At 35.4% G+C, this 288,358-nt stretch overlaps 2 protein-coding genes across 15 annotated transcripts; both read right to left on the bottom strand.

The window, feature by feature from the left end:
- Window positions 1-53,926: 53,926 nt before the first annotated feature.
- Window positions 53,927-261,572, bottom strand: Nrg1 (neuregulin 1). 14 transcript variants are annotated; one of them, XM_058582319.1, is made up of 14 exons: window positions 261,009-261,570; window positions 219,821-219,998; window positions 210,403-210,524; window positions 202,810-202,860; window positions 200,520-200,570; window positions 90,516-90,645; window positions 77,621-77,679; window positions 71,126-71,149; window positions 66,263-66,365; window positions 64,610-64,736; window positions 62,127-62,257; window positions 60,920-61,126; window positions 58,621-58,763; window positions 58,118-58,240 (listed from the first exon to the last, which is right to left on the bottom strand). In XM_058582319.1, exons 1-13 carry the CDS (start codon window positions 261,106-261,108, stop codon window positions 58,643-58,645), a joined length of 1,404 nt encoding a protein of 467 aa, XP_058438302.1. In that variant the 5' UTR covers window positions 261,109-261,570; the 3' UTR covers window positions 58,118-58,240; window positions 58,621-58,642. The 14 variants fall into 14 exon arrangements, with proteins under 14 accessions (XP_058438297.1, XP_046309256.1, XP_046309257.1 ...); XM_058582314.1 differs by lacking the exon at window positions 58,621-58,763 and having other exon boundaries at window positions 53,927-58,240; XM_046453302.2 differs by lacking the exons at window positions 71,126-71,149; window positions 77,621-77,679 and adding an exon at window positions 78,285-78,352 and having other exon boundaries at window positions 261,009-261,569.
- On the bottom strand, window positions 170,229-170,535 carry LOC131424496 (uncharacterized). Its single transcript, XM_058582321.1, has one exon. It carries the CDS (start codon window positions 170,415-170,417, stop codon window positions 170,238-170,240), a length of 180 nt encoding a protein of 59 aa, XP_058438304.1. The 5' UTR covers window positions 170,418-170,535; the 3' UTR covers window positions 170,229-170,237.
- Window positions 261,573-288,358: the final 26,786 nt, after the last annotated feature.

Raw genomic sequence — 288,358 nt, 5'->3', positions numbered from 1 at the left:
GAGTATTACTACCAATGATAGAAAAAAAAAATTAGAGAGGAAGGAAAATATTGGAAAGCATTGAAATATTAATTTAATTATTCAAGTATATTGATATTAATGTGTTTTGGCATAGGACTAAAAATCAAACACTTGACACTCCTGTGATAGGATTACTAAGAGAAATCGCAACATGCTTAGATACACTAAAATTTAAAAGAATTTCATAGAAAAAAATCAATCAAACATTGCAGGAAGGATAAATGATATAGTCTCGTGTGTGTGTAGATGTGTCTGTGTATTATAATAATTATAGATGATTTGTTCTATATTTGAAGCTTGAAATTTACCACACAGTTGCAATCACCTCAAAAACACAGAATATAACACAGTGGAAAGTACTCATTTTGTGTGAGACCCACATAAGTGATATAGAAGTCATTCTATAACAAAGTGAACAAGGAAGGAAAAAATGTAATTTTGAAGTGCCATAATTAAGATTTAGCCATCATATCACACAACATTTCCATTCTACACCATTCCATTAAGAGAATATAGGCAAAGGCCACACACTTGCCAGCCGAAAGTATTCAAAAGGGAAGCTTTTTTATTATTATGTCCTTAGAGGAAATAGCATAGTGTTGTGATTATTTTAATTCTTTCTCAAACAAAGAAAACTCGTAAGATAGGTTTTTCCTATCTTAGAATAGGAAGTAGTTTCCTGGCTACATGTCACAGTATTTTCTTAATGCATAGCACTCAATTTTCATTGCATTACCTATAATCTATAATTCTACTCATGATTTCCTCTCAAGATTTATTCAGATTTGAGAGAAATTTTGACTTGTTCATATATTAAAATTTGTTAACTTTTCCATTATATTATCATCAGTAGATATGGTTTACATAACTTCTGTCTTTCAATATTTTAGTTGTGGCCCAGTATTGAACCCATTCTGTAAATGTTTTGCAGATGCTTGGAAAAATGAGTTCTAGCTTTGTACATAGATATATAAACAAACTTTATTAACTAAATTGTACCAACCCTCTGTCTTCTTATTTATTTTTGATATTTAAACATCAAACACTTAGGGTTCGGCTAAATTTGTTCCTTGAATTCCCCTCCTCTTCCCACTACGTTTTCTCAGGGGTTAATCATGCAGATTAGGAGTCAGCTTTCCTGTTTTTTTTTTAATTTGAGAAATTGATCTTTTTTTTTATTATATAGTAGTTTTATTATACAGACATTACAGATGTGAATAACCACAAGAGCATAGATAGCAGTGAACTATGGTAAAATAACTAGGAAATGATGAGTTTAAGTACTTTTTACTTTTGTCTTAAGATATAATTTATTTGAATGTAAGTTTAAATAACCATTTTTTGTATTGGCTGTTTATTTTTTTATTTTTTATTGGTTGTTCAAAACATTTCAAAGCTCAGGACATATCATCTTTCATACATTTGATTCAAGTGGGTTATGAACTCCCATTTTTGCCCCAAATACAAGTTGCAGAATCACATCGGTTACACATCCACATTTTTACATAATACCATATTAATGACTGTTGTATTCTGCTGCCTTTCCTATCCCCTACTATCCCCCCTCCCCTTCCCTCTCATCTTCCCTCTCTACCCCATCTGCTGTTGTTTAATTCTCTCCCTTGTTTTTTTTCCCTTTCCCCTCACAAACTCTTATATGTAATTTTGTGTAACAATGAGGGTCTCCTTCCATTTCCATACAGTTTCCCTTCTCTCTCCCTTTCCCTCCCCCCACTCGTCTCTGTTTAAAGCCTCATTCTATTCTGAGATCTGTGTCAAACTAGTCAATGTCTTTCAATCTTAGACACTCTTCTTATAAAATGAAGATATCCCACTACTTCATCAGAACAGCCTTAGATTAAAAGAGATAATGCAAATATAGCAATTAACACAGTGTCTGACACAGAATATGATCAGTAAACATTAGTTTTAGTATTATTGGTACTAAGAATAATTGGTAGATTTTAACTATGCTCCATTCACTTCTAATACTTTGTTAGATTGTTCATTTTATGTTTCCTTTTGCTGATAGTCACAGAGAGGTATCATGATTGGCTTTTGATCAAACTGATCAGCATGCTTTCTCTACAAAGCCTGATGGCATGACTGCCAGTGATTCAAAGTCATCAACTTTTCAGATTAGGCTACCAGACCAATAATTCCCAAAGAGCAGTCCTCTCTCCTGTACATTAAAAACAGCAGGAGAGCGTTTTATAAATAAGTCTTGTTCTAGTATTTCCGATTTGATGGATAGACTGCTGGAGCCAAGCAATTTGTAGCAGAAACAGTGATGGCAGCAGTCCAGATATGCAAGACGGATCTGAAAGAGACAGAAGTGGCCTGAACCCAGCCAGAGATAAACCTCCCTGCGTTGGTACATGTCCATGGTGGTAAGGTAGGTGGAATCAAGGCCTTGTGGTGAATAGCACACTTTCTGTGTTTTGGCAAACCCATGCTTTAATAGGAAAGACACACCCAAGAGTAACGCCATCCATATGTCAGGGCCATAGAACACTTCATGTTGGAGAATTATGCAGGGAAGGTTATGACTTCCAGGAAGGCCACAGAGAAGTAATGACTCAGCTCTAAAGGATGAGTTTGCCATAGCAGGAAAAAAAAAGAGTAAGGGCATATACCAAGAAAAAAAAAAAAGGAATGTGCTTAGCTCAGAAGGAAAAATAAAAATATACCTTAAATTATAAATAATGAATAAAGATTAATGAGTTGATAAAAAATTAGAGGCATACATATCAGTCATTTAAACTTGGGAATGTTACTTCCCCTGTCTGTTCCTCTGTCTGCTCATTTGTGGACTAGGCAGAAGATGACACCTACCTGAAAGAGAAGAGATGAAAGCATTTACTCCACAATAAGTGCTCAAGAAATATTAGGGTTTACTATTTCATATTTTGTTGTTGTTTTATCTTTATTATATTTAAATTAGCTTACAGAATACAAAAGTAGCAATTAACTTCTTTAAAGGATACCACACAAGTGTCACAAAGTATCCCAGCAATGCTGATGGACATGCAACTATTTAGGAAAAAATTCAAAAATACAAATGAAGAGCCATAAAAATTAATGTTCATCTACTTTAACCCACTAATCATATTTCTGAGCATCTGTCCTAAGTAAATATTCTGCAATATGTAGAAAAAAATATTTATGCATAACAGTGTTCACTGCACTATCATTTATGATGATAAGAAAACAGAACAAAGCTATTTTAATCATGCATCTGTTAAAATTATGTTTACCAAATATTTATAACAAAACACATGTGAATAAATAAAGGAGAATATGAAAACTCTGTATTATCACAACACATAAACAAAAGAAGAATCTACATAAAAATATTAGTGGCAGCTATTTCATGTAGGATGGTTACATGTAATTTCTTTTTCTTTAAGCTTTGCTCCTTTACCATACATTCCAAAATAAACATTTATTACCTCTATCATTAACACACACACACATACACACAACACACACACACACACAAAATTGGAGCTGGGATTGTAGTTCAGTGATAAAGTGCTTGCCCAGCACATATGAGGCCCCAGGTTTGATCCTCAGCACCACATAAAAATTAATAAATAAAACAAAGGTATTGTGTCCATTACAATTACGACAGTTTTTTTTTTTTAATTTTTTAAAGAACACATTTTATTCAAGCAGAGATTGGGTGATACTGAGGCTTAGCCGGTTGAAGGAATGCCTCGGTAGAGAACTGTGCTGGAAATGATTTGGAGTTTTTCTCCATACTCAAGCCTTTCAGGTGGATCTCCCTGTGTGTGATGTTTCTCTTACATGATGAGGGCATAAAATGACAACCAGGCTCACACATTCACAGTGCTCAGAGGTTTACATGGCAGGTGACAGTAACAACCGTGACGTGGAATGTATCCCAAAGAGTCCTTCCAGCCAGCAGGGATGTTTCCCAGGGAAGCCTTGTGGGAGGAAAACACTCCCTGATACTTTGCAGCTTCCTCAACACAATGACGCATGCCACCTGCCAGGCCTCTCCTTTCCACCCCCACTGTCTCTGTCACCTTCATCTTTCATCTCCTTTCAGCTCCTGTGCACAACTGCATGCTGCATCTGTACAGCCAACATATCCCCACCTCCTGATAGGAATGTCCCCGAGCTGCATTCATCCTGGTCACCACCTCACCGCCTCCAGAAAACAGAGGTCAAAAAATCAAGTTTTATGCAGTACTCTTTCATGGACAAAAGAGCTTTTTGGTTTATAGTTGCATTGAAGGCATGTGGCCCATGTGAGCGCTCTCTCTCTCTCTCTCTCTCAAATTTTCTTATACTTAATAGAATTGATTATAGTTATTTTTTTGACTTTTTAAATCTAATTTTATTTTTTGATTAACATGTATTAATTAAATTTAACTGCTACCTAAAAACAAAATTGTACATGTTAATGGAGTATCATGTAATGTTTGATAACATTTGTACCTTGTATATTAAAAATTCTTTCTTTTTCTAGCTTTTATTATACAAATATATAATATGAACACACACATAAACACACACACTATATATATATATATATATATATATATATATATATATATATATATATATATATATATATATATTGGGGACTGAACTCAGGGGCACTTTACTACTGAGCTACATCCCTAGCCCTTTTTTATTTTCTGAAACAAAGTGTCACTAAGTTGTTTAGAGTCTTACTAAGTTGCTGAGGCTGGCCTCAAACTTCCAATCATCCTGCCTCAGCCTCCCAAATCGCTGAGATTACAGGTATGCACAACCACACCTTGCTAGCTTTTTGAAATGTACAGTATATTATGAAATATACAGCATATTATGGTGACCATAGTCACTATGTTACAAAATAGCACACCAGAGCTTTTTGCTCCTAAATCCAACCCAAGTACCCATTGATCAACATTTCCCATGCCTCCTACCATTCTCCCTAGCCTCCAGTAGCCACCAATCTATTCTCAACTTCTAGAAGATCAACTTTAATAGATATACATATGAGTAAGTTCATGCAGAACTATTTGTCTTTCTGTGCCTATATTATATCACTTAATAGAATGACCTCCAGTTCCATGTGTATTGCCGCAAAAAACGGGGGGGGGGGTTGTTCCTTTTAGGACTGAATAGTATTCCATTGTGTCTGTGCACCATATTTTCCTTATTTAGCATCAGTTGATAGATGTTTAGGTTGTTTCCATTTCTTGGCTATTCATGGCATTGCAGATGTCTCTTCGACATACTGATTTCACTTCCTTTGGGTATGTATTCAGTAGTGGAATTGCTGACTCATATGGTAGTTCTGTCTGTAATCTTCTGATGAACCTCTATAATATTTTTCATAGGGCTGCACTTATTTATATTCCCACCAATAGTGTGTAAGAGTTCTCTCTTCCCCACATCTTCACCAACATTTGTTATCTGCAGTTTCTTTTCAAAAACAGCCATTCTACTAGGATGAGCTGATAACTCACTGTGGTTTTGATTGCATTTACCTGATAATTAGTGATGCTGAGTGTTTTTTTCAAGTACCTGTTGGCCATTTTTATGTCTTCTTTTAAGAAATATCTTTTTAGCAGTATCCCTGTAGTATGCTTTTTTTAGGTCTTTAGGGAATAGACCGAGAAGGGGAATAGCTGGGTCAAATGGTGGTTCCATTCCCAACTTTCCAAGGAATCTCCATACTGCTTTCCAAATTGGCTGCACCAATTTGCAGTCACACCAGCCATGTACAAGTGTACCCTTTTCCCCACATCCTCGCCAGCACTTGTTGTTGTTTGACTTCATAATGGCTGCCAATCTTACTGGAGTGAGATGGTATCTTAGGGTGGTTTTGATTTGCATTTCTCTGACTGCTAGAGATGGTGAGCATTTTTAAAAATGTACTTGTTGATTGATTGTATGTCCTCCTCTGAGAAGTGTCTGTTCAGGTCCTTGGCCCATTGTTGATTGGGTTATTTGTTTTCTTATTGTTTAATTTGTGGAGTTCTTTGTATACTCTGGGATATTAGGGCTCTATCTGAAGTTTGAGGAGTAAAAATTTGTTCCCAGGATGTAGGCTCCCTATTAACCTCTTTTATTGTTTCTCTTGCTGAGAAAAAACTTTTTAGTTTGAGTAAGTCCCATTTGTTAATTGTTGTTATTAACTCTTGTGCTATGGGTGTCCTTTTAAGGAATTTGGAGCCTGACCCCACAATATGTAGATCAGAGCCAACTTTTTCTTCTATCAGATGCAGAGTCTCTAATTTGATATCAAGCTCTTTGATCCATTTTGAGTTAATTTTTGTGCATGGCGAGAGAAAGGGATTCAGTTTCATTCTGTTGCATATGGATTTCCAGTTTTCCCAGCACCATTTGTTGAGGATGCTATCCTTCACAATAGCGAGACTGTGGAACCAACCTAGATGCCCTTCAATAGATGAATGGATAAAAAAAATGTGGCATTTATACACATTGGAGTATTACTCTGCACTAAAAAATGACAAAATCATGGAATTTGCAGGGAAATGCATGGCATTAGAGCAGATTATGCTAAGTGAAGCTAGCCAATCCCTAAAAAACAAGTGCCAAATGTCTTCTTTGATATAAGGAGAACAACTAAGAACAGAGCAGGGAGGAAGAGCATGAGAAGAAGATTAACATTAAACAGGGAGGAGATGTGGGAGGGAAAGGGAGAGAGAAGGGAAATTGCATGGAAATGGAAGGAGACCCTCATTGTTATACAAAATTGCATATAAAAGGAAGTGAGGGGAAAGGGAAAAAAAACAAGGGGGAGAAATGAATTACAGTAGATGGAGTAGAGAGAGAAGATGGGAGGGGAGGGGAGGGGAGGGGGGATAGTAGAGGATAGGAAAGGCAGCAGAACACATCAGACACTAGTATGGCCATATGTAAAACAGTGGATGCAAAACCGATGTGATTCTGCAATCTGTATATGGGGTAAAAATGGAGGTTCATAACCCACTTGAATCAAATGTATGAAATATGATATGTCAAGAACTATGTAATGTTTTGAACAACCAATAATAAAAATTAAAAAAAGAAATATCTTTTTAGATCTCATTTTTAAATTGAGGTTTGTTTTTGGTTTTGTTTGTTTTATATTTTTGGTTTTGTTTGAGTTTAATTTAGGGTCCTTACAAATTCTAGGTATTGACCCTCTGTCAGATGTAGAGTTTGCAAATATTTTCCCTCATCCTGTGGGTGCACTCTGTTGATAGTTTCCTTTACTGTACAGAAGATATTCAGTTTAACGTAATTCCATTTATTGGCTTTTGCTATTGTTTTCTGTTCTTTTGAGGACATCTCCAAAATATCCTTGCCTATTTTAATGCCCTGAAGCATTTCTTCTAGTAGTTTTCATAGTTTCAAATCTTATATGTAAGCCTTTAATTCATTTTGAGTTGATTCTTGTAAGTGGTGACATATTGAGGTCTAGCTTCATTCTTCTGTATGTGGATATCCAGTTTTTCCCAATAACATCTATTGAGAAGATTGTCCTTTTCCCAATGAGTGTTCTAATCGACTTTGTCACAAATAAGTAAACTCTCAATTCTTTTCCAATGGTCCAATTGTCTGCTTTTATGCCAATATCATGCTACTTTTATTACTGTAGTTTTGCATTGTGCTTTGAAGTCAGGTACTCATGCCTCTTTCTTTATTTTTTTTATTTGATCTTTGTTATTTTATTTGATCAATGGCTTTGACAATTCATTATTTTTATGTAGTGTCATATAAATTTTAGAATTGTTTGTTCTAATTCTATAAAGAATGCCTTTAGAATTTTTCTAAAGATCACATTGAATCTGTACATCACTTTGGGGAGTGTAGGAATTTTAAACAATATTGATTCCTTCAATTTATAAACACCAAATATCTAACCACTTTTTGTGTCCTCTTGAATTTGTTTCATCAAATTGTATAATTTTCATTGCAAAGATCTTCCAAATCTTTGGTTAAAATTATTACTACACATGTATGTTTGCATTTCATAGCTCTTATAAATGAGATTACTTTCTTTATTTCTATCAATATTCAATTGAAATATTCAATTCACTATTGCGTATAGCAACTGGCCTGCCTTTCCTTCCTTCCTTCCTTCCTTCCTTCCTTCCTTCCTTCCTTCCTTCCTTCCTTCCTTTCTTTCTTTCTTTCTTTCTTTCACCAAAGATTGAACTGGGGCATTTAAACACTGAGCCTCATCCCCAGACCTTTCTACAGTTTTTTTCTGAGACAGGGTCTCACTAAGTTGCTTAGGGCCTCACTAAGTTGCCCAGACTGGCTTTGAACTTATAATTCTCCTGCCTCAGCCTCGAGAGCCACTAGGATGACAGGTGTACGCCCTGCACCCAGCTGCATATAGCAACTCTTCTGGTTTGGTTCCTTTTATATCTGGCAACTTTTCTGAATTCATTTATTAGTTTGAATAGGTTTTTAGATGGAGTTTCTATATGTAAGATCATGTTATCTGCAAACAGCAACAATTTGACCTCCTTCCAATTTGGACACTCTTTGTTTACTTATTTTTTTCTTGTGTCTAATTGCTCTGGCTAGGACCTCCAGTACTATGTGGAATAAAAATGGTGAAAGTGGGGTTGGGGTTGTGGCTCAGTGGTAGAGCATTGCCAAGCATGTGTGGGGCCCTGGGTTTCATCCTCAGCACCACATAAAAATGAATAAAATAAAAGTATTGTGTCCATCTATAACTAAAAATATCTTTTTAAAATGGTGAAAGTGGCATCCTTGACTGTTCTAGATCTTAGCAAGAAAGCTCTCAGCTTTTTCTCATTCAGTATAACATTAGCTGTTGACTTAGTTTTTCACTGGTTTCATCATGTTGAGGTACGTTTCTTGAATGCGTAATTTTTTTCAGTGTTTTTATCAATGAAAGGATATTGAATTTTATGCAGAGTCTTTTCTGCATCAATTGAGTTGATGACCTTTATTTTTGTCCTTCATTCTGCTGATACTGTGGATCATGTAGAATGATTTCCTATATTGAACTATCCTTGCATTCCTGGAATGAATTACATTTAATCATGAGAAATAATCTTTTTAATGCGCTGTTTCATTCAGAATGCTAATATTTTGCTGAAGATTTTTTAGTCTATGCTCACTAAGCATGTTGGTCTATAATTTCCTTTTTCATTGTTGTGTTGCATGTGGTATTAGCATCAGGATAATGCTGGTTTTATAAAATATGTTTGGAACAACTCCTGCCACTTATTTTTTGGAATAACTTAAGAAGAATTGGTACTAATTCTTCTTTAAATGTTTGCAAGAATTAATTGGTGAAGCCATCTGATCTTAATTTTTTGTTTTGGATGGAAGGCTTTTTATTACTGATTTATTATTGTAACTTGTTTTTGTTTTTTTATTTCCCCAAGACTCAGTCTTTGCAAGGTGTATGTGTGTCTAGAAATTTTTCCATTTCTTCTAGACTATCAAATTTCTTGGTATATGTTGTTCATTATAATCTCTAATGATGTTTTGTATTTCTGTGGTGTCAATTGTAGTGTTTTCTTTTCGTGTCTGATTTTATTAGGGTATTCTCTTCACTTTTCTTAGTATCACTAAGAATTTTTCTATTTTATTTATCTTCTTGAAGAATCAGATCTTCTTTTTCTGATCTTTTATATAATTTTCTTAGTCTTCATTCCATTTATTTTTGCTTTGATCTTTGTTTTCCTTCTACTAATTTTCTGTTTAGTTTGTTTTTGTTTTTCTGGTTCCTTGTGAGGTTTATTTGAGATCTTTCAGCTTTTTCAATGTGGGTGTTAGTTGCTATAAATTCCGTCCTTAGTATTGCTTTGGCTTATCCCATACATTTTGCTGTGTTGTGTTTCCATTTTCATTTGTTTCAAGACATTTTTAAATTTTCTTCCTGATTTCATGCTTGATCCACTGATCATGTTGTTTAATTCCCATATATTTTTTTTGTGGTTTCCAAAATTTTTCTTACTATTAATTTCTATCTTTATTTTATTGTGGTCAGAAAAGATACTCAACGTATTTTTTTTTTTTTTTTTAGTTACTGAGATGCATTTTGTGGCTTATCATGTGATCCATAAAGAAAGATGTTCCATGTGTTGATGAGAAAAAGTAAGTACTCAGGAGCTGATGGATGGAATGTTCTGTAGATGTTTGTTAGGTCCATTTGGTCTAGGGTGCAATTTAACTCTGCTGTTTTATTGATTTTCTGTTTGGATGATATGTGTTTTGTTGAAAGCAGGGTGTTAAAGTCCCCAATTATTATCCTATTGTATTGAGTAGTGTATCTCCCTTTAGGCCTATTAATATTTGCTTTATTTGGTTGGGTCCTCCCATATATATTTACATATGTATACATATGTGCATATATAGAGAATTGTTATTTTACTGACTTGACCCTTTTATCATTATGTAAAAACTTTGTTTCTTTTAACCACTTTGGATTAAAGTCCATTTCATCTGATATAAACATGGCTACTCCTGCTTTCTTTTGGAATCTAGCTGCATGGACTATTTAATTCCTTCTTTTCATTTTAAGAGTATGTGTGTCCTTAGATGTGAAGTGAGTTTCTTGTAAGAAACATAATTTGGTCTTATTTGTTTGCTTGTTTTGTATATATTCAGTCATTCTCTGTATTTTATTTGGAGAATTTAATTCATTTACATTTCAGGTAATTATTGATAGGTCTTACTATAGCCATTATGTTTTCTAGTTTTGATCTTGTAGTCTTTTCTTCTTCTCCCTCTCCTATACTCTTCTTTTGTGTTTAAATGAATTGCCCTTGTAGTATGTTTGGATTTCTTGCTGGTTATTTTTTTCTACTTTAGATTTTTGCATTGTGGTTACTAGGAGGCTTGCAAAACTCTATTTTTATTATAATAACCTATTTTTAAAGGAGAGCAACTTAAAATGATTGTAAATAACAGAAACAAAGAGAAAACAAAACATGTTAATAAGAAGACTCCCCAATTGCACTTTATTCCTCCCCACAATTTGAGGTTTTGATGTATTACTTTACATCATTCTTTATTGCCTATCAACATATTAACTTAGTTATTATTTTAATTTATTTATTTATTAGTCTTCATACTAATATGAAGTATGAAGACTAATGAATGATTTATGCACAATGCTTATAGTGTTAGAACATCCAGAATATATTTGTGCAATTACTCTTACCAGTGAATTTTATACCTTTCTATTTTTTTCTTTTTACTCAATGAGGTCTCTTTCTTTCAGTTTGAATAACTTCCTTTAGCATTTCTGTTCAGTCTGGTGGAGCCATATTCTCTTGGCTTTCTTTAAAAAATCTTTTCAAAAATTTATTAGCATTTCTAGTTTCCTTTCATTTTTTAATTTGTTGTTTTTAGATATTCATGACAGTAGCATAGGGTGCATTTTAACATATTATACATAAAAGGAGTGCAACTCATTCAAATTTTGATCCCATTCTTGTGGTTGTACATGATGTGGAGTTACACTGGTCATGTATATGAGCATAGGAAAGTTATGTCTGATTCATTCTACTGTCTTTCCTATTCCCAACCTCCCTCTCTTCCCTTCATTCTCCTTTGTCTAATCTGAGCTTCTTTATTTCCCCTCCCTATCCTCCCTTGTTGTGGGTTAGCATCCACATATTGGAGAGAACATTCAGCCTTTGGTTTGGGGGGCATTGGCTTATTTTACTTAGCATGATAGCCTCCAGTTCCATCCATTTACCAGAAAAAATGTATATCATATTTTCCTTTATTTCTTTTCTTTTCTTTTTCTTTTTTTTTTTTTTTTTGGTACTGGGGATCAAACTCATTGGCACTTAACCACTGAGCCACATCCTCAGCCCATTTTGTATTTTATTCAGAGACAGGGATTCACTGAGTCACTTAGTGCCTCAGCTATTGCTGAGGCTGCCTTTGAACTCACAATCTTCCTTCACCTCCTGCGCTGCTGGGATTATAGGCATGCACCACTGTGCCCAGCCACATTTTTTTATTCATTTATCTGTTGTAGGGCACCAAGGTTGGTTCCACAGCTTGATTATTGTGAATTCAGCTGCTATAAACATTGATGTGGCTGTGTCACTGTAGTATGCTGATTTTAAGTCTGTTAGGTAGAAACCAAGGAGTGGGATAACTGGGTTAAATGGTATTTCCATTCCAAGTTTTCCGAAGAATCACCAGACTGGTTTCCATAGTGGTTGAACCAATTTATAGTCCCATCAGCAATGTATGAGTGTAACTTTTTTCCCATATTCTTACCAATATTTATTGTTACTCATATTTCTGATAATTGTCATTCTGACTAGAGTGAGATGGAATCTCACTGTAGTTTCAATTTTTATTTCTCTTGTTGCTAATGAGTTTGAGTATTCTATAATATATTTTTTGATCATTCATACTTCATCTGTGAAGTGCCTATTCAGTTCCTTTGCCCATTTATTGATTGGGTTATTTGGGTGGTATTTTTTGTGTTAATTTTTTTGAATTATTTGTATATCCTGGAGATTAATGCTCTGAGGTGCAGGTGGTAAAGATTTTTCTCCCTTCTGTAGGCTCTCTGTTCATGTTCTTGATTGTTTCTTTTGCTATGAAGAAGCTTTTTAGTTTGATCACATCCTATTTATTGATTCTTGATTTTACTTCTTATGCTTTATAAGACTTAATGAGGTAGTCCATTCCTGAGCCAACAGGATGTGGGGGGTGAGGGTGTTGGCAGACTGAGGACTGGGCTTCCCAAAGGTCCTGGTGGGTGCTGGGCTGGTGTTGGACCATACTGGTGCTGGTATCCAGTGAGTGCTGGCCCAGGTTTCCCCACCCTGGAACCAATGGGTGCCACACTGGCTGGTTGGGTGAGGTGAGAGCAAAATGCCCTCATACCCTCTCTTCCAAACTTCTGACCCTCTGTAGCTGGCCTTGTCAGTCCACAGTAGACACAGGACTCATGAAGCTAGAGAGAGCCTGGCTCTTTTAAGCCTCTCTAACCTGTGTTTCCCCCCAGATGAAATGCTTCCAGTTTTGACTTTCCATAGTTTTGCTGGATTCCAACAGGCCCAGGTAGACCTTGCTGCAAACTCATGAATCTGGGTTTCCAGTTTCTGTTGGCTCCTGAATCTGCTCTCTGTGGATGATTGATAAACTCTGGTCAAGAGGGTTCTTTTTTTTTTTTTAATTACATCTGATTAGTGAGTTAAATAGTCTCTGATCAGCTAAGGCAGACTTCCCCTCCAGTCTCAGGATTTTTCACTCTAAGCCTCAGGAAGACATAGTACTGGTTGAGTACTGAGTAGCCAAAGTAGGAGAAATGCTGCCTCACTCTAATCCACCATCTTGCTTCTTGTAGCTTTTGTTTTTCTTGAATGTTTTTATCCCTCCTTTATTTATCAAGGATAATTTTGCTAGGTACAGTATTCTCAGTTGAGTTGTTTTCCTTTGGTGCTATGAAAATTTCACTTCACTCTTGCCAGGCTTACAAAGTTTCTAAACTTTGCTAAAAATGACTGATATCAAGAGAATTGGAACACCACTATTTGTTGTTTGATTCCTTTGCAGCCTTGAGAATCTTCTCCTCATCTTCCACTTATGAGAGCTTGACTGGAAGATGTCCTGGAGTTGAGTTGGTAGACTTAAGACTTGTGATCTTTGCCCTTCCTGTACCTGGATATTTGCATCATTCTCTAGATTTGTTAAAATTTCTGTTGTCATTCCTTTAAATAAGCTATATGCCCCTTTGGAATCATCAAGTTCTTTTTGAACCCCAATAACCTGCATATTTGTTCTTTTAATACTGTCCCAAATTTCCTGTAAGTTTTCTTCTTTCCTCTTCATTATTTTTGTTTGGTTCTACCAGTTGTGAATTTTCAAATAGTAGATCTTTGAGCTCATTAGTATTTTCTTTTTTTGATCTGTTCTGCTATGGATATCTTCTAGCATGTTTTTAACTGAGGGTATTTTCAGTTCAAAATATTCTGTTTTTTTTTAATTGCTTCCAATTTTTATGAAGCAAAAAGATTAGAATATTGAGACGTTTCTCTGTTTTCTTCAAGCTCATGGAGTTTCCTTAAACAGTTGTTTAAGAATTCTCTCATAGTGGTCAGTTTCTGTCACCTTATTTTGAATACTAGGTGAGGTCATGACTTCCTGAAAGCTCTTGATGGTCTTGATCTGGGACTTTGAAAGATAGGGAGCCTACATCCTGGGAACAAATTGTTACCCCTCAAACATCAGATAGAGTTCTAATCTCTAGAGTATACAAAGAACTCAAAAAGTTAAACAACAAAAAAGCAAATAACCCAATCAACAAATGGGCAAAGGACTTGAACAGAAACTTCTCAGAAGAGGATATAAGATCAATCAACAAATACATGAAAAAATGCTCACCATCTCCAGCAATCAGAGAAATGCAAATTAAAACTACTCTAAGATACCATCTCACTCCAATAAGAATGGCAGCCATTATGAAGTCAAACAACAATAAGTGCTGGTGAGGATGCGGGGGCGGGGGTGGGGGTTACACTCATACATTGCTGGTGGGATGGCAAATTGGTGCAGCCAATTTGGAAAGCAGTATGGAGATTCCTTGGAAAGCTGGGAATGGAACCACCATTTGACCCAGCTATTCCCCTTCTCAGACTATACCCAAAAGACCTAAGAAGAGCATACTATAGGGACACAGCCTCATCAATGTTTATAGCAGCACAATTCACAATAGCTAGAATGTGGAACCAACCTAGATGCCCTTCAATAGATGAATGGATTAAAAAAATGTGGTATTTATACACAATGGAATATTACTCAGCACTAAAAAATAATAAAATCATGGCATTTGCAGGAAAATGGATGGCATTAGAGCAGATTATGCTAAGTGAAGTTAGCCAATCCCTAAAAAACAAATGCCAAATGTCTTCTCTGATATAAGGCGGGGGTGACTCAAAATGGGATAGGGAGGAAGAGCATGAGAAGAAGACTACCACTAAATAGGGAAGAGAGGTGGGAGGGAAAAAGAGGGAGAAGGGGAGTTGCACGGAAGATGAAAGGAGAACCTCATTGTTATACAGAATACATATATGATGTCGTAATGAGAAAAAGGGGAAAAAGTGTGTCACAGTAGATTAGATAGAGAGAAAGGATGGGAGAGGAGGGGAGGAGTAGGGAGGATAGGAAGGGCAGCAGAATAGAATAGACAATATGATTGATGTATGTACATTCCATGTATGTATTATATGTCAAAATGCATTCTACTGTCATGTATGACTAAAATAAATAAATAAAAAGAAAGATTAGGTATTTATTCCAATCTTCCTAATTTTGCTTTGTTTTGTCTATTTTTTCAGAAATTCTAAGCAGGATCCTTATTTTCTCTGAGCCTTATATTTAGTTTCACTATTTCCACACTGGATGGTACCAAGTCTAGAATCATTGGTGGTATGTTATTAATGTGCTGTGAATGTTTTAGTACTAGAAGGCACTCAATGTCCATTTTTGTCTCAAATATACAGTTGTTCAGAAAGAAAAAAGAGAGTATGTAGGAAGAGTAGTCTGGCTCCACAAGACTTTCCCTTAGGCCAAAGTAGGCCCAGATGCCTTGTTCACAGTTACCAATCTGTAGTTAGGCACAGGAGGATTCTGGCCACTGGGCAGAACCATGGATAGGCCTGCCCTAGGTTCTTATGTCATACTTGTGACCATTAATGCCACCAAGCTGTTTTGTACCCTGAGTCCACAGCCCGTCAAGACCTAACACCTTATTAAGACTGAGTATTTCTTTAAATGGGTTCATACAACATATACATATGTAATCTTTTGTGCTTAATGGAAAGGTTTTGAGTTTCATCCATGTTGTAGTATACATCAGTATTCAGTTCCTTTTAAATACTGAATAGTATTCCATCTTATGAAGTTATCACATTTTATTTATCTGTTCACCTGTGTATAGACATTTAGATTGTTTTTCAGTTTTTGATTTTATAAATAACACTGCTATGAACAGTCATGTACAAGTCTATATCTATGGAATTGCTGATTCATTTGGTCAGTTTATGTCTAACCTTTTAAGAAATTGTCAAACTTTTCTTGGTTTGTTTGTTGTTCCATTTTGCATTCCCAATGATCCCTTCTGGGTTTTGAAACTTATGAAATACTACAGTGCACACCACCTGCCGGGCCTTTTGTTTCCATGACTACCATCTTCTTTAACTGTTGCCTTTTATTTTTCTCCTTTCAGCTCCAAAACTTTGAGGATGTTTGAAGGTGACTGTCTTTTCAATTAAGATCTTTGTGGTGCACATAAAGAGTAGCTCAATGTGGCTTTAATATTTGTTTCTTAATAATGGTACTGAGCATCTTTTCACGTGCTTGTAATTCATGGGTCTCCTTTGATGAAATGTCTACTCAAGTCTTTTGCCTGTATTTTTTTTTTTACTGAATAGTTTTCCTTCTTGTTATTAACTTGTAGAGTTCTTCCTTTATATTTCATGGATACAAACACTTTATCAGGTAAGTGATTTGCAAATATTTTCTCCAAGCTGTATCTTGTCTTTTCATTTTCCTAATGGTGTCTTTTCAAGTACAAAATCTTCACATTTTATTATGATTTAGCAATTTTTATCATATGACTAACAGGCTTGGTGTCATCTCTGAGAACCCTTTGCCAGCCTAAGTTCATAAATATTTTTCTCTTATTCTTTCTCTAAAAGTTTTATAGTTGGAACACTGATATTTAGATGTATAAATCATTTTGAGGTAGTTGTTTATATGTGTAACCCAAGAGTCTAAATTCATCTTTTCTTCACATCTGAATATCTGATACTCATAGCACCATTTCTTGAAAAGACTTTCATTTTTTTAATTGTCTTATTGTCTTTGTCAAATTGGTCTTTTTCAATTTGATCAATTGGTCTTACATGTGAGGATATGTGCAGGACTTTCACTTTGTTCCATTAATCTCTATGTTTATCTTTATGCAATAACATAATATCTTCATTGCTGCAGCTTTAGAGTAGTCTTTGAAATTGTGTGATGTAAATCTTCCTCGTCCTTCTTTTTAAAATTGCTTTGCTTTAAAGTTTGATATTAATATAGCTATTCTAGATCTCTTGTGGTTATTGTTTGCATGGTTTATCGTTTTGCATTTCCTTAATTTAAACCTATTTTTTGAATCTCAGATCTATTTCTTTTAGATAGCATGTTAGATCTTACTTTTCTATATTTTAACAATGTGCCTTTTGAGTGGAGTACTTATTCCATCCACATTTAGTATAATTATTGGTCTGGTTGGATTTACAACTGCCATTTCGATTTTTTGTTTTTGTTATTTTCTGTTTGTGCCATGTCTTTCTTGTTTCTCTCCCCCTCCTTTGTAACCTACATTGTGTTAAGTAAATATTTTTAGCATAGTGCTTTTATGTTGAATTTTTACTGCATTTAAAAGGTTTTTAGTGGTTGATCTAGGGCATATAATATGTTATATACTACTACTGTATGCTATCTACCTAAAAAGTATGCTAACAATTTTGAGAAATAGAGATTTCACTACAACCCATCTATTCCTTTCTTACCTTTTATGCTGTTATCATATACTATATCCATATATGTTATAGATCCAAGAATACAGTGCTTTTTGTCTTTTGAAGAGATTAAGAATAACTTTAACAACACTCAAATAAAGTGAGCTTCCTCTGTCACTAGAAGCAAAGCCTCTGTTTTCCATAGCTTGACATGCCCACAGAGCTAGTGCTGGGGAGAAAAGGAGTCCAAACTACCTAGACAAGAACATCACCAACTTTGCCAATTTTATCTGATGTTCATCACTTTTCATGAATAAGTTTTTTGTTAAACCCTTGGTCAATCAATGTGGTGTTCTGATGGCTATTTCTGACAGGTTTACACAGCCTCATGCTGCTTTTAATGGGAAGGATTTATCAACTGTGTGTTTGTGTGTGTGTGTGTGTGTGTGTGTGTGAGAAGAAATGTGACCTCCTCATTTATTTACTAACCATAAGACATCTGATGGATCTCTTCTTTAAGGAACAGGTGACAATATTAGAATTAATCATTTGATTAATACCTTGGAGCATCGGCTCATAAACAAGCATCAATAATGTTGAACAGTAAATTCAGATAGTCAGTAATAACTTTCCCAATTCTCTCCAAATATCCTTGAAGGGCATGCCCAAGGTAACATTAACATCTTCACATCTTCTTTTTTTTTGACATTCTAAATACTTTTATTATTTATTTGTTATTTTTAGATATACATGACAATAGAGTGTATTTTGACATATTATGCATGCATGAAGTATAACTTATCCTAATTAGGATCCCATTCTGGTGGTTGTACCAGTGGAGTTTCACTGGTCACGCATTCATATATGAAAATCATCATGCTAGAGATGAATCTCCCTCCTGTTTGTACTTTTAAAATGAAACTCAAGTAGATATGAGGAGAGGCTACAATTGGATGGAAAAAATGAGAAAGAATCTTATTGCTTGTTACAGTTTGACAGATTTTCCAAGATTTGACAGGCTTCCCAACTAAACTAGATATCTTTTACGACATTCAAATTTGGAATAATTTGGATTAATAAATAAATCAGGAGGATTACTTTTTTAAATAAGAAAAAAATACATAAGCCAATGCAACTATTTTTAGGGAAATAACAAGGGGTAAGGTGAAATTTTTGATGTGGGGCATTTAGATTCCTCAGCATTATTTTGGGAAATTTAATTAACCTCTCTCTACTTCAATTTATCAATCAGAAAAACAATAATATTTAACTTGAAAGAATGTGGAGGAATTAAATATGATCATCATTATGGAAACAACTAGCTCAGTATCCACATATAATCATTGCTGAATACTTATTTATTCCCTATTATATTCCTTCTCGAGCTTTTTCTCCAAAATTCTGTGCTCTTCTTTCCTGACTTATAGGAAAGAGTTTGCTTGGGGTTAGTTTGAAAGTATGAATAAGTCTTTCACTTTACTTGAAATATTCTCTTTTTAAAACATAGGTCCGAGTTTTGAGTTAAGAGCATTAATTCAGTAGGGAAGATTTTATCTTCTTAAATTTAGGCATAAGTAAGAGGATACATTTGTTTTTCTTTGTTTTTAGGCTTTTTTTTTTTTCTAGATTCCTAGAAATCAGAGCAAGGTGGGTAAGATTGCTGGGTTGCATAAAATGACCTAAAAAAATGGTAATTTCCTGAGGTTCAATTGAATGTGTTAGTAAAAGAGCTGAATTAGGAGGCAGGAGAGGGAACATTATTCTACATTAGGCAGCTGTCTGAGAAGAACAAGGTCATTAGCTCTAGGATCCTAACGTCCTGTCTAAAGAGTAGAAAGCTTCTGATTGGATCTCTACATAAGCATTCTCCCCTAATCCTGAAACCAATCCAATTTCTAACAGTATTTGATGTGCCAGCAAAGATCAATATTTGACCTGACAACTAGAGTGGTGTAGGAAATTTCCAGGGTCCCATGAAGTGACTCATGTTTGGGACAGTTCATGGTTGGAAAAACAATTAGCACTGACCTGCTATTTCCCAGAAACTCTCCCAGGTGTTGGAGCTTCAAAACACCAACACTAGTCACTAGCAGTAGGCCGTCACCTATACTCTGACCAATTGGACATAAATCAGGGCTCCCACTTTGGGGTTTAATTAATTTGCTGGCGTGGCTCACAGAACTCAGGGAAATGCTTTACTTCATAGCAACAACAGACTTCCTGAGGAATTTGCATCATTTCCCCTCAAACAAGCATATGATTGATTATTGGATAAGTATAGATTTTTTTTCAAAAATAATTCTCCCAATTTAAAATTAACACATATTTTAATTAATGAAAAATTTCCATTCTTTTATCCATTCCTTTATCCAAGGAAAATTACTGTTTTCATTTTAGAGTATTTTTTTCCAGACTTTTTCCTACATATGTTTTACAAAATTGTAGTAATGATGCTAATACAATTTGCCTCTAGTGTTTTTACATAATCCTCTGGCATTAGAATCTTTCCTTTTTGTTGTAAAAAATGATATGGTTGTGTGTTATTTCATCATCTGAAATATCCTACACTTATATTTCCTATATCAGCATATTTAAATATTTAGGTTACTCCCCCTTATTCACACTATACATAATGCTGTAGTGTGACACACAGCTTCTAAAACCTTTGGAATATCTGGAGTTCTAAAAGTATCTTTTTTTTATGTTAATAAGAAGATGGGTGGCTTCAGGATGTGAGCTGGGAAGACCAAGGATGATTAGAGGGTTGGGATTTTCAGCCCTGTCCCGCTGAACTCCACAGAGGGGAGAGGTTAAGAGTGTTAAGTTGATCACCAGTGGCCAGTGATGTAATTAATAATTCCTAGTAAGGAAATTCCATTAAAAACCCAGGTAGGGCTAGGGTTGTAGCTCAGTGGTAGAGCATTTGCCTAGGATGTGTGAGGCCCTGGGTTCAATCCTCAGCACCACATAAAAATAAATAAATAAAGGTATTGTGTTCACCTACAACTAAATATATATATATAGGCTCCAAACCCCTTCCCCTATACCTTGTTCTGTCCATCTTTTCTTTTCATCTGTTCCCTTTCTTTGTTATGTATTTTATAGCAAAAGAATAAATGTAAATAAAGTGTTTCCCTGAGTTCTGTGAGCCACTCTAGCAAAGTAATCAGACCTAAAGGGTGGGTAATGTGAAGCCTCAATTTATGTCCAATCAGTCAGCATATAGGTGACAGTCCACTGCTTGCCACTGGCATCTGAAGTGGGCAGCAAACTGTGGTACAGAGCTTAACCTGTGGGATCTGACAGTAACACCATGTTGCCAATGTTGCGATTAAATTGAATTCTAGGACATCCAATTTGTTTCTACTGAGTATTATGTGTGCATGGAGAAAAAAAAGTCCCTCCCACACATCTGATCACAGAACATCTGTTTAGTGTGAGCAGCTGTATAAGAAAGTAGAAAGAAACAGTTTGTTTTTTCCTATCTTTCATTGCACATACATTTTGGTGTCACAAATGCTGAGTAGCACTTGATGCTTTGGTTTTTCCTATATGTTAAGATAGGGTGGATAACCTTTAATGTAACTTTATTTTTTCACAGATTTACTGTTTTGGCCAGATTTTGAAATATAGGTCAAAGTATATGAATAAATGATACATTTAAATAAATATTTATTGAGTTTACTGTGCATAAGACAGTGTTTTCTAAGCTAAAATAAACTATATTGTGTCTGAAATAAATTATTCATAATATTAGAGACAATCTTTCAATCATTAGGAAAGAAGAGCGGTAGTTTGAGAGACTGGTGGATATGAAGTAAATCACACTAAATGGCCATAGTTTAGTCTTCATTTTCTGTCACCAAAGATAGTTACATTAACTTAGTAAGAAAGAATAAAGGCTTTCATTCCTAGAACCTAGGGAACAACAGATTTATTAGCTAATTCATAATCTAAACAAGTGGTGCATGGCATAAAGCAATCAAGCCCAGAAATATCTCAAAGCATGTAATCATTTTTATATCATTCAGCCCACACTATGGGGTGCATTAATGTAAAAAGACCAGGACCAGGGAAATACAGTCATTAGTATGTAACAGCAATTGCCTTGTTAATGATTCAAAGCTCATTTTTTTTCATGCAAGCAAGATCCATGCTGAAGGTTTACTGTGTTAATTCCTTCCCTGGATGGAGGAAATTCTAGGGGAAAAAAAAAAGTGATATGGTTCTTCTGTTTTAGGAAGGAGAAAACTGTGAAAACTGGGGTCTTCCAGTTCCTAGTATGTTCTTTCCTCACTCTCATGCCCCTCCATGATGTCCCCCAAAGTGCCTTGGCTTTCATAGTAGCATTTATTCCCTACCTAGAACAAAAATGATCACTTCTGTTTTTCCTAAGTTGCCATTCTAGGAATGTAGAGATAGTGTCTGTCTTTTTTTTTGTGATGCATATTAAGGGTCTAGACAGTGACTGGCACATAGTAAGCTCTCCATAAAGGATTAATGGATTTTTAAAAATTTACCCAATTTTTCAGTTCCTTCAGCATTTTATCCTTTGATAATTCATACTGAAAAATGTTTATGCCTTAGGTTACTCCACTTAAGTAACAATGACATTTTACCAAAGCCCTTCTGTACAATAACAAAGGTGTAAGGAATGTGGGCATTTGGGGTGTTATATAGATCATATGAAGACACGTGGAGGGGAGAAATGAGAAGAGGGATTTGCCACTTTGTCCAGCCTCACACGTTTCACGTCACCTCAATCCTTTATTCCAGTGGCAGTCTGTAATCTTCAGGAGGCTGTCCATCTGCTTAGAGAGAACTTCAAGACCACTACTTCTTCAGTGCAAGGGAACAAGAAAGCTCCTTGAAGGCAGCGTAACTCCAACTTTGAACCTCAACTCTATAATATCATAACTTTGAATAATTCGTTTGAGCTTATGGAGTCTCAGAGTTGGTTTGTATTTATTTATTTATTTATTTATTTATGATACTGGGTATTAAACACAGGGACGTTCTACCACTGAGCTACATCCCCAGCCCTTTTTCTATTTTATTTTGAGACAAGGTCTTCATTAAGTTGCCAAGGCTGGCCTCAAGCTTACAATCTTTCTGCCTCAGAGGTCTCATCTATAAAATAGGAGGGCAGGGGGAGAAAGTTCTCACAGGATGTCATATGGACAACATGATCCTATAATCTGGAGTGTCAAAGAGCATTTTCCACACTCCCTTCCAATTCTCCATAGCTTGGACAGGTTGAATTATCTGCAGTTCTTCATTTTTGCATTGATATTTGCCAGTTTTATTTATTTGTTTCTTTAATTTGGGGGCACACTCTTGTTCCTCATCGTTACTTTTATTTATTCATTCATTCAACATATCTGTTGATTGCCTGCCACCTGCCAGTCTGTTATACATCAGTAAGAGGTATGAACAAGAAAGTCTCTGCTCTCTCCAACAGAACTAGACTCCAAGAAAGGATTCAAAGTTTCAAAATGGTATGAGAAAATAGCCTTTCTCAAATTTCTACTTAGCTTCAGACCAAACTAGACATGTCTAATAGGATGGGCTTTTTTCTACTTTTAAAAATTATAATTATTGGGGCTGGGGCTGGGGCAGGGGCTCAGCGATAACGCAGTTGTCTGGCATATGTGAGGCCCTGGGTTTGATTCTCAGAACCGCATATAAATAAATAAACAACTATCAACAACAAAAAAATAAAGGTCTATCAATAACTAAAAAAAATTTAAAAAATTATAATTATATAAGTATCCATGACAAAAAATTGAAAAATACACAAGTAGAAAGAAGAAAATAAATACCCTTTGTACTTCTATCACCCAGAAATATTCATTAGGCTTATTTTGAAGCATCATATTACCATATTTTTTCTTGTACATATTTATTACATGCAATAAAATTGGAAGTACGCAACATAATTTTCAGTATGAAAATATTAGAGACTAAAATGTTTTACATTAAAATCTTAACACATTTGGTCAGTTTTCCATCTCATTAAAATTCTTGGCAACTTAATGACTTTAGATTTCATTTTTTTTTTATCATTCCCCAGTTGTTAGACACATAAGAAAGGTTTTTACAAGAGAATTTATGTTTAAGTAAAACTGAATCTTTCTTTGCCTCACATATTACCTAGCATACAGTTTGGTGCTCAAAATTAAACTGAGCATCCTTAAATCCCCTTCCTGTATATTCCCATGTAATAGGATGAACCAGTAATTCTTTGTGGCAGGAGTTTCCTCTCATTGGTTTGTAGTCAAAGATGAATCAGATAGCACCTGCAGGAAGGTAGTAACAATTCACCAGATTGAATAATAAGGTACTATTTAAGTATAAAAATAAAACACAAACAGTAAATATTCACTTTTCACAAAACAACAAAGATAATTTAGAATTATTGATGTAAATAAATTTAGCAAGTCTCTTTATATGTCTCTTATTTTACCTGTAGTAAAAACATTGTTAGTGAACTTAACATTTCAACAATGAATTTAGAATTAAAACTACTGACCACCCCCCTCTTCCTCTCACAACAGAAAAAATCATGTATTTCAAATTGTTCTCCTGAAAATCAACAGAAAACAATAAATGTGTTTGTGAATATCAATATGATTTAATTCCTAATAAGAGAAAATATCAGTAAATTGCTATTCCTCCAAGTTTTATTAGTATTATAACAATTACAGAGAACTTTTTTAAATATATTTTTTTTAAGTTGTTGATAGACCTTTATTTTATTTGCTTATTTATATGTGGTGCTGGGAATTGAACTCAGTTCCTCACATGTACAAGGCAAGCGCTCTAACGCTGAGCTGTACAACTCCAGGCCTACAGAGAACTTTTATACACATTATCTTATTTAAGGATTACTGTCTAGGACAGAGTCCTTATATTTTAGATATAGGGAGTGTAGAATTGACACTGCATGCTTTCCACCAAATAGAATAGTTAGGTACTGAAGTTATTCTCGGTCTTAGGCAATACATCTTCTATCTATTCTTACTTTGTCTTTCTCTGTAATTCTGTGATATAATAAATTGTGTCATTTTTGCTCAATGTCAAATAAAGCCAGTTTCTTTCTAATCCCATAATATATAACCTCTGCTTTCAAATATTTTAACCTCTGCTTTCAAGGATCATTATGTTACTGAGTGAAAATGCTTACGTGGCTGGTCATTTAGCATTTCTCTTGGACAGAGAGACCATAGGAATCTTGAAAATCTACCCATCTGGACAGCTATGGACTCACTCATGAATACATTGGTCATGAGATACTATAAGAGGAAGAGCAACAACAAACAACAGCTGCTGCCTCTTTTCAATATTCTCAAGTCATTTATGATTCTGCTATCATTGTGTTGTCCCAGTAGGAGACATTATTCTGAAGAGTTAGGTGCAGTGATTTATTAAAGAAGAGCTTCCAGAAGAGATCAGTAAAGAATACAGAGAAGCAGAATAAGGAAAGGAAAAATGAAGCAAGGCGTGATCTTGAAGCCCCTGCTCACAGCAAAGTCTAGAGTAAATACAATTTTGGAGGTTTCTGTTCCACCTCCAGACCAAGAAACTGTGTTCTTGCCTTTCACTCCTATAACATTCAGTCATCAGCTATAGACAAATACGAAGGGAGGAGAGAATCTGAAAATGAACTCCCAGGTGGAAAACAATCCCATGGAGTTTGAGAGCAGACACCAGCAGCCATTAGCTATTAGCAGCAAAGGGCTGGGCATAGGAAGCACAAGACTGGAGGAAAAGATCAGAGGGGCTCTGAGCTCACTCTAAGGCAGGGTGTGCTAGTGCCTGCTGTCCTGTTTTCCACAGATAGGGAAAGTTCACTCCTGATCAGTCTGTGCTCTCCCCAGAATTCAGCTCCTTCAATAGAACCTGCTATCTACCTAACTGACAGGAACCCTAATTCTTTCCAGTTATTCTAGAAATTTTCCCCATTTTCTGGTGATTCCAAGTTGATCTATCTCCTATTACAAACATATTGGATTGTAAAACAACTTTCTAAAAATTATTCCATTAATCACTTTAAACCACTTTCTGAACAACTGACCCAATCTCAAGGAGTTTAGTTAAGAGGATATTAAGAAGAGAGCCTGTGGTTTTTGTAACAAGCAACAGGACAAGCTGGGGTCAGGGAGTCACTGCCATATATTCCCACAGTGGAGTTATCTTTTCTTTAACTCACATTAGTGTCTTTTCAAACTTTCTTAGGCAAAAGTGGGACACACCTTCAAAAAGAATCACACTATCATAGCTTCCCAGTATAAACTGTTTAAACCTGAATAGGCACTCTGTATTACCATACTCTCATTCAGAGAACCATCACTCTGGAATTACAAAGTAATTAAAATGCAAAGGAAACCTTTACTATAGTTATGCCAAAAAGAAATTAGAGTGCATATCCACCCCAAAAGAAAAATCTTAAAATTCTCTTTTTTTCCATTTTGCTCTTTTTCTTTTTCTCATATTTAGGGCAAGTACCCAAAATTCCCTCTCCTTCTTCATCCCAACTTCTCCCAAATTAACCTTGTCTTACAAACTTAATCCTTAACATCTATCATCCTTTTTCTCTTTCCATTTCTTTTCTCTCCTTCTTTCTCATAGTAGTGGTCTCACTTAATGTGAGCTTTACCTCTTTAACATATTTTAAGTATACAGTATAATATCGTTAAACATAGGCAAAGGGGTATACAGCAAGTCTCTAAAACTTAATCATCTTGCATAACTGACACTTAACACCTACTGAATGACAACTTCCCATTTACCCCTATCTCTATTCCCCAGTAGTTACCATTCTCTCTGGTTCAAGGTATTTGACTATATTTTACTTCTTTTATAAAATTCAATAGCTGTGGCCTTCAGCTAGCATCTCTAGCTACTCAAATTCTCCTTATCACCTATTTTCCTAATACAAAGCTTCAGAAGTTAACAAAGCAAGTTAATAAGCAAGGCTCTATTTCACAAATGAAAAGGAAGGCCAATCAAAGGATTCTCCTAAACCTCGGGGCAAGATCTTCCCACCTCATCATGTCAACCATCTAGATTGCAATCCTATGAGTCCTGGGGATATCATACAATTAAAACAAAAACTCAGGAGACACTCTAAGTTTATACAGTAATGAAAAGTACAATGAGCCCTGAGGAGTCCTCCTAAAAGTGACCTATGTGACTGAGCTGTTGTGTTCCTCTGCTAACATCCAGTCACCTGGTTCAGATTCATCTTCTCAAGACCTCCTTTAAAAGTAATGTGGACAGTAATGTGGACTCTATGGTGTGGCCTCAGGAACTCTCAGTAAGAATATCCAGACCCACAAACTCCTTCATTTGACCTTTTCACTAGGAATATTTTGAAAAACAAGACAAACAAACAAAACCAAAATAAACAGAAAGAATGGTTGAAGAAACCTGGTTTAATTTCTTTCTGGACAGGAAATCTCAACGAAGGGCACATCATATTAGGGAATCAGGAAAAACAGACATGGTGAGGTCTTCAAGTTAAATGTTGCAAGTATCAACTTTGCTTAGAGGTTGTCTATTTTTGTACTTTTCCTTACTTCTATTTCTAGATCAGCATCACAAGGAAAATTTTAGTCAAATCACATATGTGTTGTGAGCATATTTTCTTAGCAAAGTTGGAAGCTATGGTCTGATAGTTAATTCTTAAAAAGAAATATCTTCCAGGCCAGATGCAGCAGCACATGCCTGTAATCTCAGCAGCTCTTAAGTCAGAGGCAGGAGGAACTCGAGTTGAAAACCAGCCTCAGCGATTTAGCAAGGCATTAAGCAACTCAGTGAGATCCTGTGTCTAATAAAATACAAAACAGGGCTAGGGATGTGGCTTAGTGGTCAAGTACCCCTGAGTTCAATCCCTGACACCCACCCAAAAAGTGTTTTTTATTATATAAAGTTTGCACATATAAAAAATTAAATATAAGTTGGCGGTATATAAAACTTTTGCCTTTGGCCTTAGGTAAATAAATTGTCATTACTTTTATGGGAAAGTATGTTTTTAATTCATGTACTCCCAAAGAAGTTGTATGTAGATATATAAATAATTCAATAACAGGAAATTAACTTCCAATTTTTTAAATGAGCAAAATATTAAATACATATAACTTAGTATGAGATACTGGTGATGAGTAAGCACATGGAAAGATGCTCAATATTATTAATTACTAGGGAAATGCAAATTAAAACCATAAGATACCATTATACATCTCCTAGAATGATTTAAAAAAAATGACAATACTGAGTCCTGACCAGGATTAGAACAATTGGAACTCTCATATAATGCTGCTAAGTATAAAACTGTATAGATACTTTACCAAGCAGTTCAGCAGTTTTTTTCCCCCCTTTCTTTCTCAAGTTAAACATTCACTTGCCACAGGACTTAAGATTTCAGTCATAGGTATTTATCCAAGAGAGATGCAAATATATATCCTTCAAAAGACTTGAATGTGAATATTCACAGCACCTTCCAAAAAGTAGAAAACTACCCAAATGTTCATCAATAGATGAATGGATAAATGAATCATGGTATATCCAAACAATGAATACCACCACTCATCAATAAAAAGGGATGAACTGTTGGCAGACACAAGCCCTTGAATAGAAGTCAAAAACATTATGCTCAGCTAAGGAAGCCAAATGCATGAGGCATACTCCCCAGTTTTATCCATATGATACTCTACAACAGACAAAACTAATCTACAATATACAAATTAGATCAGAATTTCTGATCATGCAATCCCATGAGCCATCGAGATATTATACAATTAAAACACAACCCCAGGAGTCACACTGGGTTACACAGTAATGTGAAGTCAAAGGAGCCCTGAGGATGGATGCCTCCTAAGAGTGATTCTGTGTGACTGAGCTGTTGTGTTCCTCCACTAACACAGAACCCATCATGCCCACAGCTTGATCTGGAATTTTCCAGCCTCAAGAACTATGAGAAATGTGTTCCTATCATTTATAAGCTCCTTAGTGTATGGTAATTTCTTATAGCAGCCTGTATGGACTAAGAAGGTAAACAGAAATGGTCTATATCTTGATTGGGGAAATGATTATAGACATTTGTCAAAATTAGGTATACACTTAAAATGGGTGCATCTTCTCATATGTAAATTTTGTTTACTGGTGTTTGTGTCTGGCTGACAAATCATTACAGAGGTTAATCAGTCTTTTAGGAATAGGATCATCATTGATTTATTAGCCTTCTAAAACTTACCAGGGGGACAGGTTCTCTGTCCAATGGAAATGGAACATATTAGGAAATTTTTTTAACAAATTCACAGATATTAGGGTACAAGTTTGCATACCCTTTCATAATCAAAGTAAGTTAAACTTTTAACAAATCAAGCCTAGGCTCTGATAAGAATTAAAATGACATTATTTTTTTATCAGAAGATGAATGCTTTTAAAATGAAGAATCCCTTTTGTGGACTGTTGTTAGTTATTGCTAAACATGTGTATTTACCTTTGAAACATTGGTTCTGCTGGTGACTGAAATTGGGCAGCATTATTTTCCTCAGTTCTATAAGTCTCTATTTGCATCCTGTAATTTATCTAGAGGACTAAGGATTCCTCTGAAGAAACATGAATCAGGATAGCGATCTCGATTGTGTTAAAAAATTAAAATGATTTAAAAAACTGAAAACAAAACCATGTCTCATGGACTCTACAGGCCCAGATGATTGCAGATCCCTGAAAAAGATAGCAAATCTCCTGAAAGAAGGTCAGTCATTGGAATAAACAGGAAAGAGCAAGAAGGTCTGAAAGCATTGTTTATTTTGGGGAAATCGGTAACCAAGAATCAGGAACATAGTGTGTCCAAATAAATCTCAACCCATTTCCCCTGAAATTATTTATGGGGTGGAGGAAAATGCCTCTGTGGTACATGTATTGAAGCTTCATGCTAGTATGATGGCTGGGGTATGGACTACCAATTTCTAGCACAACAGCAACAGTATCTCAGTGTTGTTGGACTTTAAGCCTTCGGTGGGTATGGTAGAAAATTTTTGATTGTATTTTATTATCAGTGGTAATAATGGAAGAAGTCAAATCCCAGGCTCCACCTGGCCTGCAGCATTATTGCAGGAATACAAAAACCACGAAGGGTTGGTGACTCAGTGAGAATAGCACCTGTTAGAAGCTTCAAAACAACACAACAAACAAAAAACTACTGGAAAAGTGTTTTAATTTTGAGGATCACACATGAGTTTTCAAACAGGAAAGTGGAAGTTGGAGAAAAATGATGTATGAACATATAAATAAGTTTCTAGGAATTCTCCAAAATACCTGGGGAACTAAATCCCTGGGAAGACTGAACTTCAACTAATCAACCAGCTGAGAACACAAGCCAATAGGATCTGGTATAATTCTGCATGTAAAGTACTTGGAAGGGTTTCTGGCTTCTAGCAAATAATCAAAGAGTGACACAGCTTGGTTGCCATTTGTGCTGTCATGCTAGAACACTGGGATAAACATGTTATTTACCCAGTCTCATTACCCAGTGAATATTAGTATTTTTTTATGAATTTCTTTTTGGAATTTTTCAAATTTTTAAAATTGCTGAATATAATTTATTATGTGGTGGGTATAATTCTTATATGCTCTTCACAAAAGCCATATGACTTGGATGTGAGTGTCCATATTGTAGTATGGAGGTAACTCAGGCTCAGAGAGGCTGAATATCTTGACTAAAGTCATTCCACGAGAGAGTAGTGAATGGGAAAATTTTTAATTGTTAGGCACTAAAAGCCCAAACACACAATCAGACCCATTAAAATAAACATAATCATAATTATGTATCATTTTTTTAATATTTATTTTTTAGGTACATACAATGTCTTTATTTTATTTTATGTGGTGCTGAGAATCGAACCCAGTGCCTCAGGCATGCTAGGTGAACACTCTACCTCTGAGCACAACGCTGGCCCAATTATGTATCACATTTTCAAGAATAAGATGATTTGGTTTGAGGAATGAATTAAAACAGTGAGAATGTGCAAATACCTTGTGAATATTAAGATTAAACTTAACCTTTTATGGTGAATATTTCTGTTTCTATTTTTCTACATTTCTAATTTCTCATTTTGGGTGCCAAGTGTAAAATCTCTCAGGACTTACCAACTTCACAAGACATTTTTATTGATCGGATCTCAGGAAAGGAATATGTCTGTTCTAGGATAGCACTGAGAATCTTCAGGACCCAGTGGGCTAAAGAGGTTTGTGCATCTTATAAAGAGTATTGAACTCTTATGGATGAAATTCCCCACACTCCTTTCATCTGTTTATAATAAGGTGACTGAGAAAGACATGGGACAGATGAGCCAATATGTTATTTTGAAAGCATCAGTAATCTCCAAGAAGAGCTAATTATTGAAGAGCAGCTCTAATTTCTCTCAGGGCAAACTTCTTCATTTTTTCAAGGAACAATTTTTAAAAAACATTAATCTGAGAATATGACTCAACTTCCCAGGCAGGATACTGAAGTCAGAATCTGAGTGCATTTGAAATATTCCCAGCATTTTCTAGAATAAGGAACAACATCTTTACCTCCTGCCTGTTCTTCTTGGGGCTTGTTGGACAAGTTGCCCAGTAACTTTGATTCTGACCTCACGGTGCAGGCAGAAATTGGTTTTTATATCATCAGACACTGGAAGTAGCCATCTCTAGTAGAAATTTACAATCCCACCAACTACAACTTATCCATAATAAGTTCAAGGTCAGACAGTGACTTAACTAGCAGCTTCAGTGTAAGCATAGTTTAAAATTATCTTGTCTATTATATACAAAAATACTTCTAAGCAGGTACCACATTGTGCTATAAAGAGCAAGATTTTGGAAATTAAACACATATGGATTCAAACTTAGATTCCAAACCTACTTAATGGATAGCTTTGGCTTCAGATACCTTTCTGGTTCTATACAGTCTTGGAATTCTTGAAAGATATATTCAGAGATCTTCAGGCATAGTTAAACTTTTAAATTCTATTAAAACATATCATTTGAGTTGCAAAATGCTATGTGAGCATGAATAGAATAGAATTTCAGAGATGATGAACTCTAACCAATGTTGCTCATTACTGAGGGGCTTCTGCAAACAACCCTGACAGTTATATGGTAGTGACACTTATGCCTCAAAAAATATCACGTAATACATGTCATGAACTTTCAATGTGGCTTATGAAGAGATAAAATAGTAAAGGTTGCAACTACTTACACAATATAAGATAATATATGCCATTGCCAGTCACATGGAAAGAACTGGATAATAGTAGTTCCCTTCTAATTCTAATTTGGCTTTACTTCTAGCATTTCACCAGTGACAATAAAGTATGTAGCACCAATAAGAACACACTCTACAATGCATTGATCTGGCTTCTGTTCCATATATGCATAAGATTTCCCCTTAGCTGGGAAGGAATTCAACTTAGATGGGAAGCCCAAGCTTCCAGGAAAAAAAAAATTATCCCACCCCTTTTGAATCAAGAATTGGTACTCAAAACAGGATGAAATTTAAGCTTTCTTATTCTTTCTTTCATTATTAATTTCTCCTTAATTGATAAACTTCTAAAATCAATGTGGCCACTCATCAATACTTGCTTTGAGCAGTTCATCACTGTCTCAGAGATCTATCAATTCCCTAGGGTGCATTATACATTTACTGGTTATACTGAATAGCAAAGAGGCATTACAGTTTGCTAATGAGTAGGTAAAAGAAGGAAAAAGCAGAAAAAAAAACACAAATTAGGAAAAGAGGACAATTCTTATACAACTTAGAGAAGCCCTTTGCCCTCTTTGAACATTGTTCACTCAGTTTCTTAAATTAAGATCATAAGGTATTTCTCTTCCAATAGTGGGAACAATGAGAAGAAGAAAACAACCAAAGAGCTTAGAAACTATGAGAACAAAAGTGCCCATAACTCTACTATGCATGTAGTTGAAATTCCAATTTAAAATTTAAATAAACTAGAATGAGATGAACTATATTTTAAACTACTTCACTTTGTTCTGAATTTTTCATACCTTGCTCCAGTGTTTGCATTCTTATAAATAATTGAATTCCTGTGGAACTAAGTCATATATATATATTATTTGCATATATAAATACATATATATATATATATGTATATCTGAATTAATCTAGGACTCCTCTGTTTATGAAAGGATTATTTAAAGAAAATGCCGTGTTGGATCTTATAATTTAATTTAAAGAAGAAAAGCCAGCTAGCAATGACTTTTCCAACACAGCCATAAAATGTTTGCTTTGTAACATCCTGGACTGGAGATTCAGGATCGCACTAAGTCCATGAGCAGTTAGCAGTTATTTCAATTATGCTAACACTGGAACTCTAGAATCCTTTGACTGTACTATCTGCCCTCAGAACCACTTTTCTCCACCTGGTCACTAGTCCATTGGCTGCAACAATTTCCCATTAGAATGCATTACTTAGTACTTAACTGAGTACCACTTTATTACTATCTGTAGCTACATCCCAGGTGCAGCACTTTTGAACAAGTATCATCTGGATACTACCACATCATACAGGTAATGATTCTTGATGTTTCTTAGGACATCACAGTGTTTCTCCTGGTACTGTGGCTGCTCTGCTATGAGTTGTCATGGGTAGTTTGGTGACATCACCATACCCAAACTAGTTTTTAGTAAAGAAAAATGTGTGGCATAGTGGGGGTGCCTCCCTTACATTTAGGTTTTAATCATTCAGTAGATCTAAAGGCACTACATTGTACTCAAATATTTTTAAAAGATATCATTCTCCCCACTTTGGACATTCAAACTCCCCACTCTACTTAGCACTCAGGCATAGATATTCACATAAATGACAGACACTACATTGTACTCAGGCTTTCTTGCTCCTCTGTTGGGTAAGGGCTTCTTGTCTCCATGGGTCAAACTCTTGTTGCCAGGCAACTTCTTCCTTCAGAACAAGAAGTCTCCCAAGAGGATCCTCAATCCATATGCAAACAGGCTTAGAGCAGCTGCTCCCACCAATTCCACAGACAGGCCCAGACATGACTGAATATCTTTTATAGCCTAATTGAGATTCCCCATTACATTAATTGAAAGGACCAAAGATTTTCTCTTTTTCTAGTGAGATTTTATGCTATATTAGAAACATAATCAAAGAACAATAATATAATACTACAATCTGTCTTCATTTAGAAAGCCACCCCTCCCCACTCTCCTGCCTTTTGCCATTCATCTTTGGTAAGACTAGTGCAGATAAGAATCTTGAACAAATTAAATTGCTTTCTTCTGTAGAGCTGTATGATTGTCCTTGTCAACAGTTATACCTAAAGCAATAATTTATATTGCTTTATGAAGAAGCTTAGAAGTTCTAGGCACTGTGCTAAGTGTTAGGGCTAAAGGTGAATCCAGCATGATTCCTAACATCTATAAACTTATGACTTCCTGGAAGTCAGCTGTAAACTTAAGCATAATATGATGTGGTACATGCTTAAAAAAAATCAAAGGAAAAAAGCAATGATCCAAACTTTAAGGAAATCACATTGATTTATGGAAAAGGAATCTCAAGCCACCCTCTGATCCTCAAATTTGAGGTCTGTGATTTCATTCATAGTGGTCAGGTTTATGCTGTTCTCTGCAGTACTGACTAGATGTCAATAGTCACACAAACTGCATTATATTTCTGTACTCGTTGGGATCAGGTGTCCTAATTTTCACAGCAGGAATGAATGCTTCATTTTCAAAGCAAGCCTGAATATCTGAGTGAACGGAACTATCCAACAGATTTGTTCAGCAAAACACCATGATCCAAGGCATCGTAACCTGATGGTAGGCCAGTAACTTCCAATGAGGGCTAACTTGAGATTAAGGACCTTAATTTCCTGGAAGACTGATAGGACAGATCCCAACATAGTTCCTCAAATTTTAAGTTAAAAATGATCTGTAACAGTCCAGGCATGGTTGTGCATGCCTGTCATCCTGTTCAATCAGGAGCCTGAGACAGGAGGGCCACAATTTCTAGGCTGACTCAGCAAGACCCTATCTCAAAATAATAAATAAAAAGTACTAGGGATGTGGCTCAGTGATAAAGTGCCTCTGAGTTCAATGCTCAATATCCCTCCCCCTCAAAAGTGATCTGCAACATCAAATTCAGAAATGAGAGAGACACATAAAGGAACATTTGTCCCTCTCTGAACTATCAGAATGACAAGGAGTAATACTTTCTCCATGGAAAGTAGTCAAGATGAAGAAAAGAAGCAGAGGAGGTATCCTAAAGCATCCCGAACATCTTCAAACAACAGGCACAATGCCTAACACAGTACAAGGATAGCATAGAACATTGGGTGCTACCCATAGGTAGGTGGGTGAGCCAGGTGCGGTGGTGCATGCCTATAATCCCAGCAGCTTTGGAGGCTAAGGCATGAGGATTGCGAATTCAAAGCCAGCCTCAGCAACTCAGTGAGGCCCTAAGCAACTCAGTGAGGGTTGAGGATGTTGGTCAGTGGTCAAGTGTTCCTTACTTTAATCTCTGGTCCAAAAAAAAAACAGGTGAGTGACAAATAAATAAATACATGCAGATATGGAGGAGGGTGTGAGTTTCATGCCTGACTTAGTTGAATGTTGCTTCTATAATAAATTACTTGAAAGAGGGTGACAAGTTAGTTTAGTTTGAATTTGCTCTTACATGTTAAATAACCTATTAATATATAGAGAGATGTTTTTCATTTTTAAAAAAGTGGTTCTGTTTAATGGCTTTCCAATAGGAGTCCTATGAAGTAGACATCTATAAGACAAACAGGTTGAAGGAAGTAGTTAATAGCAATGGTTGTGGCTTCAGGTAAATCTTGATTGATTTCTAACTCCACTATTTGCTGGTTGAATGTTACTAGGCAAGATGTGTTACCACACCTGAGCCTCAGTTTCTTATCTGTTGTATGAGAATTATTATACCTGCCATATACTAGGCATAAAAATTAAGTAAGGATATCTACAGAAAAGCCAGCACAGCCCAGCATGAATCCCACAGCTATGAGGATCTGACTGCATGGATGAATAGTGTTGGGCTTGCTTCAGCTCCTGCCTCTTAGACTTTTAATGCATGGAGAGTATTTTATCAATCTTCTTAGAATGGTTGTTAGGCAATCCTTCCAAAGCCTAAACTGAATGGCATCTCTTACTTTACACTGCATGTCAACTAAGTCATCAAGTCTATTTCTCTCCACCTCACTAATTCCCCTCCACTCCATCTCCTTGTCATGCATCCATATTTTATCCTGCTCTTCATCACTTATGTACAGTATTACTTTCATCTATTGAATTCTCTCCATTTCTCTCCCCTCCCCTCTTCCATTGCATTCATGCATTGGTCTTCAGAAATTATTATATAAATCCCATTTATGAGCTTGCCATCCTCTTTATTAATTGGCTCCAGTGCAGAAACAATGCCCATACTCCAAAAGTTAATCCCAACAGCTCATATCAACATTATATTTGTATTCAGCCACAACTCCACTTCCATTTGCAATATCCACATCAATTTGAAAGGACCCTGCTTTTTTATGTCTCTGGGTATTCTTCTATGAAAAACTAATTTGCAGTAATAATCTTACCCCATTCTCTGTTGGGTGAGTGTATTGGGGTTAGAAGAACAGAACTAACATTAAAAAGGACTTATTAGATTGATTTAAGTGATCAGAGGCTGGATAGTTCACAATGACATTCTTTATCGTGGAGAGCCAGAGAGACTGGATCATTACGAGGTGGAAAGTCTTGAAACAACAGAGACAGATGATGTAGCTCCAGTCCAGGGCTAAAGATCTAGAAGTTCCCTGGAGAGCTGCTGGTGTGATTCCATGTTGAAGGACTGAAGAAGCCGGCATATGAGGTCCACTGGAAATGGAAGCGCAAAAGACCCACTAGCTCAAGAGGAATCAAGCTTCCAGTCTGGGGATCTAGCTCAGTGCTAGAGTACTAGCCTAACATGTCCTGGATTCAAACCCCAGAACTGGAAAAAAAAAAAAAGAATTGTGTTTTCATGCTCTGGGGGGCTTCCTTCTTCTGCTTTTGTTCCTTTCAGGCACCTATTCTACTGGATGGTACCACCCACATTCAGGGCAGGTCTTCCCCTTCAGTTTGCTCTCCCAGGTGCAAATCATTTCTGGAAATGCTGTTAAAGATACTCCAGAAGTTTGCTTTATTAATTTCCTAGGCTTTTCTCAATCCAATCAAGTTGACAGTTAGGACTAATCATCACAGGTGAACAAGAACTCTTTTCAAACCTAGCTAAACTATAACCTTCAAAGAGCAGCTGTCTTTTCTTTGTTCTCAGGATGCATTGCCATATTATTATAACTATCCCTTTAAATTCCTGTTAGAATAATTACTGAGCAGCTGCCTTGTGCCAAATGATAATCTAGATGTTTATATATCTATATTTGTATTAGATAATGCTAACAATATCCTTTTAATGTTATTCAACTCTTATAGGTAAATAAATTAGGCTTCAGAATGTTTAGTAATATGTCAAAGTTCACCTAACACTGACGTGGGCTGAGTTGGCAGCAAACATACTGTGAAAGAGTCTGAGTCCTGTGTTCATTTCTCCTGAACCAGTCACACTGAAGCTGCTTATGTATTATTCTCCAGAACTAAAATGTGTGCTTTCAGAAGGATTAGGTGTGTTCAATGAGTGTATTTTATTCTTTGCAGTACCAGCTCTTAGCTCTTTTGGTGTTGTGCATATGACATACACTCAGTACATATTTGTTGGATGAAAGAATGAGCTCATTCTTCCAGCTGAAAGAATGAGGTTTAAATGAATCATTTTTGAGGATTTACTTTGGAAAGACAGCAGACATCCAATGGGCTATTAGTGTGACCATGGCTATGCATGGAATCAGAGAGTGGTTAACTCCTTTTATACCTTGCAATGAAAGATGGCCACAGCTGACCACATGTCACTGCGCATTGTCTCCTAGGCAATCTCTAGCACTGTCTTTAGATTACAACCCTATTTGTAATTTAGATGAAAGGCTACATGTAGTCTGTTTGGAAGTCATTTGTATAAGCTTCCCTCATTTTCATCTGTACAGAAAATCCCCATCACACAGCCCCATCCAATGATTTATCACTCCATCTTCTCCTTCTGAAGATAGTATGTGAAATGAAACCAGAGAACAGCTCTGCTCCCACAGGTTTGCCTTTCTGTCCAGTCTGAACAGAACTACCAAAATATTCTTCAGGGCCTCACTGCTTTTTTTTTTCCTTCCATGTTTGAAAAACAAAATCTGTGAAGTTTCATGTCCCCAGTAAGAATAATAAACCTCAGGATTTGTGCACCTCTGAGACCATGCAAAAGCGTGAGGTGACTCAGCATCTGCCAGAATGCGAAAGAGCATCTTGGTCTCTGAACTTCCAATGGGCTTGGGTCTCCCTCATGAAACTGCTGCTGATGGAGGCTGCTCTGTGCCCTGTGGGGGGCAGATATAGTTGATCAAAGTTCCAGACAGCTGGATTTGGCTCCCTCCATCAGTGTCTGCAAGGTCCAGTGGCCACAGAACAGTTTCAAGGTCAGACTGTAGTTCTGCTGATTACTTCACTGCTAGCATATTTTAAAATGTTCTTCTAGATGCAGAGTTACCAGGTGTTTATTCCCAGGGAAGATTTCTCAGTCACCTTGCCTGATCCCATGGGAAAAGGAAAGGTTTCACTGCATTTTCCATCACCTGATGAGTCATATAGCACATCTCATATTTGCTCTGCTCCTGCAGTTGCCTGTGGGCAAATTGGAGCCCATTTTGCAGCACAATTCTGCTGCTGAGCCATTACAGGACACCTAATTAAATTAAGCCATAAGGCAGGAGAAAACTGTGCCATAACCTTCATAATCTGTAAAACCTTTCATCATTTGCCAAGCACCAATTTCCTAAAAACAGGAACAGCAGCACTTCTCCAGGAGGCCAAATACTAAAATGGAAATTGCGATTGTTTACAGTGTGTGCAGGGATGCTGAGCCATAGAATCAGGGAAGGAATGAAGCCAAAGCACTGGGCATGTGAAGGAGGACACCGTACACAATGACCTTGAAATCTAAATTAGCTCCTGCTAATTGGATGGAGAAAACTAGCAATTCCATTTCTGAATTCATAAAATTATTTTCTTCTCAGGGAAAAAGAAACATCTGTTCTACTGGGCTAGCTCAATTCTGAGTAAGTTTGTTCTTCTATGTTTTGATGTACATGAGTAAGAAAAACAGGACACCATCCTGGCTGCAAGGTCACAAAATCCAGCTTTCCAAAAACAAAAATCTCTGCTAGCTTCCTCAGGGAGCTCTCCATAGGCAGGGTAGGACCAACCACAGTTAGCTAGGTGGCTTAGCTTGGGAACGCTGTCTATACCCATCCTTCTGTCAGATACATGATATGTGCCACCAAATGAAGATGTGCTATTTGTCGAGTGCCTACTGTATAGTACTGCACTCTGCTACAGTTAGCATACAATAATTATCTCATTTAATCCCCACATGACTCTAAAGCCCACAGATGTTAACTGGACCAAATTGTTCAAAGGAAAGAGGGAGGATGTAAATCTATATCTCATTGATTCTCAAGCTCATGTTGTTTATACCATATTTTCCTTTTATCATAATGTAGGTAAATTCTAGGGAAAGTTACTCAATGTTTTCCATATGAATACAGAATAGAAGATGGTCATGTGAGTATAGGCAAAAAAAATCAGGCATTATTACTCTTTGAATTTTCTTTAAAGGCTTTAAAGTATGACTGGCCAGGTGGCCTAATAACTTCTAAAGAGTCTCCACTTTCTCTTTTCTGGTGTTCAACTCACTGGCTGGGTGAGTGTGGGCAAGCACGATTGTTTTACATACTCAAATTCAGAACTCAAAGGGAAGAGTTCCAATCATCTGAGTGGTTTATGTTGAACTTCTTTGACCTTGGTTTTATAAGAAAAACAAGTCAATGACCTAGTCTTAAAACATAGATGACCTGACCTCATAGATTTAGCCACTTATTAGCTCCTAGATTAATCATATCTCGGAATCTACTTGTCAACCTGGTGCATTTTATAGGGGAAATTGCAAGTTTTACTATACCTACTTTTGAAATGAAATCACCTAGAAAATATTCCTGAACACTTGGTTTTGCAAATCCACATTTTATCTTCAATGACAAATTATATTCTCTATTGGCTTCTAAAATATGTTGATTCCTTATGTTGTACATAACCAGTACACTTGAAAATATCCTTAAAGGCTTATTATGTGCAAAGTGATCTCTGTATTTTTGAAAGGATTGGGAATGTATGTGGTTGTCTTTATAAGACTAACATAGTGAATAATACCCAATTATAAAGTTTTAGTTTCAGAACTTTGCAAAGAAGTGGAAGGGAAAATTGTGATTAGAGATGAAAGTCAATTTTAGGACAGAGTTGGGTGGAGGAAAAACCAAGATGAAGTACAAAAGTTACATGTGGTACATGTATTCGCTATAAAATCTAGTCTAAATTGCCGCAGTCTGGCTGGGCACAATCAGGATCCACTTGTCAAAAGAAACTAACTTTATTTTTAGAACCACACACGCCAAACAAAACAGCCTCTCAGGAAAAACCCTCAGAGCCTCAACTGCCACCACCGGCTTTCCACAAGCCTCTCTCTCCCACACAAGCTTCTCTCCACCTCCCACAATCCTCCTGCTCTTGAGGCCGATTGGCTGGGTCACGTGGGCGGAGCCAAAAAAGTCCCCCAATGAGCAGCTCCGTGGTCTGAAAGGGCAGGGAAACAGCCCAATGAGCATCACCGCAGAGGAGCCAATCAGCTAGATGTTGCTGGGGCCGCTGTGAGCCAATCATCAGCCGGCAGCTGGAAGTTTGCTGGCAGCTGGAAGTTTGCTGGGGCCCCTTCGGCTGTGGCTCTCAACATCTCCCCCTCTCTGTTTAAACAACAAGCATGTGGCTTAGGGACCGTGCCTGCCTTAGGTTGTCCAATAGTACATATGGTCCTTAGGTTGGTACCATTGCAATTGGATCTTACCCGTCACTGACTACCGGTCCAGTATACAGCCACACCTGTGGAGAGGTCTTTGTACCAAAGGGGGGGTGAGGTTCTTTGCCTCACCTCTGTTGGCCCCCAAATTTTAGCTGGACGATCATGACAAGCAGAAGGGAGGAAGATACACCAAGCCAATTGATGGCTCCTTTTGGAAAAATTGTACCACCAAGGACATCATCAGCAAAAATACCCCAACACTACCACAAGTCGCTGCACCAACAGATAGTTCACAATGCATACAGGTGAGCTCACAATGTGTCCAGGCAAGTTCTGCAAGCAGTTCAGTGATGGCTATTGTAGAAACTGTAGATTGGTTTTATCTTTGACTTCACCAGCACTGGGATGAAGATAGGAATTCTGGCAATAATGGTTAAAGAAAAAATTATGTAACATTACAGAAGGCACTAAAAGAAAACAATTTTCTTAACAATTTACATTATCTTTAAGAGAATTATTAAATATAATGAAAAGAAAAGGTGAAAGTAAACAAACAGATCTGTTAACCTTCTTTTTTGTTTACATATTAAAACAATCCTCAACAGTTGTTTACCCAATTTAAATTAAACCATATAAATCACTTGAAAAAAAATATTTGGATCCATTTTATCATGAGCGCTCATCATATATGATATATGGACATACATACATTCAAACATATAACACAAAACACAAGTGTGCACACATAATATAATACATACAACACATAACATTATAGTAAAGGCCTTATAACTTTTTACAGGTGAAATCTCCATTGCAATGTTTAAAAACTCTATAGTCAAAAAATAGAACTGATCAGCAAAACATTAACCTAGGTCTGTATGAGCTCAAAAAACAAAATAGAACTTCATGATATGGCAAAGGGCAATAATAAAATAGATATTGAAAAAAGCATCCTGGTTCTGTTGCAGATGTAAGAATAGCCAAACTGGAGTTTTGGATATCAGTTGTTATGGATTTGAGCCAAATCATCTTCTTTTTGGTCTGTAGAAATCGCTTTAGTTAATCTTTCTGGAATCCAAATCGGCTGCTGTTCTCCCTGTGGAAACACACAAACAGACCCCCGACTCCAGACAATTACTGGGTCAGGACCTTTCCATTGTCCTGTTAGAATATCCTTCCAAAGTACCTTGGGCTTATGTACATTTTTTGGACACATATGCCTTTCCGCAGCACTAAGTCCTGATGAATCCAAATTTAAAAAGTTTAGAGTAAAAAGGGTTATTTTAAGTTTATCTTTGGGGAATATATACCCCTTCCCAATTCCTTCTTTTTGCTTTAATAAGTACATTTTAATAGTTTGATGAGCTCTTTCAACTATGCCTTGTCCCTGTGGATTGTATGGGATTCCTGTTATATGAGTAATGCCAAATGTTGAGCAAAATTGTTTAAAAGAGGTAGAAGTATAACCAGGGGCATTATCTGTTTTTAATTGTTTTGGAACACCCACAGTGGCAAAATTTTGTAAGCAATGAGCTATAACATCTTTAGTTTTTTCTCCGGCATGAAGGGAGCCCATCAAAAATCCAGAAGAAGTATCAACTGTAACATGCAAATATTTTAATTTTCCAAATTCTGGCAAGTGTGTGACGTCCATCTGCCAAATATGGTTAGGTATCAATCCTCTAGGATTGACTCCAAGATTAACTTGTGGTAAAAAGGTCACACAATTTTGACATTGTTTTATTATTTGTCTAGCTTGTTCCTTAGTTATTTTAAAATGCTTTTGTAAAGTATTAGCATTGACATGGAACTTTTTATGAAAATTTATAGCTTCTTCTAGTGTAGAGAAAATATGTATGTCATGTGTAGTTTTATCTGCTAAATCATTGCCCAAACTAAGGGCTCCAGGCAATCCTGTATGTGCCCTGATATGTCCTATAAAGAATGGATCTTTTCTGTCCCAGATTAGACTTTGTATAGTGGAAAGCAAAGAGAAAACAGTAGAAGAAGGGGAAATCCTACCAGCATCTTCAAGAGATACTATAGCATTAACTACATACTGACTATCAGAAAATAAATTAAATACAGAATCTTTAAACATCACAAAAGCTTGTAAAACTGCATTAAGCTCTACCTTTTGAGCTGATTGTTTGGGTACTAAAAATGTAAAAGTTTGATCAGGGGTAACTACTGCTGCTGTACCATTATTTGACCCATCAGTGAATATATTTGGAGCATTCATGATAGGTGTTTTTCTTGTCATTTTTGGAAAAATTACAGGATGCAATGACCAAAAAGACAATAAAGGATTAGATGGTAAGTGGTTATCAAATGAAACATTAGATTTGCACATGATTATTGCCCAAGTATTTAACTCATTAGCTAACTCATCAATTTGATTCATAGTATATGGAGGAATAATTTTATTGGGAGAAATTCCAAACACTCCCTTTGCTGCTTTTATTCCTTTGAGTATTAATTGTCCTACAGCCTCAGGATACCTAGTAAGAATAGTGTTAGGAGAATAAGATAAATGTATCCATAATAATGGACCTTCTTCCAAAATACTCCTGTAGGAATATTTTTTGTTGGTAGTACAATAAATAATAAAGGCAAACTTATATCAATTCTATCCAAATGCATATTTTCCATATATGTTTCCATGATTTTTAATGCCTTTCTTGCTTCAGGCGTTAACATTCAGGGTGAATTTGGATCTGATGGACCTTTTAGGATATCAAATAAAGGTCCCAACTCTCCTGTTGGTATACCTAAATAAGGCCTTATCCAATTTATGTCTCCTAATAACTTTTGAAAGTCATTAAGTGATTTGAGTTGATCTACTCGTATTTGAATTTTTGGTGGACGGACCATGGTTGAGGATAATAGAACTCCTAAATAATTAATTGGAAAATTTAATTGTACTTTATCTATTGCTATCTCTAGATTATAATTTTTTAATAAGTTTGTAAGTGTGGCATAACATTCTAGCAATGTGTTTTTATCTTTGTGTGCTAATAATACATCATCCATATAGTGAAATATCTGTAGTTCAGGATTTTGATTTCTAAGTGGCTGGATTACTTTGTTAACATAAATTTGACACATAGTTGGGCTGTTAGCCATCCCTTGAGGGAGTACTTTCCATTCATATCTCTGATCAGGACCTTCATGATTCAGTGCAGGGATAGTAAATGCAAAACGTGGACTATCCTCAGGATGAATTGGAATTGAAAAAAAAAACAATCTTTAATATCTATAACTAAAACATACCAGGTTTTTGGCAAAGCAGACAACTGAGGAATCCCTGATTGAGCAGGTCCCATAATAACCATCTCATTATTAATGGCTCTTAAATCTTGCAATAATCTCCATTTACCAGATTTCTTTTTGATGACAAAAATGGGAGTATTATGGGGAGATACAGAAGGTTGTATATGTCCTTCCGCTAATTGTTGTTTGACCAGGTCATGGGCTGCTTGTATCTTTTCTTTAGTCAGGGGCCACTGAGGAACCCATACTGGTCTTTCTGATTTCCAAGTAATTTTTATTGTCTCAGTGGCCCTTTCTGAAAATCCAACCCATGTCTTTCTGTTCCTTGATCTATTTGTATTGGTGCTGCTATACCTTGTTCTTGTTTTTCTAATCTTTTTCCTTTCCTAAAACCTTGTCTAGTCATAATAGTGGGTGCATTTTGGTTGATGTTATTTGTTAATGTCAAACCTAATTGATCTAGGACATCTCGTCCCCATAAATTTACGGGAAGATGATCCAATACATATGGCTGTATAGTTCCTTCACATCCTTCAGGATCCTTCCATTCTAATACCATTGCACTTCTATGGGGATTAGTCGCCACTCCTAGGCCTCGAAGCGTTTGAGTGGCTTGTTGTAATGGCCAATGTTTTGGCCATTCTTGACGAGAGATGATGCTAAGGTCTGCACCTGTATCCAGTAGCCCATTAAATTCATGTCCTTGAATATTTAGTTTTAGCATGGGGCGAGAATCTAAATTTAAAGAAAGCATAGCCCAATCTACACCTGTGGAGCCTAATCCCTTGGAACCTCTTTCTACAGTACGACTGGAAAATTTATCATGTAGGCTGGGTATTATTAGTAACTGTGCTCTTCTATCTCCTAGTTAAATTACTGATATACCCTTTGGAGAACTGGCTATAATTTTTATTTCACCTTCATAATCGGGATCAATTACCCCAGGACTTATCATAAGTCCTTTTAGAGTAGAAGAGCTGCGTCCCAATAATAAGCCTACTGTTCCTTTGGGAAGAGGTCCTTTCACCCCTGTGGGAATGATTTGAACTCCCATCTCTGGAGTTAGTACTGCTCTGGTGGAGGCGCAGATGTCCAACCCTGCGCTCCCTCTGGTTTGTCTGATGAGGGATCTGATGGACAATGTGTCCTGGGCACTACCCTGATGGGGTTGCTGGGTTCCTCCAGTGCTCTGTATATTTGTGGTTTTGGGCCCCGGAGCATTGGGCCCCCCTGTCCATTTTTTGGCAATGGAGCCCGATGCCTTTCTCCACGATATCGTGGATAAACACCTGGTCCTTGTTCGTTTTTTGATAATGGAGTACCCTCTGTGGTGGTTTGAGAACGGCATTCATTAGCCCAATGTCTCCCTCTACGGCATCGTGGGCAAATACCTGGTATTCTACTCCTTTGATACCTAGTTTTGTTAAACCCTCCTCCAATGGGGCAATTCCTTTTAAAATGTCCTGTTTGTTCACAATTGTAGCATGTTCTTGGCCTGGCATCTAAAGCCTGTTTTACTGCAGCTGCCACAATTTGCCCTTGTTCATTAATGTCTCTGGCATCTAAAGCCTGTTTTACTGCAGCTGCCACGACTTGCTCTTGTTCATTAATGTCTCTACATAATTTAATATATGTGTTTAAATCTTCATGTTTCCATGGTCTAATGATATCTCTGCACCAACGATTCGCTTGCTCATAAGCCAGGTGTTTTAGTAATGGCATTGCTTGTTCTGTATTCCCAAAAACTCTGGTAGCTGTTTGAATAAGCCTATCTACACATTCAGCATAAGGTTCATTAGCTCCTTCTATTACCTTAGATAATTGACCTTGTAAACCTCCATGTCCTTGTAAAGTCTTCCATGCCTTAATTGCATCTGCAGCAATTTGTGCGTATACGCCAGGATCATATGCAATTTGTTGCTGCTGATCCTCATAAGGTCCCTTTCCTAACAACATATCTAGATTTCTCTGAGGATAACCAGCTGCTGCATTTCGCCTAGCCGTATCCTTGCAAAATTCCTCATTGGCAACCTTCCATAACAGGTATTGTCCTCCATTTAGCATAGCTTTACACATATTAGCCCAATCTGCTGGCGTCATGTTCAAGTTGTTAATGGATTCGACCATGCTTACAGTGAAGGGTGCTTGAGGACCATAGGTTGTTACAGCCTCTTTTAGCTGCTTCACTGTTTTGAAATTTAAAACTTGGTAAAATCGCTGCCCTCCTGCCTCAAATACAGGGCATGTTAATATTTGAGATCTTGTTTCAGGATCACAACTATCAACTGCGGGGGTTGGGGACCTCCCAGCATATGGAGGTGGCCTTGTTAGTTGGACACTTACGTCCTCTGGTGACAGAAAGGTGTTAGTAGCAGTCTCCTGTAGAGGTGGTGCTGTTGGTTGGACACTTACACCCTCTGGTGATAGAAAGGTGTTAGTAGCAGTCTCCTGTTGTAACTTTCCCCCTGATGGCTTTTTCTGTTTTACACTTTCTTTCTCTGTCTGACTAGCTTGAGAGGCCTTCTCTTTTACTTGAATCTTTTCCTCTGTCTGACTAACTTGAGAGACCTTCTCTTTTACTTGAATCATTATGTCTTCTCCTTCCTCTACCATTGTCTGAACTTAAGGCTTTGGACTAAGCAAACAAGATATGAACGTCCACAATGGCAATGTGCCAACTGGCAGAGTCCCTGGGCTTTTCTTTTCTGTTATTTTTAAATCCTCACCATTATGGTTCCATTGTGATATATTTAACAACTCCTCCTTAAAAAGCCATGGGCTACATTTTTGTATTGTATCAACGTATGCCCTGATTGTTCTTGATTTTACTGAGATGCCTCCTTCCTCTAACAATTTACTTAACACTCTTTCAGTTTGTTTTGTACTAATTTCTGATCCCGTATTTCTACTATAATACAACCCAACAAGATAACGCCTAACAAAACTGAAACTGAGGGCTGGGGATGTGGCTCAAGTGGTAGTGTGCTCGCCTGGCATGCGTGCGGCCCTGGGTTCGATCCTCAGCACCACATACAAATAAAGATGTTGTGTCTTTATTTATAAAAAAAAAAAAAAAAACTGAAACTGAGTGAAACAAAATTGGAACAACACAAAATCATTATAATAGCCTCCTGAAATGTCCATCCATCCTTTCTCCCTATCTGTTCCTCAGATGTGAGCGGTTTTTCTTCCATCTTACACATCTCCAGGGACAGGCAACTTAAAACAAAAGTGAAACAAAATAACAAAAGAAGAATCTTAAAATGGCTACCCATCCTCTCGCCCTGCCCTCAGGGGCGAGCAGTTCACTTACCCTCAGTCGCTCCCCGTGTGAGCCACCAAATGCCGCAGTCTGGCTGGGCACAATCAGGATCCACTTGTCAAAAGAAACTAACTTTATTTTTAGAACCACACACGCCAAACAAAACAGCCTCTCAGGAAAAACCCTCAGAGCCTCAACTGCCACCACTGGCTTTCCACAAGCCTCTCTCTCCCATACAAGCTTCTCTCCACCTCCCACAATCCTCCTGCTCTTGAGGCCGATTGGCTGGGTCACGTGGGCGGAGCCAAAAAAGTCCCCCAATGAGCAGCTCCGTGGTCTGAAAGGGCAGGGAAACAGTCCAATGAGCATCACCGCAGAGGAGCCAATCAGCTAGATGTTGCTGGGGCCGAGGAGCCGATCAGCTAGATGTTGCTGGGGCCGCTGTGAGCCAATCATCAGCTGGCAGCTGGAATTTTGCTGGGGCCCCTTCGGCTGTGGCTCTCAACACTAAATGAAGAAATTTCCCATCCCTTGAACTCTGACTCTGGTCTCATTTAATTTTTTTTTATTGTGATTTAGCAATTTTAGTTCTTACTCATACTTTTTCTTTAAATTTTAACAACTTATAGTCAACTCTTTTATGATCTTGTTTTTAAAAATGGCTGATTACCTGGATTCTTCATGTATTTGCCAATATATGTAAATATCCCAAGTCTCTAAATTCCAGTGATGTATTATCTAGACATCTAGCATCTACCATGTTCTAGATTCTGTGGTAGGAGCAAAAATAGAACCATGTCTCTGCCCTCAAAAAATGCACAGTCCACTTTGGGAGGAATTCTAGGCAATTACATGTTGTAGGATAAATGGAAAATACTGTGTTGAAGAATTCACAGCATGCAGTGGGAGTAAAAGACTGCACTTAGTGCTTAGGAAAGGTGGAAATTTATCCTCAAAGGATTCTCAGAGATGGAGATTTCCTTTACACAGAGAAAGGGTAAAAGAAGTTCAAGAGACTAGATGGAAAGGGTAATTCCAATAAAATGAATGGTCTGCATGAGAGCAGGAATATATAGCAAACACAGCGTTGTTTCCTAAATTATGTGGGTGATTAATGTATCTGAGATAATTTTAGGATCAAACATTAAATAATATTGAATATATTAGCATAAGTAACTCCCCCACTAATTCCTGCTCAATCCTCGTTAATTTAGGAAATAAATCTTTCTGTGTTTTCCAAATATATTTTCCATCTACCTAATGACTTGCTGATCTCTCTCTGTGTCAGAAAAACAGGCTTACCCTTGCAGGACTTCCACAGGAAACAGTGTGTGGTTAGAACTTAATAGCATCTTCTCATTTTTATTATATTTATTTTTTACAGTTTTGTTTTAATTATGGCAACTGATTGCAGTTTTCCATTCACAGCATTGATACAAAGTGTTATTTGAAATGACTTTATTTTAGTTAGAAATGCAGTCAATTAAAAAACAATATGCAAAAAATAATACAGGTGCTACATGGCAATGATGATATTCTCATGGCTAGGGTTTGATAGCACTGGTATGATATAGTTGGAAAACATAAAATCATGAGATTGGAATGAATGATGAGGATAGGAGACGATATAGGGCTGCGTGGCAGAAGCCAGACTGTGAAGGACTCCTATGGCTGACTCGGACTTAATCAACCTTAGGTGCCATGGAAAGTTACAACTAGGAGACGGAACAATGAAGCTTGCCCATTAAAATCTTCTAGCAGGATGTGAATATGAAGGGTGGCCCACAGAAGCTGCTGAAGCAAATCCAATGGGCCCCATGAGAGATGATATGAGCATGAACAAATGTGGAAGCAGTGAGGCTATGGAAGAGGGAAGGATTTGTTTGTCACATCAGTGGTATAAACACCTCTGCCACCAATGAGATATGGAGGAAGAAATTTAGAATCTTGCTCAGGTCTGAGTTGGTCAATGGGTGGCAGGTAGCTCAACTAATCGGGGGAGGGGATGTATGCCCATAGTTGCTCCTTTGCTTGATAATTGACATGATTTTGACCCTGAGTAGAACTCTACATCTCATTCATATTCACCTTAATAGAAAAACCCAAAGTCTCTCCTTCATATTCCTGGCTAGAAATCTAACTCCTCAGACAAAGAGACAAAACATCCAAAATGTAGGGCGGACCTAAGATCATTTTCATGTTGTGAAAGAGAAATTTTTGGTCAAGCAAATCATGGAAAAAAATGTGATGTTGTGTGATTCTGCCCTAAAACTTTCTCAAGGTTTTACAACTAAATAAATCAAGGAAATCTTCAGAGATTAATAAAATTACGTTCCATCCTCTTTAAGCCCAATCATTTCTAACTAAATTTTTGTTAAATATGGAATTGTATAGTTTATGACATCAGATCTCTTTTAAAATTAACACAAAATATTTGTACATCTTTATGGGGTATACTTTGAAAATTCTGATCATGTATACAAAGAGGAATGAGCTTCAGGGCAATTAGGATTTTGAAATCTTTGAAAGGAAGAACTGGAAGATAGAAGCTCTAAAGAATGGAGTGGGGCCTATGAGGGCAGAATCATCTATAATAGAAAGGATGTTGTTATAGGGAATTGGGGAACTACCTAATTTATCCACCACAAGTGGCTCTCATGTGTAGCATTCTCCCTCTTTCTTATTCTTCCTGATGGTGAGAGCCAAGGATCCAAGTGGAAATGATTTTGGTACCTTATTAGCTGAAAAGTGTATACCAATGAGTCCCCTTTCTCTGATGAAGATAGAAGTTCACTTTAGTTTTCATGATGCAGACCTGGAAAGATTCTAGATAACCTCCCTAGCCTGAAGTTCTCATACTATCCCCAAGAAGGGCTCAAGGTCAGACAATGAAGAGAGTCACCTTACGAGAGGGAAGAAAAGACAGGTGTTAACTCATGATGATAATTAGAAAGATACAAAGTTTACATCTAGAAGATTATTTCTGTAAAAAATAAGAAAACATTTTTGCATTATTTTCAGAGTAAACTAGAGTTGTTTTCAATAAAAAATACATTTTTTATTTAAAGGAAAGATAGCAGATAGAAAATTATATTAGATTCTTTTGCTATTAACAATGCCTATACTACAAACCTAAGGATTGCTATCACAAAACTAAATCATCCACCACTCTTGCTGCAGGATGAAGTTTTAAAGGAATGAATCTAGACAGCTTAAATCTATAAAGTATTGGTTGCATGATAATTGGGATATGAGAAAAGAATCTTGTTTTATGTATGGGTTAAGAATAAGGAGAACTTAAAGAATTATTCCAGAGATGATGAAAGTGGGTGACAAGAATCCCATAAGCTATGTGTTTTCAAATACTTAGGTGTTAATCTGAGGCCTAACTCCCCTAATTTTGTCACTCTGATGACTTTTGCTAGGATTTTAGTTTTTAAGAAAATGAAATATGTCTGAACCTTGTGGGTGAAAACTAAGGCAAATGGGTATGTGCAGATTTACTATTGAGTTGGAAACAGTTTTTACTGCTTTAAGATACTTTCAATGAAGTTTGAAGGTAGTATTCTGAAAACCCTACAAACAGTCATGTTTTAGTAAATTTCTGCAATTATAATAAAACCTTAATGAAAGAAATAGCACAACATGAAATGGTGTGACTACATTAGACGCAAACTGTGCTTGTCATGCATTATAAAAAAAAAACCACAAAAAACTTATTTAAGCTACCACTTTAAATGCTATTTGGTGATTATGTTTCTCAACATACTGTTGTAATTAAGAGTGTTATTTTACTGGCACTAGATTGGAGAGATGATATGTTTATTTGATCAGTTTGTCCAATGCAGTGCATTTCACTTGGAACTGAGAGGCTTAAATGACAAAGCTTAACAGCTTGAAGGAGAAGGAGTAAATGGAAGGCTGTTGAATATTTACTCTGTGTTAGACATTTTCTAGTTTCTTTACATGTTCTCACAGTTCATCCGCTGTGTACCACAGCCTTTTAGTCAGAGACCAGGAAATAAATTGAAGGAGAAAATTGCCCAAATTCACAAATTTGCTAAGGGGTAAGGACAGAAATCTGACCACTAGGCCCCTTCTCTTTTCATTAGAGGATGCAAACTACATATTGAAATTATGAACCTATCCTCATGGCTATAATTCATTTCCTTAGAAAACTGAGTTAAGGGGGGAGATTCATGAAGTCACTAAAATAAGCAAATTGGGTTCCAGAATATCTCTAAACCGAAGCTTGAAGGGCTAATGTTCTTCCCCAAAGAAACATGGTTTTAGATGCAACTTATACTGTTTATGAAAGAAAGCTGAAAAAGAAAGATCTATTCATGCTTAGGATAGGGGAGGAGCTTAATAGAACCTTAAATTATTGTCTGAAAATTTGACCCCAAAACTATCTTTGTGATTCAGTAGATATGTAGCTCCAAGAAATATTTTTTAATCTCGCTGAGCTTAAATTTTCTTCATTTATTTTATCATGACATAAAGAGAGTAAAAAAGAAATGAAGAATGTTTTTAGCCTTAAAATATCATAAAACATTATTTATATTTAATAGTTCATTTCTTGTATATGAACTAATCTAGCATAAGCCATTAAAAAGATGTTTAAATCTGTAGAGGTAATTCTTTAGTCTTTTTGGCATGTTGTGTAGTGGGAAGAGATGTCTTCTCCTCTATTAATAAGTCCATTTGAAAGATAAGTGCTAGAAAAAGATGCTAGGTAGAACTATTACTCATTCTCCATCTCCTCTTTAAGAATTACTGGTCTCCTTCCCCTGCTCAGTTTAAAAAGGATAGGGAAGATCATGATGGGTTACAAAATCCCTTTTCTATGGTGGATGATGTATTTAAACTTAATTAAAATTATTTCAAAACCAATATCTAACTGGTAAGATCCAGCAATTGTGGTACCAGAATGTCAACAGGAGCCCTAATATATTCAGGGAGTATGTGACTACCCTATGCAACAACAACCTTAAAGATTGGAAATCTTGCAATTTCCTGTAATAGAAAGGTTTTATCTATCATAAGCTGAAAGCATTTCTATTTCCTACATTAATCTGTTTTTATAAATATTTATTTTTTAGTTGTAGTTGGACACAATACCTTTATTTTATTTATTTATTTTTATGTGGTGCTGAGGATCGAACCCAGGGTCTCGCATGTGCTAGGCAAGCGTTCTACCATTGAGCCACAATACCAGCCCCTAAGTTAATCTTTTAATGTAATATGTTCCATAAATTTAGTTTATTACTTTGGTTTCAGAGTAGACAAGCTGGAGATAGAGTGCAAAGTGATTCTAAATCATCAAAAATTTCCACTCTTTTCAGCATCTTAAGTCTCTGGAATTCAGACCTGATATACTTAACCCCAAATTCCTGACATCAAATCCTTTGGCCATTTATTATCAGGACAGAGACCAAAGAAATATAATGATTTGTTGGAAAGACAGATAACTTTTCAGTTTACAGAGTTGGTCTGCGTTTGACATTCAATAGTCAATTATGAGTGGACAATTGCAATAATTAACCAGTTATTTAATTTGACAAGATGTGAATCTTCATTCTTTCCATACAACCCTCCTTCATACATACTTCTGCCTCAAATATCATAATAGCTTTGCTGAGCAATTTTTAAAATAAATTGCTAACGTAGCTGCTTGTGGTTTTCAATTTGGCGGGTTGGACAAAGCCTCAGAATTAACTGAGGAGAGTGTCTCAATTATTAATTTTTAAATATTCTGTGCATTCTTTCATCTGTTGCATGGTTGATTGGCCAAATGACTGGTGGACAAGTGAATTAATTTGTGACTTCAGAACAGCATAGTTAAAATCTACAATTTAAATCTCCTAAGTATCCAGACTATTTGGAAATAATACCAAATGGAGCTATTACTAGATAAGAGGAACTTTGTGCATATATGGAGGCAGACATACATGGGAAGTTTCAGGTTATGTTCAACATCTAAAGGAGACCTTGAAATACCCCAGAGTATTGCTGACCTCTACTCTGTATCCTTCTAAAGCTCTCAAATCTGAGATGAGTAAAATTCTTGAAATATATAAAAAGTACCACATAAATATCTATTTGTTAAAATATGGCTTTTGTTTAGATTATTTCAATAAGTAATGTATTCTTTTCAATGATGAGTCTTATTAGAATGGGAGATATATTTCATGCATAGACCTCTCCCTGAGCAGTAAGATGAGTGTCAGTTGGACCTATTTCATTGGCTGAATGAGGGGCATAAACTCATTCCTTATCGCTTTTTAAAAACTGTGAATTGATCAATCGTGGACCTGATGGAAAGTAAATTTACTAAAACTATATTGAAGGTTAACTTAGCATGACTGTGTTTTAGTCCACTGCACTATTTGAATCATTAAATCAGGTTAGCATCTTTTTTTTTTTTTGCATTTTATGATTGGATGGAATTGGCATGTTGTCATTTTCACATCAATCTGAAGAAGTTTCTGGCTGTCATGACAGAACATCTTAGCAACTGAAATATAGGCCGTCATGCCCTAAAATGTTTCTCTCTGATGTTATTGTATATGGTGGTGGTAGTGGGGTAGATGTGGGAAGAGAAAGAAATGTCATATTGCTCAGTTGTGTGGCCCCTTCAGCAAGGAAGAAAGTGGTAAACAGAGTCAGGAGACAGATGATTCCAGGACAGGCAGTGCGGTAAAAGCAACAGACAGACAAGATGATAATGGGGTCTATGGAATACATTCATTCCTAAGTTAGTACAATTGTCGAAGTAAGACAAAAGGTGCTGGTCTAACAGACTGAAACATTAGTCTGCTGAGCAACACGGCCAAATCTCCACAGAGTAGCATATTTTTATTGCAGTATGACTTTCTTGGGAAATGAACAAAACTTTAAATAAATCACAATTACTTATTGCTTAGTATTTTGGATAATAAATTCTTTAGTTTATCAGTACCTCACGGCCTTCAAATGTGCATTCTTCAAATATTTTCAATTACATATACATTCTTTCTCCTGAACAATAAATTATTCTTTTTTAAAAAAGGAAAAAGTACATAATTTTAAAGCAAAGAAAAACAAGAAAAAAACATATATATTGACATTTATCTTAGACTTATATGAAAACAATTCTCTATGTTAGATGCTTAAATATAAATAATAAAGGACATTATGTTATTTACAATGTTACACAGTAAGTTGAGAGAGTAAAAACTGACATTAACTCATAAAGACAATAAATGATTTAATAAAACATCCAAGTAATGTACATATGTATTTACATGTGAACATATAATAGAAATTGTGATATGTGACCATTTCCTTTTTGTCTGCAATTCTCTGCAATGTTTCATGGATCTTTGTGGATAGAAAACTCTGTGGCTTTTGGAATGCAGCCAGTACTAAAAGATAAGACCATGCCTTCCTAATTTTCACCAATGTGAGCCATATACCTTTCAACCTCAGACCAAAAAAAAAAAAAAAAAAAAAAGAAAGAAAAGAAAAAGAAAAAAAAAGGAAAGAAAGAAAGAAATTGCTACTAAGCAAATTACCCAGGATCAATTCCACCTCCATCAAGATAGTCACACTGAAAAAAGGAAGAGATGGCATATTGCTGTTTGGGACACAGTCACCCACATAGAGTACCATTTTGTAGAAAGCAGAAGGCTGTCTACCAGGTATTCTTTGGGAGAAAAAAAAGAGCAGGGGAGAGGTGAGGGAGCGGGAGAGGGAGGGGGAGTGAGAGAGGAAGGGGGGAGGAAGGGAGGGGAAAGAAGAGAAAACAGTACAGAAAATGAATCTTGAGTGAAAAAAAAAAAGGAGTTTTGTATATACTATATTCCTCTGCATACCCCTTGGTGGGATATGATTCCAGACCCAGGAAAGAAAGTTAATGTCAAACTTCTGGGCCATTTCCACTACTTTAAACCCAAGACAGCTTTCCACATTCTGGGAATATAGGTTTACACTCCTCTGGACTGCCACTGAACTGCCTAAATTTATAAATAGGGATGGTTGAGAGTGATGTGGCACTGAAGTATCAGAAATGTTCCTGTGAACATAAATTGGGTGGCTGTAGCAGGTAGCCCTGAGCGGTCAACTGGCCTCTCTTATTATGGAATACTCTTCTTCCCTGGAGCAAAGGTGGCCTCACCTCACATGAGCCATCTCTATAAGTAACAAAATCAGATTGGAAATAAAATTTCATGTATATTTACAGTTTCAAAATTTGTAGAAATTCTCAAACTGAAGAAATGTGTTATTCATTGTTCTCATCGGAAGATTCTATTTGTTCTTGAAATTTTTCACAATGGGACATCTGAACTCCCTAATGCCCAAAAAATTGGAAACAGAATATGTAAGGTTTCTAAATAACAGTAGGAATTTCTTTATTGAAGTGTTGAGAAGTGAGTCAAAGCCTTCAAAGGCAATGTTAAAAGAGTTTAGACAACCTCTTGAAACTGACTTTATCACCGTGCCGTGCCATGATCTAACTCATTTGAGAAAACTGGGAAATGAGTATGACCTAACAGGGGCTCTCCCATGTAGGTTAAAAAGCAAATGGGCACAATGTTGAGCACAGAGAAAGTGGCATGTGAACAATGGCAGGAAAATTTGAATACCAAATACTAAGACTAACTTCAAGGACCTGCAGACAAGCACCTCTGTGGATTGTAGAAACACATAGGAGTCTAAGGACACTGACTCATGCCTAGCCTACATTTTTCTTCTAAGACCTACTTGCATGTCATTTCTTCCCTTTATTTGTAACATACATAAAGAAGAAGATTCAGTACATCTGCAAAGAAGAAGTTGAGTACTGTCATGGACTTTGTGAACCCCCTGGTAAACTATTTCCCATTTTTTCCCATGACTCCTAGGAGGCCACTTGGAACCTAAGTAAAACTCCAGCCCTGATTTGACAGATACCAGGCAGGGCATACAGTGGGTTCCGCATTTAAAAAAATTTTTTTTTCTTATTTCCTGAATTAACAGTTATTTCAAATGTTAATACCTATAGGCTTTCATTGGATTTACAATCACGAGAGAACATGCAAGGTTTAGAACAACCTTAGTCCTGCTTTTGTGACAGCAAAGCAAAAATTAAGAGGGGGAAACGGGTGGCACAGAATGTAAATAGAGAGGTCAGTACACAGTGGGGGATCACTTCTTCAAATAAAGGTGCAATCTTTTCAACACTAATGACACTTCCTGATGAGTCAGCATTTGTGGAAGAGTCTTACTAATCACAAAACATGCACATTGGCCATTCCTGACCAAAAAAAAAATATGTTCATGCATAGTTATGATCTAATCAAGGCGGCATTGAAAAACAAGAGAAACAGAATGGGAGAAAGAAGTGGTCAACCAAATTTAAAATGTCAACCAAGTCACATGGCTGCTCCACTTGGGTCTTCTATACATTAATTCCTTCCAAACACTATGATGGAAACATTTTTTCCTATGATGACAAGCCTGCATTTTACAGAGGCACGTTTCACTCTAGAAGCATGTCAGACACACTGCTGAGTATGCTGTTTGGGCTGGGCTTTTTGTACCATGACACAGCCATGCAGTAGCTCCCAAATCAGTGAAAAAATACAAGTCAGAAATGATTGCACCTTTATTGGTTGTGATTTGTTGCTCAAATAGATGAGCGCTGGAACATTCCCCCAGAGAGAAAGTAAAACAAAGTCCTCTTCTAAGGTGTTATATTTATCCTGATAGCAAGCCAGAACCCATTTTCTAAGCTATGCCTAAAACTCTTGCTTTTTGTCCAGAAAAATAAGTTAAAATAAAGGAAATGGCAGCTCCTTTTAGCAAGAGCAAGCTGTCTTCTGAATAATAATATAGTTTTTTTAAAAAATCACAGTATTACTTTCTTCCTAATATTTAACATTACTTAATGCAGTTTCCTGCTGTATTTAATAGTAGCATGCTGTTGGATCTACTATTATCTCAGAGCCCAATGAAGCAAACCTTTGGCTGACAGAGTAGACAGAACTCATTTCATATTCTGAAAGCAAAGAAAACTTCATACAAAAGAGAAGAGTATTTGAATGGATGTGCCATTACAAGACATACTGTTTGGGTGCTACTACAAGCAAACAGAGGGACAGTTGCAAGTCTTGAAAATCATACATCCAGTCAACATCATAATGCAATGCACAAGAAGCCAGCAAAAACTGAATATGTGGGAGGGTTTTGCTGAAATACTGTGGAAAAGCAATCACTGTAACTGTACAAAACTTGCTCTCGACATAACATAACATAAAGGCACCATTGATATCTTTCTCATTTTGAAATACTGTAAAAAATTGCTACATATGGCACATAACACATTTTTACATACATATATTTAATTTATAAAAGTTTTTTTTCCTGTTTTCTATTTGCAGAACTGCTAAAATAAAATAAATTGTTTAATTTAAGGTGGAATACTTTATTATATAAAATAAAGTTTTACAGGTGAATCTATGTGTATATTTAGGTTTTATACAGCAATAGGGTCTTGGTTAGCAATTACACTAGACAGCCTGGCCTGTAATTCTTCCTGCGTCGAGAAGCGGCCTGCTGGGTTAGTCCTACTGTCAGCCAGGCGGAAGGCAGGTGCTGCCTCAAGACTGGCTGCCAGGGGGTTCTGTATGCCCAGGAAAGGTGTATCTTCACCTACTCTTTCATCTTCTGTTTCACTCTCTGAGTTACTGTTCTCAGAGCTTGTGTTGCTGTCCATTTCCAACCTGTTGGCAATGTGGCCATTGGGCTTGGTTCTTTTGGCCCGCCGGCTATTGGCGAGTTTCTTAACAGGCTCTTGAGCTGGCTCATACTCCTGGGTCGTTTCATACTCCTCATCCTCCACTATCCTCAAGGGGCTTGGGGGGAGGCTGTTACTCTCATGCGCAGGGTTGTGATGAAAGGTGTTGAATTGCTGAGCGTGGTGTTCATACTTCTTCTCCCGCAGCCTGGGTGGAGTCACAAGAAGCAGAGGTCTCTCTTCTTCCATGAAGGGGCTGACTGCCATGGAGGGCAGGGACACCGTCATGCTGGATGCGGGTGGTGACATTTCCGAAGGGGGCGATTTGGGGGAGCTTGGCGTGTGGAAATCTACAGGTGACATACGAGCCGGAGTGGTCATGGCTGATACATACCTGTGTGAGCACAGAATACCCCACATAAGTGTGGTGGAATAAGAGGCACAGAGCAGGGAGGGCAAGGGGGCAGAGTTCACCATAGGATCTCATCAGAGAACAATATTCATTTGCATACTTTTCAATTTTTAAACTAGGAAATTCAGCACCCTTGGAATAAAAATATTATGTAGCCAAGAGTGTTCCTCACAGGAGTACATGCAAAGATCGGCTAAATTGTCTAGCTCATCAAAACTTTGGGGATTTTCAGTCTCATCATGAGTTTAAACAAAAGCATGTGAGCCAAGAAAAGAGAACACTAGGTCCTAGAAATTACTCAGTTTATAAGGACCAAGGCTCAGGGATTTGGAAGGGAAAGAAGTATTACTTAAATACTATACCTTCCTAAATGCCAAGGGGGTCTTAGAGAATGAAGCCCAAATGGGGAATGGAAGAAGATCTAAGATGAGTTGCTGATAGCTGGATCTGCATGCATTTGGATCTGTGTGCCTTGTTTCTCCTTAGCTCAGCTATAAGGTTATGTCTTATGAAAAAAAAAGAGCATAGTAACTTAGATTTATTCCTGACAACAGTGTCATACATTTGTGTGCTTTCAACTTTTTTTTTTCCATGAAATGCTATTAGTTAACATTCAGTTTGCAACTACCCATCCCAGGGTCCATGACATTCAAAGGTAAGCCTGAAAGAACCTTACATTGGTTTCATAGTTACCACAATGGAGACTATGTCTGGTCTCCAGACTACATCTCTTGCCAACCCTCCACTGCATCAGTCTTTGGCTTCCTAGCAGGAGGACATGAAAATCTTCCTGGCCATCTTTTGTGACTCTTCAAGGGATGACTGGGCTATGTTACCTGTCATCATGCCACATCTGACAGCAGTGTATCTCAGTGCCAGGCCCCCAAGTGCACTGTTTTTACCATACCATACTTTCTTCCCCCAGAATAAGAAGACCTGATTTTCAGCACTGAGGGGAATGAGTCACATTTCTCAGCTTTTGATAAAAATGTTACCAATGCATAGTACTATAAATGAATCTTTTCTCCACCTTGACAGTCACAGAGTCTAATTCATCATGACCTGTGATGACACAGGACACCACTTTCGGAACTCCAGCTAACAGGAACAGAAAACCTATTAACATCCCTGCTTTTCCATGATTCATAGTGATATGGATGTGAGATCCAGCTGTGTCTAAAATGGGAAAGTGTCTTGGAGATTGAAATATTTGGGACTCAAGTCTTCAGACTGTATTTTGAGGGTACTGAAATTAAGCTCCTTGAGAAATAATAATCCATATTCAACCAACATGTACAAGTAATTCAGTTTTATCTCCCTGTGGTCTTTAAGTTCAGGTCTATTTTGCAGCCTTCCATGGTATCTGGGATATGCATGTCAGCCTTCAAAGATCAACATCACAGGTAGTGATGAAGAAAGAGCTCATCCCAACCTCCTTTTCATGTTCCAAAGGAGACTAAATTAAGATGTACAGATTGCCTTAATACATAAGTATAATTACATGAATTTAAGACTAATGTTTTCAGCCAGTTTAGGACCTGTTTTTTTTTTTAAACAAATGGTTTGCAAGGAGAATTTGAATTGGATAAATTCCATACAGTTCTGAAAGACATTTTTGAGGAAGGGTAGTAAAGAAGTCATCAGTTAGTTCTATATGAATTACAAGCTAAATAGGTCATCTTTATTGTACTTCCCAGTCCAGAACACAAATAATCTTTCAAAACCATCTCCACCCATGTAACCACCAAATAAATATGGATTTGGCAATATGTAAGCCTTTTTAAAAAAATAAATGGTCAGGGATTAGAATGAGATGACCATAATATAAAATAAAACCCTGTGGATTGGAAAACACACAGGTAGCAGCTTATTCGTGGGCTAAAAACCAATTGGGAATTATTCTCTTCCAGCTTGGGGGAAAATGAATAAAGTGCATGTATGAATTCACTATTCCTATTGAACAACTCCTTCAGTTAACTTTCTTCCATTCTTTACTTTACTTTTGCTTTTACTCCCCCAGCCCTCCTCAATCTCCCCAGAACAAGGATCAAACATTCTGGAATAAAGGGCCATAAAGAAGGCAACAACGTCTTCTTTGAAAACCACCTATGAAGACCGCCAGACACATTCCTTCTTGGAACTTTATAAAAGGGATACTATTTAGTGGAACACAAGCAGCTGTTCCCCCATGACTGTCAGCAAAGACAAACTTAACTGAGGCTGGAAAGTAAGACAGAGTTAGCACATGAGAACATGAGACCAGCTTGACCACCGATTTAAGAGTTTGGATAACTGGCAAATTGGAATTAAAGGGTCCTCATCAGACATTGATGCCATCTCTCTAATGTTATGACTGAGGAACCTAGACCCAGAATGGGTCTGAGACTATGGCCAGTTCTGGGAACTCCAAGTCTGCTGCACCTTCCACATCAAATCATTCCAGCTCTTTAAGAGTCTGTTGCCTGCCAGGCACTGGGACGATGAGAGAAGCTCAGAAGAAATAAGTTCCATCAAAAAGATGACTTCAACTAGGTGCACTCCTAGAAATGGGAACTGCCGCCCTTATTCTGATAAGGCAGCTCTCCTTGGGTGAGACGCAGGTGCTCACGGGATTCTTTAACTGAGGTTCTCCTGGGCAGTAGCTTTGCCCCTCGCTTTTACCTTTCGCTATGAGGAGAGTCTCGGTAGGAGTCAGGGGTTTCTCTGGCATGCCTGAGGAAGCTGTTACACTCGCGAGGGCCTCCTATGCCATTAAGACGTCCTCTTGGGCCCCCAGTTGGGCTGCTGTGCCTACTGTTTTCTACTGATGACGTCATGATTACAGAATGGCTTTCCGACATGATGCTTTCTGTGTGTCCGTTGCTCCAGCTAGAAGGGAAATGTGAGAGGAAGTGAGTTTTGTTTGGTTTTATGACATGCAGAAATGGAAATGAAAGGAAGTTATTCTGACAGATATTTCCAATTAATGATACATTAGAAGCTCTCTACAACAGTAATTGTGTAAGAAAAGAATTGATACAAAGAAACTTGCCATAGAGAGGGCTTTGTGAACATAGTTTATTCATTTATTTGTTCATTCATTCAATAAATATTAATCAAGTGCCACTATGTATTAAATGTTCTTAGTCCTTGTGTTCTTGAATCCTTTAGGTCAGAGAAATGTCATGTTGTACCAGTTACATTTGGAAGTGCAGTGTTATTCTTGGTAGCCTGCAATCAATTTGAGATCACCAGGGCATTTGAGAATTTAGGGTTCACCAATCTTCATGTACATTTTCCAAGGCAATCCAAGTATTATATAAAATCCAGTTTCTAAGTATTATATAGAATCCTAGAATTTTCTCTGTGTAGCAATTCAGTGAGTAGCAGCAGGTGAGTGACGATAATCTCTAGAATGGGGAAGAACAACCCTATAAAGTAGATGTTATTATCCACCACCATTTTTGTTGTTGGTGGTACCAGGGATTGAACTCAGAGGCACTCAACCACTGAGCTACATCCCCAGCCATTTTCTGTATTTTATTTAGAGACAGGGTCTCACTGAGTTGCTTAGGGCCTCAATTGCTGAGGTTGGCTTTGAATTGGTGATCCTCCTGCCTCAGCTTCCAGGGGCACTGGGATTACACGCATGTGCCACCATGCCTGGCTACCATCAATTTTTTTTTTTTTTTGATAATGGAAAACCTGAGGCTCAGATTTACACAGCTATTGAGAGTAGAGTCAACCAATGTCCAAAGTCTGTTCATGTCCAAGGTCTGTATATTGTACTGCCTCCCAAGTGTCTCCTTTCTTAATGCAATGATAGTAAAAGCTCATGTGCAAAAATTCATTCTTAGAGAACTACTGTGGAATTTTTATATTTTCATACCTGTGGCTAGGAGTCTGGGTGACAGTTGTGGAGTGATGAGCCGTTGAGGTATAATGACTAGTGGAAAAAGATGTCTCAGCTTCTCTCTCAACAATATGCTCGCTAGATATGACGTTTTTAGATACGTATTGCTGGGTAGACACAGAGACACAACTTGAAGATGCATGTAAATCAAAATACTAAAATTGTTACACACACAAATCTGTTTTTGTACACAAGTTTCATAATAACTTTCATTTCTCCAGTGCTGTATGGCAAATCCTCTCGGCTACTTTGGATTTTAGATTGGATGAAAAAATGGAATTAATTACTCTCTGGATGCACACACAATATAGGTCCTAAAATCACGACTAACTTCATTTTCTCAGAAAAAGACCTTTCTTCTCCCTCATTTCCAGTTAATTACATGACTAGAATTCAAAACAAATTCTGATACTCATTTTTGTCAGGATTGTTGCAAGTCAAAGAAGATTACCAGATATTTTTGATTAAAAGAAAAGCATACCTTATCTTACTTCAAATTTCAAGTCACTTGAAAAAAATTAATTTCAATATTTTGGATCTTCTTTCCTTTTTCAATATCATGGTGTCAATACTGCCCTACTAATATTAAAATTTCTAACTTGTCAATGGTAACATTAACAAGGGTATTACAAAATTTGAAGGGCTTACAATAGTTGTCAAGGTGACACATCTATGAATACCTAGTATACAGAGGGCCTTACATTTAGTGCAACTACATTTTATTTCATTTTCATCAGCAAACCACTGTAGCTATTGCTGCCCTCTATCAGTGAGAAGATGTATTTTAAAAGTTGTTTTGAAGTTGTATTTTAAATGCTATTAGTATTTCTAACAAATTGAATTAAATAACAGGAAAAGAAATGGAATGGACTATTTGTTGATAAACAGGGCACTTTATATTCTGATGAGCTATGAAGACTAAATCACCTGATCTCTTTGTGATAGCCCAAAAATGTACAACTTGGATTATGCATGAAACTCCAGCTGGTTCTGTTCATGGAAAGACTATTCCATAGGGATCTTCCTGGGAATTATAGCTGGTTAGGTATATATAAGGAAAAGATACAGAGTGACTTATCTCTGGTCCATGCACATTCTGCTCTTGCTTCTTGAGGGGTGACATAAACTTAATGAATCTAAGTGCCACTAGGCTGTTCCATGTAAGTTATTTTATCCTACTACTCACAAGAAGTCTTTGAAGCATTTATTATTTTTAGGTTTGTTTTCATAATAAATAAGATTGAGAAAAGGTTACAGCCTAAGGTCACACCATTTAGAGCCATAATAGAATTCAGGCACTCATGGCAGTAAGACTCTTGATATATTATAACATATATAATAACAGATTATCGTGATGTTGGTAGAGAATGCACTTATTAGCCCTGCAGAACACTTTGATGAACACCATTAGGTGGAGGTAAGCAAGAAAGTTTATTAACCTATCAGCACCTTGCCCCAATAATGTTCTATAGATCTCTGCTATAAGATGTGGGGTAATCTAGAAACCACTATCTCCAGACATGGTTCTATAACATTTCTGCTCTACTAAGTATACACCTTTTTTTCCAATAGGGTAGAAAAATGATTACTACAATACAATCTTTGGGAATTGATCTATTAAAAAGCCATATAACATAGGGAAATTAAAAAAAATGAAACAAGAAGTATTTTTCTGGAATATAAAGAGTAACACTTCAAAAGCCAGGAGGTCTAAGTACAGTGCTTGTTCTTGTCTATAAAAACAGAGAGGTTTGGAAGCTGATGATATATAGTCTCCAGAACTGAAAATTCTATCATCTAGTTTAATTTAAGGGCCAAGTTCTTGGTAAAGTATAAACAATGTTCATATTTGAATGCTTAAGGAGGCATCTCATCTGGAGTGCTTGGTATCACATAGAACAAGCCAGGGAGTAGCAAGCATTACATTCTCCCAATTTTTCTACTGCGAAGCATGTTTGATAAGTCACTTGACCTTTCCATGCCCTAATTTCTTCCTTTGGGAATCAGAATCAGTAAATCATCAATTACTGTAAAGTGCCCCTACTAAATATCACTCCAAATCCGTGGCTCAGTTATCTGTACTAATCAGTTATAGACTGGAAGAGTCTTCATTTCCAAATTATTAAAAAATACAAATTCCTTCTGATTCTGGTTTTATTAATTTTATTACATTGTTTTTGTTTTCTTCCTCCTGTTCCAGCCTCCCTGCAGAACAAACCCAACATTATGATTCCAACTCCTTAATGAACACTTTATAAGAGGAAATGTGTGGGTTTTACAGAAACCAAATCCACTTTAAAAAAAATGTTCCCATTATTTTCTCCTGGTGAAATCTTGGTTTCCTGGAAGCCATGGTGATTAATGGCAGCAGCTAAGAGCCTAAGAGCTTAGAAAATAAACTTCAAGATGCCAGTACAAAAGGGACATGCGTAGTTTGTCTCACTGGCCAGTCAACATACATTCACCAGCTGCACATTCTCCGGGGGTGGATTAGGATGGTGAGGCCCATTGGCTATGTTCACCATGTTGTTCCTTTCAGAACGAAGACTCTGTCGAAGCCGGTCATGAAGCTTTTTCCGCTGTTTCCTAGATGTAAAAAAGGAAGCATAATTTTTTTTCCTATTATTTACATTTCTTAGTACAGCCAAATCTTTATTCTACCAACACCTATGAATAATTCAAGGCAGTGGCTTGGTGGTGAGGAGGAGAACAGGACTATATGCCATTCCATCTCAGAATAAGTAGGCTCATACATCCTCAGCAATTGGGCTTGAAAAGCTGTGTGGGATTCTTACAGAAACTTAACTGTTTCACTGAAGAAAAAGAAAGAAGGAGGAGAAAACAAATATGTTGGTATTTGGCTAAAATCCCAACTTTCTTAATCAATCCATCTTCCCCTAAACCTTACAGATGGTCATTGGTCTTAGATAACAATTCGTGCTGTAGAATTGATGACTGATTCTATTTGTAGTTTTTTCCCCCTGTGGATTCCTTCAGAAAATATACTTAGTTTCAAATCTGTACATTATACACAGTGTGTGTGTTTGGGGGGCGCCCATATAGTGAGATTGGACATATTTTGTCCCTAGGTTTTGGCACAATTATAATGTGGTCTTACCCCTGTAATGCTTTTTGTGTAAGCAGGTAGTGAATATTAAGACTGAATCTAATAAGTCGTATGAGGTCAATTCCATGAAGGCTTATCTCTCTCACCTACTCAATTCTGGCAGCATGCTAAATCATGGGGTATTAAGAAAATACAATTTATGCCCTTAATTTTGTGGTACAAAAGCATATTATTTTTTTCCTCAATGAAATATTCAAATCATGAAAATATCTCCATGACTAGTTTTGGCAAGAGTATATCATGTTATGAGGAAACGTTTTTTTTTAAATTCCTGTTAATTTAACATTATTTCAGACTTAAAGACAGAAAAATGAAGGGCAAACAATAAATACATTTGTCAAGATGGACCAAGTTTTTAGGGTCAACCAGTGGCCACAAATCTATTTTAAAGCTTTCCCTGTAGCTCTTTCTAAGCAAACTTTGCTTATTTTACTCTCACGAGATTCCTTTTATGTACCTCACTCATCCTTTGACAGCATTTACACTGGCAACCCAAGTAAGTAGAACTGAAACATTTTTCACTCTTTTAGAAAACTACATTTAAAATACCACCGAGTATTTCTTTTATCTCCCAAGTTTGTATAAACTGGATTTGTCCTCAGCAATGATGTGTCAAGTGCATCTCTGGCACCTATATTTCCCTTTTAGTACATGATCCCTGTGTGCACATATTTGCATGCACAACTACATACATGCATTCTTGTGCTTCTATACAAGCCTGTCCTTCCAAATGTTCATCCATTTGTATGGCCATGGTCACATGTTAGAAATTTCCTGAACGCTTTCACAGAAAACACAAAGCTTTCCAATGTGTGTGATTAGGAAAGGTCCTCAAAGTGCATTTTTAAAGGGAAAAATAAGGGGGAAAGTGCTTCATCCCTCTTTCTCCCATGATTAGGGTGTGAAGCATGGTGTCTACAAAGCCCTGGCCACCTAAGCCATCTGTGCACTAAGGAGAGAGAAAGGTGTGGAGGATGAAGTTTACTTGGTTTTGCAGTAGGCCACCACACACATGATGCCGACCACCAGCAGGGCGATGCAGATGCCGCTTATGGTCAGCACTCTCTTCTGGTAGAGCTCCTCCGCTTCTGGAAAGGGGTGAGAGCAGATGTCATTAAGGTCACTTATAATTGCCAGGATTTACTACAACTGAACAGCTGGCATGCTGCATGACATTGTCCGTGTTCACAAGAAAATAAATACAATTCCTTGCATTTACAGACATAATCTAAGAAACAACATGCTCTGTGCTACACTTTGAGCATCAATAACAAAGCCAGCTGAGTCCATTGACAATAAAATAATATACTCTAAAAATTATACCAATAACAAGCTATATATATACATATACATATATATACATATACATATATATACATATATCTTCATAATATAAAACTGGAAAATTATAAACGTTAATTATAACATAGCAATTTGGTTAACACATGGTAGATATTTTAAAATCTTTTGCAAAAATTAAAAAAAAAAAACTCTTGCAAAGACAACAGGAATAAACACCATTAAAAGGAGCTAAGATTGGCAGCTCTGATACTCTCCTTTTCACCTTCCTCCCTTCTCCACCCTCACCTCCAACCCAGCTATTTATGTCATCATTCATATCCAGTGGTCTTTACAAAGAGTCATTTCTAACTTAAAAAATTAAATTAAAAGACATCTGCAAACATGAACTTGGCTTGTAGTTAGCAAGTATATTAATGTAAGTTTCCTTTGATTTAATAGTAAAATGTAAAAATATAGTTAGCATAATATGGAGTAGCACTGTATCCAAGTATTAGTCACTGTATCCAAGAAAATCTAATATGATGGGTAAGGTAGTCCTGGAGCAAAATTAAGCTTTGTTCTTTGGAGGACAATGCTTATCACTTCATAAGTTGAAATTAGATAACTGGTTTATTTGTCCAAAGAAACAAGTCACTAGCACAAATGATGTATCATTTGGAATAGAGTATTTCTTCCTACATTGGCCAACTTGGCAAATTAGATATTCTACTAAGGAAGTATGATGCTTAGAACTTTGAAAAAAGGTACTACTTTACTCTATGTGCAATTATTCTCTAATTCATGGAAATTTTTCTATTTGCAAATTAGTTTCTTTGGGGGATAACTTGATTATACTAAGGTAGGTCAGGTTCTTAACAAGATTTGCTGACTTAATGGGGACCTTGATCCCTTAGGAGCTGAGCTTTCAACAGTCTAATTACATTTATTGGAAGATCTTCACAAGTTCACTCAGAAAGAGAACTCAGCCAGTACATAGTAAGTAACTCTTTACTTGCCATGATAGTTATTAAGCTGGTCAAGAACTGGAGAATATTGTACAGATAAACTGGCTTATCAGGACATCAGCAAGGGACCCTTAAAGAATATTTCCATCGTACATTCTCAGTCTCAGCAACAATAACTTTTAGTCTTTGGAGAGAGGGCAACTCACAGGAAGTTTTCTTGAGATGAAAAAGTGAATTTTAATTTCTAGGACACAGTGGACCTTATCATTAAACAAAACATTTCCTACAAGCCGAGCCCATGATAATCAAATTCCAGTTAACAGGTCAAGAACATTGTCAAATCAAATTAATAGAGCACTGATTATTAACAGGAGGAGAAGGAGAATAGAAGTCAGTGGGTAAAAGAGTAGAATGCTGCATAGATTATACAAAAACAAACTGAAGGGGTTGGAAGTAGAAAGGAAAAACAAACCGAGAGGACAGACAGGCTGACAGAATGACAGAGAGAGTGAGGAAGTCAAGTACAAGGGAAAACAAGGTTAAAAGTTAGGGAGCCTTCTGAAGTCCCTGGCACAGCATGCCTGATACTAAGGGAGGAACAATAAATAAATAAAAGAAAACCAGAAGGAGGAGATGCTTGGGTGGAAGAAAAGGTGGATGCAAAGTTGGAAGGGTTATCCCATACAGCATAACTCCTACCCTAGGCTAGCAGTTGTGTGCAAGCCACAATTAGAAAGCAAAGCAGCTGGTGCATTGCGATGCAACACTGCAACGGGAGACATAGAGTTGGTGTCATGGATTTTTGAGCCGCAAAAGTCAAACGAGGACATGGAATATGAGTGCTTATATGTTAATTGCTTGTATCTGTTGCCTCCTCTCCCTTCATAGCCACAGGACAGGTAATTAATTTTTATGAGTTTTTATCTGTGAGCTGAGGCTGCTATAACTTCCCTTCCTGACCTTGGCATCCCAATCAGTTTTTAGCATATATATGTAAGATGCAGAGGTATCACCCCACTGTTCCTTCTCCATGGGGCCCAGGATGCAGAACAGGGATCCTTCATCTGTGATGAATTGAATAAGAAATATGAATGTCACTATTGCCACCAGGAAGGGTGGAGCCCTGAGTTTTCCACTCTGGCTTACTCTTTTTTTAAAAAAAAAATTCTTTTAAAATGGTAAGGCTGGGGTGAGGATGCAGCTTAATGGTAGAATTTGCCAAGCATGAGTTCCATATCCAGCTCCGCCAACAAAACAAAAGAAAAGGCAAGACCTTAGTTGCACCTGATCACTAGTAACTGACATTCTACCTTTAGAAAAAGCTGAGAAACTGCTTCTACAAACTTCAAAAGTGGGGTCATACATGAAGGCTTGTCAGGGGAAAAATGATATTGTGCACTCTCAGGGATCCTTTTGATAAATTTTCATTTGGTTGTTGCTATGAAATAGATTGAGTTGGATTTGTGAACAATGGCACAGAATGACTGGCCCCTTCTCCCTGTGGTACATAGGAAGATGGTGTCCAGTTGAATGATTATTTCATGGGAATAAAAAGCTCAATAAAGGACAAAGGATAATATAAGAGTACTAAAATGAACTAATTAAAGGCAAAGCCTACAGAATACAGACCTGGGATTAAAACTCCATATTCACATCAGCATTTAACTAAATGCACTACAAACATTTCTATATGACTTTTTAAAATGATTTTGCCAGATCATGTAATCTCTACAATAGTAATATGCTGAGGGAAAAACACATAGAAAACCATAGCAGAAGGACTAGGTTCCTTTATCCCCCTTTGCTTCATAGTTTATTCTTTAGGTGGCAGGGCCCATAGGGCAAGAGCAAATCAGAACTCTGCTGAAAAACAAGAATCTGTCAGTCCAATTGGGGGATCAGTCTTCCTGTATGGAAATATTCCTGGGTTGCAATGCTGGATGCATTGTATGAATCAGAGCAAGCATATTTTTCAGTCTGATGTGCGCAGGCCAAGGACAGAGCCCTTGTCCTTCTCAGTTTGAATTGATCTTTAAGAACAAATTTTCTTTAAGGATGCAATGGCCTTGACTAGTATGCTCTGAGGGCTTTGAAAAGTGAGTCTTACAGGTATGTAGATGCCAGCACATAGTCTTCACTGACCCTTGAAAGATCTTACTGAAGTAACTGTATATCTCAACTATTTGACTTCATTATTTTGAAATACAAATATTGAATTCTATAGTCAGAGCCAAAAGTTATAAAGGAGGAGCTATCCTATGAGTGACAAGGGGTAAGGGGAGTGGCAGGATCTTTTTCCTCCCTGCAGAAACCGGAACACTTTTTATCATGGGGGAGGAACCCCCAACAGTGATAACTGCTGCTCCCTCTTGGGCTCCCTAGTCTTGGAAGACGCTTTTTGATGCCCAAAGGCTTATTCATGTACATATGGGCTTTCATCAAAGTAAGAGTTTTCTTCTGGATTTTTTTTTGAGGGGGCTGGGGGTGGGGCAGTTCATTGAGTTGCTATCCCTGTAACTGCTAGAGCTTGCAACTGCCTCATTTGCCACAAGATAAGAAAGTACATTAGGGGTAGACAGTTGTTGACATCCAAAAAGGCTGTAGGGCACCCCTGCTGCATGATGTCACTGAAATCAGCTTCATAGGAATTAGATACTGTCCTGTTAAGCAGGACATTATGCTGTTGAGCCCAGACCCTGTTCCAGAGCTGCACGCAGCATTCCAGTGAGACAGCCTGGCCTGGCACTGTGAAGACCAGGCAAAGGAGCACAGCTTCCTGTTCCTTGCAGAACTGGCTTTTTCGCCCCACTATTTAGTATGAAGGCCTTCGGGAGTATGCCCAAGTCTCATCTGCTCATAAGAGAAATTTTTTATATTCACAGTGTGAAATTTTCTATTTGATTACTTGTCTGGATCATCTTAGTGACTCAAATTTAATTCCATTAGCACTGGAATTTCCACCTAAAATAGCACAAGGCTTCTTTCTTTCTGTTTTCTATTTCCTTGCTCATTAGATAATGAAGTTGACTAGAGTCAAACTTGAACATCTCCAGAAAACTTGAGTGATTCAAGTCTGTGCACGTAATACTGTGTTGCACTGTAAGGGCTTTTTCTTACTATATTAAATAGGTGGTTTTGTATTGTATCTTAAGTGCCCATCAGTTAAGAGGTACTGTGTTTTTTAAGCAGGTACATTTAAAGCTTCCTTTGTTCTCATGCCCCTAGTTTGACTTCTCCTCTACCCTTGTGCACCACTCTAACTTACCCCAGTTTTTTTTTTTTTTTTTAAAGGATAGCCAAATCCAATCAGTGGGTCTGTCACACAATGTGGGATGTACATGAATGTAGCAGCAGGGGCAGGTGATTTTAAACTATTACTGAAGGAAAGTAGCTTGAGACTTTAAAAACTGCTGCATTCAGTAACATTTCAATAAACTAATCATAGATTGACAGCAGAGAAATCATTGTTATAGCTGTATGATCCCTTCTAAAGAAAAAGGAAATTAGTTAGGAACTGAAAAGTAAGAGTAGGAAGGGAAAAAGATTTCAGCTCATAGGCTCTAAAATTCTGCAGGCTAAAAGGAATGATGATTGGTCCATACCCATAAATTCAATCCCAAGATGCTCTGCCAATGCAGAAAGTTGACAAAAAAAGAAAGAAAGGGAAAAAGTTTCAGAAAGAGCAATACACTGCACTCCAAAACACATTACACATGACTATTATAGCTCTCTGTGCGTGCACATTGAACAGGACAAATGGGTGGTTAACAAAGCAGTGCTCAGGTATGCCACTCTGAGTCCACACAGGAACTTCTGTATTTTAGATAATGTGCAAATACCAGAACATTCTCTTTATTAACCCTTAAAAGACTTTACTGAGGGAGAATTTTCATAGCTGAACTATCCTCTACTTTCCTCATTGCTTGAAAATAGCAATGTTATTTTATTTTTAATCATCAAAAAAGCACTTGGTATTATTTCATTTTCATTTTAATAATGTCCCAAGGAAGTAAATTATTATTTTTATTTTTATATTTACTGAAAGACACATAGTGGCAGAGTCAGGAGTAGAAGCCAAAGGAGAGTAATTTGGTCTGAAATTTTTATCACATTGGATTTATGTTTTTCATTGCTTGTGTGTAGTTACATTTCAGTATTTATTATTTTTTATTTTTATTTCTAATCTGTTTCTCCTTCCGCTTCCTTCAGTACTTCATAACATGTTTCATTCAAATAAAACAACAAATGCTTCTACCTAAAAAAATCTGAGATAGGCACGTGAGAAACTGGAGATTGCTTGCATTTTTTTCTCATAATTTCTGTGTGGTATTGGACAACTCTATGTACCAGTTTTTCAGATTGCAAATTTTTTTTTTAAAAATGTATTTTTTATAGTATGTGTGGAGGGGAGATATAGTTTCTAGGACCCTTTGATTTTAATTTCATACTCTTTCAAGTAAAAATTAGAGCCAATTAGATCATGTCTCCACAGTGCTGGGCTCTGGTGGTCACAGGTACCAAGAGGATCTGCAGGGAAAGAGACTCAAAAGTGTGAGCCCACAAACAGCAATCCTGGCAGCTCTAGACACTCTTGGATTTCAGAAAAGCAGAACCTGCATAGGCTCAAATAAGGAAATGGGAGAAAGAGGCAAAGAAAGAAAAAAAAAAAAAAGGAAAAAAAAAAAAAAAACCCAACAACTCCAGGAAGGGCACTTTTCATTCTTATAACAAAAATTGATAGTCTGGTTTCATTGGGTGGAAATTTGAGGATTTCTCTTACTTATGTCTGCATGGCATAAAATAAGGTCTATATTTTCTTCCCTTGATCACAGATTTGAGAGATGCCAGAATGAGACCTTAACAAAATGAGCCATCTCTTAAGTTTGAAAAAAGGTATGGAGGGGTGTTACTCAGTTTGGGCATGGAGAAAGCTCCTCCTGCAGAGATGGGAAGAGTGCAATGTACGCGCTGGAGTCATCCTGGTTTCAAGTCCTGCCTCTGCCATTTAATGATGGAATGACTTTGGAAATGTAAAATTCTCATTGACCTAATTCATGTGATACACTTTCCTCACTGGGCAACCCTGTGGAATAAAGGAGATATGAAAAAATGTTGCCCAGCAGAAGGAGGAAACAGACACATCTACAGCTATACCTTGGGGCACTTAAGGCACTCAGGTTGACTTTTCACAACTTTTGTGCCCTGGAAAATTCTGAAAGCCCTTGGGATATATCTAAAAGATAAACTTTAAAACTTGCAGCATCTTAAGGAAATAAAACTTCCCAAATTAAAAATACATATGTACTATGTATTTGATAATAGGAGGCACTATGTATTATTTTCTTCTGCCTTGGGTCCAATGTACTCAGACAATAATCTGAATTTTTCACTAATTAAAAGCTAGGGAATATAGAGTTAATTTGGTTACATGAGATATTCATAGTAGAATAAATTATTCAAATCCAAACAAATTTCTTTTGCCTCTGAACAATGTTCAGTTTGTCAAATTGACATTTTTTCCCCATTTGCTTTCTTCATGTAAACTTTGGCACATTGATGTGAAAAAAATTCATTTCTCAAGGAAATCAATAATAAATTTTCAAGAATGTGACCCAATTTCCCTTTTATGTGCCCCTCCATCTCTTGCTTTTCACTTCTACCAGTCAGTAATATTTTAAGGGTTAAAACCAAGACATATCTGGAGTAACTCATTCCAAAGATTCATTTTTCCATGCCTACGTGAACACTGCTAATGATCTATATTAGTTGCATAGAAAGCTTAGTTAAGTTTTCAATAAAATTAGTAGCATGCCCATGCATACATATTGCTGCATTTACAGTTTTATAGGTAAGTCTGTGAGCCTAACTATAATTTCATTTCAAGGGAAGTCATTCATATCAGGCAGGTCCAATTTCAAATAATTCAATGGGAAATTGGTATTTAAAACTGGAATCTTCTGGCCATAAGCCTTAACAAGGAAACAAGCATAGGAAACATGCATTGGTCATTCTAGACCCGGAGCAAAAACTGCTCTAATTTATTTCTACTGTTGGTGGTTACATTTCTTTCATCATAATTCAAAAAAGCAGAATATGCAAACACTTTTCATTTTGTGAAGAGGTTATTTCTATCTGTTCTATTTAATCTAATGTTGGCTTAGTCTCATTATGTATCACATGCTTCCTATTGAATTGCTGCCTAGCCACTACATTTTTCAAATTAAATTAATAATTCAAAAACACAAAGGTTACTGTAAACAATTTAGTTTCCTTTTCTACATGTGATTTCCTGCTGTGCCCTCAGTGATATAAAAAATTAATTTAAATCTAAGAGTCTTCAGAAACTATTAAGTATTGACTCACTAATCCTTTGCCTTAGGATTTTATAATTACTTTTAGAAAACTGATTAACCTGGAGGTTAATTTAAATTTTCAACTGCATTAGTGGAAAGAACAATAAAACAACTTTCTTTCACCAAAATTATATATCCATTGCAATTATGGCTTCTGTTAAAATTCTGAGACATTCCAGTATTTGTTCTGTAACATCTTGGAACTGTTTATGCAAATAATGTCGAAGACTGTGTAGTTCTGATTTCTTGTACCTATAAAACTTCTAAAGGAATTCTCTGAATGCCAATTCCAAACTGGACCAATTTAGTGTCTGACTTTAATTTTAGACTTACCTTTGTAAATGTAGATACTTTTATTTTCACATATGCCAATCCATATTGTCATTGAGCCCTTTGAAATGTAATAGCAGACTTTCTCCTTATTCCCAGGATCCACATGCACATGAACACACACACACACACACACACACACACACACACAGAGTAAAATCTCACACTCAGTTGGAACTTATGAATTTTGTCATAGATGGAGTGTCTTTGTTCTACTGTTATCAGGATACCATTTGATAAATACATTATTACAACAGGTTTTGAAAGCATTTAGAAATCTGTGAAATAACTAATACAATAATAACATATGATTCACAGCTACTTTTAAGGAAATGGGATAAATTTAATCATTTTGACAATGTGCCTAAATGTTCTAAAATTGCATTCTTTTAAAATATCCTGCAGTTTGAGCTATTCTCATAACTAGTTCTTATTATTTGTTAGCTTCTAAGGACATATTTGCTCTTTACTACCATTATCTTCTGAAGTTGTGAATGCTTTTTCTTTTTTTTCTTCATGAAGTCTACATATTGATTATGAATTACATGTACACACACACACACACACACACACCCCATGCCACATATTGGTGAACACAATCATATTACTTGGGATTGTGTCAAGATAGGTCAAATTTAAAACTGACCAAACTTGACAATATTTCCTTAGGAAGGGCTATAAATACGTTATATTTTGAGAAAAATGACTGTCATATAAAATATACATTTGTTCCTTTCTTTCATTTTAAATACATTTTTATAAATTAAAAAATGGCCCATGAGATATACTGGCCAGAATTACTTTATCAAATCCTAATAATGTGTAAATTATATGTCCATAAACATTCAAAATATTGTAATTCTTTTGAATGCTATTTTCAACTACAAATGTGGTTGGGTAGGTTTTAATTATTTCTCTTTGAGGCTAGGGACTACCTTTTACTTCAAATCCATGTAATTCCCTCCAGACATTATGTTCACAAGCAAACAAACAATTAAGTGACCTTGCTAGAAACACATTCTAGCCTTTTCTTAGCCTTCACTGCTATTTGAACATGAAATTCTTAGAGCAGCAAAAATTTATTTTGCTGTCTCTATGTAGGAATTTGCAGAGAGAAAAAAAATGAAAATTTCAGGCATAAAGAATTAGAGAATGAACTCTGGGCAAGACAATTCTGGAAAGCAATGTCTGATTGGAAGCTCTTGCTTTTCCAGACATGAGGCATCAATAATGCAGTCATTACATGTTTTGTTCATAAATGTGCTTCCTATCAATCTTTGTTAAATCAGGTTAAATATAAATGCTAATTTCCTGGATGTCTTCCAAAAATGTCATTGAGAGCTTACTAAAGAATTTATTTAAGGAGTCACACTTTGGAGTTCACAAATAGAGAGTGGCTATTTTAAAATTGTGTCTGTGAAAGTGAAAATGGCCCAAAAATGAATGAAAACATTTTGTTTGGTTATCTATATCAGATCTAAGTGCATTATTGTTCTGGGAAATATCTTCATGTTTAATACTTTCTTTATATGGTGATCCAACATTGTCTTCAATGCACAATGAAACACCAAAATTTTAAGAAATAACTTAAATGTTCTGAATTGTCATTAATTTCTAAAATTTGATTTTATTGTATTTGTATAATCACATGGCTTTGCTAAATCTATGCTATTTAAATAGAAACACACAAATTTCTAAAAAAAATGGGTCAGATATTCAATAAATTTGTTTTTTTTCCCATTATATTTTTAGCTTCCATACTATCTACCTTAAAAAAAAATCATCCAGAGATAAGGAGAGAAAATTCCTGCCCAACATATTTAAATATTTGTGAATACAACAAAGACTATGTTTGAAAAAATGAGCAATGCCAATTTGCCATTCATTTAATAATAGACAGCCTATGGCAACCTCTGATATATAGCCTATGTAATATGTTAAGTATTATTTCACTAAATAAATGATAATTATGGGTGTTATCTCCTCATAAGGGCTTCTAAAATTCATTCTGATAACTTTTATAACTGTTAAAAAATCCTTATTCATTGTGTGCATCAAAAACAAGGACAAATTTGATTATTTTAAGGTCCTCAAGTGACCAGCTTGTTTCTTATGTTATTTGAATTTAAACTGCAATAAACTATGACATATTTTTCAGGGTGAGCAATTTACAGGAAGTGGCAAAACAGGGGTTACCAATTCCAGCCCACTGCCTGCTTCTGTAAATAAAGTTTTAATGGAACACAGCCATGCACGTAAGTCCATGCATTTTTTTGTGGCTGGTTTCATGCTACAGTGGTAGAGTTCTGAAGCTGTGATAATGATAATATTACCACAAACCCTAAAATATTTGGACAATACAGAAAAAATACCAACCCTCAACCTAAATGAATAACCAAAAATGGATCTATGTCAAATACATTGTTTTGAAAGTTACATTACTTAAAGCTATAATCCCAGTTCACAACAAAAGGACAAATACATAAGTTAATTATACGTGCAATTATACACAATGTGAATTGGGTATTTTAGGAATAATTTTCCAAACATCATGAAGTCATAAAAACGCATTGTGATTTTCCTGTTCTGCATTAAATATATATATATATATATATATATATATATATACACATATTTATATAGAGTTAAACCGTTATATTTCAAAGTAACACATTTAAAAAATAATAACTATTTCTTCCTCAATTTACCTTTGAAACTAACATGAAGACATGCTAATATAAAGAAATGCTAACACAAAATGGTTCTTTAAACTAGTTCTGAATTACTTGTTCCCTAAGCAACATAAATAGAAGGCAGAATATTTCATTCGTGTTGAAATGTTTGCTTTTAATTTTCCTACTCAGTGCTGTTCTTTTTTAATGCCTACATGCAAACTGTTTGGTTAATGAAGAAAAACATCTGAACTCTTTTGATGATGTTTATTTGGTATAAATAACACACTCAGAACCAAAATTAACTTACCATCATTTTGAGTGCATATTGGTTACAGCTTAGCAACAGCCTTTTCAGGATGTTGACATGGTATACAGAATATGGACTGTTCAGTGCAATGATTTTATTTTATCAATAAAAGTGAGACTTTTAAATGCCTTTATTATAATTTCACTGCTTGATATTGACTATCAATTTGTATCACATTATGCAATATCAATTTCAGAAACATCCGGAGCCTCACACACCTATTAGTATCTCAGAGCCAACTAGTCACGAACAGAGGAAGTAATACAATCGCTTTTGTTAATGTTCTCATGCGACAGGCAGAGGCAGTCAATATTAGACCTGGTAAAACGCATCTAGCTCTAGGTGAAATCTGAGGGGAGATGCAGCAACAAGAAAGCAGCACCGACTGAGCATGCTCCTATTCAGGCAGAGACAGAAAGGGAGTGGACGTACTGTAGAAGCTGGCCATTACGTAGTTTTGGCAGCGATCACCAGTAAACTCATTTGGGCACCTGAGAGAAGAAACAAAAAACAATGGTAGAAAAAAACAGAGAAAAAGAGAAGAGGTGAATATATGCTAGAAAGAAGCTCCTTCTGTGTCTTTTGACTGAACTTGGTGAGTTCACCCTCAGGAACTGAATCTTCGTCCTAATCATGGCTTTCAGACTCCGGCATTTCCCCTAAATGGTTAAAATTTTGAACAAAACGTAGTTCTCAAGTTCGTATGACGAAAAGATCCCAGTATTTTAAGTGACTTCTTTCTTTCAAAGGGAGCCACTTAAAATTAAAATCTAATGTTTGATTCATCTCAGTTTTTTTATTTGATAGCTTTGGACAAAGATGTTGGGAGGAAGTATATTTTTTTTCATTGGCTTGCTGTCATCGATTGCCAACATCACAGACCATCCCAACTGACCACTGTTTTACATTTATGACTTTGGGACTTATGTGGAGAGAGAGAGCTAAATATCATAGTGAGTGGGTTTTATGCCTTGAGTGGACAAACCATAATGAGAACAAAAGGAATCAGTTACAACTGAGCTGTAAAAGCACCAAGTGGTAGTGATTGTTGCTGTAGTTTGGGGGAGAAAACAAATTTCAGATTATTTTAACATACTTTCTTGGTTTTGGACTTTCATGGGCACATTCTCAGTACATCTTGCTCCAGTGAATCCAGGTTGGCACCTAGAGGGCAAAAATGTGATAAGCAATAGAACGCTAAAGACACTGAACTTTCAGACTGGCAATTTTTCCTCCTATGGAATATGGAGACTCCTAAAAACAACCTGGTACTGAACAACATAAAGAAAAGAAACAGCACAACATTGAGAAGACCACACCTCATGAAAACTGTGGGTCACCAATTTTGGTGGTTTGCTGCATTCTTCCAAAGATCAATTAACTGAAATTTAACTCAAGTGAAATTAAACTAGTTTAAGCTGAACAGGGTGGCAAGGAGGGACATGTCTCTTTTTCCTTCTGACTGTGAGCACTGATTTCTTTCCATGTTAAAGCACTGGCTTTGGTAACTGCTTCCTTCATGGCTCTGCCCATGTTTTTTCTTATCAAGGGATCTTGAGCTTTTGATGCTGTGCACACCCAGTTTTCCCATTATTTTATAGCTATTTTCTAAATTGTAAGATAAATGGTTACACAATAGGTGTTGAACAATTTTTATAATCTAACTTGATTCCTGATAAGAAAAACTTGTCAGTAATCACGGTTTTTAGAAAATATTACAAATTAATCTCATTTTTATTGTTACAAGACACATAGTAGGAGATTTTTATTACTATAAACTTCACTTAATTGTTCCAAATGAATATACCTTAAAATTTAGAAGTTTTTTTTCTACAAAAGTATTTAATAGATATCCTTCTTGCATTTAAGGTAAAACTATTTTGAAATTATATAAAATTTATATTTTATTCCACTAATACATTTACCTATCAAATTTCTAGGCTCTTGATATTAAACTGTTCTTAAGGCCATGCAGTGGGGCTAGATTTAGATATGAGAGTCCTTTTATTTATTCTGTTTATGACTATTATTTTAGTATCCAAAGGATTTTAAATTGTATGCACTTTACCCAATATCATGCTCTAGTAAAAAAGCTGAATGAAGGATTCTATGAAGCAAATATACTTAAATATACTTACTGGTGGAAACAATCTTTATTTAAATGTTCAACACCCATAGTTATAATTTTTAATCATTCATCATAACCATCATGCAAAGCACCTAATATAATTTAGCTCTGAAAGCACATACCTAGTGATTTTTTTAATACACTCTCTTCTTTTCCAGAGTAAATGAGAATGAACACTATTATCTTGGCCTCAAAGAGAGATGAATAAAACTATTTAGTTTTACTAATACAGGCGTAATTTACTTTCCTGTCAAGCCAAACTCAATACTAAGAAAGTTACTACATAATTTGGTACATGTAAATATCGAGTAGCAGTGCCAGATTTTTTGCCCCATGAGAACTTGTGTAGTATAATTATGAAAACTAACAATAATACCCGTAAGAGTAAACAACAAACATTTTATAATGGTAGAACCCCTTTGAACTCTTTCAAACACTTATATATAAGTGAACTGATTATTCTCACTTAGAATAATTTTGCTGCAGAAAATAGAGAAGGAGCTACTTAGAGAACTATTTGAATAAGAACTAACACCTGTGAGGTAGGGTTATTTCTCATAAAGATGTCATCTTCCAAGCTTTAATAAGAATGTCTACACAGATAAATAAGAAAAATACATGGAAAATTTTCCATATAACTTATTTGACAAATAATTTCTAAAGAAAATAGGGTTGTTTTGTTTGTGAACCAAGATTATAAATCCATATAGACATACTCTATACCTCAGTAGGCAATTCCATAATTAAGGATATAATCTCTAATAACCATTTCATCTTACCTGATTTCATTCTTCATAAAAATTTAAATTCTCATAATGAGCACACAATAATCTACTTGTTTTCTATAAAGAACATGGTGTTAAATATATGAATACTCTGTGTCTAAGCATGTGTGAGAGAGACAGAAAGACCAAGATAGAGATAGGAAGAGAGAGAGAGGTTATATTCATGTGGGGCGAGAAATATCCTTATTTAGCTGGATGTAGTGGCACATGCCTGTAATTCCAGCTACAAAGGAGTCTGAGGCAGGAAGATCCCATGTTCAAGGTTACACTTGGCAATTTAGTGATACTCTGTCACCAAAAAAAGAAAAAAATAAATAAATCAGGGGTCTGGGTGTAGCTCAATGTTAGAGTGTTTGCCTAGCACGTATAAGTTCCTAAGCTCAATCCCCAGGAAGAAAAGAAAAAAGAAAAGAGAAAGAGAAAGGAAAAAAGAAGGAAAGGAAAAGAAAGATCCTTATTAAAGGATCATGAAATGAACAAATAGCCAAGGAATCATAAGTTCTTTAACAGAAGGAATACATTTACTAGGAAATCGTCACTTAGGCATCTTATATGATTAGAGAACATATGGCACTACATAAATGGGGTCAAAAATCTTACCCATCAATTCTCTGATTGTTATGAATGTATAACATGTTTGCTAGGAAATAAGCATCATGGGCAGGCAGTTGACCCCAGTATAAGATCATACAGATTATTTGATATAATAACACTAGAGCAACTTGAGGTATCAAAATTATTTTTTTAATTATCAGCTATATGTGAAACAGAACAATCCTTTTGCTCATGTTTATCTTCACTTAGAGGATAAATTTTTAAAAATTATTTCCTAGTGTTAGAAAGCCCTATGATTATTCAAAGTGTAGTCCATGAATAAATAGCATTAGCATCTCCTAGTAACTTGTTATTAGAAATGTAGAAACTCAGGTCAAAATCCAGAATTACCAGGTAGGATCCTTCATTTTATCAAAATTCCCAAGAGATCTGTATCTATTTTAAAATTTAAGTTATAAGGGACCCCAAATTGGGAAGATGGAAGCTAAGGCCCTCTATCCTGACACCACAGTATCTTGCTATTGGATATTTGGCTTTATTGGGCCTTATTTCCTCAGTGATAAAATGAAGGGATTTAACTAAGTGGTTATCAAAAATATATTTTACCATGGAGGTTCTGGGAATTGATGCTCATCTTAATAGAATCTCTGTTAGAAACCTCTGATATCATTTCCTCTCAGTGCATTACCAGTTAGGGACAAGAGAACTCAAGAACTTCTAAAAACCATTTTTGTGAGCTGGGGATATAGCTCAGTGGTACAGTGCTTGCCTAGCATCTACAAGCCCCACCTCCCCACACAAAATAGTTATATTTTTATAAAATGGGCTGTGAAGACAATCTCAGAGGTAAAACTAATTGGAAATACCCTGGCAATTCAAGTGGCCAGCAAGAGAAGTCATCATGTAACTTTCACTGACATCCAGAGTTATAGCCAAATCAGCTGGAAGGAAGTGGAAACTGGGATAGTTTGTGCATAAGCCAACTGCACTGACTGCACAGAAAGCATATGCAAATGAAAACTCATCTGATCTACAGCTTGGATGAAATCCTACAGAATTACTTCTAAAAGGACAGGGAGACTGTCTGACTTCTGCTGTATTTCTATTAGTGTTATATGTTAAGCATTCAATCTATCACTTTCCTGGAAGTTATGAACTTGGTAAATTTAATCTGAGTTTGAAAATATACTTTGGCATAAGTCTCAGCAAGTCTCAAGGATTTTATTTTGTAGAATTTGAAGATCTGAGTAAGAATCAAATACCTGCTTTAACTTCAGAAATATCTATCATTTGTTTCATTCATCAGATCAGAAGATGGAAATCTTTTTTAAAATTGTAATATTTGCTTTAAATAATCTTTGTCCTACATTTGTTTTTAATGGAATGAAGATTTAGTTTGTTTAAACTCATAGGAAGCTCTTCCAAGTAACCATCCCCACTTCCATCTCTCCTCTCCCCACTTCCACATTCTGAGTGAAGTTTCCTTGTATGGGACTCGCACTGCACCCTGACCTGGATTCCTTACACTGTATTTACCTGTGTTGTGCTTATCTGTTTGGGAAATCAATGATCACATTTTGACCATTTCATATCTCTAATGCCTACCTCAATGCCTGGCTCACCAAGAGCTTTCACAAGATGTTTGTTAAACTGAACCTAAGATCAGAATACAATTTCCAATAGAGAACTATACAAAAAGAAACTTATAAGTAAACAGATTTGCCAAGTACAGGTCTATCTTGAACATCTCTTTTATTTTTATAATTTATGATAGACTGTCCTCTGTGGACTCCCCTCAAAGTTTTTAAATTGCAAGTGTTCGAATCCCTGCAGACTTTCTTCCCAAAGTAAAACCTTTTAACTTTGTGTTTGTAAATTTGGAAAGAGTACATGGTTCTTTTAAGAGCAAGTTTATCATCTAAATTTAAATCTTGCTACTGAAACACAAGTTTACCTTAGATTTGATGAAGTAGTACAGTTTACTAACTTAAAGACTTCTGCTCAACACCAGTAAAATAAAAACTGGTGTTTTCAAAAAAAAACATTTGCCTCAAAATGGCATATATTTTAATATTGTGTTTTCTCAGTCTTATGCAGTGCCAGATAAAATCATTTGACTTTTTAAAGTTCATATTAAGATAAACTAAACCTGAGGATTAGCCAAATTTAGTTAACACTAAATTATACATAGAGTCTATGTATAATATAGTATTAAGTATCCAGCTTTTGGATTCACAGCTTTACATTAGTTGTAAGGTACAGGGGTTTTCTTTAAGCCACTAAATGGTTCCTAATAATTAATTTCTCAACAACCCTTCAAACCATGACTATTTTAGGGGTACTACCAATTATATCTACTGGCTTAAGTAAATTGAAGAATATAATAACAATACATTACAAAAACAATTTTGATAATAAAACATACAATGAATAACCTGACAGATGAATAACCTGACATGCTTACTATGCAATTGATTATCTATAGATGCATTTGAGAATCAGCTCAGTGTCTGGTATACTTTTATATTCTAATTAATAAAATTATTTTAATTTATTTATTGGTGGAGACTAAATGTATTCAAGATATCACAGACTTCAAGAAACATCTGGTTACAGAGACTGGCTAATTTTATAAACCATTTATCACTTATGTTCACTTTATAAACCATTCTTAGATATCCTTTCTTTATTTTCTGGCATCCTTTTCATCAGGCCCTCCCTTGAGGAGGCAGGCAAAGGGAGACAGAGTCCACACCCTGTGTTCCCTCACCCTGTAATTATTGCTCTACGATGAAATATTTGGATGATTTAAAAAATACCCTGTCCAAAAAGAAGAGGCTTTTCCTCAATACTAGCTATGGCATTTCCTTCCACAATGTACAGAATCTGAAATTATTTATTTGGTGTCTATGTTTATAAACATCGAATGATAGAAATGTCAACAAATATGTAGTGAGGAGTCCTGGCTGGTTTGTGTTAGGTGTCATGGCCTTTTGCTGTCACTCTGTAAACTTCAGCTGGCAGTGTATACACCAGCTCAGAGTGCTGGTCTGTTTTTCTATAGTATCATATTGCAAACCCTGACTTTTCTCACTCCTCAGCCAGCTCGGCATTCTGGCCAGAACTCGCCCACTCACTGGCTGAGTATCTGCATTGTAGATTATTCTTTTCCCAAATGTATTGTTACTATTAGTCTGCATTTTTCCAAGATGAATCTTATTCTGTTATCAAACGTTAAGTGAAATTTCTTGAGGTTTGTATATGCTTTTCTAATTTGTGTTTTACACAAATGTTCTTTACAGTACCATCTGCAAAAGACATCCATGTCCTCAAGAGAATGCCCTCTTCAACATCATTAAAGAAAATATTAAATATAAATGTTGCAATAATGTTTCCTTCAGATCTAACCTATACCTCCCCTTTACTGTTCAGCTGGTGTATCTCTTTCTTTTCCCGTTTTATTATGATCCTGGGACAAGTTTTCAATCCATGAGATAACAGGATACACATAGTGGCCCCCCTGGATTCATGTGTAAATATTGAGAGGGGAAAAAAAACCAACTAAGTTGTCCTCACTCTCATCAAATGTTGTATTTCAGTGTCTAGGACATACAATCCCAATAATGAGGGTGGCAGTGGTTATGTATGACCTCCTTCTTGTTTGAACCTTGGTGCCCTTCCTAAAACTCTGTTTGCACAGCTTGTTCTGAAATTCTTAGCTGCAGTCTGAAACCCTTGCCAATGTTTATTCGACATGACGTATCCTTACATTAGGGGTCAAAGAATTTCATCGGATACGGGATCAATCCTCATCCTGTGCATCTCCACGTCACTGTGACACAGTGACATATTGGCTGCTAATGCATGGTCTGGTCTTCCTCTCTGGAGGATTCCCTTCCTTGTCTCATCAAACAGTTCAGAGATTCAGAGGAGATTTTTCATCCTATCTACCAGACTCATTTTATGATAAAGCATCTAAATATTTTCTTTGTACTTCAATAATTTACTACAAATATTTCAAAATGGTGCATTTTATTTCAAAGAGACAGTATGTGTTCCAGAGCCTCAGCTTCTGACTAGTTTAGCTTCCCATTATCTATTCCCTGAGTTCCCTAATTTCCTTCACAGCACTCAGCACATCAATAATTTATAATTAAATCAATTACTTGAAACATGATTGTTATGTGCAATAACCTATCGTCTCCATGAGACAGAGATCAGCATGGTTTTGTTCATTCCTTTTTCCTCAGCACAAGAACAGAGCTGACTCGTGGGAGCTCAATAAATCCATATGGCTGCCTTGCTGATTTTATGAGAAAAAAGGAAGAGAACTATTTAGAACATTTAGTCAGTGTACCTGATTTTAGACAAAACTGCATCTAAATTGGTTCCCACAGGAACAAAATGACTTTGTTCAATCTACCTTGGAGAATCAAAGTAAAAATGAGTTCACAAATACCTAGTAAGCACATAGCAGGATTATATATATATATATATATATATATATATATATGAGGGGCCAAAAGAAATCCGAAGACATGGTTGGCTGAAGAACTCAGTGTCCATATCTATGAGAGTCCTACCTCTTCCTCTCAAGCACTCAAGAACAGAGAAGTGCTACAGGCAAGTGTAACATCAACAGAAAAAAGAGCTTTTCCAGGGTGAGAATTGGAATTTGCAGTACGCTCTGATCGACTGGAATAAATTCCAATCTAGCATGTGTCCCTTTTGTCTATTCTAAATCTCTCTTTTTACATCCATGATGAAGAGTCCAGGGGACACAATTATGAGTTTGATTAATTATATTAATACAGCTACTAATAAATATTATAGGTGTTACCATCATCATCATTATTATTATGATAGTATTTATAAAACTTAAACGTTAGCTACCATCTTTGACCTTCTCACCATATCTTATTTAGACCCAAATTTCTCCAGCCTGCATGGTTAACCATCTGCTATGTTCATGGTGCCACTCTCCTGCTCTAGAAGTTGCCATGCTTTCCTCTGAACTATCCCAAAGCCCAAAGTCCTCTGCCTGCCCTTCAGAGCTCGGAAATTGGCTCATCTTAGGTTTCATTTTTTTTTTTTTTTTTAAACTTGCTACAATGGAGCAAGTGGTCTAGATAGGCTTGTCACTGCATTTTGCTGAAAAGATTATTGCAACTCAATACCTGCCTGGTATTTAGAAATATCCCATAAACAATGATCATGTTTATAAAATTTTCTTATTCCCTTAATTATCAGCATTTTACCATCCATGATATGTTCACTGTCATTCCTTAATTTCTTTTAGCTATTTCATTTTCTTAAACAGACTAAGTTCCTAGAGACCACAGATAATGCCTTATATTTCTCTGTGTTTTCAAAAATGTGTGATGTATAGCTGATATATAAATAATTGTTAATTAATATTTTAGTTACTGAGTTTAATTCATAGCACATTATTGTGACTTAATCTCCTATAGTTATATGTTTTTTTATAACTATGTCTCTTTTACTAATGTTTAATACAACATGGGCCTACATAGTTTCATAAATATTAATCAACAGAATCACAGAAGTCCATATTTGTAAGTACCTCCCATCTTTCCAAATAGAATTTGCTTGGTTTCCTGTTTTTGTTTTTCCTAGAAGGAAGCTAATGGTCAGAGATTTTAAATGATCTTGTCAACTGAAAAGTTACACAGCAAGCTTGTGGACTCACAAAAAATGAAACAAAACAAAAACAAAACCCAACTACCAGCATTAAATAAAATGAAAAAAACAAATATTTTCCAGTGCCAACAGAGACAATGTAATACTACCATTTACTTTTTATTATAAGAGAAAAAAAAAAAAAACTTCTATTCCTAGTGTTAAAAGTACTTTAACAGAAATGAACTCATTTAATTTCACTGATTCCCTAGGAAAAAAATTGGAGAACCTATTAACTCTATCTATAAATAAAATATTGTCCAGAGAATTGATGTAAAAGGACTCAAGACATTTCACCAAAATTGGCGGTTAAAACTCTAATCCCTTCATGATGAAGCCCCATCTGTCCACTTGGACAATGTATCAGGTTTATACATACGGCCTGATAGAAAAATAATTTTCAGATTAAAAAAAATCACATTAACATCTTCCAAAATAGTTTCTACTGAAACTGTTCAGAAGGACAGATAAAAGAAGGAAAACAGAGGAAAATCTGGACCATTTCATGTTCAATGATCTTGTTTCTTTGAACTACATGACTACATATAGCATCAGAGGGTAAAAATTGGAATGAATCTTTCCTTCTCCTTGTAGAATCTGGAATACTAACTATTTTTTCCCCTTGGGATAAAATTTAAATTTCTGTGCAGTGAAAATAAATATAAAAGATGAGAACCACACTGGAATCCCCACACAGTGCCCAGGGGAATGTCCAAGGAACCAGCAAACCTCCCCTCAGAGAGGTGTTTAACTGTTATATGGTTAATCCATTTGGAACACCTTGTTCTAAACGGAGGGACAAAAGACATTTGCTATAAAATCTTCTTCAACTCCCAAGAAGACAACAGTGGATTAGGTGACCAGAGAGACTACTTGGAAACTTCCATGCTTGCGGTGTTTCTGAGTCATCTCTTAAGTCAGAAATAAAGCTGACTTTGAATGATGTAGCTCATGCTTCAGCAATATTTTGCTCTACACAGCTGGGCCATATGGAAACTATGAACTGGCTTCATAGACAGAACCATGATGAGCCAATGCAACATTTTTATGTTTTCTGTTTCTGTTCAAGTGGCCTCGTGAACAATATATTATCTCAAGACATGGTATGTTGTGTGACTTTGTTTAGATTCTGAGTAGTGATTACTTTTTAATGTTATAGATGCTTTTAATATAGAGACTTCTTAAAAATAAAAACACTTTCATTTAACAACAACCACAAAAGCCTGGACTATTTTGTATAGAAATATACTCTAATTCTTCTTCAAGGTACTGGTGTACTTTAACACACTAGTAAAGTCACGGTCCTTAGAGGAGTATGTGTGTCCGGGCGGGGGAGGGGGAATCTATCAAAATTATAGATGCCAAAGATTTTCTTTCCAAAAAAACACTGTAGTAATTTATAACACCTTCCTGAAATATTTTAAGTACAAGGCAACATTTTAAGAAAGAGAAAAAGAAAGGAAGCAAGAAATTTTCTGAGAATTTGAAGGCAAGCATGATCCACTGGACAATTAGTTTGGGGATGCAAAGTATTCATTCATGCTTTGCTGCTTTAATAATTATTAGACAACAAACAAATGGTTCACTCTAAGATTAAAAAAATACAGCAAGTACTTTTTTCTGGATTGGGCTTAAAATTTAATGAGAAACTGTGTGGGTGAAGAAAAATTACAGTGTTGGCACAATACCAAGATGGAATAAATGAACAGCACTTATGTGATTGCATGTTTTGTATAGGATGTGGGAGGGCTATAGAATAGCTGAAATTAATATGTGGAAAATAACTGCAGTGGTTCCTTGGAGGTATTCAAAAACTATCATATGTACTCACTCAGCTTGTAAATCTTTACAAAGGCTACGATGAAAAATGATCATATTTCATTATTATAATTAAAAATACAGTGGTCTCAGATGTGATTCTCAAGGAGTAAAATATAAGACATAGATAAATATGAGTACAGTTGTTTAAAAGGGGGAAGATTTAAGGAACTATGTTTTAAATATTTTTTTGAAGAGATATATTAAAAACAATTATACTGTATTACCAAAATTAGGAAATAAAACAAGGTTTGACCATGTAATAAATTAACTTCATACTTTACAGATTAATTTCCAGTTTCTGGTATTTTCTATTTTAATTTGAGAAAAAAAATTTGTTCATGCCAATTCACTATGATAAATATGGTTTGGTCATATTTGCACTGTATTCATGGTGAGTCAGTAGAAAAAATATGGAAACTGGAAAATTTCTATGCTGACATAGGCATAGAGAATTGAATAATGTTAATGTTCAAAAAGTGTCAAAAATTAATTTTTAAACAATAATCATACATAAATTTGTGAGATAACTTAGATGGAAAGGGAATCTTTTTCTCCTACATACTCTTCCATTTTTATCATGCTTTACAGATTTTATAAGACTTTACCTACAATTTTACTTTGGCTTATGACTATTATCTGTCTCTGTGAGAGAGACATCTAGTAATTGAGATTAGAATCTTACACTTCTAGCACTCTTGTATTCATCCTAACATGTTCTATTTGCTTTTGTAAATTGTCTGTCTTCATTGATAAAATCAGCTGTACAATCACCAGAATGTGTCCTCTCTTGGTACTGCTTCCACTCTTAAAAAAAAAAAAAAAAAAAAAAAAAAAGAAAACCAACAAACAACCAACTCTGGGTGCAAAAAAAATAACAGTTCTGGAAGATTCTTGTTCACAGCCACCAGTTCCCCTGGGACACATTAGAGAGATGACTATTTTGACAGCTCAGGGGACAGTAAAACATTTCTTACAAAACAGCATTTTTGTTTGGTATTAAATTTTGAAACAAATGTCTTTTCTGATGCACTTTATTACTAACAAATATAATTAAGCTTTCTTCAAATGAATACAATATTTGCATTGTAATAGTATAACAGGCCTTATTACCTATTTCCTATGCTTTTTTCCTTTATGCCAGCTGTTCTTTTTATGAGCTCAACTGCCTTACTAAAAGATTTGCTCTTCCTTGTCAACCTTTAAGTCACCTGCTAAAATTCTACAGCAAGAGACTGCTTTTATTTTTCCTTCTTTAGGACAAACATCATTACTCTTAGAACAATGTACACACTGCATGTTTGAATTATGAACTGCCTACAAAATGTGTTAGATGTTCTACACTACATTTTTTAAAGGAACTGCTTTTAAAACACTTTGCTTTGGGGACATAGCTATTGGTAAACAGCAAAATAAATATATTTTTCATCATATTAATAAAATAAGAAGCACATTTTACCAATATCAACTTATGAGTCCACATACTACATATAAAATACATATGAAGAGTAGACCTGAAATGCATGACCCAATAAACATAGGTATTTTAATAGGCCTTATTAATTTTTAATGTAAGATTTAATCGTTTAATGCACTGACAATATCTTTGTTTTATGCTTCCTGATAAGAAAGAATAAATTTGATCCTTCTTAATGGTGCATGTCATTGGAAGAAAGGGACAATCTAGACATATCCATAGATGATAGCAGTGCGTGAAAGAACACTGCCTGCTACACATAGTGGTGCCACATACACTGAGCACATTTCTGAACACATGCAATGATTTTTTTCCCCACTATTAATACAGACCTAATGTTCATCTTTTTATAGTTGTGGAACAAGATATTCCCAAGTTTGACAGATATGTTAATAAAGAACCTTCTGTACTTCTGCTTCCTTTAGTTGTCCTACTCATTTTGCAGGTGATCACTGGAGTAAGAGAGGAATATTATCTTACAGCTCCATTCATACATTGGATGGAGAAGTAGGTATCAAAGTTATAGCCCCCAGTAATATTTGCACATCTCATTGTAACAATGAGGAAAACCACAAAACCACGGGAAAAGCAACATGACAGATATGAAGGCCAAAGAAACCCAAAACCAAACACAAAAAAATAAAATTCTGCACACATTGAAAAAAAAGCAAAAAACAATTCTGGATATAACAGAAGAAATAACAAATGGTGTGACTGTTTCAAAAAACTCTACAAATAAAACAGCATTAATCAAAAGGATGCAACGAAATTAGAAAAAGAAGCAACAATCCACATCATGAGACATGGAATCATCCAGAATAAGAAGCTATGGATATGAGCCACAGAGATTGTTTCTTTTCTTACTTGCACAAGTATCTTGAGGGATTCGAAAGGTCTTTCACCATGAAGCACTCGCCTCCATTCACACAAAAAGTTTTCTCCTTCTCTGCACACTTGACAAGATGGCTGGTCCCGGTAGTAGATGTAGACGTGGCTGGATAAGAGATAAAGAGAGGAAAGGTTCACATCTGTTTCTGGCCCCTTCTAAGCAGCCTTTCACCTTAAATTCTCTTCAAAGGAACAGTACATATAAGATACAGTGGACTTCACTGGTTTCAGATTTGACAAAAAAACAGAGAAAGTAGTAAAGTGCTTTCTGGGTATAATTATACAAAGCAAAACGACAAACGTGTAATTACAAAGTTAATTGGATTCTAATTAAGTAGGAAAAGAGGATCAACAATTTTTACATATAGTATTATACCTTCTAAGGTAGTTAGAAAAGAGAAACTCTTGTGTTGCTAAGTAAAATTCATTTTCCAGGAAGACTCAGAGGCAAGGTATCAAGTTATGTCTATGAAGCTCAATCTTAATGGAAATGAATTGGCAAAGTATTTATTTTGGAAACTATGCTTAATATATATATATATATATATATATATATATATATATATATATATATACTTTATGGGTGTTTTTGACAATGTATAGCAAAAAAAATAAGGTGGTTTGTGTGTTGCAAATGAAAAAAATATTAACTTAATATTATATATTAACATACAACTCTGAAGACATTCTCTTCATTATTTCTATTCTACTCTGAAAGTCTGCTTGATGTTTGATTGCCAATGCATTTTTTGCAGAAACAGAGACAGTATAAATATGTTTACAAATGTAAAAAAAAAAGCACTACAAAAGTATCTTGAATTAGGAATACAGAAATAAGCCTTTAATTTTTGTCTTTAACATCTTCATGTGATAACTGCACATTTACTTCTTAAACTTCACAGTTACGTGGAAATGAAGTTGAAAAGGCTGCCTGCATCATTGAGGGGACACAGTAAATGAAGCTGGAAGGGCATTTTAGTATCAGGACTTCTCCCCACTTACATTGCTGGGAACTGGACACTGCTCAGCCTCAACCAGAAAAAGTCTAATTTCCATAGTGCTAAAGATTGATATTGTCAGATCAGAAGCAAAACCATCAACAAGCCACCAAAGACTCTATTTTTTCAAGAAAAAAAAAAAGTTCACATTGAGACATTTTATTTTATCTCCTGGCTCATTCCTACACATTTTTAATGTCTCGCCTTCCTCACCAATTTCCGATTATATTTGCATGAGTTTCACATTCTCTTGTTTAGGTTTACTTGACCTGTCATATACTGACTTTCCATTTACTTCTGCTTTTCTTTTTCCATTTCCATCAGAAGTCCACATTTTATTGTGACATTTAACCTAATTTCTTGTGCCTTCTTGGTTTTTATTCTACTGTTCAGGATACTCAACATCTGATTAAATATTTAGTTTCTTAGTTACTCATAGGCTATCCTGTCTCTTTGTTTCCTGTGCTAGGAGCAATAGTAAAGGACAGTCAAAATAACTTGGACTGTGCTTCAAAGCCCTTCTACAAGCTTTGTATCCCGAGCCTGCACAGTTTCCCCATGTAGAACATAGGGGCAATGACAATCTCAGAGAATTTTTGTACAGATTATAAGTAATCTAGGTAAAGGAATTGGCACAAAACTAGTATTCAGTGAATAATAGCAAGTATAAATGGGTAAACAGAGATGAATTTTTATTTTGGCACTCAACAATCAAAAAAAAAAAAGCTTGACAATGGATATCTGGTGTTTCAAAGATGCATGATATTCTGCTATTCTTGAAACATTACTACAAAAATAAAGAATTGGGACAATTTTATTTATTTATGCATTTATATGTGTGTATGAATGCATCAATTTATTTTATTATTTATTTACTGTTTGTGTAGAGCTAGGGTTTGAACCCACAACCTTATGCATGCTGGGCAACCACTCTATCACTGAGCTACATACATTCCAAGCCCAGGTCAATTTTTTAGTTACTCTAACAAAAAGAATGTTTCTTATCCTTTTCAATCTGAGTTTGTAAATGTCCTTTACAGGTCTACCAGCCAAACAAGGTATGAAGGACTGTGAGGAGAGAGGTGATTTTATCATCTGTTATCAGCTATACTTTAACATCTGTATCAGAATGAGGGGAATGTAATTTGCATCTTTTAGTCTGTGAAATCATAGAACAGACAGCATTAGGATATATCACACAGCACTTAATTTTAACATAATATATCTTCACGTGAAAAACTGTTTATGTAGGTGCTATGTATCAATATTTTCATCCAAGGCAACTGCTTTTAAAAGATATTAGGGAGCAGGTTGCCTTAACTGGGTCAGGTTTTGTGCTTAAGACTTTCAACTGCTGACAGCATTCCTTGCAAAGACAAATTGGGCTGGGTCTCTTTTCTGCCCTAGGCAACAGCACTGAAGCGACCACCTGCAGCGTGCTGTCACCATGTTCTCCTGCAGAGGGATGCTGAACCTCAAGGAAACCCTAGTGGCATTTGAATCCCTGACAGGTTGCTAAGGAATTTCCTTTACCCAACTGAGCAGCAGACACTAAACAGGCTCTTTCCCAAAAACATCCCAAGATTTTTACTAAAAACAAAGGGAAACGTCCCACCCCAGAATGCAGACACTACATGTAAATTTTAAACTAACAATAAAAATTAGCCAGGAAATACACAAGAGACAGATATAACATCCTTATTCCTTACACTTGCTGATCTTGCGGTATTATCAAAATAAGACTAATAACTATATGTTAAAATTAGAAATAACTATTTTTTGTTCTTTAAAAAATGATTCTCCCTGAAACGATTATCCTTTTATGAAGCAATCCTGAAGCATCTAGCTCTGACATATTCTGTTGAAAAAATTTAAGATCATCACTTTAAAGTAGTAATGGGAACATTTGATAGTAAAAATGATTCTTAGAGGGAAATGAAGTAGCAACTATCTCACACACCATGGACGATGGTGCTTAGCACTTTTTATCCCTTAGCTGCCTTGAGATTTAAAAAAAAACAAAGTCACGAATTGCAAAGCAGCAACTGACTCCCAGGTGATGCAAAGTGTGAATGGAGTGGATACAGCTGCTGTGAGCCAACAGCCAAGCACAAGAAAAAGCTGTGATTGTCAGAAGAACCCAGGATAGAGATGGTGCTGTACACACACACACACATTTCAGATTTCTGCCAGGTTTCTTTCTCCTCTCCTTAGTTGAACACAGTGTGCTGTTGTGTTGTTAGTCCTAACAAGTCTATAAATTTTCCAGTGGTGTCCTTTCTCTTTGGCTTATATACACTATATTACTAAGTCAGTTCCCATTTGATAATTCTACCCCCACACAAAGAAATAAACAAAGCAAACTATGCAAACACCATTTTTTTTTCCTGGTGGAGCTATGATGAGATTTTAGAGATAAAGCTAAAAATTTTGCAGATAGAATGCATTTCAGTGTATAAAAGATGACCCCCAGTAGTTGTTCAGAGAAGGCAGTGAAATAGATGTTGCTTATTCATTGCTTAATAAACCCAGTATCCCTCTGCTTTATGAGTAGTTTGACACAATTTAGGTGTTATCTTCTAATCAGTGCTAAATGAACGGCAATTAAGAATACTGCTAAACATGACTCCATCACTTTTATGTTTGCCATCTGTATTAAGTTTTTATCTCAAACACACTTTCCTTGGTAGGTTAGAGACTACTGTAAGGAAGAAAGAATATATAAAGTGTTAAATTATTAGCAAAGAATGTCTTTTGACTCCAGTCCTGGTTTGTCTCCCTAGCACAGATCAGGACAAGTGATCTTCCCCAAGGAGATAGGACAGTTCTCTTAGCTGAGGATTTGGGGATTAAGATAATGTAGGAACCATAGGATTTCCTCCTTTTCTTCCCTCCCTCTTCTTTCTTTCTAGCCTGACTTTCTCCCTTCCTTCCTCCCTCTCTTCTTCCCCTCTTCCCTCCTTCCTCCTCCTCTCTTCCCTACCACCCTTATTTATAGACTGCCCATTACGGGCAAGAAATAATGGTGACAAGTAAAGTTACTAGAGTTAAAAATTCTGAAACAATGACCCTAAAAGGGAACCTTTGTAGATAAGATGTAATGCCAAATGTCTTCTTTGATATAAGGAAAGTAACTAAGAACAGAGTAGGGACGAAGAACAGGAGAAGAAGATTAACATTTAACAGGGATGAGAGGTGGGAGGGAAAGGGAGAGAGAAGGTAAATTGCACGGTAATGGAAGGAGACCCTCAGGGTTATACAGTGGAGGGGGTAGAGAGAGAGGAGGGGAGGGGAGGGGAGAGGTGGGGAGGGGGGAGGGTGGATGATGGGAAAGGCAGCGGAGCACAACAGACACTAGTATGGCAATTTGTAAATCAATGGATGTGTAACTGATGTGAATCTGCAATCTGTGTATGGGGTGAAGGTGGGAGTTCATAACCCACTAGAATCAAAGTGTGGAATATGATATGTCAAGAAATTTGTAATGTTTTGAACAACCCACAATAAAAAATTAAAAAAAAAAAAAAAAAAAGATGTAATGAGATGAACACTGAAGCTACTTATCTTAAGAATCAAGTATAAGTGACAATACTAGCTTTGTGATTCCTGCTTGGTGACCTGCCTCAGTAACTTCAGCAGTACAAGTGAGACACCCACAGTGTTGCTGTGAGATTGGTTAAATTACATTGCTTGCAACACTGTGTATGCACAGATACATGCTACAATTACTATAATTAATGACATCAATATTGCACAGTGAAAGGAAAAAAAAATTCAGTCCAGATTCTGGAATCTTACAAAATCAAGTCTCAAGTGTTGTTTCTTAGTTAATAATTCTGCAAAATGTGAAGCAAGAAGGCCTATTTTGGAAGGAGAATCACTGAATAATAGTAAAACACTAAGAAATATCAGTAACCTACTCTAAATTAACTTTATTGTAACTGCCTCTCAGCCACTTATAACCACTAAATTTGTTTATAAAACTCAGAAACAATGTAAGAGAGAAAACTAACATCTTAGTTACATGATTATTTTGGACTGTCAAAATCTATATAATTCTATAATACTTATCACTGAATTTCCAAGTTACATGAATTAAGCATACCTATAATAATGTATGTTATTATAACAGTTTAAAAACTACAACATATTTTAAAGTAGTGTAATGTCCACAGTATATGTTACATGCTATAAACTTTGTTTATAACATTACAGAAATCATACTTTCACACACTTTTGTAACTACCCATAATAAAAACTTAATAATAAATTATTCTCTGCCTATTGTTAATTATTTCCCCCGTTAAACCACACAGTATTTCCTGCAGAGTGACAGGTTTTTTTCCTCTCAAGACAGGCTAAAAAAAAAAAAAATCAAGTAATGCTGAAAAAGGATGACTTACTTCCTTGCTTGTTTTAAATGGTGATTTCCTTATCAGTGAAGTAGACAACATCAATAGACCAACACCATTACACAAAAGAAAATTGCTGATAAGAAGTCACTCTTTTCTTCTTTGACAATTAGCAGGAATTAGCATGAAAAAACAGTGTATACCCAAGGAGCCATCATGAGATGGCCAGCATGTCTTTCCTGGTGAACTAATTTTTAGGACAATTCTTAATATTTTTCTTGCAGGAAATTAACTACACAATTTTCTCAATGAAACACACATTTTTAATATACTGATATTAATCAGCTAATTACTGCAAAACTATGGATTTTTTTAGCCTTACCTGTGATATCTTCAAAGCCTATGTATTTAGAAATCTGCATGCTTTCTTGCACTTTGATTTTTCAGTTTAAAAACAAAATCCAAAATGATTATTCTTGCTCAGAATATGGCTCCTCCACAATTAGGTACTAAAAGCACCTGCCCAGTGTGAAGAATGTTTAGGTGGCTCCTGAAGCGCAGCTCTGGAGCAGAAGCTGAGCAGGAAAGGTTGTGCTACCTCGTGAGGCTTCTCTAGATGCCAAGGAAAGGATAGGTGCAGTCATTAATTTTCCAAAGGGAAAGTCAGAGCCAGACTAAGAACCACTGAAGCACTGTCATTCTGAGTTGGCACTTATTTCCGTGCAGTAATTCAATCCTTTGCTGAATAGCAAATAGGTACTTGAAAGGGGAAAAAAATGACAGGAGGTGACAAAAGACATCCTTCCGGAGTTGGAGCCCAAACTGTAACTGAAAGTAATAATCCATTTCTCTTTACCTCCCTTATATTGAACTCTGCTGAAGAAACCAAAGGGGGTCTTAGGGAATAGAGCTCAGAGGTAGAGCACATGCATAGCATGTGCAAAGCCCTGAGTTTCATCCCCAACACTGCAAAAGGTTGGGGGTGGAGAGAAAACCAAGAAGAATTTTCCTGAGACACCATAAGTAGAACCAGAACTTTCAAAAGCAGAATTAGGGCATCTGATTTCATGGGCTTTGGGGCTTTTCTCTAAGCTGGAAGCACTAGGGGTTTGTAGACTACCTGCAAGATGGCAGGTTAACTAATTTAACTGATAAACTTGGGGTTTTGACCACTTAAACCCATACAGAATTGTGGGACTAGAAAAGACTTGAGCATATTTTATAGTTTATTTTATACTTTAAAAGAGGATACAGATCATCTCAAAAGAGTAATTCTGCAGTCTTTAATAAAATCCCTTTAGCCAACAATTCACAAATGTGCACAGGGGAAGGCTGGCCAAGGTCACAACCTAAGTGAATTAGGAAATGCTTGTCTTTTGTTTTGGCAAATGCATATTGGGTCTGAAGCAGGTTAATAAGCCTGACTTTACATATCTCTCTCCCTTACAAGTTCTTTGGGAAGCCTCTGATATTATTTCTTCCTTCTTCAGCAGAATGAAAGTGACCTTTGGGTGTTTCTCCTCATAAAACAAAATTATATTTTTTTCTGTAACATTGATGTAATTTGTAACTAAACAGAAAGTGGATTCTAAATTCCCAGCAGCTGCTGAACAAATGATTTGGCATCATTAGACAGTGTTATCCCTAGGAAAAAAGATCATCAGGAAAGGCTATTTCTTACACATAAAAGTTTCTGGGTTTTTCTTTCTTTTCTCTGACAGAACATTTTATTTAGGACATAGTCTAATCATTCTACTCTACTGCTTCTTAGAGAGCAATATCACAATAACACAGATGTCTTAAAGGATGTCATAGCTTTTCAAGGAAGAGGAGAATATCTTTGGATAATTGCCTGGGTGGAGTTACAACAAGAAAGCTACATTTTATTCTTCACAAAGCCAATAATCTTTCCTAGCTAGGAAGACAAGTCCAGAAACATATTTCTGCTATATAATTTCTACTAATCATGGACAATTTTATACAAATATAATATTTCCATAGTCAGAAATCCACAAACTTTCAAGCTATCTCTTGAATCTGTTTCCATCAATACCTATTCCAAAGGAGTACAATCCGTCTACCCTGCAGAGCAAATATTAGCAGTGTATTTGAGTGGCTTAATTTGATGTATTTACAGATCTCACTAGGCTAACTTTGAAAGTTCACAATCTTTATTATCCTCTGCATTTTCTATGGGGATCAGTTTGGATGGGAGAAGGTAATATCAATGTAGGAAATATGAAACTGTCAGTGTCCTAGCTAGTCAAAAACTGTAAACACAAACAAAATAAATCAAAATAGAGGCCTGAACTCAACAATGATCAAGGATTCAGTTATTCAGCCAGCTACTGAAATTACCATCTGACATTTAATAAGATAGGTTAATTTATTCATCCACTAAAATACCTTTAGAAATGAAAGCAGATGAAAGGTCAAAAGAGAAAAATCATGAAGCAAATTCATTATTTTATTCAACAAATTAAACAACAATCATGGCATATCAAAAATTAGAAGCCATGTGGTCATTTTGATAGATACATTCAGTGAAATTAAGTCAATTTCTCTAAAACTACCTATTGAGCATCTTTCCTCCAGAGCGAACCTGAATTTAATTAAATGTCCACATACAAGTGCAAACATACAGGAAATAAATTAAGTCAGAGGACCACATTCAAATATACCATTGAGGGATGCTCTCAGTAAAATCCAGACAGTGAAGAATTCTACAGGACAAATAACCTGGTTTCTTTAAAAACAAATTCAAGGGGGAAAACAGAGACAGAGGGGAAAAAATCCAAACTATAGGCACATGAAAGAAAGTGAAGAGATAGGGATCAGTCATAACGTTATGAACCTTATTTTGATATAGGCTCTAGCTATTATAAATATTTATTAGAGGAAATCTGATCACAATCTAAATAATCACAATACTCAGAGAATATTATTAATTATTGTTGTTTCAAATGTATCACAGTTGTGTTTTTTAAGAAAGAATAGTCTCAATCTTTTAGAGATACACAATGAACACATGTAGCTATTAAATGATAAGAAGTAAGTGAGAGGGAAAGTGATCAAGTGGAACAAAACTGGTAACTGCTTCAGTGGGCAACTGAAGGTGACATGGGCATCATTATGCTGTTCATTGTATTTTCGCATTTCATATACATGTTTAAAGGTACAGTCCACATTTAAATTTATGCTCATTTATGCTTAAAATTTAAAAATACAAATATTGACATCAGGTTTTTCAAAACATGTCTTTATAAAGTAACATTAGAAGGATACTCTATATCATCCAAAAATAACTACTTTTGGCCAACAACCTAAATCATGCTTAATGCTGTATCTCTCAGAAGAGTTTCCATGAATGTTAAGAACCAGCCAACGACATTGACTATCAGAAATATCAACATTTAACTGAAAGTTCTAATCAATGCTATAAGGCAGGAGTTAAAAAAAAAGCACTGTCACATAACTTTAGGGAATTATAAGAGATTGAAAAATATTACTTGTAGATGACATATTACATATCAGTATTAATAAGAAAATTTAGTGAAATAAAAGGATATTCACAGCAACAAAAAGTATAAGTCAGTTATGTCAGTAAAGAATAAATCTAACCATAAATGTGGAGAATAGGAAGTATTTTAAAAGGGTGATATATAGAAAGGGTGAATTAGGGCTATGACTGTGGAAAAGAAGACACACTGTTAAGGGGAAAGCAAATAAATTTGTAAAGGTAGAAAAGAAAATGTGTTCAGTGAAAGTTAGCCGTTCAGTTTGACTAGGACACGGAAACATAAGGAGAAGTTAATGAAGCTATAAAATAATAATGAACCCATATCAGAGAAGCACTGATATGGAACTCAGGTTTAATATGTAGACCACAAAGCTAAGTTTTTGAGTAGGCCTGTGACTAATAAGATTAATGGCCTATTCCTCATCTTTGGAAAGGGAGAAAATAGAGGTGAGAAGACCAGTAAGGAAGTGACTCCAAAGGTCTAAATGAGAGAGAGGGTGTCCAACTAGCAAGATAAGGACAGGAAAGAATAGGGATGATAAGCAAGAAATAAGATCACTTTGGATGTATATACATTAAAATTCGGAGCTACACAAATAGGGTTCATTTGTAGCTTACACCTTATATTGATCCTCTTTCTGAGGCATTGAAACTGCCTGACACACGTTTTCTCATTACTCTTTACACAATCAAGAAAATTCACACCATGTTAGTAGAAAGATGTCCATTCTCCATATTCAGTACTCATCAGGAAAGTGCAAATGTCTTTAGGGACAAACCCACATTACTGACGCTTTCCTAGTTTGCCTCTACCACACGTCTGTTGATATAAAGGATTCCATTAAGAATACATGGTACTGGGGCTGAGGGTATAGCTCCATGTACAGCATGTGCTTAGCTGTGTACAGCTCTGTGTTCAAGTCCCAGAGTGCGCACACATGAAGATGGTACCATAGCAGGTCTGAAATGATAAGTTCATTAACCAGATTATACACACAGTCATGTTTTTTATGCATTAGGAAAGCATCTTCATGACAAAAAACAATTTCTGATGAATGTTTTAAATAATTTAAACTCTCAGTGCTTGGCATCAAGGAGCCTCCATAAAAGTATTGTAAAAATGATTCTAGGAAATATAGACACAATCTTTTAAGTGTTTTAGGTCTGAGCCAGGCGTCTTTGAACAGTGGCTCTGACAGTGGCTCTGAATAGTGGCAAGAAGCCTGAATAATATTCCTGGGAACGCTGTCCTCAAAGTTCCAAATACAACCCTCTAAAACCTTGGAGTACACATTGCTACATACCATTTAGCTAAATTACTGCAATTCAGTGTTTGTGTGATGCTTGTGGACATAAATAGCCAGTTTCTGTTTTCACAAGCACAACATTTTCCTCACAGAGGACAAAGGTTGCTGCGTATGAAGGAATGAAACAGAAACAGCATGCCACAGCATATGAATCTTGCTCTGTAACACTTGGCTAATTTCAGTCTATAGATTTTCCCACAACTCCCAGGAGTTCCTTGTTCCTAGGTTCATGACCAGAGTAGCAAAACGTCCCTCCCTGTAATATGATGTGTTATGAAACATGTATCTGCAGCTTTTAGGTTCCCTGTACAAATCCTACATAACCAAATAAGACATGGAAAGCTAACTTTTTTTTTCAATACTGTATTGACATTTCATCCATGACCAATCCTAACAGGAATAAAACAGGTTTCAAGAAAACATAATTTTCAAATGTTTCACCTCAAACAAACTACTTCCTTTTTGTCCTGTCCCCTAAAGGACTAGCTGGTTTCATAATATTTAGTTCATAATAGGTCTTGTTTCTCTAAAGAGAATATACATTTAGGTCTGAGACATGGAGGTCATATTTTATAGGCAAATCCTGTGCCTTTACAGGAACAGGGCCAAAATGATAAATTAACTCCATCAGGTCTGTAAGAGCCTTTCCTGAAACTCTGGGGTGATTTTTTTTCCCCTCTCCCTCTCTTCCTCCCTCCTTCCCCTCTTTTCCTTCCTTTCTTCCTTTTTTTTGTTTAAAATTTTCAAGCTTCTACACTCCAATTTAACAGGCACCTGCTTTTCTACTGTTTGCACTAAACTTTTCTCACTGGAAAGGATACAAACAGGCGAACACTTTGAACTCCTTTTCCAAATCATGCAAACATTTTTTAACAACTGGAGCCACGTGTTCAGCATATTCCTCTCATCATCCGGCCTTGATATGTATATGTCATTTTGTGATTGGAAAAACCTCATGGAAATCATCCTGGCTATAGTTAAACTGAAAAAGTGCATGGGGAAGCACATCCTCAAAGACTCCAGGCCTTATCTCAGTTTGCCTGGCTCCATCCCTGCACCATTAGAAATGGAAGAATAAGAAGGTCCATCTATAGGACATTAGTTACAATATATGAGTTTTTTTCTGGAAGTGCTATTTTTGTGCATTAGCTCAGCCAATAAAGCACTTTCATCTCCTGGAATTGTAGTAACTCAGAGAAGCTGAGGTCTTCCCCTCTTCTTTCAACACATAAGCCATTTTAATAGATGCCACCAGCATGCATTTAATATAGGTCTTTGTTATTCTCATCCATTATTAGCAAGGGGCTTTGTAATGTACACTCTCACATGGACCAGCATGGATTAGGAAAATCAAGGCTATTCACGCTAAGGGAGCTACAGGTCCACAGAGCCACCTAATATTCAAAGCACTCAAAATCAAAACTTAGCCTCTATTTCTCCAATTTCATTCCTCATATTCCCATAGAGTTTCTAGAGCAGCATCAAAATGTCCTCACCTGAGATTTGCCATTTGTTCAAAAGTACTTTAAAATACTTGGCAGTAATACCAAGTGATATACCTACTAGGAATCTGTATTCCTTGGTGCACATAAGCACTGCCAACAATTTTGGAATTTTACCATCACCAAACCATAGATTCATTGACTTCCAAAATGGATTTGTGTAGAATCTAAAATGGATTCTGAACCCCACCATGGGAAGAATATAGATGACAGGCAGGTTCTGGTGAATTCCTAAGCAGAAAAGAAGGCCATAGCAGAAAAACAAGATCCTGCTAAATATGAAGAAACTCTGCCCCTATTCTGGCTGAGTCATGGTTTTTTCCTTAAGAAGTCCTAAATTCTGCAGAATATTGAAAAAAAAAAGCATATTTTTGTTGAAAGAGTTAGAGCGATTTTTCTTCATTTCACACCTTTCTGGTGTACCAGTTGGATATTCCATCACAGGGAAGCAATTGTCTCTGAACAGACATCAGTCACAGGAAGAAAGCCTTTTCTGTCCAGGGGCTTCCTAAAGGCCTAACACTATGTACCAAACTCTCTAATGCTTGGATGTTTAACAAAGCCTGAAGAACTCGGGGAAGTGAGTCACTGTTCTACAGAAGTTTCGTAAGTCCCAGGAATTAAAACATGATAATAATAATTTTTTAAAAAAGAAATTCAGCTATCCTTCCTAGCCCTTTCATATTGTTCTCCATAAAAAGGTCATCAGACACTGTCAGATGGGGACATTGATCCATCCCAGCTGCTGGACTTGGCCTGAGGTTCCTGCATGGGAGCTAACTCCCCACTTGCAAGAGATGTCTGTGGGCATGTGTGCGTGTGTGTGTGCGCGTGCATGCATGCCTGTGGATATGGGTTTCCCTTCCTGGAAAAACCAAATTGCTCCATCACCCATTAACTGAAAGGCTGATTTTTGTTTTAGTTTTCTGTAGAAGAAACGACAGGAACTAAAGGATTCACTGGTCACTAAGGATGTAAGTTACTTTGTCCTTAACTGTACCACATCACTCCTGTAATCAAAGCTCTCTTCCCTACAAGTAGGAATGCACCCAAGATATCCATTATTTCCACCCTCCCCCCAATTTTGTTTACTAGACTTTTTGTTTGTTTTATTCTAAGCAACTGACGTTAGTTTTTTATGAAGTCCAATATAATTTTAAGCAGGATGAATATAAATGGACTCATTTGTTAACAATACTACTAAAACATTATTATTTTTAAATGTTTTATAAAATATGATTGTATCCTTTGCCGAATTCAAGCCTCTAAGTATCTGCTGTGGCCATCATTTCATCCATTTGTCTGTTTTTATTTGTTGCTTGTATATTTGTTTGTTTTCAGGATGAAAAGACCATTTCGTCTGTGTATTATTTTAGTTGCAAATGACTAATATGAAGGTATGAGACCAGAACACCAGGGTGAAACAGAATGGAAATTATAAATGAATGCACAGTGTCAAAATATTTCTGCTAAAGTCAGAACAAGGCATTTGCAAACCCATAGTCATAGCCACAAGAAAATGCTGGCTATACATATTTTTTTTTTAAATCTTACCTATGAATATCAGAGAGAAAGTAAACAAAAATGTCTCTGATGGGTGCTTGGAAGAAAAGGAGAGACTAGGAAGGATGCTGGCTTAGCAGAAGTGTGGCACTTTTAGGATCTAGACAATGAGTCTGAAGTTAAGAAGGTCTAGGATAGCCGTTTTGTTAAGGCCAATAAGATTGTAATAGTCTTCAGGGACTAAAGTTAGACACTGGAGGGTTTACTGCAACTAAGGTATATCTGATGCCCAGGGCTGGTGACTTCCTTTAGTTTGTTCCTTCTCGTTGAATACTCAGTTTGCCTTGAATGGACCAGCAATTGTGGTTTATTCAAGCTATTGTGATTTACAGTAGTGTTGCTTCAAATCTTGATGTGAAGTTGGAATTTCCTATATGGAACTATAAGAGTAGCAGCATGGCAGCAGGGAACAACTTAGATGAAAATGTCTAGTGAAACTGAATCTGCTGAATGGGCATTGTGATCTATGTTGCCGAATCACATTCTGGAGTCAGGTAACATAAACATTTATGTAAAAGTCAAAAGAGAGAAGGTATGTGGGTTAGTAATTGAGCCCTGTGGTCTTCTGGCTTATGGAACCAGGGCTGTAGGCTCTAGACAACAAGGGTGACCATTTTATCAACCCTGAGAAAGAAGTCAGAAATGATCTAATTCCAGAGATAAGAGATCTGTCCAAGTTAATAAAATTCTTTCTCCATTTTACAAGAAACTCTGACTAGGCATAGCATGAGGTCAGAACAAAGTTCCAACTGTGCTGAGATCAGAGAGCTACAGGAGCAGAGGTCCAGACAGAAGGAATCCATCACTCTCCTAAGTAAGTGTAGGAAACATCAGAGGAGGCTTGGAAGGCTTAGCTACAACTACACTGAAAGTGATCAGGAGCATTTTATCATCCAAATAACAAGAACAGACCCTCAGTGCTCAGCTAAACTTGATGACTTAATAAGGTAAAAATGATGTGTTTGAAATTAGATGAGAAGTAATCATTTTAATGAGGCTAGCAGAGATCTTTATGGATTTCCGAAGATAGAATTTGCATGTAGCATTTCCAATTCCCCAGGCACAATTTACGATGAGACAAGTTCCTTACAAATTGTTCAAAAGTTGAAATAACAGGTACAGTTGCTGCCAAATAGGAAGAGTTGTGCTAAGTTCCTTTTCACCTTTCTCTCACTCCTTACTTTGAATACTTTTTGTTAAAAATAATAACAGCAAATTTGCCTGCTGACCATTCCATTTAAGGCTACTAGGCTCTTTATAGGCAAATTCTACTATAAATATCATGCAAAATGGAAACCAATTTTAAAAATGAAGGTTATAATGGATTGAATTGCGTTATCAATATTACCTTTTCTGACACAGGAATTGATGTCTAGAAAAATACTGTTTGGGGTTATGGTTTCTATAAAGTGTAGAGAGACTAAACCATTGAAGCCACTGTCTCAAAGAGTATTAGGGAAAGAGCTATGTTGGGTTTACTATGCAGGTATATTCTGTTGAACAGCATCCAGCTTAATGTGAAGCCCTGAAAGTAGTGGCATCATTCTGGGAGTACAATAACTCTCCTGTTGCCTTTTCTTATTATAGAAGAAGCAGGTCAACTCATTCTTCATAGTCATATTTCTAGAACATGAGCCATCACAAGGTATATTCCAGTGAGTCTGAGAGTAAAACACCAAACACTGCTTTAATTATGCCCTTAACTTCCATATCTACTGGGTGTGTAGTTTCTCACTCTCTGGTTTTAAGGTAATCTTCAAGTTAGGCCAGAAGGAAAGCACAGAAGAAATGAGTAACAAAGTAGGGAAGTGATTTTTGTAACTGCAAAAATGGAGGTAGTCTCTGAATATCCTATTTTTGTTCCTAAGCATCTTCCAAAGAGAGCATCACAACTTCATAGTATAGTATTATAGCATCACAATCATTTTCTACAGTAAACTTGTCTTTTGAGGTAAAAGTCATATTCATCTGCATTGGTAGGTACCTACCCTGATAATGTCAGCTGTAAATTATCAAGGTATGATATCTCTTGCTTCTGTTCTTTCTGGTCCCCCCATCTTTTTTGTGTGTGGGGGGGAATAATACAGATGAAATTCAAGAGTTATCTGTATAGTCATGACATAAAAATTCTTAACTAAGACAAAATAAACTAGTATTCATTAAATACCTACTATGTGCCAGACATCCTATGATTTTAAATAATTCTAGTTCTCACAACAACACTTTGGAATAGGTAGCACTTTGTACTTTTTACAGGTAAAGAAGCTGAGGCTGAAAGAGGTTAAATGATATGCCGGTGTTCTCAGGATAATCATGACAAATTCCAAGGCAGGTTGACAGAAAGGACCATATTATATCTATTACAGAAGTCTCTTTCATTTTAGAACTACTTATGTGACCTTATAGTCATAAGCATGCAAAATTACATCCTTCCTGCAGGTTATTACACCTTCTAGCAAGACTCCCTTCTGAAACCTTCTCTATGTTTACAAATTGTATTATAGGGAATGAGACAAAATATCACTTTTAGGTCTTAGCAGAAGGTAGAAGGCTAATGTTTATCAAATCGATGCTGTTTTAGTCTTAACTTAGGTAAAATGCTCAGTCCTCATTATCTAATATTCTTTGGTCTATTTCAGAATAAAATGGCTCTTTTCTGTAAAATTTTCCTAACCAACCCTGAACAGTTGAATCTAAATTAGAAAAGTCACCAGAAATTCAATGATGTGACCACCTGCATAAATATCATGTATCATAACAAATTCTATTCAACTCGCAAATTATCTTCATCCTCCTTTTCAAAATCATTCTTAGGAAAATTAATTTTCAATTAGTAATGAATTTGAAGTGAGAAAAAAAAACAACCTTTTATTTCTTTATGAAGTCAGCGAAATGCACAAACATAAAAAATGAATGTTTAAATATAAATATGCTGAGTTATAAATATCTTTGGGGAGTTATAGCAGCAGGAACTATTCCAAATGAAATGCTAAATTTAGTTATGATGCCTGTGCAATATTTAATATTTGCATAAGATCTTTGATTGACCTCAATGCAAAATTAATACCACTAGATCCTTTAAAAGCTGTATATATGCAGCAAGAGATAAGGGAGAAAAGAGTAAAAAAGGCATTTCTGAAAGGGACAATAATAAATTATATAAAATGAACAAGTACTTCCAGTGACATTTGATGTTATGTTCCTTTTGTTGACAGATGATATTCTTCAACCTCATTTTTATAGGACATTTTAAGCACCATAACAATTTTTAAATGGGTTTTACATTAGTACCCCTGAATTGAAAGTAAAATCTGACTGCCAAATAATTTAAATGAGCAATTCTTATAAAAATGAACTATTCTAAGGAGCTTACATAAGTCATCTTTCTTTTGGTTAGATTACATGCAAGGGTCTTCTAACCAATTAGATTTCTTTATGTATTTATTCCTAACAAAGTAATGCTATAAATCAAAGAGTGGCAGACATAAAGGGTTTATTAATGCAAAATTGAAATAAGAATGTATAATATAGGGTTAACATGCTTACTTTTCATAAATATCTTCTTTATTCAGTAGAGTTTACTCACCATTTTATTCAACTTAGTATGCTGAATCTTATCTTTACTTAAAGTTTGAAATACTGCAGGGTATTCTTCAAAATAAGTTAAGGTTGTGGAAGAAATTTGAGAACCATGGAATTTTTTTAATCTATTTCTATAGTAAGATAAGACAACCGGGGTGCATACCAAAACTGTTATATAGTTTTTTTAAACCTATAAATGCGTGCAAGAAACATGACTAAAATATTGAACTTTGTACTTTCAAATACACCATTAACATTTTTAGCTTAGCATCCTTTGTTTCCTAAAAATAAGCAGCTATTGTTGAACAGAAATGTCAAGAAATCAATAAAAAGTAATTAGGAGGAGTGTTTAATGTCCTTGAGAAAAGCTTTGAAGGCAAAAAGAGAAGCCTCAGCTTGGTGAATAGTCAACATTCTATCTTTTCTTCCATAATAAAAAGAAAAGGCAATAACTTAAATTACTTTAAAAAAAAAAAACATATATATGTCAAGTGTCACCCCAGGCCATATTGCAGTTAATGTGGTTGCTTTCTATTATAAAAATCCCAAAGTGAAAGGGGCCCTGGAGTGCTGACTCCTCTAAGCAGTCAGTACTTGATATACTCGAGCATGGTAACAGCAAGAGAGAAGGAAATCTCATTTTAACATTTAGGATGTGTGAGCCAGCCATTTGCCATCTCTGAGATAGATGAAAAGGAAAAGGAAATAACAATTACTGTATAATTTCAATGTGCCAGTGAAAAATATATGTAATCTCACGGTGCTCTCACAAAAACCTGTAGTTCTGTATTATTTCCCCAATTTATCAGAAAGTAAGCATTTCAGAGAGATGATTGCCAAAGTCTTACAGAAAGAAAACAGTAGAGTCAAAATTCAAACAGATCTCTAATGACAAAATCCCTGCTTTTCAAGACATTACACAGATATTTTCAAGGTGGCTCTTCTTATTTTCAGGGTCAAAGGCTCCTTTCAGTCTCTATAAAAAGCAATGGATTTTTGTTTGCACTTGCAAAATTTTTGTTTTCACATACAACTGTGCAGTTTCATAGACCCTTTGCAATTTGTAGTTATTCTGTGGATCTCAAGTTAAGCATTCTTCATGTGACATCTGACTCTATAAGACCTATGACTTCTACAGTACAGAATACTCAATGACATGATCCATCACTGATAAGAGAAAAAGTTATATCCTTTTATTTATTATTTTTTATTTGCTTTGTTTCAGAGGCCTGTCTCAAAGGTCTGTTGACTACATTAGAAGCAGCAAATTGGTGAGGCCAATTTGGAAAGCAGTATAGAGATTCCTGGGAAAGCTGGGAATGGATCCACCATTTGACCCAGTAATCGCCCTTCTCGGACTATTCCCTGAGGATCTTAAAAGAGCGTACTGTAGGGATACTGCCACATCAATGATCATAGCAGCATAATTCACAATAGCTAGACTGTGGAACCAACCTAGATGCCCTTCAATAGATGAATGGATAAAAAAAAATGTGGCATTTATACACAATGGAGTATTACGCAGCACTAAAAAATGACAAAATCATGGAATTTGCAGGGAAATGGATGACATTAGAGCAGATTATGCTAAGCAAAGCTAGCCAATCCTTAATAAACAAATGCCAAATGTCTTCCTTGATATAAAGAGAGCAACTAAGAACAGAACAGGGAGGAAGAGCATGAGGAAAAGATTAACATTAAACAGAGACAAGTGTGGGGAGAGAAAGGGAGAGAGAAGGGAAATCATATGGAAATGGTAGGAGACCCTCAATGTTACACAAAATTACATATAAGAGGTTGTGAGGGGAAAGGGCGGGGAACAAGGGAGAGAATTGAACAACAGCAGATGAGGTAGAGAGGGAAGATGGGAGGGGAGGGGAGGGGGGATAGTAGGGGATAGGAAAGGTAGCAGAATACAACAGTCACTAATATGCTATTATGGAAAAATGTGAATGTGTAACTGATGTGATTCTGCAATTTGTATTTGGGGTAAAAATGGGAGTTCATAACCCACTTGAGTCAAATGTATGAAAGATGATATGTCATGAGCTTTGTAATGTTTTGAACAACCAATAAAAAAAAAAAGAAACAGATACAAGAACATTTAAGAACATCACCACCATTACTGCCAATCATGACAAGATATATCTATTAGGAAATAAAAGCTTAATTACAAGTGACTACTCTATTAAGTATAATAAGGGTGATTTAACCTTTAGGATTTTATTACAACTAACGTCACTATGTTTCTAGGTTTTATAGATTACCTGTAATAATGAAAGATTATTTCATTTAAAAGGGGTCCCTGTCGCCTAAAAACAAATATTTTATGACTTTAACTTCAGAAATTGAGGATGGATGGAAGGACAGGAAGAAGGCTTCCATTTTTTTTCCATTTTATTAAGAGAAGAAAAATGCTTACCAGTCTTAAATATTCTGATTTTTAACCTTGGACTAGTATTACTTCCTATAGAAGTCCAATTTCCTGAAAGGAAGTTGTAACCACAACTTATTTTAATAAAGAAAATCACATTATTTTTTTTTTGGTACTTAAGGATTGAACTCAGGAGCACTCAACTACTGAGCCACATTCCCAGCTCTATTTTGTATTTTATTTAGAGATAGGGTCTCACTGAGTTGCTTAGCACCTCGCTTTTGCTGAGGCTGGCTTTAAACTCAGGATTCTCCTGTCTCAGCCTCCCAAGCCACTGGGATTACCAGGGTATGCCATTGTGCACGCAAAAATCACATTCTTTCTAAGAAAAACCCCAAAATAAAAATATCATGAGCCAATTAGACATACTTTATTTACATATTTGTTTGTAAAGAACACAATCTGAAACATATTCATACCTAAATCTTCTTTATGATATTATTTTGATGGAAATTCAAAGGTACATTATTTTAATATTTAATACAGATGTCCATTGATATAATTTTAATACTTTGGGACATGAAATATGAGTCATTGCCTGAGTAGTTTATTTCATATTAAATCTGATTGAAACATCTGCTAATTTTTCTCTTCTCTCAATTGCTCTGAAGACAATTTTGAAGAAGCGTTTGACTAAAGTGACTTTTATTCATCCTGTCCTTCTCTTGATTATAAATAAAGATGTGAATTCAAATTTAGCTTTCTAAATTTTCTCACCCTAGGATATTAAGCCACAAATTTTGGGTAATGTTTTGTTACTATTCCTAAACAATATCAATACAAATATAACAATACATGTTTATTTTATAAAAATGGAATAGCATATCTAATAAATGGTTATGAATTACCTTCATTATCTGAATTAAAAGCATTATTTATCAAGTAATGAATAAATATTGCATTCAAGCACAGAGTACATATTTGTTTAAAAATATTTTCTCTACATATAGATCATTTTTTACTTTTTCAGAATTCCCAATATTATTGGAATAAAACAAAAAATACTTGTTTCATAATAAGCTGTCATAAACTCACTAAATAATTTAAATTATATTAAAGATAATTAAATAGCATTTATCTACAAAGACACAAAAGATTCATTTCTAAAATCTTCTTTCTGTTAAAATCCTACTTTATAGGATTGATTTTGACTGAGTTTTAATGACTAACTAGATCTGAGAATAATAGTGAGTCTAATATTTAATGAAATATTTGAGAAAAATCTCAAATTCTGAAAGAAAGCCACTACTCTTTCCTTATGACTTCCAAATATCAGGAACTATTCAAGGGATTTCTAAAAAATCTTTTTCAATATCTGCAATGTTCATCATAATGAGACTAACACTATTTGCCTAAGTGAAAATACTGGTAAATTTTCCCTTAAATATCCTTTTATAACTACAATCTTAGAAATTAGTATATGCACAAACATCTCTATGTACACTCATACACTTCTAAAGTCTTTAGTTTTCTTTTTTTTTTAATTTTTTATTGTTGGTTGTTCAAAACATTACAAATTTCTTGATATATCATATTTCACACTTTGATTCAAGTGGGTTATGAACTCCCATTTTTACCCCATATACAGATTGCAGAATCACATCAGTTACACATCCATCGAGGATAGGAAAGGCAGCAGAACACAACAGACACTAGTATGGCAATATGTAAGTCTTTAGTTTTCAAGTTTAACTTTTTAAAAAGTTGATTGCCATACACCTGGAAACCTTTTCCCAAATATCATGCCAAAGCTATTCTATTTTATTTGCTCTTATACATACCATAGTGTCTTGATAAGATGAGAAAACTATTTATATGAATTTTTTTTCTTATTTGCCTACACAGATACTTACAAGTCCCATTTATCTAGAGTAGAAAGATAAATGAAAGAAGATATAAAATACTGAAACACATCTATGCCTGGATCTCCACGTGAATATAATTAGCATTCTGAAGTCCTCCATAAGTTTTCATCCATTACAAAGGGGATGAAGGGTCTTCTCCTTGACAGTAACAAACCTTTGTTCTTCCTACCTGCCATGAGCTCAGATCCATAGGAGACAAAAATCTAGTATGTACAAAACTGGTGTAGGCATGTAAACCCCGGTCTGAATAATTTTTACCACTCCAGGTTATCTCAATTTTGCTAGATCATCTTCTTGTAGGTCAATTGCCTTTAAGTAATCTTATATCCTTTATATCCACAGCTGTCCACTGTCCCCCATGTCTTAAAGTTGGGCTACTCCTCTCCCATTCTGTCCACTAATCACACCATACATGTTTGGGTTCCTGAAAGAATTCCAGTCTTTCTTTCTTTTTTTCTCTAATTTATAGCCTAGGATTGAAACCTTGTCTTGAATATTCCTCTCTTGACTTAATATTCCCAGTTAGGGCCACTTTTTCTTTTTTTCTAATATTCCCTGGATTTCTGATTCCTTGGGCACTTTATATAACCATCTTCCTGACCAAATTCCTACTTCTGAAAGAAAAATCCTAGGTTTTCCTTTTCCTAGCAAAGGCAAAACTGAGTTTAACCTCTAGGAGCCTTGCTGGTCAAGATTCACAGGCTGGGGCTGGAGTGAGCTCAGTAATAAAGCACTTGCATACACGCACAAAGCCATGGATTCAATCCAATGGGTTGTAAAAATAAATAAGAAGTTAAAAGGATTCATAAGCTGATGTGTTGCATCTGAAAGCAACATCACCATATTTAGTAAATATCAATACAATTACATTCAGATTTCCTATAAATAATGAGTATCTCTGGGTATAAATATGCCCATACAATATTTGGAATATACTTATATTTTACACTAAGATATACAGTCTCTCTTTCTCTGTATCTCTTTGTCTCTCTGTCTCCATCTCTCACACACTGTTATAAAGACAAACCATGGGGCTATATCTTTTCATTCCATGCTTAAACTGCTTATCAAATTGGCAGAAAGATGAGAAATACACGATTACAATGTTGCTGTACCTCAGGGATTTCCACTCCATTTCTGTTGGGATTGAACCGATCGGGGTGGAGGAAGCTTTCAAATTAAAACTTAACTTCAAGGCTAATAAAAATCTATCCCCATCCCACACACACATACACACTGTTGCCCTTTTCTTTATCCTTTGAGAGTCTCGGGGTTCAGATCCAAATGCAATAATAACCTAGGAGTCAATAACACTGTCAACAAAGGGTTTTCTTTGAGCTCTAAGAGGTCTAGGGTTAAGTTCACAGGAATAAACTACCACACAGAGGTAAAAAATTCTGAAGTCCCCGAATCAGGTGGAGTTTGCAACAGAACTGCTATTGCCTCAGTATAAGCACCACAGTATAGAGGGTAATTCAGGAGTGCTGTGGGATAAAGGGAAGAAGACAAATGGACACAGAGGCAATTTTTCAAACTATAGGCTGCTAATACAGATACTGCATTCCTTGAACTGGAGTTTCAGAACAAGTGGTGGAATATCTTGATCACCCCCTTTTCACTTAGCCACCATGCATGCCACTGACTCAGCCATTCTAGGAAATAGTTTTCAAACAGAATAGAGCAAGAAGAAAAACAGCAAAGTGGAATTGGTCTGGGGGACTGAAATCAGTTTGGTTAAAAGCCTCAATTACATGAAAAAAAGAGATGAAGTTAGTGTTTTGGGGAGATGACTATGGGAAATGATATTGGTCTCCTACTGTATCAAAGTCAAACATACAGAATATTTGTATCTTAAAAATGTAGAAATTGGGCTGGGTGCAAAAGTGCTTGGTAGGCTGAGGCAGGAGAATTGTAAGTTCAAGGTCAGCCTTAGCAAATTAACAAGGCCCTAAGCAACTCAGTGAGACACTATCTCAAAATTTAAAAATATATATTAAAAAATGGGGAGGATTGGAATGTGGCTCAGTGGATTAATCCCTGATCCTAAAATCAAATAAAAAATAAAATTTAAAAGATGTAGAAATTAGGCCCTATTAATTGAAGCTATAGGAATACAAATTTTCAGGTGAACATGTTAAAAAAAGTTGTAGAACTAGTCAAAGACAAAAAGAGGGCTGGGGATGTGGCTCAAGTGGTAACGTGCTCACCTGGCATGCGCAGGGCACTGGGTTCAATTCTCAGCACCACATAAAAATAAAATAAAGATGTTGTGTCCACCGAAAACTAAAAAAATAAATATTAAAGAAAATTTCTCTCCTCTCTCTCTCTCTCTCTCTCTCTCTCTCTCTTAAAAAAAAGGACAAAAAGAGTAAGTTTGGTAGGTTCTAACTAAAGAAAGCATAGACAGGTTGACTCTAAGAAATGTTCTTCAAAGTGACTCTCTGCATTGGAAGGGAGACAGCTTTGGACTTGAAGTAATTCTTAATTTCTTCCAACTGTGAGGTTCTATTATTCTAAGAAGAGGATTAAACTCAATATATCAATAATGTTGGTGGTTTGGGTTAACCTCAACAATTTTCTTATTTAGCAAGATCTGATGTGATTTTTATGGATCATTGAGTGCTACATCTAATTCTTAATTTCAAGTATCCTGATTCTCATTCATCAATTAGTAACTGGTTCTTATTGAAAAAGTAAATAAAGAGGATATTTAGAAAAGATACCCTCTCAAAATAAAAAAAAAAAGAAATACCCAATATTCTTTAAAAATTTCCTACTTTGGTACATCTCTGAAGACAAATTTTGTGATTTTTGCAGTTTTAGCCAAGTGTAACAGAAGCTTTAGTTAAAAATATGTGGTCACTTATGTATGCTGATTGCTATGCCTAAAAAATTACTTTATTAAATATATTTTTAAATTCAAATGGCTATCAAAGGAAATTTTTGTGTTCAGAATTTAATAAGCATGTTTAACCATAAAAATAACCCTACATTTTATTGAGTCAAACCAATATTTTCAGTGGCCATAAAAAGCACATCACAGTGATGACAAATCTAGACCACCAGGCAGTAACTACATCTCTGTCCCTAAAGATTACTAATTTCATTGATGAGACTTTCTATAGCTTTTATTGGCCATCAGCAGATGAATGGGGCGGGGGTGACTAAATGCACTTGATACAATAAAACATGCCTATACATGATAAATAGAAGCTTGTTTGTGTTGTGACTTCAAAAACACTATATTTTAATGATCTTTTCCAACCCAGAAATAATTAAACATATTCCATTAATTTCCTGACAGTGGTGACAAAATAAAAGTCTGGAATAATCTAATTTATTGCACAGAAATGCAGGAAACATTAAGTCATTTTTTTTTAATCATAAACTGGTTTGAACCTTAGGAAACTAGAACTTGCTTTTTAATTCAGATTTTGGACTATCACTTATGCTTATTTAGTTGCTATTGCCATCTCATAAAACATATGATTGTTTTTTTTCAACTTTTTTCTTATGTGACATACAGATTAATCTTCCCATCCATTATACAAAAGTTCTTTCAACAGGGTCTTGTTTGCAGCTATTGCATTATTGCTCCTCAGATTTAAAAAATCCAGATTATAAGTGAACTCTTGAAAATAAAAAGAAATGCTCATTTTGAAGACTCAACTCTAAATTCACTGAATTTAGCTCAAGATATAACTAAAAATTCACCAATCTGTCCCTGCCACCTTACTGCCTCCTTCGAGGATATTGGGTGTTGGGGGATGGAGTGGAAATAAATGAAGAAAACATTATTTCAAGCATACCTTGCATATATCATTCCTCTGCTCAGATGTCTGGTGGGGAACTGGCAATTTGTTAGATTAACTCATTTCCTCTGAGTCCTTCTTTGTTACTGAAGGGCCAGTGCTGTGTTCTATAAAGCACCATTAGTTTATAAGTGCTTGTTCAGCTTATTCCATTTTTTGCTGATGGCATCTGAAATTAATCAATGTACCACGAGGGAGGCAAATGCAAAGGACTCAGAAGGGACCGTGATGGCCCTATGCAGGAGTTACCAGTGTTTCCCTAGAGAAGCTGTCATTTTTTCAAAGAATGAATGTGCTGTGACATACTTCATCAAAAACAACAGGTATTCAGTCATTAATTATGTTAAGGTATCCCATACTAAAGAATAGAGTACAAACTAAGAATAGTTGACACTTTTATTCCAAAGATTTGGCAAAAATTTTCCTGTGTTGTTTGCAAATTTTTAAAATAGCTTGCTTTATTGTGTGTGTATTTTTTTTAAAGAAGTTATGCCCTACATAAAAGGAAGAATATAACAGTCTTGCATTTCTATATTTTTATTCCCATGAGTAAACTGACCTAAGAAAGTGAATTCTATTTTTAATGTATCAAAAAAAAAAAACATGAAAAATGCATTCTGAGGTGTCTCTTACTTAAGAGTACCTATCAGTTTCCAAAGTCCTGAAAGAAACTGCTTCAGAAGACAAAAACTGCATAGAAGCTCAAGAGAAAGCAATATACAGTACAACCATTTCAATGGAAGTCATAAGATTTGTTATATGTGGTTATATAGCACGAAAAACTCTTCTTATTCCAAGTAAAACTGCTACTTCTATGGTCTACAACTGATTTTTTAAAAGTTTCATTTTCTTCTATCATATGTCCTTTTCCTAATTTTTGGACAACTGGTATCATATGTACAATAAAGAATATTGAACCAAGAAATTGACTTCCTGTGGATCTTTTTAAAATGACTTATTGTTATTGGGGGAAAAAAGACTGATTTCACTTGACCCTGTTCATTGATTTTCTGACTTACTTCCAATAATGATATCTCAGATCCCACTGGAAAAGTTTAGGTGTCAGAATAATGGTACTGCTTTTCATGTAAGTTTACAAATATGGCATCATAGTTTGAGTCAAATACTTGTGAAAATTAGAAAAAAATTAAATCATCAACAGGACATCTCTACAATATCATAGGACAAAAGAGATCAAAGCACTATCCATCTCCAGTTATTTGGAAAATCAAACAGATGGAAGGATATTTAAGTACTAATAGTATTCATTACAATATTCAGACTCCAGAAGCCTCAGTGTCACTGCCTGTGATCTGCATTTGAGGTTCTAATTGGTTCAGCTGAAGAGGGCCAGATAAGACCACAGAGGTGTGCAGTGCCCCTACAGTCTTTAAATATTACTTCCATAGTCCTTCCCATCCTGTAATCACAACAAACACCATTACATATGAAATCCACGTAGAAAAACTACTTCTGTAAGTGAATAGGGAGTATAATTAAAAGCTACCCAGTTAAATCACTGATTCATTTAAGGTAAACCAATCTCAAACTCAAACACAGGCACTTTTAGGGTACCCTTCATTCAGTAACTTTTGTGCTCATTTGTATCATTATTGAAAAACCCAATCCTTAGAGAAAGGAAAGGAAAAGGGGAAAAAGAGAAAGAGAACTGTAAGACAAATGGAAATAGTCTAAGCAATCTTACAATTTACCTTATTTTGTTGATTTTTGCAATCCTTAAAGTTCTAAGAGCTGACCTGCAATTTTGCAAGGGAAAATTCACAGTAATATTGAAAACAGAATGATGCATTAATTCACTCTGCTATGAAAATCAACCTCTCCCAACACAAATGTCCAAAGACAGCTTGCTGGTTGTTTCTACAGACTCACTTGATTTTCGTATGTATACATACATGATCTTACGTATGACTGCTCAGCACATATGAACACTGACATGTCTCCCTATGCCTCCCAGACATAGAGGGACACAGTTTCTTACAGGTTTCTCTGAGAAACGAGTGTGTGTACCTGCCAGAGTCATTTTATAATATATGGGCAGTCTCTGATCAATGCCTTAAAGGCAACAATCTGGATACACTTTCATTAAGCATCCAGTGTTTATTGATTTAGTTCTTGTTATGAATGATTTGTATTCCTACAGCAAGAAAAGGAATCAAAATGTTTTCCATATTTGAGGCTTCATATGTGACTAAAGTCTCAAAGATGAGAACTTGCTAGTCTTGGAAAAAAGCTATCCAAGAAGTATACTTGATTATTAGGAAAAAAGAAAATATGATTCTTAGCAATTATATTTTTGATAAAATGTCAAGGAAATGTCATTTTTTGTGATCTCGTGATCTTGATATTCCCTGTCAGTTTACGGACTTCCAAACGGACCTGGCAAAGTTTCTAACCAGTGGGTCCTTCCTTTATTAAGGTGTATAATTCACTTTTTCTTTTTGTTCAGGCAAATGTACACTGAACAATTAAGGTACCTTAAACCCTTCAAAGAACAAAGCAGGGTGAGTAAATACATAAATAAGTTAGAAAGTGGCAACTGATCAATAATCTGTAATTTTCTCAATTTGTTTTTGTCAAATTTAGCAAAGCAAATCATCTTTTAGTTGAGTACATTTACATTAGTTGACAGTTTTGCCTCCTACAAAATAGATTTAATATGTTGAGAAATCAAGAATTTAGTATGATATGAAACCCTTTGAAAAATGTAGACTTACTCCAGTTGAAGATGACAACAATTAATACTTAAAAGTCACCTTGACACATAGGGACTCTAAAGTCATTTTGCCCCTCTTATCACTGAGTCATCATTCTTCTAAGAGAAAGATGCTTGTTTTTTTTTTTTAATAGTAAAAACTACCCAGTTACCTGCAAGGCATCATTCCTGACATTCTTGTTTCTTGATTTAAACACACAGAATGAATCTGACAGTCATAACATATGCAAAGAAATAATCATTCAGAATTCTTGAAAGGAAGGGAGATATGACTTAACAAAAAGTTTAAATTGTAGATTTTCTACAAAGAGACCAAACTGTCAGCGCATATGCACAGTGAATGTGTGAGTACACATGTGTGCTTGCACAATTTGGCCAGTGCTTCCTAATCATTCTACATTTTGGAAAACAGAGACTAATACAAGTTCGTAATGCTGCTTTGAAAACCAGAGTGCTCTGAGGACACTTATGGGACCTGAAAAACTGAAAAAAGGCTTCAGTGGGCAAGAACCATGAACTGAGACCTGGACAAGTGCATCACAGAAGCAAAGGGCCAGGGTGAGGTGGAAGGTAGCCATACTGGTCTTACAAAGGTGGAGAAAGGGCCCTTTTTAAAGAGTCAGAAGTAGGAAGGGACATACAGCCTGATCTACTAAGTGAAATTAGTCTGTGTGGTCAGTGTCCATAGGACAAGGACACTTGTACTTGTCCTATGGACACTGACCACACAGACTATTTTCACTTCCACACACTTGAGTGGAAGGCTAGACAAGAACAAGCAAAGTCCTACATTAACATGGACTTTGCTTATTTTAAAATGTGTGCAGTGTACTCACTCATATAAATTAGAGATATTGGTTTAGCACCATAAATCACATATTACCTTTGTACTTTTATTTATATTATCAAATGGCTTATCAAGTTGCTTTATTCATAGAGATAAACTTCAACTCAATTCTTTAGCTGACAATGCAGGATTAACCCAATGTATCAAACTGGACATATCTGTGGTAAAACAAAGGAAGTATTTGTTGAATAAATAAAAAGTTGCATACTTTCTAAAGATAATACTGATCCAAATTCCATTTACATATGTTTATACAACTTATCTAATAGCATGTATTATACTGAGAGAAAAGTAATTATTTTATTTCTTTATGAGAATTTATCCTTGCCTAGGAAATTTTGATTCTCTGGTTTTGTAGATCATGAGTTAGATTCACTTGAGGACTTTCATTTCATTCAAAATATTGCCAGGTTTATTTCCAAAGTTATGGACATGAAAATATTTTATTATTTATTATTTCATTAAAAATGAAGGGAAAATATTCTAATAAATTATATATACCAATGAAAACATGCAATCGGTTGGCATATGGAATTTATAATCACTACCTTTCTTTGCTAGCTAAAGGCACAAAACACCAAGTCCTAAGCAGAACACCTGCTTCAGAAATAACTAGAATATTTGGGAGGAAGTTGAGAGGAGAAGATGGGAAATGACTGCTAATGGGTCTGAGATTTGTTTTGGCACAATTAAAATGTTCTTGAACCATGTGTGCCAAATGATTGCACAACACAGTGACTATACTGAAAATACACACTCCATTGTACATGTTCAAATGGTGACTCTTATGATATACAATGTATCACAATAAGGTAGTGAATCAAACTTTTAAAAAGCACTTGAATTATTAAATACCAGGGAAGAGATGTATAAACATGAATATTTAAATTATGTTTTTGTTTTGTTGATATCAAACATCTATATTATTGAAAAAGGACTTACATATTGATATTACAGAAAATATGAACCATTAGTAATATTAGCATGTTTCCAGATGGCTCAAGAAAACAAAAGGCAAAAAATCCTAATGATTTAAAAGCTACACTAATCACATTCATATGGTGACATAATACAACAAATTAAAAAAGAATAAACCAGAAAATCCTGTTTTCTTACATTTTGAGTTATATTTCCATTGTGTTTTTAAGTCCCAATATTAAATAACATCTACATTTGACTAAGTTCAAAGATGGTTCACACAATTGGACAACTGTCACATAACTCTATTCCTTTAAAGGATCTCTTCTGACTTCTCTAGGGAAGCAGATTTTTCTCCCTACAACTGCATTAATCACTAACTCAGGGGAGCTGTTTAACTAATCAGAATCTGGGTCTGACAACTGCTCTGATTTACTGATTTCATTTTTTTTTTTTGTGCCACTGCAGGCATACCAAGCTCCTCAATCACTGTCAACTACGAACCAAGAGGAAGCAGACAAGTTTCATTTTTAATGATTACTTAATTAAAACTATGGTTGAATGGTAGTTTTATCCATGCAATATTGCTCATACATAAGTTTCAAACTAATTATCATGGAACAAACACAACCCTATGAAGTACAGAAGCAAATACAAACTCATGAGGATAACACAAAGAAGATGTATATCATTATGATAATAAGACATACTTGGTAGACAAGTGTGGGCTGGCTTTAGGGTCTGTATCATTGAAAGCATTAGTAATGTCCATTGTGTGGAATTTCCATTAGGAAGGTTTGCACCTTATTTGTGAATGGATGAAATGGACAAGATATTTCCTTAATCTATCTAGGTGAAGTCTTATCTGCAGCAAGTGGCTAGACTGGAAATCACTTGTAGACCTAAGATTTTAATGCCAGATGAATATATTCAATATTATATGAACATTTTATATGAAGGATACTTTTATCATCTCACCTCTATGATATACTTGATTCAAAAAAGACACGCTCATAATTCCCAGAAATTGACCTTGGTGGAACAGGGTAAACCATAGAGGATGTGAGCCATTGTCTTCATTGGTGCAAGACCATGTGTACTGAAGTGAAGTGGAAACCTTTGCTTCCTTGCCCTGTCCTCCAGCTCACCCTTTTTCTAGGCTTGGTCATTCTCCTTTTCTAAGTATGCTCAGGTCTGTTTTCCAAGCCCTTTATTGACCACAATTTTAAACATCTGCAATCTCCAATGATTCCTCGGCACTGAAATCAAAGAAAGCATGGCTGCTATGGTAATATAATAAAGCTGTGCTCATAGTTATCATATCCTTGCTGAAATGTGGGCACATTGCACAACAGCCCCTTGATAGCTAGCAGATTGTGTCTGCCCCCACAACTCTCCTGTAATGCACTTTCCCTACAGTGGAATCACTAATATATACTTCCTGACATCTTACTCCTTCTACACATCTTCCACTTTCCAGCTGTTCTTAAATGCTATACAAAAAAGAAATTTTGTTCTATGTGCTTCCCTTATGTGTTTACTCACTGGAAATGGCAGTTATCTTTTTAGCATACCAATTTCTAACAGATTGCTCCACATTATACCGAGGTATCATTGACAGCACTGTAATTTGTTTTCCTGATTCTTAATAAGCCCAAACCATAATTCAGATGCTATAAAAAGCAACTGAGCCTTACTTCACTGATTTATAAGAATCCCATATTCCTTTGCCACTGTATCTCTAAGTGACTACCATGTGTTTTGATTGGCCTCCCATTACTATTATTATCAAGTTTCTGTTAAGCTCTAAAACTTATTAGCTCTTTCTGTTGGAAAGTTATATAATTGAACTGAACTTCTACTGCATGGTGTATGAATTCTGAAGGATTATATTGGTCCTAGGAAGGAGTGCTGATACTTGAGGGTGGTTCAGCATGGTCCTATGGGCCAAGAAGTAGCTCTGTCAAGATGAGGGAACAAACCTATGGAACAAGAGATAAGTATTTGGTACAAAGTAATCATCTGGTTTCCTCAAGTCAAAAATGAGCAATTAATTCTAGGTATGAAGTAGATAACAATAATTGAGTAATGCTCAAAGCTATCAAAACATCTGTAAGAAAGACATCTGGATATTTGAAGAACCAATTGATGATGAAAATTATAGGCATGACAAAGCTTTGAGCAATGACTAGTCCAGGACTGTCTTATCTGGTGTGACATAGCAATTCATTAATAAAACAGGCTAACTCAAGTCCAGCCCATAAAGTACCACTTCAATTTTAATCAATACAATTCTTTGAAGAACGTTTTCTTTTGGCTTTCGTGCATCATGTGACTTAGTTCTACAGATGGAATTAATGGCAGGCAACATCCATCCAACTTTAGAGTTCATGGAACTTTGATTGTATATACTACATCAAGTATAAAAACTCAGATATATGAAATAATCTCAAAAAACAAAGAACCATGAGGGTTTATTGTCTTTCATCTTCAAAGCCCTTGTAAAGAAAAGTAAAAAGACTGGTAGAGGCAAAGCAGGAATAATTGAGATGCTGCTTAATAGAACCAATATTTCTGAAATGATAATAATTGTCAGGGCTCTTGTATAATCTCTAATGTGAAGCAGCCCAGAGATCAATGTTGATGAAAGAGTTAAACACAAATTAGAAGCAACTTGAGAAATTGCAAAGGGCAAAGATACAGTTTTCAATTAAAAAGCACGATGTAGGTTTAAACCACTTATATTTTTTCCCCTCTCTAAGGTAATTAAGGAACTTTTCAAGTGAAGAGGATCATGGCATTATCCAATATGATCCAACACTTGGGCAGTCTTTTCTTTCTTGGTTTCCCTAAGAATGTTGATTTTGATGAGAACATTTTTCCTTCATGCTGCAGTCTAGTGACATGAACTTCTAAAACAAAATGAAAAGCTGTCTTTATGTCCACCTGGGGGCTAGAGAGGGGAAGAGCAGAAATGGAAAACTGGCAAACATACTTGGAAGGGAGGCTAAAGCATTCTTCTGGGTCAAAATCATCTAATTTTGTGGTCACTGTCATTGACTAGTCAGTCTGATTTTTTAGCATCCAGACACTGGCTTAAGACCCTGTGGACATTCTTTTGCTTGCTCTTGGACTGCTTAGACCATTTGATAATATCCTTATTTGGATATTACATTTTGATAATAAGGAGATACACAATGCCTTGGGCTTATTTAAATACTTTTGTTTTTAAGCACCTCATTTTGTAACATATGGCACTTAATGCTATCAGCAAAAGGAGTGGGACTTCTGACCATGTGGCATTTTATGCCTCTGGAGATCCACAATGGAGACAGTCACCACCCACATAGCAAACAACTATAGTGGGTCTCAAGCCATTTGAACTGTGATTTTCACCATTTTACTTTTTAATCTAACAGATAAAATCTTGACATAACAAATTCTTCCCTGACTACTCTCTGAGGTCTCCACTTACTAGGTATAGAAAGTGCCATTCTTCTGCTTTTCTGTGCTTCTGCATTTCTTTACTTCCCCCAAAAAACTGTGATAAAGATACATTGATATACTGCAGTTCTGTTTATCAATTCCTGAGAGTTCAAAACTTGAATTTGGTATCTCAAGATTGACTTGGATGTTAAAATTTCATCTGCCTTCTCTTTCTGTATTATCAGTAGCTATTAAACACCAAGTTGCTGGGCAGGGCAGTATGCCAGGTCCTACTTGGAGTTGGCTTCTAGGAGAGAGGGGTGGACAAGCAGAATGCTGGGAGAATGAGGACAAGCACCAGCTGACCCTGGCTATGAGATTACAAACAAATAATTTATTAATTTTAGGCTCTATTGTCCTAATCTGTAAAATGAGTGCAGGCTTTACACAAAAGCCCCCTTTATTTTACTAAGACACTGAGTAGAAGCTGTCTGAGGAAATATCAGTGTCAGAGGCTGTGTGTAAGCATTCTATGTCTCTCTTGCACGTGTGCACCCACCCATGCATTTTGCTCAAATCACAGGGTAATTTCTTTTAGACATGACCTAATTTTATTTAGGCTCAGGATCTTGTCAGTGTGGGTCTTCATAGCTGCTTTATACAATTAAAATATGGAATATGAGACCAGAGCTCAGACTTTATTATTATTAGTCATGCTCAAAAGAAAAATAAGGAACTTATCTAGTACAGTGAAATAAAACACACAATAAAGAGTACTTTCAAAAACGAAGTACCTCACGAGACTAAATATTAGGAATACCACAATCTCTGAAATGTCAGAATAGTTACATATAGAAAACTCTGGAAAAGAAAACACAATTAAATTGGAACACTCATCTCTGGGAAAAAGAAACAGTCATAAGAACATTGGCAAAGTATTACAATGAACATCTGCAATCTAGACTTTGAATTATGATAATAATTGATATTAACAAGTGTTGGATGTATCTTAGGATATGTATTTTTTAAAACCAGATGGATTCTAGAGGTGAAAGGCAGAGTAGAAGATTAAGTTAGGAACCTCTAACCTTAGTGAAAAGAGTACACTAGTCTCTCCCAGGTAGAATGTGCTTGATATGCAGCAGGTAAGAAAGGGCAGCTGAACTCAAGCCAAAAAAGCCTGCTCCTCTGGCTAGACAGGAAGAAACCAAAGGCAAGGGGAAGACAGGCATGAGGTATGCATCCTTATGAACAGTCATTCAGAACAGAATGACTGTTCTTGTTCTCAAAAATGAAAGCTGATTCTATGCAGCTCATCTGTCTTTTATACACTTTAAATAAATATAATGTATGAATAATGGGACAAAACCTTTTCTTATTGGTAAGAGCAACCCTTGATTCCACAATGATTCACAAGATCTTGAATTTTACTGTACCAAGTAGAAGGAAATAAAACAAAGCAATATACATGTTAAGCTACATTATCTCCAATGGGAAGCAAAGTTTTGCAGTTTTTGTTTTTTTAAGACCTAGCATGTACTATTTAATAATTTCTGAAATACAAATGGCTAAAAAGGATGAGCATGCTGCCTCTGTGTTTTATTCCCAATGCCAGGAGCTAGTATCACAATATAAGAATGTAAGTTTTTTTTTTAATGAAAATATTCACTTAAATATTAGTGACCTGTAAAGAAAACAAACAGGTCTTTCCTCAGGGCTATTAAAATACTCTTTTTGCATAATAAATTTGTCTCTCTTTTAAAATTATGTGTATGTGCAATCAGCAGCTCTCTCACTAGTAACTTCCTTAAGAAAAAATGGCTTCTTGGTTGTTTATAACTAATCTAGAGAATCAGCAAATGTGATATGGCTTTCTTCCACAAGAACAATTGTAATTTGCTTGTATTTTACATCCCTGACAGAAAAATTCCAACCGTGGCAATCTTGGAGGAAGGACTAGACAGAAGGTGTGGCTATCTTAACCTCCTGACCCTACTGTGCAGTTGGTTCCTTGGTCCCATGCACTGAGCCAATTTCCTTAAAAAAGAACCACACTGAATCTCTTACACTGGATTGTGATTGAGGTATTTTAGCAAATTCTATCCAGTCCCTTCCAGATGTACCCTACTTTCATTATTTTTCTGCAGCTTAAAATAGATCAATTGGGCCCAAAGTAATCAAAAAGCAAATGCAACTGTTCATTGCATGCACAAATATTAATCTAACTTAATATGTGGATATTTGGTTTGCCTGACCCACTTTTGAATACAGGTAAATTGCAGAGTCGAATTTTTCTGGGAAGCTTTTATTACACCATTTTTCCTTCTTAGAGAGGACTTCAACTCCCTACACTGGTCTACTGGGGCCAAACCCCAGTTGGAATCTAGGGAAGCAGAAACACAGGCAGACTGTGCTTGTCACAGTAATGCCAGGCAAAAACCCTACATGACAGAAAGCTGTGTGCTGCTGGGCAAATTGACTTTGCTAAGAAGCTGAATGAAACTGACTCACTCATGATCCATTAGGCAATTGGCTGGAATCCAGCAGGCTAGAAAATAGCTACACAGAATCTTTGTGTCTGTTGCTGGTGGTCAACGGTGCTCAATTCTTATAGGGTGCATATGCAATAGGAATCTTTGACCCTGTCCTGAGAACACTTAAAAAAAATAAAACTGATTGCGTTTAGAATACACTTAGTCGTTATGCATATTAGAACTGGGTTTTGGAGGCTAATTGAGTTATAGAAAGAATAGGAAGTAGGAAGAATAGGAAACAGGCCTCATAACTTTATTTCTCATATACATACAGTGGATGTTCAATGAAGGTATTTAGTGGCTATGAAGATTATGATGATGTGATTAGGTCAGTGTCATTTTGTCTTTAGGGAAGACAGGACATATATAAAATTTCTTTTAATTATCAAGCCATTGGTATAAAAAGCTAAGAGAAGGATGCCACTAAAGTATCCCTGTAACACCAAACTCCAATATTAATTTTACAAATTGATCACACCAACTATTCCCACAGCCTTTTTGCCACTATCTTTTTTAACTTGGGCAGCATCTTCAGATTTTAAAAGCTACCTTTTTCTAAAGGTGAAACCCATTGTATAAGAATACATAAACACTTTTCAACAACTGTTCAACATATAATAAACACATTTATTCATTCATCACTATATAGCACGTTTGGTGGTTGCTACTGGAATCCTCTTTTCCGGAGGTTATTTTCAGATTCTATGTTTCTTACTAGTGTGTTTAGTGTGACTTGCAGAACCAAGGCCCTGGGGAAATAGATGTGTTTCAAACAACATCATCAATAGGGGAAAAGAAATACCAAGCTGAGTGCAGGGTCAGAAAGTGAATTTGCATCTCACCTATTCACTTGCATGAGAAGGACATTTACAGACTTGTCTTTTTGTTAAAGAATATAGGGGGTTAACACTTGACATGGCCAAAAACACACCCACAACAAAATCCTTAGAAAGCCATTCAAAGATATCCCAGATAATAATCAGTTACTTAGAAATATAAAATAAAATCATCTTAAATTCCTAATTTTCTCTTTTGTGATTACCACCCAAGGCTAAATATCAATAGCTCTAAAAAGGAATATTCTGTTCAAGTTTAATAGCCAGAAGAAGAAGAAAAAGGTCACTGTGTGTATCCCTAGCATTGTTTCCGAGCCCTTCAAGTTTTCTTCTATCAGGAGATGTACAGGTGATGGTGTTAGTCTTTTGGAACCCTAGGCCTTCAAAAACTATTACTGGGTCAGAGATTCAAAATCCAAAGAAAACTGAAGAGAGCGTGATACTTCAGAGTAAATGTCCTGCAGTGGCACTGCCTTCCTGTCTGGGAACAAAGGCAGAGGGAGGTGCTGAGTTGTGACCTCCTCATCCTTCACAGCTCCATTCATGTTAAACTTGTAAATACAGTAGACCCAGTCCTGCTTGTAGAGCAGAGCTGTCACAAGGTGCTGGGTGAATAGAAGTGTCATTAAAGCTGCCTCAGGGACTATGACAAAGGCCAAGTGGAAACACTGCCAGTGGAATCAGGCGTTCCTGCAATTGCTTCCACAAGAGAAAGTCTGATTTATTGTTTTAAATACAAAGCAATAAGATTTCATTTGGAGAAAATGAGGAGTCAGCTGCACTTAAAAATCTGAATTTGAGAAGCACTGGGATCTAACTAGTCTTGAGTAGTGAGCTCCCCTGGAGTCTGAAAACCCCAGGAAATAACAAGTCCAGGATCCCAAGTTGAAGGTGTATCCAAGTTTAGCTCAAGGGCATGGACATCTCAACTACTTTTCCTAAGGTAGAACTAAAGATCTAGATAAAGCAGTTTCCTACAAGTTCCTCTCACTCAGACTAGGTCAGACAATGATATAATTCAGGCTATTCAGACTAGAAGGGAGCCAACACATTCAGAGGCAAGAGGTAGAATGAATCTGACAACTAAGACATCATCAATGATAGGAATGATAGATAGGGGACAGACAGGAACATTGGGAACATGAGGTTAAGGGGATAACCTCATGTTATGTTCTATAGATTGGGCCTACTATGTCAACACATGCTGTCTTTTAAAAATCAATTTACGTGAAGCCACTGTGGTCCTATCCTATGCTAAATCTATGGGATATGCTACATCCTCACCAACAACTTGCTGCCTGCAGGAGAAATGTAGGCCCAAAGATGACTCCCTGCTGGTAAGAACATAGTTACCCTGAAGCGGGGACTTCTGTGACCTTTATGCAGACCAGATTCCAGGATTCAGGGAGACAGAATAATTAGAAGCAAAGCTCACCAACTATAAAATCTATAAGAACAAGCTCCAATTAAAACTGGTTAGTGCAGGCCAAGGTGACCCAGAGTTGCCTTTGATCCCTGGCATGCCATTAAAATACCCTCCATGGGGTAAAAGTATGCACAGTGGACTCTTGAAAGTCTGAAGACATCCTGCTGTCAGTCAAAACTCAAGAGGTGGGCCTCAGTGGGAGTCTCTGGAAACTTCTCTGAGAGCTCCAAGAAAACAGGAAGACAGAAGGGACATGCTATACTTCTCTCCGAGAAGACACATTTTTTTCCCTTTCTCCCTTGAGAAGTTACCTTTTTTCTCCTTTTCTTATGTCTTCTAATAAACTCATGCCTGCTATTATGTGCAACTTGTTTGAAATTCTTCAGGCAAGACTGCAAAAAAACTGGTGGTCGCAGACACCTAGGGTGGCTTCAGCTCCACAACAGATCTCACTGTGTAACATCATGACATATGTGTGACATTCCTTGCTGCAAGGATTTTACATTTGCATCCATGAGCTATGTGCTTGTTCATGGAAAAGATGTGAACTTGTTAGTAGGACAATGAAATGAAACTACAGACGCAACTGAATGATATTGTTACTTTGTTAAAAGGTAATTAATCCAAAAGGGACCCTTACCACAAGAAAATATAACCATTAAAATAAAGAAAACTATAAATGTAGGTATTTCCACTCACAGCAAAAATTACAAGACGAATCTTGTGGGGTGGGGGGGTTCAAACAGAAACAACTGAAAGAGGAGTTTAATAGTCACTTCAGTTGAACTTTAGTTCTAGTAGCAATTTTTGCTCATTTTCTGTATTTTTGCAACTCTTAGAAAAGGAGGGCAGTTCTTAATCCTGTCACATGTATGAAGAAACAACATATAGTCCATAAATTCTTTCTTTTATTTTTTGTTATTTTTCCTCTTACTGCTGCTATGATCCTAGTTTTATCTACAAACTGCCGAATGCCCAAGTCCACACTACAAAAGCAGATATTATGAGAATCTGTGAAGTGAAAGATCTTATCAGAAACTTTTTTTTTTTCAAATTCTACTATTTGATCACAGAAACCCCAAGGACACAAATAATAGGCTCACTTTTTCTTGGACAGCTACACAGTTGGCTGTATGGTTGCTTTTTAGTCATATCAATTCCTTTGGGTATTAAAGATACTATCTTGCTTTTCTTGGCTACAGCTTTCCCTCTTGGAAAACATCTGGGCCACAAGGCACATGTTGTGTTTGAGATTATGGTGTGACGACCCTAGGAGGCCAAGTAGGGCCTAGACAATACAAGAACAAATGCAATGCAAGGTAATTCAACATTTCAAATGCCTAATGGATGAAACCAGCAGCAAACAGGGGTTTCAAGAGAACAATAAAAACAAGAATAAGAATTCACAGAAATCCAGACTGATCTAACCATGGGAAGAACATAATTTATTTTTCTTTGGTAATTAACAACCTACAGGAGTAAATGTTCCTAAATAATCGTTAAAAAGTTGTCAAGATTATTACACCAAGTCTAACTGAAGAGTGGAAAAAGATTTTCTGGGAGTTTTATCAGGGATAGGCACTTCTTGAAAATCTCTATTTGGTGTTCATTTATAATTCAACAAATGTTAATTGTGGACTATTACACAAGGGGTAGGTCAAAGGAAAGGAAGATAATTGATTTAAAATAGCAAATGGTAATAGGGCATGATTACAGGATTTTTGTCTTAGTTTGTAGTCTGATGTGACAAAGAAGGCAAGTTAAAAAATAACCATTATGAAAAGTTGCACAAATCCCTGTAACTAGGAGTAAAGGCAGTATGTTGTTCCATTTGAAAGATGGGTTAACTGTTAGTTAATGGAAAGTGGTGATGGGGCAAAGCATCTCATTTGGGTGAGTGGTACAGGTCAGAAAAGCCACAGGGTATTTAATAATTATAATGAGCACTGAAGGACCACATACCTAAGAGTTGTAGATTTTCTGTGTCACTTAGTTACTTGATTCTTTTTTTTTTTCATTAATAATATTGGAAGCATGAAGCCTTATTTGCCGTTAATTATATACCATCAAATCTAACTGATATTTTCTTTGTTAAAACTAGTCAGGATAAGGAAGTCCATTTTTCCTCTTCTACTATAGCTAAGTAACAGTTCCTTCATTACACTTTGCCCATAGGCCAGTGCATATGCTGAGCACAGGCACACCTGCATGCCACTCAGCAGAGGACAGAAGGAAGTATAAATATCATTTACATATAAACTCATTTAAAATCCACAACTTTATGATTTAAATGGTATTTTAAACCCATTTTATGGATAAGGAAACTAAAGCCCCCAAGCCCCACCAACCTTAAAAAAACTGCCTAGGGTCACACTGCTAATAAGAAATTAAAGGCAAGAATCCAAATTAGGCAATTTGTATTCAGTTTTGATTTTAAACATTTTACTACACTGTCTCAAACCAATGAGTAGGAGATAGTGGTGGCAGAAAAAAATGTAAAAATACAATTTTTAAAAGCAACGATAGCACCCCTCTTCCTACTTGGAGTAAATTATTTTTAATTCTTCCATTCACACATTTGATAATAAATGTCCTGCACTCTTATCAAAACAAAGAGGTCCTATTGGTACTCTTAAGTATCCCTGGGCTACAGACTGACTACATTATGATTAGCATCAATTTCACCATTTGCTCCATGTTTCACAAGACAAGATTGTGGTTTGGACCTTGTGGTGTTCTCATGATCCTCATATAAGCAGCAGCAACCTTCCTAAGGTGGATTCTGTTTATCTCCTCCTCGTGCATTCAGATTGGAGTTCCTGCCTGAGAGTAGTAGAGTCTAAGCTAATGGTTTAGAGCTTCTTGGTTTCCACTGGTAATGGATCATCCATCTAGTCTGACAGCCTCCTTAATAGCTCTTCCTCCTCCCAATGTGTTCAGGCTCATGCTCAGCTTTGCTAATCCCATGTGTGGTTTCTAGTTCTTCCTTTGTTCTTTTTCCTTCTGGAACAACATCAAGTGACTTTAGATGAAAGCACTCTGTTACATCTTCTTTCAGTGCATATATCCACTTTAGCAGTCAGCCATCCATCTATTATCCATCCATCCATCCATCCATCCATCATTGTCTGTCTGCACACATTCTTCCATCAAAGAGGCCATCTAAAATTCTCACAGAGGAACGGAGAATAGAATCACAATAACATAACCTAGCTTCATCCTTTATTGAAATATTGGCAATGAATACACACACATACACACACACATATACACACACATATATGATTGATTATTTATTTTGGTGCTAGGGATAGATAGGGTCTTACACATATTAAGTACATATTCTATCATTCTAGCATACCCATTTCTGATAAACTATTTTAGATTTCACTAATTCTCTGTAGCTTATCATCTCTTGTTTGTTAAAGGATTTCTATTATATTTTTTATTCTATTAACATATAAGAGCATGCTGAAAATGGCTGGATGTCGTTGATAAATATTTTATGTAGATCAGGATACTTAAAAGAACTATCAATAATCCCAAAGATGACAGAATCTGGCACTCTTTCAGGAGCTAGATTATGAAGAATTTAGCAGCTGGCAAACCTATAGATTTCTTGCATCCAGCTCAGACACTGGGTTAATTCAAATCAGTTTCTTACTTAAATGCTAACTGGCTACACTTGCTGTGCTTTGCAGCATTGCTCTGTCATCAATACTGAATGACTTGACTTCATGAACTACTCTGAAGATGGCCCATAAATTGAGCATATTCTCCTCCTACTCCTGAGTCCTCACTTATGATCTTAAGCAGGGCAGGTCTGCCTTCACAGTCACTAGGGCTTCCCCACTCAGACTTCCACAGGGCATTCCTAAAGAGATGATAATCCTTCTCTAAGGACTGCTTTGTCATTTGCTTGATAGAAACCCAAGATCTTACTTCAAAGTGGGCATCTGGGTCCAGATCACCTTCCCTTAGCTGTAGATATCTCTAAGTTGTAATCAAGTGTGCCATAAATAACCTTAAATCTAAAGAAAGAATGTTCTGAATTATTCTAAACCTGAAGGCAACACATGGACCAATACACATCTCCTCCCATCACTCCTCACCCTCACCTCCCTGACTTGGCTCATTCTAGAATGGACCCGAAAAAGAATCTCATTTAGCCATCAGTTTGGATAAAATGTTATTATTCTTGGCTCACTCCAACTTTTCTTTAATGTAGCATCCCTAACGGGATACAGAAAAACTTTATTTCCTTTTAACTTTCCTCACCTCTTTCTTTGGTTTCTCGGTTCAGACTCATTTCTTTGTTTTCAATCTTCTTGTATGAGTTAGGTACATAATTTGAAATCCTAGATTTTTTTTTCTTTTTGCCATATGTTTTGGCTCCGTAAGGCAAAAAATAGAAAAGAGTCATATTGGTAACCTGACTCTGCCACAATCAGGAGGAGAGCAGTAACCAGAAGGATGAAACTTTCTAGTTTAATAACCTAGATGGGACCATCAGAAGAAATATTTAAGACAGCCTTTATAATGATAAAAACACTGAATCTTTCTTTTCTTTGCTATAATTTTATAAGAAATCTGTTTTAGAGATAGGACATCAAAATCACAGAGAAATGTACCTATTTCTAAAATAAAAACTTTAATAGAAAGTTAAAAATAAATACTAAAATGTGCTCAAAAGGAGGTAATGGTCAAATTCTCAGGCTGAGTGAACAGATTACAGCATAAAGAGGCTGCAACTCCCCGAATGTGAGTAAATCAGTTAACAGTGGCAGAGCTGAGGAGTGAATTCACTTATAGAGATTCCTAGTCAAATCGCTCTTCCTATAAAACCGGTTTAAGTTATTTGTCCAAATGTAGGATATTTAGTACTAAAGAATTCAAAGGTGGAATAATCCTCAAAATCTATTTAATTGTTCTTTTATAGTCATGTTCTTTGTGGTGATGGAAATATTCTCCAGCTTGCCTGAATCAAGGTCTATATCCTGCTGTGGTATAGTCCTATAGTTTACCCAAAGGGAACTAGGGAAGGATTTAGGGGATTACTCCCTGTTATTTCTTAAAACTGTATGTGCATCCAAAATTATTAAAAGTTCGAAAAATAACTTTAGTTTACAAATGTATTTAGTTATCAGCTGGATTTACCTGGAACTAGGGTATACATTTTTTTTTTCCTGAAAAGGTTCGTAATGTCAAAACTGTAAAAAATTTATACTACCTATTCAATTATGTTTCTGCTCTCAAAATTAATTTACTATTTCCCAATAAATGTCCAGATGGATCAACAAAAAATATCAGTATTATACATTAGCTAAAGTTATCTGTTCAAACTTGAGAATTTGGAAACTTCTGCCCATGTGTATTTGAAGAAATTTTTAAATTTAAAAATGTTGCTATAGAATTGTTTTCTCAAATATCTCCTCTCACAACTTTCTTCATAGTAGAAAAATATGTGAAGAAAGAAGGCAAAGGAATACATATGGAAGACAATGACACTTCATTTCCATTAAATGTAAATCACCTATTAATGTATAAATAACTGACAATGAAAAAGTAGGTCTCTCCTAAAATCACTTTCTTTTCTACCACTTGATTTAAAACTGGAATACTTCTTGAGAAAAAAAACAAAGAGAATCATCCTACTTTGATGAGGCCAGTCAAAAGCAAACATGGTTACAATCAAATATTCTTTTCCTAGGGCCTCATCCCTTAAGTAAAATAATTTTTTAAATATAAATTATTTTAAGAGATCTGAGAATAAGCATGACAAAAAATGCAAAAATGATATGTTCCCTGGTTTGTTCCCCTGGCCCAAGCCTGAGCAATTTTTGAATTTATTTTTATTTAAGAAGCAAATGAAAAGAGCCCAAGGTTTTGTATGACAGAAATATAGATCAGATTCCTGGTAAATAATGCATGATGAAATAAGCAGGAGACATTAGCAATATCCCACCTTAAGGAAAACATAAGGGCATTTCGTCAGTACAAAGGTACACAGGTAACAAAAGGGACTGCTAGCTTAAGAGGGAGTCCTTCCTTCTAACCTTAAGCAGTGGGGAGGGTTGGAAGACTTCCTTTATGTTGGAAGGAGAAGAAACATTAAGATGAATTAGAATGAGGCAACCCTTCTCCTGGGAGAATCACAGGCTCCAATAAAACATGGGGATGGCAGAAGGTCGAGTCTGAATATCTACTGTGAATGAACAAATGGGAGCCTATTTTTGTCTCCATGAAAGCTGCTATGACCAAAAGTGCATTCAGCTTGTTCAGTGGTTCCTCCCTTCAAATCTCTTTTGTTCCAGAGAGACTGCAAAGTTGAGGCCAATTTGCATTTAGAGTCAACTTCCAAAGACTGACACTGAATCTCTCTGCAAAGGTTTTTCTTAAAATTGTGCTGTTCTGCAGTGCTGAGCATGCCTGACAGTTCTCTAGCCTGTGTTTCCCTGCTTTATGGCAATTTATATAAACACAGGCCCTGAGTACTGTCAACTGACATAACACACTAAAACAAAGAGTAAATAAACATGGAAATAGACTCTTGGCTTCTGGTCATAAATGCAGAAATGGTGAAGTTCTCAAGTTCGTCTGCATCTAACAACAATATGTTTCTTTATGGAGCTGATCCAAAAATTTAAAGCTAATTTTAAAAAAGTCAGAATTCTTGTTATGCATAAACAATAGCTAAAGTCTTCACCCAAGAGTTGTAAATTAAAATGGTCTGCTCTAAATCATTGCGATAATAGTTATTATTGTAAAGATAAAGGGTTAAATATAAATTATACTATAAGTATAGTTGACATTGCTAACAGGCTTTTTGTTATTGCTGTTGTACAAAGTTTATCTCTGAATTTCCTTAGATAGTTCTCAAAACAATATGTGCTCTATAAATCAATCTAGATAAAGTACATATTTTTTATTCTAAACTAAACTGTTATGAAGGAGGGAAGTAAGTTAAAAGGGAACTAAGTTTTTCTAAATAAATATTCTATATATTACAGATTTATAAGTTTTCATTTGTAGAACTCTTATAATAAATAATGATTAATTTAATAGACTATCTAGTTGTCTTCCCTTATCTGTGGGAGATACATTCCAAGACCTCCTGGTGGATGCTAGAAACCTCAGTACCAAGCCATAATTATACCGTGTTTTCCCCTGAACATACACAACCATGATAAAGTTTAATTTATAAATGAGATTAGTAAGATGGTAACCACAACAATAATAAAGTAAGAAAACTATAACAACATTCTGTAATAAAAGTTATATAAATATGGTCTCTCTTCTCTCAAAATATCTTATTGTACTGTACTGTATTTTTTAATCATGCTTGACTGGGTAACTGAAAACTCAAAAAGCAAAACTACAGGTAGGAGAGACACTTTACATGGAAAAATCAAAACAGTATACAGTTGAGAAATGCTACCTTGCCCATGAAAAGTGTTATAGATAGTCCAAAATGGTAAAACAGTCTTCAATGTAGTTCTAAAGTATATCACATTTGACTTCTAGAAAGGACAATGTATTCAAAAAAGTGAACTTGGGCATCAGAAGCAGGTATTACACAATTAGATTATTTTACCTGTGACTTAACTTTTTATAAATTCACAAAATCTTTAATTATCATAATAGTCAATTCATACTGAAAACCACAAGCCTCGTAAAACTATACATTGAAAGAACAAAATCTCAATGTAATGACTACAACTTTTACTTTACCCAACTTTAAGGGAAAAAAAGCTTAATCTGAAGGAATCTGAGATAATATTGAAAGTAGTATCCAATTATCATAACTTTTAATATAATTGAGAAATAATAGCTCCTATTATAGTACAAGACATAAAGAAACAAAAATAAGATTTATGAAACTCCTGTTTGGGGCTACTCAGTTTATTTGCTAGTACTTAGTCTAATTAATTTTCTTAAGAACCTTATCTTCAGAAGTAAATAGATGTTCAGAAAATGGTGTGGGGGATGTGGGGGCTTATAAGGGGAAATATAACAAATCTCACAAGGAGTGTTAGACTTGAGAAATAAGTTGGTTAGGAGCTGTGTGTGTTGGTACACATGTGTAATCCCAGCTCTCTGGAGGTTAGGAAATAGGGTCATGAGTTCAAAGCCAGCCTTGGTAATTTAGTGAGAGCCTGTTTTAATATAAAAAGGATAAGGGGTGTAGTTCAGTGGCAGAGTGCTTGCTCAAGGTCATGGGTCCCATCCCCACCAATGCAAAACAAATAAATAAAATAATAATAAAATATTAGTGGTTATTTTATCTCAGAAGTTCTAATGTATGCACAAGTATTTTGTGAAGAACCGAAAATAACTGTCAAACTTTGTTCATAAAACAATTTTCCTCCTTCATTTTTGCTATAGTAGATCTATGATATGTTCTACTGAATTTGTGTTTTGAAATCCTGGATCACAAAATTACTAGTACTGAATGAGGATATTCTGCATTCATTTGTAATTTTTTACAGTTATTTGAATTAGTTTTCAGCATTAAATATTTACTGCTGGACTAACTTTAGACTCAAAAGTTTGCTAGAGAAATTGAGAGGAACTGGCACAAAAGAATACAGGAGAGACAGAAGAGCAGACTCTGGTGTCAGGTGTGTCGCCAACAAGCTCTGTGGTTTTGAGGAGATCATTTAACACCCTTAAGCATCATTTTTCTCTTCTAATATAATGAAGTTTAGCTAAAAAAAAAAAAATCCCTGTGGCTCTTCCCATGTGATTCCTGTAATACCAAGAATCACATGGATGTTTCCAAGGAAGTATTTATTTAGCTAGTCAATGCCTTCAGCTAATGAATCAGTGGGTACAGACTGATAGAAACCCATCGCCTCCAAAGCTGAAGTTAGGTTTCTCTATTAAGAATAAAGATGCCACAAATATGATAATAACAAGTGATATATGATAACTCAGTTATCAATTTCTACAGGTGGCATTTTTAATAACAAAATAATTATTTTGTTATTAACTTAACTAGTATTTGGTGCAAAACTTCTGTTTCGTATCTAGTCTTAAACCAAAGATACTTTACAAGTATAATCCTACACAATATGTGTCACGCACGCTTAGCTTAATTTTTTCTTAGATGCTTAACAGAGTCATTCAAGTGTTAACAAAAGAAGGTGGTGATTTTCCGTAGTGCAAATTACTTCTATTCTCAGATACACCACAGTATGTTTAAGTGTATGATCTTGGGATGAAAACATAATCATTTAATAAGGAAGAATAATCACTCAGAGTGTGGTTTTATTAGTCAGTTATATAGTAAAAGAACTCTTCGGTGAAAAGAAAGTAAGAGCAGGATGGGGGAAAAAGGAAGGAAGAAAGGATGGAAGGAAAGGAGGGAGGGAGGACAGGAGGGAAGATAAAGAACAGATTGATACATAAGAAAAAAGAAAGGGTTGAAAAGTCACTTGTTACAGTGCACTTGATTTTCATTCATTTCTGGGATTAGGATACCTATGTGATCCCAGATGCCAATTATATAGGCAGAAGTTATTATAAATTCAAAGGATTCCAAATTTTCAACAAATTAATGGATATAATTTATTAAAACGAGTTGAAATTCAACTAAAACCCCCCAAAAAACTTATTCTCAGAAAGACTAAAAACAAACACAATTAAGACTAGTGAAAAGTTTGTTCAAATATTGAAAGAGATGTACTTGCTGTGAGTGAGAATAAGTTAGGTATTGCTCCTCTTACTGAAAACAGGAGCAGTGTGTTTGCTATTCACTTCCAGACACAGTGACCAGAACTGTTCAAGCACATCCTTTTGTTGCATCCTTGGGATAAGTTGGCATCATGCTCCCTATTTTTAGAATTTTTTTTTTTAAAACGAATCTTTTAATTGGTGAAAAACTACAGAACTCTGAAAAACATGGTATGATCATGACTAACTGAGAGAGCCATCTGCCCACACTTCTCCCTGCTTCAATGTGACAGGCAAATGGAAGGGGAGAACTTGGCATTTTGGCTCATTAGTGCTTCCAGTCCCTAATAGGGATATCACAAATTAGGTTCTCATGAATATACTCTATTCCAGCTAATTATCATTATTTAGGAGAACTGGAAAGAAATTAGAGAAGTTTGAAAATAAAGTTATTTAAAGACAGAAAATATTCTTATGGATGTTAATGCACTGATTTTTTTTTCTTGGTATGAAAAGAGATAGTAAGTGGAAAATAAGTAACTATTTACAAGCCTATGAGTTATTAGAAAATGAAGAAAAGCAACGAATGCCCATTAGGAGGGGCATAGCTGAAATATAAATTTCTTTTTTTCCTGCTAGAATGATGTACATTCATGTTTTAAGTTAAACATTTTCCTTTGGGGAAAGTATACTTATATTTATGTTTATCTTTTCTAAGTATATAATTCATATACAGCCTTGCCAGTCTCCCCTGCTAAACATCATCGTAATGTCTTACCTATTGAATTAACTTCATTCTTCACCCCAACATTTTAAGTCCTTTACAATAAAGTCCTCACTGTGATTCTAACCTTATCTTCCCTCTCTTTTCCCATAAGTGTTCTTACCTGCTATATAAAAAACTGACTGTAGATTTTCTTTTGAACCTCTGAAATTTAAAAGATTTTTCCACTCCACCAATTTTTACTTTCCATAATTCTACCCTAACTACCAGGAATCCCTTTATGTGTCTAACCAGATATGATACTATGTCCCTACATTCATTTTCTCTTATTTTTCTCCCCTTTGCAAGTTCTTTGAACTATCTCCCTTGAGTTATCTCATGTCTCTCTAATGGCATTAAGTCTATATTTTGTGATATTTGTTTGGATATTTCCAATGCAGTTAAACATGGACTTTGGAAGGACATTACATGGAATCAACTGCGACAGTAATGTTACCTAACTCCTAGGGTGTTGATGAGAAATAATTAGATGATGAATATGAAACACCTAAAATTGGCTTGATACATAAATAAGTATTCAGGTTTTATTAAATTAAATTAAAAATCAAAAGCTTCCTTGATGTAAGGGTTTAGATATAGGTAATCCTTGGCTTTCTGACATTTGACTATTTTCTGCTCACTGCAGCATTCTTTTGTGTAATGGAAAATTTAATAGAAATTCATTAAAAACCGACTATAGGCTAGACTTAAGCAAGCCAATAAAATATTCAATTTTGAAAAAAAAGCAAAGTTCAAAAATGTATGAACACAAAACATTGTTTGGAACCCCATTGATATTTGTGACTTATGTTTTACGTATAAGTTAAAACTTTTTAAAAATTTAAACATGCATATACATAATGGAAGTATATTTCAGAAAAAAGTTTATAATAGTGTGATGCAATGGTGATTTTCAGATGTTTACTTCTTGATAGTATGGTATTTACAACTTTGTAAGTTCAACCTTCAGATCCCTTTTCATGTAAAAATAGGGTAAAACCTATCTATATTTAGAAGTTTAACAGTAGGGGCTAAACAGGATAGAATCTTACATATCTTCCAGGCTCAATATATAATATGACTAAATAAAACAGTCTTTATTCATCAGAAGCTCTAGAATTCTTACATGGTTGATGATTATGGGAAGACAGAGGAATGTAACAAATGTGATTTTTTTTAGTATGTAAAATATAGACTTAACACTCAAGTGTTAAAAATCTAAATATTTGTTAATGTTGCTTGAGGCACACAAATGGAATCCTTAGTGGAATAAAAAAATGGCACAATTTGCTAAGATTCTAAATCATCTTATTATTTACAAATGTCATTATACCAATTTTGATTATCTTAAAAGAAAAATTTTCTGGTTATTTTCGTCACTCAAGACATTTTATCTGTAATTGATTTTCAAAATATAAAATATAGCATATGAGGATATTAACAAATTTAAGTTTATCACAATTTTCATTGTTGTATTCCTGGAATGTAGTATGTTTTGCACATAGTAGGTCCCTGCTGTATAAGTATTTATTTACTATATAGATATTACTTGGCGAACATGTTCATATTGTCTGTATCATTTTGCACTGAGAATTTGAAATATTAAACATTTAATTCCTCACAAATATTGTGTGATGTCTTTAAAGTCCCTACCACATCTTTATCATGCACCTTGATGAATGAGTCACTATTTTCACCTCATATGATTGAAACCATTTAGACAAGTTTATTTTCAGGTTGTTAATTTCCTATAAATGTCCTAATTTGGCTGAATTGAAGCATTTTTATGGGTGGTAGTTTACCAAGAGTTAAATATCATGAAACCTTGTTTACAAATACTTTACAAACAGCTGTAGAACTGTTTTATTGAAATTTAATTGTTATTTCATAACTGTGTGAAAAAGATGCTAGCATAAATATATTCTTTATGTAGATCTACACTGTCTCACTACATAAAATCAACAGCATTTTACTATTTTCATTTCCCACTTATTAAATTTAAAAATGTGATGATGCAGTGCATAGGAAAAATGCTAGAGAAGGAAGAGGACACAGTGCGTTTGGATTAATAAAGAAATTTTAAAGGTAGAGATTTCACTGTGCTTTAAGAAAATGGATTCATTGATGACCAAGAAGAACAGATAAAGAACTTTTTGCTTAATTTCTGAGTCCAGCTTGTATTCTCACTCCCTTGTTTAAACACACCAGCACTGATTATATTTTACATGTAGTTATTTATTTTCCATAGATCTGATTTTCCATCTTTGGCTTTCCCATTTATTAACACCATGTTACAATTGTTAAATAACATCTTGGATTTTTGACTTTCCTATCAGTAAAATAGGGAAAATATATGTAACCTAATCTAATGTATTATTTTGAATAGTAAAATAAAAAAGTACTTAAGTCATTTAACTCATTCATTAAACACACTATGTGCTTAAGGTGTGAGAATGAGTAAAAGAACTTTTTATCTTCTTAGAGAAAATTACAGACTAGTAGAAGGAGAAAAACATATGGAAGTTCACAAGCACTGAGCTTAGGTATAGGGCACACTGGGACTAAAAGGAAGATAGGTTCATTCTGCCTATGAGAAGGATGTAAACTTATCTTTGGCTAAATCTTTAAAAAATTCAGTCCTGTGTCAGTAAATGTCATTAATAACATTAATTGCCATTAATAACATCAAGGGATCTATAGCATCTACTTCCTTCACTGAGCAAAATCCTTTATCTCAGTTATCAATGGCTAAATCTACCAGGTCATTGAAATCATTTCCTCATGGGGTCAAACTGCACCAGGCCTGACAAAATGGATTTACTTAAATTACATTCAGATTCAATTCACTAATTATGCAGTAATCTATATGGGTGATCCACCCAGACTGCTTCTCTGGGACTTTCTTGGTTTTAGCCCCCAGCATCCCAGTATCCCTTCCATACCAGTTCTAAAAAGAAAAAAATTCATTTTGTTGGGAACTTCTCCAGTCTTGACAAAAACAAGGAAAACAGGTCACCTTCAATTTATGTTAATTGTTAGTATGGCTTAAATTAGTGCACTCACCATTCCACCCTTAGTACAATCATTTTGAAAATGTGGAACTTAAGATAATTTCTAGTCAACCAACCATCAGACACATTAACAATAACCTTTTATACGGTAATTATGTTAGACACTATACCCAATCCAATTCATTACTTTACTTCATAGTTAAATGCAATCAAGGATAAATTTGTAGGATTAGCCAAAAGGTAAAATGTCACAGGTTAATTGACAAAATGAATATTCTCAATGTCTGAAAATAATATGACACTTTATTATTTTGAAAATAATCACATTTTCTTTATCTCTAAGATATTAGAAAGAAGCAATATAGTAACTTCAAGCAAGAATTTCAGGCATTAGAATATCTATATTAGTTCACAGAAGTAAACATATTAATAAATACATTAGCAAAAATTCCCTTCACTATGATCAAAATGATTATTTCCATTCAAGAACATTTTAAACTGATTACTTTGTCTCAGATGAATATTTAAGACCAGAGAAATAAATTGATCCTGAAATATAGTCATTACTCACTACATGTCAAAATAAAGCCATTTGACTCACTTGACCAGTCAACTTCTTTTAAAAATAAGTATAAGATCATTTTTGTGAACAATGCTCCATCAAATTAATCCTGAAAAACAATGTGGTATCTTAGAATGTACAGTAAATTTATATTATACTCTACAGTGGCAGAAAAGATGGGAATCCATTCAATTATGTTAGTGTATAGGGGTGAAAAATGAAGTGAGAATGTTTTTGAGAGTGCCATATGCTAGATTTTTTTGAGAATGACAACTATAGCTAACCTACTAAGATAGTTACTGGGCCATAAATGGAGGGGAAAGATCCCTTTTCATTATTTTCAGTTTTAAAAAGCTGGATTTCATTTGTAACATTAAAACTACTATCTACGAAATAAACATTTATTTATATATTGTTAAAAATTAACTATTCACCAATACATTTAAATTGATGGAATGATAACTCTGGACTTCTGAAAGTTATGATAACTACAGAACATTTTATGTACAAAAATAATCATGAAAAATACAAAAAAAAGGTCTTCATCAGCTTCTCTGATGATATTTGGTTTTCCTTTTCTACACCATTCTTTCTCTATATTTTTCAATTTTCATCCTAACCATGCAATCGTTTAATAGCCAACCTTTCACCCCCACTCAATTGGTGAATTAATTGAAACATTTTTTCTTGAGCTATTGAAATTGTGGAAAACTCCTTGTAATGCATGGGTGGTTTAAAAGCTACCATATCCAGCATGGGTTAACTAGGCATAAGCCAGGGTGCTGTGCTTGTGATAATCTGTCTTTCAAACAAAGTAATGAAAAACAGTTATCTACTTCTTGTCCCCACAGTGAAGTAGTATTAATTAATTTCACCAAAGCCCGGAAGTCCAATTTAACCTCCTTTATTCTTATGCTAATTGCTTTGAAGAGGTGAAGCAATTGATTGAGAGAGGAGCTTATTTCAAAAGCCTGTATGTAATGAGAGTACTTCTGGGCACTCATTAAAACTGACCACCATATAATGCTGGGGATGAATTCTTTAAAGAATGCTTAATTGGACTCAAACAGAGTGAGAAAGTCTACACTAGTCATTTCAGACAAGACTAAAATAAAAAAAAAAAAAAAGGTCTACAGGACCAATACCCAAAATATCTGAAAATATCTGACACTGACAGCAATTCTGGATCACAGGTGACCTTTAATATTAATATTTCTTTCTTGGCTTCCCAAACCTGCAGCACATTCTCTGCTGTCTCCCTATATTGTCCTTTGAAAGTATCTCCTTTCAGGTTGGTGGCCCAGGACATTAGCTAAAAAAACAAACCCAGGGAGACTTTCCTAATAGACAGTTGTGAAGTGTGGACTTATGCTCTGCTTGATTTGAAAAGAATTCAAATGTAATTAAATCTATAAAATGGAGGTTTTTATGCCAATGATCCCAAGAAACAATTAATATGCATGATTTATCTAAATAGGAGATAGAGTGGTTCCTGTCAGTAATTAAATGTGATCAATGTAGAAAAGACTATGTGAAGTTAGAGGATTTTTATATGGTATATCTATCAAAAATATGAAGTGACATAGCAGAAGACAGCAAAGTCGATATTTCTTAATTGTGGGCCTGACTAGGTAGAGTCCATATAGAAAAATATTCTATCACTGATGGAAAATACCTTAGTCAGTATTAAGAAATATGTTTACTTTCAACTTTGTAGGAGTAATTATGGGAGATGTGGCCTGCTGAGTGGGGAGAGGATGCTGAAATTTGCATAGTGACTTGCTGGACAAGTGGAAACTGCTTGAGTAAGCATGTTCAAAGTATTTTAAGTAAATTCTTAAAATTCATAAATATTCGGAAAGAATCAACTTATTTTAAAAGTCATCTCATGTTTGTGCTCTGAAGAGATGGCTAAATTGAATATATTCCTCAAATTATTTGATTTAGTATAACCAAGAACAGGCAATATTTGGGAAACAATTATTTAGTCAATTTAGGTAGACTGACAAGTCTCAAATTTTAAAGTGTGAAGAGGAAAATATGATCAGTGGACTTCGAACTGCAGGATTATTAAGCATTTCATGTCTCTATAGTCTTGAGGTAAGTGTGAAAGCCATTCATTATGAAATTAGTTGTCGAGGCCCAAATATATGTAGAGCACTATGGATGATGAGAAGATATGTATTTACTTTTTATAGGATTTGCAGCAGAGTTAAGGAGACAATATTAGTTAAGATTAATTGGTTAACATTAATTGACATTCATTAACATTAATTGACTTGGCTATCCCCACTTGAAAAAGAACATCAATAAGGGCCTAAATCTCATATTCATACCACATGTCTCATCAGTTGTGGTAAATGAAAGACATTTGGGGCAAATAAATTGGAATAAATTTAAATGTTCATCACTATTGTTTTTCCCTCCAGAACCACATTACAGACACTGGAATTATTTTACTGAGTACAGGCACCAGACATTCCTCAGGCACACAGGAGAATCACAGGGCAGAGAAGCTGTCTAACTTAATACATGCATATCTAATAAAACCACAGCCAATATCGAGAAAGTGTCAGTCATCAATGAAGTTGACAAAATCATATTCCAATTCATCATCTTTTTAAACCCTTATCACTCTCCTAAGATGAGTAAGTTTATAGGTGAGAAGAAAATGAAAATGCTAAAACTGGAATAAATTGCCCAAAGTTGCAAGATCAGTACACAGGGACAGAGGTTTGGAACTAAAACCAAAGTTTACAAACTTCTGTCCTTTAAAGAAACACAGAACATTATTTTGAGAAAGACAACCCAAGGGGCAGTAAGTTTGCTGTAGAAGGGGGCAGCTGGAAAGCAAAATGTCATACAACCCACCTCCTGAAATGAACCAGCTTCCCTGGTTGTGGTCCATGGTGACTGACATCTCAGGAACAAGTCCCCATATATCTTCCCTTGGTACTTTCCTCAAAACATTGATGCAATTTCATTAAAAGAGCAGGAGTCTCTGATTTTTTGCATAACCAGGTATTACCTGTTATATAGCCATTAAAATCCCAGAAAAGGTAGATGCACTTGGCTATGTTGCAACATTGGTATACACTGCACCACTGACCTATTATGACTGTTAAAATAATAATTGCTATTATTAATTGTATTAATTATTATTAGTATCATGAACTCAGGTGCATTGCTCAAATAAGTTAGTGATGAGTTGGCAAAGTATGCAAGTGTTCCTGATTCTCTTGATTTATTATCATTTGAATACAGAATGACTAAAAATTTTTTGACTTAATAAATTCATGCAAGGTCAATTAGTATCATAAATTAATTCAAGTATTATATATGCAACAGTATGGTGTTTAATTCGTCAAATAATCATTACACTACTATATTCCATTCATCATATATTTACCTTCTTTAAAAGCTGCATTATAATTGCCTTTATTATAATATTTCTCTCTCCCCCTCACTCAGAGAACCCCTACACAATCCCATGCCAAGCAGACATTCATTTATCTATATTATTCCCTCTTTAAGGTAGTTCTAGAGCTAAGACTGTTGGTCAGTGGAAAAGGGAATGCTTAGCATGCTCAGTTGAGGTCCTGGATTCAATCCCCAACACCTTCCTCCAAAAGAAAAGAAAAAACAAAACACACAGTTTTATAATATGCTGTTGTCCTACTAAAGATTGAATCGATGTCTTGCAGCTAAATAGAAATGATAAAACTCAGACAACTCAAAATTGAATTTAACATTTCACTTTTTGAATAAAATCAAGAAATTTATCTGTGGACATGTCAACTACCCATATTCAAGCCTGAGTAATTAGCCTGAGAACAGCCACAGAAGTGGTTCTTTCAATTAATGTGTAAGGAGTATTAACATCCAGTTATAATTTTTAAAAAATCTTGTGCAAATAATCAGGTGTGTGCTTGTTATGGAAGTGTTGTTTGTTAGTGATCAAAAGAAGCAGATCGAATTAAAAATTCTCAAGGAAAAATCAGCTTGGTTTTGGTTGGTAGCAAGAAGGACACTAAAGAGTAATTTCTATGCACAACATATATGTATGTGCTCCTGCTCTTTTTTATGTCTGCTGATACGAATTTGCACAGTGTCCAATGCAATACCACGAAGCCCATTCCCCTCTCATCACATTTTTTGGGGGGTGATTGTTATACTGGGGTTGAATCCAGGAGTGCTTTACTACTGAGCCACATCCCCAACACTTTTTTATTTTTTATTTTGAGACAGGTCTTGCTAAGTTGCTTAAGGCCTTACTAAATGGCTGAGGCTGAATTCAAACTTGTGATTTTCCTGTCTTAGCCCCTGGAGTTGCTGGGAGTACAGGCATGCACCCCTGTACCCAGTCTGTCACCACATTTCCTGAACTAGTGCAAAGCACAGAGTGAGTGCCAAGCATGAAACCATCACTTACTTTTTTGCAGTGATATTTTATAAAACAAAAAAGCCAACTGATATGGTATATTTGGCTCACAAACACAAAAGAGAAGTAACAGACTAGCAGACAAAGTACCAGATTGAGAAAGAGGCTTGGGCTCCATTAAAATTTGTCACTCTCTCTTAGAGGGATCCAGGGCACACCACTCAACATTTCTGGTTTTAGTTTCATTATCATTAAAATTCCAGCATGGGGGAAGGGAAAGTAACCATTTATACTATGTTATATAACCATATATAACACAAACGATACCATCTGTAATTTCTGTAATTCTAAGAAACTGAATTAAAGTATTTTCCTCTTAAAATTTTATTTGTCATGAAGTCTGAAAGGCATGTATTCAAAGTGCTACATTCAGTGTAATGTTCAGATACTTTGCCTTGTATATATTTTCTGAATATATATTACTTTGCTATTGTATCAACTGCTCAAAAAAGGAGCATCAGAGAACAATTTACTATGGTTTGAATGAAATTGTCTCACATTTGCCAATTTAGTCAAGGAATCTTTAAACAACACATTTACAATTATTGCTGTTGATCTCCACTTACTGTTTTCCTTAAATGTTCTCTAAAATTGCTCACTGTGGAAAAGATTCAGGTGAGAAATTTCATGAGTTTTTAGTTTGACTAATGAGCTTCAATTGTGCTTTCTTAGATTTTTTTAAACACTACTCTTTACTTTCTGCTCATGTCTTGGAATTTAAATAATTACAGGTTTCATAATACAATATTGGATAGTTTTAGTAAATACTTATGTGTTAAAATAGTAATTCCTAAGTTATGAAATTAAACTGTACTGTACTACTAAGACAAACATATACATAAAATTATACTTAGCTTTTCTATGCTACCTGTAGAGAATTAGTAACAGGTAAATAATAGATGTTCTCATTGAAATACATTTTGTTCCTGTATATTACAATGAAGTTGGAATCGGACATGGGTAAAATGCCTTAAAAGGAGTCAATTTTGCTTTATTCAATTTTTCATGATAATCCAGTAAATTTTAGCCCCATGAAAGAAACATTATAGCATTTTTTCCCGTCACATAAAGAACCCTAAATTTATAAGGAAAAGGTTGCATCTGATCTCTTGGGACAGTGGATAATGGCAGTCAGCTCAAGTGCCATTCTGAGGCAGTATCAAATAACTTTAATTTTGAAACAGGAAACCTCCAAGTCATTTCAGGATTCCAGGGGTCCTTGGAAATGTGGAGCAATGCAGAAACTGTCATAGTGCAAAGTCACAAATTCACTGTAGCAGTCAGCCTAGAGTAATCTTTTCCCATAGATGTTTGACTGCTACCTCTAGGTAGAACATAATTACATGGGAAAAAAATATATGACTTATGAGTTTGCATTTAAACTTCTTTTAAAATCCACTTTCCACTTTGCACATTCTTTTTTTTTTTTTTTTTTTTTTTTTCTTTTTTTTTTTTGCACATTCTTATTTCTTTAAACAAATAAGTACTTTATCGTTTGTAGCTAGTTTTAAGAGTCATAATTTAAGATTATAACTTGCTATTTATTCTTCCAACCAGTCAAAAGGAAATGCTAGAAGTGTAAACAGTGGAAGAGGGAGATATGCAAAACAGACACATTTTTAAAATCGTTTATGTACTATCATCTCCTGTATAAATATTTAATCTATTCAACTATAGATAAACTATAAGGCTTCAGAATATCAGATTCGATTATGACTATACTTGAAGATGTCTTACTTGATCAACCGATGTATAAATTTTATCATCTAATCCTTGTTATAATAGTTCTACATCTACTATTATAAAAATTTAATAGAAATTTATGAAATACTTGATTTTACATAGTGTGCTATATTGTCAAATCAATATAGCACATTATTTGTTGGGCAATATTTGTTCAGTTGGTGGAATCATCTAACTGCTTTAATATAAATTGCTCTGTGGTCTGACACAGTTGGAAAGATAGGTTTTGGTTTTTGTTTTAATTCTATATGTAGATATTATGGTTGGTACTAAATGCTTATGCTTAAGCAGAATTCAATTTTAACCTTTCAATTAAGTGTGGATAATTTGCACATTCTTATTTCTTTAAACAAATAAGTACTTTATCATTTGTAGCTTGTTTTAAAAAAGAAGAAATTAAGACTTCCTTATATCCATAACCCAGGACAAGGGGGATAGATGAGCACCAGTGAAACCTGAGCACTCTGCCAGATCTTTTCACTACTTTCCCTGGGCTAAAAACCTCTGACTCTTAGACCATAACAACAACAACAACAGCTGTGACTGTTACTTTAATGAGACTAATATAATAGTTTGGTGAAGGTCGATGTTGCAAGGTTTTTTTTTGTTTGTTTGTTTTGTTTTTAAATCTTAAAAGATACTATGCCTACAAAAGAAACTTTCTACTTTAAAAAAGCTTACCATGGTCATCTGCTGTATACTTAGATAAATTTTTTTTTGCTACAAAATATCCATTCTACAGTCTATTATAACTTAGTTAACCAATAAATAGTGGGTATTTGATTTTAGCTTAGAGTCTTGTTATTATAAACAGAAACATAAATGTAGATGAATTTCTCTAAACTAAAATTTGGGGGTTCCAGTATCTCTTGGTGTCATGTTTTCTCCAAATTAAGGAACAGAGAAAGAACAGCAAAGTGATAAAATAAATATATAAAGACAAAGACGTCAGAAGTAGTGTACAAAAATGCTTTACAATAAAAAAAAAAAACCAAGATGAAAAATCACATTGGAAAAATGGGTCAGAAAAAATCGCTGGAGTTTCAAGGCAAGCAGAGGAGTAATTAAAACACACACACAACAAGAATAACAACAACAACAACAAATATCTCTATAAAGTACAATTTAGAAACAAAAAGGCATTTGGAAAAATAATGAGGAAACCAATGCCCTTCTTTTCACTTAAAATGTATATGATAACCTTGTGTTCACATAAATTTCTAGGTCATACTAGTTTGTTTTTGAATTTACTAATCAAATTGTAGTCTAAATCAAAGCCCTTTAAATTTATTCATGGAGATAGTTCAGGGGATACCATCTTAAAACACTCATCTTTTAGGAGTCCATGATATGTAACTGTATTAGTTTCTGCTTCCAGGATTTTCTTTATATTTAAATACTCACATTTTAACAATGAAACAAAAGAAAGATAGTAACAAATTGTGAAATTGTGTGTGTGTGTGCTGCTCAATATTTTTTAAAGCATTTTAAAATCAAAATCATCTTGTTGGTTATGAAAATGACTATTATTTCATGTACTCCATCGCAGCTTTAATTAATTAAGGCAAGGTTTTCCCTGTAGTACAGACCAAAAATTATCCCCAGGAAACCATACTCCACTCCTCTTATTTGTCACATGGCTCTCTGATGCAAGATACCTGGAACAAAGACATCCCTAATCAAATCAGCCTTTGCCTTTCCGGGTCAGGCCCCACATGTCAATCCTGCTAAAAAGCAGAAGGAATCTGAAAGAGAATGTCATAATAAGATGAGAGATGAACAAAGGAAGAGGTAGGGAAAAGCAAAACAACCCCTGGCCTTTGTCACTGAGCTCCCTTATAATATCCATTAGTCCAAAAGTTAAATTGGAAAAAAAAAATCAAGGAGAATATATATTTTTTATATTTCCAAAGAATAAAGCAGCATAAGAATAAACACAATTGAACAGAGCTCTTGAGAGAAGGAACAACAATTAAATAACAAAGCTTCCTAGCAAATGGGATAGCACCACAGTGGTGACCAAGATTTTAACCCATGGGCATTTGAGAGACATTTATGATCCAAACTATAGCACTATCCTTCCTGGATTCCATAGATCCCAAAGTTTAAATAAGGGGCAGATGAGTGAAGAGGGGTGGAATAGAGTAAGTCCCCAAGTATTATTAGCAGCCCTTCCAGCCTACCATTCTCTTTGAAGCACACAGAGGCAGGAGAGGTCTGAGGAGCTTGCTGAAGAATAAAAGAATGGACAAGTTAGAAATTATGTGTGGAAGCACTTGTCATTGCCTCAAAATTTAATGAATTTGCTGTTTCTAAACCTTCCTTTCCTCTTTTTCTTCAAACTAATTTGAATGTAACCTTGAAACCCCTTCACCTCAAGCCCTATTCACACCTGACCAAATGGCCAAAGGGGTTCAAGTTTATCTAAGAGTCCTGTGGCACAATGAGTACAGTGGAGGAAAAGAGAAAGAGCTTCCAAAATATGTTTTAATTAAAAAAGAAAATTCTTTAAAATCAAGAGAAATCCAATATAAAAATTTTAGGTGTCTCAACATTGAATGTCATAAAAATGCTCATCTTCTTAAGCTAAATTTTAAAAGACAAGATAGGAAATTAAATATACAGCTAGATGGCAATTTGGTAAATGCAGAATTAAAAAGCAATTTGGTAAATGAGATAGGAATGAGAGACAATAGACTGTGTTGTGTCATTTTTTTTCTTTTGCAAGTTTTCACTTTTCCAACCCCCTTTAATGAATATAAGAATAAGAATAAAGATGATTTTCACATGCAAACTTCAGGTTCAATCAACTGAGGAAAATCACAGTTCAGTGTTTTAGTACATGCCATGAGTTAAAACTACAGATTTTAAAAGCCCTGACCTAGTAAGACCTACCCCAATCATTTCTCCAAACGAGGTAATGAAATACTTTTTAACCAAATGTCAGTTGAACTGTAATATTTTAAAGAAATCCATTAGAAATCACTCTATTAACTTAAATGTCAGTACACAGCAGAGAAAAGCTGCTTACCTCCAAATACCAGACTCCAATCCTAACTCACTTATCTGATCTACTTCTTTCTAGACACAGTTAGCCAGTGGATTTTAAACATCCTGAACAATTCAAAATAGATCTAGTGTTTAACACTCTTTGTTATTTTCTTTTGATGATCTCCACATGAAAAGATTTCTGTATTTACAGATTGTGGGATTTACTACGCTACAGAACTCTTGCTATTTTCTTTTGGGTCCCAGGGCCACAGATGGGAGAGTTGAAGTGGACATCAGCAAAAAAATATAAAAAGCAAAAAACATCTGCCAAAGATTTAACTTACCTGATACACTATGAATTAGTCCAAATTAACATAATTAGATCAAAACATCAAGTTATACATGACTTATTCTAACTTTGCCATTTGCATTTTTACCTTAATTTTCCTGTGGGCCTTTTATCAAGCCTATCCTTACCATGAATGAGAAATGGATAATGAACATCTAGAATGATTTGAGGTAAGCAGTATGAAAGCAGGGATGATTTGAGGCTTAAGTAAATAGCATTAAGAAAGAATTGGTTGTCAAAATATCACTTGACTATCTATCTATATATATATCAGGGTATATCCTGCCTCACCAAGTTAAGATGCTTTCTTTACAATTTTTCTTATATTTAAGAGAACATTCTCTGTCTAGAAATATTAAGGAAAAGATTCTCTGATGTACAACCCAAAGAAAAAATAGTTATTAAATAAGAGACAGAAGAAAAGAACTTACAGTTGCTAGCAGAAGTTGGGTTCATATTGATTATAAAACAAAAATAATATATAAGATATTTTTCTTTTTTGTTTCTAAACCAGTGGTAGACTTGTTAGAGTCAGCAATGCTTGTAGAGAGGCAGACTCCTCCTATTTCCTCAGAACAACAGGAATCTTAGAGAACTGAAATTAAAAGCAATACTAATGTTTTACCCTGGAAACTACAAAACAAATAAAACATTAGAATAATACTTGGTGTAATTAACTATGCTGAATATGATCTGGGAATTTCATCTATCTCTCACACACACGACACAAAAATGATTCTAATAGACTGGGTGAAGTCTGTGTGGTAGCATTAGTCATCCAGGAATCTTTCTAGTTAGGAAACCTCCTTCCACAATTTCAGTCCTAGTGAGCACAAAGCCAAGGCCAACATAACCCTGATGCTTCAATCACCTACACTCATAATTTTTCCTGCTGAGACACACTAGTGATCCAAACTGCTGATTTCCAGGAGTATAGTTGAAGAAGACAGTCTATTAACAATGCAGAGCATAATGAATCTCCTTTTCTCAGTTACAACTTTCCTGGGGATTAAATGGTTGAAAGGGGATACAGGGACCTTTAACTAAGACCTCACATTTTAAATGACCAGCATAGTAGTCCTTGCTTTCTGATCATCCATAGAAAACTGTCATGAGATCCTTTATATAATAAGAAGACAACTGCACTTTAGAAGTGATAACCTGATTGAAACACTCTGTGTATGTCAGTAATCAAAGTCAACCAACCAATTTTAATGAGCGAGGATAAGAGATCTTACACATGATCAAAAGGGGAAGCAAAGAAGAAACAAGTGAATTCAGAGTCTCTGCTCTAGTTAAAAGCAACTTTCTAGCAAGTACTTAATCTTCACAAATCCACAGTATTATCAGAAGCAAGGTTTTACCAGAGGAATTGTTAATATATGATAAAGAAAGTCAGCTTATTGGGATATTTTCTTGTGAAATATTCTTTTTCACATATTTGAATTCACAGAAAAGGGATGACATTGGTTTAACTTTCACATCCTAGATGAACAAAAAGTAGGAAGTTATACCTATATTCATAACAGTATTAATTCACAATACCCCCCAAAGTAGAAAGAACACCAATGTGGACAAATGGATAGTTTTACAGAGGTATGACATCCTAACACTCGCTGTAACCCACAGGAACCTCTTGGGCATCATTCCGTGTGAGATAAACTGAACACTATATGATTCCACTTATGTAAGGTATCTAAAGTAGTCAAATCTATAGAAACACTCAGCAGGATGCTGACTGCCCAAGACTGAAGGGTGGGGGAAATGGGAAGTTGTTCATTGGGTAGAGAGTTTCAGATCAGTAATTTTAAAAAGTTATGAAGACCTCTTCATAACAACATAAATATACTTAACATTACTGAACTTCACTTTACAGGTTCCTTCACTTCAAGGAACCAGTTTCTCCTTCTCCTATCTCCTCCCTTTTACCTCTTGAAAAAAATACAAAGATATTGCTTCTATTTACCAGCTGGAAAATGTAAGGACAAAGTCTGTAGAGCTAAATTGAACCTTTTCATGTATTATCTCTGGAGGGGCTTTTCTCTTGGGAGTTACTGGTAATTTCCATTTCTTCTCCTGGAAGCAGGACACAAGAGTGCAGACTCTAAAATGTTAAAACACAATCAGGTCTGTGATCTTTGCCCCACATTCATCTGAGCACACAATATTGATTCTGCTAGGGAGTGTCTTTTACACATTGTTTTAATAATCAGAGAGATCTTTACTACACTTTTAAAATTCTGATTCTAAAAATAACTTGTTAATAATACTAAGGATCACTGTTTTAAATATATAGCTAAATAAGAAAATGTTCATTATTTTCCTTTAATGTCATTTACATATACAGCCATGTATGTTTAATCTGTCTCCAGTATCAATGGCTTGTTTTTGAATAGTGCAAGTAGAAATTATATTGCATCATTTCACTTTCTAGCTTTGAAAAGCTAAAAATATATATCCACATATTGACTGCCTCTTTAATCTTGAAATATTCCTTTCTGTAGAACATAGTACATATATCACTAAAATTATATGGATGAAAGAGCTACAAATTGAGAAGACCATTATTAATAGTCTGCCCACATCTTACATTAACTGCTGCACTTCAGAATTCATATTTTGAACATTTTGAATGAACTACCTTATGGAATTTAATATATAATTTTGTTTTAATATTCTGTGAATAGAGAAAAAACAATAATGATTTTGTAGGAGGAATTTTTTACCTTCTTTTTGTAAGAATTATATAATCAAAAACTTGAGAATTCACACATAGCACAAATACATAAAGAATATAATAGTAAATAGTATGTTATACTATGCTGAAACTGTGTATTTTAACATACTGTGTAATTTCCATCTTAGTGTATTCAAGGGGATATACATCCTAAAAGGATTATTTATTAGCAATAATAAATGATATCAAAAAGTAAACAAGTCTTTAGATTCTGTATTTTATCAGTTTTAATTTTTATGTGATATCAGGGGAAGAACAGTTAATATTAGAGTGGTTCCATCAGGAAGAGGTTAGAAATGAATATTTCCTGAAGACTGAAATGTAAGTGATTTCCTATCATAAATCTACCAATTCTGTACATTAATAAATACATAAATACTTAGTAGACTCCAATATGTACATATTGAATAAATGTATGATGTTGTCATTCAGAGATAAATTAATTCAACAACCTCTGAATCTCTAATATGTGCAGAATCATTTCCTTCCTTCCCCACATTCAATTAGTCCTGAGGGTTTCCTATTCTATCATATTTTACCCATGCTTTACTTCCTGCTTCCTCTTGCACCAGTCAGATTATCACCCAAACAATCATCATTACCCTAATATTATTTTGATGTTGGTACTATCCATTTTTTTTCTTTATCAGCTTTATCTTAGAGAGGGATAACCATATACCTAGCTCATGGTTTTCTATGAAGATTAGATAATACATATAAAGCACAGAGCACACAATGCATGCTTAGTAAATGTCAGCTATCAACAAATTCCTTCATACTGATCAAACAGGTCTATTCACTATGTACCTAACAAGCTTTGCATTTTCTTCCACATGAAACAACACACCCCCATCAGAATCACATAAATCTTTCAAGACCCACTTTCCACTTCTTAATACCATCCTTTATGATGATGCCTCTGATTTCATTCCTCCTTAGCCATTAGCTTTCTTATGCCTGAAGCTTCTTAAACATTAACTCTCCATCCTCCTCACATACAAGTATTTTACCTTTGACTAGACCAAACTCTTAAGAGGATAGAAACTGGCAGTCTCTCTCAGTCCTACTAGTCTGAATCCAGAGCTTTGTAAGTAGAAGTGCTTAACAAGTATGGAGAAGTAAAGAAAAACGTGCCTTACAAGTTCTCTGAGGGTATAAAGCATACACCACCAAAGCAAATAACTATATAGGAGGGTAATGTTTAAGTATATGGAGAAGTATTAAAGGCCATACAGGTTGCTGGAATAGAGACTAAGGAGGAAAGTATAATGACAGACACAGTGCATAGGAAATGTCTCTGAAGGAGATTGGAACCTGAATGAGACCTTGCAGAGTGGGCTGGAGTTGGGATGCAGAGGAGAGGGATGTAAAGAGACTGCAGGCACAGCATGAGGAGTATCTGTATTTGTAGGAATATGCAGCCACTACCTTGATTAGAGAAGGAGGCTTCACCCAGTCTGGAGTTCTGGAAAATCTCTTAAGCCCCTCTCCTTCCTTCTCTACACTCAAGCCACAGTGGCCTTCTGTTTCTTCCTGCCTGCCCAGGCATGCAGCTAAGTCCCCTTAGGGTTTTGCCCTGGTTTGTCCCCTGGATAGAACATTCTCCTTCCACAATCCACATGGTTAATTACCTTACTTTTTTTCACATCTTTTATTAGCTATTAGCTTTGCTGCAGCCTACGTGGAATATTTTGTGCAAGATGGCCATGTTCCTCTCTCAGTGCTGTGACCATCTTACATTTGCTATGTTTTCCCATATGATATACCCACCTTCTAAAATAGCACATGATTTCCTTATTTATTATTCTTCTGTTGGTTTTATCTCTTTATAGGTAAAGGTATTTAGGGGAAAAAGTTTACCAGGAACAAAGTTTATTTAGCAGGTACTCAAAAAACATGGAATGATAGGGAAAAATAAATTCCTTCCAGCTTTAACAAAAAAATAATATGATTTATAGGAAGCAGCATGGAATATTAAGGAAAACACTAAATTAGGTACCATCCCCATTTTTTTAATGAATTTCTGTTTCTCTATGTAAGTATATAAGTTAAGACTTCACTATTTTATATTTCTGGATCTTGGTTTCCTCATGAGTACAGTAAAATGTTTTGACCAACTTATCTATAAGATCTCCTATGTCTTTAAATGCTAATGGTTCTCCTGTGATCTTATTTAATAAAATTCAGATATTTCCAAATCATTATCATCACTGACAGCACCAATCATCTCATTAATTTTTTGAGTATATCTGGATAATGAGATTTCTGTCTTGTGAAAGTGAGAGCATGATGAAATTCAAAGATTCTGCAATTGCTCTTGAACAAGTAAGAGGAGTCATTTGTCTCCTGAACTTTCCCACCGTTTTATGACAGTGGGAATTCACAGCAATAAATTTAGGTATGTATACAGGCAAACGATTGTCCACATCAGTATCAACAGATGGCATCTTGCAAGTGAGGACAGCTTTCTGTTTCAGACCATCTAAACTCTCTGATTGACGGGTACACTTTGCCCTCTTCACTCCTGAGAAAAATGCAGATATGACAGTAACACAAATCACACACAAGAGAAACCACAGCAGCAACCTAAACCAAAATGGCAGCATCTCCACATCCCTGTTGATATGTCTTGGAAATCCTGTTCCTTTCTTCCCATCTGTTACAGTAATAGCAAAGTATCAAATCTGAGATCAAAGAAGTGAAATTTAATTTCAAAAAAATGCATAGTAAAGATAACTCATGTTTATATCATCCCCTAAGCCAGGTACTATTCCAAATGCATTATTTACATTAATTTAATGGATCCACATAAGTCTCTTATGTCCCATGATGTGAAGTTTTTAAGAGAATGTATGCATGATGCTGCTACATACACAGACTTTGTAAATAATATATTAAGGTGTCCAGAATCATGTCTCTAAATTTTGTAATGACTAAAGTCAGAGATTTAAGATACAGCTTCATATCCTTTCCTTTGTCCTCCCCTACAGTAAGAGTGTCAGTATACTCATTATTCTAAAAATAGATAAATGGAATACTCACTTCATATAAAATATTGGGTTTGGCACTGTCTTAGGAAGGAAAATAAGAGAAATATAACTCTAGAACTTAGGAAATTTTCAGTTTACTATGAATAGCAAGTATGCCAATAAAAACATCATAAGTCAGAATGTAAGTAAATGCCATCATGAGGCTCAAGCAATATGCCATAGGGAACTATGAGAAGAGGGTCCACATCTAAGAGAGAGGGTGAGTCTGGAGGCCTAAGCAGAATTCAGAAAGGTATAGACTATGGGAAAAGAACATTGATGATAGAGAAACAGAATGAGCAAACAGATGGAAAGGAGAAATAAAATAAAATTTAGGGTACAGTCCCAGTTGGCCAGAACATGGTACATATGGGTGGGGATGAAGAGACAGCTGGAGCTCTCTGGATAGGAAGTCTGGGGTCCTTCTGTGGGAAAACCTCAAATATCAGAGAAGAGTTTATGAGATAATGAGTGCTTTCTAAATATTGACTATGGTGTATCTAAGGAATGAAAATGAAATAAAAGTAATTTCTACTTCGTGAATCATAAAATTTCACAATCAATTTCAAAACAGGTCCAATAAAGCACAATGACTAATTTAGTAGTGTTCATGTGTTCCAAAATAATTTCCTATTAGAGGATATGTCTAAGGATTTATTACACCCATTCTCCATATTCTGAAAGGAATAACTAATGGACAATTAAACATCTGGGAATTAAACCCAGGCCTTCTAAATCCAAGGACTATGGGAATTGAGTAATATTCTTCCTCTTCATTTATCATTCACCTCTAATTCTTAAGCTCTGCTGACCCAGAACACAGGAAGAGTGACATAATATGTCATCAGGACTGATGCATTTTCTTAAGGAGAAAGCCTTGCTCAGAGAGATTTTATCCTCCAGATTAAAGTGCTCAGCCAGCTTAAATTTTGATTGACAAAAAGCACAAATTTACAAAAAGATTTAATTTGTAAATCTCACAGATCAGAAGTATAAGTAGAAGAACTATAGAAAAGCTCTATGATTAATATATACTGTGTAACCAAAAGCACAGGATACTTGAAAACATCATGAAAATTGTCTGGTTTTGTATGCTTTCTGGAAAGAGGTTTACCATGGTTGGGATTATTTCTCTGGGTTAAAATAAAAGGTTTCATTTAAATTGTCTCGATGATGCCTTATAGCTCTGACTTTCCAGTTTTGATTATGCAATAACCCAGCATGCATTCAAAATACACATTAGCCTTGGGCTATCTAGTACAAGGGCTATCATCCCTAATGTAACTCAATGTCCTAAAAAAGGACACTCCTATATTCAATAAATTCCACTTAAAAGGATGTTAGTGATATACATCAAAGATAATTAAGATTTCAATCTAAAAGATAAAATTGAAGTTTCAAGGTGACAAATCATGAGCTATTTAGAAAATTCCACAATCTTTGACAGCGAATATCCAAAGATTTTGAGAAGCCAAAGTCTTATTGTATTGATTCCAAAGTTTTCACAAACATTTCACTGAGTAAGATATAAAGGTCATTATACCTCAGCTTTCACTAATCTCAGTCAACTAAAATTACAGGATCAGATTCCTGCAAAACTGAACTTTCTGGTCAGGTGTTAATTTAGATGTCTCCCTGTTATATCACTGCATAAGTAGGACACCAAGATTAAAGTCATTATTTTAATTTTTTTTTAATTTTCTTTGCAACCAAAATCTTTACCAATTACGTAACATTGTTTTTTTTCTCTTTCTTTGGAAGAACCATAAGAGTTGTTTGATGGCAAAAACTGCAAAATGTACTTTGCTTTAAAGGATTATAGTAAGGAGACTTCAGAGTTATAACACTGAACTCTGTTACTCATCAATCTTAAGATTTGCATTGTAGGCAATACTTAGCATCATGTAACAATCAATGGTTACTGATTCCTTTTACTCCCAGAATAGCAAGTAATTATGACCCAGGAAGCTCTACCAAGGGATTACAAACAAATGCTAACAAGGGCTCAATTCCACTGTCCTTAGATCATGCCATTTATTTATGAAGCTTTTATTGCTGTGACACTAACATATTTCATAAAACAACTTCCTGCTGCTTAGCAAAGGAAGAGGCGACATTGGAAGTCATTGGGCTAATCATGGTCAAGTCTGTGGTAAAGGTCTCTGTCACTTTCCCCCAACCCATGTGGTAAGAAACCACAGGCCTGGGCCTTTTGCTCCATAAACTCTGGTGCTCTGGGACACTGGTTTCAGAACAGGATCAGAGAGACAAATGTGGAGGAGGAACATGTAGGGAGATCACTGGAGAAGAAGTAATAGAGGGGTATAAAAGAACAGTAGGGGAAAAATTAATGGGATAGTAAGAAATAAAAAAATGGGAAGAAAAGGGGAGGCACTATTCAGAAAAAAAAACAAAACATTATATCAATGTCTTATTCCAACCATGGTAACAGGGGTTAGCCTTGAAAGATCTAGGTTTGTTTATTTGTCTAAGAATTTTGTTTACTTTTGACTGGTAACTACCACTGTCTTCAGGGCTGCTTTGATAATTCAAATGAATTTGTGTGTATGCATATTCAGTTTAATTTTAAATTGAGTTTTTGAAATAAAAAAAAATTACAGAGGAGAGTTTTTAGATATTAGAGAATTAGCACCCATAATAGATTCTATATTAACTTTTATATAAAATGCAGTTCAAAAAGTTACATTTTGGTTCATTGAATTGCTTTTCTTATTCTAACACTCAAGTAAATATCGCTAAAAATTAAAGTGAACCAAGCCTGTTGTGCCACACTTTGTTCCTGATACAAAATAAAAAATGTTTTACTTGAGGAAGTGATCCATTATTTTTTATCAAACTTTTAGTGGATCTAGCTGCATATTTCTACTGCACGATCAGAAAACCTAGACCCTGGTAAAATCTGCCCTAGATTGTTATTAAATATTTCCCCCTTAGGAGTGGCTCCCTCATTGCTTCAATATTGATTACCTAGTTCAATTTCTGCAGCAAATCTATTATACTTGAAGTAATAAGAGTCAAGGTGACCAAAACACAGTTCTCAAATATTTGTAGCTCTATATTAAAAAATAAATGAAAATACATTTACTATGCTTGTTCCTATATATTTTTTAAAATGACAAGTTCTTATGAAATTGTATCTGTCTTTAAGAAAATTCAGTAGGTGAACAATAAAAACACCAAGGCCCTGTAAGTGCATATATCCAGAATAGAACTGATTTTTTTTTTCCTTTTCATGGGGTTGTGACCAACAGTCTAGCTAATAAGATTTCACTTTAAAGTCATTAGAACAGAACTTCTAATATATATTTAAGGTCTGATTATTTTCCACTCCCTCAACAGCACTGTTTTCTCTTTTACCTTTTATAAACTTCCAGCAATACTTGGGGCCAGAGGACTCTGTATACCCTCTCTCCTCCCTAAACCTACTAATAAACAGTATTTTCTTATATATTTTAAATGAATTTTATATACCCAATGTTATTCATTAATTACGAATCATTTTCTGTTATCTAGATTATTTTGCATATGGATTATGTGTATAATATACACATGTATATACATTTATTATGTAATAAAAAATTATATTTTTAATTAAATTAAAATAATTTGTTTGATTTTGCTTATGTAAAACTATTCTATGTAAACTGTTATTTCCATGTTTTTTTTAAATGCTAAATATACCTCTTAGACCTTAATTCCGATCTTTTGGGGCCAGGAAATCCCAGAGAGGAATAATAAAAACAGTAATGTAAATATAATTTTTATTCATGCTAAGGATTCATGATCTTTCCAGCCAAGTTACTTCTTTGTTCTACAACTGAACTGCTTGTTTTCAATCTTCCCTAACAAACACAACTTTAGTCACTTCTGTTTTTCTCTTTTACGAGTATCTCCTTATCATTCTACCTTTCTTCCAGTCCCTTGCAGGGTGATTTTTGGAAATCACTCAAAGACTAATAAGTTTGCTAATCTAGCCAATTTTTATGAGGTAAAAAATCACTCTTTTTAAAGCATGAGGGCTAAAGTAATTAGTAAAGTTCTATATTATCCTAAGACATACTAAACTGATCCAATTATAAAGGACCCTACAATTTATTCATAGAAATGTTAACACGTGTGAAAATATGCGTATGTAAGCTCTGACACAGAGACAAATGAAAGACATTAGTATTTCTTAAGCGCCATCCTAACAACAAGTATTTTTTCACACAGAGCAAACTGTTCTGTCCTCAGCACAATCTCTCAAGAGCTTTAGGTATTAACATCCCATTTGTTTGGATGTAAAAATTAAATCTCAAGTGGTGAGGAGGTGATTTGTTCAGAGTCACACAGCTGGCCAGGAGCACAGCTGGTGTTTGATCTAAGTTTCTATCGCAGGTTCTGCTTTGCTATGATGCTTCTTCAACTCTTGGCTTGCTTCTAAGTTTTTCATAAGATTCCCAAACTCCTAAACTTATTCTCCAAATTTGGACATAAAACCACTGTCAAGATCAAAGAAGACAAAAGACAAAGTGAAGAAGAAAGGAGTTAAAGGTAAATAAAAAATGGGAAAAGTTGGTACTGGTTTTGTATTAATGATGTTTCAGGCCTAGGACTTGGGTCTTTCCAAGAGCTCATTTGAGAGCCTCATGGGTGTATTACCATTATCACACATAAATGAGAAACAGATTCAGAAGTATGATCTTACTTGCTCAAGGTCATAAACTGGGGCAAGCAGGATTTAAATTCAAGTCTGCCCAACTGGAAAGCTAATGCCTGCAGACAAGAGATGAGAGAACCAGAGAACCAGATCTGTAAGGGACTTTAGAGGGAAAACACTCAATGACCTCCTTGGAAGACCAAACTCCCCCAACAGTGTCACTGCTTGAATACTTCTAGGAATAAAGGACCAATTTATTTTCAAACAGTGGCATTTTTTTTTTGTACTGGGGCTAGAACTCAGGGGCACTCGACCATATCCCCAGCCATATACCCAGCCCTATTTTGTACTTTATTTAGAGAAAGGGTCTCACTGAGTTGCTAGGTGATTTGCTGTTGCTGGATTTGAACCCGAGATCCTCCTGTCTCAGCCTCCCACGCCACTGGGATTACAGGCATGTACTACTGTGCCCAGCTTAAACGGTGGCAAATTTTAGTTGGGATAACTTTGATCATTGCAAACTATCAAGGCCCTAAGGAACTCAGTGAGACCCTGTCTCAAAATATAAAAAGGGCTGGTTTCTAATTAAAAAAAACAAACAAACAAAAACTCCCATAAAAGAGGGGGGAATCTCATACAAATAGAAGGAAGACCAGTAGAGCACAGTAGGGCAGAGGAAGGAACCAGAGTAAAAAAGGAGAAAAGAGAAAGGATAGGTATTGGGGAATGAAATTGACCAAACTATGTTACATGCATGTATGCCAAATCCCACTGTTATGTATAATTATAATGCATCAACAAAAATAGAAAGAAAAGTTTAAACTTTAAAGAACTTAACCCCTATACTATGATATTGAGAGATGGATGTCCAGTCTCTAGAGGGGTATACTAGACTAATCAAAATCAGAAGTTATATTCTGTTTTCCAAAGAAGACATCTGCAATGGAGTGATAAAAGTTCTATTAGTTAGGGTTAAAATTAATAAATGGGAAAAATCAAAACTGTTTAAATTACAGAAGTATTTGCTATTTGCACATAAATGCTATAAAATGGTTTTGAGAAGAAAAGCTGGGTAGGGCAAAGCAAAGCATCATTTTGGGCTTAGTCTTTAGCATAGCCACCAACTGACAGAGTAACCTTGAGAAGTCACTTCACTTTCTAGACCTGCATATCCCTACTTGGAAGTAACTCAAGTATCTCTGAAGATGGTCAACAAACACAATTCTACAACTATAAGACATCAATTATATTTTTCAGAAATAATTTTGAATGCTTACACACACAGGATGTCAAATTCACTGCAGTACCTTGGGAGAAGAGAATTTTGAAATCCTCAGGATTAACATCACTTCTAATCAATCAGTCTTCATTTGAATGCGACATGAACCTGTGTGGGTGTCTATGCAGTTTGAGAACTAACAACTTTCTAGCACATTCTAGCCTTTCTCTGGACAATAAAACTAAAACATTTTGGGAATACCTGAACAATCTTTATGTTCAGCAAGTCAAAACACCACATAGAAGATACAACCAAGACATCGAAGCAAAGATATTTATAGCTACTAGTTTTTCAGAACCTGAAAATAATCTTACAATATTTACATATTAGAAATATGTATATATATTTTCCACCTTAAGAGTGCCCCAAGGGCTGGGGACAAAGCTCAGTAGTAAAGTGTTGGCCTAAGGTTCATGAGGCCCTGGATTCAATCTCCAGTACCACACACACATATGCAAATACATACACACACACATACACACACACAGTACCCCAAAGGACTGGAAAGATATTCACCCAAGGCTATCCAGATTGTTGGTAGCAGAGGTGTGACTAGTCACTTTAAGATAAATGACATTGCTGGGCAACTGTCCAGTGTTTAGCAGAAAGAAAGAAAAATATACCAAGGGAAGAACAAGGAGAGACAAAAAGTGAATAAAATGAAGGTCCAGACAAGAGATGCTGAACACAGAGGGCATATGTATATCTAAAAAAGTAGCCAAATATCTCAATGTGAGTTATGTGGCCAGAGTCTTAAATTCCACTAGACTATAAGCTGCATGAGGGCAATGATCTCTACAGTTTGTCACTACCACATAACCAGTTAAGAATAGTGCCTGAGACATAGTAGGCACTTAATGTACTTTGCTGAATGGAGAGAAACAGGAAATAATAAAAGAAAAATGAAATAGTAACATATAGAAAAAATAATAAAAGTGGAGCCATGAGCATAAAAGTAGACATGTATGATTTAGTAGAAAGTTCAATAAACTCAGTGAACAAGGGTTATAGCCTTGGTTCTCAGGAACTTCTAGACAAGCCATAACTTTTTAATGCTTTGGTTATTTGATCTATAAAATATCTCTTCCTTCATGCTTTAAAAGGACACTATGAAGTGTTATTAAAAGAACAAGAGAAGGAGGAAGAACAAAGCTGCATGACTTAGGACTTAATGATTTTCTGGGAACACATAAATGCTGGTATGAATAAGCATACAAGCAATCAGCAGAGAAACCTGCATCAAGCACACTAAGAAAGGGAAACAAAAAAGAAGGACATGTAGTTAAATTGATCATGCCAACAAGAAGGTGGTGTATATTTTTGGTGGCTGGAGACTGTTTTTTGTTTGTATTTTGTGGCATATGCAAATACAAGTCAGTATTAAATGCAATAAATAAAGTTATATGTGAAAAGACAGGTGAAGATGCATTGGTATCTTAGAATGCAATGAAATACTGACATGTGAAGCCAGAAAATCATAATTAGAACAGAAAGAATTAGAATTAGAGAGATTCAAAATATAATTGGGAAGGAAGAACAGGAAGAAGGCTGATCTGGGTATCACAAAGGAATATGGAGGAAAAAATAGAAGCAGAATGTACAGGAAAGAGGTGAGCCATATAGCCATCTGCTATCTATTAGGGAACAGCTCACCCTGGGCAACCCATGCTGTTTTCAAAAGCAAGCTGAATATGGTATGGTTGACTGGATAGAGAGGGAAAAGACCACCACTACAGAAAAATTAATAAGAGAAAAACAGGAAGGTGAGAAAAAAATTAATTTTGGTGACATGAACTATACACACTTTACTAGTGGTCCCACTTAAAGTACCTGTCTAATTGCTAGTCACTTAGACTTAGTCTCCAACTTTAACTCTCTGTAACAGGGATAAAATGTTAGGGAGAAATAGCAGAGAGCCAGAGAAAGTGTGTGTGTGTGTGTGTGTGTGTGTGTGTGTGTGTGTGTGTGTGTGTGTTTAAATTCTGGAAGGTATGCTACTACTAATTTTCTATTTCTTTTAATTTTTTAGGTTAGTGACTTTTCATAGAAGAATTTTACTAATTGCTTCAGTTATTTAGTTCAAATTGAGAATCTTTCAGTTCCTTCCAATTTTTAATGTTTTAGACTATAAACAAACATTTAAAGTGCAGAAAAGTTACTTGAAATCACTTCCAAAACTCCTTCAAGTACAATCATGAGGCACTATGAAAAGGATAAACTTGAACTAAAATGGTACTTTGAAACCAAAGGAAAGAAACTCTTTGGTATGTTCAATCATGTTGATCTTTTGTACATGGTGGTAATTCATATTGTCACTGTGGTAATAATGGTTTACCATGAAACTTAATAAAAAGATTTAAGACAAAGCAAAACAAATTTGGCCCAAGGTGAAAATACCAATATATTCTTGAATCTGAGAGTCTATTGTCAAGCTGGATTTCCCATCCAGAAAACATTTTATTTCAAGATGGTACCACAGTTTCCTTGCTATACTCTAAACAATCAGTTCTTAAAAAATTTTTAGTCTAAGTTTGCGACCTCCAAAAAGTGTCAGTCTTTTCCATATAAAAAGAGGGTAAGAAAAATTCTAAGGCCTAGCCAAAGAAAACAAATTAATGAGTTGGGTTGGGGATATAGTTCCGTGGTGGAGTGCTTGCCTAGCATATACAAAACCCTGGTTTCATCCCAGCACCCTCCTCTCCTCTAAAATGGTCCAAGTATTATGTGATTCAATGCAAATCAAAAATTTAATTAGTATCACAACAATATAATCTTTGTAATTGCCAAACACACATATAAAAACTTCAGAATAATATATATATATATACACACACACATATATATATATACACACATACATATATATATATATTTACACATACATACATATTTTCATCCAGTCGTGTGTTAGATTTCATAATAACTACATGTCCACATACATTAATGCAGTGAAAACATAAAATTATAAAATGAAAGAAATACTAATTTTGGAAAACCAGACATAGTCATTATACCTATAGGCAATTTAAAATGCTATGATTTGTACTTTTTTTAGTCTAATAAAGACAAAAAAAAAACTTGTTGTAATTTAACAAGAGTCATTGAGGAAGGGAATAACTCTAGTATTTATAAAATGAAACCCTAATACAAGGAGATAGATTGGTTTGGGGACTAACACAGCAGACACAATTACTAGGATTGTCCCTCTTCTACTCTCTCAGGCTCCAGGATAAAGAAGAATCAATTAGCCCTCAACAGACATGACCTTGAAGGCCACAGCCCTATGTATAATATGCTGAATATGCCGAGACAGAAGGAAAATGGAAAAGGAAGCATAAAGTCCTGAAACCATGGCAGAGCATGTTTCAGATATGATAATGTCATTTAAAAATACAAGTCGTGACAAGCTTAGTTCATGTCAAAAACATGCATGATGAGAGGACAGGCCCAGTTCTTTCTGCAACTGAGCAATACCTAATTGTAAAAAAATATAATTCCGTTCTAAGCTTTTTAATATTTTATATTTTTTGCTTTCCTTTATTTAATGGCTATAAGCTTTTAAAATAACAAAAATAACCAATTACAAGTTTCTGAAAGCAAAGCTGCCTAGACTAACCCCTACACCCCCCCCAAAAAAAAATGAACTCATAATTTTTTTAAGGTACCAGTCTAAAAAAATAAGTTTCCCACATAGTTTCCTATGGGCTTTAAAATGTTAACCAACTGTCTACTCCTAAGTTTTCAGGAGAAAACTATTTTTCCAGACTGGTTATCTCTGATGGACTTCAGAATGCTACAGCTGTGTATCTGGCCAGAACTGGCCACGATGATGCTTTTAGGCAGCAGTAAATCTTATCCCCTTATTGCAAATGTCACAAAATCAATGCCCTGTCATGGGGGCGGGGGGAAAGAAAGAAAAAGAAAAAGATATACCAGATGGAATGTACATGCTATTAAAACACTTAGAAGAATTTCCCTTTGAAACAATTTCTTAAAACTTTACAACTACTTTTTAACAAGGTCCTAGATCAGAAAAATATGCTGCATATTTCTTTGCATGATTTCATCAAATGACAAAATTACAGAATTTAGCTAAAGAGTTTTACAAATAACCATCCTTTTTGAGGGGGTCGGGGGTAGGGGCTCATTCAACTGATCCAGGAATATTTTCATTAAAGACTTAGGTTGAAAATTATGAAGACAAAGAAGTAACCTTGTCTTCACGGTGAATTTTGCTTCCCTGTGCAGGATCTGCACTTGCTTTTTATAGCTTGTCATTTCATCTGGGTATTATTTCCCGGTCACTTTGCCAGGTGGGAAGAGGCAGAGAATGCAGTGATATCTGTCAGACCTTTAATAATGCTTCAGGGATTCCATAAAGATGCAAAGCAGTGTCTGCATAAGAAAGGTCTTCCTAATTACATCTGGGGGAAAAAGAAGCTTCTTTTTAAGTCTTTGCCACCAAAATGTTGTGTGTGTGAAAAGATCTTGAATCTTTTCAAGCACATAGCAAGTTCTCTCTGTCTTTCTGTAACACACTGCACTACTGCATACTGAACACAATGTCTGAAGGAGGTATTCTTTAGTCTTCATTATGATCTAGAGGGAAAACAGATAGGATATTGCATCACAGATTCTCTACCTTCAACTCTTTTACCTCTGAAAGATTTTTAAAGACATTTTTGAGGAAAAAATTCTCTGTTTTTTTACTTTTTTTCTTGTAAGTGAAAATTCATCAATGGTAAAAAGTGATAGAGAAAAAAGGTACAAATATTAAAGGGGGGAAGCTATAAAAACTCCTCCCTTCTATATGTAGATGTCTAGAATAATCTGACTAGTCATGGTTTCATCCTTTCAACTTTCCATTATAAAACTATCGCAATGCCCCAGTGCAGACGGCATTATATTGTTCTGAATTGTTTTAAGAGCGTAGTCTCTTCACTCACACATTATTAAACAGGCTGCTGCAACCTGGCAGGTTAAAATGACACATGTCTGAAAAAAATGATGTACTTCACTAATGGAACTTATACTTTAATGACTGCCAAGGAAGCTATTTAAATGTCTGATTATAGGAGACAAAACTAATCTGGGAAAATCCCTTCCTGCAGAATTGCAATGTGTCTTGAACAAAATAAAACTGCTCCTGATAAGTGCTAGTAACCAAAAGTACAAATTGGGTGGGACAGCAATAGTGTCAGGCTAGGGAGAGCTGAGCACTCTAAAGATCTACAGACTTGCTGCAGTTTTGGGAAGAAACAATGATAACACAAAGGTGGGGGAGAAGTGGTGAGGGAATAGGAAGAAGAGATGGAGACAGGTAACAGACAGTTTGGGGCTACTGGGGGGGAAGAGCAACTTTTAAAATTGGGAAAAGTAAAATGCCAAATAATGCTCATGGGTATATGGAAGTTATATTCCTTTTAAAAAATAAAGGACAGCCTGATGTTTTAATTTCTAAAAACATCAGAGATAAACTGAATTTAACTTAAATTCAAGCATGACCTTCTGATGCTGAAGTTTTGAATCCCAAATCCCAGATTTAACAATCCATCTAGCGGGAGCTGCTGTTAGAAAACTGATTAATACCAGGAGTTTATACATTTTTTTTTCTTTTACTCATCTCTTCAATACTACCCTGAGCATGAGAGTCACATGATTTGCTCCAATAAAACCATGTAATTAAAACCCAAGAAGAAAGGAAGCAGCTACACGCTGATTCTAGAGAACACCTCCTGGAAGCTGCATCCCACCCTTTATGCATCACCATCATCTCTCTCTGTCTCTCTACTTACAAAGTTTAGGAGCAGTTTGGAGATTAGTTTCTGTTGTTTGTGGCTGAGTTGCTGACTTGGGTGTTCTCACCTCAGGGTTCCGAGTGGTTGAAGGGAAGGGCGGTGCAGTGGATGGCAGGAAAGAAAAAGCAAAAATACGATTCTTCGGGGTTGGTGCTGCTGAAGGTTCAGAAGACCCAGCAGTGTTGCCAACTTGCACTGTAACTTGAACCTCAGTTTCAGATTGAGCCCTAGAGACAGGTGAAGTGTATGCCTTAGACGATACCCACACAGCTGAGGCAGCAGTTGGATCCAGAGAAATAATAGGGTCCTGGCCTAAGCCCCCAGGGTCAAGGTGAGTAGGAGAGTCGTACTCAAATATCTTGTCCACAAATACCCACTTGAGGCCAGCAATGCAGAGGCAGAGGCTGACCAGGCAAGCCAGAATGGGGACAATGCAGATTTTCTCTGAGTTGAGGCAACCTCTCAGGCGCTCGGCTTCCAGGCACACACAGCAGGGCACGGCCAGGCCCACAAGTCCAGGGGTTCTCCCATCTTCAGTCTGGGTCTCTGGCATGTCTTCAGCTGCCGGAAGCCCGTCCAGAGATGGGTCTGCACTCAGCTGAGTGGAGGGGCTAGAGGACCTCACAGGAGGCACCTCAGACATGTCTGGGGAATAAATCTCCATCGGCTCACCTCCAGAAGGCCTGGCCTCTCTCACGGTCCATTACCATGCAGAGCCCCCCCCAACCAAATGATACAGCATCTTAGAGGGGGAAATCGATAAGTCGTCCAAGTCCAAGGCCATTATCAAAATCGAGAGGAGTTCAGTTGGAAGAATAGAGGAAAAAAAAAAGAAAAAAGAAAGAAAGAAAAGCTTCTGGCAACTACAAAACAAAAGTATATTGTAATAATTCTTTAGCTGTTGTTTCTGGGCCACTTTTCCAGTTCTTTTAAATGCTTCTGCAAACCATCCCGGCTGGTCAGGAGGGGCCAAAACAGAATCGGAGCCGATGATGGCTGGCTAATTAAGTAAACCAGTAGCCCAAACTGAAAGGCATGTTTCTCACCTCAAGTATCTGAAGCTGGTGTCTGCTTAGATGAAGAAAACAAGTGTCATGCAGGAGAAGTAAAAGCAAAAGCAGGACCAGCGGCGGCGGCAGCAGCGGCGGCGGCAGGAGAGGCAGCAGTGACAGTAGCAACAGCATCCTGTTGTGTTAACGCGACGGCTGAAAGAGGCTGAATCATTACAGAGCAGCAGGTGCCTGCCCTCCAAGCATCACTGCAAACAGTAGCATCACAGAGGGATCTGAAGGAAAGCCTGCGGCCAGGAGGGGCGGTAACTCCCTTCCCCGCCCTGCCTCCACCCCCACCCCCCAACCACTCCTCTTTGTCCTTCTTGAGCGCTCACTTTCTTCCTCTGCAGTCTTCCTTCTTCATAGTCTCTTTCTCTTTTTTCCCCTCATCCCAAACTCGTCCTGTCTCTCTCCTCCCTCCCCCCCCCTCTCTCTCTCCTCTCTCCCCACTCTCCCAGCCCCCACCCTGTATCCCCCACTCTAAGCTGCCGGCTGGTCTGAGTAAAATCAGTACTGTGCACCCAGCAACACAGGACTGCCAGTGACTTCCTATTTTATCCAATTAGAAGGAATAAAGGCCATCAAATCAAAGAGAAGCAGGCAGGCACCAGTTAAGCTTGGTCCCCATGCACACACACCCCCCCCTTTCCCTTTCTCTTTCTTTCTCTAGAAAAGCAGCCCCAGTCATCCAACTCCCCCTGCCCCCCCCCTTGCTTGCTCTCCCTCTTGCTGACTCTTTCCTTCACCTACGGTTGGGTCAGGAAAAGCCAGCGATCGATTCTAGCAATCTAACAAAGCTGGGATGGGGCGGGGGATGTAGGTGGGACCTTATGGGTTGGACCTGAGGCTTGGCAAAGTCTGATATCTGATTCCTCCCCAGAGAGGTAAGCTTTTTCAACAGCAATTTCTTCCTGCCTGCTGCTGAGAGATAGCATTCGTTCCCCAGTCTACTCTAATAAGTTTTGTTCACCAGCAGGACTGTTATTACCTAATTTTCAACCAACAGTTAGAAACATTGTTTTCTAACCATGGACAGCTCTGCATTTAGCCCTTTGTATGATGACTGTGTGAGACTTTATAGTGTCCGATGTGAAATGCAGAGTGTTAGAGGCTGAGAAGTACTAAGGGAAGGAAGAGAAGCCCTTACATCCCCTTTCCTTAAATTTGCACTTCCCTTGTTCTACCCAGAGCAGGCTAAATTAATGTCAAGAGAATAGGACACATTGGTAAGTAACATAGGAGCAAGGGCTACTGCTTCATTTTTAAATTAGCCTTTCATTGTGACTCCACACTGCACAGGTTTGAATTCCCTGGATGCTGTAATATATACCACATGTCCTCAGCTATAAAGGCACTGCAAGTATTGAGAAGAGTTTTCAATACAGCATGCCTTTCGGGTTAGGTTTCAGGAGCTGTACCTTACAGTTTCAATGCTGTTTTTTCCCCCTGTTAAACCAGTAGTCATTAAAAGATGAAAAGAAATGCAATGTCCTTAATGGAGAAGGCAGGCTCCTCAGAACATTCTGTTGCACATCTATGTGTGCTATATGCATCTGAACCTTAATCCACACTTCACTGAGACTGGACATCTGAAAGGTTTCCAAGGAATCATTGTATTCACTTATGTCAATAGAAGTCTTAAAAAACTCTCTAAATCTACACTATATATCCATCAAATGAGTCCCAGAAGCCGTAAAATTTGGAGCACAAGTCCTATGAAAATCTGCTTTAAGCACTTTATATTTTGTATAGCACAATTTCCACTCTTTTGAAATATGTTTAAGCTTCAAATGGCAGGAGATAAGAATATTATCATTTCCTTCAATATGAAATTACTCCATAGTTTTCAAGGATAGTAATATCTTAAACTGTATTTTCAGTATTATCACTAACAACAAAAGCTGGAATTAATTTGCCTAACTGTAACCATAACTACGACAACCTTATGGACAAAATGAGTTATACTTAAGTTCAGCTCTCTATGACCTGCATCTATACACCAATAACCACATTTTAAAATCATTTCTATGCTCATTTTCTAGCTTTACCTGTTAATTTTAAAGTATTGAGAACTCTCTTAATAAAGATTCTAGTGATGGACAGGAAGTTTTATAGTACAGAAAATACTGAAGCATTATGATCTTAATTATCAATATTCATGTAAGTATTCCAAAACAACATAAGCAGGTAAAGGTTTAGGCTAAATTAGAATAATTTATAATTTTTTCAAAGATCACTCAAGTTACATTCATAGCAACTCTTCAATTCTGCCCCCAAACCAATATAACACTCAAGTTTGATATTTTGACAGTTCATTTTGGGCATGGTCATCTAAATTTCAAAGACCAAAGTGGAGTTCCTCTAGCCCAAGTCATATAGGTGAGAGAAGAAACCAAGAACAATAACCCAGAGATGTGAAAATCTGTTGTTAACTTGCACCAATCATAATTACCTCACCTTAATCATTATGAGCTAACGTATTGTGGACTGGAGTTGTGGCTTAGTGGTGGAGGACCTGCCTAGCATTTGTGACACGCTGGGCTCGATTCTCAGCATCTCATATAAGCAAATAAATAAAATAAAGGTCCGTCAACAACTAAAAGAATGTATTTTTTAAAAAAGTTAAAAAAAAGAGTTAAATATTGAACAGACATAATAAGCTAGGGGATGTTGCTCTAGTTGTCATATTAAAAACCACCAAAACTTTCAAAGAAAGACAATATGTTATACAAAAGCAAGAGCAAAATATCAGAGATAGTGTCTTAAGGGCTGCTACAACTATTCCTTGCCCTGGACTACACAAATCAAACTTTGGGATGAGTGTGCTTGCTCCCTGGGAATGGATTTCATGAACTCCGTGGCACGCTGGCACTGAGATCAGCTTGCAGAGAGTCAGTTTCCTATAAAATTGTTTTCTTCTACTAAATTGGAAGATGAATGTAACCGGGGAAAGGGAGTAGGACAGGAGGTGAAGAATAAAAGGAATTCTCCATTAGTTCTACCCTGGGGACTAGGAGCCAGAAGTTACCTTTATCCCTTCATCAAATCTACAGCAATAAGTACACGAGGAAGGGTAGCATACATGGGGTTATAGGTCAGAATTGCCTTTGGATGAAACATACTTATGTCCATAGGAAGAACTATAGAACAAACTATATTTAACCCTTAAAGTGCCACTGTAATAAACCCCAGGAACACCCATATTTCCATGTCCTCTTAAAAAACATGAAAAGAGACAATCTTTCTACTACCTTTTTAAAACCTTCTATTACCACCTTTTTCATAATAAAAGCTACATTTATTTGAGCTCTACCTATGTGCCTGGCACTCTGCTAAGTTCATAACATACATTATTTCTGATCTTTGCTAATACTATATAATCCTTATTACCTTGAAAATAAAGAGACATGGGCTCAGGAAATTTAGGTAATTTAGCCACAGAGTAAATGACTAAAAGAGCCAAGATCTGAAGAAGGCCTGACTCATGCTATTTATGCTGAAAAACACTGCTTTTTTCAGTCAAAACAGTATATCTATTATGTATTCTTTACATTTCAATTCAATGAGAGAATAAGAGAACCAGAAAGAATAAACAATCAAACGTGAATTTTTTACCTTACTACAATTAACAAATTTAAAGGTGCCTAGTTTCCAAAACAAGAGCCTTCTAAAATTTTGCCTACTGATTTCCAGAAGTTAGTTATAATGATTAAACATAGGCCATTTAAATATGATCTATTTTTAATTTAAATTAAATGAGCTCTTCTATAGTCTCAATTCCAGAACTCTTTTGGGGGAGCTATTTCAATTACATATTGCTGCAAAATAAACTGCTCTGAAATAGCTTAAAATAGCAATCTTTATTATGTCTCACTAGGCTGTTGATTTACTGGGTTCAGCTGAGTGGTTCTCCTGACCCATTTGATGCCCGATAGAGACATAATTTGGCCTGAACATTCAAGGTAGCTCACATATATGACTGGCAGCTGAAGCAGATGTCAGCTGGGAACTCAACTGGAGGTGTCAAATGGCGGACCAGCATGTGGCTTCTCCATGTGGCTTGAGCTTTGCATAGCATGGTGGTTAGGTTCTGAAAGGAAGCATAGGCTTCCAGTCCTGATAAAGACTGGTGTGGAGTGCCACAAGTTATTTGCATTGCATCTTCTTTGTTAAATAATCACAGTGCCAGTCCAGACTCAGGACAGGAATACTAAATGTTGATGGAGAGAGTGACAAAGAGTTTGTTGCCACAACAGGGGAAGCAAATATACGTAAGCCAACCTGGGTCAAGAGGAGACATAATAAGAGAATGGATTTGGAACAAGCAGGTAAAATATACCTTGTATTTCTGATCCACATTCTTGATATTCTAGCTTCCTTGTAAGTCAGTTTCATTGAAATAAAATCCTATTATTGCATAAAAAAATACTTAAATTCCTCTTCTACTTCAACCCAAGCTAGCTACTTATTTCTGCTTTCATTTTCAGAAGTATGTAACACAGCTCCAGCAGATGAAAGGGGATGATAAATGGCATTTGGGTTTTGACCACATTATCCAAGTTTATTTTCTCTTTTGCATTTTTTGTTGTATTTTGCTCTTTGCAAAAGTTCCTAAATTTTATCACTTAAAAAAGGTAGAATTTATTTCATGGTATATAATATAGAATGATGATAGCAGTAATTTCATTTTTAAGATAACTAGGTATAAATGGTAATTTATATATTTATTTGCTAATGAAATATGAAATCATGATTTTCACAAGAAAGCTCCAAGGCCCAAAGGACATTTTAAAAACTTGCTGTTCTATCAGAGCATCAAGTACCAAAATGGACCTGTTAAGACTCCTCCCACCAACCCAAAACATCCCCTCAGCCTCCACGGAGCCCTTCCTAATCTTCCAAGTCATGGATTTCCTCACTGTAATATTTATTGGGGCATATTTTAACTGTCATGTATAATTATTGAATAATATCTTGTAAAGATACTGACATCTTCTTGATACCAACAATTGGGACTATCAACTTCTGCTTGTCCTAAATCTAGAGATGTGTCGGCAATTCAACACACATATTTTGCTTGGTTTTATTTTTAATTGAGATTGAATTAAAAATACATAGATTATTGTGCCCCTAACAAATTGGTAGACTTTTTCATATCCATCTATCTATCTAAAATACCATCTGTACTTTCTTTCATATGTTCAGCCTTTTAATGTCCAGTTCAAATACTTGCTTCTCAAATATGCTCTGATTGTTCCAAAATATGCTTGATGTGAATTTAGCCTGTTCTAGTGAAACACTGTCATTCCAATGATGTTATTACAGATGGACAGAAGTTTTGGAATAAACCAATATTTAATTGTTTTTCTGTACTTTTGTCCCAGCCAAACAAAAAAGTTCTCTGAGGGCAAACCAAATCCATATTCTGTTTGATATTATTCTGCATTATTGACAATGCTAAATAAGAGAGACGAAAGTCATTTCTATTGGGCAGGTATTAGGTATTTCCTGCCCACTTTGAGGAGCAATCAAGACTCTATGTTTTATCCTTATCCACTTAAAAGGTTCTTAGAGAAGACAATTTTACTTAATTTTAAGAATTATTTTGTGAGATGCTGTATCGAATGCTTGATATTGATTGAAGGTGCTTCTGTGTTCTCATTTTGTAACATGATGACCAATTGGCTCTGGCACATTTTGTTCTTTATGATCCTTTGCAACTCAAGATTCAGTAAGTTATCTCAAAGATGTGGATGTGAGAACTTCATATAGAAAAATATTTTATTGTATATAATGTTATGGTGAGTTTACATTTATAATTTACTTTGAAAGAACCTATTAATTTTTTACTTCACATGAGTAAAATATTTAGTTATAATACCAACACACTTTGTCTTTTGTTTAAGATTTTTAATTTGACTTTCTTTTGAATTGACATAGAATTTTACATATTTATGGGATACACTGTGATAGTTCAAAACATATACAATGTACAGTGATTAAAATAGAAATAATTAGCTTTTCTATCTATCTCCTTATATCTTTGAAAGACAGTTTATTTATAATTTTACATCACCTGTCTTTTAAAATTACACATTTTAAAACTCAATGAAGGTAGGGGTCATGCAGCATTATGATTGATGCCAGTGAACTGTTCGCCTCAAAATGATTAATTTTATGGTGTGTGACTTTCAAGTCACTGGAAGAGATTACAGTGGATCCTCATTATGGTTTTCCCTTCTTTAACATTAAATTTTAAATGGAAAATGTGTTATATATGACTAGTTTTACTAGAGTTTTGCACTAAAATAATGAAATTTGGTAATGTGTAAGTTGCCTTTTCAATAGGAAAGACAGGGCTGGGTATGTGGCTTAATGGTAGAGAGCCTGCCTAGCAGGTGCAAGGATCTGGGTTCAATCCCAGCAAACACACACACACACACACACACACAAACACACACATTTGGTGGTGCAATGTTGAAAATATGATAGAACTTCCATCCCAAGCATGTCTAAAGCATATTAAAGATGTAATAAACTGTTATGTTATGGAAAAGACTTATTCTGTTCAATTTTATTTGCGTAAAATATAATTTCACACTGCCTAACTCCACCCCCTTCCTCTATTTAGGATCTACCACAAGTATGAGCAAGAGCTGTGAGGAAAACGGCAGTTATACTGTATCATCTGTATTTGCTATACATGCTGCTTTTTATCAAATGGGTGATGACTACCACCAGAACATCAGCTCCACAACGACAAGCACTTGTGTCTGTTTCCACTGCTATAATAAGTGAGGTACACAGATGGCACTTAAAAGGCATTTACTGAATGAATGCATCAGTATGAAAACACCACCGAAGAGGGATGTATAAACTATGAGAAAACATTTTCAATACATGTGTACTACAGACAGTTTTACTTGTGTGAGCAAATGCAAATAATTTTAGATTATGGTGTTTTGGGGGGCAAGTGAGGGGAGAGATGGGGAGGAAGAGGCAAAACCAAAAGAAAAATTATAGTGTCTAGTCTGATGTTATTAATGTTCATCTATACCATCTACTACAGCAATATATGTTGGATTAGTTATCTCAAACAAATATCTTTACTTTTATTAATATGCACTATTATAGTTAAGTTCAAGACACAGCTAATAGAGATTCTGTGCTCGTTTGTTTTTTCCTTCAAGTCCTATGGCAAATGTAACAAAATTACAAGGAATCATTTGGCCACTGTTCACCTATACATGTGCTACCTAATTTAACAAAAAAAACAATATAGCTGGGCATGGTGGTGCTCTTCAGGCTGACAGGAGGATTGCAAATACAAAGCCAGTCTCAGCAACTTGAGGCCCTAAACAACTGAGCAAGAAACTGTCTCTAAATCCAAAAAAAAAAAAAAAAAAGAAGGCTGGGGATGTGGCTTAGTGGTTGAGTGCCCCAGGGTTCCATCCCCATTACCACAACAGACAAACAAACAAACAACAGAGATTCTTTCATGTACTAGAAGAAATTTTTATTTATAACAAGGGGAAAATACCTCTAATAACCAATATCAGTTTAATACAAGTTCAACAGAGTTTCAGAAAATCTAAGTAATTTGTTCAAGGCCAGCCTGGGCAACTTTCGGTCACTACTTCCATGGATGATCTTTATAGAATTATCTCATTTTGATACTTTCAAGAGGACTGTTTCTACTCAAAAGACTCTATTCATCCAAATACAAAATAAAACCAAATCAAAAGGACTGGGCATGCAGTTCAGTAGTAGAGCACTTAGGCATTAATATTTTATTTAAAGTTTGGTTGCTTGTCAGCTGATTCTATAAACTGATCCCCAAACTAACCCAGAAATGTAGTTTGCATATAGCACAGTATATCACTTATAGAAGATGCTCTAGAAACACGTGTTAATTTGATTTTTAAATCTTCTGCTTAAAATAGAAACTGAGCATCAGATTATACACACATGAGTGCTGTTATGAATTACTCATAAGAGTACAGGCAACTCTAGGGATCTTGAAACTTCACAGGTATGAAACAAACCCTCAAAACTTACCCAGAATAAAAAAAAAAGCTTGGGGAAAGAAATTACCTCAAGTGTTTTACTTTTAAACATGGTCCAAATTTCTAAACTTGAAAAGACTTCAGCCAGAAGAAGTATCTAATGATATAATTTTTCTCAAAGTCTACACAGTTTCTTCTCCCTGTTGCTGATCAAAATGAAAATATAAAGTTGCACCAAAGCAACGGGTGTGAGGGAGAAGGAATAAAAACACATGCAGTTTCCAGAAGTGATTTTGCATTCCAAGTGAGTCACCTAACTGGCAGGCAACTTTGTTGTAAGGTCACAGCCTTATGATGCTTATAGAAACTGAAATATACCATTTAAAATGAAATGCCAGCCTCACATTTTTCTGCTGCTTCTCAGCCCAAGGGGTGGAAACTTTTCCTACATTGTTATAATTTTTATTACTTTAAAAATATGAGTTAGAAAGTCCTAAGATAAAAATATCTTAGGATTTGACCTCCAACTCAAACTCTTTATCATAAACCACACAAGATATTGCTATAATAATAACAGTTTAAGAATGATATATTTTCTATTTCAGAAATTAACTTGGAGCAATACTAATTTAATACTAAGACCAACTGAATTCTCAATAATAATTGATTTAAATTTTTCATGGGCTGAAGTTTGAAGCTAAAACAGACCTTACCCATGAATTTAATTTTATGCAAGAAAAAGAAATCCCCAGCAGGTAAAAATAACCTGCCTGAAATCATGTTGAAATTAATTTCAGAGTCAGGACAAGAATTTACGTCTATAGGTCTTCCCTTTCAATTCATATCCACCAAAGACAGCTCCTTAGTTCTGTACTGCCAATAAAGGGAAACCCACTTGATTGGACAGTTTAGATTTTCTGTCACTACTGCCATGGATGGTTTTTATAGAATTATCTCATTTTGATACTTTCAAGAGGACTATTTCTATGCAAAAGATTATTCTACTTAATGCTCCCTTGACTGCTTATGGTCACGATTCTATTTAGTCCTCTTTCTGAAAAATATTCAGAGGCCCATAGTCATATGTAGACTTACTTATTCAATAGTACTTTAACAAACTAAGGCACACACACACCAGGTATGGGCTAAAGAACCCCCAAATTTTCACTGAGATCAGGCTAAGGATTAGTAATTACCTAAATGACAGAAATATTCTGATTAGCTTGACTGCCTACATGGCAGGGCATAAAATAAACTCTGAGGTATAGGAAGTATAACTTCAGGGAGGCTGACTGTCACCTCAAAACCAAATCAGCTTATCATTATTGCAGTGGGTCAAATGCATACTATACCAAGAATCATGATTATCTCAGAATTGGAGAACCTGGGTTACTTTTATTTTTTATTTTTATGTTTTTAATTTGGAGAATTACCAGACTCGGTGGGACAAGGGAAGCAGTCATTGATTGTCAGGGACAGAAAAAAGAAGAATGCTGATGACTGAATTATACTCTCAAAAATAATGACTAGAAAACTTCAGTTCCCAAAATGATGGATTATTCAAGAGAAACATATTATCTTTGCTGGCACAATCTATCACTGGCATATTTTTTTTAATGTAGTAAGACATACATATCTGGCATACTGGGATATTTTGGGGTAAAATATCCTCTGGTAATATCAATTACTTGAAAGTCCATCAAAAAATAAAAAGTTGGATATACCAATGAGTAGACAGTTGATAAAACAAATACAGTAAAATTGTAGCTATAAAATTCAAATTGTTTACTGTCTAATTCATTCAAATATCAATAATAAGATGTTGGAAAAATTTTAAAAGGTATTTTCATGACAGTTTTGGGGCACAACTATATGAGAGAAAACACAGCAGTTTTAGCATAAAAATTCATTAGCTTTTGCCAAACAAAGAAAACAATTCACTTATTCCACATTTAGTAACCTACACTTGGTTACTTCCCTTCCTCTGCCACATCTCTCTCCTATGCCCACAACCGCCTTCTCCTACCATTTTCCTTTTAAGGAACTGACTTTTAAAAGAAAATTTAAAATTATAACACAGATAAGTGATTCTGATAATTTGGACCATTATCTAATGGCAATGAAGTATCTTTATATGACAAACCATTAACTGCTACAGAAAATCTTAAGAGCTTTCTGCGCAACCCCACCCCCGGTACCATTTATTTATTGGAAAGGGACTGTCCTTAATGCTATATGTCAATCACTAGGGAACTAAAACATCTATGAATAATATGAACAGGGAAAAGGTTAAGTTTACACTACTGGCAAGATCAGAAGGGTTGGACGGTAGGCTTCAGGCTGTCAAAACAAATAGAATCCTTAGATTGTTCAGGGCATTCCAGGTGCAGGTACCTTTCCCAGGGGTCAAATGGTCAATGAACTCTGTGAAGCCAGAGGTTCTGAGGAGAGCTTCTTGACTGCCGCCATTTCCCACCCAGTTATGCATACAGATATTTTATATAGTATTAAATATGTATGATGCAGTACAAAGCCCCCTCTAAAAGCATCTGTATTTAAGTAAATCATATCACTGACAGCAAGAAGCATGCAGAGTAATTTAACCTAGCAGGAAAAGTACTTCTTTTACATATCACTGCAGTGCAGAGAGTTCCAACCATATGCTTCTTTTCTGCCTGCACATACTTCCCATAAGAAAGGAACGGCTTAACTTAAATGATTCAAAATGCTTTTTAGACAGATTTCTAAAATGAAACATAAATCTAAAGAAGCACTTCTCAAACTCTTCCCTGAGGCTTAGTCATGACCTTAGTCACAAGAGGTCAGACAAATAAGCCATCCTCAGGTGACATCTTCTTAGGGTTAAACACCTAAATTTTACCTACTCTCCTGCATGTCCTTCCAAATGATATCAGTAAGCTGCTCACTGACATAATATAAAAGGCTTCTAAAAGGTATCTATGTACAACTACATCACCCTCTTTCATTTTACCTCCAAAAGACTTCAAAGGAAAAAATTAGGGGTGGGAAACATCAGGGTCCATTGTAAGTTAAATTATTGTTACCCACTCATACCCTAAAACCATATATTCTAATGTGATAAGTACTATTAATTAAGCAGTTTCCCAAGGTACCTAACTAAGCATTTGGCAATGCAAAAGAATAGCAGAGAGAGCTCTGTAACTTTTTTTAAAGGGCCACAAGAGTGTAAAACATTATAAGTCATCTCACATATAGAATTAGTTGTACTCCAAGAGACAGGTGATTTTTTTATGATAACCTATGACTGGAGAAAAACTATGTTGAATGGGTATGAAAATAATTATCTTATTATCAGAAAATCAAGGTTAAATGCTTGAGTTGTCCAGCTCAAAATGAAATAGCATTTCTGTAATTCAGCCAACATGCAGCAACTAATTAGGAAATTTGCTATTCAGCATTTAAACTATCTTCTTTTCATAAGCTGGAAGGTAAAAAATGCAATAACCTCAGGATGTCCTAATTTTTAAAAGCAGATTTTAAGTTCAACATATGAGATATAGTAAAAATAGCTACCATCTCTAGAAGACCTAAGATATATATTAAATAATAGATACTAATTTATTTAGTTCTCCATCCACCTACCCATCTCAAAAGTGGCTTGTGTGTGTTCCAGGCATTGTGCTGTGACTTATAGACTTTGTAGCAATTAGTTAAAATAATGTCCATCCTATTAATCTCTATTTTCTCTAAAGTAAAAAGTGAGATCTGCAGAGTGAAGACATGACTTAAATTTTGAGAGTGGTGAGGTTAAATCACCTTTTAAATCAAGGGGAAGGCTGATTTTGAATAATACGCAGGTGAGACACTGTCAAATCGAACATACGCAACAGTCTTCACAGTCAGGCTTCAAAGGAAGGGATATTATTTCCATTTTATTTTACATGTGGGAAAAGTAAGGATTAGAGAGAATACACAGGTAAGCTGCAATTACACAGCTAGGAATTGATGAAACTGAGAACAAAACCATCTGACTTCAAAGACCATTTTTCCTACAACTGCATAATGACTTTACATTGCATTAATTAGAGCACCAATGGAAGAAATAAACTTTGAAAAGAAAAAAAGGATATCAAATTATATAAGGTAAATTTTTTGTTGAGGTCTTCAAATTTTAATTTGGACTTAAGATTTAAATGGGGGAAGAAGGAGGAAAAAAGGAAAATAAGAACAAATATGACAAAAAATATATATACAAGTTCATATACATGCCACAATTTCCACTTTGGACAGATTGACTTTTCTGATCAGTGCAACACCTTTTTCCACCATTTGGACTTAATGAACAACATTAGGCTGACCATTAATAATGTTATGCAGCTTAATTTTGGCCATGATGAAACAAACCCATTTAAAAGATGTTGCCAGTAAAGTACATGAATCACAAAAACGTAACATACTAAACAGTATGCTGGCAATCCATTGTGTATTTATTCTAACATCAAGAAGATCAAAGGAGAAGGCATGTCATAAACTTAGAGCTGAGTAGGAACATTTAATCTTTAAATTTTTTCTAAAGAAATTTTATCACTATTTGAAAATGTTGTGTAAATATTACAAGTTAGAAATTTCTCAAATAAAGAAAAGAATTTGGTCTTTAGTTAATGTTTCTAGTGCCACATATTTCCCATTTGTTTTATTATTTGATTGATTGATTGATTGATTGAGATGAAGTTCTCCATAATGTTGCCTAGGATGATCTCAAACTCCTGGGCTCCAGCCATTCTCCAGCTTCCACCTCCTTGGGAACTGGAACCACAGAAGGCACCACCAAGCATCCTTTTTTTTTTTTTTCATGCTTTTTTGAAGTGTTCCTAGATAAGTTTCAGGCTGATGTTGTCCTTGCTGCCTTTGGTAACTACATTCACTTGTTTATTTGTTCACTTAATGGTTATTTAGCAAGTGCCTAAAATGAGACAGGCCCTAAACAAGACTGAAAGAAAGAGGGAGGAGCATTGGGGACATGGAGTGCTCAGGTTGTTCAGGCTTCCATCACATTTACATTTCAAGGGAAGACTTAAATTTTCTTAATCCCGGTCTGGCACAAAGGTAAAGACTTCAGAAGTGAGACTCATAAGAGTTATAATTGATTCTATTTGTATGGTTGAAACATGGTGATGTTTTTTTAAAGAAGCCTGTCAGGAAATACTGTTTATTCTATATGCAAGTCTAAATAGCTGGGAGATCTTCCTTTATTTGAGATTGACTTATGAAAATGTTTTCTTCTGACGGTGTTTTGTTTTGACTAGTGATAGAAGAAGAATGGGAAGGTTCAGTTCCATACAAGACCATGCCTAGACAAGAGGACTGTGGAGGTTTTGGACAATTAGGAGCTGAACAACAGAATCCACTTATTTCCATTCTCAGTACCCATCAACCAAAAAAATCCATCAGAACAGCCTTGACTACAGTAACAATTTTTTAACAGGTTAATTAAAATAAACAGCAGTTAACTTTTTTGTGACTAGTTTAAAATTAATAAATAAAGCATTAATATATTATTATTATTATTATCTGTTTGGTGAACTGATGACTTCTGGTGATGCCAATGTACAGTTATGAAGTACAGTTAGATTTCTTGAATTGTCAAGGAAATATGTTAACTTCATAAAAATGCTAAAATTTCAGCATAGAAAAAAATTCATGGTCAAAATCAAAGAGTAAAAAATTATATTACATACATATAGATATAGATTTGATAATTAAAATTTGTGGCTTATAGAAGCTAATTTAATTGATAAGGAAATTTTATTTTATTTTTTTTTAATTTTAATATTTATTTTTTAGTTATCGGCAGACACAATATCTTTGTTTGTATGTGGTGCTGAGGATCGAACCCAGGCCGCACGCATGCCAGGCGAGCGCACTACCGCTTGAGCCACATCCCCAGCCCGATTAGGAAATTTTATATGATTCAGTGAAATAAGTATTAAGTATTTTGATTAAATACCAATTATGGCAACTATATACTAATAACTAATCTGCAAACTCACTGGCATGTCAAAAGCTAACAGTAATCAAATAAGTTTTATTATTAAAGTCATAAACATCTTCACAAATGTATGAATGGATGGTAATTAAAGAAAGAAAAAACAATTAGGATTCATATACTTTATAAAATTAGAAACATATTTTTTCCATTTTTCAATTCTGATAAGAATACATAAGGCTCTAAAGCAACAAGTTTCTCATTCAATATTTAAATCAACTTAAATTTTTTATTTCTGCAATATGATCTGAATGCTGAACAGTCATCTCATTGTGTGTCCAATGATAGCATGTCCAATGAACAAACAGGCATATATTCTACTAAGATGGAACATTCTTATTTTATACAAATACTTGTTGGAGGCACATTTTTAAATGACATTGCAAAAATTTTTTTAATTTACAAAATTGATTCCTCTTGCTTAAATACTAATTTCTTTGGTGCTCAAAAATAAAACATTAATTTTTAATAACAAAGTTTAATGCAATGAAGTTAAAAATATGAGTATATATTACTTACTTTGCTATTAACTTATTAACACAGCATTCATTTTTGTCACTGGAAATCCAATAATTTGTTATATCACTGAGCAATGTGGAGCATTAGATATTATCTTTAACCACTGTCGCATTATTGTTCTTACAAATAAGTGTGCACACACCCAAAAACTCAGTAGTCTCTTGCAACTAAAGAGGTTTCAAAAATAAGTAAATTAGGTACAATTATGGGCCTTAGGTATAATTATGGAATCTCAAAGGGTCCTACATTAACATTATAGGAAATTCCATGCTGAATGAAATATGTAGTGTAGTCAGCAAAGATATTCTTTTCACATATCTTGTTTATGTCTATTATAAATAGCATAAGCATCCCATTAGCATTAACCCAGTGATTAATGCATATATCATGGAGTCAAGTTCTAATCAGTGATAATAACTGCCTACAACTATTTTCATAACTGTTCATCTTCCAACTCTTTTACTCTGACTAACAAAGAAATGCCTACTAAAGTCTAAGGGTTCATGTAGTTACAGGAAAGCAAATGCATTATTTATGAGGATGCAGAGGCTAGAAAGTTCGGCTATGCAGCTTATCCTAGCACTGGTAGGCTCTAAGCTATTGGCAATAGGAACCTTGCCAGTGCATTAGAAGATGAGATAGAAGGGGATGTTTGCCAAATAAAATAGCTAAGTAATAACAAATGTTAAAAAAGAAGAGCCTTGGGGGTTGGAGGGAGTCCTGAGATCACTGCTAAAACACAATTCAGAAGATCACTAAGCTTTTGCAGTCAATGCAGAAAGAAGAGCTGTAATCCCAATTAATTCTTTTTGTCTTATCTTTCGAGAGCCTGTTTTTTTAAATTATAGTTGTATATTCTTTTTTTTAAAGATGACTCGAGTATCTGTACACAAATTAGATACAACTGATATAAAATGTATGATGCACAGTGTGAAATTTCAAGTTCAGGTATAATTAATTGTAAATTTGTATTGTCTATAATATTTGGAATTCCACATTACTATTTTTAGTGATCCAGGAAAAATTTCTGCCTTTGATTTCAAAGAGAAAGAAACCCAGTCACAAAAGAAAAGCCACTATTTCTTATTCTTCACATATTCAAGCTGATGTATTGCTACAGACAGATACCTGTCATGGCTTTAAGTAGATTTTGAGATAGTGCCATTCAAGTTTCATTCTGTTTAATCATCATCAGTCACTTAGAATTTATACCCTAAAAGAAAGCTGCATGCTTTAAATATTAACAAGAGCAAAGGATGAGAATAACATCTTACCCCCAAAACAAACAAACAGAACCTTAATAAACTGACAAGTCAACCTAAACATACAAAAAAAAAAAAGATATTACCATAGGGATTTTTAAAACCAAATATCTTTCATAGAAATCTGAAATTTGAATAAAAAGCTACTAATGATTGAATTCTGAAATTTAAAATTAATTTAAAATGACCCTAATGCAAATCAAAGCTAGAGTAGTTGAGGCTGTGCATCACATTTTATGTTTATCCTTTTCTTCTTAACAACCTGCACATTTTAGCTATTTAATTCATACACTTCTTTTCTACCAAAACACTTTCATCATTATCCCACTATCTCCAATGTGTGTGTTTTGAGGTGCGTGGAAAGGGAGAGAGACTCACAGTGTTCTTTCTACTTTTCCTAAATACCAAACAAATACAATTTGGTGTCAACAGTGTTCTGTTTAAATATCTTTTATTGTAGTAAATGTGTGTGTGTGCATGTGTGTGTGTGTGTGTGTGTGTATTTCTGTATCTTGCTATCTTGCTTAGAAACCTTGGTTTCACATAGCTAATTTGATCCTTGTAATCTCATTAGGAAAAAAATATCATTTTTGAAAGTAGCTGCAATGATTTTATACCCTTTGAATTAGTATGATAGAGGTCACTAAAGGAGCTGAAATTTCTCGTTTACACTCTACCTTTACCATAGGTAGGTAAAAAGAACAGAGCACAAGCATTCAGAAAAGCTGATATTGAATCACACTTCTGCCCCCACTTGTCATAAAACCTCTGTCAGCCTCTGTCAGTCTCCTCATTCATGTAATGGGGTTAATAATATCTCTTTTTAAAGGAAAGCCCTCAACACATAGTGGGTGCAAACTTAAAAACATCTAAAAGAAATATCCACCTTATTGGCTCAATAGTGGCAACACCCTTACTCCCAAGCAAGTGACTCTTCAGCACCACAGAGAGGGACAGCGACCAGTTAATAAATACATTCTCAAACAATTTATATTAATCCTATCAGAGGAAAGACAAATTCTTAAAAGCCACCATGAAGACAGTATTTATCATATAATAAAGAAAGTTTTCAGGCATAGGATGAAGAAATAAATGTAAAATATAAAAATATAGAGTGTAGCTGCTTCTTCAAATATTACATGTTCTCTAACAAATATTCAATGTTATTGCTTAAAACTTTCATTTTAACTTACTTAGATATCTATTTTCATGATTAAAGCTTGATTTTATTAATCATTTCTTTTGATTTTATACACGTGCAATTTAAAAAATATGTAACCAAAAATAAAGATTAAAAACCCTTACTAACTCACTGTAACTGTGCAATAAATACTGATAACTAGAATAGCAAATAAACCAGAATTCCTCCCTTTAGGCTCGTATATTCTGGTGTGGGAACTGATGTGCACATCAATGTTTGTAGTAAGTACTTTAAAGCAAGACGTTGCACCAACAAGGGCAGACTACTGGGGATTAGAAGACAGTATCAGGATAACAACATGTCTCAGGACAATAACAAAATAATAAAAGATTTGTTTTCTTCTATGATTGGGCCAAAAATAATTTTTACAATGTCCAAGTATTATTTTAATAAAACATATCCAGGCCAGCACAGCAAGGGTAGTGATGACATTTTGAAAATTATTGAGACAACAGCCAACCCTACACTTCATGAAGCCTCTCTCTACACCAGTAGTTTCTGCTGGACTCAGTCCTCAATGCATTTTTACTCAGTGATCACAGGCAATGATCTTGAGACTTTAAAGAACAAGCAAAGAGTCTACAATACTACTTGTCTTTGTGTGTATTCATGCTATGATTGCTATTATATTTCATTTTTATTTATTTTTTTCACTAAGCTGAACAATTTTAAATCTCAAAAACCGCCTTCACCTGTACTTTACAAACATTTTTAAAGATTTTAATAAACCTCCTAAGTGCCCTTGAGTCATCTGTTTCTTTCCTAAAGCTTATCTTGCTTCCACACACAGACACATTTGCACGTACAAGGTAATTTTCTCACCCTCATAATCTATTCATCCTAAAACATAGTCAGGGACTCTTTGTATGGTTTATTTTTTTCACAGATAACTTAAGGAAAATCTGAACAAAGACTTGATTATGTTTTGGAGCATTAGGAAAGTGAGATTCAGAAGCTGATGTTAGGACAGCAGAGAAAAACAATCCATCTGGGTCAAGGAAGGAAAATTTACAAAATTTGTTAAAAATTGTTTATAACCACTTAAATGTTTTTCTTTCTAATATATGTAAGGTTACTCTTCATATACCCTTCATATAACATTTTATTATAAAAATATCCTGCCTGACAACGAAAGTAGGTACATAATATTTTACAGTTTGTATTTATTAATTTATTTGGGTGGGTAGGGAAACGTAGCAATTGCATTCTTCTAGCTTTCTAGAATAAGAATTATAAGTAACCATGATCCAGTCTCAAAGTTATGTAATTTGTGAAGAACATGGACTTTTGCAAGTTGATTAAATAGCTAGATCTCAGGTCAAAATATAGAACAATATTTATGTAGAACATTACAACATTTTAAATATTTCATCATGCAGAAAACTTTTAATATATCTTACCTCTGATATGAAAAATTTGTAGTTGAAAATTTAATCAAATGACACAGGATCTTCTTATTAATTAGTCACTGGTCTCAGTAAATGAATTTTAAGGAAATTGAAGGAGGAATCATCATAAAGGAAAAATTCTGCTTTAAATATGTAATAATTGTAATGTGTTAGTTAACCTTATTATTTTACTTTACTACATTGAATCACTCAATAATAATGAAGGATGCATTTTCAAATTTATCAATTCTGTCTTCTCTGGGTCAATTTAATGGTCTTGTCTTTTTTTTAATTACCAAAAACATCCAAAACCAAACAAAAACTCTTAATGAAAATAAAACGTTGCAGAAGTTGCAACCTTTACATATACATTCCTAGGTGGCCTAAACAAAAATATTTCCTCAGATATGTATCAAGACTAAGTTTCTTACCACCAACAACAATTCAACTTACCATACTGTACTTATGTTCCTCTAAAAGTTTTTAGTTAAATCTTGAAAATCCCAAACTGTTTTCAAAACTATACTTAGTGTGAATTAATTTCTAGCACCTCTTAATCTTGATTAGCCTTTTACTTTTACTGGTACATGATAGAATTTCATCATCTTTTTAAATGGAACAAACTTCTGATTTCTTACTAAAATGATTAAGCTTAACATGAAATGAAACAACAATTGGCTCCTTTTTTAAAAAAAAATAGACAACAAAAATCATTACTCAATGATATTTCTTTTTTCATGACATACTGCAAATGTTTTTTCTATCTTAAGGAATATTATTTTTTGAAAAAAACCTCAATTTAAAAATTTGACCACATATCTACTTTATATTATGATTACGAGTTATTACACGCAATCAACACAATAAACTACAATTAGATTTCCTACTGAAAACTCCTTCAATGCAAGGACTATTCCTTATTCATCTCCCATACCCAGCCCCAGTCCAGTCACTCAAGAAATAAGTACACACTTCCTAGAACCATGGTAGAACACTGTAGGAACTATGCTGTTAATTCTTTGTTAATGTTAGTATTGTAATTATTTATTTTTATTAGATAAAAATTCCAATGATCTAAGAAAAGAGCAGAAACAGCCATCATGTTTTAATTCAAAATCATCATCGAGTCACTGTTTGACCTTAGTTGTCACTTAGCCTAATCCTCTCTGTATTTTGCTTTCCTTACTATTGAAATAAAGAGATTAGTAGCCAAATCCTTTGTAAAAAAAATTTAACGAAATGCTGATTAAGTTTTTTGGTCATTTCAACTAAAAGTTTCAACCAATATTTAACTAAGTCAGGTGTGTATTCTCATATTTGATGAACAAATTCAACCTAAACACCAAATCTCCTAACTAAGGGATAGGTATGGACTTGAATGGAGATGAGCACAACTTTAAGCTATAACCCACACCAACCCATATAATTGGTTTTTAGGATTTTTCTGACCTCTACTAGAAAAAGAGATAAAATTAAAAGTGCCACACCAGCAGTTTCCTGGTGATTAGTTGAACTATGTATACCCAGCATCTTTGTTCAAGAAATGAACTTAGTTATCCAAGTACCTCCTATGCTGGGTACATTATATGAATGGGACAGAGAAAAGTGGAAGATGTCCACAGAGAACTCTGAGTCATAACTTCCTTTAAGTTTAAATGGTGATGTTTCTAACACTAATAAAGCTACAATCACATTAACTCACTCTTCAACAGCACCTATGGGGTTTTCTACACAATATTAAATGGAATGGGCAAGTATACTTGTTTTTCTTTTTCAATTGAAAAACCTACAATGACTAACCAACATATAATTACTCTGGTGAATAACCATCCTTACTCATGAATTTTTAAAAAGAAACTGGATCATAAGCCAGGCACAGAAAGATAAGCAATGCATGATCTCACTCATATGTGGAATCTAAAAAACAAAACAAAAAAAGCATATCTCATACAAATTCAGAGCTGAATGGTGGTCAACAGATGATGACGCGATTAGGTGGAAAGAGTAGGGAATGGCTGTTCAATGGGAACTAAGATTCAATTAGAAACAAAAGTTTATGGTATATTATTTCACAGTAAGGTGACTATATATAACAATAAGGAACACTTTAAAAAGCTGGAAAAGTAGATTTTTGAAAGTTCGCACCCTAACGAAGTAATTTTTTGAAGAGAAATATGTGTTTAATCTGATTTAAACATTACATTATGTACACAGGTATCAATATCACATTACTCAATAAATATGTATAAAATTGGTTTTTATGTGTCAGTTTTAAAACAGAAAAGGAAATTAATACATTTTTTTTAAATCTAGTTTTTTTTTTTTTTTTAAGACTGGCTTTTAGTACCAAATTAGGGCACCTTTTTCATATTGTAGCATACTTACCTTGCATTCCAATTAGAAAACTGTAATTCATTTTTCCATTTTTTTCTATTTTCTTCAGAAGGCATAATTTCCTGAGAATCATTTTTAATCAAGAAGATTACAGTAGGTTCAGAGGTACTAACAGCGAATCTTTTAAAAACCAAGACTGTAATTGTCTTCAGTTTTCCAATGCAGTATTTTCTTCAGGTTTGGTCATATTGCTACAGTTATTACAATGAAATTGCAAAATATCTATTTTTAATTTCCCTTTAAAATTCCCATAGCAGTATCTGTTTCCTGATTCTTCTAAGATTGTTTGCTCCTCAGTCATAGAAAACTATGTTATTTTTTCTTTGCTAGCTCTAATTTCCCTTCATTTATTGATACAGAACGCTCCTCTTAATGAATCTACACTGCCTTGTTCCCTTGGGACTGAGCCCATCTGCCCAACACACCCCAACACACACAGGGCAGATATGCAGCCCAGCCCCCAGTCAGTGGCAGTCATTAATCTCCCTGGATACAGTATTTTAGGGGGTAGGCAAATGATGTAATCAAGGCCAATCATATGAGTTCCTAAAATCTGCTGTTTGGATAAAGAATATACTTTCTCTCTTTTTTCAGACTAGGAGCCACAGGGATATGTGTGTGTATGCTTATATATCATTTAACTGTACATATATATGTACATGCATACATATTTATATACATATATATATATATATATATGTTTGTGTGTGTATATATTTATATTTATATATGTTTAAAACTATAAGCAGCTATCTCCCTGTTCAGGCAGAGAAATCCCCTGAGAACAAAGCTAACATTTGTACAGAAGCAAAAACTAAAGATCAAGAAAGCAGTCAATTTTACCAGTTGAGTCCCTAGATCAAATTGAATTGATAAGTAAATTCATATACAACCTTTATTATTTATACTCGGGAATTGAATTTCTATCATTTGTTAATGGGATACTCCTGCACATAATCCCTGTCCATAATTCTTATTTTGTCAGTTTATCCTGTTATTCCTCTAGCTTCCTTTTTCATTTTTATTTTTTTTCTTGCAGTAATAGAGATTGAATCCAGCACCTCACAAGCAAGATCCCTATCACTGAACTACATCCCTGCCCCCTTAGCTTTTTGTTGTTGTTGTTTAGGGGTTGTTCTGAAGGCATCCAAGATTTTTTGATTTAAAGTTCTCTTTTCCCATAGTTCTATTTCTCAGATATCTAGCTACCTTGGGGGTGGGGGTATGTGGATGAAGACCTTAGAAAGCTATCAAATTTAGTGTATATAAATTTATCCTAATCTCACTGGCTGTGTTCTAGATGCTGCCATAGTGGCACAGCTCTCAATCTCTAACTTCTTTCCTCCACTTGAATGCTTAAAAAAATCAAAATAAAAACGTTTTTGTGTATATAAAACCCATTTCACTGCTCTAGCTCTAATAATTAAAAGTACTACAGTTTTCTACAGTTTTCTTTTTAAATTTTTTGATACTTATAGGTGGCCACAATATTTTATTTTATTTATTTTATTTTTTATGTGGTGCTGAGAATTGAACCCAGTGCCTCACATGTGCTAGGCCAGTGCTCCCCCACTGAGCTACAACCCCAGCCTCACTACTACAGTTGTAATACTGTACTGGGAAAAATAATGGAATAGTAATTACTAAAGCTGAAAAGGGTAGAAAGAAGGAAGATTGGAGGAGGCAAGACAACAGGCATCTTTGCCACTGGGAATATGTTCCCATGTCCTAAGATGACTAAAGTTCACAGTGACCTCTTATATAATTTATGAAAAACTAGAAGGGAGGAGCTGGAAGGCTCCAAACATAAGGAAATGAAAAGAAGATGGAAACACTAATTACACTGATTGAATGGTACACATTTTCTATATATCTTGAAATACCATACTGAGTCCCATAAACTCACATAATCATGGTAATCAGTAAAGAATAAAATAATGAAACAGAAAAATAAATATCTCCTTCCCTAACTTGATATCCAATGTAATGAGAGATTTTTTTTCAAATGTTGAAGAGAATATTCTAATAAAAACAAAATACAGAGAAGAAATTACTTCACATCTTATATTCCACTACTAGTGAATTTAGTTATTATACAAATAATTTACAGGATTTATAATATTATGAAATAAGTTAAATATTATTTAATCTAGGTAATGCATTTCCTCCAAACACCAAACTACTAGAGGAAGATCTTCCTGTCAGATGATCAGGTTTCTCTTCGCACAATAGTTCTACAATTATCCCCATCTCTGTAAATGTCATGTTCTGAAGTAGACTGACATCATAATCAAACAAAGTAATAGTCACTCAAATGTCTATACCAACAGTTTCTGCCTTCTTTTATAAAAAGCTTTGAATTATATTGCCAATAACTAAGGGCTCTCCTGTCCATTTCATTACTTTGTAGATTATAAAGAGTGTGTTATTTCTATAAATGCTGGCTCTGGGCTAGATAGGAAAAATGTGATTTTTTTTTTTTTTGAGTCCTTAAAAGAATTTCACTTTGATGGTTTTTTTTTTTTTTTTAAGAATGCCTTTCTTCAAGTGAGCTATATGGATCTCATAAACCATTTTAACAAAAGACCACAAGGTTTGAAATAAAAAAATTCAATTTTAATTTCTGTTCTACCATCTACTTGGTTATGAATTCAAGCAAGTCACAATTTCTAAACTGCAAGTGCCTTGTCTAATACATAGAACAATATCTAAGCCACAGAGTTGTGTGAATAAATGATTCAGTTTATGAAATGTATCTTATAAAACATCAAGTATGATACATCAAGTATGATAAACTAGTTATTTATATATACAGATTACACATGGGAGCTCACATACACACACAGTTTTATGGTTCAAAGAAATAAGTATGTAAAAGGTTAATTTCAATTCAGTACAAAAGGTTAAACCTTGATCAAAAGTTTTGGGATTATCCTGTCTACTAGTGAAATACCATAAAAAATGCTGAATGGCTTTATAAAGGACAAAGACACAACTGAAGAATTACATTTACTTGCAGGCAATACTATTTAAAAAAATTAAAAAGTAGGGTGTATTCACCAGCAAAATGAATGAACTGAACAATAACTTGCCTGAACATATGGATTGGGCTATGATATATAAGCCAAAACTCTTGCTCCAAGTTACTGTATTGTCCTAAAAATCTGTAATTAACTCTCCAGGCAATTGGAAAGAGGAAAGCAATATCAGTTAAGCAATTTTCACTTAAAATTATTATTTTATTGCTAGATAATGCCTAGTAATTTGTTTGTCATTCTTCACAGTGGGCAGAGCCACCACACCCTTGAAAAATGTCATGTTTATAGAGATCTGAAAACAATTTGCATTTCATTAGAAATAGCTCTCCAACAGTGACAGGACAGGTTCACATTTTACCACCAATAAAGATTTGAAATTGAAATGCCATTTTTCCAGCTGAGAATCATTTAGCAAAGGTCCCGGCAGTTTTCTCTACCCTTAAGGAAGGGATGTCTATTAGAGCTGGGGTTAGAATGTAAGACCCAAAGCTTGCATTCTCACCAATGGGCCAGTGGGACCTGATCCAATCTAATCAATACATTTCACTGTGCTATTCCCAGGTGCAAATGCTCTCTCTCTTTATGACAGAAAGGTCTCTGCAGACAAGAGACTTTTTTTTCCCTTCAACTAGCTTTTCTAGGTTCCAAATCCAAGGCTGAATTGTTCATTTCATTCAGAGATTTCAAAGAGGATTTCCTGGATATATATGTTCCTTTAAAATGCAGGCTTTGCTAAAAATATATATTAAAAAGATATAGTGATTTCCTGGCAAAGAACTTTCAGCAGCATCATTTAGGCTGAAAGTCACATATTTCCTTCTTTCTCCAACAATATTCAAGTCTTCAAATAAGAATCAAGGACTCCCGAATATTTGTCCTTTCTTTAAAATACAATCCTCTTTTTACATACCAGCTCTCTTCCATATGCAGAAATGAACCACCTTTAAACAAAGATGGCTTAACAATTTACATTCATTTTCTCACATTAAGCTCCCCGATATATGTTTAAGAATAGACGTAAAAAAAAAAAAGAGGAAGTAACTTAATCATGATTGCACAAAGTAGCAGCACTACAAGCATGACTTAGACTTACAAGCATGATTCCAACCAAAGTCTGTGTTCTTTACAATGCATTCACAAGCTCAACTGGTCCAAGGCAACTCATTTACCTTAATCTACCACACATACTGCCAACCCACTTTCTATCAAAGCTATTTTTTGATCCATCCACAGAATCTCAATCCTTTTAATAGTTGGTATGGTTTACATATGAGGCATTCCCCCAAAATCTCATGTGTGTAATAATGCAATAAAGTTCAGAGGTGAAATAATTGGGTTGTGAGAGCCTTAACCCAATCAGTAAATTAATCCCTGACAAGGATTAACTGGCTGGTAACTGTGGGCACGTAAGATGTGGCTAAAGAAGGTAGGTCATTGGTGGTCAGCCTTTGGTGAGGGAAGTGCTCTCTCTTTCTCTGCTTCTCAGTATCATGTACTTAACCATATTCTTCTGCCTCACCTTGGGCCCAGGAGTTAACTGTCTATGGAGTGAGAACTCTGAAACTGTGAGCCCCAAAATAAACATTTTCTCCTCTAATTTTTCTTGTCAGGTCTTTTGGTCACAGCAGTGAAAAAGCTGATTAAAACAACAGAAAAGGCTTTTCTTTGGAGCAACAAAAGCTTATGCATCAGAGCAGGCTAGTGTATTGTCTGGGTATGAATCCTAAGTATATGACTGTAGACAACATGCATCAGTTTCATATCTGTAAAATGGAATAAGGTTTTTTGAGAACCACAAGTCATTATCCATGTGAAATATCTAGCACAGTTATCTGGCACACAGGAAGACTTCAATAGCTACTATTATTATTAAAAATATGTTTTATAAGCCAGAGTGGTGCACTCCTGTGATCTCAACAACTTGGGAGGCTGAGGCAGGAGCATCAAAAGTTCTATGGCAGCCTCAGCAACTTAATTAGCAATTTAGAAACTTAGACCCCAAGCAACTTGGTAAGACCTCATCTCAAAAAATAAAAGGGACTTCAGATGAGACTCAGTGGTAAAATGCCTCTGGATTCAATTCCCAGTACCAAAAAATTAAATAAATAAAGTTTTACAACTTAAGACTATTTACCAGAAACCTATCTTCCTTTCCTTTCCTTTATTCTATTCAGTAGACTTTTTATTTTTGTTTCCCTAATTTATATATTAAATTGGAACGGATGGAGCTTAATTAAATAAAGTAGCTGGTGTAACAATTGTATTTTTATAACATTCAACAGAGTTGTCTGCAAAATGGGGTCACAAGGAGCTGGCACTTCCAATAGAAGCCATTATGGTTTGTTTCAAACAATCCATTTACGTTTTTGCTGACTCTATGAAAGGAGGAACAAGACAGTCCTATTGACTGTTTTATAAAGTTCAAGATCTTTTCCTTTCAAAAACCTGTCACTTACGCATAATAGGACACTCATATAGCCAATTACTTACCAACATGTTTAGTCATACATGTCTCATTTACAAAAAAAATTGAAAAAAATGATGATGCTTATTGAAATTATTATAAGAAACTTTAAAAATTATAATTGGCAACTCTAAAATAGTGACTGTAATTTAAAATAAAAAGTCATAAACTGTCACACAAAGGGAAAGGTTAGTAATTTTACTTTTTTTTAATTTTAAATTTTTTATTTGCAAGTTCTTTCCTGGAATTGGATCAGAAATTTAGAGCACCTTTGGGATTTCTGGAACAACACCTTCATTTTGTATGAAAAAGAAATTCAGTGTGGTTGGACAATAAACTCAAATCATATAGTCAGTAAATACAAAAAGCACCCATTATAAGCCAGCTCTTCTAAGTCTGATGTTCTTTTTCTTTTTTTTTCATATTTTTGTTAGTGTTTTTGTTGTTGTTGTTCTAATTAGTTATATATAAAGGTAGAATGCATTTTGACATATTGTACACAAATGGAGCATAATTTCTCATTCCTCTGGCTGTACATGGTGCTGAGTCACACCAGTAGTGTAATCACACTTGTATATAGGGTAATAATGTGTGCCTCATTCTACCATCCTTCCCTTCCACACCACACCACCCCTCCCTTCACTCTCCTCTGCACAATCCAAAGTTCCTTTATTCTTCCCTACCCCTCCACTATGAATCAGTATCTGCTTATCAGAGAAAACATTTGGCCTTTGGTTTGGGAGGATCAGCTTATTTCACTTAGCATGGTATGCTCTAGTTCCATCCATTTACCTGCAAATGCCATAATTTCATTCTTCTTTAAGGCTGAATAATATTCAATTGTGTATATGCAACATGTAGTATTTTGCCAATATTTATAAAATGCTGACATGGAGGAAAATAATAATATGTTTGCAAATGAAAAATAAACCTTAAAAACTGCAATTTAGAATAATTTCTTTATTGTAACAGTGATTTTAAAAATACCATTTCTAGAGGGCAAGGGTGTATCTCAGTGGTAGAGCACTTTCCTCACATGTATGAGACCCTGAGTTGAATTTCAGTACTGAAAAGCAAAAATATGTAAGTATATGCACATATGTGTGATATTTATATGATATTTCTAGCTAGTATTTAGCTTCTGATATATCAAGTAGATAGAGGGTAGAATACTAGAATGAAAAGCACCAATAAGAAGAAAATATATTATTATTTCAGATAAGTAAGTAGGTAATTTTAATTTTCTTTCTTTCTTTTTGCTAATCCAACCTGATGGACAGAGAGGAAAGGAGAACTCAGTGGCTGGGGTGGTCAGGAAAGCTTTTAGAGCAAACAGGATATAGGTGGCAGAGAAAGACATGACATCCCAGGCAGGATTCTAAGCAGGAGGCTCACAGACTAATAAAACAAAACACTCTAAAAATTCACCCAGCAGTAAGAAGCTCTCAAAAAAGCCCTGGCAGAAAGGAAGTTTGCCCTAGAGCTCTGTGTACATGTATACCTACAAAACTGAAAAGGAACTGGGCTGCCTCTTCTCCTTCACACTGACCCCAAAAGTACACAGAACTGTTATAACACAAAAAAATGTTTGCTGAATCCTTACTACCTTAGAAAGACTTTCAGAATTTACTTAGAAAACACCAGTGTCAATAGTTCAAAGAATGTGGCCCACACAGGCTTGATTACATTATTAAAGCACAGGTCATTTTTCAAATGCAGGCATTTGCTAGCATCTCCTTTCTGGCTGAAGTGCAAAGAAACCTATATTCTTCAGAGCTGATTATTTCTGACCCTCATGAACTTCTTCAAGGCCTTTGACTTTTTATATATTTTGAATGTTTGACTCCAGCTTATTGTAAATCCTGATTCTTCCATTTCACCTTCAGCCTTTACTAAATGGAGATATCTCTTCTTCACAATATTTCCCTGCAATGTAGAGTTCTTATGAGGCTTCCTGAAAATGATCTCCGTGCCTGATGCTACATGATTATTACCAGCAAGTATGAATCTAGACTCCTGCCATGCTAGGTTTTCATTTTCAAAGTATAGAGCATATTTTCATGAGATGAAAAAAACATGTTTACTGATCAATTCAACAACATTGACCAGAAACCTACTATAAGCAGGCAGAGATGTATGAAAGTGACACACAGTTATATTTTAACTAATGGTGCACAAAGCCTTCTTTCATAGTTCTAAACCATTACCAAATACCAGGAACTAACTCTACTGAGAGTTAAGAGAACAGAGTCAGATTTCAAAATTATTTCTCTCTCAACAGTACTGCAATGAATGGAAACATAAACTGAGATATTCATTTCAGTTCCCTAAAGCTCTGGAAAACTAGAAGAAGTATTTCTTCCATTCCCAAACTGCTCAAATGTGCTTAAAGACAGCATCCATAATGATAGCCCCGTTAATGATAGCATGAAGGGTTCCAATTACAAGAGTTTCAATAACTTTATTCAATGAATCATGCAAGAGATTAATTATTCTCAGATGAAATGCTGAAAAGAAAAACCTGGTACTTGCCTTTGTATGATAAATACTTAAAAAAAACAAAGCTATTAGTATGATTCCTTAACGTTAGTTATATAAAATCCATATAATTATACTAATCTTTTTATAAGTAGAATTAAATAATAAATATTCCAAATTTGCCAGCAGGGATTATCATTTTGGAGTATGTAATTAGAGTCCTCAGAACACAGAGGAAGCCAATTTAGTTCTTCCCAGCATTTCATTTCCTGTTTGATCTTCCTAGATTGTTGCCATCAATTCTGTGAAATGATGCTTTATGTAGTTAAAACATTAAACTTCATGCAATAAATAGATTTTTGTTTGTTTTGCTTTTGGTGCTAGGGATGGAACCCAGGGCCTCTTGCATGCTAAGCATGTGCTCTACCATTGAACTATACCCTCAGCCAATAAAAGATAGTTTTACATCATGTAACTACAGTTCTCATTCCACCAGCCAGAGGGAAAGACTTTAAAATCACTTCATCTATTTAAACATATTGAGAAAACATTTTAAGTTATCAAAAGTACAGACATCCATTGAGTTTTCTACCATGCTGATCATATAAGAAAATTGTCCCTGTATCTGGGTTAGAACAGGATAACTGAAAACATGTATTTATTGAAGAGCTTATCAAACTGAGAGATACTGTAAATAATAAGGTAAAGTATGGAAGAGAAAGACTATAGATGTAAGTTTTATTGTCTAGGTCTAATAACTCCCCTGTTGAAAATCAAAATTTAATACTATGATATTCTCAATTTATAAGTATCAGAAACTATTTTTACTAGTCTTCGCTAATTTCTTAAATTCCCCTGCAATCACACAAAGCACCAATCAATCTAATAGTTGTAGAAGTCCATAAGCACAAAGCACATTTCACATTAAACAGATGAAAACCAATCTGAGATCTTGCCTAGGGATTTGCTTTCAAACATTTTCATAATTAGTCACTTTCTATCAACCTTGAATTAAGGGCATCTATATATAGTTTCCTTACTCTATCAGAGCAGACTTTATATGAAAATTGAGGAGCCTTGGGATCGAGGCCCCAAATAGCTGGGCATCAAGCCTTAGACAGTTACTGAAGGCATCGAGACAGGTGAATAAAAAAAGAAAAAAGAAAAACCCACCCATAATATGGCCTCAGGAACACTACAAATCAACATTCAAAGACACTAGATTATCCTAAAATTAACACACATGTGGTGTCATTTACTATTCTTACATATAAGGCAGGGATGAGGTGTCTAGTTGATCCCAGGCATAGCAAATGGCCATTTCTCTTTCAAACATCTCCAAATCCCAATACCCTATCTCTCAACAAGGGTAGAGAATAGATGTGAATATGCTTATTGGAAACAGATATTGTCTTGGGTTAAAAATTGATCAACAGAAATATTTAAATATACTTACATGAAGAAGTATTTGCTCCTTCTGTTGATACTGATATTCTAATGGGAGACTCTATAAAACAAAAGGGGCATGAGGCTTTACTGAGTCATGCTACTTGGACTCTTCAATTTAAATATTGCCAAGCTTGGTTATTATAGAAAAAGCGAACTAGAATGCAGTACAAGCATTTCTAAGTCAGAGGAAAACATATGTAATATTCAGAGACCACAAAGGAATATTTCTATGGTTTAGACCCAAAGACTTTTGAAAGAGAACATGAAGGCAGTCCATCTGCAGATGTCCCACATGTCAACTGCTAAATGAATTTCAGAGAAATATCATCAAACAGATCCACACTAGAGATGAGATAGATAGCTCATTCTCTTAGGTGTGGGCTTGATTTTAAGAATTTTAAGAAACATGAAAACAAAAGGAATAACCCCCATATACAGAGAAAAGGGTCATCTTTCATGTATGCAAAAAAAAAAAAAAAGAGGAAAATATTTCCAGGCGTCTTGGAGATGGACAAACATCCTTACTAAACATGGGGCTGAAAAAAGACCATGCAGGGCTCAGCAGAGCAATTACATTATGGTCAAACAAAACATGCTAAATAAACATATATAGCAATAGCTAGGGATATACAGGAGCAAGATTTATTTTTCAGATACCAAGAAGGAAGGAAAACCAGTGTTTAAGTATAAACAAAGCATAAAACATCAATCATGCAGGAAGAAAAGCATGGGATCGAAGGGTTTTCATTAGTAAGAAATCAGAAAAACTTAGTATCAAAGAAGGATTGAAATTCACAGACAGAAAGTTATATTCAACTCACATATCAGGAAATAATAAAGTCAATCTAAATTCCTAAGACAAGCACCATTTATTTTAAAAGCTCAGGTACCTAACAGCATCACTGGAGATAGATAATAAAATACTTACATTAGAGAAATGCCTAAATGAGAGGTGAAGAAATTCACATAGTTTAATAACTTTTTTCCTCATCTCTCTCCACCTCCATCCCTTCCTTTCTCCTTCTCTCCTTCCTTGCTTCCTTCTTGCAGAAAAGACACAATCCCTTAAACTCCAGGATCACCCTAGCCCACAAAACACACACACACATACATGTTAGCAATGAGATATGAATATGCTCTAAATATGGCTAAAGCAATCTAGGATACAGACAGAGCCAGCTTTTATGACTCTCAACATTGTCTTAGAAGGGAAGAGGAAATGCTGATGGAGGTAAGATGGAAGAAGACTGGTGGATAATGTGGCTGCCTGGAGTTCTAACAAGTAGGGGCCATAAAGAAACATGTCAACCAAGCCAAATTACCCAATAGAGGGCAATGAAAAGAATACTGAGCTCCAAGTACCTTCTCTTCTATTTCCTAAGACACATAACTTAACATTTCTAATGCTTCAGTTCTCTCATCTGTATAATAGGAAAAAATAATGTCTCATTTTATGATTTTGTTGTGATTATCAGAGGTGTAAAAATCTTTGTAAAAGGTACCATGCTAAACAAGTTATCATTGTACCTTAGAAATGAGTTTTCTATATAGACCATCTAAAATTTCTTTGAAATAAAAATTAATTTTTAAATGTTCTAAGTTTCCACTAACTATAAAATTACAGAGAATGAAGAAAAGTTATTTTTTTTAAAAAAGCATATATACAGTAAAATGAATTAATTCATTACTAGTGGAGAAATTAATGAATTATGACTATAAATGGATTAGCAGAGTTGAGTTCTAAGTAGCTATCATCATCCCAGACTTTAACTGCTATCAACAAATACTACAAGGAAATCAGAAACAAACAGAAATGCACAGACCAAAAGCAAAAAAGGAAGAAAAACAACAAAATAAAATTTTAAAGAATCAAGCTAAACATTTGTTGATTTTGTGAATCACACTGGTAATTAGAATCGCAAAGGTCACATACTGACCCATTATCTAGAAATAACTCTAATGGGTGAAAGAGCACAGGGAACCAAGAGCAGCATCTATAAAGCTACACCAACTGAGCTTGTAATCCTGATGTCACTAAGTATCATCTAGATATTGATTCTTTTCTCTTGTGTGTGAACAGGTCCAAAGTTCAGACATACAGTAAGAATCATCTCTTAAGTAAAATCCAAAAATGTAGAGTGGGACTGAGAAAGACATTGAGAAAACAGCTGATAAGAGAAAATAAGAGAAAACAGCTGAAATTTGGATGCAGAAAGGGTTCTGATTAGTAGAAGGAACAGCCAGCAGTTAGGTCTGTCATTCTTGTTAGTAAAGCTTGCCAGGCTTATTCTCCTTACCTGAAGACACATATGTTCTTTCAGTTGAGGCTGGCATGCCAGTGATGATCTCTGCAAAAAAGAAAAGGTGATAGGATATTACGATGTACAATCAGGAGGCTGGGAGCCAGGACCACAGCCTGCCTTCATACTGCAAATAAGTATCGAGGAAGGAGATATTGCAAAGGGGTCAAGAAAGTCCTCACTTCAGCCTTACAGAGAGTGAGAAATGCAAAAACAGACAATCTAAATGAACAATTCTTCCTTCTTGGGCCAAAAGCATGAGACTAACTATACTAGAATAATTAGGAAGAATTCACTACACTTCTGGGGTCAATGAGGAAGAACATAGACCAAAGAGGCAGTGAGTTCTCAGAAAGTAAAGGAGCAACAGGGAAGCCAAGAAAGTCAAAGCTATGTTATCAGAATTTTTATGTTATAGATCTTTGAAAAAATATACTTTTGTTCAAAAATAAGAACAAGCAATGCTTCTAGTTCGCATTGGTGAAAAAAGTCAAGTTCCAGCAGGGAGCTCTAGTTAAAATTGACAATTTTAAGACTACCTGGAGCAGGATATAGAGGAAGCAGGCAGCACCCACTTAAAAGAATTGAAGGAAGAACCTGCACACTCAGGACACACTATTATCCGGAGATTTGTGGTGGTCTTGTTCAAGACATTGAACTTGTGTTCCTTCTGTTTTTGTGATGGGACAAAAGGTGGCTACATCATCTAATTCTGTATTCAGTCCTTCTAAAAATGACTACTACTATACAAAAATGACTAGATCCGACTGAAAATCCTAAGGAGGTCATTCATGCTATCAGTTTAGGTCTGAATTAATGCACTGTTAATTATGGAGTTAGATAAGTTTATTGTCAGTATAATCATCTTTAAATCTAGATATGACTATTTAGGGTTTACAGGACTAGACTTCTCTAGTGAGAAAGAGAAATCAATGTAAACGTCAATATTTCTTCAACAGATGAAATTCTCTAGGGACAAAAGTTTTTGCAGAATTGAAAGGAAAGAGAAAGTCACGTGAGATTCAGAAGGGATGCTTAAATATCAAGTTAATTATGAATAAGACCAGAAATGTACCTTTAGTAAGACCAAATGTGTCTTACTGGTGCAAATTAAGTGAGGATGGGCCTCCTTTATCAAGGATTAAGAGGACAAACCATACAAAGAGTAATACTGTCATCAAGATATCAAAGATGTATACATCAGTTCTTAAATCCACTAAAAATGGTACAAAGTGAAAATAATTCATATGCAAGTATGTACTACATCCTTGGGACTTTCTCAAGAAGTAGGCATTAAAGAGAATATTTTGAGCTGATAATATGGATACTGGTTTCTGAAGCAGCCACAAGTATCTCTCTTGAGTTGGGCTGTAGATAATGAAATTGCTCTTCTTGGAGAAAATGTAATAAGAAACGTTTATTTAAGCTTCACAGTATATATCCTCTTTAGCAATACCTAGAAGAAGCTCCATGTTTCCAAACAATGTGCCCCCATTAAGAGAGAAGCCTCCTCATTTTGCCCTTCAGACTGTATCAAGGTCATGACAACCAGATTGATGTAGGGAACTCAAGACGCACAACAAGGGGTGAGCAAACTCTAAATCCCAAGCTCCAACTCAGATATCAAGACTCCCCTCAAATTGATTTTTTAATTGTTTACAAAATAATTAGTTGTCTACTGTGACCTTCCAAGGGAGAAGAAAAAAAAAGTTTTTCTATCACTGGCAAAAAAAAAAAGACCTCAGAGTAGAGGAAAGTTTAACCATACATTTCCTTTTTTAATTGAATGCTGCATAAAAAATACCAGAACAGGAGGCTACTATAATGATGCATGTACACAGAGACAATTTAAAATAACCTCCCTTCCTAAAATTAGACATTTATCCCAGAGACCTCAAAAATATCTTTAGTGATTATGGTCTCAAATGAAAACTTTCTAAATTTATCTTAGGGGGAATACAGCTTAGAAATTAACATGTACTTCTAAATGAAAGTCTTCATTTGAAAAAGAAATTTGCCAATAAGAATCCTTAATCTTTTTATTAAAACCACTGAGCAAGCACTTTGTGTGTGCTATGGGCAAAATTCATAAATTTATAAAACCATCTTCTGTTATAATTTTAAAATAATTATAATAAATAATTTATAATATAAATTTGAAAATAATTTCATACTATATTTATGGACTTCTAAAAAAATTTTAAGTCTTGAAATTTCCCTGATGATTATTTAAGCAATATGTTTTCCAACAGTAATTTGGTATATTAAATTTGTTAATTTACTAAAGGACACCCCCTTCATTAGAGTAAATTAATGAGGATTCAGGATCATCAGGAACTGAATAATACTGAGCAATTTATGCCAAGTAGACAAGGAAACACAAGGAACATTAGTGTATTTGTAATATTTCAGTTTTTTAAATAAAGTGGATCTGTTCTCAAGGAACTGTTGCAGTGTCTGGGAAGGAATTTTTTTAATTATTATAAATGCATGACTTGTCTGAGATTTCACCATAAGCATAATATACTAAACATAACTATTTACCAACACACACACACACACACACGTATGCAAACATACATGATGTGTCTGTATTTGTTTCAACATTCACTTGTGTGTCTCTTTGTTTTCTAAAATTATAAACCAACTATTCATACAAATATTTGATACAGTGACTCTTTTTAAAGATTAACAAAGTAGGCACATTTATTTATTAGTACTAGTAAATATGACTTCAAGCACATCTTTTGAGCATTTGAATTCTTGCTTATAATGAGTGTTTACTCTAAAGTAACCGAGAACTTTCAAAATTAATAATAATATAGAAACATGATGGATACTATATACCATCTACCCTATTCTATTCATATTGCCCTTGCTTATTAGCTTCCACAGGCATCCGAAATGATATAACACATGTGGAGACTGCTATACACATTATAAAACGTATTATGTGTTTTTCAGCACAACTTTGATTGTTCACTAATAGCATGGCATTTCTAAAAACATTGTCAATTGAGGGGGCCAAACCTATTACCTGCATGAGCCAAATCTGTAAGGCACCAATCGATAATTTAATCAAATTTTATAAAAATAATGTTTTTCTATTCTTTTCAAGTAAAAGAGCTATTTTATTGCCAGAGCTCAAATTGCTCCTGTGGGATCCTGAATCTCACTAAAATTATTTTTCTCCTGATTAAAAAGGAAAACATAAGAGATGGCTGAGTAGTTGTATATTCTCCTGTGTTAATCTTTGAAAAGAGAGCATTACTTAATTAATTTGAAAACCGGTTAAGTCTATTATTCTCTTCCCTATTCTAATACCCAGGAGTTTTCATAGAGCTTGTTAGCTAAGAATTAATTGCTAAATGAAGGTTTCCTATAGAAAGACCAAGCTAGATAAAGTACAGATAAAAATGAAAATAAAGTATATGAGCTGTGAAATACGGTATGTGGCATTCTCAGTTGCCAAATATGAATTTATGAAAGGAATATACTTGTAATTCATCAGATAATGACTGCTACATATGAGGTCCTTCTTTATATAAAAATTCAATGTTAAATAATCCTCAAAGTAATCGGCATTTTGCTTAGGTTTATAGGTCTACAATGGCAAATTCTGTTTTCCAATTCCAAATGGAAGTTAAAAGGCATTGAAAAAGGCAGAAAACATAAATTTCTAAATTGTTTCTTAGCAAAATGATTGACTCTGTGTACTTTTCTCAATGCTTGAAAATAGTGGTCTCTGTTAGTCAAGTGCATAAAAATTTACATGGACTTTCTAAAATTTTTTATCATTTCATTTACACCCATTTGTTAATCTAAGTAGATCTAAACAATAACTTTCAGTGCAGAAAATATTTATGATCTCAACTAATTTTAGTCTAATAACTATTGTAGTTGTCTTACTTGGATTAAACAGAGTGCCAAATAGCTTACTCTTTGGGGAAGAAAGCAAAGATCTTCTGATGAATATCTCCCCACACCCCACCCATCTGTCTTAGAATCATGCATCAAAAGTAATTTGAAATATTTTAGTCTAAAAAAGGTACTATGTGAAAATTTAAGTAAATTAAAAGCAATCCTTTATATATGGAGGTATAAACATAATTATCAGAGTGTAGCAACATACCAGGATCATTCATCAAAGCGACCTGTATAGAAATCTTCTAATCATAGCCATGTACTCTTGGAAGAAATATGTTATAGGTGAGTACAGAACATAAAGTAAAATTATATTTCTCTCTTCAAATTTTTCTCAGAGACCTAGAGATATGGGGATATGCTGACACAAAAGTTGTACATCTGAGCACCAGTGACTCAAAACCCAGCTGAGATTCCTTTAATAATCAGCCATGAATTGAATATAGTAAAATCACAGATAGCAGTGAAGGAGGATGTAGGATCCTGATACTTAAATCTTTCACTTACAGTTACACTATACCTAAGCCCCTGGGGTATAGGGTATCTACCAACACATACAATAACCAGTCCTTATCAATCTTGGTGCCTGTGAAGACACAGATCTTGTTGGGCAGCCTGCTTCACCACCCATCCTCTGAAGGTAGGGTATTTCTGAGCAGCCACATTTCTGTCTTCTCTCTTCCTTGGTGAGCAGAAGTAGATATCTAACCAGGGGAAAATGATTTGCAAGTTCTCTCAGTCTTCTGGTAAAGTAAAATATGATAAACCCTGATAATCAGATTCTGGTTAAGGAGAATTTGATTGGGGAACCCAGAAAGCCATCATACAGTAGGAGTTAAAGGAAGCCTTAAATAGAGCTGAGGAGAATATGGCCATGTGGGATCATCAGCAGGTCAAAGTTTTGAATTTTTAGAAAGCATACTGAAATCAGGAGCAGTTATAAGTCATGGGAAATCTCAGGTACTTTTAAGGTAGAGGCTCTCAGAGATGCCACAAGTACAATTCCATCTCACTGAGTTCCAGTTTGTATGAAGTTCCACTTCTTCCCCATAGAATCTCTCTATTTCCTTTGACTCACCCCATTTCTTCAGTTCTGTTCTTCACAAGTAAAAGAATCTGCTTAAATATTTGCACATATACATTCAGATATTGAGTGAACTTCATTATACAAGGAATTGAAGAAACCTGGGTTCGTGTCTCATTTTGTTATTAAATATATTTGTGATTCTAAACAATTCTGTTTTTTATTCTAAATCTCCCATGTCTTTTTAAATACAATGAGAGGGTTGGATAAGGATGATCTATTCCTCACATGCCAACAAGACCACAGTGCACTGTCATCAAGATTCTTCACTCCCCTCATTCAGATGTTTGAAAATCAATAGAAAATATTCCTGAAAGAACTTTAGTTGTTTGTCTGAAAATAATTTGCTTACAAATTTTATGAATTTCTCTTAATTCTTGTCAGGTTATAAAAAAAGATTCATTATCAAAAACACTCTTTCAAAAAATTTTTAAATTAAAAAAAAACACTTATTTCATTTATCTATTATAATTTGTGGAAATTACATATTCAAGTTTGAGCACTAAACCAAGGCCTGAAAGAGTTAATATACAAAAATGAACTGGATGTCTGTGCTATGTGAGAATAGTAAAAAGTCATATTATCAAACATTTAGTACACAAAAATTAATTTTAAAAAACTCTACAGGCTTTGGCCAGGAATAATATACTGGTAAATAATTCATTGCTTAATCCTTTAAATCAGAAACCATGAAATAATCACTACGTAAATACTTAGTGAGACTATGATACTAACTATAGTTTTATTCTATTTTCTGGAACTGCATAGTTTGCATAGTTACACAAATCTAATCCAAAGGTCAAAAATAATAATCCAATAGCATTTATTACTGAATCAAGCAAGTATCAAACTGAGGACAAGCTTCAAAACATGGCATATGAGAAGTAAAGAATGATGCACTGGCTGGGCACAGTGGTGCATGCCTGTGATCCCAGTGGTTCAGGAGGCTGAGGCAGGAGAATCGCGAGTTCAAAGACAGCCTCAGCAAAAGGGAGGTGCTAAGCAACTAAGTTAGACCCTATCACTATATAAAAATACAACATAGGGCTGGGGATGTGGCTCAGTGGTCAAGTACTCCTGAGTTCAATCCCTGGTACCCTCTCCCAAAAAGAATAATGCACTGGAATTGATTTTTAAATTAGTTTCATATAGCATCATATAAAATCCATGTGGGGTAAATTAATACTAGCAAAATGCTATGCATTAGTTAAAAAAGTAAAACAATTTTATATATGTCCATATAAAGTTTAAATGGCTGTTACAATTTAACTACCATAAGCACTACTCCTAAAAATAGTAATGGGTTCTTTTCATGGTTCTTTACTCTCTGTGGAGGGAGTACATTTACAATGAAAATAACAAACTTTGATTACACTGCTACAGAACAGTTCATTGGGAAGTCCACAGAGAACAAGACATTAACCTGGATTTTCCCAACCCTGTTCCATATTTTTATCTCACTCCCCTCTCCCTATCCTATTACATCACATATGGATGAAGTGACAGAAACTACATCAGGACCCTATGGAGTTAACCAGAAGTTATTTACTTTTTCTGTGCTGACCTGGTTTTTTTTTACCTTATCACTTTAAGAGACCATGTCCTTGCAAAGAACATTCTCCCCCATCTTCTACCAAGAAGTAATGCAATTAGGCTTGGCTTTATAAAGTTGACAAGAACTTATAAGGGCAATCATTAACTGCCATAATTAAAAAATAACATTTGATTATTCCAAGAGATTTAAATAAGCATTTCTAGGTCACCAATAGCTCCTACAGATATCTCTATTGAATTGTGGAGTATTGGGGGTTTAATGAAACAGAGAGACACTAGCTATGGATCTTTTACTTTCCTATACAACTCAGAGAAGTTGTCAGAGGGCAGGTGGATCTTTCTACCTCTAAGTCTTTCATTTCTTTAACAAATATCCCCTGGCACTGTTTTGAAGAAAAATGAATGAGAAGCCTATACATAGTAGGAAATTCACTACCTCTAAGATTTTCCTACTGTCAAAATTAATAGGCCCTAAAAAATTAATAGGCCTAACTTGCTGCTTAACTTGATACTATCTAGAGCCAAAAGTAATCACTTAAGAAAATATATAAAGGAACATAAAAATTCCCAGGACTGTGTATGTATATGTGTGTATACATACATGTAAACATGTATATACACAGAGTTATACAGACAATATAGGCATGTCATATATATCTACGTATACATATATAATACGCATATCTTCTTTCTGTGTGTATTTGTGTGTCTGATAGATCCAAAGACTGGACTGCCCTTTCTAAACAGCTTAAATGGGACAGTACAATCTCCTTCTCTTAACAACATAAGTCTCTCCACAATTCATAACCTATTCAAAACCTTTAAAAAAATCTATGTAAGTCCATATCATTTCACGAAGTGAAGAGCTATAGGAAGGAAGCCACAAGATGCCTGAATGTTGATTTTCTTTCCAACTTTTCTCTTTGTTCACAATGAGATTTAACCCACCACTTTACCATAAGTCTTACCACATATCTTGATTACTCCTCTTACACATTGGGAAACAAAATACAGCAGGTATCTCTTACCATTTGAGTCAACAATGGTGATATTGGCAGAGGCACTGTCATTTCCTAATTTGCTGATCACTTTGCACATATATTCTCCAGAATCAGCCAGTGATGCTTTGTTAATTCGAAGTTCTGACTTCCTACAAGATCAGGACCAAAGTGGTATAAGTATATAGCACAGAAATCTAGTAAATACTAAAATAAATATATATATATCTGTAGTTTCAGAGTTTACAAACTCCTCCTCCCCACCCTACATATATCATGTTAAAACACAACTTACATCAATTTGATTGCATGATTGACCCAGAGTAAAAGTGAGATAAATCACATTTAAGTTATACCACGGATATAATCTTATCACATGTACCAGTATTTTAAAGGAGGCCTTTCTAATTTTTCTTTCTATTCCTCTACCTCTACTACTACCACATTATGCCTTAGATGTTAGAGTTCAATTCATAAATTTTCATTCCTTCCTGCATCTAAATGTCACCAGCCACAAGGGAAGAGAGAGAAGTGTAAAATCATTTCTTACAAGTCTGGTAAGGTCAGACATTTAAGGAACACTAGAATAGGTAAAAATGCTCTGTGCTTCTCAGTAGAGTAACATCAGGAATAATGTTAATTTTGAATGAAGAGGATTTTTCATTTCCAAAAGAAAGGGAATCTGTCTTTCCTTAAGATTATCATAGCTAGAAGCATAGTACCACATGAATGTTTCTTAATGCTGGAATAAATATTCATGCAACAATAGCACATACTTTTACAAAAGTCTGAATATTAAAATCAATATTCACCATTTTGAACATGGGCAGCACTGTGATTTCCATTTTTCTGTTTTACTGTTGCACACAGACTGCAATTTAAGGACATAAAAATTCAGAACTACTAGGATTGGCTCAGAGTTTACAAAAACCTTTTCAAAGCATCTCAAGCATCTTTCTATGCTCTGGCCAGGTAACTGTGACTTCCTGGGCTGTTGAAAGGAAGACAATAGGGAGAAAAGGAGGGAGAAAGGAAAGACAGCAATCTTTCTGGTTGATTTTTTTTTTACTCTGCTAGTTGTTTAGTAATTTTTTTCTGGTCTTGTAGACACATAGTTAATTATTAACCAGGTATACTCAATTATTCCAAATTTAATTCCTCCTCTTCTCCAGCTTATCAAATTGAATTGCCCAAAGATCTACATGTAAGCCTTACGGTCTTCCATCTCGGTGCTTTGAGTTGGGTCCTTTCTTCCTCCTGCAATGGGGGCCCTGCATTTTTACCCATCAAACTCTTAGTTGACCTAGAAGGACTATCTCCAGTACCAACTGTCATCAAGTCTTTCATGATTATGCATCTAGAGCTACTCCCCTCTAGATTCTGACAGCCTAAGCACCTCTCTTAGTCTTTAATAATAATAATAATAGTAATAATAATAATAATAATAATAAACAGTTCTTTCAGTAGGTCTTATCTATATACCTAGTACATAAAAGTCAGAGGGGGGAGTGGTAACTTAAATGTATTGGTATTCTCAGATCATACATCCTTGCTTTGTCTTTGGGATGTCCTCAAACATTATTGGATGAATGTGTGAATAAAGGAAGAAAATATTTGGCTATTCCTACTTATGCACTCCTCAGGACCTAAAATTCCTCATGTAGGTGACAGGAAGAGAAGATTCAATGTTAAGAGGCTGAGACTGTCTTAGTGGTCCAGACCAATGACAGCAATGGATTGAACCAACATGTTGACTGAAAAACTACACTCACTAGTCATGATTCACAAGGAAGTCAACAGGCAAATTTGAGGATAAATACATAAACAAATCAAACAGTTCTATACTCAAAAAATTGGAAAAATATTAAAGAAAAACAAGCTTTTTTTTTCCTTTTTCTCATTTCTATAGGGTTTCTTACAGTCTTTAATATACTAATGTGTGTTAGTATATTATTATATTGTACATCTGACAGTCTAAAAATAGGATACGTTATTTCATTTCTCCCAAATTATTTGACCATGGGATCCTTTTCACTCACATAAAACACCTTTAATGTTAATAATAATGTTTAATATTAATACTTAATGTTATTATTTTCAGAAAAAATGGTCCATAGAAAAAAGCTGGCAAAAAAGTGGATCTAATACAATAGTACCCTTGTTTATCTATGAAATGGAACTACCAATGGCCATTTAAGAATATTCACACATTAATCAGAGAGCTTACAAATAGTAAAGTTTCCCTAAAGTATATTCCTCTAAACCAAAATAGGCTGTTTTTATGGCAAGTGTCCCGACAATAAAAATTTAATACTCAAAATACAACATATTAGTATATCACTGTGAGAGGTTCTGAAATCTTCCAAGCCTGGTTTTAGAGTATTCAAATATAAAGATTTTAATGGATTATCAGCTTTTCATACACTTGGCTCATTCAGGACAATTTTCTTTCATGACAGGATTCTTTGAAAGATAAAGAGGAAAAAAGGGCTAACTGTTTAAAACCATTAACAATAGATAAAGCCAGAAGACTATTAGAGTGGGAAATAACACCCTAATCTTCAACACAAGAGAAAGAATAAATTACTAAAATAAGAAGATGGTTACTTTTCTTGTTAAGTCCCAAAATTCTGAGATAAGATTATTACAAAAGCATCCAAAGAATCCACAAAAACCAAGAACAGCCCTTCTTTCCATTTATATAAATCTAAGAACAATCTTAAATTTGAATGTAAAAACCTTTTTCTTGACCCTAGCAATTTAACTATTGAACTGGATAAAACCGAAGGATCATGGTAATCAAATTTATAGTTAACATAAGCTTAAAAAGATAGCTCTAAAATAAAAATTCTCCTAATAGGCCTAGGCAGTGCTTCCTGGAATACCAACACAAGTAATATAATCAAATGCTATGCTTGAAAGAAAGGGAACAAGAAAAAAAGAAAAAGACTTTTTTTTCCTGCTCAAATAAATACTGCATTAAAGAAAGCTAAAGGGGCTTAAAAAAAACCAGTACTTCTCTGTAGTTTTTATGCAAACGTGTAATGTGAATTTTTAAAGTCAGCATCACAGGTAGCCATGGAATCATTTCGGTAGAGAATCTTTTCAGGAGTTCTAGGGCAGAATGTCAAGATTCAATTTAATCGCAAAACAGATACATTCAGATTCAAAAGTCAGTGATCCAGGCATGGTGGCACATGTCTGTAATCCTAGTGACTTGGAAGGCTAAGGTAGGAGGATTATGAGTTCAAACCCAGCCTCAGCAACTTAGAGAGGCCCTAAGCAACTCAGTGAGACCCTATCTCTAATAAAAAAAAATAAAATAAAAAATAGCTGGGAATGTTGCTCAGAGGTTAAGCATCCCTGGTACCAGAAAAAAGAAAGCAGTGGGTAGAAGTGGTAGAAATATGAAAGGGGAAAGAAATGCACTGGCTACAATATACAGAGCAAAATTTTTTTTCAAGTAGCAATATATTTAACATTAAGCCATTTATTTACAAAAATATTTTTCAAATAAGAAAGAGGAAGAAAAAAAGAAACTTATGCACCCGTGAATCACATTAATATTAAACCAGAGCATAAATGAAATTTGATTCAAGGCCAATACACTGACCACTGGCTGGATCACTTCTAGAATACTGAACTATTTTTTTAGAGTGACATTTATTGAGAAATATCATTAAATGCAGGACTTTAAATGATTGTGATCAGACTTCAATAGGGACTAGAGATCTAAACAACAGAGAGGATTCTATTAAAGAAACAAGGTTCCATTGGCAAGCAATTATGAATGAAGCATGAGTAGCTAGTTAAATATATTTCATGACTGTCATCCAGAAAAAGCAATCACTTGGGGTTGATAAGTCTTACAGAAAAAGGACCTAAGATAGAACTAAACCTTACAGGAAAAAGAAGACATGTTTTGGGTGAGATTATAAGGAAGAATAATAGGAAGGACTTTTTAAGCAGTGAGAAACAGATAGGGTATCTTGTCAAAGAGTTAGGTTTTCTTGTTGGAAAGATTCAAGTCTGGAGAGCCATCGGCCAAGCATACTCTGACAAGAATATCTCTACGCAGAGAAAGATTAAATTAGATCAGTGGTTTCAACTATTTTTGCAACAAAATCCTGCTTAAAATGAAAGCTTAAATCAAAGTCTCATATTCAAGAACATTATAGAAAAAAAGTATTCAGGTAAAAGTGATGGCAATCCTTTTTGCAATTCAATAGAAATTTAGAATTCTCCAAGGACACAAATGGAAAATCAATGATCTAGATGATCATTACAATCCTTCTGAACTGTAAGGATTCATTTTAACTATGATTCTTCAATACTCATATCCTATAGTAGGGACATAATGCCATAAGAAAGTAGAAATTACCAAACCTCTCTTGAAAATTGTAACTTGCACCAATTTCTAAGGCTTTTAAAAGTATGAATACAGCCCCCTTATATTTCTTCAACAGGCTGCCACATATTGTCCATGGAAGGTTAATTTGGAAAAAATATTGCAATCCCTTCAAACATAAAGGTAACTTTTTGCTCTTTCATTTATGAGTTTTCTAGGGTCTAAAAGTTTGTGTGTCAATGAGTTTCCAAACTCTGAAAGTATTCAATGAGTTAATAATTATTTAATGTAAAATGTTTAAAGTAATGCTTGCAATTATGTAAGCTCCAAATAAGTGTCAAGTACAATAATAAAAATTCTACACTCCTGAAATATTTGCATTTTTATAATAAGTGATCAATTCAAGGTTCCAATAGCTATTATCACGTTTTTCTAATTTAGCTTGATTCTTCCCCCATAATTTAAAGGGTAAGGCAACTTAAACACACATAGGAAGCAGGTTCTCGGTTTGTACAAAGAAGCAGGTTCTTGGATTGTACAATTCAATTCTTCTGATGATGGAGGAGTTATACACACTTTGCATGTGTCTGTATATTCAATACTGCTTCAGATACTGTCCATCTGTTAAATCACGAGGACACAGAAGGGGAATAGGCACTTCTTAGGCAACAGAATCAGGCAGTGTGCCAAATGCCTCACATAAATGGTCACTGAGTATATAAGAGACTACCTTACAGATAAAGTTCAAGTGGACTGCCAGAGCTGCTCAGCTAATAAGAACAGGAAATGTGTATAATCTTTATCCATATAGAACCAGAAACAATAACTGCAACCACTGACAGCAGAAATAACTCAATTTCCCCAATATTTTTTAAAAATGAGCAAATTAATTAAAGCCAATTTTAAGCAAGATTAAAATATGAAAGAGCTGAAATAAAGAGCTGAGAGAAAATTAAGGACATTCAAGAACGTATGAAACGCACAAACTTAAGAATTCAGCCTTTCAGAAGGCAAATATAGAAGAGATATTTAAATACAGTGAAGTCTGACAGCTCCAAAGCTCTTCAACCATTTTTCAAAAATGATTAAAATCATCCACCAAGCAAGGAAAACAAGAACAAAGGGATCAGCAGACACATAACACAAGGCAGTTTCCAATTTCTTTTAATTGGTCCCACACATTGCTTAGCCAAATAAAACAAACAAAGGCTCAACTGTGAATTCAAAAATCATAGGAAGAACATGTAGGAATGTAGTTTATTAGCAGGAACAGGGGTACAAAGAGGAATAAGATCTTATACAATAATAAAATTGCATATGGATGTGAAATATTTTCATAGAACTAAGAAATTAAAAGAAAATTCTGGCTATGTGTGATCTAGATTATAAAATCAAGAGGGGGACCTACACTAGGGAGAATCAATGTTTCATTTAAATAAAGACATCCCAGAGAAATCCTAAAACTTCAAACTAAAATTCACCTCTGCTCAGTTGATCACAGCCTAAGATAAAGTTTAAGCAAGTAACTAACTAACCCACTGCAAAATATTAACAGCCTGAATCTTAGTAACAAAAACATATTGACATATAGATGAACCTGAAAAATAATAATTTTTATTAAGACACTAGCTGCTATGGTCTGGAAATGCGGTATCCCCTCACCTCACAAAAGCTTATGTTAAAAAATGCAGGAATGTTCAGATGCAAAATTATTAGATTATGAGAGCTGTAACACCATCAATGGATTAATGCATTTAATTGATTAATGCTTTGAATGGACTACTGGCTATTAACTGTAGGTAGGGCATGGATGGGGGAAGTGGTTCACTGTAAGCCTGCCTTTGGAGATTACATATCTTGTCCCTGGATCCCCAAGGGCTCTCTGTCTCTGCTGTAATGAGCTGAGCAGCTTTTCTCCCCCATATCTTTTTTTCATGACGTTCTACCTCATCTTAGGCCCAAAGCAATGGAGTTGACTATCCTTGAAACAAACCTCTGAAACTGTTTCCCTCCTTTAAATTTTCTTGTCAGGTATTTTGGTCACAGTAACAAAAGCTGAATAATCCATTACCCTAAGCCTGAGTGTTTACCAAGTCTGTTATTCTAATTTTATATGATAAAATCATAAGTAGTTATGAAATGGCATGAGCCTGAGAGTCATACATATTTCAAATAAAGTTAAACTATTCATTACCATTATAATCTATAGGAAGAAACTAACTTCCTTCATTCTTGGGATATTAATTATTTTTAAAAATCATTATAATCATAATAGTATTTATTCTACTTATATTTATGGGATAAACTGAAATAATAGAGAACTTGCAAAAATTAATTAAATGTAGGAAAATGCAAGATTCTTGCTGCCCAAGAAAAGCACTATAATTCAGTTGGATCCTTTTACTTGACAAAGAAAGACAACACTATTTTTTTAACAAAGAGAAAACTCTAGAAAAAAAATATTTAATTCTGAAAATTGATAAGCTTATCACTTACTAACCAGCTGCCCACTTTACACAAAATATGCCTTATTTTTAGATCCAATATGTTTAATGTTTTGCCAAAAGTAATTTAGTCACATATCTTGAATAAATTTTCCCCATTTAATACTTTCTAGCAAAGCTATTATTCTTAAAGAAATAATTTCTAAATTTTGTCCTTTTTGGTATCATGGGATTTTGTTGATATGAAGACAGTCATCTTAGCTGTCTGAATCTATAAAGTCAATAAAAAATGCTTTTCTGAATATTAGTGATTCTTTTATGTTATCCAAGCCATGTAACAAACAACCTCTTTAAGTATCCACATATCCTTTCAAAAGCACATTCATGTCAGTTCACTTTTTCTTTATCTCTCTCTCTCTCTCTTTTCTTTTTTACATTGTTTACCCAACTTCATTTGCTTCTATCCCAAAGTCATCACATGGAATATTTGCAGTCTTCAGAAGCTTGCTTCTACTCCTTCAGCCAACTCAACCTCTTCTCCCTTCCTCCTCCCCAGCTCTAACACTATGTTCCTGCACAGGATCTGGAATTCCTGTTTAATATAGGACCGAACTAGAAAAATCTCTCTACAATTTTATGTCTGCCTGGCCATTGCAATAATGCTCTATACCTCTTCAATTTCTCTACATCCCTGGCATAAAGTCTTTCATGAGCAATTAAATATTACTGATATCACTCCACAACCTCAGGGCAATAAATGAGATATTACCATTCATGTATAGAAAACTTCTTTTCTTACTAATCTGATGAAAAACCAAATCCCAAAATCTATTTAACCCTGTATCCAGAAGTATGTTTTTGTCTTGTGAACATTTTCCATAAGAATCAACCATATCTTTTCAATTCATTCACTCTATCTATTCTTCTTACATACACATATTATTAAACAAGGACAGTCTCCAATTTTAAACAATGAAGGTGGCACTAAGGAATTCAAGAAGTAGATGCATGTTCTAATTGAGGTGTCTGTTAGTTGTGTGATTTGAAGAAATTCCCTAATCTGCAAAATTAGAGTTATTATGGGCTAATTGTACAACTGTTGCATCTTTAAATGTTGTTTAAAAGTAAGATTATGTAAAAAAGCACCATCTCTCCTCATAGAATTATATTTTGTGTCTCTGAAGTACCAACTGCTGCAGAAAGTGATACCCACCCTTACTGTCACTCTGTTATACTTTCAAATCAACAGATCCTGCTGACATGACTAATAACAAGAGTAAGCAATGTAGATAATTAAACCATTGGAATTAGGAAAAATCCCTAATAACGATTATCAGAGCACTTAAACTCTTTGATAAGATTCAATTAAATTCATATTACAATCACTTTGTTCTCACTTGCTCATAAATGTGTGACAACTTTTTGATAGACATCCTATAAAATCAAAGGATAGGAGGAGACCCTTCTACTGTTACTTCTGTTATCACACCTAGTGTTTCACTGGAGCCCTCTGAGGTGTGAAGAAAACACCTCTGTGCTTGGAACCATTTGGGAATAGTGACGTGATCAGGCTCACAAAAATTAATATTTCTCTTTGAAAGATTACTTGGTGATCATACTTTTTTCTTTTCTTTTTCTCTGATGGGTCATCCTGATTAAAGAACTGTTTAAGAGCAAAAATCCAGCATACTTACCTCTCCCCTAATTTCAAAACATAGTTTGATTCTAGAGGAAATAATTCTTAAATACGGCAATAAATTAAAATGAAGAATGCAGGGATAATAAAGGAGTCAGGCACAGTGGTACACACCTTTAATCCTAGCAGCTCTAGAAGGCTGAGCAACTAGGAGGCCTCAGCAACTTAGCGAGGCCCTAAGCAACTTAGCAAGACCCTGTCTCTAAATAAAATATAAAAAAGGGCTGGGGATGTTGCTCAGTGGTTAAGCACCCCTGAGTTCAATGCCCACTATAAAAAAATAAATAAATAAATTTTTTTAAAAAGACCATCATTTTGGAGCAGATACAGAATATCAAGTTTTCACAGGAATCTGACTGAGCTCTTCCAAATTATGAATGTCCTCAAAAACGCAGGAAAATGCAAGATTCTTGATGCCCAAGAAAAGCACTATAATTTTCATGTAGTTTAACAGGATTGTTGATTAAAAATTCTAACCAGATACAACTTCATGTATTAACTCCTTCCTTGAAAACAGTTCAAATTCAATAGATTACATCCCAATGCTCTCCCTAAATCCCGGTACTCGTTGAACTTTATAATGAAGTTGGGATTTTATTGTGTAAGGCACTGTTACTCTAAAGAGCATTTGTATTATTTGAAAGAAATTAGATTTTAGATTTGTAACTATTACAGCAGCTGCCGAGAAGAAGCTGTCTTCTTTCTTACTTTTCATTCACCCCCCCACTTCCTATAGTTCTTTTTCCATTCATCTTTTCCTTGCTTCATTCAAAGTTGTAAAACTCAGAAACTCCAAACTCTTTTCCATGTGATATCACAATTTCTGGTCACTATATAATGAAAAATCTTCATGTATTGTATGTCATAGCTTTTGATATTAAATGTATTTATTAGAGTCTAAGTTTCTTTTTTAATCATCCTATTGCTAGATGTAGACTCTGATATTTGTATGATACTCACCCTGGCTTTTTTTGTATCTTGATGTTTTGTGGTTTGTTTTTTCGGTTTAACTCATTCCCATTCTTGAACCATTTGAACTTTAGAGAGGAGTATTCTGAACTGGTTTCACAACGAAGCACTAACTTGGAGCCTGCAACTGACTCCTGGCTTTTCATCTCTTTCAGTCGGGGAGGCAAGGCTGAAAAAGAAAAGAAAAAAGGATGATCATCAAGTAATCTTTCAAAGACAGACATTTTTTAGTGAGCCTGATCAAGTCACTATTCCCAAAGATTTTACTAAGAGAAAAAAAAAAATTAAAGACAGGTGAGTGAAAATGGGTCTCAACTTGGAGAAAAAAACAAAACGTCTAAATAAAAGATAGGAAAGAGAGAGAAACAGAGTTATAAACTTATAAATTTATTTCTAAAAAAACTTTGGGATTATAAATTTGTAAATTTATTTCTAAAAATATTCTAGATAGTTACTTTCTCAAGCTTTACATTCTCTGATACCACTTAGAATCCTCAACATCGCTGGATAGAGTGGCTCACACTTGTGATCCCAGCTACTGGGAAGGGTGAGGTAGGAATATTGCAAGTTCAGGGACAACCTGGGAAACTTAGTGAGACTCACACCTCAAAAAAAAAAAAAAAAAAAAAAAAAAAGTAAAAAGATTTGAGAATGTAGCTCACTGGTAAAGTGCCCCTGGGTTCAATCCCTAGTATAGGAATGGTAAGTGGGAAATGAGGTCCTAAGCATTGGTAATGCCAAAGAACAAAGCCTGTGCTAGAAGAGCACATGTAACTTGGAATGATTTCCAAAGCACTTTCAAGTTCCAAGTCATAATTCACCACAGTTTTGTTAATAGATACAGGACACATCATACCCACTGTGTTTTTTTATTTTAGTATTACTATTATTATTTTTTGCAGTTGTAGATGGACAGAATGCCATTATTTTGTTTATTTTTTATATATTTCTAAGGATTGAACCCAGTGCCTCACATGTACTAGGCAAGCATTCTGCCACTGAGCTATAGCCCCAGCCCCCATACCCACTTTTTAAATTGGAAAGTTAAATTTTAGAGATCAGTATAAGTGACTAACCTATCCAGACTACAAAGTTCTTGGCTACTTGGGCTCATTTCACCAACCATCAGAGGTAGTCACAAAAAAAAAAAAAAAGAAAGAAAGAAAAAGGAAATTTATAATCATAACACCGATTTCCTTCTTCAAGAGAGAAATCCTTTGGCCATATAGGACCTACCAATAGCCATCTCAAAAACAATGAATGACATTCCAGGTGACCACCATGATTCTTCCAAACGGTTGGTTTGACTGGGTTCAGCATTTGTAAATCTTCTCAACAGAAATTGCAAATACCTAAATTGCACATTAACTTGTTGAATACTTTTACATTATTAATCTATGCCATTCTTATTTTATGCAAGAATGCTTAAAAAAATATTACCTAGGGAAATATTTTTGGACACAATATTATAATACCTGAGGTTTGTTTCAAAATGCTATGTTGTGGGGAATGACTAGGCATAAATATACAACAAAATTAACAAAAAGTTGATAATTGTGGAATATGAGCAATAAGTATATGTGGAGGTTTGATATATAATTCTGTATAGTATATCTGATTTTTTCATAATAAAATGATTAAAAAATAAAGGCACAGATGAATGGATTTCCCTCTGCATACACAATTTCACTTACTAATCAACATCACAGAAACTGAGAACTCAACAACTCTCAGTTTCTGCTGAATCTTAGAAAAGCCAACTTCAAAGTGTACTTCTGACCCAGTCCAGGAATTAACAGGAAATCCCAGAAAATAAACCCAGGTAAATGAGACTGATTCAGGGCATAATTACTCATTGGGTAAGGACCAAGACTCCAAAGACAGCAATCAAAGCCACCTTAGGCATGAACAGGAAATGGACTATCTTGCCTACTCAGGGTATTTGTTTTTCTATAACTCTGCTCTTACCGGGCAAACCCCCACAAAATGTCAGGAATAGCATAGGAGTTACAGCAAAAAACATTTGAATATTGTGACTTCTTAGCAGTATTCCTATAATTACATGTTGCCCTTCTTATTTATTTGGAGGCTAAGAGACAAGGTGGAGAAGTAGGCATTTACTGTGTCACAGTGGCACGTTACAGAAAATTTATTTCATCTGTTTTTAGCTTTCAATGCCTGATGATTATGTCTAGTGGTTTTTTTATTTGACAAATTAAAAATAAGATTTACTTTCTGAACAGAATTCATAAAAGTCTAAGATGTGGTTCATGAATCTATCTTGAACTATTTTTTTTAAGAGACTGAATTCTTATCCATCTAGAATAGTGCTTATATATGCTGGAGCTAAATGACACCAATGAAAGTGATTTATATATATTAAGAAAAACAAATTGCCTCATTTTATGTGTGGACTCAAAGAAGTAGCTTGAACTTTTCCAGTGGATTTTATATTCAACTTGAAACACAAACAAAATTCTCAAGGTTTATTTCTTTGCCTCTAAACAAAATGCCCGAAACACAGTATTTCAAATATCTTTGAATCTCAATAAGCACATGTTCCCTCATCCACTACTCCATATCTTTGCTTATCAATATCTGAACAAAAATCTATTACACTTATTTTCTCTGGTTCGTGTAAATATTTCATCAGAGTATCAGTTTGCATATCCTTTCCCTTTCCCACCTCTCTTCATTTATTTATTTATTTATTTATTTATTTATTTATGTATATTTTTTTCTCTATTAAGAATCTTGATTCAAACTGAGGGAACAATCAGAAAAATTCAAATTGAGGGATATTCCACAAAATGGGTCTAAACATTACAACTGTCAGTTACATGAATGACAAGAGAGATGGTGAGACTGACCTAGATTAAAGGAGATGAAAGAGATGAGACAAATAAATATAACATGCAACTATTGATTAGATCCTGCGTTAGGGGAAATGGCTATAAATGACATTATTGGGACTATTAGGGAAATCTAAATAAAAAATATCTTATTAAAATTCAACTTCTCAAGTGTGGCCACTAAATGTGGAAAATCTAAATAAAAAAATAGCTTATTAAAATTCAACTTCTCAAGTGTGGCCATTGCATGTAGAAGAATCTCCTGAAAAACTAAGGGGTAAAATGATGTCTTCAACTGAACTTCTGATGACTTAGAAAATAGGACATACATGCAAACATATACACTAAAACACACCCACGGAGAAATGTATAAAAGGAGCTTTGGTTTCTCTTTGTTTTCCTGTCTTTCTCATCTGGTCTTCTATTAAATAAAAGGCTTAGGCTTTCCTTGGTTTTCTTTTGGTTTTTTGTTGTTGTTCTGTTTGTGGAGGTTTTCTGGTTATTGTTTGTTTGTTGGTTTGGTTTGGTTTTATTGTTATTGTGTTTTTTGTTTGTTGTTGTTTTTTGCAGTGCTGGGAATAAACCCAATGTTATACTTGCTAGGCAAGCTCTTTACCAATGAACTATAACCCTAGCCTTCATAAAGTACTTTTTAGAATCCTGATTAAGTTTGCAATCATAAAGGCAATTCTCGAAAATATTTGGATTATGATTTACAACTTAAATCTACTTAATTAATTAACAATATCAACCATGCAAATTCATTGCAGCCATTTAATTCTTTGAGTGATGGTGCACTGAAATCCCCATGTGGTCAACTTCATAACCATGAATTTGGAACTCTAAACTCATCAGGTCCTTTGGTAGAAGGAAACCAATTGTTCATCTGGCAGGTTAATATCACTTTTAGGGTTCATATACAAAGAACTTCCCCCTAAAGATTGCATTCCTTCCTTAAGAGGTGATCTTCAAAGAAATGAGACAGAGACTTTCAGATAAGGTCTGAGCTATTAAATCCCTATTCTTTAGGTTGACCCTGATGTATAAATGTTTCTTGATGGCTGGGGTTCATTTACACCCCTTAGGACTAACCTGAGTTACTTTCTCTTGCACAGTTCTAAATTCAAAGTTTCCAGGTACTCTTTGGCCTTGTGTCTTTGAAGTCTATAATAATGTTCCTTCTGTGTCCTCTTTGACATAGGGTAACATCTATGACATGAGCATATCCAGCTTGTTAGGGATCAGCTCTTTTAAGAACTTAGGGCAAAATCCTCCACAGTATAAATGGAGAAACAAACCCGCACACCATCAGTGGAACCCCATGACTAAAGGTGCTCTGCTGTCAGTAGTACCTGCTAGAGAAGTACCATACAAAACTCTTCACTCACTCCCGGCAGAGCCCAACTCGTATCCAGGAGACCTGGCAATGATGTAAACCCTGCCTTATCTTCTTGAACTGCCACACTATCGAAATAGCTCTAAATATTTCATAGCTTCTTCCAGAAAATGCAAACTAATATTCGAGCTGGGATGCTTTTATGATTTTTTTCATCTATCTACAAGGAGACGATTTCAATACAGTAAATTTTCTTTTGTCAGAGATTATAAAAAATTTTGTCAACAGAATATGGTTTACACATATGCATGTTTCTCAGATAGGGCTTTTTTGCCTGATATAACCTCATTAATTTAATTTTTAAAGAAACCATCCCATCAAGTACTTTCTTATATACAAGTTTAATTTCATAAGGCTAGGGCTCCTAAACTTAGTGTTGATATTTTAGACTGAGTACCTGGATTTTAAAAACTGAAAACATTTTTTCCTTGTCCTTCAATTCTTATTATAAAACTAAACAATCTGTTGATTTAAAATTGGGTAAGGGGAACCCAATGTTAAGTTTATGCTTCAAATACCAGGAATTGTTTGGAGAATCTTGGGAATGATTTAATTATATTTGGTTTACCACAGTTCATAATTTTCCTTTCAATGTGTTTCTAGGGAGACACTATTTCTACATCCAAACAATTTAATGTTAGAGCAAATTTTAAGCAGACTCTGGCTAAATTTATTTCAAACGTGATCTACATTAACACGAACATGTCCACACCCTTAGAAATACATTAACAGAGATTGACAGTCAAGTTCAAGAAAGGAGTCTTTTAAAATAAATTCAGAATCACCAGAGAAATACTACACATTTTACAGGTGCTTCTTTTTAACATGTCTTTTTACAGGCTTTCAGTGTTATAAAGAGTATTAAAAAATCAAAGATATAGTTCGTATTCCAACACAAGTAGGTATACTAGGTACATTTAAACAGTCTACTACTGCATTCCTACCATTCATATTTAAAATGTTACACAATATAGAAAATGTTGTGGTATTAATCCAAAAATATTGATTTTACATTCTGACTGCACAAAAACCTAAGGCAACATGTTCATTTATTTCAGTAATTTAATTGGTAAATGAATATTTGTGATAAATACAAAATGAATTTATAAAAAAGGGAATTATTCAGCTAAGCAATCTTGTTTTGATCATTTCCTGTGCACTTGTGTTCCAAATGCTGCTTTACCAAATATTGAACTGTACTATTAAAAACAGGAAACAAATTTTAGCACGCTTATGCTGCAGAGATAAGCTGATAACATGTGACACTAGATAAGTTGTTATTTCTGTTCTCTGAAGAATCTAACAATGCAAAGTTAGCTCATATCATTATTTTCCATGTTTGCACAGTTAATCTGAAGAGTCTCAACACACTGAACAAATTAAACAGGAAACCTGCAAAATATTATCAAATAACAGTGAGCTTTCAGTGTGATCCCAGGGAAGTCCTCCCTCTATAAAACCTTTAGAAAGCCTGCCACCACACACATATGCAGATTTCACAATGAAAACTGTGACTGACGTATCATATGAATTAATGAAAGCAGCACAAATATCATTAATCTGTCCTCTATGCAGGTTGTCCTTTCTGGAGAAATAAATAAATTACGAATAAAAGCCTCCAAAACTCCTTTACGGATCATATTTCTCCCTCAGTGCACTATCTCATAGAGAAGATTATGGTCATGCACAGTGGATAAAGTTTATGCTTCACCATCTGGTCTTCTTTTCTGAGCTGTGCTCACAAATCTAGCTATAAAAGGGAAAATGTTCCTTATCAGATTAAAATGTGTAAATATAGCCATGTAAAAGACAGCAAAATCTACTGAGAGCAGTAATTCCGAATACACCTAAGTTTTGTTTCTATGTGTGGTTTTTTTTTTTTTTTTTTTTGGTTGTTTTTTGTTGTCTTTGTTTGTTTTTATTTTGGTGCCCAGGGTTGAACTCAGGAATGCTTTACCACTGAGCCATATCCCCAGCCCTTTTTATTTTTTTATTTTGAGACAGGGTCTTACTAAGTTAATTAGGCTTTCAATAAATTGCTGAGGCTGGCCTCGAACTTGCAACCCTCCTGCTTTAGCTTCCAAAGTTGCTGGGATTATAGGTGACACCACCATACCAGGCTACACCTCGGTTTTAATCACCTCTTCCTAATGCATTTAGTGATGCTGAGTTACATGAAGAATCAACAAGGTCACTCTCACAGAGTAATACCACATGTGGTGAAACTGTGCTCACACATCTCCATGCTCCAGATGAATCATGCTTCAGATAGACTGTCCTGACTCAAGTTAACAAGAGTGTCCTAAGAGATAAATTGGGATGGTGATAAGTCCCTGTGTATTCAGAAATGACATTTCAATAATGGGATAAACATGTGAGTGCCTTCACTTGAAAGAAAGTCACTTAAAATTCCATTGTTTGCCATGAAATATTGTCAATCTGACTCTATATATCTCCGGCAGCCAACTCCATCTCACTAGTAAACACACTGGGAAAGTGCTTCAAAGTAGTTCAAATATCATTTTGGCAGGTACATGTACAGCTCATTACACAATGTGAAGATATACACACAAAACAACTAATTATTCCATTATGAGCACACTAACTCTCCCACATGTGCTTAGAACATGTCAATAACAACAAGAAACAATTGAAAAACTGGGGCAATATTTCAGCATTTGACTTCTAATATTCACAATGGTAATATCACCAGAACTGTTTTTTTTTTACTTGGACTGGTTTCTTACTTTGATTCCTAAACATATTAATTTTCTTTGGTGGAATTTTGACACATGGATGTCCTCAATGTTTCACTTCTCACAGTTTACTGCTACAAGTTAGCTCAAACAGTATGATTCTTTTAGATTCTCCACTTGAGGGCATGAGTTAGCATTAGCTTATTCTAAGGTCAGAGAAAATGAATAATCATATTCTACATTGGAATACCACATTGAACAGGCTAAAAAGCACACGTGTGAAAGGAGAATGATTTAAGGACATTATCCCTACCAAATCAGATAAGGGATTTAAGGACATTATCCCTACCAAATGAGATGAGGGCAGGAATAGTTAGTAGTTAGGTCACAGTCCCCCACTCAAAAGCTTGGGTTATTGTTGGCAGTGATGCCAGTCTGAGTTGTTTGACACTATATTCAAACATTCCAATTTCTAAATGTATTAGGGGACTATGGCAGTATTAGATGGAAGATATTAGATAGGATCCCAGGACCTATCTCAAGCTAAGACCCCAGTCCTGCTTCCCCCACTCTCATTTATTTCACCTGATCTAAGAGGCTACCCACTGTAGCCTACCCTGTGGTCAGGCTACTCTTGCATACTGTAAGAGCAGCACACACATTTTCACATAGCTTCTGCTTTCAAGTCCAAGTGGTTGCTCTAAACCCAGTCTATAGGGTTTCAGTTTGCCTCCTTAACTCTTTTTTTTTAATAACTTTTTAGTTGTAGATGGGACACAATATCTTTATTGTTATTTACTTATTTATTTTTTAATGTGGTGCTAAGGATTGAATCCAGGGCCTCAGGCATGCAAGGCAAGTGCTCTACCACTGAGCTACAACCCCAGCCCATTCCCTTAACTCTTAGCATGCCTTGTTGTCATTTTTACACTTGTAAATTTGTCGTTTGTGTTGAATTCCCTTTCTTTGACAACAATTCTAGTATATGTGCCATATAATGTGGATAATCATTATTTCTATTTACAGGTAAGGGAGTGGGGGCTTATTCTGGAACCCATGCAATGCCAGGAGTCTAACAAGCTGCATAGTCAGGTTTTAGATCTAGGACTTTATACCATGGTATCTCTGCTGTGTTTGAGATACAGGCAGAAAAAGGGGAGAAGAACTCTAGAATTAAATCTAGGAAAAATCATTTCACAGCCACTATGGTGATTTTTTGACACTTATAATGAGCTACATAAATCAGTTCACCTCTCCACATAGGCCTGCAGGAGATTTACAACACAGTAAAATTCTACAAGAGAAAATGAGTGCAGATATATTAGGCAAGAACATTTTTCACGCTGAAAATTAATATTATGTTTTTTGAAATTATCAATTCTTTTCTATACAGTTCTGCAGTTTTTCCAAATATTTCATAGTTGGGGGTTAAAGGAAAAATAAGAATATTATTAATAATAATGTTCTCAAAGCCTATGGAATTAAAACAAGGTCCCCTTAGTACTTTCAATAATAAACCCCTATTAAATAATAATAGCTAATACTTACTATGTGACAGACGGTGTTTCAAGAGTGTTATGTTCAATAACTCTTTTAAGTTTTATAACAAGTCCAGGACATATGTATTACTATCATAATTCCCAATTTACAGATGAAGAAACAAAAATAGAGAGAACTTCCCTATAGGCACACTGTAGAGCCAGATGTGGACAAAGGAGTCCGACCCCAGAGCCTCTGCTTTTAATTTCCAGGCAGTAAACTGAATTCTCCACGATTCTTTATAGTTTTGTAGTTGAAATGTGTGCAAGATGTAGCTTATTGATTATCACTAGTGACCATATTTTGCTGAAAAATCCTAACACCCACCACACACAGTTTACTTCTGCATTTATTCCAAGTACAAAAGACAGACTGGGAAAGAAAGCAGATAGGCAAGATTACTACATTTACTGAGCTATTTTGATGACTTGTGGGGAAATAAAACAAGACAGAGTACTTGAAATTATACCAAAAAAAATCTTTTGAACTAGGTGGTTGTCATCTGTCATATATGCCAAATGCCACAAGGGTCAACTGTGCTGTGTCTCACTCTTGTGTTCACTGAAATGTGATAACCCCCATGTGAGGATACAGCAACAAGAGTGTCTTAACAGATTAATGTTATTCTTTCAAGGTGTAGAAGCAATGCACCATGACCATGAATGCTGGGTAAATCAACGGCCCAGGTGCCAGCAGCTTGAAGGTAAGTGCTCAACAGACCTGTCTAATTAGTGCTGTCACCACAGCTGCCCCCAGTTAGGAAAACATCTCACTCACGCACATAAAGAGGATTTCAGGCAAGCCTCACTTAAGGCGATCAACTGTACAGGGTTAAAATGCACCCTTCACATTTTCACATAATGGTTGTGTAGCAAACTTCATTGGGCATAGGCTTATAAATTTCATTTTCTTTACCACTGAAAAGCAAAGGTTTTTTTCCCCTATTTTTTATACAGACCTGCCATATCACCTCCAAAATATCAATTAAATAGAAAAATTGAGAATGATTTAGTAAAAATTTAATGTTTATTCTCCTGTTGTGATTTTTTTCCTCTCCTGATGTCCTTATCTGTTAACACATTAGCATGACTTAGATGTGTTAATGTTCGTCTTTATAACCATTTTAGCACATTAGCATGACTTTGAGGTGTTAATTTTTGTCTGTGTAACTATTTTCCTTTGTTCAGATTGAATGACATTTAATTAATTGGTGTCACTAAAACACTCTTGTTTTCATTGGGGAAAAAAAGGAATTTATTTACATGTTCTAAACTGGACAAATTCCCAGGTAAGAGGATTTAGTACAGGGTTATAATTAGTTTTAAACCATGACAACCACATGAGAACTTTCAAGCAATGCATATAAATAAAGCCCCTGAATGATCTATGAATAAGAGTTTCCACTATCTATTTTCCATATAGCCATTTAAATCTTATTCCTTCTGTGAGGAAGAAAAAAATTTAGCAGAGCTAAAATTGTGAAATAAATGTATCCTCTCCAAACCTCTTACATTTATTTGTTATTGAGGCAGGACCACTTTCCTGGTAATCATGACCTGGTTTTTCCTTTTTGTCCACAGATAATTTATTAAACTGAATTAAGCTTAATGAACTGAATAATTTATTAAACCATATTAAGTGTACATGCCAGAGTTGAAATGAACCTTCTGTACTCACTGAGCACTACCAGATCAAAGTCAAGTCTCTCTCTGTTTTGTTTATTACAGTTTAAGTAATCAACGTTGTATTCCTTCTTAAGCAGGGTCCAAGTCTGACTTTCTGAGGATCTTTAAAGCTTGGGTAGCTCTTAACTTTTATTAAGCAGGTCCATGGACAGCCTAACAATTGAATCCTTATCATTTTACTTCTAGGACACAGGAAAAGCCCTACAAGGCAAGTTCTTATCTTCGAATTCTCAGGGACATTAACTTGAAGAGGTGGAAAATAACCAGAGTCAGTCGAAACAGAAAGTTGTACTGAGAAAACTTGTGCAATATTATTGATCATCTTAAAACAACCTAATTTTGTGGCCAACAGAATATAACCAGAAGGCTGCTGAATTTCCTGTGCAGTCCTCAGAAGCCAAACAATGATTAGAGGCAATGTAGCTTGATTTCAGATAACACACAATAAGGAATCACAGTAAGAGAATTTGTGGTTTCTCTTATTTTGCATAAAAATAAATCCATTAAAGAATTTTTTGAAAGTGTGCTTCCCATACATTCTGAAATAACCACCTGGGTTCTCAATTGCAATAAAGTTTTTCAGTACAAATATTACACAAAAGAAGCCAAAATAAAGCTTATTCACCTCATCAATATGAAGCTTTCTTTTCCTCTTCCACTAAAATATCTGTAGTTTGGTTTTATTTAGAAAGAACATTAACTTGATTCTTGCTAAGAGCCATGAATTTAAATTGCTAAACTCTACACCTAACATCCTGCTCTTCTACCTCAGGCTTCTGAGTCTCTATCAATAGTAAGAATGAAGAGTGGCAGGTGGAGGGAAGACGTTGTGGCCAGTTGCCAAGTGCTTGTGATTGTGTAGCATGCATCAGGCCTTGGATTCTATCCCCACTCCCACCACACACAACAATGATTCAGAAGACCTGCATTAAGGTACCTGTTCGGTCTAGGAAACACTGCAGTCATAAAATTACTCTTAACTTCAATAATCTAGGTCATAAAATGAGGGGAAATAGTACCTTCCTTACTTATTTCTACTCAGTTGTGAAAATATAATTAAAAAGGGTAATGAAAGCATTTTGCAAGTTTTTAAGAAAATTATAATTACCTATGCTGATATAACTGCTATGATCTTAAATCATCAAAAAGTTAGAAAATATTAGATAATATAAATCCAGATGGTACAAACATATATAATTAATATCTAAAAAATTTCATATAGCGTTGGTCATTCACCAGGAACCAAAAAAAAAAAAAAAAACAGCTGGAAACTATCAAGAAGGGTCACTAAAATATGCAGAGGGAAGGGCAGCCAGTATAAAGGATAGACTAAACATTATAGAATCATAAAGAGTGATAAAAGGAACACCAAGAATAGAAAGCAATGGGGTCTTTAAAGTCATGAAATCTCAAGTCAAATCATCTCTCAAATTCACAGAATACTCTAACTCATGGAAGACCCCTGAAGCATGAAACAAGTAGTTTTAGAATAAAAAGGAAATAAAATTTTGCACAATAAGTGTAATTTGGAAAATGCCCATTCTGGGAGGCTATAGAGGAAAATGACTCAGGAAACAGTATATAGAAGAAAAACCTGGGTGCTGGAGCCAGTCAGGCAGGTTCCAGGATCCAATTCCAATTTTCCCAACTAAAGCTCTGGTACTTGACCAAATTGTTCACTCTAGGGAAGCCTCATCCTCCCTATCTGCAAAATGGGTTCACCTTACATAGGATGGAGTGAGAGAATCAGATGCTATATCACCTTCTTTGAATGGGATACTGCCAAGCACATGATAATTTCTCTATCAATAGCAGCTTTTTTTCTTTAAATAGCAGATCCATATGGAATTACTTAAATTCATGAATGGAACTAATCATTCTTTAACTTCTTTTAGTAGAAATTAAAATATGGAGAGCTCACATATAGTTTGTTTGTGTTTTTATTTCGGTATCAAGGAGTTCTACCACTGAGCCACACCTGGAATGCTTTTCATTTTTTATTTTGAGACAGGATCTCACTAAGTTGCTTAGGGCCTCGCTGAGTTGCTGAGGCTGGCTTTAACCTTATGATCCTCCTGCCTCAGTCTCCCAAGTCACTGAGATTACAGGTGTGCACCACTGTGCCTGGATGTAGTTTATTTAAAGCCACCTTCAGAGATTGCAACTTTCACCATCAGTGACCTAACCTGGGCTCATCCAGCTGGCATTTCTTATACTACCACTATCTAGCCTACTGTTTACAAAGCACTGTCAGACAAGATCTCTCAGTCTAAAAGGTATACCCAAGATGATGAAATCTAAATAAGGCTCTATAGTTTAGCTAATAATATTATAGCCATGCTAATTTCTTAGTTTTGATCAATGGATATAATAGGGTTAGGTAGCATTAAGGGAGCTGGCTGAAGGATCTATGGGAACTCTGTCCTCTCTTTGCAACCTTTCTATAAATCTATTTTCCCTAGAACTCCATAACACACTGGATTCATATAAAAACACATTGAATTTATCGGGGTTATCACTACCCTCACACTCATATAATATTAACTCCTTATATGGTCTGTTCTTAGCCAAACACATTAAAATATTCAACGTTGACCTCTAAGACCTTCTTCTGGCATCCATCTAGTATCCACATACAGGCTCATTCATATATATATATAACTGACTTCATTCTCATAGATATTTCTCAGTTTTCATTCATTACAAAATACTATGCTTCTGTTACAGGATTACTATTAGAAATACCAGACTTACAGAAATGAATGAGATAAACAAGATCTTTATTCTCCTAGAGCTTATATCCTGGTCAAGGAAGAATGGATGAAGAACCCATTAACTGATTACACTATAATATGACTTATCAAATAAATCCTTCATTTTTACAATCTGAGGACACTAAAAATTATTGAGGTAGCTATGGTTTTTTTTTTTTCACTTAATCATGCAACACAACTTCTTTTCTATTTAAATTGACTTTGAAAATTGATCACTAAATCTATATAAAACTAACTAGTATTAAAAAGTTGGATAATGCTCAATTGATACTATAACATTTTGATAATTTATAATAATCCATTTTCCATATTAAAAACAATCATTCATTAGCTAGGACTTCTCTGCATAAATTATATTTCAATACTACATTTTACTATAATTTTTTTCACTTTAGGGCCAAATATAAATAGTGAAATATATTGTTTAAAAGACAAATGCAAGGTATACTCTGCCATATAGTAATAGTTTGACTTCAGGCAAATTATGAAAATTTTCTAAGCCTCTGTTTCCCAAAATGTAAAATGTGATAGAACCTTATATAAGATATTGCAATTAAAGCATTCAGTAGTCTATATGTGTCTCATCTAAGCACCCAACACGTGTTGGTAGCTATTCTTATTATATCATAATATTCATTCCTGTGGCAAGCAGAATAATAACTCCCAAAGATGACTAAATCACTAATCTGCAGAACCTGTGAATATGCTACCTGGCCTGCAAATGTGACTTTAAAGACATGATTAAGGTTAAGGATCTTGAACTGGGAAGATTATACCATATAATGCAGGTGTACCAGTCTAATCAAGTGAATCTTTAAGGGCAGATAGTCTCTCTGTGGTGTAGACAAAAAGCCATCAGTGATACCACAGTGCTGGATTTGAAGTCAGAAGCTGGCTTCTCAGCCAAGGATCTCTGGCAGCCTCCGGAATTGAACAAGGCAAAGAAGCAGATTATCTCTTAAAGCCTCCAAAAGACTTGCCAACACCTTGATTTTGGCCCAGTGAGATTCTTCTTGGCATTACAATGTAAAGAACAGAAAGATAATAAATTTGTATTGTTTTAAGCCTCTAAGTTTATAATAAATGGTTACAGGAGCCACAGAACACTAATACAGTACCCAAGGAGAAATCAACTGTATTTACTTCCTAATATTAGCAAAACACTCATCTCATGATAATACATGGGACTCTAGTCTATAAAAGGAAATGAACCACAGTGAAAGAGAATCAATAGCTGAGCATCACTTCTCCTTCTTATCCTCCTACCCAGGGTCCACCAAAGAAACTCACAAAAAGGACTCTGAGGAACAGAAGGAAAAAACATCATAAGTTTAGGAATTGAAATTGAACCCCACTGACCCCAACCACTTATGATCCACACCAACTATTCTCTCTCTCCCTGGCCTCAGTTTCTTTTTCATAAAATGTAAAGGTCAGATTGTCTCTTGGTGCTGTTAAACTCCAAAGTGAGTCATGAAGATCCATTCTTTTTGTACATTGTGTTTTAGAAATTTATGAGCAGAGTCACTAACCTTATTTTTTATATTTAAACATGATTAATGAATACTAACATAGCAATGGCACAAATACACCAAAAAAAAAAAAAGAAAAGGAAAAGGCTTTTACAAAATTTTCCAATGCTTTACAAAGTTGTGAGTTTCAAGAAACCAAACCTACATATCAATAGGAATGTGCTTAGATTTGACAGTTAATGTAACAAAATAAACACTTTTCTAGTGACGGTAAAATTTAAGTTGCAGTAATGCTTTTTAATGTCTTATAGTTTTTGAAAAAATATCATCATTTAGAAATTTGAATAAACAAAAATTTAAACAATATCTTCAAATGAATCCTTTACCAATTAATATTACGTTCACTCCTGAGTTGATATCTAAAGAAATCCCTCACTAATTTCTGTTTAAACTCTATTTCTAAAGAAAGTTATTTTTGATATAACATTGGTTTACCTAAAATATCTTATATAATACAAGAGAACATTATGGAAGAGGACCAAAAGTGCTCAGCAAATCTGTTACAGAGAAGTGTGAGCAAACCCATCTGTAAAGGGGGAAATCATCCTGAAGTAAGTTAAAAGCTACAGAAATAAGACCCTTCGAACCTAGACCGAAGCAGCTTACAGACAGCCCCTGGAGGTCATTCCTGAACAACTGCAGTGTTAGCATTCTGAAAAAATTCTATCAGCAATGCAGTAAACCACTTTGATTTAACCATCAGAGAAGACCTGTGAGAACTCCAGCTCTAAGAATTTTACGATGACAGTGACAAAAATGGAAGAGGAAATGAAATATTTAGAGAGGTTCTGCACGCATGTGTTCCTGTAAAAAGTGGGTCCCAAGTAGGGGCCTGATTTCTGTGAATTAATGCTGTGAAGCAATAAGGGACAAGCTTTTGCTGATTAAAGGCACAGTAATCCATGGAGATCTCAGAGGAAAAGATGACTGTTCTACACATGTCTTTCTTCCTGCAAGTACTGGCTGGTTTACTGACTTTAAGAATCACTTTATATTCTGTAATGTCAAGCTATCTGGAAAAGCCAATGATGTAGGAGATGATGCAAAGATACTTCCTCACTTTTGCAAGAAGTGCTCTAACAGTGGAATGTACCTATTTAAAAGCAAAAAATATGGATAAATTAGTTAATTCTGATTTGCTCTGAAATACAATGTTGTCAAGGAACAAGATGAATGGGGGGAAAAAAAAGCACCAGCCTCAAAATTTAAGGGTCCAAAGATATAACTAAATTGTTGAAAACAAATAGCATTAAACCTAGACCAGTATCGAAACTTTAGTTTTTATTAGGATCATTATCATTCTTGTTGGGCTCCAAGCACAGCTCTATAAATTTGAGTTCTCTTCACCTAGCGCCACTTTTTTCAAAAGCCCCATTACATTTAGTGTGTGATTCTGCAAAATATGTTCTGTTCCCTACAGAATACAAACCTGGAATTAGGGTGGATATATCTAAAGGAATACAAGGCTCTGCTAATAGTTCTGCAGATACAGATACTTTTTGAGCTCCAAAGATTCTCAAACCTTTTGCTGCACATATAGGTCACTTAGGCAAGTTTACCAAAATGAATATGAAATACTCATGGACCCCATCAAAAGATTCAGATTCAGTAGCCTAAGAATCTGCTCTTCCAGGAGCCAGTGTCAGGGCTCAGGGTGTGGCTCAGTGGTACAGTGCTTGCCTAGCATATGCAAGGCTCTGGGTTCCATCCCAGCACTGAGGGAAAAATCATTTTTTCTTCGTTCTTTCAAAAAGCATTCTAAATGATTCTGATCCAGGTACTGCAGGCACAACATTTCAGAATTAGTACACTGTCTGTGCTGAGGGTGGTCCTCTCCAAAGTTAAACAGTACTAGCAAAGAGGTAATGCCCAACCCTATGAAATCTCTCCTATAATGATGGGTTCCTTTAAATGCTTGAAATTTATTATCCTAGGTGAATCAAAGAGAATAGGACTTTCTTCCTTTGAAGAAATTCAGAATATTATAGAAAGAGACAATTGTGTTTCTTATGATTAGTGCAATAATTGATGGCATCTATAAGGCTTCAATTTTGACCCTCATATCTGAAATAAGGAGTTGAGAGAAAGAAAGGAAAAAATGAGAATCAAATATTCCAAAAAGTTTCTCCTGAGTTGTACACCTGCATTCATCTTTACGTTAAGAAAGGTAGACTATTCTCCAGATAAGGTCAAAGAGTGATTTCATAATGTTTAAACAACCAATTTAAAGTATGCTATATTATTAACAAATTGCTAAGAGAATAGATTTCAAATATTTTCACCACACACAAGAAATGATAAATATGTGAAGTGATGCCCGTTAGTTTGATTTAACCATTCCACAATGTTTCAAACATCATACAATAAACCATAAATACATAAAACCGTATTTGTCAATCTAAAAATAAATTTTAATTTAAAAAATATTAATTAGAACACATTTATTTTGGAAACCTATTATAGAGGTTACTTAAAAATGCTTTTTCCCTTCATGTATGGTACATTTACAAGACTAGTACCTTAATTAGAATAAGACATTTCATGTTCATATAAATATGTCAAAATATACTCTATTATCATGTGTAACTAAAAAGAACAAATAAAATACATTAAAATGCTTTTCCCCTACTTTTTTAAAGTATTTTTTTAGTTGTTGATGAACCTTTATTTTATTTATTTATATGAAATGCTGAGAATTGAAACCAGAGCTTATGTAAGACAAAGAACCAAACAGCTTCATACATATGCTTTCTGAATAAGATGAGTACATATGTGGTCTTCAAATTTGAGTGAATAGATCTAATAATAGTAGTTACTAATTATAAAAGATTTTAGAACTGCTTATTCCAGGAATTTGTGGGGCTTATCCCTCATTTAGGACATTCCTGATCTACTGATTGGATGACTAAATGATTGCCGCCTTTCAATTTTTACAAGAAGACTAGACTACCCTCTTGATCATATCACTTCATACTTCTTTCCTAGGGAACTATGGGAATATTTGTGTCTCCACCATAGACTTCTCCTTTGAGATCCAGACTTTGTCAGTGTTGCTTTTCTTAAAAATGGCACAGACACAGACATCATTTTTTTGAGAAAATCCACACTACGACTTTCTCATATACTCATATCTTTCTCCAGTCTACCACAAATTTCAGTTAATTTTATTACCATCCCCTAATTTCTATACCCAACCCTTTAAGAAAGGGAACTTTTATAGTATTAATTAATAAGCAGAGCCAGAAACCAGTAACCACTTAACTATAAAGCAACTTCAACTGTAGAAAAGAGGAGAAAGAAGAAGTACGCCAATCATAAAGGCTAAAACACTCATCCTAAGAAAGGAGGAAGTAACCAGAAAAGAATAGTAAATCATGAGAGATGGCAGTGCCCATCATGGATGTCCATATGCCCAACAGAATGGACACCATGTCAAAGGCCAATTGGGGAAGGATCAGAAGCTGGATTGGGAAGAAGGTGTATGCCTAAGGAGCAAAGATCTATAATCTGCTGCTTAGCTTTATTCTGTGCTTGGCTTTAGATGTGTATAGGGATCCTATATATATATATGAGAGGGAGGGAAAATATTATTGAAGATATAGGGACAATAATAATATCAAGGGATTTTTATAAAGCAGAGGTGAGTAAATGTGATCCACAAGCCAAATCCTGCCCACCATGTTTTTGTAAAGAAAGTTTTGTTGAGACACAGCCATACTAATTTGCTTATAAATTGCCTTTGAGTGTTTTTGCACTGCAAATGTAGAGTTGGCCATTTACAGAAATAGTTTAAGATCCATGTTACAGAACACCATAAGTCATCATGGAAGATCTACAGAATCTTATCTAGCAATTAGAAGCAGCTGGTTTCATAAAAACACAACAGAATGGTAAAAATCCACATGGGATCTACATTTTGAGGATGAAAAATGAAATGGGTACACAGAATGAAATATTCAAAATATTGTATGTCAATCTTAAAGGAACAAATCCCCATGTGGATAAGCAGAGGAATAAATGATATGCTTATGATAAATGTGGGCATTACTTGGTTCATACATAAAATCGTAAGCAGAGGTAGGATATATAAGCCTGAAAACAATGGTGGGGAAATCAACCTCAAAGGCAGAAAATAAGTATGTTATGAGTATTTGAATTAGCATTTTATTTTGTGTATTTATTTGATGTGCATGATTTTATTTGATGATGATTTCCTACCTAGAAAAAAAGAGGAAGACTGGTTCACTTAAACTCTGGTAGAAAACCCCTAGGTAAGGATATTTATCAAAGAGAGGACCTGAGGGCTACAAAATGTAAAACTAGAGATGAAATCGTGGAATGTCTCACCCATTCACAACCAGAACAACTACATCTACCCAACAAATGAAACTGCTTTTGTTACTTGATGAGCAGTTTATAAAATCTCCTATTCTGTTTAAATGTGTGAAGTTATAACACTATGCCCTTACTGGTTTGCAATGATTTGCAACTATAATAAAGATGGTTGGAATAAAACGTAATTATAAATTGGGATAATGTATTCTAGTCAAGCAGAAGCGATTTGGGGATTAGAACTGTGACAGTGGCTTATTATTCCAGAGGAAATGAAGTTTGGGCATAATGAATCAAAACTGTACAAGGAAAATATTAGGAGACTCTTTTAATTTTATCTTAGAGACTTTATCCTATACTTTGCTTAGGCTGTATTGATGACATGTGGTGCAATTTGTTCTTGGGATGGCTCTGAGATGATTTATGTCCTTTATAAAATTGAGTTGACTTTTGTGATGGGGATTAGAGGGAAAATGTCAGTTAACTTTTAAATCAAAAATCAAGAAGTTGAGGAAAAAAGATGAAAGACTTGGGGAGTGTGCCACTTATGTAATAAGTGTTTCTAAAACATGTTGCAACTATTTCTTTGAAAGAGGAAATAAGAAAACTGGGTGGGAATCAAATACTTAGGATAATAAATCATAGAGTCACAAATTTTAAAATGCAGGCAACTTAAGAATACAGGAAAAATAGAAAATAAAAATGAACATAAAAGGAAAAGGCAGCTAAGTAGTAATGAATCTGCTTATAAAACTTACATAAGTTTTGGAATCAGACAATTTAGAAACTGAATTCCAGCTCAGAATCTGATTTTTTTATGGCCATGTATATCTGTAATCTGATTATGGCATATATGTAATTATTTACTAACTGTATTACCTTATTATAGAATTCTTGCTCTGTTTTACATTAATTACAAGTCATTCAATTCACCCCATTGGTAAAATTGGGAAAAGAGAGACACGAGAGTTTAGAAATAGAAAAGAAATAAACAATAAAGGCAAGAAAACTGGAAGTATTTACAATAAAGCTTCAGGAAAATATAAGAGTGAAAATAAACCCTGGCCTTAAAAAAACTAGTCTCTGCTGGTTTGAGTGAAGGCAGAGGAACCTAAAACTTGTTTATAAAGGCTTCACTGAAGATGAGAGAGGAGACAGCACCCAAGAAAGAAGAACACTAAAGCTAGGACCTGAAAATCAACACCTACTCACCTGCCTATAAAATCATGAGGGCACTGGATACAGGGCCAGACCTTAGGAAAGGGGATGGTATTGAAAATCCCCTTGTATGCACATTATTTACAACCAAGTAAAATGACTTTATGAGCATCTCAAACTGCAGGGGAACTAAGATCCTAAACTACTTCCAGTGAGTAAGGAATGGTAAATAGAAATTAATAACAGAGCCCCACACATTATTACTAGTTTTAAATGGAGATGACATTATTGTGTTTTTAATTAGGAGCACTGTCTTTATTGATTCACTTTATTGTCTACTAAAACATAGTATAAAGACTGTAACAAGTTCACCCCTGACTTCAATCCTCCTTAAAATAGCTTTCCCATCACAGACTTTCCAGAACCTATCAAGCACAGCTCACGAGTACATCTATGTACACACTGCCCGGGTATCCTCATATAAAGTACTTTTCTTTCAAAAGCAGGAAGGAATAAGGTAATCACTAATTAGAAGTTTGTTTCAGATGAACTTTCCAGGTATGTGTAGCTCAATACACATTCTTATCATTCACCTTCCGTCCTGTCCATTACCAATACTCTATAACATCATTCATAGTACCATGATTACCTTATCATTGACAACCTGAAAGAGCCACAATCATCAATCATTCAGTTTTATATGTGATATTTTGTCTTAAGAAAGGTTTCTTTCAATGTCTATTACAATGGACAGAGAGAAGGGCATTCAGCCCCCAAATGCAATAATTACATGACAAAGAAAGGTATCACTTAGCCTCTATTATTAGGTAAAGAATGCTTCTCAACTATTTAAAAATGACTTCCTCCTACATATGTCACAAGTTCAGACTTATAATGAGCTTCAGCCAACTTTGCCAGACACTAGAAGTTTAAAAAAGTTAAAAAAGAAAGCGAATAAACCTTGAAAATTCCACAACACTGGATTAAAACAAAATAAGCAACAGCTATAATGAGAAACCTACTCAAATAGCACTACCAACGACCATACATCTTTACCAACCCTAAGGTTCCACATGGTCACTCCAGTCAGCAGAAGCATGTGTTATGAACTGTTTCATTGTGTTCGAACATTGATAATTTAGTACTCGGATGTATTTCTAGAGCATATTCCTATCATCCATTACTTGGCAATGCTTGAAATTATAAAAATAGACATAATGATTTCAAATTTCTTCACCTATAATTCAATTTAGGAACTTGTGGATACACCAATACAAAGTCCAAATTCCATCGTGTAAAGCATAAAAAAGCTCCAAAAGGCTCAGTGAGTTAGCATTCTCTTGAAGATGAAAGTGATAACAGCTCACTTGGAGGAAACTTACCATTGAAACAAGCACTTGGAGATCTAGGGTGTGTTTTAAACATGCAGGAACAATTGTCAAGAGAGAACAGGCTCTATTACAAAAAAGTGATTCTCGAGCAGTTAGTGACCTATTCCCTCCCATCCATATCCTAAAACACAATATTTTTTGCTTTAATAATACTGAGGAATTAAGACTAACGGAAACACCTGGAGTTGATTTTAAACACTACTTTGTTAGCCCAGGGTATGGTCCAAATCCCATCAGGCTAAATTTCACCCTTGACCTGCCAAATATGATTACCAGAGTCCAGTCACTTCTCTGAGTCCTGCAGCTGTTCTTCCCCCTCCCTTCATAGTCATCACATCTACTTCTCTGCCCAGAACTCCAACGGCAGTGAAAGCACCCATTGCCAATTCAAGTAGAACAACAATTTCTGCAATTGACCTTCCCAAGCAAGCATGCCTGTGTTTACTACCACTGCTAAACTAGCAATATGTGGAATCCACACACCTCCAGAAATCCCAAGAGCACTTTCATTGGTGATGGCCTAATGCAGACACTGCTGGGTGAAATAGCAACTTATGAGGGCTACAGCAACTGTCACACAGTTTATTTAAAAAAGAATCACAGGACATCCAGAGTGTTTAAGTTGCAGGCAAGGCAGAATGTGGAGCTTCAAGCTCACCTATGTACAGATCCTATAACACCAGGTGATGGACTACCAGGCTGGAACCTTTTCCCTGACCCAGTTGTCAAATCATTTAACATATCATTTTTCTTTTGAAGACTAAAGATTGAACAAGTCAGGCTACAGAGGTCTTTTGTTTTGTTTTGTTTGGGGGGGAGTTGTTTGTTTTTGTTTTTTTCCCTGTACTGGGGATTGAACCCAGGGATGCTCTATCATTGAGTTACACCTGAAGTCCTTTTTATTTTGTATTTTGAGACAGGGTCTCCCTAAGTTGTCTATTCTGGCCTTGAACTTATGATCCTCCTAGGTCAGCCTCCAAAGTAATTGGTATTATAGACAAGTACAACCCAAAGGCTAGAGAGAGTTTTTGGTTTTTTGTTTTTGAGTACTGGAGATTGAACTCAGGGGCACTCGACCACCAAGCCATAACCCCAGTCTTTTTTTTTTTTTTTTTTTTGCATTTTTTTCCCTAATAGACAGGGTCTCACTGAGTTGCTTAATGCCTTGCTTTTGCTGAGGCTGGCTTTGAACTCACCACCCTCCTGCCTCAGCTTCCCAAGCTACTAGGACTACATAAGTTCACCACTGCACCTGGTTTGTTTATTTATTTTTTATTTATTTTTAAATGATTAGATAACCTTTTTAATATTTACTTTTTAGTTGTAGTTGGACACAATATTTTTATTTTATTTTTATGTGGTGCTGAGGATCGAACCCAGGGCCCCGCACATGCTAGGCGAGCTCTCTACCGCTGAGCCACAATCCCAGCCCCAATGTTTGTTTATTTTTAAATCAAATTTCTGACACCTTGGCAAAGTCTTGATCCTTCTCTTGTAAACTTGGCAGAAATCACTAAGCTGGTAGCGGTTATATTCAATAAAATGTATACCTTGTCAAATAATATCTTGCCTCTATTTCATTGAGATTTCCACGATGAACCTATTGACCTTTTGGCTTATTGACTCCCTCCATATCCCCACTTCAGGCATTTCTTAGAGACCTCCTATTTCAAAACTGACCATATATAAGTTTACTTAGTAGACCTGAAAGGCCAATCAAACCATTCTTCCTCACAATGTCCATCTACTGAAAATCCCTAACTTGAGTACTCTTCTGGTCAACAGATCTTTTCTGGGAAACATTAACATTGATCTAAAGTTTTCAGCTCCTTGATAATTAATGATCCCTCTTCCAACAGAGGGGAAGTTTTTCACAATAATCTTCTGGTTAGGAGAAAAACTAAAATTGCTAAGTGTAACATAATTAACATCATCTGTAAAATATTTGACAAAATAGATAACACTCAGGACAAATTCTGAGGAAATCTTTTGAATCTTAAAGATAAAAGCAAAATACATCGACAATTGCAAGCACTTTTTATTTAAGGGCACTTGCCCATCCTGAAGAAGGGACATAACTCATGAACTAAGACCTTACAGTAGAACTTCTCCACATTAGGCTGAAACTCCAAAAGGTTATACCTGTGAAGAACCCAAAAGTAGCTATACCCACAGGGCAAGCAAGTCTCAACCTATTCTCTTCTAACCTCAGAAAAAAAAGGGGACATTGTACTGACCCTGAGTGAAATGGAATGGGAAAGCTGAGGCCACAGACAAACCCCAGTAAGGATAGGCTGGTAGGCCAGAACCTCTGACCATCAACTTGGTAGTGTTCAAAGTACACAGCAGTTAACAAACACAAATCTTCTTGGCAAGAATGCACTGTGCTACACCTGGAGGAATGCCACACATCATTTTTATACAAAAGATGACCATCCCAGAGTCAGACACAACCAAACACAGTAAGTAGTGAGAATTAACACAGACTGAAATCATCACACAAATTATGAAACAATTATGCTTACTCTGTTGAAAGAAAGAAAGGACACACTTGAACATATCTTTAAGGACTAGGAAAACATAAAATGCAATATAGAAAATATGAAAAAGGACCAAATAAAATTGCTAGGAATGCAGGGGGGGATGGTAATTAAAATGAAAAACTTTATGGATGGTCTTGGCAATGCAGAAGAGACAAGGAGTGAAGTGGAAGACAGATCAGAAAAAATGTAGTATCAGAGTTAGAAAAAATATGGGAAATTGGAGAGAGGAAATAAGAGAACTGAGGACTACAGTTAAGAAGGTCAAACTTAATTTTAGTTAAAGTTTCAGAAGGAGGGAAGAGAGTGAGTTGCAGGAAATCTTTGAAGGTATGTGGATGAGATTTTCCAAAATGAAGCAGATCCACATGTTCAAGAAGTCCAACGTCCTGAGCAGGAATAAGGAATCTGCTTCTAAACACAGCACAGTGACTAAGGGGGTGGATATAGAGAAGACATACCCTTGAAACATCCAGAGAAGAAAGGCAGATCATCTTCAAAGGAGTGGCGGTTAGACTGACATCTAACTTCTCAACAGCATCTGATAGATTAAAGCACATTCAGGACTAGCCGCATCTTGGTTTTAGACCAAACGATATGTTTTACCTAATGCCATAATTGCATGCTGACTAAGTCCTTTCTCTGAACCCTTTCTAAAGGTAATGGCAATAAAGAGGATATAAATTTCTGAAAATAATTCTGAAACATTCGGCAGCTTTTAGCTTTATTACCCAATAATGTGGTAAAGACTCTGTACTAGAAATAATGGTGCTTGGCTTATAAGTTTCATCTGTGTTAAAGTCTTCCCACCAATCAATTAAAATACCTTCCTGGAGCTGGGCCACAGAGAAAGAGAAGAAAAAGTAAAATTGATTCTTCCCGGGTAATAAACGGACCTTGAGAAGGTACACTTAAATATATCTTTGGGCCACTGATAGAGTACCTGATGCTTGCCTAATAACTTTTTTTTTCCAGATTTGGCTTTAAGAAATCAAATTTTTCTTTCATATATTTCTCCTTAGAGCTTTCATTTGTACTTTACATCCTAACAATAAATCCTTAATTACAATTATGATAATGCCAGAGAGCATTTTACATATCTGTGTTGGGACTCAGCGACTCTGATGTTAAAAAGGCAACTAAAACAATTTCACATACATATCCATGGTGACAATCACTGTGGTTTAATCCACTTCACTTAAAAAGCAGTCTCCTGCTTGTCTAATAAAAGTCTTGCTTTATCAAGAGAACAGATACATTTAGGAATTTTGTAATGGAAAGTTTAAAAGGTTCCTTTCAATGAACAGCTTGATGACAATTCAGAGTTACTAGAGAGAAAAAAAATATGGGACCATAAATCATCTTAAATTTTTTAAGAGAGAGAGAGAGATTTTTTTTTTTTTTTTTTTTTTTTTTTAAATATTTATTTATTTATTTTAATTCTCGGCGGACACAACATCTTTGTTTGTATGTGGTGCTGAGGATCGAACCCGGGCCGCACGCATGCCAGGCGAGCGCGCTACCGCTTGAGCCACACCCCCAGCCCCGAGAGAGAGATTTTTAATATTTTATTTTTTTAGTTTTCAGTGGATACAACATTTTTGTTTGTATGTGGTGCTGAGGATCGAACCCAGGCGAGCGCGCTACCGCTTGAGCCACATCCCTAGCCCCAAATCATCTTAATATTATGATCCTTCCACTAAGATAAACAAGAGGACTAAAAATCTACTTGATGAATTTAGTAGTATGTTTCCCAGCACCTCTGGAAAAGATGATTTTAATAGTATGTTTCACAGCACCTCTGGAAAACATACAGAGCCTATATCCAAATATAAAATGGAGTACATAGAAAGTTAAGGATGAAGAACCAAAACTAAATCTAAAAACCATGTACCCCTGAGGAAGAAATTATATAATGTGATATCATCACATCATCATATAATTTTCAAAGCAAAAAAATATTAGGAATTTATCAAAGTCTCTGTCTAGTTTGCATGTTTTACTGCTTTACACTGGCTTAATAGAGGTTAAATCCCATAACTCTTACCAATCATACATTGTAAGGAACAACTAAGTTAATGGCATCTGAGAGATCACAATTCATAGCCAATGCCTAGTTTCTATTGAGAACTTCATTAAAAAGACTTCTGCACTTGTGATTTATCAATATATTTATTACCATGCACTATATTGTCCTAAATAATTCATATACCTAAAAGAAATTCTAGATATATTAACCACATTACTATTTCACCCACCAAAAATTGTTCTATAGGAGATAAACTCTTTCCTACATAAAACCAGTTTGTTATTTTCCTATACTTTATATGACTATTATTTTTCCTATGCCTTAGACTTTATGAAAACACACCAGGCTCTAGGTGACAACACACCAGGAACATACTACATAAAATTGGAGACCACTGGCCTAATAAAATCAGACTCTGAATCATAGTTTTGTTTTTTTTTAATCTAAAATTTTGACTTCGTATCTAAATCAACCTTATTAAGCATGAAACAAGGAAATAAAGCCCAAATGAATGTGGAAAATTGCACAAATTTAGTCCTTTAATCTTTTGATTGCTGCTCAGAACAGTTTCCTTTCCATACCAACACATGGTGGGCCTTCCCAAAGGCTCTTGCTCCCTCTTCCTCTCAGGTAATGACTACTTACTGTAAGTTCTTAGAGACTCAAACACACATACACACACACACACACACACACACACACACACAGAGGCACGCATGCACACACACACACACACACACACACACACCATAGTGTATCCAAACCCAACACACATATATGTAGATCACACACACATACCCTCAGACACACACCACACTACATCCAGGATCAAACACACATACAACACACATACACACACACATACACACACACAAACACTGCTTCTAGGATCAAACATGCATGTACATGCACACACACACACAAACACTGCTTCTAGGATCAAACACACATGTACAAGCACACACACACACACACACACACACAGACTGAAGTTGTCACCCTCCAACCCTCTCACCCTGAGCTGGGGAGTACTTCCTGGTTATGACCTGGAAGAGCCTTATAACCCATGACTGGCTGGGAATCAGCAATTGTTTGAATTCCCACTTCCTTGGATGAGTTCCCAGTGGACTCTTCAATCCCTTTCTAGCCACTGTTTAATTCCCTCATTAATGGGGCCAGGTAAATGAATCAGCATACTTCCTGAGTTTCTACCACCCTCAAAGGGTCTTATTCTCCTCAAGGCAAAGTTCCTCCATAAGACCTATGGAGTGTCATTTGTGAAGCTCTGGTCTGAAGATGGCTCCCACCATACCTCAGGAAAATTCTGTGAAGCCCAGACAAAAATCATAATATGCTGAGGTTTTTTTCTTTTAAGGCACTAGCCAAATCCTTCAAATAAAGATCTGGACTAAATTAGCATCCTATGAGAGTTGGAAAAATAACTATCTCTCATTCCAACAATCCTCCATCCTTCCCTTTCAAAAAAATTAAATAAATATAAATAAATCCCCCAATGCAAATTGAACTACCACCTCACAGATTTAATAATGGTCTAGAAGACCTTTGACCTTCAACCTCTGGGTTCCTGGATCAGACATGGTTCAGGTTGCTAGTGATAAAATGTCACCATAATTAGTGGTTGGTCATTGGCTTTCAGATGCAAGAGGCAACTCCATGTCTCACAGCAGCTGTCAAGGCATAAGTGCTCATGACCCTTTTCCCATGCATTTCCATTTCACAGAGAGTATCCAGAGAGCCCACAAAGATCTTTTTTTGTTCTCAGGCCTCCTGCATAAGGGGTCAGTGCTAACAAAAGTTTCAGAGCACTGAGCCAGCTTACACCTATACCAAATGTTAATTCTCTCTCACACACACACACACACACACACACACACACACACACCTCTGTTACCCTCGTCTTCTATGTTATCATATTATGACTTTACTGGTCATCTTGTCAATCAAAATTTGTTGGACCTACTCAGGTATAAAACACAGTAATAAGGAACAAAAATATATAAAGGTTTGGCTGATTTTAATTTATGGCAACCCTTGAAATAAAATTGCATCAACACATCTCCCAAGCTAGTCTTTGATGGTAGAGAAATATACTTCTCTTAACAAGAGAAACCATTAGCAAAGAAAGCTAAACTCATATATGGTTCTGACATTAGATTGGAAAGTGCATCTTCATGAAAATTAAAATCCCTACCCAGAAATCTGGAGGACTGGGTTCTAGTGCTGGGATTCATGCAGTTAGACCCTAAGATTATCTTCATCCAAAAAGATGTAGTTCAAGCAGATGAACTTGTCAGTTCTAACACTTTATGATTTTTCTCAAGACTAATGCAAACCTTGATATTTAGGCAGTTATTAATATTAATATTTTCTCAGTACTTACCAGGAACAATTATTTATTTGTACATTTATTTATTTATTTAACAAGCTCTTAGTATAGCAAACATTAGGAACAGGCAAAGGCAAAGTAATCTATGAATAATTTTTTTAATTGCATCAGTTTAATTAATTTTAACTACTTCTATATATACAACAGAAAATGTAACAGAAACAATTTAGGGTTAGCAAGAATTGGGCACTGAACAACTTCTATTTTCAATTCATCCGTCTGAATAATTAAGCACCAATTCATATTTACTGAGAGATTTAAAATAAATTCTGCAAATTTAAACCACAAAAATAATGAATGGTCAATTTAGGAGCAAATCCATACATCCCTGGTATCGGTGATTTGCACTCATACTTTCTTATTAACTGACAGTACAAAATAACTAAATAGCTACCCAGAAACTTCTACAACTCATTGTTTTAAGCAAATTAGTGCAACCTCCATATTCATTCAGTCACTGAATCAATTCTTAAGAACAAAAACTATGGTCCCCGTACTTTGCTGGCCCCTGGTAATAACATATAGCATAAGGTTTTGTAAAGATTACAGTGAAATATAAACTGCTAAAATATACATATATATATTTTCTCAATTTAAAGTTCTTCTAGGTGGATACAGTGGTTTATTTCTAAAAATTAAAAATATTAATGATAAAATTAAATGCTCAAAATACAATAGAGTTCACTGTCACCCCTGAACAGCAAACAAAAACAAAAATAGGACATAAATAAATATTCAAAACATATTTTCTGTCTTGTTAAAAAAAAGTCAGTAAAATGTAGAAATGTTGCCAACTTATTCATATACATGTATGTCCTGTTTAACAGCTCAGCATCTCTACCAGCTCAGGAAATACTACTTCAATAGCCTAGTAATCAGACAAATAATTCTATAGAAAGTAAGTCTAATCTGTGGCTCCAGCCCTTTTAAGAATATTATTCATTAATACTATTTTTTTTTAATGCTGGAGAGCGACTTAAGGGAATTGCACATGTTAGGCAAGCACTCCACTACTTGAGCTACACTCCAGCCTTCTTAATACTTTTTGAAACTAATCAAAAAGAGAGCCAGTAGCCAAAAAAAGGATATAACCACATATCCAGGAACTGTGCAATGCTGTACTCATAACCTGGATATGTATATCACCATGGACTCATTTCTCATTTCCTAGAGGGACCAGAAACACACTATTTCCATGGGGTTTTCTACCCCCTGTCACATGACAATGCTAAGGATGCCCATTCTTTGCTTAATTTATGAAGGAGTTTCTAGCAAAGACTGCTATACACACAATCAAAAACTAGATTCTTATAAGGATGGAAAAGGGTGTAATATGTCTGTATGTGCATGTGTGTGTGTATGTTTATTATAGTGAACTAGACTACTAGGAAAACACTGGGAATCTTTCAAAGGATTATTTCTTTCTATGAGTTCATGTGAGAATTATAAAACCAAATTGGAGGTGAATAGCAGCCAGGAGCAGTGGCACACACCTGTAATCCCAGTAGCTCTGGAGGCTGAGGCAGGAGGATTTCGAGTTCAAAGTGAGCCTCAGCACTTAGCAAGGCCCTTAGTGAGACCCTGTCTCTAAATAAAATATTTTTTAAAAGGGCTGGGGATATGGCTCAGTAATTAAGCGCCCCTGGGTTCAATCCCCAGTACCAACAACAACAACAACAACAACAAAAATCTAGAAAAGTTGGGGATGAATAAACTTTTTTTTTTTTTTTAACCCAGGGCCTCACACATGCTATGTAAGTACTTTACCACTGGGCTTTACTCCCATTCCTTTTTTGATGGTCTGTGAATAATGTAAACAACAGTTAAAAATTTAAAAATCTACCATTTCTTTCAAAATATCAAACTAGAGTATAACTATTTCTATAGATATGTTTCCTTCCTGTCAGTTTCAAGGCAATTGGAAAACACAATATAATCAACATGTTATCAAAAAAAAAAAAGAAAAAAAAAGAAAGAAAGGAAAAGGAAAAACCCTCAAGACATAAGTCTCCCACTTCTGTTGAATTTAATATATGGAAAATCATGTATTTCATTTTCCATTCAACTCAGTATTCAAATAATTGGTTTTCTCTTGACAAACCCACCAGCTCATTTCCATAATTCCTGTAAGTATAACTCTTTCCCAAAATGGATAATGCATGAGCAATACCCTTAGGGAAGATTCCAAGTATATAGCAAGGTGACCTCACTAAAACAAATTATAATCACAATCTATTTTCTGTATTTGATCTTATCCTTCTGGGGACAATATACTGACCTTCAATATTATTCCCAGAAATAGATGACAATAATTTTCAGTATTACTTCAATTATAACTGTTTATAAAAATCTACCATCTCATGGGCTTTGAGGCAGCCCTTTCCCTTTTTTATTTATTTAAAAACAATTTCAAGTGAAGAATGTGAAGGGAATACTATAATTTTCAACAATGAAATGCTGTACTTAAAACCAATGCTTGCTTCTATTTTACTCTGTTGGCAGAGAATACAATGAATATTAAAAGAATATAAAGAAGGTTTGATACATATGCACAAAAATAATGTCTTCTTACTATACAAATGAAAAACAATTTCAGACAATTAACTTTTTATACCACATAATACAATAGGCCCCAATCAAATTAATTCACAAACTACATTCATCTTTGCTTCTGGTTGGGAAAATAGAAGTCAACAGGCATATGTAGAAAAATGATTCTCGTGCATTTATTCTATAAATATCTGTATGCAAGTATTCTATCAGGTACTGTTGCGCAATACAAAGTTACCCAATAAGTTATTTTTTACTTCCAAATATGGGAAATTAGGAATGGGAGCATTGCATCTAAAGAACTAATGGGCATATATTTTAAGAGACTGGAGGTGTGTGTGTGTGTGTGTGTGTGTGTGTTCTGTGTATGTGTGCATTCATGAGTGTATTTAAAATACAAGTACATTTAACATACTATTGTAATAATGAGTAAAACACCATGCACCATAAATGTTCTTCTGCTGTAAAACTGAGTTTACCTCTAGGCCAAAGATCATGCTAAATCTCAGGCTAAGAATGTCCAACTCTGATTTTTATGAATGTGTTCTATATTTGGTATCCCACTCTCAACAATGTTTCAAATTTCTCGGATCAATGCAAATATGTATTTCATATGTATTATCCACATGATATTTATTTACAAAGAACTTTCATGTATAAGACACTATGTACAATATTTATAAAGTTACATTCTGAGGGCTTAATATTGGGAACACATTGATGTAGCCCTACAGATAAAAACATCATTAGATGAACAAATAATGAAAAAAATGCTCAGATTTTCTTCAAACAACTGATATTTTAAATGAAAATAATGTTTTTAGTCTCTACTGTATACCAGGAACAATGCTAAATATTAGCCCTCAGAACTGCCTCAAGAATCACATAAAATTATTGTCCACAATGTATAAATGTAGAAACTGAAGCTTATAGAGTTTTATGCTGACAGAATTACAGTAGTGGTAAGGGGTGTATCCGGAGTTTCTCCCAAACCCCATGAGAATACACAGCCTTGTCTCTTAACCACTGTTGTGTTCTAACTTCCAAGAATACCTCCATGTCCAGGACTAAAACTAGGACTTCCTGTCCTAGAATGGACTTAGTTAGTAGGCCTGACCAGCATTCCAGTATCACAGGGACATCCACTTGATGGGAATTAAAGTCACATTCTCATGATGATATGTTCTGGGCTGCCCTACATGGAAAGAAGAATTCTCATTTGGACTGCTATTTAGGAAAGAGCACAATTGTTTTTTTTCCTTCCTATTTTGGTGGCCACATTGTGATAAGAGAGTTCTAGTTTTATGTGTGTACCTATGTATGTTTATACATATATTTATTTTGTGGTACTAGGGATTGAATGCAGGGTGCTCTACTAATGAGCTACATCCCCAGCTCTTTTTATTTTTTATTTTGAGATGGAATATAACTAAGTTACCCAGGCTGGTCTTGAACTTGGAATCCTCCTGCCTCAGTCTCCCAGATACTGGGATTACAGGTATGCACCATCACTCCTAGAGTTTTATTTTTAAAGTGAATAGGCCAGATGATTTGGGGACAAGGCAAAATACTAATCAATTCTAGAGTGCTCCAAGTGTCAGAATACTGTTGATTTGGAGATATCTGAAACACTGGTTTCAAGACAGGACCACCACCTGTAAACCTAAGCTGAAGAATATATATTTTAGAGGGATATTTTTTCCATCCCATCCCAGAAAGAATATGTAGATGTGGAATATGCAAAATTGGACTTAAAATGTGAGTCGTACTCTGTACTTCCTTCCATCTATTAAGTTTATAGATAATAAAAATATCTTAATTAGCAAAAATACCATTCAAACTTTTACAGGATCCTTAAGAGGATGAGTTAAAATGTCCTATCTGGATTTTATATGAACTGCTGACTACACAAAGTGTATGTTTTAATCTACGTCAAACCCGAACAGAGTTTCCAGAAAAAGTAAACCCTTTCCAAACCAGTCTTCATGCTAAACTCATATATTACATGAATATAAAAAATGAACAAATACAAAACAATTCTTTCATTTAAATACTCATAACCCTGAACATAGTATAAATTCATAACTAGAAAGTAAGTCTTCCAAGTTGAAGGCTGGGGAGAGAAGAGAGAACAAAGGGAAGTTCCACGGGAAAAAAGCATATATGGAATCATGTGAAACATAATACAAATGTTCACCTGGTAGGCACTAAATTATAATGTGTTATATCTAAAATGACTCTTCTTATCCTGCAGCCTTTATTATGTCAACTACTGTTAGAGCAAGTTATCAATCCTCCTCTGTTTCCCTTATCATCCTACAGTGTCAAAGCTTCCAAGGAATAATGTGAAAAGGAAAGAAAAGACATTCGGAGACCACCAAGAAATTTTCTAAATTCCGATAAAATTAAGAATAGAAAGAATACTTAATTCATGGCAGACATATTTTTAAACATTAAATAGCAACATATGCTATCTTTATAAAAACTGCTGCCTCACTATGAATATTAGATTTCTTTTAAATATCTGTTACTTATCTCCTTCATTTTTTTCTTATTCTTTGATTCTTGGATGCCTTTCTAATCAGTTCACATATCAAGTGTTATTTCCTATTATTATACTCAAATGAAAATCCTAAATCACATACAAAACAGCTAAGAAAAAAAAGTTATAATGTTTGAGGCTTTTTTAAAGAGAAATTCTAAATTTAGAAATTCTAAAAATAATCAATATTCAAATTTTGCCTTATATCAAATTGAATATTTCTGAGGAAAAATTGTAAAATGTTTGGGAATTTCAACTTTCAAATTTGGAGTCCTTCAATATAATATATATACAAATATACATTGAAAATATTTTATCATATTTATAAAAACTATTTTATGAAAAAAGAAATCATTCCAGATTGGAATTTAGACATTTCCTTGTAGACTTTAGAGTCACTATGGAATAGCTAAAGAGACTATGGCATGCTTTAAAAATGTAATTTAAGTATCTAAAATTGTGAGATTATATGTAATAATGAAATGCATTATAAGCATATACACTTTTAAAAATTTGCTTTATTGAAATCCAAACTTTATAATATAAATCATCTAATAATGAGATGCAATTTCACTTGAAATAAAATTCTTGCTTATTAAAACTACTAGAAAAAATGAATTGATGTGGAAATGTGAAAGTGAGTAAAGAGCTTTTTTGGTTTTCATATCATTCCATAAAAGTCTAGAATTACTCACCAATCATCAATGTTAAATTTTGTGGTAGAATTTTACTACCTTTTCCTGTAAGGAAAAATGCCAATTGCCTTAGCATTTAGTATACTAACTTTATACTGAATCCATTTTAAGTGGATATCATATGAGCTTAACTGTTGATTGGAGAAACTGCCATTGCTTTAATTACTTCCTATCCCAGATTTATTTTATAAATTACTTTAATCCCCTTTAATTACTAAAAATTAAAAAAGAAAAGATTTCTTCAAAGTTGTCATTACTATGTTATTTAAAATAACATGTAAAAACATAAAGTCAAATTACTAAAGACCCAATATTAGATTAAACTCTGTAACCCTGACAATATTGAGCCATGTATGACCTATAAAACTGACAGTTTCCTATGGTTCAATCTAATGAAATGGGCCCTGACTCCCATATCATTGAAACTAAAACTTAACAGCTTTTCAGGGGAGGCAATTGCCTGTTCATTGAAGTTGCCAGAGGTTTGGGATACGGTGGCAGAGCAAAAGCTATCTTTATCAGTGATGCCATTCTTGGAGAAAAAAAAATGTGAAGAATATCACATTTTTAAAAGGGAGAGGAAGTAATATCATAGGAGTAACTCACAACAAAAATGAGAAGCACGGGGTAGAATAAACCATGAGCAAGTAAACCACAAAAACAGGGTTGTGTGACAGTATTATACAAAGAATTAGTTATTCCATGATCTAAAAGAATTAATTACTCAAACCTGTGTGTAAATCAAAGTAGGGCTCTTAAATACTGAAGCCTGGGTCAAGGAAACAGAGGGATAAGCAAAATGAAAACAAATCTATTAAACACCATGTGTTCAATTTTGATGCTTTCACATAATTTGACAATGCCAGAGTAAAATTTTCAAATACTACTAAATCTTTTTCTGGGTATCACTTGAATTTATTGGACAAGAAATGCTTGGAAGATTCTTAGAGCTGCTTGGCTCCCTGGGGAAAAGGTGCCAGAGAAGATCAGTCTGACAGTCTGCAAGTTCCCTTGATGGCTGCATCATCACCATCAGAATGATGCTTCAGAATATTCTGATTCAGAATTCTTAATGAATTCAGGATATTTGGTTTTGCTGGAAAACAAATTCCATTTGAAGCAGTAGGTACTCATGATCCTGTTCCTTCCAGGAGATTGCCCAGAATATTGCAGGAACTTAAAAAAAAAAAAAAAAAAAAAAGTCAACCTTTGGGGAATAGCAGTGTGATGCTCTTGCAGCACCCTCTGGAGGCCACAGAAAGGTGACACTGTTAAAAGAAAAAACTGAAGAGAATTCTGACCACCTCTGTCTGACCTGTCCAGAGGCCCAAGAACTTCACAGATCTCACTTGAGGTGGAAAAAAAAAAAAAACAAACCATATTCACCAATCATATTCCAGGATACATAAGAATTATGCATAAGTCATTTAGTTTACAAATTGAAAAGAGGAACTGAAATTGTAGCTCAGTACTAGAGTGCTTGCCTTGCCCAGGTGAGGCCCTGGGTTGGATCCTCAGCACCACATAAAAGTAAATAAATAAAATAAGTGTGTTCATCTACAAGTAAAATATTTAAAAAAAAAACTGGGAAAGAGGTCCAATATGAAACATTCTCCATAACTTTGTTACTTAATTTTATTGTTAAAAAAAAAGCACTGATTGGTATATTTTCACATGCTACACTCTGAATTCTTGTGGGAATTTATTGCAGAGGCTTTTTCAATATTTTGAGAGAGGGATGCGGAAATTTTCATTAACAAAAATCTAATTCTGTGCAGATGGTTATATAGGATATTATTAATTAGCAAAATTCAAAGTAACCATCTTCATGCTTATTAAAACTGAGACTAAATTAAGCTGTTTCTTTTTTCCATAACACCTCACTTTTTCTAAAGCAACAAACACTGACATCTATTGGTACTATGGTAGTTTGCTTTTTTTTTTTTAATCTACTAAAACTTATGCAAATTCATACTCTCATGACATCAACAGAATTAGGATAAACCCAAAATATCTGCTTGTTCTTTTGGAAAAATTTTATTTTATGTACTTTAACAGATACATTTTTTCCTCTAGTTGAAATAAATCCATTATTCAGCTAATCAAATATGATTAGCTTCGGTTTTCTGCTTCCTCTATTTGCCAAGTGAAGAGCTATGGGGTTAACTAAACTATCAGAAGTCCATTTATTTGCCTCTTTGAGCAAATAAAAATGACTCACCTAAAATATTGACATTTGTTTATTTTCTTCTATCATGACACAAGACACCAAATTAGCAATTCTTTTAAAGTCAAATTTAACTTGTTAACTTTGAAAAGGCTTCAGGACACTGATTTAGTGAGAGAACATAACATTCTTAGAACCCTAAAAATACATATAACCATTATAGTAAAGGGGGAAGGAAAGAAAATAGGGAGATATGTGGATTTACCATATTCACTGTTTTGTTTATATTTGCAAATACCTGCACACAATTCTATGAACTTAACAGGCAATATACTGTTACTCTTGATAAAAAGATAACAGGACATATTAATGCACATGGTTTTTCAATTGCTGTAATTTATACTAACCCCCAAAGAGAAGATTACACATTCTAGACAACAAAGAGAGATTTAAGCATCAGCTCTAAGTGTTGCCAGAAAAGGAATCACATTTCAAAATCTTCTCATAGGTTGAAACCTCAACATTTTTCTGGGATAAAGTTAAGTTGTACCTCACTGTATTTTCAATATTTATATTGAGTTCAGCACTGTTTTCATAATACATACATGCAGTTATGGAATCTGACATGCTGGTCCACTTTCCTCTATCTTTTCAGGTAGTTCATATTTAATATTTATACCTACACTAATCTAAGGTCAGCATAGGATTTTTTTACCATAAAAGGTAAATGTTGAAAATTCTATCAAATATCTGTGCAAAGACACAGGCAGTTCATTCTTGAAGTAATTTTATAAGAAGAACTTAGATTTAGTAGGCACTTATTACACGTTGGGCAATGTTCAGCATGCATTCCCTGGGATATCTTGTTTACACTTTGCAATGTCCTCATGATAATGATAATGCTATTATTATCCCCATTTCACACACAAAAGAGGAAACTTAGGCACAGAAAGATTAAGTAACTTTCCCATGGCTCTGAAGTTAAGAAGCTGCTGAGCTGTGATTTAAACCCAGAAGATCTGGCTAGAGAGCTAATAACAAGGCCTTCTTCCCTCTTATTGCCTACTATTGAAGCTCTTGTGTATTTTCCACAGGTCAAGTGATACAATACCCCTTGCCTGTGTTATACTATGTGGAACATGGTAAGAATTCAATAAATAGAAGCTCCCTTATGTTCCAAACAGGAAAATATTCAGTAAAGGTACTGTTTAAATATGGGTCCAATATTTTCTGATTTTACATATTCTATTTTTTTTCTTCCAACTTTCATCAATATCATTTTTCATATCATGACATTAGCATCCAAGTTTCTCCCATTCTTTCTGCTATTTTAGTTCTTAATAAGTACTGTTTCATCCTGTAAGTAATCTTTAATGTTCTTAACAATTATATAAGGTTACAAGAAACCAGGCTGAAACAGATCACTGGACATTCCTACCATTCTGTAAACACAGGCTGCCCTGTTAGTGACAGGGCACTTAATATCCAAGAATGTTTACAAGTACTTCAGCCTGTGGAGCCACTTAGTTAAGGAAACAGGTGGGTGATGTCATTCAGGGAGCACACAGCCTGCTTCTACCCATCTGGGATACTAAGTTTCTCAATTTTTCCACCACCTGTACTCACAAATGCCCCTTCTGCCAGGCATGAAGTAATGCAATAGTTCTAAAACTGGGGTAGGCATGATAATGAATTTATTTTTTCCTTATTTAAAAGAAAACAAAAATACCCTTTGCAGACTGTAAAAATCATATCAGCAAACAGAGAATCATAAAAGGAGCTTATAGTCAAATACTAATTGGAAAAAAAAAAAGAAACTGCTTTTGTGATTTAGGTTTCTAAATAAAAGCTTTGAGGAGCCAATTCAATCAATATGAAGAAGCAGGATCTGGGAGGTACCGCATGCAGGAAGCTCAGGATGTTATAGGACTCTTGGCATATGGATCTGATACAAAACCCAGGGCTATGCTGAGGTTGCTAAATTTTGAGCAAGGAGGAATCAATGACCCGAAGGGCTCAGGACCTATTAGAGCCATTATTTTTATGGAATAGATAAATATGCTGAACATCTGCAACCCCAATAGTGTGCAATTCAATATTCAGTATAAAAATGCAGATGCTATGAAACATAGCCATATATGTGTTGCATATCAGCCACACATGTCATATGAAAGTTAAAGAAGATTTTTTTCCCCTCCAACAGATGTGTTTATGCCTATGCATATAATATTGTACACAGAGGGGCTGAATGGATGAGTTTCCTCAGTGTTATATCTCCCTGGACTGTCATGAAGCAATGCTATAATAACATCCAAAGAGACACTTGGCCATTGCACATGCATCATCAAGGACGTACAGCTTCAGTGGCTGTTTTAAGAAAGGAGTGAAACTTGGAATTGAAGGGAACTGATACAGGAGCAATTCAAGATATCCTTGTCCTCCTAAGTCCTGATTTGGGCTGGCATGGCAAGTATAAACACAGTAGTTATAGCATCTAGAGGTCATTACTTTGAGGATGACTCAGACCAAAAGAGCGTAACACAGATTAAGAAAGAGTGTGGGTTATTTCACAATTATTAGCTATCAGTCAACTATTCTCCTAGGATTAAAAAAGAATACACAGGCAGTTGCCCATTATAAGGGAAATGACAAGGAAAGGAACACAGATTCCAAAGATTCCATTCAATGCCACATGCTTCTACCTAAAGCTGGTTTCAAGTAGACCATTCTTTTCAAATCAAATGAAGAATAAACACACCTATCTAGTTTAACAAGTGCAATTTGTCCTTGAAGGGGATAAAAAGCCACCCCCCCCTCAAAAAAAATGATTACTACATGACAGGACAGACAAATGTACTAAAAACTAGCCAAGAGACAAGTTTATCCCATTTTGGGAGGGAAAAAAATGGGGAGAATGTCACTCAAAGATTGGTTTGGAGGGGATCACAACTGCTTGGAAAGCAGAATCAGAGCCACCAAAGAAGTTCTAGAACTCTATATCAAGAGAGAATATCAGGTAATCACAGAACAGCTGCCTACCTAGTAGATAAGATCTGCAGGGCACAAAATGATTGTTTTCCCCCAAATCTCTCCTCCACAGAGCCACTGGCTTGTCTGCAATGTTGATGTTGTGGTCCTTCTGCTGTGAGTCCTTGATAAAATGTAAACTTGTCTCCTGAAAGGTATGCTACTTCCGGCCATTGTCCCTCCTTATTTCATGAGTCCATCTAAAAGGACCACAGAAACATCTGAAGGTAATGCATGAACAGACAGAAACACCACAAATGGGATAAGAAACTCCCAAATAACTCTATAATTTTACAGTGTGGGTTAGGTCTAAGATCTCTTTAAGTGAGCATGATGACCTTAATAGACAGAGTATTTACAGAAGCTGCCAAACTGGCTCCACATTTCATACTATGTTCAATAAACTGCTATACTGTATCTCCAAAATAGGGTAAAAGTAAGGAAAATTTCAATCTCCCCTCAAGAGGGCTAATGAGCAGTAATTAAGGTGAATCTGATCAGCAGTGTCTTATTTTAGAAGCATGCACACGAATGAATGGTCGGTCAGTGGCTAAACAATTACTCTCTGTTCAATTTCTGTTTTGCTCAAAACCCTGCTTAAGGTCTCTGCCAATAACCCAGGTCCTGAAATGCTATCAGTGATTCCAATGAGAACACTAAGCAAATCTGGTTTGTTTTCTTCCTGCAAGGAACAGAAAAATATTTGTTTATCTTCTTTAGCCACAATTTACCAAGTGCCATTGAATTGATTCTTCAGAAGTACTTCATAAAATGTATGCTGGAGGTATGCTCTAAGTGACTTAGGACCCAGATAAAGCAACAATTGGGAATTGCAGAGACAGGAAGAGAAACAAAACAAAACAAAACCTCAATGCTCATCCCTCACTCCCCCACCCCCCAGCCCTTTAAGCATCTACTTCACTTGATTACTTATAAACAAGTATTTGTTCCAGATGTCTCTTCTGTCCAAGGCAATGTCTAAAGCATTAGCCTTTCTTAGGTATATCTAAGGTAACTCTGTCATTCATGTTGTATTCTGACAAATAGAAGATTTGTTTCTAGAATGCTTTAATTGCTATTTCATTCTATATACAACCAGTAAATAACTGGATTGAAAAATTTAGGTAAACTGTTTTGCTTTCTGATACCTCTTGAGAAAGTCAATTAACCACGTTTGTCAAGATCGTCCTGTAAAACAGAAGTGCTGCGCCAAAGTTTGTAAAACTTACTTGGAGCTGACCTGATTCCTGGCACTGGGCTGAATTTTATCTGCTTCGCTAATCTTTAGGAATCCCTCCCAGCTGCTCTGAGTTTCCCTACAGTAGAAGTGAATCAAGGGGAACGTACGCACACACTGCGACTCTACATCGCTTCCTCTCTGCCCAAAACACTACACCGATGCTCAGTTGCCCACGCGGTCCCTTTCTCGACCACCCGGTGGCCAGGCACTCGCAGAGACGACCAGGCTCTCCGTTCCCGCGGCCGGTTCCCACTTTTCTCGCTAGAGGGCAGACCCGGCCCACGCAAAGCCGTTCGGCGCCAGGGCACGCGCGCACCCAGCCTCCGCTCCCGCACGCCGGTCCCACTCCAGGGTTGGGCTCAGCGGCTGAGGAGCTGGTGGAAGGTTGTGCCAGGGAGCACAGCACATCCACAAAGTCCGGGAGGGTACAAGCCGGGACTGTCGCCCCCCGTGCTAAGCGCAGGGCGTGGGTGTCCAGGTGAAGGGCAACCCCTAGGAGCGAAAGCACCAGCCAACTCAGTGGACACCACGGGGGCATAGCCAGGAGCACAGTGCTCAGGCGGACGCGAGAGGGAGAGGCCACAGCACCAAAAGAGAAGGATGACTGGGCTGGGGCTGAGCACTCACCTGGGCTCCGGTCGCCCTCCGCGGGCGCGGGTTTCTTGCTAGAGCCCCGGTCCTTCTTCTTGCCCTTCCCCTTGCCTCTGCCTTCTTTGCGCTCGGACATCTCTCCGGTGAAGTGAGCGCTGTACGCGTACTGCTGCTGGCGAAGGCGACGCGCGACAAGTTTGGTCCAAGGGTTTGAATCGGTTAGGGGAAAGTTTGTCCCTCAAGGGGAAAGCGAACGACCGGGCTTCGGCGCTCGCGCTGCGCAGGGGGGTCTCCTGTTGCCTGCGGGGAGAAGCGCGGACGCGGCGTGCGGTCTAAAGCCACCTGGAACTGACGGTCTCTCCGTCTAGTAGTCGCCCTCGCTCTTGGGACTGCACCGGTGGCCCTGGGTCCCGCGGCTGGCGACTCCCGTCGTGGCCTCTATCCGCGACCTCGCAGCCAGAACAGGGAGAGCGTTCACCGTCCCGCCCGCATTCCCATCGCCCGCCGCTCCTCTCCTGCCCTTGTGCTAGCCGGGAGTTCCGACAAGTTTTGGGGAACTCCTCGCCGGCTCTTTTTCAATTGCCCCACAGCTACCCACCTCCCGCCCCGCAGGTTGGAGGCTGGCGCCTCCTTTTCACCCTCCCCTTGCCTCGCCCCCTCCCTCTTCCCCACCACACCCCCACCCCGAGGCGCGGACACGCCACCGGGAGGAGCCTGGGCTCGGCGCTCCCGGGCGCAGTCCCTTTCCTCCGAGCCGGGCCAGGCGGGGCGGGAGGGGGAGGGGGCGGCGCGCAGAGCGGCTGCCGGGAACCCCCGACAGGGGTCGCTGGAAGCTGCACGGATCTGCGACCGCCACCGCGGCTACTGGAGCCAAGCCGAAGGGCCCGGGACGTTCAAAGATGGGACCTGGGACTCTCGTTCCTCGCTTTCCTCCGCGGACAGGCAGTGGCCTCCGAGCTGGTCCGATCGCTTTAAAGTGAAGAAAGATGTTGGAGGAAAAAGTTTGCAACTCTGACACCTGTTCCCTAAATGAAGGTTCTGCAGCCCTTGTAAGGGCTGAAAACGTTTGGTATTTTTCCAGAAAAGTTCAGAGTTTATTCCTTTTTTCATATTAATGAAGCTTCCCTCTTGCGTAGGGCAAAGGTAAACTCTTTGAGGAAGGGAGTTTAAGGTAAGACCGGAAGGGCTCCAGGAACCACAAGGACGACCTGTCTGCACTTCGTATCTGCAACTTGAGAACGTTCTGCCTTCGTGTACTTAAAAATGGGTGTGTTAAAATTTTCATCTTCACTTTTTCCTCAAATACAAAACAAACAGGAAAAAATCTGGCTTTTTCTAAAAGGGGTGTCATAAGCTGTAATGCTTACTACAATTTAATTTTTTAAAAATTTGATAAGCTACGACTCAAAGCACAATCGACAATAATTTAAATGACTACAATAGCCGGGAGTGAGTTCGTTCCGCTGTGTATGAGAGCAAGAAGGGAGCGGTAGAAGGAATAGATAGATTAGGGGATCCTTAATTCATCAGTGCTAGTTTTCTCAGGTTCAAACTTTTCTCAGAACTGCACGTGAAACCTACTAGTTCCCTTGTCCTCCCTCTGGTGGAGAATTCTGAAGAGCTTAAAACCCAGAAAGCATTGGCACTCCCCTGAAAAGGGCAATACCTAAAGACCATAGTAATCCTCACTGGGGGAATGATCCAGAACAAGTCTCCACGTAAATATTGAACGCTACACCACCGCTGTGACTAAGACTGTCTTAGACTGTTCATTGACAGTGACCTACTCTGGCGCTGTGATGAAAAGGAAGTGGGAAACATGAACAATCCGTGCTCAACATCTACTATTCCACTTTCAAAGGGGCTTGCTCCTGTTTTTCCTTCTCTGGGATTAATGCTAACTGAACCATTGCCTACCTACAGCCTTCTCTGGATTCTCTAATTGCCACCTTATAAGTAGAGGTGAAATACCGGTGCCTCCTTGATATGTAGGTGGGAAGGGAGAGAGGCAAAAAGTTCATTTTAAAATTGTCTTAAAATAAGAGTAATTTTATTCTACTCTACTTTGCATTAGAATAAGAACCAAACTCTGTTGGGGTGAGCTTAATTATTAAAAAGATCATAGCAATATTGCCATGGTTCTTTACTTTTAAAACATTTGATATCCTCTGACAGCTTTCCAACAAACACCAAATACAAATTTCACTTTGCCACAAAAACAGCAGAACCAAAGAATACATTATGGATATGCGTCAATGGTACTGTAATATTCCACAGAGTCCAATGTAAGGTGGACTCTGAATATTGGGTGAAATAACTCTGCTTTCCCAGGAGGGGCCACTGCTCAGCAAGAAGGGACAACAAAATTCAGAACATAGAAGTCCTTTCAAAGATACTTTATCTCAAGGATGTGACACAGTTTAAGGGTTTGGTGTACACCAGCGACATGTTATCAAACATATTATTTTGGAATTTAAGGACTTAAATGTATTTTGAAACTAAAAGCAAATAAACTTAAGATTTTCCCACATAAAATAGAAAGCTAGTAGTAAAACCCATCTCTATGAAAATAATATAATTCAGTGATTTGGGGAGGAGGGGTCTAGATATTTTACTTCCAAAGAGCTTATTAATTCTCATTTAATAGTAATTTTTACATGAGCATAATGGAAAAGTGTATAATTTTGTGATAATTTTCTATCTGAATGAACCTAAAGATAATTGACAATCTTCCAAACCTAAGCAGAAATGATCGTGCAAAAGAAAACTGATATTTCAGTACCTTTAAAATAAAATACGGCACCCACCAGTATTCCTATAGAAATTTTAGGACTGGGGTATGAATGAATATGAATAAAGGAAAGTGTATATAAATTAATGTTCAATAGTTATTTTTCATTGGTTTGATGTGGCAGAAAGAGGGGTGGAAAGGCAAATATTACAATCTTAATTGTTGAAGGAACTGTAAAGAAGACAGTAATCTGGCAGTTGAATGACAGGGCTGCTTCCTAGAACTATGCCCAGATTCTGAAGTCTATTTTGGTGGTCAATTGCAGCTGAATTGCCAGGAAATTCACAGAAAAGTCCAATTTTTTTTTCTACTATTACATTGTTTAAATATGTCTTTATTCTAAAGAATACTTATTTCATGTTAAGTTCTCAGGAATTGATTTTATTACATATTTACAACCAGCAAAAGGATAACCAAATTAAAGTCAATTTATTTGATAGCTAAAATATTTGTGAGATTTACCTAGAGTTTAAAATTGTCCTTAAATTATCCATCTTTGTGGTCAGTAAGTGGCAAATGAATTTATTTGGCATTTTCACAAAGCCTTGGAACTGATAGGACAGAGGGACAGAGAAAGGAAGAAGAATTTTTTTGCTTTTAAAAAATGTAAAATATGAACCACGATTGTATAATGTAGAAATAACAACATATCTTCATGGTTTAATTTTATTAATTTGTTGGGTATTGTTCAGCTCTTAGAACTTGTATCATATAAGACATATCAGCTCTTGACTAACATGTCAACCTGTCAACATATGTCATCTGAAAAAAAAGAAGCAAATTATAAATAAGCACCTTGAGAAGAAAGGCAAAATGTAGATCTTATATAAATGACAGCTTAAAAGAAGTGCAATCATGTACCATTACATTTCTTTGGCTTGGCTTCACTTTTAGAAGTACTCTTACAATCTATAAAGCTGGTTGAATATACTCTTTCGGTAATTCCCTTTTGGGACTACTCCAACAAAAATTTTAAAACAGAAAAAAAATCATACAAAAGAAGATTATTAAGTGAACATAGAGTGCATTCTTGAAAAATATTATGCATATTTACAGTAATGAGAATTTAACTTAGAATTCTGCAAATAGTTAACAACTTTTTTAAATGAAGTAACTTTTTAAATAACTTTGTGACAAAGTTGATATTAATGAAGATGCATGAAGGCAAAGAAAATCTCACCAGAGTCAACACCAACTGAAACAACCACCAAATGAATATGATTCATTTGTTTAACAAGCATTTATGGAATGAAAAGGCGGACAGTGCCGAAACAGAAATAAAATATTACTCCTTTTATCATGAAGCTAAAAATTATGAGAAAGACATAAAAACAAACTAAGTATTACAATATGTTATAAAAAGCAGAACTGTGTAGGTTTTCTGGAGCTCATAAAATTTGAGGGACCTTTTAAAAGGCAATGAGTACAACATTAGAAATACAAATTTAGGCTCCCTAGCCTAATCAGTCCAATGCCACACTCTTAGCACATGAACAGTCTTGGTTTCAAACCGTAGCAACAAATTATACAAATTCAGGTACAAGAAAATGCTAGAGCCCTTATAAATGAGAGGCCTTGGAGTTTCATTAGCTTCAAGATGAATTCACCTCTACAAATTTCAAGCATATTCTATCATCTGCAAGAACTGTAATGTAGTAAGGCTACAGGATGATTATACACTATCTTAAAGATTAGCTAATGCTATCTTAGAGATTAGCTAGTACTATCTTAGAGATTAGCTAGTACTATCACTGCCAGTAGGAGACATTAACAAACAATCACAAGGAATAGACATGAAACTGAATGGAGCACTGGTGGAGTGGTGCACACTTGTAATCCTAGGGACTCAGGAGGCAGGAGGCAAGAGGTAGCAGGATTGCAAGTTCAAGGCCAGCATCTGCAACTTAGGGAGACCCCATCTTAAAAGGGGCTGGGAATGTAGCTCAGTGGTAGAGCACCCCTGGGCTCCCAGTACCACACCCTGCAAAAAGGAAAAACTGAATTGACTATCCTGTAAGGGAGGAAAAAATAAATGAAAAGAGCCTTAGTAATTCACAGATTAGTACTTGTTCTGTATGTTTAGACTCTGAGAATCAACCTGCAAGTTAAATGTGTTAAGCAAAGTGTTTCTGACCAGCTAAATGCCCTGGCAAAACTAGTAATGGTATGATCTATTACTTTTAGCAAACAACAAAAATTACTAATTAACTCTACTTTGTCTGCTGTGGAGAGAGACAATTTCATAACAGAATGGTGAGTTTAGAATCCAAATACCAAACAATATTTAAAAGAAATCTATGTTTATGCTTTTCTGCTTGTGTGATTTTAATGTTTATTATATACCAATGATTTCTGTTATCTTTGTCATTATTAATGAGAAGATTACTCATGATTGAACTTCATGATTGATATCGTAAATTAAAATATAGATAATACAGTCAATTACTAATTCTTAATTTCAGTTTTATTTCTTTTTTGGGGGAGCACTATTTGGCAAATTGATTCATATCATAAATCTCTTTTGTAATAAGATAGATATTTAGGCCAATAGGTTTTGAAAATATCTTAATTTCTTATAATACCTTCCCACTCACCTTTTCAGTTATTCTTCCTGACCACACTGGTTATTTATTTTTTATCTCCCTTGATAGCCTTGCAGAACAACCTTATTTCAGATATATATTTGAAGGAAAAATCTCAAATTTATATATACATAAAATACATAGATATATTCCCCTATGTATATGTTTGTATGTTTGTATGTATGTGTATGTGTGTGTGTGTGTGTGTGTGTAGAGGGTTATGTAGTTACCTTTACTCATTCTATTGGAAATATTGTATCTGAATGTGAGCATACATAAGGCAGAGATTATATATCCTATAATCCACTTTTCTCACTGTTATCCATTAGAATTCATAGCACTGTACTTTGCATCTACTAACCACTAAATACTTTTGGTTAGAATAAATTTAAATAGAATAGAATGAATATAAAAATCCCAGTTCTGATATTACCATTTTTTTTTATCCATCTACTACTGGTAACCTACTCTGATAATCATTTTGCTACCTCCTTTTCTTCAGCAAACGCATCTCCAGTTTTATCCTTCTTCACTAAATTCTACCCAAATCCAAGCCTTCGTCCATCCTTTCTTTGCTTTGACTGTTGGTAGAACTTTCTACTTGGACTATGGCTTCTTCCAATTATTTTCCACATTCAGAGGTCAGAGGAGTATTTGAAATGCAAATCAAACCTATTCACTCTGTGCTTCCCAGAACTATATCCAAGGCCCTTGCAGACCTAAGCTGTGCCTAACTCCAGCCTTGTCTCTCTGTGCTTTATACATAGAAGCCTCCTTGTAACCTACCTGAAAAGCCTGCCATTCTTCCCCTCCTCACTGCCCTTACACCTGGTGTTTCCCTTGCCTGAATTTTCCCACAATTCCCACACTTTGCCAAATGCCACTTATCGTTCAGGTCGAAAATAATGTTGTTTTCTTGGGAAAGCTTTACATCACCTTTCAAAACTGTTTTTTTTTTTTAATCTTCCATCACACTTTTTGCATCTCCTTCATAACATTTCTCCCAATTTGTAATTATGTGCTTATATTTATGAATATTTTTTTACATAATCTCTTTCCACTGGATATGAATCTTCTTGAAGAAAAGACCGTTTCTTGTATAATTTTATGTCTACCACTATGCCTGTCTCATCTTAGCCAATTGGTACACTTTGTTAATTAGTGATTAAAATGAAGATCAATAGAGTGATTTTCATAAGCATTAAGATTAAAATGTGTACATGTATGTATTGTGTATGTAGGTTTATTTGATTAGATTTTTAAATGATAGTTATGACTGTAATACCAGGCATGACATTTTGAGGTAACTTTTGTTAAAATAAGCATTTTTTCTAAGTATTTTTTAAATTTATATGTGACAGTGGAATGTATTACAATTCTTATTCCACATATAGAGAACATTTTTTTCATATCTCTGGTTGTATACAAAGTATATTTACGCCTTTTGAAGAATGATTATACAAAATAAAAATTTCAGCCAGACATGGTGGTGTCTACCTGTATTCCCAGAAACTTGGGAGGATGAGGCAGGAGGATCACAAGTTTAAAGCCAGCCTCAGCAATTTAGGGAGATCTTAAAAGAAGCTGGGGATGCAGCTCAGTGATAGAGCACCCCTGGATTCCCAGTACCTGAATATACATGCTTTTTTTTACTCATAGTTACAATCTCTCAAAGGTTTCTCTAAGGATTGATGCAGTAACATTCATACAATGATAAAATGTCAAGGAAATGTTTTGTTCTCTCTTCTGTTCGTTCTCTCTCTCTCTCTTATTGGGGAGCAAACCCAGAAATGCTACACCACTGAGCTACATTCCAGTCCTTTCTATTTTTTATTTTGAGGCAAGGTCTTGCTAAATTGCTGAGGCTGAGGATGAACTTGTGATCCTCCTGCCTCAGCCTCCAGAGTTGCTGGGGTTACAGGTGTGTGCCACCAGAAACCTGCAAAAATTTCATTTTTCTCTTAAATTGCCTCTTCAAGTTTCACCTGAAGATTACATTTTTTGGCTTCATTTCCTCCCTTGGATTCTTTTTGAGGGGTCAGAGTAAGCCAAAAGGCAGCTGAGTTTTAGCAAGGAAGTTCTAGCTGTGATAATAGACATAAAACTCCAAAGATGGCATTGTTAACAGGGTAAAAATTTCTTCTTATCCTAGGCATGATATAAAGTTCTTCTCTCTATAAGATTATTTTTCACTCCACAGACCAATGCTAAGTCCTCATATAAGCACTGAGCTACACTCAGAGCCACCTCAGAACTCACTTGGAGTTCAGACTTAATTCCTTTAATATTTTGCTGTCTTCTCATCATCCATACTCATACAGGACATATAAAGGGATTTCTTCATACACACTTGGGGCTCAGATTCTGTGAGCACTTACTATATCAGGAGAGATCAGATGCTTCAATAGCTTTCAACAGACAGCCCACATGATCCTGTGCAAGGTTACCATCTTAATTCCTTTCAAACACACTTTCTTCATTATTGTGAAAATATTCAATCCTATTACATTTCTAATGATGCTAAAATATAAATTAAATGTCATGCGTGATGAATTAATATGTCAAATATTTGAACTGTGAGAGTAATTTAGCAGGTCAACTCTTTTCTCTGTTTGTTCCATAAGAGACACCTGGTAAAAAGCATTTCCAAAACAGATTATAGTATATAGGAAATTACTTCATAATGTCATCATGATAGCTGGGCTGCATGGGATGAAATGTTGACCCACAATATTCTGTACCTGGCCCAGTTATGCAATAATAACACAATATTTTTCCTCTTCTTTACCACATTAATCTTTGTAACTTCCTTGCTAAATCCTTATGAAAACTGCCCTCCTTTTGTTCAGTTCCTCCTCATGATAGAGCCCAATGCTTCATATATCTAACTTGACTAGGAATTTTTAGTTTCAAGCTGAGAGCCAAGAGTGAAGTTCTCAGTGGAATGTTTCAGCCATCTCCACCCCTGGACCGAGGCCTAGAAGTCAGCTTTATGCTCTGCAACAAACCAACTTTCAACAAGCTATATGTTAGAGAAATCGTGTGCATGTGTGTTAAAAAAATATGTGTGTCTTTCAATTCTCATTCATTTGGGAAAAGAATTTCACAAGTATTAACAACTTATGAAAGGCAAGCTATCTTTTAAAGATGACTTAGCAGGATAATTAGCTAACTTGACAGAAACCAAATGAATGTCCAAAAAATAACTGGTGACCAACCATGCAGAAGATTACATTCTTATGGAAAATATCGTCTTTGCTGCTTAATCATAGAGACTGGGTTTGTTCCAATGCTTCCCCATAGGTACAAGATGGAAACCACCACCTAATTTAAATGGAGCAGGGAGCTCTGGTCTCAGCTGGGGTCTTTATAAAGTTTATGGAATTCACTGGGGTCCAGAGAAATTCTGGGAGTGGTCCTGGGCCAGAGATATTCAAATGACTGTCTAAGGGTATGTTTGGATTAGTGTTTGTGACTGATCTTTGGTCGCAGGTTTACTGAAGTCTCTGGGATCCCATAAAGCAGTTATATCCAGACCTGGAAAATTCTTTCAATTGAGCTGAGATTCACTGCCACTAACTCAAATGTGGATAATTCACAAATGTGTATCTACTGCTCTAAATTTTGTCTAAACTCCAAGCCTTTATTTGTAACTCCCTCAAATTAAACATGTCCCCAATAGAGTTGATTAATTCCCAACCCTGTCACCAAAACTAAAAGTTCAGCTCAGCTCAAAATCACAAACTAGGTGTTATCCTTCATTTTTGTTTTTCCATCTTCTTTTCCTTCCCTCAATCCAACCACTCGGTGACCCAATGTCAGCACATTCACCTCTGAAGCAGTTTTTACTCTCACCCCTCTGATTCTTTCCTTGTGTGGGTCCTCTTTATCATTCTTTGACTGGATTTGTTAAGTTCTCATTTTACTATTACAGTTTCAGTCTTCATATGCAGCTATTCTTCCTCTTGCCACCAGTTAGTCTTCTTAAATACAAGTTATTATATTGTCATTCCTTCTCATAATGTCTCCATTGGATTCCTGATGCTATAAAGTTGAAATGTCACTACAAAGGACAGGCAGATCCCTCCCAATCTTCCTGCTGCATGAATAATCAGCCTCTTTTTAATCTACCTTCCCTATGCATTTGGTAAACCCTGCCCATCAAAGTATATATTCTCTTACCTAACTTCCTCTCTGTTTGACCTCTACCTAGAATTTTCTTCCCTTTTCTGCCTGGTAGAGCTACACTTTCTTCTATAACCAACTAAAAACTCACCTCTTCTATTTTTTTTTCCTGATGTTCCCAAACAGAACAAATTTTTGCTGAGTATGCTTTCCTTACATATCTTCGGTTTAGCACCTGTGTTGTTGTAATTATATGTTTTCCAGACTGTCTCCCTGTTAAACAGTAATGATGCCTCAAGGAATCATCTCTATCTCCTTAAAGGACACACCCAACATGTGTGTATTATAATGAACAAACTATGTAAAGATTCACAATTCACATTTAATTCAATTTCATAGTGTTTCAGGCAACAGTTTCCAAATTTAACTTTTTACTCTAACTGAAACTAGGCATTCGTGATGTAACTCCAACTTTTCCAAGTTCTGCAGCTGTATGAGCTACATTTTAATTGATTTGTTCAACCTAAGTTACATTTTGCAGGGTTCTAGAAAAAGGCTAGTGATTTCTACCACCTCATTTGCATTTACTAAAATCTATATTACCCCTTTGTTTAGCACTCTATGACTTATTTCCTCATCATAAAAAAACTGTTATAACAATAACACCTATTACTCATGAATAATCATAATTAGGTATTGAAACATTCTAGTAAGCCTTTATTCGTAAATTCCTCCATAAATAAAATTAACTTTATTACATGTAGCCTTGATCTTGATTTTTGAAACATGCAATTGTAACTCTCGAAGAAGAGTTCCTTCATATAGTTGATATTTTTTGATTGCTTGAGATAGCCTCTATCACTAAAGGGTACCTAGAACCCTGTGGCCCATCTACCATCCAGGTCTCTGCCCAAATCTCCTATGGGCCTCAGAGGGTCATTGTCTTTGCCACAGGCCTGGACTAAAACCTGACAAAGACAAGACTGTACTCAAGACAGTGCCAATGAATCAGACTGAGCTCTGAATTCTGACTCAGCCACTTCACTGCTGTTTCATCATCTGTGAGTTGGGATTATAATATCTAGTGTAGCAGGTCATTGTTGAGGATCAAATAAACACAAGAAAGTAAAGTGTCCAGCCTACAGTTGTCACTGAGAAAATGGCACGTCTTTTGGTTAATGCCATTCCCTGACTTCCAGCAGCTGCTGCTACACCTGACAATCAGCACAGGTTGCCCCAATATTTCTAAATCCAGGCCAACTTTACAAAAAGGAATTGTATGCCAAAAAGAATATATAATTTTTTGCTATTATAATTAATAGAGAATTCTGAATGATCCCAAGACAATGGCACTTATGCTACAAAGAACAATAAGCCAATAAAAATGGAATATTTTATGGATATGAATTCAAAGTTTTCGCTTCATTGCTTTTAATTCATCTCCTCTTGTCATTTCCTTTCTGTATTTTTGGCAGACCAGACACTCTGACCTTACCCAATTCGAGGAAGCAGATGGGAAAGGGAGGTGAAAAGAAAAATTAGTAGAATATAGTCAGCTCTCAGTATATGCAGTTTCCTCAGCCACAGAGTCAACCAACAGCTGATCAAAAATATTTGGAAAAAACACATGTATTTGTAATGAACATGTCCACAGCTGTTTTGTAATTTTATTGCTTGTCATTATTCCATAAACAATACAGAATAACACTTATTTACATCACATTTACATCATGTTAGATATTATATTTAGAGATAATGTTAAGTACACTGGAGTATGTGTGTAGGTTATATGTAAATACCATACCATTTTATATAAGAAACTTAAGAATCTGCAGTTTTGATAGCCATGGGGTCCTGAAACCAAATCCCCCTAAACACCAAGGGACAACTGTACCACCAATTTGGTAAGTAGAATTTTGAAGTGATCCATAAGATTTCTGTTTCCTGGTATAAACACCAGGATGAGAACTATTATATGGTGGGATACCACCCATATGATTAGGTCAATTAGTGAATTTTGAACTATTCAAGACAAAGATTAAACTGGGTGAATCCGATCCATTCAGATGAATCATGAACAAGAGGGTGGATCTTTCTGGAAGAGAGGAGTTCTGCTAGATGTAAAGAAGTAGCTGCCTTTAAGTGAAAGAGCTACATGCCTAAGACCTTCTGGTGGTCTCTAAAAGCCCAGAGTTATCCACAGCTGATAGATAACTAGAAAACAGGGGCCTCAGTGCTACAACCATAAGGAACAAAATCCCACCAGCAACCTGAAAGAGTTTGGAAGAGGTCCCCAGGCTCCAGATTGCGGCACAATCTAGTCAATTTATAATTTCAGCCTTGTGAGATCATAAGCAGAGGACCCAATTATGCTGTTCCTAGAATTCCAACCTACAGGACTGTGAGTGTATGGCTGCATGATACTGTTTTTCACATGCTAAGACTGAATTGGATTGGGTCATTTGTTACACAGAAGTAGTAGGCTAATGAAGTTATGCAAGCATTTTAACTTTTATAATGACTCTGATACCTAGGTTTTCAGGAGAGAAAAATAACAAAGAGGAAGAAAGTTTGGAATCAGTTGCAACTATCTCTGCTCTGCTACTTACTAGCTCTATTGATCTAGGCAGACTCCAATCAATGAGGAGCTAAACAATAGACAAGGTCACCTCAAAGAGACTTCTAGGATCTGAAAGTCCTCCATCACTGTGTTTTACCCAGTTTGGCCATAAAATCCTTATTTTTTCAAAGAATAAACCCAGGCAAGTAGGGAAAGAAGTTGGAAATTTTGAAAGACCACAGGAGATTAAAACTGATTCGGAACTCACAGCTCCTCTACAATGTAGATCATTTTGTCTCTAACCCTTCCTCGGAATATCAGCGATACAGACATCAAAGGAATTCAAGGAGGTTTATAAGCCTTGTCCACAGTCCAAAGAGGACCCGAAGAGTGTGGCTTTGTTCTATTTTTGGAGGGTTAGTGTTTATTTCTATTTTTCTCAGGGATATTTTGGGTATTTGTTTTTTGCCAAAATAATCAGCAAGATAAAACACCTGCCATGGAGATAAATGCTATATAAAATTTAGTACAAATTCATGAGAGAAATAAAGAACTTTTCTATAAATAATAACAATTCATCTTAAAAATATATCACAGCCTAAGGATCCATTAGGGAAATGTGTCAATGTTCCTAAGGAAGGTCCATGGTCCTGAAGCAGCAAAAATTTTGGCTTGAAAAAGTGATGTGTTGAACTGTTGCTATTTTGCTCCAGGACATAAGTTTTTATTGTGGATACCCACAAATAACCCAAACAGAACTTCTTAAGAGACAGAAGTACAGAGTTAAATGTTTTAAGTCCACCATATCAGCTAGAATGAAATGATTACTATGCAGTTTAGCAAAAGGTTCCTCTCAACAAGATTGATTATGTTACAAGGAGCAGGTGAATTTATCTCCTTTACTCAACCTCACAAAACATAAAACATCTCCCTAAAGTCACACTGGATTACACATGTTTTGCAATAAAGTTGTGTTATATGTTAAATAAGCCCAAGAAATCAAAGTTGTCTAAAATTTTCAAATCCTGGAGTAAACTCAGAGTGTTCAATAATGTAATATGCTTTAACACAGCCCACAGACTCTACCCATGTACACAAAGTAAAATGGATAATAAAAGAATTCAGTGAGTCCAATTTTGATAAATTGAGCCCCAGTTCTGAAGGAAATATTAAAATTGAGATATAAACTATACACATGGGTCCATGCATTGATTAAATTGTCTATATAATCAGATATCAATGTTTCCATAGATAGAACCTCAGATTATCAACAAAAGCCATTAATGTTCTATGCTTAAGTATTTCCACACATCTCCTTTCTGTAGTGATAGAACAACTATTCTACTAAAAGTTTCTGCCTTTAATCAGACCTTCTATGTCTTAAAGATATCTATTATCTAAGTGGGAAAAACGGTGAAACTAATAAAACTTAAGCATCAGAGCCCTACACTTCAAATAGTACCGTACAAAACCGTTAACTAATTTTGCAATTGTTATTTCCTTCTTTTCTTTCTTCTCTCTTTCCTTTGCTTTCATTCCTTTTCTTTCCATTCTCCACCCCATTCTTCCCTCTTTTTTTCTTCCTTACTGAGCCTCCAAGACTCATTCCTACTTAAAGAAGTCTATAGTTCTAAGTTGCAGGAATACACTATAACTGCAGACAAGTTCACCTATTAAGAGTTTGCTCAAATTGACTTTTGACTTCTGCCTGATCCTAAAACAACCTGGTCTGTGATTAGCTGTTTTTATTGTTTCTTGTTTTTACTTTCAAGTCATGGTTTTTATCTTAGCTACCCTGAATGATTTATATCATACTTTGATTCTCACTGCGGAGAACATCCCCTTGTTTTCATAGTGTGTGTGTGTGTGTGTGTGTGTGTGTGTTTGTGTGTGTGTAGGTTGGGGGAAGGTTGCAAAGCATCTACAGACGTTTCTGGGTAAGGCTTATATGGCTGGTTAATACACTATTCACTTTTAGGTGAGGATGACATTTGTTTTCTCACAAACACTGACAGAAAATACAAAATTACAATTTTATTTTCATACTTTTTTTTGTAAAAACCATTCAGAGTACAAAAGTAATCAGTATTTTTAAATTGGCTCTTTGAATTAACCTTTCTTCCATGCCTGATTGTATTGTGAATATGTCCCTATCTGATTTCTTAATGAACAATACATATTAATTGCAAATGAATATGTGATAAATTCTTTGAGGGCAGGCTGTATGTTACTGGAACTTTTTTTCTTACTTGGTACTAGAAATAGTGCTTTTACCAGGTAGCTTTTTGAAATCTTCAGTATGAATAATGAATGAGTTCATTTTCTAGGTGTAGTTAATTAACACTGTTCAATTTTGATAGATATTAATAGTTTTCTCTTTGTAATTGCTAAATTACACAGAACTATTTTGGGGCCAGGAATAATGATTCACACCTGTATTCCCAGCAACTCAGGAAGCTGAGGCAGGAGGATCATTTGAGCCCAGGAGTTCAAAACAGACTGGACAACATAGCAAGACTCCCGTTCAAAGGTAATTATTTGTGGAATAAAGCAAATAATTTTTAATGGCAATTAGACAGTATCAATTCAAAAGAGATTGCCCTAACTTCTACCTGATCCTAAAATAACTGATCAGTGATTCTTTCAAATGAGGAAAATAAGAGTTAATTATTCAAATCAAATTGGCTAAAATAAATTAATAAAAATATTTAGCTAGTTGCTCAAAGCAAACCTGATGCACATTTAAGAGTTAGAGGTCTTTTATAGCTATAATAACTTATTTGAATCAGTTTTATTATACCTAAATTTCTAGCATCACTTCCTGATTACATGCTGTTTCCAAACAGAGGGGTTTTGGATTATATTTTCAGGATCAATCTCTTAATGACTATGGCTCTTTTTGTGTGTTGATGTTCGTAATGACATCTTCAAACATTACCATCTCAGGAAATTTGTGTATTTCTTCTATTGTTTATATATGTGCATTTATACATATCCAAGTAAAATTTGTTATTTTTCCAAATGCCATGAACCTACCTTATAAAAGATCAAGAAAGAATGTTAAACGTGGAAATTGAAACATTTTCTTTTTTTAAGGTTTTGAAGAAGCATCAGCAAATAAATAGTAAATTAAGGCATAGGTTGTATCTACAAAATGTGACAACATACACACGAAAATGGGAACAAAATAGCCACTTACAGAAATGTGTTTTTTTCCTATGCTATGATAATTATTTGCCAATTTTGCCTTTTAGGAAAATTTAGACAAATTTATGCAGAAATTATCTCTTTTGTAAGATGTTTTGGAATTAAAATTTTAGCATAATTATGAATGTCATTTCCAGTCATGAAGTGACATTTTTAGTAGAGATCTTCCACATATGAACATTTTAAAACAACTCTTCTTGAGGGCTAGAAATGTAGTTCAACGGTAAAGCACTTGCCTAGCATGCACAAGGCCTTGGGTTCCCCAGTACCATTAAATGGAATGAACTGAAATTCTTTATAAACTTTGTATTAACATATGATCAAGCAGCTCACCATGAATTTTATTTAACAAGACGGATTCTCTACAGAACCAACTTGGCTGAAAAAAAATTGTTATGAAAATAGCATTATCTACATTGTCAATTATAATTTAGAAAATCATATATCTTAAATAAAGCAAATGTTTCTGTAGGAGAAATTCTAATACCATTAGAGCAGCTTTGATAAACACAGCTGTTTTCATCTTAGCTAGAAAAGCAATGTTTCTCCTAGTTGGTTTAATTGCATTTCAAGTGAAAGCATGTTTTGTTCTCATTATGTGTCATTTTAATTTCTGATAGGAAGTCATAGGCATTATGAAATTGTAGCACCTTAACTGCAAGGATTTTTTTTTGGAAAAAGCAAGCATTTGAAAACACTTGGAGTACATTTTAATCTCTAATTAGACAGTAAAATCTTGGGAAATTTGCTAATTTATAAGAAAAGTGGATATAAATCAAGTTAGCTTCTGCACATATTTGAAAAATCATCAGTGATCTTTACTTTGGTAAGCAAAAGCTTTGATGAATCCACAGCTCTAATAAATTTGACTTCTTAAAAATTCAGGTGAGTTATTGGTACACTATTGAATCAAGGTTCTGGTTGCCTTGTGCATATGTGAGCTCTGAAAAAGAGAGCATTTATTGCTCGTTTCGTCAATAGATTGACCAGGGAAAACATATGTTCCAGTATGCTCAGGGACCATTCTGGTTCATAATTTTGGTCCAAGCTTTGTTACTAATAGCACCTGCATCCACTCTCAAAAGTACTAGTGTTGGTCCAAACATTCCAGTTATTACAGTTAATAGTTTCTTTGTTTTTGGCTATCACTTTTTTAGTTTTGGCTTGTATGCCAGGCAGCATGCTAAGTCTTTTATATGTCATTATGTCATTTGATCTTCACAATAACCCTATGAGGCAGAGGTATTATTTTGCACTTTATTATGTTACAGATGCATAAATTGAAGTTGAGAATTTCAAAACTCTGTACCTTAAAAAGTTCCATAAGACTGCCTATACAACACCCTAAGTAATACTAAAAATACCATTTTAAATATTTGAAAAGTTGTAGGTATTTGAGCACACAGTATCATTTTATACTGCCACAATAACATTTGGAAATGGATATTTCATTCAACTTACATAGTTCCCCCTTTATAGATTCTTCTTTTATTACTTTCACTGAAAATCTTTGGCAGAGAAACCATTAAAAAAACTTTCTCTTCTTGACCATATTATCAGAGCAATCTCTCATTTAATGGTAATGAATATTTAATTGCCTTTTAGGTAAAAAGAGAAAAATGAAGGCAAAAAGAAGCATAGATGAACAGGAAACAATGCTTGTGTTGGAAGTTCTCTATGTCACTGGGTTTCCCCCACCACCCCTTAACTGGGAAAACTCAGTATTTCAGTACATTGCAAGGTCTTCTCAATTTCCTTTTTCTGCTCCCTTTTTCTAGTTCTTTTTTTTTTCTCCTGAATTTTCCCTGGATTTGCATGGTCAGCGTTTTCCTAGTTTTCCATTTCCACTAACTCAGAGACAATATCTACCAAATACAACTTTTAAGCTGCACATATCCAATTGTGATCATAGGTAGTTTTGTCCTTAAATTTTTCTTTTTAATGAAAAGGTAGCTTGTCATTGTACTATGAGAATAATTACTCGCTAGAATAAAATGCCTAAATTTATCTAGGACTACTTTATTAAATCAAGTTTTATTTGTGGATCTGGTTACCAAAAAAACTTTACATATGGAATGGGGATGGGACTAAACAGAAGGAGAAAGGAATGGAACAGTAAATCAATTCTAGTTGAGACATCGAAGACCTAAATCCAATTATGTGACTGTTGAAGAAATTTCAGTTTAGAAATCAGACATCTTAATTTATTATGGAAAATTGTATATAAAAATATGTGCTCCAAACTAATTTATAAAATTTTAATTGTCATATCAGTGTTATTTAATGGACTACTTTGACTCCCATATTTTTGTTCAAGTTGGAAACCAAGGCCAGGATTCCAGGACTTTATTGCAATTCTCTGTAATAACAATCTCAGTAAAAGTTTATATAGGAACAAGTCATGTTTTGAATCAAAGCCATGATATATCATTTTCAGAAGGCCTTGAATGTATTCTGTTTATGATAAGATTCAAACCCCCTTGCAATATGCTCAGACATCTTAAAGATCATCTATTCTAAAAGGAGTAGAGGAGTAGAAGGAACAGAAGAATTGCTCTGAGAACACAGATGAAAAGTACTACCTGACAATTTATGAACACAGTCGCTGTTATTAGTTAAGGCAACTTCTGAAAAATCAACACATGCACATATACTGTGGTAATATACAATAAACTAGATTCCTGCCTTTGATGTCACTTGAGAAAGCTGACTACACATGTTAAATGCCATCCAACACTTTGTTCATACATTTGACACTTACTGCACACCGACTACTACATACTGGGCTTTGTTCTGGATTATAGGGATGCAGCACTAAGTGGCACAGAACGTTTCCCCCATAAAGCCTATACTCAGAGGGTAAGCAACTGACCATGTAATCACAGGGAGTATTTTCAAGTGGTCACACATGAAACATAAAACACAGAGGACAGGGAGTGATGGAGGCTATTTTATAAAAGGTGTTCAGGGAAAGTTTCCTGAAGAGGTGATATTGAAGGAGAGATGGCAATGACATAGAAGAGCATATCATATTAATATCAGAAGAATAAGAATCCCATGTAGCCAGAGGTGCCAACATAAAAGTACTGAGGCAGAACAAGCTTGGTGCAATAGAGGAAGAGCAAGTGTGCCAGTCAGTGGCAGATAAGAGGCCAAAGTGCCTGGGAGACAGAGCAGGGGAACAGGGGAGAGTGGTTGGGTTATGGATGTAATCTGAAGTTGGAGCTCTCAGGGTACACTGAGTAAGAATTTTAGGTAAAGTGTAAAGACAACAAAGAGCAATAAAGGAAAACTCCTAGATGTACATCTGAGTGACTAAAGAAAAAGCAGTGACACTTATTGACATGAAGACCAATTTGGACACAGTGAGTTTGGGGGCAAAGCGAAAAGAGACAAAGAAATCAAGAATTCTACATCAAGTTGTCAAATTTGACATGTCTTTGAGGTCAAGTGCAGAGGACAATTGAGCACGGCCTAGAGCTCAGGGGAAAAGTTTGAGCTAGAAGTAGAAATCTGAGAGTCATCAATATACCGATGTAAAGTCATGAGACTAGACTTCTCGGGTGAAGTGTGTAATTTCAGAAGAGTAATGGACTCAATGTGGGGCCCTGTAGCCCTCCAACATTTAGTCCTCTGAGAGACAGAAAGAGAAAACCAACCAAAAAAGGAATCTGTGACACAGATGCAAATGACAAAGGGGGATGAATATTACAGGGAGATGAGGTATTTCCAAAGCCAAAGGAATAAAATGCTTCAAGAATCATGTCAATTGCTGCTGGTTGAATAGGACAATTTGAGATAATTCACAGATTGTGGAAGATGAAGGTCATTATTGAGTCAATCACCTAGGCATCCTGTGTTAACACACTCCAGGATAGCCCTCAACCTGCCTCCTGGCATTTGCATTCCTGTGGAATTCCCTCACCTTGAGTGGAGGTTACACAGTAACCAATTTCCTACTTTCTTTTAACCAGTAGAATATGACAAAAGTGATGAGCTCTCAACTCACTTCTGTGATTAGATTGCGTAAAACAGTGGCTTTCTTTCTCTCTCCATTACTGGCTTTGATTGAGCAAGCTGCTATATAGAGAAGGCCATGTAGTAAGGGATTGATGATGACTCCTGGTCAATAGTCATTAAAGAACTGAGGATCCCAATTCAAAAGCTCATAAGAAACGGAAACCTGCCAACAACTATGCAAACATAGAAGCAAATGCTTCCCCTTTGCACCTTCATATAAGACCCCAACCCTAGTCAGCATCAGCATCTTGATTGCAGCCTTGAAAGAGTTCTTGAAGCAGTGAGTCCAGCTAAGCTACACCCAGGCCCCTGAGCCACAGTGATTCTGAGACAATAAACATGTGCTGTTCTGATCTTTATTATACAAAGTATTATTTATGGATCTGATCACCAAAAATCTCTATATGTGGAATGGGGATGGGTAAGTTGCTACACAGGAATAGATAACTAATACATCTTTTGAAATGAGGGCAAGAAAATAAAATGGATATTTGCCCATAAGAAAAGGGAAAAAAAAGTTAGGAGAGATACAGTAGATTGGAGATGTTTTAATTTTATAAGATTTGCAATAACCAACTTATCAAATCATAAGAACTGAAATCTATGTTTGTATAAAGGAGGAAACCAACAAGAAAGTTGATTTGTTTTAAAGAATATATGTCCTTCAATGGATGAATGGATATAAAAAATGTGGCATATATACACAATGGAATTTTACTCAGCATTAAATAAGAACAAAATCATGGCATTTGCAGGTAAATGGATGGCGTTGGAGGAGATAATGCCAAGTGAAGTTAGCCAATCCCAAGAAAACAAATGCTGAATGTTTTCTCTGATATAAGGAGGTTGACTCATAGTGCTGTAGGGAGGGGGAGCATGGGAGGAACAGATGAATTCTCAATAGGGAAGAGGGGTGGGAGGGAAAGGGAGGGGGCAGGGAATAGCAAGGATAGTAGAATGTGATGGACATCATTATACAAAGTACATGTATGAAGACTTGAATTGGGTGTCAACATATTTTATATACAGAGATATGAAAAATTGTGGTTTATATGTGTAATAAGAATTGTAATGCTTTCCACTGTTGTCATGTATTTAAAAAATAAAAAATAAAAAAAGAATTATATAAAGATTCAAAAATTGTAAATAGCATCCAGGGCCTGAGAAGCTAGAGGAAAAAGGGGGAGAAAATGCTGAAAATAGGAGGATTGAATTGAAGTATGAGGTAAGAAGCCCTTACTCAGATCCACTCGACCCCTTGAAGAGCAGATGAATGAAGAAACTGAAGCAGAAAAAAATTTATCCTGGGGATACTAAGCAGGGAGAGCACATAAGTGGGGTCTCAGATTGGAGTGAAAGCCTGCATTTGGAATGATGGTGACTACTATCTTCCAGTGTCTTCTCTGTTTTCAGAAAGTGAGCAATCAAACTTACACACACACACACACACACACACACACGCCATGCTTAAGGTGAGTGGGGTCTTGTCTAGAAACACTGGCTGGCTTGGGATAAAAGTGTGATATGATTAAAGATCTGGCCCCTGGGGTCTGCAGCCCACTTCGAGTAGGACAGCATTGCCAGCATCTCTTTCATAGGCACCAGGCTCTTGGGTTTGACTCTAAGGTTCTTGTGGCTATACTAAGAGAACCAGAGGACAGTTAGGAAAAGCATCTCTTGGGTACCCATCTCAGGGGTTCCCTTCCTCTGTTGAGGTGCATACACTGACTGTCAAGAGGAAGTTTCAGGCATTTCTTCTGTCAAGATTTCAATGTATGGTGCAGGGGCTGTAGCTCAGTGGTAGAACACTGGTTCAATCCTCAGCACCACATAAAAATAAGTAAATGAATAAACAAATAAAGATATTGTGTTCATCTACAACTAAAAAAAATTTTAAAAAAAGATTTCAATGTAAATCCACTGACATAGTCTAACTAAACATTATTATTACTTTTTTTGTGAAAAACTTTTTCCACAAAAAAGCTTAAAATCAATGATTGTATTGATAAACCTGAAGGACTCTATAGGGTGAACTGAGCAAATGAATTTCTACCGGGAGAAGGTGATAAGTGACTGTTGATGTAGCCTGGGCTTGGGATGCCAGCTGCCAAACAGGCAGTGTCTGGGAAGAGACTGGAGAGACTCAGAGGAATAGCACGTGGTTCACTGGATGTGCTGGTGGGAAGTATAAAAAGTTATTCCAGAGATATAAAATTCTAACTGAACTGAGCTTCGACAAGAGGCATAGGCATCAGATGAATCAAACTACTGGAGGGAAAGCTGTTAAGTGTGGTTTTAGACCCAGCGACACTGTGATGCAGAATATTCAGCTGGCAACTGCTGTGCTTTTTGTTTGACACCTTGAGAAAGACTTCTGATCTAGAAAAAAAGGTTTTGAGAGATAAGAAAAACATTTTTTAGGACAGAGACTGCTGGGGGCAGGGGGTGAGTTATCCCAGGGAATACAAACCAAGGGAAAGAAAGGGGTAATCAGGAACATTGTTTGAAAACTAGAGGAGTTTATTGCCATAAAAGGGAAAAAATTCCAAGAAGAAAGCAGAGGTGAACACTGTTACACATTGCTGAGAATGTAGGGCGGATAAGACGGGGGGAGATTCTTTAATATCTGAGGCAGGATACCAGTGGGGCTAATTCTGTGATCAAGATAAGAGAATGAGGGGAGAGTGTGGAGAAAAGGCAACTGTAGGAACACAGACCTATCTTCTCAAACCTTTTTATTATGAAACTCATTTTCATATTTAAAATTATTTGGGACCTCTCTAAGAGCTTTGGATTTTATCTTCCATTATTTAGCATACTAGAATTTGAAGCTAAGGAAGCAATACCTATCTTTATTTTTATTAAACTCACTTTAAAATAACCATGCTAACTCCACTATATATTAAAATAAGTAAAATAGTTTTTTTAAATGTTTATTTTTCCAAACAAAAATAATTTTAGCAAGAAGAGAGCACTCATTGACTCCTTTTTTTTTTTTAAATATTTGGTTTGGTTTCACAGAAGACAGCAGGATGCTTATGTCTGCTTTATCATCCAAGCTGTTGTGATGCATTGTTTTGATTGAAGTATATATAGAAAATCTGGCATTGAACAGGGTGAATAGCTGGGAAAGGGACTTCCTGGTGTCTTTGAACTCCCAGAGGTTCCCAAACCAGACACCAAAAATTCAGGTATGAAGTACTTCTTTGAGGAAACCTAACCATGGGAATAGACAAATTGGGTGGGAACTCAGGGGAGATTTAGATTTGAAGGAAGGACTCTGAGTTTGTTTGATTTTAGGAAAAGGAAGGAAACAAGAAAGAGAAATTGAAGATATAGGTGATGATCCCAATGGAGAACTGAAGTGTTGTGATAGATCTGAACATTTAGCTCTTAAAAAGAATCTCTAGCTTTTCCTCCCCCAGGACTCAAAAGCATGAGGAAGGAAAAGTGATTTCACTGAGAAAATCCAAGACAGTGAAAACATGGCGTGAGCTTGAGATGAGAAAAGCTGAGGCACCGTCAGTTTTTTCAGTCAAGAATGATATATGTCATTTGCTCAAGGTGAGTAATGGTGGTACAATATTAGAGATGGGGAAAGACATCTATGGGGAACTAAAGAGAGAAAAATTAATGATTAAATGAGCAGCAAACGTGGAGCCTTGCTGTGTAGCACTTAGCCCATGGTGGGTTGGCCCTCTTGCTTTTGGGTCTGTGAACATGCTGTGCCACTCTGGGGTGTTCTTGTAGACTCCTAAGGGACTGATTCTCTCTCTGAAGTAGAGTCAGTCCAATCCACCAGGGAAATCTCCACAATGGAGATGAACTTCAGATTTCTCGATGAAAAGTTCATCTTGTAGAATATCATCATCTTTCTCCTCTGCCATAATTCAAGCAAGCACTATACTCATCTGGTATTTATTTCAGGAAATCTTTTTCCAACTTTCTGTCAGATATTTATTAAGAGCTCTTGGATTTACATAGAAAATCAACGAAAGGAAGAAAGAAGTGCACTGAAGGAGTTTTTCCCAATGGGATTTTATTTAGGTGCATCCATTATCTCTTTTAATTGAGAGGGTTAAAGAAGACATTTCATTAAATATCTTCTTTAGAAAACTATACTTGACTGTATTTTTTTCCTTTTTCCTTAAGAATAGTCAAAATTTTCTTCTTTCTGCAATGTTCTCACTCAATTTTAATTTTCAAAGTTATCATCTTTCCCTTCAAGACCTGACTTTAAGGATATTTGTTCATAATATTAGGAAAAAAATGTTTAACTTAATCTTTGATTTTTCTCTCATTAAAATGAAAAAATAAATATATCTTTGTCTGTAATTTTGAGTTTCCTATTTTATTCTAGGTAAATTTTTAAAGACCCTTTTGCATTAATAGCTTTCCATGTGGGGTAGAGGGAATGTTCACCTTGTTAGACTGGAGCTTAGTATTGTTCCTTCTCAAGCTTGGTCCATGAACTAGAATAAGTGTCACAGTCTTAATGCCTTAACTTCTGCATCTACAAAATGAAAGTGTGGAGCCAGATTCAGTGGCACATGATTGTAATCCCTGTTACTCAAGAGGCTGAAACAGGAGGATTGACAGTTCTGGAACAGTCTCAGCAACTTAGAGAGATGTTTAGCAACATCAGCAAGACCCTCAACAACAAAATAAAACAATAAAAAGAATGGGAATAGAGCTCAGTGGTAAAGCACACCTGGGTTCAATCCCAGTGCCAAATAAATAAATAAATAAATAAAAGAAAAAATGAAAGAAATAAACACTGGGAAACAGAGCACCAAAAAAGGACTACAATAAATCTATCTGATCTCAAAATCAATCACTTAGATTATCTGAATTTTTAAATAATTTTAGGGTTATAAAGACAAAACAAACAAATCCCAAATATATTCTATATCTATTTGCCTTTACTCTCATAGCCTCTATTAAAAGTTTCATTATATATCCATGTGATTTAATATTAAGCAAAAATAGTAAAAAAAATAACAAACACCAATTATTTGTTCTTACTATATCGCTGGCCCAATAATAAGATTTTTACTTATATTATCTCATTTTAATTTCACAATAGTACAATGATAAAAATACTCTTATCTCCATTTTATGTGTAAAGAACCTGAGCCCAGAAGATGCCCAAGTGCACACCACCACCATGCAGTGAAACTGGGTCTAACCCCCTTTGTAAAACATTCAATTATGTAGCATCTGTTTTAATTCTTTGCAATATTACTGCTGAGGAGTCAAAGGTTATATAGATGTGTGTATTTGTGTGTGTGTGTGTATGTGCAGTATTCACATGTGCACTGCAAACACTGAATAAGAGGAAAAGAACACTTATGAAAAGGTGAGAAATTAGAGAAATCTACACCATTTGCATTAGGCTAATGTTTCTCCAACACACAAAAAGACCTGGTAGCACAAAGAAGGAAGTAGGAATTTGGGGGAACTTCTGAAAAATTACTTTAATTAAGGTCACAAACAAATTTAAACTTATTGAACATAGATTTCAAACCTCTTTGAGTGAAAATATTTTACTCAGATTGATTTTGATTACATCTTGGAAGGCCCCTGTGTTATCTGACAGAGTACTCTAAGTGATCATTTTATCACTAGAGTAGAAATACAATCTAGTAACTAAAATAACCTGAGTGCAACATTATTGTTAGTTTACTTTATGATCTGTCAGGGTAAATATGGTTTATGCAATCCAAGTTTGCAAGTGTTTCAAATCCTACATTAAATCACATTATTGTGATTATTTTCATAGATATTATTATCTGAAGCCACTTGCTTCTACAAGGTAATGTCTCCTTCCTCAAAAATAAATTCATTTATAAGTGGCACATTTAGCTTATCAATTTATTAGTTTATTTATTTTAAGAGAGTATTTAATGTTTAAAGTAAAACTGTCCATCAAACCAACTGTTCCTGATTACAAAGCTATGTCATTTTATTTTTTAAAACTAATAGGTCCTGTTTTCTTTTACAATATTTTGATCTGTTCCAGTTATCTCAAGGAGCTTAGTAATGTGTAAAACTAAATTAACTTTAAGTCATTCTAAAATAATAGACACACTGTATGGCAACTTTTGTGGTATTTAAGTGTAGTGCTATCTCATAACTAGAAAAAATTTTCAAAGTCTAAAAAAACTCATCTATAGAAAAAGCAACACATGACTATTGAAATAACAATGTGATTTTATGATTCTACTCATCTGTCAGTGAAGTCCATCAGATTCTCAACTATGAACAAAATTGCTATGACCATCTAAATCTTATTAATATACTTATGCTTTTTTTCTTATTTCCTTATTTTCTATGGCACCAAATCAGATGTTATTCTTTCAACAAATACAGGAACTGTTTATTTTTATTTTTTTAACATGGCTTTCACATGAATGCATGAGCCTACAAACTTTTTCTCTCTGCATCCTCATGGTAATAAGCACTGAGAAAGTTGGTCCTTTGCACAGTCAGGGTTTTGAGTTGCAATTTTCCTTGTGCGGTTCAGTCGGACTTCTCTAATCTTTTATTTTTATCTTGGAGTGTTGTTGCTCTTTGCAAAGCCAGAATTCCAATGGGAGAGAAGCAAGAACAGGGAACTCCAAGCCTCATTCTTAATTCTACCATAGAACAACTTATCACCGACTCAATTGGGACTAGATATTGCAAGAAATTGTGAGAGTATTTATGAAATTCAAACAGGAATTTTCTTTCCTCTTTGCTCTGTGTTCCTGAGACTCCTGGAAGCCTTGCAGATTCTGGAGATGGAAGTAGCAAGGATCCTTAAAATAGATGACAATGTGACTATTCATTCAATGTAATCTTTGAATAGCAGAGATGACCAGGATCAAAATGAACATAAAAAGGACGGGAAGACTAAGTCCTGAAAAGGATTTGAAAACATGTCACCAGCAATGGCCCAAGTTAATACCATGAAATGCAAAAATATAAATTTATATCTGGGGCTGGCAGCCTCCTTCTATTCTCTTTTCATCTTTTCTTTGTATCTTGACATCAAGGCCTTTGATACAGCATTCTATTCCCCTATTCTGAGCCCCATTTCCATATAGTACCTGTTTTCTTTGCCTATTTCTTCATTCTGGGTCTGATCTTTGCTAGAGGGCAATTAAAACAATTTTTATTTATAAGTTAACATGTTAATATATTTCTCTAATTTGGATCTCTTATGGACACTTTAGTAAGTATACTATATTAACTCAAATGAATATTATGGGGAAGTCCTACAAGTTCAAGAGATCTTGTTTCAGACCTCAAATGGAGATAGGCCATTCCTACACGTCATGTGATACAGCACCTCATTATAATGAGCCTGATATAAATATAGATGGAGAATTTCTCTGTAGTTATCTTTACATCTCAAACTTTAAAAAGGAGATGCTATATCCTTAAGCATACTGTTTATTTCCAAGAACTAGACATGGTGCTGTATATACATTCACTTATTAATAAAAATTTCACCAATAAGTAGTTACATAAATATGTAACTTTAAGAAACACAAATAAACATATATGTTTTCTTTTGAATTTTTTTCCATTGAGCTCCCTTTGTCTCAAATGTGATATATAATGCAAAATCTTCCTTTTCTACTCGTCTACTAATAGACAATTTAGAAGTTATATGTTGGATCCTGTAAGAGTGTTGAACAGAAGATATAAACTTAGCCTTTATGAAAAAGAAGAGTTCTTAAAAAAGGTGAAGTAGAAGATCATATTTACCAAGTAAACAGTATGAAGGGAAGAAAACTAGACAGAAAAAAAAATGGTGAGGAGTTTGGTACATATTCAAGGAGAAGAAAAAGAAACAGTCACAGGTGGAGAACAGAGAATTCACACTGGGCTCCAGCCACACTGTGATGCTCATTATAACCACACAGGCAGACCAAGCCTTAAGTGGGTGGGGAGCAGGAACATGGGGGACAATGAAGGTCTCCCCCAAATTTCATTATTTTACTTAGACCTAAAGTTACATATAAAATTACTCAAGCATATTCCTATAACCACAGACCTGCAAGATAATCTTCTTCCCTCCCTGTATCCCCAAGTCTTTTTTCAGTTCTCTAGA

The sequence above is a fragment of the Marmota monax genome, unplaced genomic scaffold (genome assembly GCF_021218885.2).
Source record: "Marmota monax isolate L192 unplaced genomic scaffold, Marmota_monax_Labrador192_F-V1.1 WCK01_AAM20220418_F8-fsc00117, whole genome shotgun sequence".
NCBI classification, from domain to species: Eukaryota; Metazoa; Chordata; class Mammalia; order Rodentia; family Sciuridae; genus Marmota; species Marmota monax.
The sequence above is the reverse complement of the archived record's forward strand: the minus strand, read 5'-3'. Positions and strand labels throughout refer to the sequence as shown.

Bases quoted from the DNA above. Each gene is read 5' to 3' on its own strand.
- Nrg1 (XM_046453299.2), bottom strand. From the start codon at position 169,897: ATGGAGATTTATTCCCCAGACATGTCTGAGGTGCCTCCTGTGAGGTCC. The intron at 71,150-77,620 runs GTACGTCCACTC...CTGCATTGGCAG, and splicing joins CGTAATGGCCAGCTTCTACA to AGCATCTTGGGATTGAATTT. The intron at 66,366-71,125 runs GTATGGACCAAT...ACCCCTTTCCAG, and splicing joins TCTTGGGATTGAATTTATGG to AAGCGGAGGAGCTCTACCAG.
- LOC131424496 (XM_058582321.1), bottom strand. From the start codon at position 170,417: ATGCTGTTGCTACTGTCACTGCTGCCTCTCCTGCCGCCGCCGCTGCTG.